This window comes from Haliotis asinina, chromosome 2, assembly GCF_037392515.1.
Source record: "Haliotis asinina isolate JCU_RB_2024 chromosome 2, JCU_Hal_asi_v2, whole genome shotgun sequence".
NCBI lineage: Eukaryota > Metazoa > Mollusca > Gastropoda > Lepetellida > Haliotidae > Haliotis > Haliotis asinina.
In genome coordinates this window covers 21,053,748-21,342,105 of record NC_090281.1, presented here as the reverse complement: position 1 = coordinate 21,342,105, position 288,358 = coordinate 21,053,748, and the positions used below count along the sequence as shown (strand labels likewise).

General features: G+C 40.0%; 7 protein-coding genes and 1 pseudogene across 10 annotated transcripts in view; 4 read left to right on the top strand and 4 right to left on the bottom strand.

Moving 5' to 3' along the window:
- The first annotated feature begins 63,290 nt into the window (after positions 1 to 63,290).
- On the top strand, positions 63,291 to 150,233 carry LOC137272342 (serine proteinase stubble-like). Its single transcript, XM_067804710.1, has 6 exons — positions 63,291 to 64,617; positions 104,596 to 104,770; positions 137,943 to 138,048; positions 146,405 to 146,579; positions 147,143 to 147,288; positions 150,051 to 150,233. The coding sequence occupies exons 1-6, from the start codon at positions 63,291 to 63,293 to the stop codon at positions 150,231 to 150,233; spliced, it is 2,112 nt and encodes a 703-aa protein (XP_067660811.1).
- A 17,605-nt stretch (positions 150,234 to 167,838) lies between these two features.
- LOC137273384 (zinc finger protein on ecdysone puffs-like) lies at positions 167,839 to 191,424 on the top strand. Of its 2 annotated transcripts, XM_067806013.1 has the most exons (13): positions 167,861 to 167,939; positions 170,686 to 171,169; positions 172,345 to 172,492; positions 174,053 to 174,123; positions 174,531 to 174,584; positions 176,265 to 176,330; positions 179,921 to 180,057; positions 180,245 to 180,320; positions 180,673 to 180,777; positions 181,173 to 181,304; positions 185,679 to 185,835; positions 188,194 to 188,315; positions 188,576 to 191,424. In XM_067806013.1, exons 2-13 carry the CDS (start codon positions 170,696 to 170,698, stop codon positions 189,323 to 189,325), a joined length of 2,292 nt encoding a protein of 763 aa, XP_067662114.1. In that variant the 5' UTR covers positions 167,861 to 167,939; positions 170,686 to 170,695; the 3' UTR covers positions 189,326 to 191,424. The 2 variants fall into 2 exon arrangements, with proteins under 2 accessions (XP_067662115.1, XP_067662114.1); XM_067806014.1 differs by lacking the exon at positions 176,265 to 176,330 and having other exon boundaries at positions 167,839 to 167,939.
- A 7,385-nt stretch (positions 191,425 to 198,809) lies between these two features.
- On the bottom strand, positions 198,810 to 215,566 carry LOC137273382 (uncharacterized). Of its 2 annotated transcripts, none has more exons than XM_067806010.1 (13): positions 215,468 to 215,566; positions 213,540 to 214,224; positions 211,767 to 211,955; positions 210,151 to 210,181; positions 208,124 to 208,158; positions 207,554 to 207,619; positions 206,852 to 206,991; positions 204,322 to 204,391; positions 203,704 to 203,808; positions 203,203 to 203,247; positions 201,014 to 201,050; positions 200,429 to 200,547; positions 198,810 to 200,209 (listed from the first exon to the last, which is right to left on the bottom strand). In XM_067806010.1, the coding sequence occupies exons 1-13, from the start codon at positions 215,560 to 215,562 to the stop codon at positions 200,027 to 200,029; spliced, it is 1,800 nt and encodes a 599-aa protein (XP_067662111.1). In that variant the 5' UTR covers positions 215,563 to 215,566; the 3' UTR covers positions 198,810 to 200,026. The 2 variants fall into 2 exon arrangements, with proteins under 2 accessions (XP_067662111.1, XP_067662112.1); XM_067806011.1 differs by having other exon boundaries at positions 215,345 to 215,476.
- Positions 215,567 to 217,116: 1,550 nt separating this feature from the next.
- On the bottom strand, positions 217,117 to 242,761 carry LOC137272340 (uncharacterized). 2 transcript variants are annotated; one of them, XR_010956086.1, is made up of 13 exons: positions 242,715 to 242,761; positions 234,555 to 235,037; positions 233,909 to 234,079; positions 231,672 to 231,687; positions 230,241 to 230,275; positions 229,695 to 229,760; positions 229,288 to 229,427; positions 227,381 to 227,450; positions 226,654 to 226,758; positions 225,982 to 226,038; positions 224,710 to 224,807; positions 223,936 to 224,054; positions 217,117 to 219,616 (listed from the first exon to the last, which is right to left on the bottom strand). XR_010956086.1 is itself a non-coding variant. In XM_067804709.1 (13 exons), exons 2-13 carry the CDS (start codon positions 235,035 to 235,037, stop codon positions 219,509 to 219,511), a joined length of 1,407 nt encoding a protein of 468 aa, XP_067660810.1. In that variant the 5' UTR covers positions 242,715 to 242,761; the 3' UTR covers positions 217,117 to 219,508. The 2 variants fall into 2 exon arrangements, 1 of the variants encoding a protein (XP_067660810.1); XM_067804709.1 differs by having other exon boundaries at positions 224,771 to 224,807.
- A 5,286-nt stretch (positions 242,762 to 248,047) lies between these two features.
- On the top strand, positions 248,048 to 249,420 carry LOC137271638 (zinc finger MYM-type protein 4-like; annotated as a pseudogene).
- A 13,523-nt stretch (positions 249,421 to 262,943) lies between these two features.
- Positions 262,944 to 265,757, top strand: LOC137271637 (perlucin-like protein). Its single transcript, XM_067804074.1, has 3 exons — positions 262,944 to 263,214; positions 264,238 to 264,385; positions 265,730 to 265,757. Exons 1-3 carry the CDS (start codon positions 262,944 to 262,946, stop codon positions 265,755 to 265,757), a joined length of 447 nt encoding a protein of 148 aa, XP_067660175.1.
- A 106-nt stretch (positions 265,758 to 265,863) lies between these two features.
- Positions 265,864 to 274,898, bottom strand: LOC137272339 (sodium-dependent glucose transporter 1A-like). Its single transcript, XM_067804708.1, has 3 exons — positions 274,688 to 274,898; positions 268,422 to 268,707; positions 265,864 to 267,401 (listed from the first exon to the last, which is right to left on the bottom strand). Exons 1-3 carry the CDS (start codon positions 274,811 to 274,813, stop codon positions 266,404 to 266,406), a joined length of 1,410 nt encoding a protein of 469 aa, XP_067660809.1. The 5' UTR covers positions 274,814 to 274,898; the 3' UTR covers positions 265,864 to 266,403.
- Positions 274,899 to 287,199: 12,301 nt separating this feature from the next.
- The window catches only part of LOC137271636 (uncharacterized), a 2,230-nt gene continuing 1,071 nt past the window's right edge, over positions 287,200 to 288,358 (bottom strand). Inside the window, exons 2-3 of the mRNA XM_067804073.1 lie at positions 288,165 to 288,291; positions 287,200 to 287,290 (exon numbers count right to left, since the gene is read on the bottom strand). Of these exons, the coding sequence (XP_067660174.1) occupies positions 287,200 to 287,290; positions 288,165 to 288,291 (218 nt within the window). The remainder of the gene's footprint in view (positions 287,291 to 288,164; positions 288,292 to 288,358) is intronic.

Here is a 288,358-nt window from a genome sequence, read left to right as displayed (position 1 = left end):
TAACCCTATTTATTTCATAAATACTGGTACATTTTTACAACGCAATCACACAATAAAGGTAGGCGACAGCTATACAGATGTTTTAAGTATTGGACACGAGCAACAGGTCTGCATTCGGTTGAAGCACGAGAAACTTATCAATGAATTTTTATCAGGAAAGTCTGTCATAACTCGACCTTAGGTCATCACATGGAGTCACAGGGACTTGTATCGCTTACAGACGGCATTCGAAAGACATATAGGTGTATAGACCCTACCCTAGTAGGGTACCCCACCCTATGTCTTTCGAATGCCGTCTGTAAGCGATACAAGTCCCTGTGCATGGAGTAGCCAATCACAAGATTAGAAATCGATCTCACCTATATGTGTGATACCAGTTATCTTACATGGGTTTCTCACCCACAGGTGTGTAAGAAATCATTTTAAATTATGTATCTCAGGTGTTAAGAATGATTTATTTAAGAAATACAGTTCGCTCTGCCACCATGTATAGTGAAATAAAACACAGTTTCGCACTGAACTGTTAGAGTTAAAACACGAGGACTCTTGATAATGTGTTATTTCACTATACAAGACACATGCATGGAACGTTTAGTCTTTTGCTTCTCATCTAGAGACAGCCTTACTGATATTTGGTATGCGCCAAGGTTGCCAGATGGCCCATTGCTCTCTTGTCATTATGCATAAATGACATTGCTGATATCATGCGAGAGGATGACTACATGTGTCTAGAGATAGATAGTCTGTAAATATTATTCATAAAAAAACAATCATTACTGGGTTTCTAGTAACCTTGATTATGGAAAAAGTCCATTGTACTATGTATTTTCGTTCAAAGAAATTGGTAATGGGAGTGTAGACGGAGACGGTGACAACACAGAGTGGAAAGGAGGGAGAGTAGACAAATGGCAAACCATCTGAATGGTGTTGATATATGAGGATTTTAGTGGTGTTTCTTTAAGTATTCATAATACACGTGGAGTAATGTCCCTTTAATTGAGTGACGATTGATCTCAAACTTAGTCCGTGGTGGGAAACACCTCTCGATCAAGTTTCGAAACACTGGGGTTGGTAACGAGAGGTGGCTCACGTTTTTATGTGTGCGCGCGTCCGGGCGCGTGCGTGCGTGCGTGTGCGTGTGCGTGTGCGTGTGCGTGTGCGTGTGCGTGTGCATGTGCATGTGCCTGTGGCTGCACGTACTGCTCTATGCTAATGTCGGTTGTATACACGAACCCACGCCAGATACACAGTTGAATTTGAATAACCAAAGCAACGACATGCACGTAGTACTTGTACTTCTTATGTCGTCAAGCAAGTGATGACATGTCTACAGTGCCCAACAAAGAGACACGGCGGGGTAGCCTAGTGGTTAAAGCGTTGGCTTGGCACGTTGAGGGCCCCAGTTCGATTCCGCACATGGGTACAATGGTTTCTGGTGTCCCCCGTCGTGATATTGTAGGAGTATTGCTAAAAGAGGCCTAAACCCATACTCACTCACTCACACATCAAAGAAATCTTAAAGTCAGGGTAAGAACAAGTAGTCGATTGTAGCGTCATGAGGTTTGATGTTGCCTGGATATCGAATCATCGACTGCAGATACTGTATTTACCGGCCAAGGAACCCTGCAAAACATAGAATGTGCCCCATTACCTAACTTTACTACTAGTGGACACTTTTGTGAGAGACACTCAAGGGGTAATCGTAGTATTTTTGTTATTCTAAATTTCGGCTAAATCTCCTTACCATCGCCGGCGGCTGAAGGGATGGTGTAAATCCCGCGGGATCCATGCAGGTAGCAAAAGTAATGTACGAGTAAGTCCCCCAGGGCCCTAGTGTTGTGATCTACTTTCCGTTGTTGGCGATCTATGGTCCGTGTGTTATAGTATATCAAAGAACACCATACGATTCGCGAAGGTCCAGGTTAGACTTTCATCATTAACCCATGCCTTTCTGTCGTAAGAGGCGACTAACAGGATCAGGTGGTCTGATTTCAGCATCGTAGATTGTGTGGTTAGCAGAGATTTGTATGGGTACATTAATGTAGATTTGTCTAAGGGCATAACAGTGCAGACAAAGACTAACCTTGCTAGCTTGGAGGATGCAGTTTCGATCCTTCTATTAGGGAACCAGTGCAGCATTGACATGGATAACCATTCTTATTTCACAATGCACCACAAACTAAACAAAACAAAGTCAAAATTATTAATTAACTCGACATTTAGCACAGTTTTCTTATGGGTGTGGAAAGGGTTTAGCTGCATTTATTATCCTGCCCCAAACACAAACATAATTGAAGAGGCTGTAAATATTTAGTGCAGGTCTCCCTCTAAACATACTTCCACTGCTCCTGTGGCAATGCCTTGCTTGTTCTACTTGGGTAATCGTTTCCAAAAAACGCTATTAAGAATAGACATTTAGGTAAACATTTATACAAGCACGTGCACTCCATCCTCAACACTGGCAAACTGAAATAGTTCAAATACAAAACATGTAGTTATGATCATGATCGGAAGACTCGTGTACCAATATTCGAGAGCATGAAGCTATCTTTAGTGAAACGTTTCCATTCGAACTGTGAAGTTCAAACTGTAACCTGTAGTGTAATGACACATAAACTGACATTAACTGGACACATCGTGCCTGAAGAAGTACTTATAAGATCCTGACCAGAAACAGTGGATAAAAGTTTTAAACTTAGCTCGTACAGCATATATACATGCGCTCACATTTAGACTGATACATATACACACGCCTCAAGATCTGTTGAATGGCAAAGGATCTTGTGAAGATAAACGAATTTTTATATAATTAATAGTGGCCTTGTGCCCTTGAAGACGAAACTAACACCTGCATGTTATCGGGATCTATATACTTACGTAGAAAACAAGCCGCAAGTGTGAGAAAAGTCGACGTCACGTCGAACATCAAACAAAACTGTTATTGTAAGAAAACAATTATTGACATTAAAATATAATACAATCATATTTTTGAATTCAGTACAATCTAGAATCTCGTCCTTAATCTCTACAGGAATGTTTTTGATATATGAAATCAAAAGTAATCCAGTTTATGAAAATTCTAAGTTGCTCCATCCGAAATCACTACTATGACATACCACCTTGATGAGGTGCGTAACACATTTAATTATCAACGCAAGTCTATCCCTATTATAACACCTTATGACATATACAAGCATACAGGAATCTGTCCCTTTGTCTCCATCTGCAGCTGCCTCCAAATCGTTACGGCCACTTCAACGTTTACATAAAAGCGCCCTGCTCCTTGAATAACTGTAAAAATAGTATAAACTTATAACTCACAATATACACGCCCAAATGTCAACTTTGTCTCCGCCCATTACAGACTATGATCTAAAATCCTAAATCCGTATCTAATACGTTTTAACACATACGTATATAACATCCTAATACCTTGAGCGAACCCAAACCCAATAACAAGCATCGAAAAATTGTCTCCTCCCACGTTCCCAAAGCCGCCTCCTACCGTTTTAACTCCAAGGGGTCCTCTCTGACGTCCGTGTGCTTGTTTACATATATATACTCACGCGCAAAAGTAAAACAAGTCAAGCATGAAGTATGTATATATGCAATGTATTTTCCGCATTAATATATGATAGTGTTATGAGAGTGTATTTTCTGTAAATTGTATTATTTATTAAGTACTGTAATAATTATTATTGGGTCACAACGTTTACTGTTTTGAATGATAATTATTATGGGTCGCATACCATATCATAATTGTTTAGTACATTTCGTATTTTGGCTGCAGGAAATGCTGTAGAGTTGCCTCCCTTGATTAAATGTTTACTTCCGGGAGACTACTAGTGTACTAGAGCATTTTAAGTTGACTGCGATAGTAGTATATGCTGGAACTTTCAGGAATTGTTGACTGTATATATAAAGTTAAGTTGCCGTGCTGTCGACACGGATACACACAGATTTACTGGAGTACATATCTGCCAATCTCCGTGAACGCTTGACCTACATCACCACTGCCTGACGCTCGCTTACATTCTGCACAACTGTTTCTCACTCTCACATCAAGACTTCGGTGAGTTGACATTATATTTGTGACCCGTTTACTTTAGAATTGACTCATTTGTATTGTACATGAAACATCTCCTATGAATCTGTGTATTTTTGTCTTTGTTTGCTCAATATAAAGAACCGTAACAATAGATATACAAACAGGGTCGGATAGACAGAAATAGTGAAGACATTTCACTGGCTACAAAGACTGATGACATCATTAAGTTTACGCAAGGTAAATGTGTTGACAAGAACACATCTCGCTGGTGTTGACGGGTAACGTGTGGATCATGTCGAGGGGTGGTGACTGTACGACGACCTAGAGGAAGGTCATCTGTGGTCTGTGTAGAATTGTATCGACACTGAAGATCGTAAATCGTGGTTATGTTTACGCCTAAATGTCGGGTAACATCTCGGCAGACACTCCAGCTGCCAAACTCCGTTAGCCTGGTTTCGAATTAAGCGTTGCATTGTTGAACAACGAGTGATCGACCCAATTTTCATGCAGTCTGATACACACTGATGGTGGTGGAAATTCGTGTCCATGATACCCACTTGTTCATTGGTATGGTGCGTTTTCGTGATTCCTTCTATTGATGTGTTTTTGCTTGGGCCTTCCAAAATGCAAAACTAATGATTCATGACACCATCAAACTTCACTAAATGCCAAAACCTCATGTCAGTTTAGAGCTAGTTTCCTATTTGGATTAAAGGTGGGTATATTTCTTGACCGTCCTGTCATACTTCTACAGATGCTTTCAGTATCCTCTCTCACTGCCTTGTTCCCAAAACACAACAGTTAAATCTCCCACTACCGCTTATAGCGAGCCCAACAATCTTACCTTCCTTCCCCAATTACGAACTTCCTGATCATTGCCTGTGCCCTCAGTTATCTGATATACTCGCTTGCGCCATTGCTCCCTCCATGACATGTTTATATCACAGTTCCACAACTGCAAACTGAGATCAGAGTGCCGACATCTACCTAGTATTGATACCATGGTCCACTGGATGTCCTGATTATAGAATGGCTATTTCAGTGGTCACTTTAATTATCTGATTTTAATACAGGCCCCCTAATAGTACCGAGGAGGTCTTATGCTGATACAGAGATACGCATCTGACAACGATGCTACGAATGATGTTACGGTCAATTCCATGCTGATAACATTTTGATACCCTGGTGTCCTATCATCTCAAGACATTAGTGTGGGTGAGTGAATTGGGTTTTGAACCGCGTTCAGCAATATCGCTGCCATATCACGACGGGGGACAGCAGAAATGGGTTTTTACACATTTTACCCATGTCGGAAATTCAACCCTGGTCTTTGGCGCGACGAGCGAACGCTTTAAGTACTAGGCTACTCTACAGGTCCTCAAGACATTAACGGTATGATGGGCACTGACAAGATAGATTCATTACGTAATCAACACATATCTAACACAGCATGTCTCTTTTAATCGTATTTATTATCGTATTAATCAATTTACGCAAACTGACTGACCAGGCTGGTTTAGACTGCGAAATACACTGAGAATGAAGCACGATTAAGTTCTGTCCCGAACAATAACGAGTTTCAGCATAATCCATTATGTCATGAACACGTGTTTGTGATAGACAGCGAGAGTGATGACACCAGATGATTGACATAAGTTTGCATTTCTAGCCTCATGCAAATGATTCACTTTAATCAAAAAGTCACAAATGAGTTTTATAACCATTACCTATGAATAAACATTTAAATCCATCTAAAATATGTGTCTTGACTCAGATAGAGCAGTGTGTGTCAATGTAATTTTTTGACGTAAATACACACAAAAACATCGAAGAGGGAATTAAAATCTTAACTGAATCGAAGAAAGCGCATTGTCTCTACTGCAGTTCAACAGTGCGCATTGTTTGGTGGTATGCGGGCAACTCACATCTACAAACACTCCGTATGACGCCGACTGTGTATTTGTGCAACAATTATGTTGAACTCTCATCTGAAGATTTACAAATAAACTAAGACCTTTTCTAAACACACTGCTGTTTCATATCTACAGATCGCATCTTGACATCCGCTAAAAGCAGCGGGATCAACGTCTTAAAGCTGAGCAACGGTGATGTCATGTAGAGAGCAGTTACAGGATAGAAGATCCATCTGAGACCTTTAAGGAAAACAAAGAGACAAAGGTGTTCTGTTTGTCTACAAATTACAAAGAGAAGCCAATCAGACATTTGGAGAAAGCTACAAAAATTCAATTCCAAGTCGAGCATTTCTATCGGGAACGTTTGTTTCCATGTATTGTAAATTTTACGTCTTTTTCCAATCCGTTTGTCATGAAATGATTCTGGTTAAATCCCCATCCCGTCACCACTTATATGTATGTATAGCTGTTTTATCGAAATATTTTGATACTTAAATCCCCCCTCTCTCATGAAAGTTGTGCCGTATAACATTTTCAATCAGTGACGAAAGCAAAGGCATGCTTTGAGAAAATGAACGACAACAATTGAAGTGAGGGGACTTGTTTTTTATCTTTATGCCCTTTGATTTTTTACCCATCAGTTGTATAGTTTTAATGACATATCCACCATTATGTAATACATTATAGATGAAGCTTATTTGTGTTATGATATTTACTCATTTTATATGCCCTGAATGTTTTTTTACAAGATGCTCCAAAGGCTTTGGAAATCTTCAGACATCGGCTCAAATGCAGTGACAATTTATCCCCGTTAAGTTCTTAATACAGCAACTCATTTTAACAATTTCATTAACGTCTGTGCCATCTTTGTGTTCGACATTGTGTCACGGATAGGTATCAGAGCTGGTCACAGTTACACATGTATATTGTTTAAATATATGTAACTCTTGAAAAACAATGAAACAAAAAAAAAACATGACTGGATTGGTCAACAATCTCAAAACAACGTGTATGAATACCGCTCCAATGTCCACAGATACATGACACAACACCATGGTATGGAAAACGATATCTATTGAAAAAAAGATGATATGACATGGCCATGATGATTGCAAACATTTATGGACGGCATTTGCGGTCGAGATCAATGTTAGTTATGGCCTTGAGATAATATAGGGGTTGTAATATATGTTTTGCCTAGTTAAAACGTCCAGTTTCAAACTTCATGCACTGAATTTAAAATATTGAGTGTGAGGGTTCATGAAAGAGATTCTATGTAATATTTTTTTTCTGATGGAAAACCATTGGCACGATAAAGTGTATTTTCCGTAGACCATACGTAGAAGTAATGGCGTACATCTTTAGCAGGATTAACCATTCTCCTCTCTCTCTCTCTGTCTCTCTATTGGGGTTCAAGACGACGTCAAATCCTCCATATATATATATATATATATATATATGTGTGTGTGTGTGTGTGTGTGTGTGTGTGTGTGTGTGTGTATACACACATAAAGAGGCAATGGAGGATTTGACGTCGTCTTGAACCCCAATTTAGGTCAAAATGAGTATTTTTAGCTCAAGGACTGAAGGCAGATTTAAGACAACTGAGGGAGACTGTGGTAAAACATTCACATGCATATTGTCTTGGTGTACTGTCGAGGAGCCCCCCAAGGAGGTCAGAATAAGACTACGGGGGAAAATTTCGAACATCATATCTGTATAGGTGTGTGAAAACATCCCCTTGAAAGAAGTTTCCATAATCTTTTAGGTTGCATGATCAACAATTACACATAGTTTATACTGAACGTTTAAATGTACACATTTTTTGCTATCTGAATGCAACACTTTTCTGAATCTTTATCGTTTTGATATTTCTTAGTGTTTTTTGATATAATTAGATGCAGAATACCTAATTTTTAAAATGTGGAAAGAATTGAATTTTGGAATCTCAAATTCCGCTTGTTGAAAAGGCGACGACAGCAAGGCGAATGCCGAAAGCTTTAACTAAATATATTCCCTAGTAATTCTAGTTACAACACCAAATACAAGATACTATGATATATTAGCTGTTTTTATTAAAAATGCAAAAGTGAAATCTGGCTAAAATGTATTCCTTTAACTGTTAAATCTTTATGCTCTGATGCCACTAACATAAAACCTGATAGCGTAGAACTAGAGCTGCTTTCAATAATTCTTGCATCATTAACATAAGAATCAATATGTTTATAAAGTAAATCTCTAGCTGGGATGACAAAGTCGATTGGCATATATAAACCCAATTCCAGTAAAACGACAGCAAAGATATATCCACGATAACAATAACTGACCAGTTATACACCTGTTCGATATCTTTATGAATAGATGAACAAATTAGTTTACTATTTCACCAATTCAAACGCACTATTTCACCGGAATTAGCTCACTATTTCACCAAATCAAACACACTATTTCACCGGATCTAACTCACCATTTCGTCATATCAAACACACTATTTCGCTGAATCAAATTCACTATTTCATCAAATCAAACGCACTATAAATCACTGAATCAAACACACTACTTCGCCGAAGTAAATGCACTATTTCACTGAATCAAACACACTATTTCGAAAAATCATACACACTGTTTCACCACATCAAAATATGTTTTTCACTGAATCACACGTTGACGTAACAATATCTGTTGTGTTGTGTTCCTCTTTGTCAATGTTTCACTGACAAGATCCTACATTATTTACGTGATTTGCCATTATGCTGCAATGTTGACTGCAACAGTTACACACAGATATCAAAGGTAAACGACTATACCCATGTTTCATTGCATTTTTCTTTGATGCAGTGCCATGATGTTATTGTGCTATGTGCCACCCAGATTGTATCACCTATTGCAGCACGGCTCCCTTGGGAGCTGCATTCGCCGCCTTACACGCGCATCCTGCACGTCATTGGATAGCGGGACCCTTGCGCGTCACGTAGAATTTTTCCGTTTCTTTTTTGGCAAATTTATAGCCCAGCAATTAAGGTTTCCGTGATTTTAGGCCTTCTGAATTTCTTCCACAGGAGTCTCGGTGGAAGACTTTTCTTCCACCCAGCCTCCGGTGGAAGTCGCTCGCGCCATTGTATTTTGGAAGCCTTTTACTTTGTGATATCTATGCATGTTATACATGGTTGGAAACCCGATCCAACGCTCTCTCCAAAAATGCAAACGTGATTCTAATGGTGCCCCTGGTAACCAGTCCAGATTGAATCTCCGACATGATGGTTTGTGTAATTTTGTTGAACTTCAATTCTTCTATATCACAGTAGTCATCATGCCACCATAGTCCGGTCATGATCTAATGGCAACCACTCTTACGATTCACCTTAGAAAATGCATTTCTATACTGCGTTTGAAAGCCAGTTAAAGCGTGTGTCAGACAGTGTATAAAACGCACACGTTGCGCATTTAGTGGTGGAGCTACATGGGTTTTCATGTGCGAAATGCAACAAATACCGCAGGTGATATAGATTGGCGGAATTTACATAAATCTGTTCACCGGCTATACCGGCGTCGTTAATATTTACAACTACAAAGCATTTGCAAGGGGATTCATGTGGGATTCTGGAAATGTGCAACATGCTGGTGTGCAACATTAGACATTCGCTCTACACAGGAATCAATATACGTGACAGAGTTAAAGTTGCAACGAACTGGAATAAAGCCATAGAAGCAACGCCTGTGGTCTTAATATATAAACTTTTACGGTGGTGGAAAGCCCTTGAAAGTGCGGTTCTGCCAAGGTGTAATGTGCATTCGAGTCGCGTCTGAGAGTCAAGCAATGCGCGCCATTATGTAAATGCATTTGCGCCAATGGCGGGTAAAGTAGTCGGGGATCCGGCGCTCGTCTCCCGTCAGTGTTACGGCAGCTATAATTTCACGATCCACCATCCAAAATTTAATGTTTAACATGCATCTGAAAGCCCTTGAAAGTGCGGCTCTGCCAAATTATAACGGGCGTTCGAGGAACATGAGATAATCAGGCAATGCGCGTCATTACGTAACTGTTCTTGTGCGACTGGTAGGTAAAAACGGAGATCTGGCGCGTACCTTCCGCCAGCTATTATTTCATTATCCTTCATCCAAAATGAAAGATTTAAAATGCATCGGAAAGCCCTTGAAAGTGCGGTTGTGCCAAGGTGTGACGTATATTCGTGTCACCTCAGACAGTCAAGCCATGCGCGTCATTATGCAACTGCTGATGGCGGTTAAAGTCGGGGGTCTGGCGCACGTCTCCCGTCAGTGTTAAGGCACCTATAATTTCACGATCAATCATCCAACATTTAATGTTTCAAACGCACCTGAAAGCCCTTGAAAGTGCGTCTATGCCAGGTTATAATATGCATTCAAGGAACGTCTTTTAATCAAGGAATGCGCGGCATTATGTAACTGTACTTGTGCGTGTGGCTGGTAGAATTGGGGATCTGGCGCGCATCTTTCCTCAGCTGTTACTTCAGCATCAGAAACCAATGGTGTAAAAGGGGTCGGTAATACCTTGACAATGTGGATGTGCCAAGGTATACTGTGCATTCGAATAAACGTTCCCTTATGTAACGACGCGCATCAAACAGACAAGATGGCGCCATGCTCTGACAACTGTAACTTATCACAAAGGCCGCCTCTGTCTGGCCACTTAGTTACTGAGTTGCGTTCGCAACTCCTTATCATCATTATTTTCATAACTTCTTTCAGATCTGTCCGCATGGACTGATTGTATATACTACGAGTACACGTTCTTCTCTACCTTCCTGTAAACTTAATTACTACGTGATTAGCTGCATATCACTCGTCTGTGTTCACATCTTCGTACCCTGGAGATGCTATTTATCAGCAATTGTAATTTCGTCACCTGCCTTGCTCTCTTATGGTTATAATCACTCAGCTTGGGTCACTTCCTTTTGACATGCCGCTACTTTGTGATTTTAAACCTCGTCGCCCCACTGACTTCAACTTTGCGTATAAAATTCCTTTGGCATGTGCAATTCACACCTTTTGGCATGCTCTTGCCCCTCCAAATGGACATCACGCATGGAATGGAGATGGACAATTTCCAGTTTCCTCCTCCCCCGTAGAAACATCCGGCTTGGCCACGTGAACTTCATCTAAACCATCCCATTGGTTGTCTGACCGCGACATGGTAATATAAGGGAATGCATGTCACTGCAATTTCATCATCACAGACCAAGTGTCTTAGTGGATCACTACCAGTCAGCGCTGGCAATCACCATTGGCAAGTGAACTTTACTTTTATTTCTTCTCGTTTGTTCTTAATTTCTGCATTTTTCAGTCATTTACGTTGCTCACTTTATCAAACTGATACTCAACATTACTAGGTTTATTCCCTAAATAGACATATCGTATAAGCAGTTTATTTCTTAATTTGTTCAAGACTGTGACATCCAGACCAATCATTCCCAGAAAGTAAGTGTCCCAGCACTATCATCAAGTATGCCTTCCACAAACATTTCGGTCGTTTGTCAAAAGTGTAAAACATATTACAAAGGCATCGCGCATTTAAAGCAATGTTATCCTGGTAGCTCTACTCCTGGTCTACACGCCATACACGCCCAAAATCGCCGCCGTAGCGAGTCCTATACTGCTACACAGCTGGTGTCAATGTCGGCTCTACTGGCATTTTGTGGCACATACAGTGTCAACAAAAATCAAATCCCTGATTACATCAGGGTACTTAAACACTTTGGCCACACAATTCAAGGAGAGGACGCATCTGCAGCCTCTCCTTCAACTAGTAATCCAATGCCGAGTACCAGTGCTGGTTTAACTGGGTCTACCAGAAGTGGTACTCGGTATAATTACAAACAAAACACAGTCAGGGCTAATCTTACAAACACTGGCTTATACGATAGGTTCCCTGAAAGTGAGCCGACACTTTCAGGGTTTTATCAATATTTAACCAATATTCTTAAAAAAGCAGGGCGTAATGCTGGTGACACGTGTCGCCGCGTTTCTAAGTTTTTCTATTATATCCAAAAACATGTTTTCCCAAATAGTAATATGGCTTGTATCAACTTTGATATATTTGAGCATGTAGATGAAATTCATTATTTTAACACGGTCCTTTCACAAAATGGGGTATCTGCAGGTGGCATTAAAAATTACATGTCAGCTGTCAAATCCTTTCTCAGCTACTGCCAAACGTACGTTCAAATGTCCCCAAGGGTTTTCGATAATTTGCGTAGGTTTACAAGTGCTACGCATTGTTCATATACAGGTGTCTCTAGCCAGTATAAACGCGAAGAGGTCCGTAAATCTGTTACAGAATTCAGAGATGAAACCAAACAACCGCCGCCCATTTCCGTTGTTCAAAAGGGGTACACCGATCCTGCAACCAGACAAGAGGTGAGGGACATCCTGGACCGGGCCAAGGCAGATCAACTTCCATCTGAGGACGATCAGCGCCTGGTGATGCGGTACTTGTCTTGTGGGATAATTCAACTTGGACATGCCCAAAGACCTTCAGTGCCGTCGTGTATGAAGTTGGCAGATTTCAATAAGGCACGGTGTGTTGCCGGGAGGTACCAACTTTCTTTCATGGACCACAAGACGTCCATGAGCTTCCTGGTCACCCTAAGCTTGTCCAAAGAGGATTACGACATGTTCAGGGATTACCGTCAATATGTACGTGGTGACATGCCTGAAGATGCTCTACCGGACAAATCGCCTTTCTTCAGGAGAGTGGACGGCACTGAAGTGGGGAATATGTGTCTCGAGTTGGCCCGCTATCAGAGGACAAGAGGTTTCCTTAAACCCAACTTCGAAAACGAACGGAGGACATTTACGGCCACGGATGTTCGGAAAGCTTTGGAGACTGAAGTGGCAAGGCAGCATCCCGATGATGCTGCAAAACGTAAGATGGCCAGTGACTATCTTGCACATGGCCAAAAGACTGTCAGTAGGTACTACGCTAAGAAGACTCCCTTACAGGCTGCTAGTGAGTGTGCTTTTGTGCAAGATGTTATCCAACAAGCAGCGGGTACATCAAACGCTGAGGAATCTGCATCGGCGTCAGTTCCAACAGATTCCTCCAGCCAGCTCCAGCCCCAGACCCAACCCCTTGAAGGTAGGGGGAAGGGAAAAGGGAAAAGCAAAGGAAAAGGCAAGCTCATAAAGCCCAAAAGGTGAGAAACAAGTAGATGAAAGTGAAAGTAGACCGGAAAGTTGATAAAGCCAAACCCGTAGGATAGAAGTAGTAGGTTATAGCCTGTAATTCCATAACCTTATGTCAGTTTCGACCCATTAGGTTTATACAGCAGTAGTAAAGGGGTTCGCTGTTCGAACTTGCTGTTGTGGGAATGGTGCAGGAAAAGCTACATGACACTAGACCAGAGAGTAGATCAAACCAAAACCGTAGGATAGAAGTAGTAGGTTATAGCCTGTAATTCCATAACCTAATGTCAGTTTCGACCCATTAGGTTTATACAGCAGTAGTAAAGGGGTTCGCTGTTCGAACTTGCTGTTGTGGGAATGGTGCAGGAGAAGAAAAATGGCACTCTTAAATGAGCAACCTCCACGTGGTGAGTGCTGGTTAACACAAATAGCTCATAATGTATTTGGTTCAGTTATACAATTCTTTATGTATCTAATGTGTTATGTCTTTTTCAGATATATTTTTCTATATCCATTCTGCGCTACATAAGTCAAATTTCAAATGCAATGCAATGTTTCGTTCATGTGGTTTCGCAAAAGTCTATCTCATGATATATTTGGTTCAAACATACAATTCTTTATATATCTAACATACTATATCTTTTTCAGCTATATTTTCTTTCTACCAAAGATGCTAGGCATGTCCGTAGGTGATGCCGCTTGTCCGTTCCGTCGCAACGGCGCCGGTAGCGGAAGTAGACTTTCGTTCTAATTTCGTTATCCCTCATTGGATTTCTAATATCTATGATTCATTTGAAAGGTCTCTTCATGGGGTTTCTGGCGATGCATAACATGCACGTCTGCAATGCTGTGCACAGCTGCAACCGTCTGCATATAGTGCCGCTTTTCTATCCGGCTTGACTTCCGCCGCCGACAGATGCTAGACTCATGTCGACCCCACCAATAACCCCTTATAATATCTCTCTCCTTTCGAAGATCGCTATCATCTACAGTGCATGTGAAAGCCCATGCAAATGGGCTTCAAGACGATGTAAGACAAGCCCATGTGCACTGGCATGGCAAGCTACATACGTCTGCGTGTCATGCCGCGTGTCCCGTGCGTCGCCAACACCATCAGTGCGTTATTTCTTGGTTAATCATGTGTACATGTCTGATGCGACTTTCAGTATCTTATATTCATTAGAAAGAGCATTTCAATTCGCTTCTGGTGGTGTATGGCATGTGCATGTGCGACGTTGAGCAAAGATGCTAGGCATGTCCGTAGGTAATGCCGCTTGTCCGTTCCGTCGCAACGGCGCCGGTAGCGGAAGTAGACTTTCGTTCTAATTTCGTTATCCCTCACTGGATTTCTAATATCTATGATTCATTTGAAAGGTCTCTTCATGGGGTTTCTGGCGATGCATAACATGCAAGTCTGCAATGCTGTGCACAGCTGCAACCGTCTGCATATAGTGCCGCTTTTCTATCCGGCTTGACTTCCGCCGCCGACTCATGTCGACCCCACCAATAACCCCTTATAATATCTCTCTCCTTTCGAAGATCGCTATCATCTACAGTGCATGTGATATGGGCTTCAAGACGATGTAAGACAAGCCCATGTGCACTGGCATGGCAAGCTACATACGTCTGCGTGTCATGCCGCGTGTCCCGTGCGTCGCCAACACCATCAGTGCGTTATTTCTTGGTTAATCATGTGTACATGTCTGATGCGACTTTCAGTATCTTATATTCATTAGAAAGAGCATTTCAATTCGCTTCTGGTGGTGTATGGCATGTGCATGTGCGACGTTGAGCACAGATGCTAGGCATGTCCGTAGGTAATGCCGCTTGTCCGTTCCGTCGCAACGGCGCCGGTAGCGGAAGTAGACTTTCGTTCTAATTTCGTTATCCCTCATTGGATTTCTAATATCTATGATTCATTTGAAAGGTCTCTTCATGGGGTTTCTGGCGATGCATAACATGCACGTCTGCAATGCTGTGCACAGCTGCAACCGTCTGCATATAGTGCCGCTTTTCTATCCGGCTTGACTTCCGCCGCCGACTCATGTCGACCCCACCAATAACCCCTTATAATATCTCTCTCCTTTCGAAGATCGCTATCATCTACAGTGCATGTGAAAGCCCATGCAAATGGGCTTCAAGACGATGTAAGACAAGCCCATGTGCACTGGCATGGCAAGCTACATACGTCTGCGTGTCATGCCGCGTGTCCCGTGCGTCGCCAACACCATCAGTGCGTTATTTCTTGGTTAATCATGTGTACATGTCTGATGCGACTTTCAGTATCTTATATTCATTAGAAAGAGCATTTCAATTCGCTTCTGGTGGTGTATGGCATGTGCATGTGCGACGTTGAGCAAAGATGCTAGGCATGTCCGTAGGTAATGCCGCTTGTCCGTTCCGTCGCAACGGCGCCGGTAGCGGAAGTAGACTTTCGTTCTAATTTCGTTATCCCTCATTGGATTTCTAATATCTATGATTCATTTGAAAGGTCTCTTCATGGGGTTTCTGGCGATGCATAACATGCACGTCTGCAATGCTGTGCACAGCTGCAACCGTCTGCATATAGTGCCGCTTTTCTATCCGGCTTGACTTCCGCCGCCGACTCATGTCGACCCCACCAATAACCCCTTATAATATCTCTCTCCTTTCGAAGATCGCTAACATCTACAGTGCATGTGAAAGCCCATGCAAATGGGCTTCAAGGCGATGTAAGACAAGCCCATGTGCACTGGCATGGCAAGCTACATACGTCTGCGTGTCATGCCGCGTGTCCCGTGCGTCGCCAACACCATCAGTGCGTTATTTCTTGGTTAATCATGTGTACATGTCTGATGCGACTTTCAGTATCTTATATTCATTAGAAAGAGCATTTCAATTCGCTTCTGGTGGTGTATGGCATGTGCATGTGCGACGTTGAGCAAAGATGCTAGGCATGTCCGTAGGTAATGCCGCTTGTCCGTTCCGTCGCAACGGCGCCGGTAGCGGAAGTAGACTTTCGTTCTAATTTCGTTATCCCTCATTGGATTTCTAATATCTATGATTCATTTGAAAGGTCTCTTCATGGGGTTTCTGGCGATGCATAACATGCACGTCTGCAATGCCGTGCACAGCTGCAACCGTCTGCATATAGTGCCGCTTTTCTATCCGGCTTGACTTCCGCCGCCGACTCATGTCGACCCCACCAATAACCCCTTATAATATCTCTCTCCTTTCGAAGATCGCTATCATCTATAGTGCACGTGAAAGCCCATGCAAATGGGCTTCAAGACGATGTACGACATGCCCATGTGCACTGGCACGTCAAGCTACATACGCCTGCGTGTCATGCCGCGTGTCCCGTGCGTCGCCAACACCATCAGTGCGTTATTTCTTGGTTAATCATGTGTACATGTCTGATGCGACTTTCAGTATCTTATATTCATTAGAAAGAGCATTTCAATTCGCTTCTGGTGGTGTATGGCATGTGCATGTGCGACGTTGAGCAAAGATGCTAGGCATGTCCGTAGGTAATGCCGCTTGTCCGTTCCGTCGAAACGGCGCCGGTAGCGGAAGTAGACTTTCGTTCTAATTTCGTTATCCCTCATTGGATTTCTAATATCTATGATTCATTTGAAAGGTCTCTTCATGGGGTTTCTGGCGATGTATGACATGCACGTCTGCAATGTTGTGTATAGCTGTCCAGATTTGATGCCGCATGTTAGTTCCGTCGCAAAGGCGCCGGTAGCGGAAGTAGACTTTCGTTCTAATTTCGTTATCCCTCATTGGATTTCTTATATCTATGATTCATTTGAAAGGTCTTTCCATGGGGTTTCTAGCGATGTATAACATGTACGTCTGCAATGTTGTGTATAGCTGTCCGTATGTAATGCCGCATGTTAGTTCCGTCCCAACGGCGCCGTTAGCGGAAGTAGGCTTTCGTTCTAATTTCGTTATCCCTCATTGGATTTCTTATATCTATGATTCATTTGAAAGGCCTTTCCATGGGGTTTCTAGCGATGTATATCATGCACGTCTGCAATGTTGTGTATAGCTGTCCAGATTTGATGCCGCATGTTAGTTCCGTCGCAACGGCGCCGTTAGCGGAAGTAGACTTTCGTTCTAATTTCGTTATCCCTCATTGGATTTCTTATGTCTATGATTCATTTGAAAGGTCTTTCCATGGGGTTTCTAGCGATGTATAACATGCACGTCTGCAATGTTGTGTATAGCTGTCCGCATGTACTGCCGCATGCTATTTCCGTGTCAACGGATCGGTAATCGGAAGTTAATTTCGTTGATAATTTTTATATCGTTTTCTCGTTCCTAAATGTCCATAATGCGTATGAATGCCCTTTCAAATCTGCTTCTAACGACGTATCACATGTACATATACAATGGTTTTTGGAGAGGCTACACACGTCCGTATATACCGCCGCTTTTCGCGTCTACGGCCTTTCAATGGCGCATTTGCTCTCGTGTTGCCTTATTGCGTCTTTTTTGCTTCTAACTGCAGCACTCTAGTCTGTAGCATACATTTTTTGGTATCATTAGAAAGCTCTTCTGGTGACGGCAACAATGGTGTAAGCAGATTTCATCTATTCTGAAAATTGTAAAGTATATTGCACAATTTGTTCGAAAAAATAGTCGTTTTTTACTGTACTTTTTAAAAAAATACTATGTAACTTCTTTTCAGAAAGCCCATTTAATGGCGGAGGTACATGCAAAATTTCGTTGCTCTATCTTTTCAAATAAAGTAAATCTAAACTTTTTAAAATGTGTACTATCGTCAGGTGAAAGTTTAACTATCCAACGTATTTACGTACTTTTCTACACAAGGGGAACCCGAGCCAGCTTGGCCACTGCTCGGAAAATGCCTACGTTCCCCGGGCACGAACGTAGACGGGACGGGAACGGAACGGCGATGCGGAAATTGCGACGCTGCCCTCTACGTCTGCCCACGGAGGTTGGAAAGTATCAAGGTTGTGCATAGGGGGATAATTCCGACCTCCACCATGATCAAGCACTTGGTTGACGTGGTGGTTAGCGTGAGCAACGGCGCGCGACGTTGTTCATACTATTCATCATTCGTTCTGCCGAAGACGCTCGATCCATAAGCGGCCATGGTGTAGCAAAACGGAAAACTATCGAGTCTTGACAGGGGGCTCAATGGCGAGTTTGCGAGAAGCAGAACGATATGCTGGTGTTGCATAGCAGGCGAGGGGACGATCCCGAGAGGAGAGTCGATGATGGTGAAACGGTAGCTGGCGCAGGCAAACCCGTTCGAGTCTTGATTTGCCCGTGAGCAAGTGTAGACTCTGCTGACTTTTGCCTAGAGATGGGTGATAGTGTCGGAAGCAGAGCGACAGGTTGGTGTTGCATAGCAGGCGAGGGGACGATCCCGAGAGGATAGGCGATGATGGTGACAGGGTAGCTGGCGCAGCGAACCGGTTCGAGTCTTGATTCGCCCGTGAGCAAGTGCATACGCCGGTGATTTTACCTAGAAGCAGGCGATGTCTCAGCCACGAAGCAGGCAAAACACTGGTGTTGCACAGAGGTTGAGGGGGCGACCTCGAGACGAGAGGCGATGATGGTGAAACGGTAGCTGGCGCAGGCAAACCCGTTCGAGTCTTGATTTGCCCGTGAGCAAGTGTAGACTCTGCTGACTTTTGCCTAGAGATGGGTGATAGTGTCGGAAGCAGATCGACATACTGGTGTTGCATAGGAGGCGAGGGAATGATCCCGAGAGGATAAGCGATGATGGTGAAACGGTAGCTGGCGCAGCGAACCGGTTCGAGTCTTGATTTGCCCGTGAGCAAGTGTAGACTCTGCTGACTTTTGCCTAGAGATGGGTGATAGTGTCGGAAGCAGATCGAAAGGCTGGTGTTGCATAGCAGGCGAGGGGACGATCCCGAGAGGAGAGTCGATGATGGTGAAACGGTAGCTGGCGCAGGCAAACCCGTTCGAGTCTTGATTTGCCCGTGAGCAAGTGTAGACTCTGCTGACTTTTGCCTAGAGATGGGTGATAGTGTCGGAAGCAGATCGAAAGGCTGGTGTTGCATAGCAGGCGAGGGGACGATCCCGAGAGGAGAGTCGATGATGGTGAAACGGTAGCTGGCGCAGGCAAACCCGTTCGAGTCTTGATTTGCCCGTGAGCAAGTGTAGACTCTGCTGACTTTTGCCTACAGATGGGTGATAGTGTCGGAAGCAGAGCGACAGGTTGGTGTTGCATAGCAGGCGAGGGGACGATCCCGAGAGGATAGGCGATGATGGTGACAGGGTAGCTGGCGCAGCGAACCGGTTCGAGTCTTGATTCGCCCGTGAGCAAGTGCATACGCCGGTGATTTTACCTAGAAGCAGGCGATGTCTCAGCCACGAAGCAGGCAAAACACTGGTGTTGCACAGAGGTTGAGGGGGCGACCTCGAGACGAGAGGCGATGATGGTGAAACGGTAGCTGGCGCAGGCAAACCCGTTCGAGTCTTGATTTGCCCGTGAGCAAGTGTAGACTCTGCTGACTTTTGCCTAGAGATGGGTGATAGTGTCGGAAGCAGATCGACATGCTGGTGTTGCATAGCAGGCGAGTGTCGATCCCGAGAGGAGTGCCGATGATGGTAAAACGGTAGCTGGCGCAGGCAGACCAGTTCGAGTCTTGACAGGAGACTCTAGGTCGATTTGGTGGTAATTGTTCATGATTTGCCGTGTCAAATCTTTGCGATTCCCTAAGGTGTGGCATATGGGAAATGAGCGGTTTATTGCTGTAGTGTCTACAGCTACGTGAGACATCTACTTGATGGGTAGATGCGACGGCATGACATGCCAGACGGACATTGACGTTTTGTTATGCATGTTGATGTAAAGCGTAGTGTGTGTTGTTCACGTGTAGCAGCTCAACTGCCAACAGTACTTGAAGAACCACGACCTCCTTCCTACGTCGACTCAAGTGTGCCTTCACAGCAATCAGACTTTGGAATGAAAGTTGTATCCTTCCAGGTTTCATGATTTGTATCATACATTTGTGTTAACATATTTGAGGTATCTGTCCATTATGTACGGCAATTGTATGGGTATTCAATAATTCGTGAGCTATGGTTATCATGGTGCATGCTAAATTAAAAGAACAACCTAACGCTGTTCCCTTCTAATCCAAACCATTAACCTCCAATCAAAGTAACATAAAATTAAAACGGAAAGTCCACGTCCTTCTCTCTACACCAAATCACTAACCCATTCCGAATTAACCTAAATGACATAACCTTAAAGCTAAAATCATCAATACCGACAATGTTAAAACTAATCCGCTAACCCAAACCTAAATGACATAAATTTAAAGCTAAAACCATGAATACCGCGGTGCGTATAACTGAATAATAAACACTGACAATGACAGAACGTAAAACTGGAGATAAACGCCAAACTAAAAGGACAAAAGTAACACCGCCTAAACCACTTAACCCCAAACCAAAAACATTAAATTAACGTGAAAAAATTACCAAGAGAGAGAGAAGGTGACTACGAAACTCAAACATTACCAACTCAAACCAAAAACACCTAACACCACTAATAAAAAACTAAAAGCGCGAAATAAACAAAGTAGGTGGAAAAGGGTAGATGATGTAACCCTTGACCCAAGTGAAATGGTATACTTGCATCAAGGTCTACAAAGTCAGTCGTTCGGCCGAGGCATTGATAATATGTTACCGGGTGAAGGTGCCATATTTTCAATGCCTACAAACTGGCCCGGAAAAATTGTCTTTAATTCCAGCTGGTGTGATGCTTAGTACCGGGTTTCCATGTTTGCCGATAGTTTGATGTTGCATGGAAATGTAGCCTTGGTATTGTCTTTAGTTCCAGCTGGTGTGATCCGTACTCCCGATAGTTTGATGCTGCATGGAAGTTGTTTGATGTTGTATGGAAATGTAGCCTTGGCATTGTCTTTAATTCCAGCTGGTGTGATGCTTAATGCCGGGTTTCCATGTTTGCCGATAGTTTGATGTTGCATGGAAATGTAGCCTTGGTATTGTCTTTAGTTCCAGCTGGTGTGATCCGTACTCCCGATAGTTTGATGCTGCATGGAAGTTGTTTGATGTTGTATGGAAATGTAGCCTTGGCATTGTCTTTAATTCCAGCTGGTGTGATGCTTAATGCCGGGTTTCCATGTTTGCCGATAGTTTGATGTTGCATGGAAATGTAGCCTTGGTATTGTCTTTAGTTCCAGCTGGTGTGATCCGTACTCCCGATAGTTTGATGCTGCATGGAAGTTGTTTGATGTTGTATGGAAATGTAGCCTTGGCATTGTCTTTAATTCCAGCTGGTGTGATGCTTAATGCCGGGTTTCCATGTTTGCCGATAGTTTGATGTTGCATGGAAATGTAGCCTTGGTATTGTCTTTAGTTCCAGCTGGTGTGATCCGTACTCCCGATAGTTTGATGCTGCATGGAAGTTGTTTGATGTTGTATGGAAATGTAGCCTTGGCAATTCCAGCTGGTGTGATGCTTAATGCCGGGTTTCCATGTTTGCCGATAGTTTGATGTTGCATGGAAATGTAGCCTTGGTATTGTCTTTAGTTCCAGCTGGTGTGATCCGTACTCCCGATAGTTTGATGCTGCATGGAAGTTGTTTGATGTTGCATGGAAATGTAGCCTTGGTATTGTCTTTAGTTCCAGCTGGTGTGATCCGTACTCCCGATAGTTTGATGTTGTATGGAAGTTGTTTGATGCTGTATGGAAATGTAGCCTTGGTATTGTCTTTAATTCCAGCTGGAGAGAAAGCGAAGACACTGCCTTTGTGATTCTTAGCGTTACTACAGGTCACCCTCACACAAGACAAACACAATCACATCACATCACTACATTGTCTGGAATTGTGCCGTGACTGGTGTCATGTTTGCAGAAGCACTTGTCGGGGTGGGACACACAAGCTTGGCTCTGATGCTTTGATGGTAATGCCTAATCCGTGAGTTTCTGAGTGAGAAGCCAATCAAAGTGGCGGCAATTACGACTGAAAACACCAATCATTGACTCGTTGTTTTATCCCATAACTGAACGAGATGAGTGAGTCGTGTCAGGCTTAAGCTAACAACAGGTCTTAATCCATGAACGATTGATCCCGTGAGTTCAATGCAGAGCTCAGTACAAACACGTATCAATGACCCAGGCTATATATACTTAGCAGTCAGATACGAGCATCACGGCACTTGTGCTGATATTATTTGACACAACTCATTGTCAGAAATCGTTTTTGAAGACTAACTTCATTCAAGTCATGGCCTGCGCACTTTTTGAAGCTCCTGTTTCAAAGCCACTGCACTTTGCCATCCTGGGGCATAGTTTCGTGCGGCGACTTGTTCAAGTCTGTCCCCCTCCACATGGCATCCTCACTACCGTGCGTGGGATCGGAGGGGCGACCGTCGCTCGGATGAAAGCTGAGGTGGATGCCCTTGATGCAGCTTTTCAGGGCATTGTGTTCTTTCAAGTGGGAGAGAACGACGTGTCGGCCTCTACTGATCCTCGGGACCTGGTCGAAGACCTGCTGGATCTTCTGGACTACCTTCGGTGGAAACGGCCAGGCTCCAGGGCGGTGATAGGGAGTCTGTTTCCGAGGGTAAAACCAAGGAACATGACGGTCTCTGCCTACAAGCGGAAGGTGGAGGAGGCGAACCGGCGCTTGAAGAAGATGTTGCGACGCCGTCTGGATGCCACCCTTTGGGAACACAGCCAGCACATGAGGATGGGACCTGCGCTGCTAGCCAAGGACGGCGTACACCTGACACCAAAAGCTAATGGGCAGTTCTGGCTTTCAATTCGTAAGTGTATGTGTAGGTATGTTTAATCACTCTCACTCACTCACTCACTCACTCACTCACTCACTCACTCACTCACTCACTCACTCACTCACTCACTCACTCACTCACTCACTCACTCACTCACTCACTCACTCACTCACTCACTCACTCACTCACTCACTCACTCGCGTGATATCAAATAAGCTGTTTTGCATCCCGCCGCACGCACAGGCTTTGGCTTTGGGTGGCTTTAAGGGTGGGAAAACATAACGGCAGCCACACGTTAGGCACATGACGCGAAAGTCAAGACACAGGGCTTCCGACCCATGTCGAAGACAAAACCCTGGGGTCGATGTACGAAACATGACACGTACCTACAGCGTGAAAAAATTGCCATAAATCGGGATAAATCGGGCTTAAAAGCGCCCCGGCGTCGAACCCGGTAAAGATTTGTCACTTCTGATGTTACCACCAGATAGCCCTGGGGACCAGCTTCACGTCGATGTGAAACCTGTCAATAGGATGTGAATATTCAACGTTCGAGTGACGTTTAAAAGATGCTCTCCGAGTAAGGCTTTTGTCTTGGTAAAATTACAGGTCTATAACAGATGGGAAAATGGGCGTGGACGCCCAACCAGGCACCCCATGTCGACCCCGTGATAACCCCAGGTGCTTCATGCACGTGGCCGAATTTTCATGTATGATATGTGTGCAGTATGTCTCTTTCTCCCGGGATGGGACAATTAGTGAACGCAGGATGCATAGATCAAACCCTGGTGATATCAAATCTGAGCTGTTTTGGCCTCCGTTACGCGCACGGGGCTTAGCTTTGGGTGGCTTTAAGGGTGGGAAAACATGACTGCACCCGCATGTGTCGCACATGACGTGAAAGCCAAGACACAGGGCTTCCGATCCAGAGTCAAATCAAAACCCTGGGGTCGATGTGCGAAACATGACAAGTACCCGCAGCGTGAAAAGCTGCCAAAAATCGAGTTACATCGGACTTTAAAGCGTCCCGACGTCGAACCTGTCGACGGCAGGTCATTTCTGATGACACCGCCAGATAGCCCTGGAAACCAGCTTTACGTCGATGTGCAACATAGGAATGGGCCGTGCATGGTCAGCGCCCAGGCGGCCGTTAAGTGACGGCACCCTACGTCTCTTGCTCCCTGATATAGGCCTGAAGGTGTGGTATCTTGTATCCCTCTGGAAGATGATTACAGCCTCTGTGAATGGAGAAGAGTCAACAATGGACTATTAGTATAGATCGAGTTGTTTACTTTCTGGGTTAAAGTATGTTGGCTGTGGTTGTCGTAATTTACATATACATTAGTGTAATGATAAAGTTATTTCTTATAAATCCTATTCTGTTTGCTTTGCTGTGTATTTGATTATCTGACTTAGGTGGTCTTACGCCAGGACAGCGGAAGCATGGTGTTGTGGAAGACAAAGCCAGGGATGAAAGATTATCTCTCCCACTAAGTTAACGTGTTGGATCCGAAACAGGCAGATTCTTTACTTGTATTCCTGAATGAGAGATTGTCCGGAATTGTTGGCACTAGGTAGAACAAATCGTTATTATTGCGAGTGAGTGAGTGAGTGAGTGAGTGAGTGAGTGAATATATTCCCAGAACATCACGCGGGGAACACCAGAAATGGGCTTCACACATCGCACACACGTGTGGAATCGAACCAGGGTCTTCGGACTGACGAGCAGACGCTTAAACCAACCCCCCCCCCCCCCCCTCGCTATTACAGCTGTTAATACCAAGTGGACATATTGTATTTGATATAGCACTTTGTCGCTGAACTATACTACACTGGCCCAAAAAAGAAACGCATAGGTGAAAATCCAATGTTATGAGAGATGCTTTATTAACTTAAATTGCACAAAAAGTAATGGAAATTGAGCAATGATAATTCACACGGGTATTAACAAATGTGTGTCAAGACATATACAATCATTCACAGTGGTATTAAGCGTCTCTATTTTCCATGGCATAGTGAGAAAGTCAGTATCTGGTGTGACCACCACGGGCATCAATCACTGCTCTGCATCGCCTGGGCATTGACTGTATAAGACGTCGTATCCGCCTTTGTGGGATTCTTCTCCACTCATCTCGCAACGCATTCACCAACTGTAGACGTGTCTGTGGCTGCGGCTGTCGACGTCGTAACCGTTTACCCAATTGGTCCCATAAATGTTCAATTGGGTTCAAATCCGGCGATTTTGAGGGCCATGGAAGAACTGTAATGTTGTTGTTGGCAAGGAAATCCGTGGTAATGCGTGCTGTGTGCGGTCTTGCATTGTCGTGCTGGAAAATTTCCCTTCTAGCGTCAATTGTAGGAACAACATGACGGTTCAGAATTTCATCCCGGTAGCGTACAGCATTGAGATTCCTTTGCACATGCACCAACTGTGTCCTGCCGTTCATAGATATGCTTCCCCACATCATTACACCTCCACCACCGTGTCTGTTGACCTCACGAACGCACTGTCGAGCATATCTCTCATTTCGACGTCTGTAAACACGCATCCTTCCATCATGTCTGTACAGCAGAAAACGTGACTCATCGCTGAACCAGATCCTCCTCCAATTCAAGAGGTTCCATGCCCGAACGTTCCTGCACCACTGAAGACGTGCACGACGGTGATGGGGATGCAGAACAGGTCCTGCATGAGGTCGCATAGGTCGAATTCCATGCTCTCTTAGGCGATTCCTGATGGTTTGTGGAGAGACTCTACGCAGCCCAGGAACGTGATCAGCGGTATAGGTAGCAGTGACGGCCCGATTACGCAGATGAAGCACCCGGATGTAGCGGTCTTGTGCTGGAGTTGTCACCCTTGGTCTCCCACTCCTTGGACGGTCTCTGGTCGAGTTGTGTTGCGTGTATCGTTGACAGAGACGGGAAATCGTGCTCTGCCTCACATTCAGACGTCTGGCAACTGATGACTGACTTTCCCCAGCTTCCAGACGTCCAATGGCTCTATTTCTGTTTTCTTCATTTAACCTTGGCATTTTTCGCGTCGCATAGAAAGAAATTCGAAGAATGAATCGCAACAGGACCTGTCCCCTTTTATAGCCATCATAATCAAGATTGAGATCCTGCATTTGCACGTGCATAATGCTTTCAGATTTTCCCACGTGCAGATTATACAAAGCGTTTTCAAGGTGCTGTGGTGTGGCGAATAATCACCAGAGGTTGCGTTTGTTTGTCTGTTTTGGTTGTATTGACTATAAAAACACTTTATATTTACATTAATTGTCATTCCATTCCATATTTTCCGAAAAAATCTACTTTAAAAATAAGATTTCAGCTATGCGTTTCTGTTTTGGGTCATAGTATATTGGGACCTGTCTCCCATCCGGGATTCGAACCTACTCTGACTACAGTTGTGAGACTTCCCTGTCTGTGAAAGCCGGGTAATTAGCTGCTGTGAGAACATGTGGCAGAAGAAGCCGTTTGTTGTGTAAAACGTGTCATTGTAATGGGACTACTGGTTTGTCCTGCGATTCCATGATATATTGGACCTTGTTGACTGATCCAAGATGTGGAGATACGTTTATCGCTATATTCCCACATACAATGTGGGATTGACTCTGTAGAAAGGCCAAGAGCAAAGTCGGAACCACTGTATTCCAACCAACAGCCGTGATGCTTTCAGGTCATATTCTAGGGGATACACAATATATGTTTCACTCAGTGTAGCAAACTGAGATATCCCAGTTAAAAGTAGATAACCAACACAAGACCCATATACTCACTAGTCCTTGTTTCAGTCCTTAATGGGAGTGATGGGGTCCCCTAGTGGTTAATGCGTTTGCTCGTAACACTGAATACCCGGTTCGATTCCCCACGTGGGTACAATGTGTCAAGCCCATTTCTGGTGTCCTTCACCGTCATATTGCTGGAATATTGCTGTAAGTGGCGTAAAGATAAACCTACTTACTCATTATTCCTTAGCGTTGGACGCCAGGTGGGTTACATCAAATACCATGGCCTATTTTTTACATTTTTTTGTTATGGCACGGCTGGGAATCGAAATCAAAGACCTTCCGCTTTCCGCTGGATCACGCCTGCGGTTGGATCCTCACGAAGCACCTGGCCATTATTTTGGGAATCGGAAGCTTTCCTTGAGATGACCTTGAAGCACATCAGCCATGTGGTGATAAGGACTTCCTCATGTTAAGAGTGAGCGTTGTGACGATAAACCAAATCAAACAAACCAACAATTGAACAAGACAAGATATGGATGCGTGCCCTAGGAGACATTTGGCAAATAAAAATGCTTGCAAGTCCGTAATGAATCCAGAGTGGTGACCTGCAGCTGAATGCAATTTAGAAATCAATAAATATCGATTGTGAAAAAAATCCAACTGGAAATGGCATCACAATGTCGATCCTAATCATGCCATATTTAAGTGCATCCGTGGTCCCTGCAGTGCTAATTCTAAATGACCCTTTACCATCGACGTGACAAAACGTAAGCAATCAGATCACCCACCGAATAAATCTTCAAGAAAAACGAATTACGGAAGTATTGGCAGGGCACGGAACATCGACACCACCATGTCCGATCTATTTGTTATGAAAAATAGCTACGAGAAGATTTGCAAGCCCTAACGTTTAACGCCCTCAGTATCAAACCCCCAAACATGAGATGTCTGTGGAGTAAGCCCGTCCGACCATGTTCGGCATGGAGGTGGGAGGTTTTGGATGTCTTGGACTTGGAGCAATGTGCTGCATCTTCAAGGCGTCACCTTGGGGATACAAGACGTCAACTGACGCTTATATTTGCAGAGATTTGTCATAAATGTGGAAGGACGGGGGACATTTCTTATTCATGGGTGTGACCAGTTTGGCTAGCTCATCCATAGAAGGAACAGAAAGAACCATTGTAGATGTAGCATGTAGGTACCTGGTTACGACTCGAACTTTTACAGTAGATGTAGGATCTACATATAGAAAGTACTAATGCTCAGAGGGGCTCAGGGCTCAGAGTCCTTACTACATGACGCTTGTAGAACTAAGGGTCGAGATATAGTGTAGACAACAAACATTATAATCATGGCCATCACAGTACCCGAACGATCATAGGATTCTGGTGCGCTCAAGAACAGCAACTCTTCAACAAAACTCTGGCCCTTTGTCACCTCATCCTCATCGATTAGTGTTAAAAATCAGTGCAACCATCACAGATGAATTACAGCGTCAGTACAAATACAAAAATACCTCTATTTTATATGTTTACATATTATAAAATAACACAACTGTACTTTAAAGACGCTTTACCTAATCATCGCTTTTAAATATGTGAAAACGTGGTTTAGTACACAAACAAATAACATGTACCATTATATTATTACCAATAATAGGTCCATTTCGCTTTGATGAGTATCCGTTCACAAAACACAAACATTCCATTCAACGTAGCATGAAATGAATGAATTAGGGGTGGGGTGGGGGGTTGTTTGTTTTTGTTTGTTTTGTTTTGTTTTTTGTTTTGTTTTATGTTGCTTTTAGCAATGCTCCAGCAATATCATGGCAGGGGACCCCAGAAATGGGCTTCACGCATTGTACCCATGTGAGTCCTCGGCATGACGAGCGAACCCCTTGACCACTAGGATAACCCACCCATCCTAACATGAAATCATAATCAGTAATCATACTCTCGCCAAACAAAACGTTAGAATGTCTAAAATCTATCACGTTATTAGTAATTGACATATTTCCACATTGCTATAAAATGAATATTCAGTGAGCTGATTTGGGCTCGGCATTATTTTGGCCATATAGTGGTGACAGCAAGTTTACCTTCATTACCATTTTAAGTTTTAGGTCCGAAAGAGTTGAAAAACATATTTTTCATCACATAACTTTTTTTAAAAAAAGAAAATGTCAAATAAAAAGAAAAGCAAGCAATTCGTTACAGGTCAACTTCCCTACTGTAGTTGATAATCAGATGCCCGCTAAGGTCGGAAAACGTATCTTTCAGATTTCTCGCATCATAACATGAATCCCTTGCAGTAAAAAATCCACAATCAAGCAGGATGTGCTTGATGGTGAAAAAGAGACACACATGGTAGGTCCATCCTCATCCGTTTTCATGAGTAAACCGACGTGGTCAGTCCGATAATATTCAATGAACAGTATCAATATACATAAACACTTCTGTCGCCCATATAAATAGACTCCCACCACCATCAACAAAAACAATGCCAATCAAATCATATGCCAATCAAAAAAGAGGACAATATCGTGGTTAGATGGGGTTTTTTTTGTGTGCAAAAGATGCGTGGAAGATGTGCCAAATACGTGTTTGGCATGGGATGCACGAAAAACGGGATGGTGCTGAAAGTATTTCCAGGTGTGTGTACAAAGATGAACGGTTATTTAGTTATGTTCGAACGAGCACCACGCATAATATTGAATATTCACATCATCATTTTGGCTCATCTTGGGGACAAATTGTGAATTTTCGAAAGAATGACCACGTTTCATAAAAAAATGAAGATGCAGCTTGTTTTTCCAAACCACAGAACAATAATTCAGTTGTGACATTTTTTACAAAAAAGCAACTGGGGCAATGTGGGCTATGCGTGTTTTGCTGTTATGTGCATGTGTTCTTGTCATTCAAATTGCATCTTTTGTCACGGTAACGAATCACAACGATGGCCAAAGGCACTCCAATCAAATATTTAACTCTCCTGGCAAATGTTTTTAGAAATGTTGCCTGTTTATCTTTTCATATTTCATTTTGAGCCACACGGGGGCACCTCGGTGCAAGCGCGGTGGTTAGTTCCAAATCTGAGCAACAGCGTCTCTAGGCATACGACTTTTGGGACCTATTCATCACGAAAAGTTGGTGCTGACCTCTTAGTGTTTTCATTTCCTCAGACTTAAAAATAATAATTTGACAACTACACAATTATCCTCAAAATGTATCACCAAAAGCTACAACATCTGCATGTTTCTTGAAAGTTAAAACACAACAACAACAAAACAACAGCAATCTTCAGTGGAAACGGAAAGAATAACACATTTTAGAATACATGGTTCAAGGGAACAATATATCAAACTGAAATTTTGATTTCTTAGTTACATATCCATGGGGGGTCATTTTGTATTTTAAGTTCATCTTCAACTAAATAAAACGCCAGAAAGCGTTTCATTAACTCTGAGAGAGTGACAGTGTTACCATAAGTGAGTGCAGTCATGTAGCGATTGCGTGCATCAGAGCTTTTGTGCAAAATAAATCACGCCATAATATAATATAATTTGCACTTTTACATTCACCTTGTCCATATTGCTTCAAGAGAACTTTATTTACACCTTCTAACCTGAGCTGGTTTACAGAACTAGGTCTATGAAGGAAGATGAAACAGGTGTAAAACGTACTCGCTAAAAAGGTCTCATGTCAATGTCAACCTTCACAACTTAACAGAAATAAGTGTCGCACTTTGAATAGACACACCACGCAAAATACTGAGTCCAAAATTCCCAGTCCTTTTCTTTTGTGCTTATGATGCACAAGGCACGACAACAACATGTACTATCGGAGTCATTTATTACTACCGATATGAAGCTTTAAACAGAGAGAGAAATATATATAACTAGATGGGTGGATGATGGGTGGATATGTTCGCATGCATATGTAAGCAGCTTTTCTGCAATGCCACGACAAATAGTGGGATTAATTGGCTGTAAACAATGTGCTCATGTGATATGATGCAGCGGTAATATATTTATCACGTCATTAAGGACAAAGTAATCGTCAACAGAACATAACCTACCGATCCTTGAGCCAGAGGACGTTGACTACATTTAGACATTGATGATCCTGATATTAAACAATCTTGATCCTTGTATATGGATATGGAGATGGGGGCACGACAAGGTGGCTGTTTGTGTGCCAGCTTTCCTATTGAAAGAAGCTATTTTTGCTTTGATATGACAAATCCGTCTAAGAATAGAAGTAGAAAGTACATATTTACGCTCAATTGATTAATATGTATCTGGAATACATAGCACCTGGCTGGACTGACATGGCATCAAGTTTAGATACATGAAGAATACGAAGATGCGGTATTTTTCACATCAAAGTTCCTTGGACGGTCTTTTTTGAGCCAAAAAGATATTTTGAAACCTAACATGGATGAAATAGATCTGTGATTCCAATCATGAGACTGTTTCACATGAGCCAAAGACGGATACAAATTTTGGCTGCACTGTGTCAGCAAATGTTGAAACTATATACGAAAGGATAAATGGGAAAATAATTTGCATTTGAGTTCATGTGTTGTAATACGTTTAACCTTGCTATATCTAATCACAAAAATAAATAAATAAATAAATATAATACGTTTCGAGCATGTTTTAGAAAAATGGCGTGGTTAAGCTTGAAAATTAACTGAAGGTATCCTTCTTTGTCAGTGTAACACCCAAACTTCAAATTCCATACACAAACTAAAATGATTAATTCGCGTGTTATTCCATTTTCCTCCAGTTTGCTCTAAATGTTTCCAATGTTGTTTGGAAGCAAACGGGCATATTCCCAAAATAAATTGAAGTTGTTTGTTTCAAAAAGGTACACATCAACTAAATTCATAACATCGCTGCCAAACTCTAAACGCTTTCACTTCAGAAAAAAGAACAATTTTTACGATATCATTTCTAACCGTCACCAGTTTTCGACAAAATCCCACATTTTCCGTTCGAGTACTCTTGAGAGGGTACGTAAGTCCCAAAACAAATATATAAAAAAAGAAGTACTACTTTTCTTAACTACAAGCATGTATGCTGTTTCATTTATGACTAGAATATTAAATATTGATACATCTGAAGCGTTATTGTAAGCCCAGCTAGGGTCCATGCAGAAGCAAATGTACTGTACCCAGCAGAAAATGGGCACCCGATGGAAATAGTCATGTGACTATAACCTTCTAGCGCCTAACAGGCAGCTTGAGTCATCCGGGGTAATAATATGCCTGTTTTGACCGTTAGCGCTATTGGCATTCACCTCGTTAGTGGAGTTTGGCGCAATATAAATGCACATATTTCATATTATGTTTTACAGATTAGAAATGAAATGCAGCAGAGAGGGTTTGGGTGATCCTGGCACAGTCAGGCTGGTTAAGCTCATCATCAGCTCAGGCCCTCACCCCCTCTACACGCAGCCCAGACAGCGAATGGGACTTCTCCCAGGAAACACTGCCTAGTCGAACCTACCAAGAACTTTCCGGAGAATATGGAGGCTCCCCAACACCGCAGCCTTCTGCATTACCCAGATTGTCAGAAGGGCTGTGCTCCCGGTGGAGAACCCGGTCACTCTCCTAATCTGCTCCAAGAGATCAGGAGTACCAAACCAAGGGCAAGGAGAACAATGGGGAGCCTGACGACAGTGTACTTGGGAATAAGTTCCCATGGTCCCTAGTATTTTGATGTACCTTCCGCTGTTGGCAGTCTGTGGCATGTGTGTATATTGCACTGTCGGTTATGGTTAAATATTTCAGATTTAATTGCTTGTTTTATTCAGTTTATACATGATAATCTACTTGGTTACTGTCCTTCGATGACAGATTTTTAAAACGTAATTTTTAAAATGTACTTACAATTACTACAAATCTATATATTGATGGCTGAAATATTGCCGATGTCCAACACACTCTTAACTAACTCACTATTACTTTCGAAACGACTGTTCCACATTTGTATTAGTCAAGTCATGTATGATTATCCCCAAAGACCCTTGAAATTTTGCGTAGTAATGTAGTAGCGTCCACCATGTGGAGAAAGTCATCTGTGCTTAGCGCAGCTACTCTTCCATTCTGTCCCGACCTTGACATTGCCTTTGTCGTCATGGTTATTACATATTTCCTTCAAAATGCATTTCTTCACGTTGTCCGACCCATGTCCGCATGTGGTGTTTTGATCAAAGTTTTTGCGTTGGCCGTCGTGAATGTCCTCATGACGGGTTCGTTTGTTAGCGGATACAAACTGTCGTATTTCAGTGTTTGCATCACTAACTAAGCCAGTAGTTCAGGATTCCAGTTATAATCACAGTAAAGACGATCTCATCACGTATCCAAATACAGGCCGCGCATACTGCAGTCAGTAGTCTGACGTGATCTTCAGTAATTTGGAACTCTAATGGAAATAGGTTAAAGAAGCCACTCTTTAAAGCTGTTATGTCATCTTTCAGAATCAATATTTTAGTTGTTACTGCTATGCGTCACTATCATCTCGGAGGCGGATGAGCTGACGCAAAAGGAACGTGGTAAGTAATCCGCGATGTGAGAGCAACAGAGGAATGGACAAGACCATGAAGGACATCATCCAGAATTGAATACGTCACGTTGGACGTCTGTGGTATTTGAGGTCGCCCTATAGCATGTACCCGGAGAGTGCAACACACACCGTGATTCAGTGATGATTTGGTGTTTGTACAACCCAGAAAGCTGGCCACTATCCGTGAGGCTGATCATGATATCTGTTTTACGAACGCTGTATCTTACCATCCGTGTACGTACTTCACAATTCGGCATTTGCTCCTGTTGTACTACTCTTGGCCACGTCACCTCTTCGGTCACCTTAAACTTGACTTGAACATACCCCTCACTCGTCTTGACACTTTTCGTGTGAGGTATTAAACTCACCTTTGCAAGTTCGATTCCACTCAATGGGCACAGTGTGAAGCGCTTTCCTTGCATCCTGATATTGTTGGAAAGCTGAAAAGCGGCGTAAAACTATACTTATACGGACTTACTTAAACATTCGCCTTGTGTTGTAATTAGACGCACATTATATAATTACAGTCGCCTTGCGCTGGTTTTACTCTCACATTGCACTCGCCTCACGCTCTGCGTGTACAAGTATTACTCTCACGTGCACTCGCCCTACATTGCACCTTGTACAGGTACTAATTCCTAAGTCAGTGTTACGAGGCGGTGGGGTAGTCTAGTGGTTAAAGCGCTCGTCTTCGCGCTGAAGACCCGTTTTCGATTCCCCACGTGGGTACAAGGTATGAAGCCCATTTCTGGTGTGCCCGCCGTGATATTGCTAGAATATTTCTAAAAGCGGCGTAAAACAAAACTCACTCGTTGTTACGATATGGATTTAAATCGTCTTGACTGTCCTAAGAAAGAAATTCCGTTTGGTTTGCAGGGAAAAATGTTCTGAAAACCATACGCACTGATGCTCGAAAATCAGTGATGAGTGTTCGCGGAAAGGGAATCACTTAATATGATGATTATGCCAGATATTGAAGAACAGGTATCCTTTATCGCCGTTGGCACCAGTCACAAACACATGCAAAGGCAAATCAGTTACTTAGAGAACTGGATCAGAGTTGCATTATGTGTCATCACTACGACAGTTGATTCACGTCCACTATGTTTAGTCTCAAAGATCATTAGATGAGATGGGTCAACGCCTTGGTATTAGTGTGTCAGTTTTATTACAGCTTGGTATGTGTAAAGATGGAAACACGTATCTGTGTGGCTCGATAACAGAGGTCATATACAAACTTTTTGCTTCCAGGGGCATTTGTTTGTGTACCCAAGCTTTACTCGGACAGCAGTCAAGCTATTTAAGTGGTGGTCACAACAGACAAATACACATGTCAATAGGGCTGACCGCGTTTGTCAGGTGGGCCGTTGACCAGCGGCCAGGTCTGTTTGCAAAGGCTCAACGAACATCAGGCGGAGGAATATGATAAGAGCATGACAAGGAACGCCGGAACACATCTGATTATCTGCACTGGGTTAAGTTAAAGTTCTTATCGGCCAGGCATAACCCTATTTGCATATGAGCAGACAATTCCAGATTAAGCAATGGATGGGTTTAACTCTCCAAGTTGTGAACTAGAGTAGACCAAAGCGTTCGCTCGGTAGGCTGAAGACCCGGGTCTTATTCCATATATTTCTGGTGTACGGCGCCGTGATGTTGCTGGAATATTGCAGAAAGTAGCGTAACAGTAAACTCAGTCAGTCACGCATTTTGTTTTGCAAATTATTCCAGTTACTGCACACTCACTTTAATTTTTTTTTTTACCGTTTACTGCATATTACATCACGTTATACTGGTTATGGGCGTTTAACACCATGAGCATTATTGCAGTGTTGACGAACTAAGAAAAATAATCAGGACGACGTGCGCTGATTAAACTGGAACACAACTATACACGCCCTTTATTGCACTGTTTATTTCCATTTTGACAACGAGTTTCCCCACACATAATGTTGAAGGTTTTGCCATATTTCTGCTTAGACTTTATACACATTCTAATCCCTTGCATCATTGAAGATCGAGGTTAGAATTGGTCCCCAGCGACTAACGGGATTGGGGATGTCAGACTCGCTGATTTTGTTATCATCGTATCCCAGCTAGGTAGGATGATGTTCATGTTGTTTATCACAATATTGTGTGACCCAAACTAATTGTCCACAGATCGCCGACATGTTGATGGAATATAGCTGCGTGCGGCGTTAAACAACCAGCCAACCAATCTAGTCCCTTACAATGAAATGTCGAATGTAGATCAGTAAGTCAGAGGATTACTTCGAAGTTGCACGTCTTCACAAGTTCTTGCCGTGGGCGGGTACGAGGTATTATCAAACACTGGCTTTCTTCTCATGAATGTAAAACGCCTTAGAATAATCAGTGTCTGACGAAACATTTTCCTATGGCAGAGGGTAAAATAACAATGTCAGTAAAAAGTTCGATCCCTCCAACAATAAGCTGAAGCATATTCCAAAACCAATATACTAAGATTACATATGAAAAAGAATATGTTTCGGATGACATACATGTATGAGATTGAGAATAATTATGTCATATTAGTTTTAAGTGTCAAGAATTGAGGCAGTTTGGTAATGTTCAATATTGTTGGTGATACTGTTGAACTATTGCTGTGAGCGGCGTAAAACCATACTCACTCACTTATTCTGCCCTCTGTCTCACACGCATGCTGTCAACTGAATACGACAACAGATTCGGGATTATCAATAATATACAACAAATGTTTATGGAAGATGACATCCCATTCCCATGAAATTCGATTTGTTTGTTGCAATTAATGAATATTATTTCAAAAATTCCAGAAGAATAAAGGAAACTATGCAGCAGCAAATGGGTGTTAATTCAAACAAAGAGTCTCCCAGGAAACATGCCGATTATGTCATAAGAGGCAATCCAGAGACCTTTGCTTTCGCAATTCACAAACCACTGTTGACAAAGGACTGCATCAGAGCCAGCGATGGTTACCTTATCCTCCATTGTACTGAATATGCACACAGAGACAATAAAAAACAAAACAAAGCGAAAAGATTACAAGCTCTTTCAAAGCTTCTCATGCACCTGTAAGTCATCCGCCCTGTTAGGCCACACCAACATCTTGGCTCCGTTGCTACGCGGAGGGAGCAGTCATTTTGTCACAAGGCCAAAACTCGCTGACCGAGGCCCTGAAAAAATAGCTCTTTGACTTTGGCTACTTTCCATGTTCCGCCTATGTAATGCCACTCCGCATTTCGTAAACCCTTATGGTCGGGTCAAAGAGGAAAAAAACACGACGTTGTGACACAGTTTAAGATCAACATGTAGGTATATGCATTAAAAGACACTTTAAGCCTTGTACATCTCTGCCAACCGTTGCTGTTTCCGTGACGTGGGAGTAGTTTATCGTTCCTGGTATTTTTGTGAGAATGGAAAAGGGAAGTTCAAACGTAAACTGTTTTCCTCTTTCTGAACAAGAAGCATTGGGGCGGTAACGATTAGAAATAACACGGAAACACTTCATATAGCTCTCATAAAAAGGTCCTTACGATCCCAAGTGTTTTAGAGAAAAGGTTTGTCCATGTTGACTGTTTCCATCAACAAGTTGGAGCTATTTCAAAGAAAAATCTTTTGTTTATATGAGGACATTCAGCTTAAAACATCAATATGTTGTAAACATTTTTCAGAAAAATTGTAATTTCAAGACGTTCCTGTTCGCCATTACGATCTTTTCTTGTAGGATTCCCTGAACTGCGTTCTCGCTATCTTGGCAAATACCGTCATTGACCTTCGTGTATGATACGGAGGCCGAGAACGTCGGATTATTTTGGGCTGTATGAGATTGTTCGCAATCAAAGTCACCCACACAATGATGGGAGACGTTTAGACTATGGAACTGTTTAAAACATGAATCATATTAAAAATATTTTCTTCAATAAACCAGAGAGGGGTGATATTAAGGTAGAAGTTGACATCTGAACGCCAGCATGCAGTGATACGACGCGCCCTTGCCAGCGTAATCGCAAGGTAAGTTAAAACTTTAAACTGTGAAGTAATGAGATGGGACAAAACAAAATGGCATGAGTCAGAAGCGGAGAGTTAATTTCAAATGTGAGCAGTCTGACTGACATATATTCTTCACTGTACAAGTAAATGGCAAATAGCCCTAGGGTAGGGTAGAGGTTCGCAGAAAACACGTGTTCGATTCCCCACATAGGTGAAATGTGTGAAGCGTCTTTCTAGTGTCCCCTCACCCTCTTCCCCCGCCGTAATGCTGCTAGAATACTGCTAAAAGCGGTGTAAAACTAAGCTCAAGCACTCACCCATTTCCATAACATGACATACTCCCAAGGGCAGAGACGTTCTAACATTTGTCTTCGTGGAGATTTTACGGTGATAATAAGTATTTTCTAAGGGGTTGTGAAGCTCAAACATGTCAAGGTGAGTAGCTTCTCCGAATCACTTCACAACTTCTTTCTTGAAAACAGTACTGATAAACAGTTTTAAAATGGAATAAGCGTGTAAAGTGTATTGAGATATGACTATTACACAACGGACAGTATGCCCTGTATAAATTACTGTGCGTGTTTAATGAAGCCATTTAGGTTGAGACAAAAACTATTAAATGAAGGTGAAATTTGTGCGTTCCAGGCAACATCAAGTCTGAAATACACTCCAAGACTTTCCCTCCCGTAACACTAAATACTCTCTTTCCCTTCATACAAAAGCCACGCGTCCAAAACTCCCTTCCGTAACACACAACACCCAGCAAAGTAAAAATAAACACTAAAGACGAACGAAGCTCCGAAACTCATGTACATCTCCTGTGGTACTGTGTGCCAAAATCCTGAAATAGGAGTGTGTAAGAGCTTGTGTTATTTTAAGAATCAGTGTCAAAACCATTGAAGACCACATCTCTCTCTCTTGTCGTAGACAAGCTGGAATGGACTGGACACGACCTGGTACCTGGTGATACTTGGACATGAGCTTACTTTTGACAGGCATAGGCTGTTCACTGGCAGATACACATGGCACTCGGCATACATTGTATCCAGCATACAACGAATTATGTTACACCTGTATTTTCCGTTCCGTCATCTACGGCAGATGCCTCGCCAACATGCCGCCACATTAGCGAGATAGATGGAGAATACTCTCAGTCGTACTTTAGAAGCAGGTGTGTGAAACATGCTGATGACGACGTCAGGTATGGCCTGAAGCTGTTACATCATCAACTTCTTTATTGTGTTTAGTTCTTTACTGGACTGGATTCAAACACAGCGAGACAGTGAATCCACAGCGAGGCACGTTGTATTGTGTCTTTGTATACATATGGAAATTAATTAAGCAACACCAAATTCAAAGACACATAAAAACTTAACAAAGTTTAACGAAGTAATTTTGATGATTGATTATTCAATTTTGATGTATTGACATACAGCATGAGCTTTTCATGGGTTGATATGACGCGCGTGAAGCTTGCACAGCGCACGTGCATTGCTTTAACCTCAACTTTCGAAAAATGCACTTTTTCCCTGGGGTGTTTACAAGCGCAGGTTGTCGATTGCATTCGGTTTTTCATTCATTTCAATGTCATGGCACGTAGGAAATTATCAGAGGCCACTCGTTGGCAAATAATCGGCATGAGGAATGCTGGTATGTCTCTAAGACAAATCGGGACTCAAATCGGACGACATCATTCCATAATTTCAAAACTTTTGAAAAAATACCGGGCCACTAATGAAGTTAAAGACCTGCCTAGACCAGGAAGACCCAGGAAGACCACAGTCCGGGAGGACAGAGCTTTACTGAGACTTGTACGGCGCAGGTCCTTCGACTCGAGCTCTCGGTTGAGACAGGAGTGGCTTCCAGGGAGACCCATCTCGAACAGGACTGTTCGGAATCTTCTGAAAGCTGCAGGATACCGGGCAAGGAGGCCAATCAAGCGACCCAGACTGTCTCCAGCCCATAAGGCAGCCCGACTGGCCTGGTGTAATGACCGTTTGCACTGGAACATTGCCTCTTGGAGGAAGGTCCATTTCTCAGATGAGAGCCGGTTCTTGCTGCACATGGTGGACGGTCGTACTCGGGTCTGGAGGCAGAGGAACACAGCAATGGCTCCACAGAACATCCAGGAGACTGTGGCCTTTGGGGGAGGTTCCGTTATGGTATGGGGGTGCATTTCCATGAACTGCAAGTTGGATATCATTACCATCCGTGGCAACCTTAACGGTGTTCGTTACCAACAGGAGGTTCTTGACAGGGCTGTGGTACCTCATTTTGAGAACCATCCTCTGGCAACGAGACCCATATTTATGGACGACAATGCTAGACCTCACAGGGCGCATGCTGTAAATGATTTTTTGCGGCAAAATGCAACTGACAGAATTCCATGGCCTGCCATGAGCCCTGACCTCAACCCCATTGAACATTTGTGGGACTTTATTGGCGGTCGTGTGAGGCAGAGAGACCCACCAGTCCATAATCTCAACGAATTGACGGCTGCCCTGCATGAGGAGTGGAACAGGATCCCCCAGAATCAGATCCGGAGACTCATCCAAGGAATGAGGAGGCGTCTGGAATCGGTGGTGCGTGCGCAGGGAGGACACACTAGATATTGATGAAAGTCGGTGTGCAGACTCTCAGATGACTGTTCTTTCTTTCCATGTGACATTTGTGTTAATACACATGACAACAACGTCTGTGGATGAATAGTAAATTGTGTCCATTTTTTCATGAATTTAAGACAGTTTTAAGAATTTGGATTTCGTTGCAATAAAGCAAAGTCTTGATACTTTTTCCCTTTAAGTTGTTTGTCAGAGATCGTCTGTTGAATAAAAAAGTGTCAAACTATATCAACCCGGCATATTTTGATTGTCAGAACACTTCAAAGTTGCTCCAATAGAAAAAATTGGGGTGTTGCTTGATTAATTTCCAGGTGTATATTTACCCGAGCGCTACTCTTTGAACATTAAGCAGTTTGCGCATCATGTTAAATAAATGTACGTGTGTGCATATTATGCGGTTGTCGTTCAATAGATATACATATCAAGTAATACTGATGTAACCGCTGTGATATTGCTAGAATACTGCTAAAAGCGGCCTAATTTACTCACTCACTCAATATAGGATTATATATTTACATTGATTATATAAGGACCTCTGGTTTTCGTTTATAAGTTTAAGAATTCGGCACAGTGAGTATCATTATGCGTCAATATATATCTTACCCATTTCGTATAAAACCGTACCTTGTGTACATTTCTTTCTGGCCATAGAAAATGCTTACACATTGATGTCTTTATAGGATTTGGAGATAGATACTCATAATCCAGTGAAATGCATTCTTCTGTGTCGTGGCTCCGTGACTAAAGATAAATTTGACTGTCCGTCATAGAGCCATATTCTGTATACATTCTTTCAGCCACATCAAGGGAATATCCTTACCTCATGAGGTAAATACATGTCCCTGTGTTATTTTTGTTTGTTTTAAACATATTTTATTCTTTACGAAAAGAATTGGGCACAAATTATCCAATTTTAGAAAGGTCTTCTCCCGATTATAACTACACAATTCATCTTACATCAAAGTACACAAGTAACAGATATAGGCTAGGATATGTACGTCAGATGTTGACTGATAAAAGCATTTTGTTTGAGAGATATAGATATGTACACATTTAAAAACATGTTCCTATTCAGAAGTTCAAGAAACATTTCTTAGTAGCACGTCACAAATCCACCTGGTGAATACACAAGTTACACGTTTAAGTTATAAAACATCGTTTTGTATGAATGAAAGACCAACATTTTTCATTTTACAGCAATAAAAGATTGTTTGTGAGTGAAATTACTCGGATTAAACATTCTTTTGTATACGTAATCAAGGTAGAGACACAGAATGGGTAGACAAAGAACTGAGTAATATTTCAAAAGCCTGCAACAAGAGAAGGCACGGTGGGGGTTGGTTAGTCAGTTATGCTAACAATGACAGGAACCACATGTTGGTAAGCGCAAATGGGATGAGCCTGCTGCGCACCTGTAAGATTGCATGAACTGCCTATAGTGTGGCTTGTAAGCCTTGTATACACCTAAAGGTGATAGATGTCAAATATACGACCCCAGTGGCAAGCGAGCTCTACCCCTGCAAGAGGATACTGGGTTCGACTGTAATGGCCAAACACTTGATAGACAAAGGAACACTTCAGTTGAGAATACGTGTGTGCTTGCTCCAGAAAGCATGGCAGATCAGTATGCCTCTCCTTACGAAGGAGTGTGTGTGTGTGTGTGTGTGTGTGTGTGTGTATGTGTGTTGTGTGAGAGAGTGAGAGAGAGTGAGAGGGAGAGTGTGTATGTGTTTGTGTGTGTGTCTTTGTGTTTGTGTGTATGTGTGTTTGTGTGTGTATGGGTGGGGCTGGGGGAAGTTTACATATTTTATACGTTGAACGTACAACATTGCACCTTGCAAGATACAAACACAAAAACAGTCACACTATATCAATATCCTGATATATCAATATCCATAAAAATCAATTGTACGACACCAGGTGTTCCTCATTGAATTTCATTTGAATTTGTTTGTCATTTTGAATTTCATGTTAATTTTTGTATTCACGTAATTAATTATGAATCAGGTGTTGGGGTTTGGGGGATATAAGAAAGGATAGTAATTAAAGACAGCAAACATGAACATTCTGCATGTAAAAGCGAAAAGCCATGTGAGGTTAAGCCTATTTATCTATATTTCCACATATATGATCTTTTTCAAATTTTATAGAATTGTGACATTGAAATTCCCCGACACTATGCTGAAAGTTCAATACAGATACTAAGTCTAGCTGCAGTTTCAACCTAGTACCTAAAAACTGAGAGAAAATCATTCTCCACGGAAGATATTTGAAAAGTTCACAGTGTTTTGTTCGTTTATTTGTATGGTTTTTTTATTTTTTTGTTTTGTGGTACATTGCATTAACTTGACATTTCAACATGATCGGTTAAAATTCACGCACGTACACGCACACGCACACGCACACGCACACAAACAAGCAAGTAAACAAACAAACAAAATTGGTTCTTTGGGGAATTAAAATAGATCTTTTTTTGTATGAACTATGTAACTCGGATGAATGTGTAACCTGTAACTGTGCGACGTTCTTACGTAATAATTCACCGTATCTAACCTCCGTTTAATGTCACGGTGCCCAGCGCTGCAATGTTTCATGGTGACTCTAGATACGTCACGTTGTCAAGTCCGAGATTAACCATAAACAACTGTAGTTATTTTCACAATATAGAAATTCCACACAAATACGGTGACGTCTCGGAAAGTGTTCGCACTTTCTGACCTGACCAGAGTTGTCTCCCCTTTCTACACTTTACTGTTAAATGGCTGCAACTGTCACATACATGTACTGTAAATGCAAACACTCAAACCTTGCTTAAACGGGACCCTTGCGTTTCTCTCCAATATTGTTTGGATGAAAAGAATATCCGCATTTCTGCACATTTTCTTAACATCCGTTAATCACATTCTACGGAGGCAAAACAAACTTTCTAAAGAATACATGCAACTAATAATAAGAACAAACAAATTTTATTTCGTTTTCATAATGCACATTGTTATTCGATTATCATGCTCATTCAAAGACATAATTATGGGTACCTCCGGCGAATTTAGATTAACTAGCTTTCATTCAGTTCGTTTTAGTCAAATGTATTCGTTCATTTTTTTCAGATTTGTGTAGTTTTTACTTTTTTCTCGTAGTTGTTTCGGATATGTTGCATGTTAAAGGAAATTGACTTTATGCACATGTTAAACCATGTGTACTACCAGTCATTCAAAGAGCTAGCGCACTGACTGCCCACAAGTTTTGGGGTGACGGTAATCCATTACTTTCTCGTCAAGGTAGAGAATTCACATGAAATCAGGTAAAACAAATACACCACATGTTGTATCAGTGAGGGTAATTTAGCCTAATCTGTCGCGGAATTGTTACAGATAAATCAGAAACAGGAAAAGGAATGGATAAACATTGAAGAAGACAACGCGAGACTTGTTAGCTCCTCAGCATTGAGGTTTACTCTTGTTGGGGTGAAATGGAATTTGATCACATTACCAACGAGGCCCTTCTGACATTTGAACCTTGTTTAATTAACATCTGTACATCTGTCTATAAAATGTCTTCATTATGGACGCCTACATGAAAATAAACTTATCCATATGTTAAATACGTTATCTTTGAGAACGCCCAAATGGAAATAAACTTATCCATATATTAAATATGTCTTTGTTAAGAACGCACAAATGGAAATAAACTTATCCATATATTAAATACGTCTTGTTTAAGAACTCTCACGTGGAAATAAACGTATCCATATGTTAAAGTATGTCTTCTTTATAGAGTCCCACATGGAAATAACCTTTCCATATGTTGAAATATGTCTTTTTTCAAGACACCAATATGGGAATACACCTATTCAGATATTGAAATACGACCTCTTTGCAGAGACCCGCATGGAAACGCGAACCCATCCATACGCTAAAATACGTTTCCTTTGAGGCCGTCCACATACTGCACTAATTTAACGTTGAACATTGACAAATGCATTACTATTTTTGATATACTGTGGTGATTGACTGATTTAAAAATTCATGAACAAAAGTACTAATGGAACTTAAAGCTACATGTCCCTCACTCCCTGGAACTGACAAATTGTATACCGTTTGCCTGGAGCTTATAAAGTGAAAATTAAGTAATTATATATATATGGATATAAGACATTTTGGTCTGACATACTGTAATTTTAGAGAATCACTATATTTGTTTGTACTATTTCAGTACTATTTGTTCGCACGTTTTTAGCAGATTCCAATTGAGTGTCACTACTAAAAATGTTACATGTATTATGAATATTTATTAATTGACTAATTAATTTATATCATCTGTTTGAATCTATGTGTGTTGAAAATGGCTATAACAGAAATATCGTGAAAAAAATGAAAACTACGCATTTTATGAACTCATGTTAAGATATCTTAACATTAAACTTTGCAAAGACATATGTAAATGCATTTATCATTATACTATAACGAAAACAAAAAGAAAAGGCTCGTGGGTTTTTACATGTTTTGATTTTATTCTATTGAGGAAAGAAAGGAAGTGCATACCAAGCGAAAACAGTCTCTTGCTAATCACAGCAAGACCAGCTAAATACAACTAACAAAACCCTTTACACCTCCTCTAGAAATATTTCTTAAAAGGAGAAACACGAGTTAAAAATTTAAAAGAACATGAATAAAATCTTTAAGATGCATATTCAGAAGAACGAAGGCGCATAAAAGTTATTCTGCAGTCTGGCACTGCAGTGAACGCATCGCTGTTAATGCATGTGCCGTTATATTGCAGTTCGTCAAGTGCGCAGGTGCTCTGAAATAATCATCAAATGCCCAAATTAGTGCACGGGGATTAAAACAGTTGTTGAGAATGGAATTATGCAGTTTACCAACATTCCAGACACGTTTGCCAACACCTTTTGCACAAGAGCAAATGAGCCTAACGTTACTTCCAGCAAGAGAATGTTCAGCGGATCTTTGAGAATGTTTGGCTTGAGGAAATACATAGTGTTAATTACAGAGTACACATTAAGGGGAGAATTAGACATCGAGATCGTTATGTAGCGTCTGACGACCGCACAGAGAAGAAAATGTTATTTTCGAGACATAATACACATTCGTACCGTTCAGTTGTGGAGCACTGTCTGTCACAAGGACTGTGCATTAAGAATTGTTGTCCATTCCATTGTCTGGTTCACCAATGTAAGGATCGGAAGTGCATAGCCAACCTAGCTATGCTTGTCTTTGTCAGCACTCTTATACCCTAATAAAAAACAGTAATGTACCCCTATAAAAATTCATGCTGACAACACAGTCCATTGTACCATCCTGACTGTATCGTGTGCCTTCTTTTAATAATAACTATAGAATAGTGAAGGGGCAAGATGTTGGTTGAAAGGTCAGCATATCATCTGCCACAAGCACATGCACAGGCAAGTCTAATGTTCAGTTGAAAAAAATATGGGAACAGTATTACAAACCTATTCAAAGCTTCACCGGATAATGTTGATTTTAACACCTTTGTGCAAGAGTCAACTGACCTTCTTTGATATCTTTGCAGCATGTTGTTAAATGTAGACACGAAAGGAAGGACCAGTTGAGAAACAGCTTGACTGCTCGACAGCTGGCAAGCTGAAGACATCCCTTTTATCATGCAGTTTCTGAAGAATGTTTTTGTCGCCCTGAATATTTATACGTAAGTCTAAATCTGAATCTTGAAGCTTGAAAGCTTCAAGTAAGGGGTAAGGGTCAGTTTAGCTGGGGAAATCAATGGATGGGAAATGGTTGCTGAAAGATATGTGACTATTGATATTTTTTACGCTAATGTCAAACTTCATGGTCAAATTGCCTTTGTCCGGAGAGACATTTCCATTCATGTGAATATAGAAGCAAACAGTCACATTCTCATATCATTGGCATATAATATTGAAACACACTTTTCATCAAACAGGACAAGCAGAATATCTGCTAAAGACAACGCATTAAAGAGCAAAAGTGAGACAAAATGCATGGCAGAACATCGACGATGGACAAAATAATCTGGCAACCATCACACTCTAATATGCAGCACAGTAGAGCTGAATTCTTGTGAAATGGTCAACACCACGTTTCAATATTTTATCGACAATGAATCACTTTACTTTGAAAAACGCTGTTGACACACTGCATGCAGAAGTGTTTGTCATTTCAAATAATGCCTCGCTCCCAGAGGTTTGAGGTAAAACGGCAATGTCGTTATTGCAAAGTTGGAGCAAGAAAAGAAGCCAGACAAACTTATTTCTGTCTCTGGTTTCAATGTTGTTTAACACACAGATTAACAAGGGATTTAATTACATTGCGTAACTGCAGCACGCGACGGTTCCCTTGGCAACCAATAAAACAAATTCCTGGAACGACGACTGAAAAGATTAGCTTTCAGGAAATGGCGGTCGGTGTTTTTGGATCACATAAATATGACAATTAAATAGAGAATATAACACGTTCTTTCTTTATCATTTTATAATTAAATCCCATTTCATGTCACGGCGAAACGCACCAGATAATGGCTAATGTGACACTAAACCATCAATATTTGTTACAGCAATATACTGTCTCTTTCACTATTTGCCTGACGAGTCTTACTGTGTCAGCGAACACATATCAAATGTTTATTTCCTTAACCCTAGCCGGTGGGACTTAACTCTTTTAATCTCATGATCGATTCCATTTGATGTTTTCTACAGTCGCAGGGAGATTCACAGACCTGCACAAAAGAATATGACGCATTATGTAAAAACGTGCTAGAAATGTCTGGATAATTGAGGGCAAAATCGAGTAGCTATCCTGTCTATTTGTGCAAAACAAATTTGCAAAACAATATCCCAAATTAAAAGAAACTAAAATCAAGAATCATTGTAAATTAACACTGATTGGATGTGACTGAGTCTTAAATCATTGGCTTCAGCAGACAGTTTATTATTGTTTTCAACAGTGTTTTGTCATTTACGCCGAGTGGAATCCATCACTGATTATTCCCTTGCGTTGACATTGAATATTTTCATATGTGCACGTTTAAATAAGGTATAATAGCATGGTATAGTTTTATCACGCGTTCACAGTATGGTCATCAACTTGCTAGTTTTAATTCTACAACTTTGATAATCTAGTTATTTTACTGTCCTTTGTGGACAGTATTTTTTCATAATTTAAATGTGAATTTTATTACTTACAATATGGGTGCAATATTTCCGATGTGACTGTAAAATTTCAGCTCACAGACTCACCCAAGCAAAATACTGCACCAAGAATGAACACAATGTACCCTAGATGGGATTCGAATCCGTATTTTCCACTTGACGAGTCAACCCCTTAAGCCCTTAGAATTCCGCCATTACAAATATTACAATTAAACGAAGCAGTCCAAAACCGACAATGGCTCAGAGGTAGTGGGTACTGAAATGTTCTGTGCTTAAAGATGTTGGGATAAATCAGGAGTTAGTTGAAATGTTCGCTCACCACCCCGATTTCCTCGGTACGAATCCTGAAATGTAGGGTATCCGATATTCACTAACTCACTCACTGAGACATTCACAGTATCAGCCTGTTTTATTGTATCATCGCTGATTGGGTGATCCACCCATATAGTTCACACCATTAGTTAAACAGCGTCTGTCAATTTTATTTCTGTCATATTACCGTTTCACCGAAGTCTTCGGCTATAATTATATAATTGCAATTTGTTCTATCACTGTTTTAGAACAAAACGCAAATACAACAAAAGCAGCATGAACTGTATAGAAAGTAAGGAATATTTCACATTTTAACATTTCAAACTTCTTTCTTGTTTTAAAACTTTCAATTCTGATGCATGATGCAGCAGGTTTAGATATTTAGGTGTACCATTGTTAGCGTGAGGCCTGGTCGGACACAAAATCAGCCTCAATCACGTACAATATCAATGGTGACCATTCCTGAACTGCGTTCGTTTCTTCATCTTATTATCGAGTTAAATATTTTCATACGATGCCCTAGGGCAACATATCACTTTGTCATGTTGATGTGACGTCATGAACGATGCGATGACGTCACGTTTCTCTGGTGACGTTGCGTTCTGCATACATCCTTTATTTATGAATCCAACACTAATGAAGATCAGGGGAAGAACTGGTCAGAGCAAGCGATGCTTGTCGAAACAAGCGACTGAAAGTGGTTAGCCATGTCACATTTCTCCACTGCGTAGATCGATGTTCATGATGTTGATCACTGTATAATCTAATTTAACTTGAACAAACAAATAAACAAACAAACAAACAAACAAATCCAACATCAACAGTCATACATTTTAAGTCGATCGAGCATGAGGTACGTTATATGTGTTTTAGTACCGGTCATGTAAACAACAGGGTCCATGCAGGTAACAACAGTAACTGCAAGCCCTATGGGCCCTAGTATGTTCATCTCCCTTCAGCTGTTTGCGACCTATAGCCAATTTAAATTTCTTCGTAAATAAAATTGTTCCAGATTCACATGGGATTTACATGCTTGACACCATCTGTAATGCTCTAGTTATTTTACAGACCTTCGATCACTGATTCTTTAACATTCATAACTTTTTGTGTCTGCCAAACATTTCTCGTCACTATATGACTGAAATATTGCCGAGGCGACGTTAAATTTTAACTCACTATGAATATAAGCTACAAAACCATTACTTATTAATCAAATGAGTCAATTTTACGATTATATTACCATAGGTTTATGAGTCGCTGTCAAATAATTCTGGCATCATGTGTACCTGGGCACTGACACCCACCCGCACCTAAAGAGCCAGCGTATCCTTCCTAACGGTACCAGTAACAAACATTCGTGAAGTCACTTGTCCATTAAAGAAGCATGTGGATACGTTACGTACTATACATAAGTCAAAACAGAGAATTATTGTATCTTTTGATTTCACTCTGATGCATCAAATATGGAGACGTTTCCCTGGATCCCTCTGTTTCAACCCTGGAGCAAGCGTCATTCAATGTTCTCTGCACTGTGAACCCCAAACCTCCGGACTTCTATCTGTTAGGCTATTCACGGAGCGAGTGCATTACTTGGTATCCAGATTGACACGCTGCAAACATTGTTAATTAGTACTCAATCAGCATTATGTAATTACATTGAATTTAAATCAACGAGTTTACCAATAAGATGTGGTCAGACTAAACACTATCAATGTTTACTGCAAACTGTCATGGGACGGTTTTAACCTAAGGGTGCGGTATTTCTGTTTTTGTTACCGGATTAGACCTTAAACGAACTGACTGGCTATTTGATGAATACATAAATTATACATCTCGGAGACGCACGGTCACGCGTGAACAATCACTTGTGAGATTGTCCCAGGGAAAAAGTGGTTTCTGATTTGTGATTAGTTACTGGTTCCACTAGTGGAGCAGGATCTCCTGCTATTGCACGAACACCTGGTGTCATGAGTAATGGATGCTGATTAATAACATGTTCGTAACATATACCACTAAAACGTTGTTGATATTGGATTCACCAGATTGATACGATGCAAATGGTGAAGCGAAGGAGGAAACAGATGATGAAGAGACATTGAGGGAAAATGTGACAATATATTCCATTCCTTCGGAAATGTTTCATCTGTATGGATATATGTTACTTTTTCTCACGCGCATTAGCATTGGCTAGGGTATGGTAGCAAAATACAATATCCCCCCTTTTAATGGTAATTATGGAATCGTACGATGAATGGTGTTTTTATTTGGTTAAGAAGTAGTTTGAAAACCATATACAAGACACACATGCTTTGCTTTTGATCGCCTAGGTTTACGTGATGTGCGACCCAACGTTGATACAAAATATGGTTTATCATAAGATGACTTATGGCCTTTCGATATTCAGATACAATATTTTCCCACATTTTGAGTTTGTGAGATTACAATTGCTGTGATGTAAAGAGGATGCACTTTAATATTTTAGCATCAAAGCACCAACGATTGCTGAAAGAAAGAAACTCAGAATCCTCAAGACAACTTTGTTTCTGCCATTTCCACTAAACACGAACCAAGATCGTGAGCCAACATGAAATGCATTCATTGCAGTCTGTGTACAATTTCCGTTTTCCTATTTCCCTTCATTGATGACTTGAGAAGTCAGACTGAAGTATGTCTGAAGGGGTTTTGACGAACCGCATGTTTGTAGGGAATGGTTCTTATTGTGCACCTGCGATATTGATATACCTCAGTGTCATGTGAAATATGTATCTCGGCGCTAACACGTCAATATAGAATGTCCTTTCCTGCCAAACCTTGAAACCAGCATACCGGATACTTCAAAACTAGAAACATTTATATGTTATTGCTTAATGTCTGGAAGACTGATTTTTTATGGAATATTAAAAATGGTCTTCACCTGACTTGGTCAGTGGTTGAAGTCACGCAGTTCAGTTTCATATGTTGACATGTCTAATTAGAGAGGACAATCTGTTAAGGCCTTTTTTGTATTTGCATCAATATTTAGGCGCGTTGAATACTATTTTCTCACAAATCATTATGTTAAAACAAGGCTTGCACTACACTGCGAATTCTTCTTAAGTCATCATTATAATATTTGTTTGCTAGGGACCCTGGTTGTCCCAGCGAACTGGTTGTTGTTCTTGTTCCGATTGTCATCTCCAAGGGCATTGATCCCTCATCTTGTTAAATTCTCAAAGAATTACAAAATGCCTCAAATGTTCAAAATATGTGTCAACATTACAAAAGGTGTTATTGTTGGGGTACAAAATTGATATTTCGGTCAGAGTGACGTCAGTGATCAAATGAGACAGACTCCTAGATATGAAATTTAAAATTCTGTCTGCATTCATGCTATTATGTCAAACACCTTCACGTTTGTTTTGACGCTTTCATTTAACCTCGTTTCCTCTTCTCCGGGGGAAGTATTTACGAAAACATTTTCTTCATGTTCACTTAACTGTTCATATCACACAGAATACGTAAAGTATCGCCTTAAGTGAAAAAACGTCTGAAAATTTGAAATTTATTAAGCATAAGAGATGCCACCACACAGTAGGAAAACAACAAGAAGCACAGTTGTGGATGTTGAGGTATTTGTTACACAATGTATATGTTCAGTTGCGGCAAAGGTATAATTTTGAAAATGTAAGACGGGGAAAGTGTCATCAGGTTACGTCACTCTAAGTGTATGGAGTTGGTTATGAAAGCGTACTTGACCCAGTTGCCCTGACTATGGACAGGTAAATATCGTATTCACAATTTTGAAATTAAGACTGCATCATACGAGCAAGCCGATTGAGGGCATGTATTCTGACTACGTGGATTCACAGCAATGCTGACCGATCTTTGCGGCCAATCCTTCTGAAACACGTCTGCGATATGAGGACAAAATGAAATGTAATCGCGAGACATCTGAGGTTCGGGAGAATTTGTCGAAAATGAAAACACATGCCATATTAAGTTTTCTTGGAAAAGATCCAAATAGTTTTGGTCTTATGAAAACCCTAGAAAGTATATGGAATGAAATTAACAACCATGAACAACTTATACAAAGAATATACGTTTATCTTAGTGGTTAAAGTGTTCGCTTGTCACACCAAAGACCCAGACTCGATTCCTTACATGGGTATAACGTGTGAAGCCCATTTCTGGTGTCCCTTGCCGCGATATTGCTGGAATGTTGCTTAAACGCGGCGTAAAATCAAAATAACTAACTCACTCAATCCTAAATGCCGCTTTGTGTCATCAATAACGTATATAAGATACAGTAAGATTGTGAAGTCAGTCACTTCGGGAAGTGACTAAACATTTCTGTCATTTCGTTAAATGATTGAGAAAGTCATGGATTTCGCGTCACTTTGTGGAACAACAATCTACAAACTTCATTCTTTTCACTCAATAACTTGATCTACAAAAGTGGATTACAATTTTAACGTCACTTGTTATCACTCACAGTTAAAACTATTGTGGCAGCGACTGTTGCACTTCAGCCTGGCTTTGATGCATTTACACCTGTTTGTCTGACATATACTGTGTCCAGGGCAGTCACACCTCGCAAACCCATGTCCACCACCACATACAGATGAAATGAAATTTCATGAAATGACTGAAGTATAGTGATTGTTGTTACATTTTATGACGCAAACTGGCTGACCCTCTTAATAATTTCACGAAATGTCTGAAATTTGTAGTCTATTTTATTTTCGCAATGTGATTGTAACATATAAAGCACTCACAGAACGTTAAAGAACACACACACACACACACACACACACACACACACACACACACACACACACACACACATACCCCATTCTTTCGTCTGGGTACAGTTAATCTCATGTGGAATAAGAATTGCACTCGACGGGTTTCTGGACAATCGCAAGTCATGAAAACAAACGCTGAAACGCAAACTTAAAGATTCCAATGTTCCCAACCTACGTGCTATAACATATCTAAAAATCTGTTCTGTGGTTTTAAAACGCGTTCGGCTATTTCCCAAACAAGGATTAACTCGGGTTTCAATCCGGCAACACCCTCTTTCTAGAGAACAAAAACTCAATTTTCACTTCGGGGCGAGTTATATCGGGATGACGCTAACACCTTTCTCTCCTAGTGAGAAAGATCACCATTGTAGTAGAGGTGAAGGGGGTGATGTGGCCTGAGTGTAGAAGTCACTGTATAGTGTGTTTGTGTTAGTCTAGGAGGGCACTGACACCCACCCGTAACCTGCCAACTGTTGGACAATGCCTCAGCCTTGGAATGTGGGGAAGTCATCGCGAAAGACGTACCTGCATTCCTATTAATGACCTTTAAGCAAACTATGTCAGTGAGTGAGTTTAGTGATACGCCGCACTCAGCAATATTCCAGCTATATAGCTGTGGTCTGTAAATAATTGACCAGTCAGTCCTGTGATCAACAGCGTGAACATAGGTATGCACAATTGGGAACCGATGACATATGTCAACCAAGTCAGCGAGCCTGACCACCCGATCCCGTTAGTCGCCTCTTGCGACAAGCAAGCGTTACTGAAGATCAATTCTAACCCAGATCGTCACGAGTTCTCTAGATAGATAGATAGATAGATAGATAGGATATTTATTTAGCGCACATATCCACGCACTAGTGCATGCTCAAGGGCGCTGGTATTTTTCCCTCGATCACTGGATGTCAATCTCAACAGCACATCGTATTTCAATCTCAACTCCCTGAGGAGTATACAATTCTTGCTGCCACTAGGCGCACCGAGTTTATTGTGGCTCTCTCATCCTAACGAGGTACCCAATTGACAGCTAGATGGACTGGGACACATAGTCACAGCACTTTGTCCAAGTTTACTACACGTTGCTGTACCCGCAACTAGGTGTATGCACGTGTTCATGTGGACACCATCTGGTCATATACCAACATGACCAGATACCAACGGATTCGTGGGTTCTTTTAAGTGCACAGGGTTATGTACTGTACACTAGGGGTTGTGAAAACACTGAAAGAGTCTGCACACAAAGCTGACTCCGAGGTTTTTACACCCGGTCACAGGTGGGCTCGATCCCGACACCTCAACCTCGCTGGATCACTAGCCTGACGCCTTAGCCAGCTCGCCCACCATGGCCCCAACAACTTCGGTGTCTGACGAATGCAGTATGACCTCCTGATATTGACTGGAACGATACAGAGTATCCGACATCAATGGAAAATGTTGCAGTTATGATGTTTCATAAAAAATGGTGAAACATAGCAAATACTTTTGAAAACTTTATATATGTTAATTCTGTTTCTCTTGTACAACGGAGAAAAAACATGAAAACTCCGCACATCACACAATGTATTCAAGATCTCCACACCCTTGGATATTTTAACACATTAATGTCACAAATTGTAACACACAGATACTTACAATAGCAAGTGTCGCGTATTTTAGAAATAGTCTTTCATTTCTTAACATAAAACATCTTGACTGATTTCAAATTTTATTTGATTTAAAATGTACACGATAATTCCAATAGGCTATATCTAATGTCCAAATGTGGATCGATACCCGTTCTGTTTTGTCTGTCATGCAGCACATCTGAAACCACCCTTTCAGAATCTCCACCCTTTTGGATTTTGTGACAGATTTAAAGAAGCGGTCAAGTAGTGATACTGTTCTCCTCCAACTACTTCTCTACCAGCGAGATTGATTAGTGTTCTGTTGGCGCTCAATCTGTCTGAGCGAGGCACCAATGTGGCTCCAGCACACACATTTATCGAGAACATATCTTAGATGCTTCTCACTCGTAAGACCTTCTTCGTGTTTGCTTGAGTATTAATGCTCAACTTTAGAAGCCATTGTTGTCAGTTCATCTATCCTAATCTACTGTCAAATCTATCTTGAGGGATTTAAAGTAAGGACGCATTTGATGGACAAACGTGATTTTTGTACAAAACTACTCATCGTTCAATCTCCACAGTGAAAAATGTGGACTATACGTGGCTGTGGTGAACAATGAAAAATTGTATCTTACATTAGCTATCGCATATCATACAAAGACTTCACAGTTTGTCATCTTACACAGAAAACATTTACGCATCTGATGAAGTCACAGCCTAACGTATTTTAGGCTATATTTTAGATTAGAATTATGGGTGATGATGAGATTTTATCTCCCCTCCAGTTACGAATTATTTCACGTATCAAATGAAATGCAGGCATTACATTTTTCAGCTGGTAATACATTTTATAAATGTTATGCATATCTGAATAGATTTAGTGAAGCTTCTATCGAAGAGGTTTATGAATACCTCAATGGCCTTCAATTAATGATACATTTTACATATTTTCGTGAACAGATTTAGCTGCTGTACCAACAATAATTAAAAACAAAAGCAAACAGAACTCTTTTATTACAAGACAAAAATCCTCTCCAAAGGGTCCGTTATCAAGGTCAGAAGTTGTTCTTTTGAGAATATGATTTTGATGTCCGTAAGAGCACTCTCCAGGAATCGCTTTCGGTGTTCGGACTTGTAAGATCGCTTTTCAGTTTGAGCAGAGCTGGTAAACTACATGAGGAAAAGGATACTCTCTGATTTGATGTACTTCTTCTGAATGAGCAAGTTTTGCAGAATCCAATAATATTTGGGAAAACGCTGCAATTCATCCTCAAAAGAACGCCGCTAGAAGACACATTGATCCCTTCAATACACCATCGGCTGCCCTTCTCCCAAACACATTGCTTCCATGGTTCACTCTCTAAAGGTAAACTTTTCGCTTGAAGATATTGATTTCCATATCCGTAAAATAATTCATGAGATTTCGATTTTATCACATTAGGGGAAAACGTCTAAGTTAAATACCCTTTGTGGTACTCATGAGGAGAGAAGCGTCAAGATCACACCCTCCTCGTTGGCAGCAACTTCGTTGACCGGGTCATAAGGCTGGTACCTGACTCTGAGGGTTCGAATCTCGGATGGAACCCAACCCGACAAGAGTTCTAGAATCTGTATTTACTGGGAAAATAAATCTATGTCATCCAAATATAACATAAAATGTTACATGTTCATGCCAGTCGATCGCTATGTTTTGTTTACTCGTCGTTCCTTATTAATCTGATTATTCTCATATACATATTGATCTGGCCTTACACTTCATGCTTATCTGTTGTGTGAACATCCATCGTTTATCATTTAACCTTCTATAACCGTCATTGTTGTTACACAAACGTACTGTTTCACATCTTTGATCATCATTTGCTTGACCAATATATTTTATGGATAAATCTTTTTTTTGTGTGTGAGTCTTTGAAACACAACGTTTCGGGGTCATATCAGACCCCTACATCATGTGAACTGACAACTGATGCTCCCGTCACCTGAAGAAGGTGTGTGAAATGAACACTGTCAGTTCACCATGCCATGAACTGAAATGACCCCGATACGTTGTGTTTCAACGAATTAAAAAGAGGATGTATCCACAAAAGATCTTGATCATATATGCAACTTCTAAATGCCGCTAAAATACATCATTTGTTTGTTTACAGTGTCAGTACGAGCATCTACACCAAAACATCGCATTCATTGTAATAAAAATCTCCAAAGCAGATCTCCCTGTGCTAACTGATTATACAAAATAAATTCAATAACTGAATTATTTTGTTGGGGTTATGTAAACTATGAAGACGAGACTGTGCAGACATGTTTTACAGAAAAAAACACAAAGAAGAAAGTCATCAATGTCTTTCTATGCTCAGGCTTGTTTCCATCTATAAATGAACTACATAATGAACACATGAAAAGGCATATAACAATTATTGTAAAATAAATCACCGTTCATTAATGACTGAATGATTACCAAATCATTTATATTATCACATGTGATCACATATAATTATTACCAAAGTATTAATAATTTATGGCCCTATATTTTATTATCACCAAGTCATTTATATGATCACATATAACATGTAGGTATCCTTATTTGTAGTTTAATTGAGTATAAATTCAATCCTTTAATATCATTAATATAACATTATTACATTAGTACCACCCAGATGTAACATATTGGATGCCTTCTTTAAGCGGCATATTAGAAGCTATGAAGTACAATGCAGACAAAATGTATGGTTAACAACTTATTTCTGCTTCATGAATGAACATTCCTGCTTGGCAATGGTACAAGGATCTCTGTACAAACGTCACACACACGTAATAATGAAGTCATCCACAAGATGTCTCTTCGTTGGAACATGTTACGAGGGTTGGCTGAAAAGTTCTAACTGTGAAAAAAAGTTACAAAGTCCACGTTTGTAATTTATTTTTCTACATAGTCCCCTTCCAAGTTCACACACTTTTGCCAGCGATGCTGCAAGGCCCGAATCCCGGTCAGGAAGAAATCTTCTTCAGCTACCCTAAAAAAATCAGTCACAGCGGAAATGACGTCATCATTACTTGCAAAATGGCGACCGGCGAGTTCCTTTTTCATTTTGGGGAACAGGTGGAAGTCAGAAGGAGCCAAATCAGGTGAATAAGGAGGATGGTCAATGAGTTCAAAGCCACAATCGCGGATTGTTGACATGGCCACCACCGATTTGTGAACAGGCGTATTGTCTTGGTGGAAGAGGACACCTTTAGCGATCATCCCTCGTCGTTTGGCTTTGATTGCTTCTCGCAACTGGTTCAGTAGATCAGCATAGTATCTGCCGTTGATAGTTTGACCTTTTTCAAGATAATCAATGAGCAGAATACCCCTGGAATCCCAAAAGACTGATGCCATCACCTTTCCAGCTGAAGGAACAGACTTGGCTTTCTTCGGAGCGGGTGAATCAGGATGCTTCCACTGTTTTGACTGTAGTTTTGTTTCTGGTTGAAAGTGATGTATCCAGGTCTCATCCATGGTTTCAAATCATGCCACAAAATCATCGGGATCTGCTTCAAAACTACGCAAATTGTCAAGGGGCGTCTGGAACCTGACACGTTTCTGTTCTGCTGTCAAGAGCTTTGGCACCCATCTTGCAGAATCTTTAGTCATTCCTAATTCGTTGGTGATAATATGCTCAACCCTCTCATGAGAGATGCCCACTACACTAGCAATATGTCGAGCAGTCAATCGTCGATCATACATCAACATATCGAGCGTGATGTTTTCTGGAGTGGTTGCTGTTGAAGGCCTTCCTGAGCGTGGGACATCATCAAGGCTTTGTCTGCCACGCTTAAATTCTGCAGCCCACTTCTTTACTGTGGAAAATGAAGGAGCATCATCCCCTAGAGTGGAGACCATGTCAGCATGTATCTGTGTTGGGGACATCCCTTTCTTTTGCAAGTACTTGATGACTGCCCTTGTTTTGTCCATTTCTGATGATTTCAGAGGGTAGGTTTACCAAAAGAGCTGTAGTTGAGATATAACTATTAGTACGTTTGTAGTTCTTGTGTCTATGATTCACTAAATGATGGTCCTCATTGGTGGCAAACACCTGTCTCTACCTGGTGGGGAAAAACCACTCAGGCTGAGAACTTTTCAGCCAACCCTCGTAGATTGTGGATTAATAGATTAACAGAAAACAGATTTCAGGCTTAACGACTTACATATTAGGAGTACCGAGAAGCTTTGTTTCTATATCTTTGTTGTTAATCGCTGCACTCGACAATATTACTGCCAAATAATCGAGTTTGGACCAGACAATCCAGCGATCAACAGCATGAACATCGATCTACGCAACTAGGATATGATGACATGTTTCAACCGCGTCAGCGAGTTTGACCACCCTATCTCGTCAATCGCCTCTTATGACTAGCATGGGTTACTGAGGATCAATTAAAACAAAGATCTTAACGGATAATTTCTATATGTACTCATAAAAGTACTCAGTGGTATCGCAAGCATACTGCTATCATACTTTGATCTTAAGTTTTTTGATATTACAGTTTTTTCAAGAGTATCAATCGCTCGCATTTACCAAGTGCAGTTGTGAAAAAAAATCAACAACATATTTTTTAACCTTTATTGAGAGAACTATTACGCTATAGCACAGATAGTGACATCCGGAACAAGCAGCAGAGGTTTGAGTGTTAAGCCTCGTGCCAACACAGAGCACTGTGACGGTTTAATCACGTTACCTCAGTGTTCAATGATTGGACTGAATCCACACAAAAGGCTATTATTCTAATGGCTCAGCCGTTTCTGAAGAGGCGAAGAGACAGCAGATGACAAGCGCAGTACGAGTTGAACTGGCCCAGATTAGAGCGTCGCGACAATACTGTTGTCTAAATTAACGCTGGAGAATGCTCATTGAGGAAGGTGATAGTGAAACGTAGCGATTGTCTCTGACAAGTGAATGCATTGCTGGAAATACAATACAGTGTCATTGTGTATGGTAGCGATCTGGCCACTGTCACACACAAAACCACGCATATGTCAGACATGACGCAAAAAGTGCTAACAAAGTGTGACTTGTGCATTGTTGTAAACGTCCACTTGTTCTTGAACAACAAATGTAAGTTGCACTGTTAGCTTGTTGTATTACGGACATTTCTTTCAAAGAGGATAACATTTGAATTGCTCATAGTATGACGTTATAATGTTTTGAAATATACTAGATGTACTGCTACCGCAGCATAGTGTTGTGTTATTGGTGTTTTGAGGAACTGGGTGTCAGCCTTGTGGTTCCAAGTTCAATTCAGAACATGGGTATATAATGTGAATCATCATATTGTTACCGTCTCATTTTAACTGGTCCAGGCTATACTGTTTTCGGGTGGTGGGGTTGCCTAGTGGTTAAAGCGTTCGCTCGTCAAGCCGAAGACCCGGGTTCGATTCCACACACTGGTACAATGTGTGAAGCCCATTTTCTGGCGTCCCTCGCCGTGAATTGCTGGAATATTGCTAAAAAGCGGCGTAAAACTAAAGTTACTCACTCACAATGCTGTTTTCAGAACGTCACATGCCCAAACTGATCAACAAACACGCAACGTGTCCTTTGCCTTAACATTGATGGAATAGTGCTGAACGGCATAATACCATACTCACTCACACTACATGTAAGGGAAATGCCTCTTATCCTTCGATTTTGTCCGTGCACAGGTGAATATTTCAATTAGGACATAATCTTTAGCGTTGAAATCTGAGGTAATCTGTAAATTCGCTATCTCACACCGTATTTTTCAGATCTATGGGCAAACACCTGTTAATTTTGAGGTCTCTGATGCTTCCTTTGATTGGTATTCGAAGAGGTGTGGAGAAAAAGAATGAGGACAATTTTATGAAAATGCAATTATTCTGTATAGGCGACCATTCGACACCGGCATTAGAATCCATATCGAAACGTCGCCTATAGAGGATAAAGAAGTTCTATATCCATACAAATTGTCCTCATTTTTTATCTGATACCTTATCACAAACTTAACAGGCAACATGGCAGGATTCGGCACATCCGTAGTTGTTGAAACTTCCTTTGCTAACTTGAAATGGCAAATTCTATTAATTGCTTAAACGTATTTATTTATTCAGGAAGCAAAATCGTGTATCTTGGGTAAATCACCAGTAGCTGAACGTGCCCGTGGTCCATAGTATGGTGACCCACCTTCAGTTGTTGGTAATCTGCAGCCTGTTTGTGTTGCCCATGAAAGTTTGTTTACCTTTACGGTTACGTGCTTGTTTTAATTCTCTATCTGAGATAAATTAGTTACTTAGCTGTTCTTCGATGACAGTTGTTTCGTAATTCAGTGACTTTTAAGTCACAATATGGCTAAAATTGTGCCAACGTGACTATAAATCAACTCACTCACTCACTCACTCAAACTATCTCCATGTCCGTGGAAGAAATATACTTCCCTTGCTTTGCTCTGGTGTGTTCAAATTCCATTGCATTCATAGGATACAAGCCACACAATCCTTCTCCAGTGGGTAATGAATGATATCTCAGAGCCGGATGGAACATAATCTGTTGTACACTTGGTTATTATAGAGAACTGTCGGATGGGGGCGAAAACTGTGGCTACATGGAACGAATTGGGATGTTGCAAATATTTTCCTTTCTTGTGAAAGTATGGATCTCTTTCCTGTAACAAACACTTCAGATCAAAACATACACCCAAGGCCGCTCTCACAGCAATCCAATATCTTTGCCAAATTATAATCCCGTTGATAGCGATTTTAAAAATAATAATGTTTGCATTTTTATTTTGAGGTCAAAAAGATAACAAAATATATTTACTTCCGCTTAAAACAAATTTATGAGTTCGTAAATAATTTTTGGAACTTGCAATGAAACGGGCTGTGATCTGTCTGTGTATGCATGCAGCCCATCCTGATCGTCCTTCAGTTCATGCACTGACAAGACTCCGACTTAAACGCTGATTAGGAAGAGCCCTAGTCGCACTTAGCACATATGTGTTATAGCCAAACCAGCAGACCACCACTCTACCACAAAAATAATATTGTCCAATATGTGTTTTCACTCATAAAACGTACAAATTTGTATTCTTAATTCTACCGATTTTTACGGTTGACTGTTGTTTGTCGACCTCATAAGAGGTATTTTTGTAACCATATTTCTCGAAGAACACTACAAGTCTCACTTGTAAGGCGAAGGTGTTACTTTTCTCACCTGCTTACCCAAAAAGGAATCCTGTAGGGTCCAGTCACAGAGAGCGGGCCCGAAGCGCCGCTATCTTCATCAGCAGAACTACCTAGCTAGTTTGATGCACCTTGCTCCGCTCAACTCGTGTCACCGTTTGGGGATGAATACCCCAAAGGTCTAAGGCTGCTTGCATAAAACAATGCCATATATTTCTTTGCCAAATTAGTCTTTGTATCACTTTTTGAACTTGACGGTAATTCACTTTGTTTCTCCAATATATTTTTGGATTAAGCCTTCAAAAGGCAGACAAGGATCAAAACGAGCTATGTGTTCTTGCACATTTCACACGTCAAGCCTAAGCCTCGCGTCGTCCATTGCGTCTTAACGATTTGAAAACCCTCCATCTTTTTCAGTGAAAGTTGGATTTGACTTGAACTATTAATAGTGAGTAAATTGGATCTTAGTAAAACAAGATGTTTGTGCATAACGCTGGAAATTGGGTGCACAGTTGGAGCGGGACTCACAGAGCAAACACAATTCATAAACAGCAGCGTTGTACAATCGGAACAACCTTAACACGTATCTAAACAAATTTAGAATTGAATTATTTGAAAATCGTTCCTTGACTTAATACGATAACTAGCTCCCTTATCCAGTGTCACCTTTAGAATGCAATGCATCTAAAAACATCAGCATACAAAAGAAGAAAAAAAAATCGCCCAATAGAACATTGTTATCAGATTGTGAGGATCTATTTATCCGTTTGCTTTGGAGCTAAAGCAGGTATTTGGTGTGTTTTCATCCGTTTACAAATTTTGGATTTATCAAACATTAAATAGCTACAAGTTGTTTGATAATATGGACCGACACATTTTTATCCGTTTGGTAGTTTGTTCATCTAGGTCTGTATCGCACCTATTTTGGGCAGCATGGACACAGAGCTGCCACATACGGTTACGACACGTATGTGTATTCAATAATGTAGATCCTAGGGTGATTAGCATTGGAGTTGCATGAACAAAAAGAGTTTCTTGGATATATATATATATATATATATATATATATATATATATATATATATATATATATATATATATATATATATATACTTACTTCTAACTGTCTTTAAGAAATAGGTAATTTATTATGGACAAACACTTTTAGGTAGAATATTCGTTTAACACTCTATAATATATCTATGTACTGCTAAAGAAAGGGTCTATATTAAATTGCTTTAATCAGCTTAAGCAACTTTTGCAGAAAGAAATGTCAATCTACCCTACAGAGATATGTCATTGCAACATGTCATCATTTTTGCCCGTTTAATATTTTGTCCAACGGAGACAATGTTAATTGTAACAGTTTAGCAGACTTTCTTTGACCTAGTAAAGCACGACGTCGCCTGAAGGGTATTACACCTGGCACTGATTCCATAGAATGAATTGCACTATTGTCCTTGATTTTTATAGTTGTACGGCGTCCCTGCGCCTAATTGGCAAGCTATACCTGTAATTAACAGGTGATCGCTCCCGAAAGGGAGTAAGCTTTGCTAAATGCATCTGTCTTCTGAGTAAATACAATTATGCAAGGTTTTGCTTGTCAAACATTTACCGCCGACGATTATGACAAGTCAACATTGTATGTAAGGAGGAATAAGCGAAGTAAACGCTATTTATTCTATTTTATGCAGCAATGCCATTACTATGACGTCAGTAACCTTGAAATTAGACACACTTAACAAATCATTACAGTTTTCAAGAGCATTAGTGTGTATTTGAAACTTAAAGACATGCTCGCCGCCAATCCCCAAGTGTCTAGTCCCATCTGTGGCATCTTGCATAGTTTTTCACCTAAATGGCTGGAGCTAGTTGGAACTAAGACCCAGGCCTATTACCTGCACAGGATTTGTTTGCTCTAAGATCGGCACACAATTGGCCAGGCAAGTTTCAATCAAGGGGAAATGACTTGAACTGCCAGTGATACAGCAGGAACTGTTTGTGTCCTCTACATGTTACAACCTTGACGTCGTCACATCAAGCTCCGGCCCAACGCCGGCAAACAGCGCGCGGAACTCGCGTATCACGTGACCAGCGCGGCGACGGAATGCCAGCAAGCAGACGACACAAGACGATTCCTAATCTCTTTGAGGGCGAATTCAAATACGAGGATTCTGTGTGGATTACGCCGCCATTGACCAGCCCTCTGCTTGCAGGGGAACCGCGCAGTCTGTTTAAATTTCTTCCTACTTCTAGCTGAGTTTAGTTGTCGCTGGCAGCGCATGGAAGACGGTTGTTGCTGCTCGTATTAGCTCATAGTGTGACATTGCGGATAAGGCAGGCGTTTCTAGTCAGGAGTAGGAGGACACGCAACTGAGTTGAGCATTGTGCTTCCTATTTGGGTATAGCTTTTGGATCTTACCTTATTCGTCTCTTGGATATATTTTCGCCATAATATACTACAATGGTGCAATCAATATCATCAAATGTTAGACATTTTGTCTTCAGATTCACAAACGTGTGGACTTTATCGTTGTGGATTACGATAGCTTTTGCCAAGGATTCTAAAATATCATTATATAAACCACCCGTGAGCAGTCCTTGCAAGTTCCCAGTGGCACAGCAGACTTATGTGAGGGACTCAAATGACTGTAGCGTGTTTTACACCTGTTTTGGGAACCGATCCTGGAAGTTGTCGTGCAGTACGCCGTATACTGTCTGGTCCCTCAAGTACAAGGTATGTGTCTGGAAACATTCCCCGTATGATGACTGTGATATACCCGACGTTGAATTTACCACGCCGCCACAACTCCGGCGATCCCAACGACCCCAACCCCCAACTCGAAGGCCCAAAACCAAGGGTCCCTTCACCCCACCCCCTACCTATAGGCGTTCTACTACTACCATCAAACCCCGAACATGGCGTCCATCGCCAACTGATAAACCCACCAGGGTACCAGTTACCTGGAAACCTACCTCGAGACGCCCGACAACCCGTTGGGTGACGAGGCGACCTCCGATAAGGAAACCAACACGGAAACCCGTAACCAAGAAGCCGCTTGTGAGACCTACTACTCCACGCTCCCTCACACTCAGGCCCAGCACCCGCAGGACACCTTTTACACCACCCACCAGTCGAAGACCCTTTACCAGGCGCCCTACTTATATAACTGCTACCCCTCGACCAACGACACATCGACCAATTACCCGTCGACCGTCCACCCATCGGCCAATTACCCATCGACCAATTACCCGTCGACCAACAACGCGTCGTCCATTTACTCGAAGGCCAACTACTCGACGCCCCAAACCCAAGAGACCCACCTCTAGGCGTCCAGTGTGGAGGCCAACTACAAAACGTCCTACATGGCGCCCTGTGACTAGACACCGAACAACTACTAGTGCCCCTAGAAGACCAACGTGGGCACCATGGACACCATGGACGTCATGGACGACGAGACCCCCTCTTACGTGGTGGCCGACAAGGAGGCCCTCTAACCCCTGGCTGAATGAAATCACCACGCAGTGGCCAACAAGGCCGATTTATACCACACCTCGGACTACACCAACCAAAGCTACTCGTAGAACAACTACAACTACATCAACCACTACAACTACCACTCCATCTACAACAACAACTACTACCACAACCACTTCACCTACTACAACGACTACCCCTACAACGACTACTATGACGACCACAACTACGACTCCCAAGCCAACAACTACAAAAACAACAACAGTAAAAACAACGATGACCACAACGACACGGCGACGATCGACGTACAACGGTAAGTACATTTCCCATTGACATCACTTCAGCCCTGTATTGCTGTGCCATTTTATTGTCGTGGTTAAATATTAAATGTATTAAAGTGAGTGAGTACAGTATTACGCCGTTTTTAGCAATATGCCAGCAATATCACGGCGGGGAACACCATATATGGGCTTCACACATTGTGCCCATATGGGGAATCGAATCCGGGTCTTCGGCTTGACGAGCGAACACCTAAACTACTAGGCTGCTCCACGATAAATTTCATATTCATTTTTCACCTTAAGGACAATGCCAAGTTTGATTAATCTCAGACACATGATCAAAGGATTGAACATGATAAAATAATGTTGACATATCTGATTTGAATTGAACCATTTGGTATTTGTTACGTCGATGAGACACATCTGTTAATATAACATCAGTGCTAGAGAATAACCAATATAAGATTTTTTTTTAAGAAACCCGAATCCGTGCACACTTTGAGGTGAGGGTTCTATGAATGGGTCGCTGGAAATCGGTGATGACAACAGGTTCTTAATCCCTTTGAATGACTCCAATTTTGTATGAGACTTGGTTGAACTTGAACAAGTATTCTAAACGTAATCATTTCAACAATAAAAACAATTTCTTTACGTTTAAGTGAGGCAAAAGTAAGACAAGTCAATATTCAGTCTCCATTCCATTTTCTTCTTGTCCGCCTTAAACCTATTTTCGTGGACATTGCTGAGATATCTGTAACACGTCAACATTTGACTAGAGAATTAATCCTTAGTCAAACAAATGCCATTGATTGTTTTCTATGCCTGTTCAACACCAATTCTTCAGTATCCCTCAAATGTTACTGCCCTGCATTTCCCCATTTTCCACGACTCTTGTCAGAAGTTGTCCGTCAGAATGTATGTATTACCTCGCACAGTCTTCGTACAGGTTCTTCGTCATACACGTGGTCCATTACACACTCTCACGTGGTCGGAAATATGTATTAAATGAGGATCTGGCCTTTTGGTGACTGTTCCTTTAAAACCTCTCGCCGGACCACTGACTGTGACTACATATAACTGCTCTCTTATATACCATTCGGAAACAGTCGGAGTTATTCCATTTTCCAAGCCTACCATTAGCCAGTGCCAATGCATATGAGAAAAAGTAACATATATCTATACAGATGAAACATTTCTAAATGGATGCCGTAAACTGTCACATTTCCCTTTAATTTCTCTTCATCATCTTTTCGCGTGTCTTAATCAGTTGCATTTTATCAATAATGTAAATACAATATCTCCTACTTTATTGAATGATATAATTACGGATGCAGTTTCAATAAATTATGATGTACCTTAACGATGCGTAACGCCATTTGTATAATACTTCTGTTCAAACAAATGCTATCCATATCTTCCAAGAAAGGGTTTTACCATCTTAATCGCTCCCAGTCAACGTATCTTTGATTTACGAACACAGGCGTATCAGTGAAAAACAAAAAGTACACAGCCAGAGATGTACTGTCATAGAGAGATGTAAGTTGAAAGAAAAAACGCCTACTCAGCAAATATTTAAGACGACGCCCATCACTGGAAAGCAAAGATGTTTTGTTGTTTCAATATACTTGTGGATTTATTCATAAATATATCACGCGTTTGGTGTTCGTATATCACCAAATGCTAGAATTTCTTGTCATCGTCCCCTGCTGCAAAACCGTTCTTGGCCGGCCTAGGTATGCTATATATTCACCGTGCCTGTGTGTGTGCTGCTTGTGTAATAACGAAGTCTGCTATCATTGCCAAATACACTAGCCCTTGTTTCTACACTACCTCAATCGACTTGACAAACTTGCGACATAAATACCTGGAAAAAACTTTTACGGAGGGTTCACACAAATTTACTTAAATGACTAAGATCCCTGTTTTTGTATATATTGGGAACACTTTGTTCCAGATTTATTTAGGGCCTTAAAAATCCAAGTCGTTTGCTGAAATGTGGGGAAGCGACACATATTGAATGACTCGTTTCTTATAAAGGTAAGGTAATATTTGTAAGCATCGCATGCATGAATTGTGAAATCCTGGAAACGATAATGCGTTTACATAATTTCACCCTATTCCCCCACTTGGTTGTATCACAAAGAACGCTTTCGTAATCCTCTGTGCAGTGAAGATGTTTATATTTCACACTGCACGGATGCATTCTTTGAAACACGTTGTCCAAGGACAACAAAGAAAATAAATATATATTTTTTTATAATATGTGTGTACAACATCATGCAGGCACTCATAACCCAGTTGAACATATTATTACAACCCATGTCCTTCACATACGCTTGGAAACATACATTTTGGTCACGGCTTTAATACTTTCTTTTTTATATAATAATGTCCACATTTGAGGACAAGAACTTACAATGCGCAAGAGCATTTCAAATACCGAATACCTGCACTGAGCCATTCGTTTTGTGCTGCTCAGTATGGAACAAGCATGCTTCTATCCTCCATCGACAACGCTACTTAATCCTTGGTAAAGCACTGGTGCGCTAGCCCCAACAAAGGAGCAAATTCGCCTTGAGGAGCCCGACCCTAGTGTGCATATCGCTTCAGCATCTTTACGAAACTCATGGTGAACATTCTGGCTACCCATTTCACCAAAAGAAAGTCGCACATATTTGCATTAATATGACCCGGTCTTTGAAATACACATAATTCGCAAGAATATGAAGTCAAAGTATGCTTTACTTGGTAAATGAAATGGTTCATGTTATGGAAGGGTGTGAGTAGAGATTTCAAGAGGGTCTCACATGGGCGAGGGATGTGAATAAAATGTCATCATCAGCTGAGTGAGCATGTTTCGTAAGACGCTTCTATTAACGTTATGCGAACCTGACCTTACACTTTCATCAAATGTGAAAGTCTAATTTGAGACACTAGTGTAAAAGATTTTACCTTTCTCATTTACAAAACTGTCTAAATAACATCGGGATCTTCCATTCGATGAAAAACACAAGCAAATGACTCGAGACAAGGATGAATTGTTGTAGCTCAACGATGCAAAGTGGGGATAGAGGTGGTGTCAGTGGATAAAGAACTGGTTTCAGGGAATACAGAACTATTTTCAGGGGATAAAGAACTCATTTCGAGGATAACATAACGCGGAAAACATGCAGGTGTTTCGAGTACGAGGAATCAGCATGGTTAGGATAATTGCTGAACTGTTTCTATGAAGAGTGTAAAGATTATCTTTATCCACCAACCAGGTCGTTAAGTGTGTCTCCCCATAGAATACAGCTTGTACGTACTTGAACATGATCCACCCCTATAATCACAGTCATCCACCTCCACACAATATATCTTGTCAAGTTTGTGTGTCTAAAAATTCCAGACAATTTGTATGTAAGCACGATTTATGAAGATGTTTGAAAGTTATTCAATCTACAAACTTAACTTTTTTCGAAACTCTTTTCGAAATGTAGAAACTTAAAAATCATGTTGAAATGTCCCTGCAAATACATGGGAGTCCGAAAATAGATCTTCCTGTGAGCGAGGTTCCGGTTGCATATCAGGGTATTAGTTTGTAAATATGATTCCTGACATGCGGAGTCCATGTGCGCCGTGGCTTTAGCCGAGGGTATTTTTAGATCTTTCTAATCGCCATTACGGAAGAGTAATAAAAGCTCCCATTGGTCTAAAACCGAGTGGTCAACAGTTTACAGAACTGACCTCGCATGGGGATTAACAGTGCACATTTACTTTCTCGCCTCTTTGAGTACGCGTCCACTGTCTAAATGAACGTGTCTTCTAAGTTCGCCTCTTGACCTCCGTTCACGTACTCATTACTCCCCCGATGCATCCAATCAAACACGAGTTCATGTCGTGACGTCATCGACTTCCTTTACATTCGTGATTGTACGTTGAATTTGTCACTTCTATTTCCTTCCGTTTCGATCAAACGGATATATCTCTATCACTGAAGATATTTTATTTAAGTGCGCATTCATCTTTACTTAGTTCCAACCATTCCGCAGTTCAAGTAACACATACCTTACAGTGAAGTTCAAGTCCTCTACCTCATAGTCACAGTTCAAGTTAAAAACTGTCCTTAGAATCACAGTTCAAAAACTTTACCTTATAGCCACAGTTCAACTGCCTTTCCTCATAGTCACAGTTCAAGTAAAACCTGCCTTTTGTCATTTACGCAAAACGTCCTTCATAATAACACTGTACGTAAAACAGTTCGAGTACAGCGTCCCTGATATTTACAGTTCAAAGGAAATTACATAATAGTCGCATTTTTAGTAAATTTTACCATAGTCACAGTTCAAGCAAAACGTCCTTCATAATCACAGTCTAAATAAAACTTCCCCCAAGTCACCGTTCGATTACAGGGTATCTGATATTTACATAGAAAGTACATAATTGTCACATTTTCAGTAAAACCTACCTTATAGTCACAATTCCAATAAACCTTATCCCAAGGTTGTCTAAACGACTCTAGTTGGAAGTGACCTGAAATGACTGTTGAGTTTGATTTGGGAATATTTCATTTTGATCTTTCGACGTCATATATAAGGTGTAAGTTCTCACAACATTCCATTGAGATGGGAACAGTGGGACCACAACATATCGGGTGAAATGTCAACTGACATCGATTATGATCCTTAGTTTTAAGCAAATATGACCTGTGTCACTTTGGGTTTTTCTCATATTAATCAATTATTCATGCAACATGACAACTGACATACAGCATACCACTTTTGCAGTATTGTTATTATTAACACAAATCATAAGAACCATATTAATGTTTGACCTAAAAAGTAAAAAAAAAAAATTCGTTTACGTATTTATTGTAATAAACACATGGTTGTTGAACCTGTTTTGTTGGTTCCCTTAAAGGGACTATTCTGTATGAAGCCATGAAGCATGATACATATTCTCTTTAAATGCCAGCGACAAAGCTGTTTCTGTTATATCAATGTGTATCAGCTAAAATCAGTAAGCTACTCTGTTATTGTCAATAAATATGATTAAGAACAGAAAGAAGCAAGAGCTTATGAAATCACCGTATATACATTATGCATAATTTGTCATTTTCTAGCCTCAAACTTCAGCACAATTGCTTTTTTCGTGCACTGGTTACTGCCTGCAAAATTTCACGTGCTCATATCTTTATGTTTCGAAATTCTCTTCCGACTAAATGAGAGAATATCAGTTCCAAGATAATGTTGTGGGTGAACTGGTTCAGTCTGTGGTTCAAGATTGTGCCGTCGAGATGACGTGTGGTGGAGCAATGTCTTCGTGTAGTGGAAGTATTTGCTGTCCGTGGGGAAACAAAGACTATTTCACTGTAACTCGTGGACTGTGTAAGTCACAGTCTGTTCATACGGCACACGTCATAGATAACAACAAACCGCTCGAAAGTTCCACTGGGCGGTTGATGAGAAACAATACATAGCTATTGTTTCATGCCAGTAGATTAGGGGTTAGTTAAGGACACAGTAGCTCAAGGATGGTTAAGGTCATATTTCTCAGGGTTCGTTGCGTTGTTGGGACGAGGATTCGCGAGATTACACGATAAAACAAGAACCTCCATTGTTTCGTCGTCTAAGTCCGCCATGTTGTTAGTTTTCGGCTTGATCTCTTGTACGGAAGTTTCATACATGCATCTTTTTCAGAAGCTGGAATAAGGCTGGACATTGTTCCCTGTTTTCAGTGTGCATCTGTGTTCTAAATAACGCATTATGTATTTGTAAAGGGGAGGTAACCGCAGTGTGACTGAGCACGAAGCGACTGGACATTGACTGACAAAAACAAAATGGCCGTATAACAACTCGGAGTAGTTGAGCAATTCAAGTTTAAAATTCTGAACAGCAGGTGCAATTTTTGAATGACCTATTGAAAGCGGGCCCATTGAATTCACTTCCTCAATAGGCCAGACTTTACCATTGCATGACAACGCCAATGCCAACATATCGGCAATACAAGGAACATGCAGGGGAGCATTTATGGTTCATATTTTCTGGATGGAAGTCTATTGTTGAGTCCGTTGAATTTCAAACACCCGACATGTGTGTTTGTTATACTGAATACAAGACTGCTTGTTGATATTCAGATGAATCAACAATACCTGGTGTGTTCAATTGACAAATGGAAGAATATGCAGGAATAACGCAACGCTTTGACATAGGAGTATGACGAAATAGACACGTCGGAAATACATAACTGTTATAGGAAAGGGATGACAGAAGGCCTTAAGTGTCCTCAGGGTTGAATTTGATTCGACGACGGACGACATGTGAAATGTCCGTATCATGTCCCTTGTAATTTGAATATTTAATTTTTCTCAAATATTTTCTCATTTTAATTTGATTTTAAAAAATGAAACTACATAGAATCTGTCTGTGAAGTGATCCGGGTTCTCATATAATGACTTGATCTAAATGGGCGGATGTGTCAACAGTTAAAAGCTCAAGAAGGAGCGAAAGTATTTGATAAAAAACGTTTTGAAATTCCTTTCCCCAAAGTATACATGCCTTGTTCTGTAAAGGAAGTCTGAAAAGCGTGAAGAAATTTGGCACAAATGAGACACCTGATAAAAATAGTACCGTGCACTTGTTTAACAAAAACATCATCTTCTTTGATTATTTCAACTGCTAATGCTAAATACCTGTCATGTGGTACTATAAGGATGCTCTAGTGAGGAGTTTGAGTTTCCGGCTGCGGTATCAGTGATTTCTTCATGCTTATCATACTCCACATTTACGTCACCACCCACAGCCTCCCTCCTCCGCCTTATTTTCAGTACCGTCAGTTCCGCATGATCTTATGAATACTTCATCGTGTGTCGGCGACACCTGCTTGTCATAGACACCATACCTGTCAATCACGACCGACATGAACAACATTTTAAACGACATTCCGGGAGTGGAAATGGTGTTAAATACAACATTAACCGTCAGTCCTTTGGACAAAACAGGAACCTTCTTTATTTGACCTCAGATATTTGAAACTTAAGATCACGTGTTGATATTTGACCAATCAGTGGCAAATATTCGTCTACCTTTCAGATGGAAACGTCTAGTTCCGGTGTTTTGTTCTAGTAATTTCCGCTTCATGTATTCTGTTCAAGGGTTTAGTGTCTATTGGGCAGTTCCGTTCGTTCCGCACAAGGAGGTCAGGCCAGTGCTTGCTAACGTTGTGAATCGGGTTTAAACTGAAGGAACGTGTTATTTGTAATTTCGTTTGAATTCAGAGGCTCATGTTTTGGTGGAGATGTTTTGCTATGATATGTCATAACTTATGTTGACGTACCAATCAGGTGGTCTCGTTTCATTAAGCGCTGTGTCAATATTCCGGAAGTGCTTGGATCGTTGCTCATAACATCATCCACTTCTCTGACTCGATTACTGACATGTATGACGTGTATTGTTGTTATGTTAAACATATATTATAGAAACAATAATCATCATTCTTTTACATACTGCTGTCATATGTCGCATCTTTTTATTTACATAATTTGGTATTCTCGATCCATGTTGCGTTACATTGCATTCCCTTCTAAACAGCTATTGGTGTTTGGATTTGTACTTGGGCATTTTTTTATTTCCGTTGTACAGTTGGTATAAGTACAGTTAACTCTCCGCGTTGTCAATGAAGTCTACGTTAGGCAATCACAGGGAGGATGAAGTGTCCTGAAGACGTTCTGTCGCCAAGCCTAGAGCGCACGTGTTAAGACTTGCTGTTTAGGCGTTCAAATCAACTTCCCTTTCAATGAGGCAAATGAGATTGTTAACACCGTTTGGGGAAGCTTATCTGTAATAGCCTGACACTAAGATACTACTTTCCTCAGACCATGTAACATAGAGCAGTCTCTGGACGTCCCCTGCGAGCAAACCGATGAGAGCGGAGATTTGTTTTAAGCAAATGAGGAGATGATTTCTCAGATCACATGACTGCTCAGAGGCACTGGGTCCACGTTCCCTGTTCAACGTGTCAGGGTTGATTGTCAGGTCACTCAAACACACACACGCACACACACACACACACACACACACACACACACACACACACACACACACACACACACACACACACACTCACACACACAAATCCAACAAAACAACCAAGCAACCAACCAAACAAAAAACAAACAAAATAAAAACATACATCGGCAAATTAAGATACTGAAGTTTGCTGATGATAACATGCAAAGAAAACAACAAGTCCGTATAGTGATCTTTATTCATACCAGGAGTGTTTTATTATAATGCTGCTAAGAGGTCGTTACATCTGGTAACGACAAAGAAGTCATGAGTACATTTCAGTACAGAGTTATCCCACCATTACCAGCCACTTCGATGTTATCAGAACACACAGCTGAGTGAGTGAACATGGTTTTACGCCGCTTTTAGCAATATTCCAGCAACATTATGGCGGAGAACACTAGAAATGGGCATCACACATTGTACCTATGTGGGGAATCGAACACGGTCTTCGGTGTGACCAGCGAACGTTTTAACCACTAGACCATGGAATCAGTATACGCGTGTATAACAACTTTCGAAAATGAAGGTCTCTTGAAATTCGTAATTTTTATGGTCTAACTCAATATGAGGAATGTTTGATCAAACGGCTATTTTAACCAAAGGTACCTCAAAATTCTCACAATAAGATACCTGTTGAATATATTTATAATGGCCATAAAGGACCAAACGTATTGAATATTTTGAATACACATAATTTGACATCATGAGCACTGAAGACAAACATATCACTGCTAACATATATGTCACAAGAGTAACTGAAATCATTGCACCTGGTTGTCCGCTGATCAATATTTAATTGATGCGTATTCATTTGAGATTGTAGACTTTTTTTATAAAATTCAGTATGTAACAATTTTCGAATATGAAGGTCTTCTGAAACTCAAAATTTTCTAGAACTGTTCTAGTACTGTTTTGTCAACCTGCTACTTCAACCAATGGCATTGCTGAATTCCCAAAATTAGGTACCTGTTGAATATATTAGTAATGACCACAAAGAACCATGATGACTGAATAAGTTACATAAAATTGTTTACATCGTGCGCATGAAAATCGAAAATTACACAAATATGTCACATCAACAAGTGACCTCATTGCACCTGGTTGCCCGCTGATGAAAAAATAGAAAGTATGAATAGAAAGTACGAATCAATTTTCCATAGAAAATTTGTTCTTGTCTTTCCGTCTCTTCTATTTAGAGTTAAAAGCCAAAATACTTTCACGACTTCATGTCATGGAAAGAAGAAATGTGTCCAGAACTGAACAATGTGACAAACGCAGAGACAACGCAACCACCTTGTGTGGCAATGCCTTTGATATAAGTGATGGGAAATATCTCCAACAGTTTTTGACCCTGATTGACTGTCGATCCACGTGAGGCTTGGGCTGGTTTTGGAAATCCTGCGCCTTATTAAAAACACCAACACCGTGACCAAGATTCATTAAGAACTTTCAACAGAACTTCATGAAAGGAAATGTCTGAGATCATCCAAAGTCAAACCTTCATCATCAAAGAGGAAAGAGATGTTAGCGTTCACAAGCTACATCAGTTTCTATAAAGAAAGCAGTTTTTATCTCATTTACCTCATTCTTGGAAACCAAACCAAGTTGCGGAAGTAGCTGTTACTTGAAGGTATCTCTTCTAATAAACATTTGAAAATGTCAACCCAGGTGCACCGTGGATATTCAGAATTTTTCAAATGAAGACTTTTTTTTCTCTCTAGGATTCGTATGTTTATCGGCGTTTCAATTATCCAGACTCATGTTTAACAATGGCGTCGAGGATTCAAAATAAAAATTATGACCGAATTACTTTAAAAAGTGTTCACCCCGTCATACAAATATAACATTTATTAATGATAGCGAGCTGGTCCAAAATCAGCTTCTCTGTTTGGGTGCACGTATTGCAAAATGCTGTGAATTCCAACATAAGGGACTTAATCAGTTGCCAGTCTTTGGTATTTTCCAGGACCTATATCAAAGACAGTAACCTGGACGACACAACAGAAACCTGCCTGACAAAGCTTCACTTTGAATTGTAAAGTTTCTCACACAATTAATGCCATTCTGATAGCATAGTCTGAAGGTTAGTAATAGGCTTAACAGGAACATAAATACCTTTTGAAACTTTGGTTTGGGCTCTGGGGACAGGCTTCGTATCTAGGTATTACTTGAAGATAAACAAGTGTGAAACCCATGGTAACTGAATTTAATTTGACGACAAATAGAGTTTAGTTGAGTTGTCCACCATTAAGGTGTGGAAACGTGGAAAGTTGGCAAGTGATGACTGAAGCCCAGCCCATATTGTCATTCATTCTTCAGATGAAGATGGAACCGCGCCAGTTGGCAGCGGTAGTTCTCCCGCCAAAACAGAACTGGAGCCAACTTACCGTGACCTCTGGGTCATTACCGGCTACGCCCTCCATGCGATATTGTCATGTCGAAATATCTTCATTTTGACGTCCGTTATATATTGCTCAAGCTCTGTAACATATACTCCTGAAAACGAATAAGGAAACACTTGAAAGTGCAATTGTTCCTTTATTCTTTTCCAGAACTTCACCAACGGTGCAACGCAAAGCTTGTGGGAGAAACTAGGGCTTAGATTTTCGAAGCTCTCTTTGGGCTAAGATAGTCGTAAATTAATGTATGGCACTTACGAGTATCTTAGCGCTAAGAGAGCTTCGAAAATCTAGGCACTGGAGAAGAATACAGGAACACTTGTACTTTCATGTGCCCCCTTATTCGTTTCCCATGACTGCAACACTGAGTAATCGCTCGCTTGCGGTCTTGTAAAGAAGAGAAGTACATTATCAGGACTTCTGATCTCAGTCATCAAGGTATTTCTTGAGGGTAACTTGAAAGAAATATTGATCACACGCAGGCACACCTCCATTACCATCCCCATACGGTTTAATATTGACATCACTTTGTCATTTTTCTACTTCCCGGGAATACGTATCTGGTAGGGTGAGTGGTTGGGTGAGTTTAGTTTTACGCCGCAGTCAGCAATATTCCAGCTATCTGGCGGCAGTCTGTAAATAATCGAGTCTGGACCAGACAATCCAGTGATCAATAACATGAGCATCGACATGCACAATTGGGAACCGATGACATATGTCAAGCAAGTCAGCGAGCCTCACCACCCTATCCCGTTAGTCGCCTCTTACGACAAGCATAGTCGCTTGTTATGGCAAGCATGGGTTGCTGAAGACCTATTCTACCCCGGACCTTCACGGGTGTCAGGTAAGGACCATGGTGGAGAAGTGGTTAAAGGTTTTGGAGTAGGCCAGTGATCAGCAACACGACTTAATATGGAATACAGAGCATACGCGTACTTAAAGATGCTTATGACATTTGTAACAGGCAATGTACGATGATGTATTACTCACGACAAGGCATTTTCGTGTTTTGGTGTAATGTGTGTCTCAAATTGTCATTAGTTACTGTATTATTTATTCTGCTAACAGTGTTTAGGCGGTCTTCTAATTGCGAGTTTTATCATGTCCCTGTAGGTTGAGGTTTCAATGCAGAAACTATGTGTAACCCGAATTCGAAAGATAAACACGAATATATGAAACGGTTTAGGATCAGATATATTCAGGGATGAAGAATATGAGGATTTTCTGGATTTGAAATTTCATTTGATATGATGGACCAATGGTCAAAGACAACAGGCAAAATGTAAATATGCCTAGCGTAGTGGTTAAAGCGTTCGAAGATACGGGCCGATTGGGTACGATGTGTGAAAAGGGAGCGCTTAAACCGCACTCACTCACTCCAGACAAGAACAAGGTTCAACACAGGCTGTATGTAATCTAAAGGATCCAATACATCAAGGAATAAGCGACCTTGTTTCTGTAGCGGCCACAAAATTTCCAAGTTCCGTGCTGGGATTCGAACGACGGACCTTCTGATCCGAAGTCGGACGCCTTGTCCACCAGAGATTAGCCCCAGTCAGCAGGATGACAAGGTAAGGATGTCATCTCTGGGATGACTCCACGCCCTGTTTCATTTCCATGTTATAACACTTGTATACGTTGATCTGACGTTTCACTATTATGGACAATTTGAGCTGTGACCGGGATGAAACAGCCAGAAACACATTGCCCATGATTACTGAACAAATTACATTTCTTTCGATGATTACATGCTTTTCCATTGTCTAAGATCGTGTAAGCATAAACGTTTGTCAGATTCTGGAACAGTAATTGCAAGGCAATATTTTAAGAGTATCCTGCTAAATGAAAGATATTGTCCGTTAAACGCATTTGTCAAGCACTATAAGGGAAAATATATCCTTATACGACTTGAAACCCGAACTTACTTTTTTACATCATGTAGGAAATGGACTCGAACAGTCGGGGGCGGACGGATATTAAAGATATCTGAGTAAACTCTGAGGAACACTCCCAGCTTAATGCCATACATATAAACAAATATATTACAATGACTGGACAAAAAGGATATCGTGTGTTTGCTTTCTGGTTGTTTACCTTGGCTGGCTGTTGATGTTCAGGTATATGGAGGACTTATACTGTTAAGATAAGGCTATACCTTGTGCAACCACAATGACTTCAGGATATTGATGGGGATCTGGAAGGTCTCCTGAAAGGCGGATGTTTGGATATTATTTATTCCATGCAGGTGTTTTTAAAGTATATTGATACATATTATTGATGTCATTTATTTGTTTGAATTGAGTATGATACGGTATGAATGTCCATCGTTTGATTGTGTTTGACATACTTGTTTATGTCACAATCCGTTCACCCACCTACCCACATGTGACAATCATACATAGGCTATCTGTCACAAAAGTATTATGGGGCCATCCTGTTTAGGTTTCCCAGTACAGCGCTGCAATATTTACGGTATCGATGCTCTTGTGGTGTATCCTAAAGGGATGGCATTCTCTGTAGCTTTAGCCAGTGGTCATTAATAAGCCAGAAATAAATATTGACGTATCTAAAATTTCATTGATGGTTCTTGTTTAGTTAACACGAATCCAGGGTTTGAGTCATTCCAAATCAGTAAAAAATCACTCATAACGTCAAAGCTAGAGATTAATACACTTCAAATGTTGCGTGCTTGCAACAAGGTCATGCATTGGCGTGATTCGAGAACTGATGCTACTGAAGACATTGGTATGCATTAAGTGAGATTTAAGTAGCACATTGCTGCATCGTTAAGCCAGAAAAGAAAATCCAGCGCTGATAGCGTATAAAAACAATAAACAATTAATATTAAATACAAACAAGATCCAAAAACACCCCGTTTATTATTATTTTTTCAATGAGCAATTATGCTATGATCAAGGAAATCTTACTTCAGGGAGTATATTTACCTGGTGTCCCCCCTGTCGTTCTGTTGTTCCAACTCAAAAGTGTACAAGTTATTTTTTTATCATTGTATTGTGCATGTTAGATTTTCCAAAATTATCCATAGCAGGAAGTTTCAACATAATGAAATGCATGTTTCCTTGTTCTCCTAGATGAACAGTCATGTGAACTACAGCACACTGAACACAAAACATGTGAGCATGATATTTATATCTAATCCATCATCATACATATGGATGTAAGCGACTCAGTTTCTTGGAGCAAAAGTGGCTACATTGTGTGTCCTTCCCAAGAGAAAAATATGAAATGAGGATTTTCCAGGGAAGGACGTCTAGAGAGAGCCTATTCAATGTCAGAGAATCTCCTGTGTGTCCTGACAAACACGTCCACAGATATTGGCATCAGTTCCATAAATCATCCCATTTGCTTTTTTTAAAAATACAAGTTAGCAAGTTATTGCTAAGTTATATCAACATCACCGACGCCGTGACATCCCGGCAATGCGGTAGTGTTGGTGTCCGGCCAAAGGCGTTACCTTTGGTCACCAGCCAGATGACCCTGCCTGTTTGATTGTAGGCCAGTCTTACTCCAGTTTTAGATGACGGGTTAGTGGCCCGCGGAGCAAATTGAATTGGAGGGAGGATGAATCCCTGGCGCATACCTAGCGGTGTTCATCTTGGCCTTACTCTAGCAGGAGGCGAAAACAGTGAATTAAGACAGGCGATGTTGACAAGATATTCGTTGAGGTGCCTCCCTCGAGAAGTATGGCGTGTGTTTGAGGAGGAGCTGAAAGCTGAAATGTATGGATGTTCATCTATGTTCCTGTTAGAGGAGTGGACCCTGTAAATAGGAGTCGTAATTTGGCATTTAGTTTCAGTATATATCAGTTATTTGTATAGTCATTGCCTCGTTCTGAGTGCTCAGACAAACAGCATGAATATACTATTATTTTATCTTAGAGTATGTAACAAAATACGTATATAGAGAAACAATACCAATGTAACAATGCTCCACATATGACATATAACATGGCAAATATGATTAATAATAGCGATCTACGTTTTGCTCTTCAGCAGAGATTACTTGTGACTCATTTTCATTCATTCATTCATTGTCACAGAGAACCTGTCTGACGTATCTGTGTTACTGAGAATCACTCTAATAGATGATACTGCTGTGGCGAAGTGCTTCTGTGAATCCGTACAAAACAAAAAATTCCGTGATGACGTAATACGTATCAGTCTCGATGTTATCAAGTGATCGAATATATTTTATAACATATATAATGAGCGACATTGCGAATAGAGGTTAACGTAGACGGTATGTGATTATACGGAACCATTAAGTGACTGCTCACTGGTAGATATGATATGATATATGCGAGAAAGTGGGTATGGTTTTACGTCTGTTTTAAGAATATTCCAGTAATATCACGGAAGACGTCGGAAATGGTTTCCCCACATCGTACCAGATGTTCGGTTAAAGAGATCTATGACTTGTTAGGCCAGTGCATAGCGATCAACCCCTATACCAGTGCAGAAAACGTGTGTGATATATCTATGAACATAACACAACAAAACTAGAACTGTCATATAGTCAGTCATTTGTAGCTACTCGAGTGTTTCCGCAAACCAGATGGCGACTCGTATCAGTATGGTGGCCATGTTCACGACTGGACAAACAGGTATGGAGATGAAAACAGAAATAGATATGATATGATATGATATGATATGACATGACATGATATGATGGCGTAAGAATATATCATTCTTCACAAAGAACGCGTCACACAGAAGACATATCTAAGAAGACAATTAAGTATATGTTCCGGACCGCCTTCCCAGCTAACACGCGTCTATCTCACAACGTTACTACGTTTATGTTAACGTCATGGTTTGATTACGACAGGAAGTGCCGTTGCTATGGCGTTATCAGAACGTCATGGCACAACGTCATATCACTTCCTTGTTACAACGTTAGACATTACGTTATCATGACGTCGTTGCAATGTATTTTGCATGCCGTTAGAACGATATAATACGTGGTATTGAATTATCTCTGGAAATATTAGGTTCACAATACATCGTTACCTTAAACTCTGACAACCAAGTCCCTAATACGGTGATCTATTTTCAGATGTTGGCGACTGATAGCCTGTTTTCATATTGTACTGCCTTCTCAAATAAAATAGTTTCAGATTTGGATGCTAGTTTTAGACACTATATGTGATACTCAAGTTATTTCAGTCCTTCGATGATGGGTTATTTAACAATTATAATTTTTATGTATTTAAAACATCCCTCGTTAAAATATGGCTGAAATATTGCCGAGGTGACGTTACATGTTAACCCACTCACTTACTATGAAACAAAGCTACAAAACCATTCGTTAATCATATGAGTTTTCTGCCGAAAGTCAGTTGTACGATTATATGATCATGTGTTTATAAATCACTGTCAGATGATGATAGTCTTTCGCAGTCCTTCGATGACTGGTTATTTAACAACTTATATCTATTGTGTATGGAAACCTTTCTCTACACTATGTGACTGAAATATTGCCGAGGTGACATGAAATCTTAAATCACTCACCATGACATACTATAGAAATATGAAATGGTTACATATGATCATTCGCTGTAATACTGAAACATCCCTCTTATACTCAAATAGAAAAGATAATACCCTTTCCATATTCCAATGAAATCTCCGCTAATTGCAGATCCTATCGTACAATTCGGACGGTACCTTGTGAAAAGTGGTGTGTGATGGTGTCTGATCCTGTGCGTACAGCTCCGTCGAGCTCGGAGAGTCCTTGAATAGTTGACTGTGTTTGGCAACTTTTACTTCAGTCTAGGACTTCAGTCTAGGACTTCAGTCCTGTCCCACAACGAATTACATGCGATACATGTGATCTCAAAATTATTCAAAATTACCTCTGTACATCAGCAGAAAATGGGTACCCGGTTGGATAAAGTCATGCGATTATAACATTCTAGCGCCTAACAGGCAGCTTTGGGCATCCAGGGTGATAATAAGCGTATTGTCATTACAGCGTACAGTGAGCAGATAGGCGCTATATAAATGAAATATTATCATTCATTATTAATCAGTATCAAATACCCCCATCGCCAACTAGTGACACGATCAAGTGAGTTCAAGTCAAACTGGCCCATGTGCCTCAACAATGTTTGTATGCACTAATATTTAAAGTGTCACTCCATGAAAAAGTCCTTTATGATGTAAATCAGGTTTGTCTCTGCACGTGAGCTCATGGCATTGTATAATGTTTAGGGTACGTGCAGGAGAGTAGCACCTTTAAGTGCTTACAGCACACAATGCCATGACATTAGAACCATTGGTGTGTCAGGTTTGTAGTTGAAATATTTTACAAATCCAATTTTACCTGAGAAAACAGGCTGTATGTGCTGTCCATCCTTGCTACTGTGTCTGATTAATTATTTTTGTCTTCATGTTTGTTGTTGGTGCTCGATGAACATTCAAACCATGTTATGAGTGTTCAACAGCGTCCAATACAAATATGATGATAACGATGAGTATTTAATTTTCAAGCCTTAAACTGACGTTGAGGTCGGTCTTCAAGCACGCCTTGTCTCTAGCAAATTAGCGATCGGTTGGCGTATTAGCAAGGTAAACATGCAGTAGCGGCACAACGTCAATCTCGACGTTAGTCTTGACCTTGAATTACCGACAGATAAGAATCGCGATTTTGTGTGTACATAAACATTGTCGTAACAACGGTCGACAGCACCGGTTGAAATTATGTATTTTTCCTAGAAATACGGCGGTTTTAAAAATTATCCCTTAATTCCTCGGACAACAGGGATGGCTTGTAGCTTGTTAGCAATATGATGCTCGGATCATCAGGGTATATTAGTGTTATGATGAAGAAATAGTTTAAGATGTGTTCAGTATGACTCAACTACAGACGTACCAAAGACTTTGAAACACAGACTTAGCCAGTACCATAGATGGTCATTATGAACAAATCAAAGTATAACGATTCATGGTTTAGAACAAAGACGCATTCAGTAGATATAGACGTTACAAACATATGTATCAGACAGAACGCCAGCTTCTCAGACGTAGCGGTCGTAGCCTAGTGGTTGACGTTGTGGGTCACAACATGGGTACTTTGACGGCTATGTCGGGTGTCCCCCGCCGTCATATTGTTGGAGTATTGCTAAAGGCATCACAGTCTACATCACAGTCCCAAGTCGAAACATTGATTACAGAACAGTTTTGTTTCCTGTTTACTGGGTTTCCGTCCTGTGGTGCAACTTAGTGCGATAACCATTCCAGGTGTTTTAGACTAGTCATTTAACTGGATACATAAATATTAATCAGTGTGTCTTGATGCGTCTAAGCACTTGTATAATGCAACACTACGCTCCTTCGAATCCATGCAAATACGTCGTACAGCGTGCTCTGTCGTACAGCGAGCTCCGACAAAAATGGAAACCGGGGAAATCTCAAAACAAGGATGTGGTACGAAACTAATGTTATATAAATCCCACTGTGCGTTACGTAACTACAAATACAATGTTATTAAAAGTTGAAAATTAAAGTTCTAAATACCATTTTTTATGAAACGAGGAATTGGAATTAGGTGTAACCAGAGTTGTTTTTGGTCCTATTTCTCACTTTCACACGAGAAAATTCGGATCGGCTGAAAGTAGGTCATTGTCTGAATAGGTTAATGAGACTTATGTTTCGGTTTGACCTTATTTTCCCTCCTGCCTAGCCCTCTCTGCAATGCTAATGCCCTAAATGAAGCAAGTCTTGACTTCTTCGGGTTTTGGAACAAATACATATTCAGAGGATAAGCGTTAGTATATGAATGTATTCCACTGTACTGATCTGACAAACGTGATAAACTACATCACTGGCTCAAGGGGTGTTCCTACACGGCAGTATAGTTTCTATCCTTGCATGATTAAGGTGAATAGGCATCACCTGAGGACAACAGTGACATGTATGCTTCTGCGTCAACGAAAGCCTTCACGTGTTCTACCCATGGGGGATGGAACCCGTGACTTAATTTGGCGTGACGATCGAACGATTTAACCACTAGGCTACCCCACCGTCTGAATCCATATCAAAGTACTGATGATACTAGGTGTTCGCAAAAAGGTCATGAAAAAATACAAAGGCTAGTCAATCATCTTGCTATCCGCCAGATGACAAAATACTCTATATATTTACGTATTGATGTGTCATTTCTTTAGTGTTTAGAACATTCTTTGTGCACCACTTTAGACACTTTTGATAATGAGTAAGTTTTTGTTGAAATCCACAATTTCTGGTGAGGCCAAGGTCAAAATCTGGTGAAGGTGATTCAGAGATTCGAACCAAGGAACGGAATGGATGTAACTCCGCAGCGACCAGAGGGTCTGCTACGCTCCTTCCTTTCGGTGAGGCAGGATGCGCTAATTTTTTCGCTAACACGTGGTAGCATGGCCAATATTAACACATACCCATAATACAATAGAGATTTCTTACTGGGCTCCGTAGCTTTTCCACTTCACTTACCAAGTTGACATTAATAAATTGTGCAAATCTGCGATCATCCTCGGTGAGCCGTGCTCACAAAGCATAGGTGATCAAGCAAATGAGGTTTTGGCTCATATGTGGTACCCAGGAACACCCTAAGTAAATATACCGAAAATGTCCTTGAGAAGTAAAAAAAAACTTTTAAGGGTTTTAAGATAGGAAAATAGCCGCTTCTTGTTACCTTTTCATTGAACTTACCATCAAAATGCTGGTCCTACAGTGTCAGAATGAATTTGTTTCTGTAGAAATCAACACGTAGAGCTGTTATATTTTTTCTTTCAAAACTTAAAAAACTACCTCATCAATATTTCTAAGGTTTGCTTGTTGCCCGGAGCGCACAGAAGCTAGCCTTTTTAGCGCAGCCCAGTGGAATGCATGTTAAGATTCTCTTTCCTCATGCAGACCTCCTGTTTCTTTGCTTCCCTTGTTTTCACGGTGTTCACGAGATTAACGCCAGATTAGCAAGATAAGCATGCCTTCAGCTGACTCGATCTCGCGAGACTCTGGAACGTGCCCCCCTCGAAAAGAGGGGATAATGGGAGATTACTAATCCGCAAGATTTATCATAGTTGGGCCGTGCAAAGTCTCGTTGAGCAACCATACGAAAGGGAAATATTGTTAGGAAATGTTTGATGAGTGTGGAGGTGAGATAATGAGAGATCCCGTGCAATTGTTCGCAGACTGCCAAGGTTGTAGTATACGTGAAGACGTCTAGCAGGAAATTAAGGTCAAAACAGGATTACAATTTTGTCAATATGGTAACTGGTTGGGGAAAGTGTTCAAAATACTTGCACACAGAAGTTTGTACTTTGAATGTTGTTGTCGAAATATCACGGGGTTCGAACGGCTGAAGATTTGGTTCAAGTATGTGTTTATAAGATTATCTCACATGTTTTATGGCATATATTTTATGCCAATGATAAAATTAATGATTTTAGGGGCGGTGAGTTATTCTTTATTCGGAGTTTGACAATATGAACATACTTTACCATCATCATCATCATCATCATCATCATCATCACATTTGACAGCGAAAAGAGATAAATACTGTTTTTCACTCAAGAATAATTTATTGGATGATTATAAATCGCTACTGTTCTAGCAAGTGCTGACATAATTCATGTACAGGAAAGGCATGCATTCCCTGAACAAACAGGTGGTCACGTGGTAGAAGTCAAAATGGGCAGTTGTGTCGGAAATCATGTGTATCGCGTGACAGTTAAATGTCCTCCATATATCAGTGCAATGGATTTTGCATACTACAGTTACGATTATACAATCCCCCTTTAAAGCATGGATACGCAAGTTGGGAACTGTATATTCCTTCCTTCTTTGATTCATCTGTAACATACGAACATCAATTCAAATCACTCATTTTCAATGAAATGAAGCCTTTTCGTGTTTAATTGGTATTTCGTAAAGTCCAATTTTCCCGATGCAAATATTATCTTTCTCTGCCCACCGACGTTTTACATTAAACAGTCATTCCCTGGTGATGTCAAAGGGGAGCTACAAGTGTTTACAAAGCATCTCGTCATATTTGCCGTCATGGTTATCTCACGGTCCTGGTATGGTGCTGGTGGAGACAACATGGAATATCAATATTGCCTTCTCGGAAACATTCATATAGGACCCGTGTGCTAAATAGTAGCTCAGAATTAACATGAATTAAGTATATTGTACGACTTTGAGATCAGCCAAAACTGTAGCTACAATTGTGAAGAAATATCTGGGAAGCACACTCCCTTGTAGCACTCCGATATATCATCAGCCGATATGCGTAATTATATGACACCAACTGGGACACATTGTGAAACAAGTGTGACACCTGCAAGCAGTGATGACACCAGGTGTTTGTGATAAGAACGTTGGTCTCTGGGTACGGAGGGTCGCTGGGGTAGCTTAAAGGTAAAAGCGGTCGCTTGTCACGCCGAAGGCCCGGGTTCGATTCCCCACATGGGTAAAATGAGTGAAGCACATAGCTAATGTTCCCTGCCGTGATGTTATGGAATATTGCTAAAAGCGGTGTAAAATCATATTGATCCACTCACTGTGGGTACGCAAGTACCAGTAGCGACGTTGTGAGAGGATTAAAGGGCGGCTTTGGTGCAGGTCCATGCTATGAGACGATTACGTTAGGGAAGATTGAGACTCGTTAGGCAATAGCCTGTGTTATGTATTCCGTGTGTGTGAAAATCCATGTCAGGCTTAGCCATGTTCCAAGTTTGTCAAACGCTAATTGGATGTTTCTTGAGGTCAAGAGTTTGTCAACATCGTACATCATTGTATTTCATACGGTTCCGTCAAGCAGATTATCAGGAGCGTATTTCAGTTAGCTTTTGTCAGTCTCAGTTTAAGCGAGTCAGTTAGTCAGGTTGTGCAAAGTAGCAATAGAAATGAAACAGAAGCGATGTTTTCGCTGTTTCTTTTCCGTTTGAAATGATTACACGTCACATGTACACACCAATCAGAGTTGAGATTGGAATGTAGACATATCCTCTTGGAGTTTTTGTGGGTGGATTTGCTGCTTGTTAAAACTGAATGGTATGCGAGAATTTCATAGAACCGGAAACGGAGAAGCTCATCTTAGAAAGCTGGTTTAAACACTATGCATGTTATCATGGTATTAAGATAAGGACTGCTGGACTTCATTTTTATTTCCTCTTGCCGATATTCTACGGGTTTTCGGCTTACTGCTTACTGCTTACATGTGAAGGGTCACGGGTATTAATGAATATCATGAAATGTATCTTCGTATTAAATGTTCATCATTTTTTGTAAATATGCTATGTATGTTTCTGTAAATGTGTTTGTTATACATATGCACAAACAGAGAAGTTATAGAACGTATCTGAATTACTCATAATTTTATTCATTATTGATATTGTTGTAACTGAAGAACAGTGTCGATCAGTTATGAAGCCGTTATGTCGTATGTGAAATGCCCTCTATAACAAACAATTGACACTTGGAGCATTTATATATATATAGAAACAAACAAGCATCAAAACACACTGTACACATACACAGCAATCAAATAAAACCAACATTTTCGTAATATTGTTTGCATATGTCACGTCTTGAAGTGCAAATCTATTGCATTCCACTAGAATGGACAGATTTAGTATATATTTTTATCTAACATTGCATCGTTAGCAAGAACAAGAACCAAGAACTTAATTTATATGAGACAGACAGACAGACAGACAGACAGACAGACAGACAGACAGACAGACAGTGGCCTTGGGCTCTCGGTTCCCATACTTTATATAAACACATACGTATACTAAGCGTGATAGAGACATTTACAGTGTACCAGTAACAACAGCAAGACTAAGTGCGTATGGATTAATAGCGTTGACTCTCAATTTCCATTCTTTATAAAAAATATAAAAGCATAATATGCATGGTAGAGGCATTAATGTGTACCGGTAATAACTGCAAAGCTCAGTACTTGTGGGTTAATAGTGTTTAATTCATATCATACAATGCACTATGTCTCTCCTATGAATTGGTTGAATTATTGATTCGCCCCTATTTGTCAAGCATTTTTTTCAAATTACTATTGATTGCGTCCAGATAAAAATACGCACGAGGTTCACAGACAATTAATTTGTCAAGCATTTTCACAGGGTTCACAAACAAGTACTTTATCAAGCATTTTGAAATTACAGTTGGTTGGGTCCAGATAAAACACTCCACCAGATTCACAAACAGCTAATGCACTAGAACCAAGCAACAAAGAATGTTTACATTCATCCTTTTTCACCAAACATCAACAGTGGCGGCTTAATGCGATTATACTCCTGTAACAATATATTACATAGTTAGTCGATTAAGATAATTCTCAGTATCGTCAGGATTGTGCCCGTGATGGACTATCACAAAGCAGCCATTGATAGCTCAATGACTGTAAGGAGTTTGTCAACATGATGTGTTGTATTAGACTCGTCCATCGCATAGTCGCAGGTCCAGCCGATGGGCGCGGTAACAGCCATGGATTCTGGCAGTAATACGGAGGCGACCTTAGCTGTTCATCTCTAGGAATGTTGCTGGATTTGCTTTTCAGATTTGTATGCTCCCTGATGATGTGTCATGTCCGTCTCTATCTCTTTGCAAACGTGCCAGATACTGAAATGTGTTGTTAATTGTTCTTTGATGGTCAACAGTGTTAATCTGATCATGATTGTTTGGTGTTTATTGCGCTTGATTGTACACAGGAGTCACATTGTTCAGTCGTAATGTTTTGTTTACAGCACAGAACATTGTTTCCTCCCTTCGGCCAACTTAGAAATTGCTTGGGGTTTAAGATTAAAGGATAATGTCTTTTGTCCTTCCAGAAAATAAATTGGACTTAGAGCTCAGCCGTCTTGTGAATAACACTTCTTTTAAAAGATTGAATAAAGAAAAGATGTAGTGTCAATGATGTTACTGCGAGTATAATGATTAGAAAATCCAACTTAGAACAGAGTGAAAACATGACGTGAAGTGTCAAAACAGTTCTATAGAAAAGCACTTGTTATGAAAAGGTATTGTTTTCTGTTAAAACGTAGTTCAGGTGGGTCAATGAGGCAAAGGGATTTAACTATCAGCCCGTCACTAAACCTTGTGGGATCATTGAAATGCCACAGGGTAAAGTGAAACGTCTTTGCCTTGTTTTGATGTTGAAATTCCTAGCGGAAGTTCCGTTTCTTATGCATAAAGACGCAACCAGCTGGATAGGAATACTTTAGTGTCCATGGGGATGCCTACCTCTTGCCCAATGTCTCACTACCAAATTTGAGACATGTTCAAAATACGAATATCAAGCATATCCCATATTCATTTCGCACTCAGCTTCAGATGATATGGGCTTTTACATTCTGACAAAATGTTGTGTACCTGTAAAGACAGATATGTAACTGTATCTATCGTGGCCACGTTTTTCTCGTGTCCTACGTTTTTTTCAAATGTGACCAGTGGTCAAGAATTGGATTATTCCATGAAGTGTGTCTATTATGATAGTTGTGACAAGACTGGAAAAACCAGTGTTGCGAAAGATTTTGAACTTTGTTCTTGTCCGTCATTGTAAAATATTCATCCAACAATTTCATCGTTTAAGAATCTACAAAAATCAATTTCTTTTGAACTGAGAATTTCTGAGACTTTAAAGAAAGTCCTGCAGGATTTGTATTTAGAAGTCTGGGCCTCGTTCCGCAATGCGATCTTAGTGCCACGACTGTCATGAGCCTATATTTAACTATAAGCTAGATTCGTTTGTGGAACAAGGCCCTGATTCATTGAGAGAGGGACATCTAGTGTGGTTACATCAACAGAACACCACCAACATCTGATGTGGACACATACACTAAACACCACCAACATCAAATGCAGTCACATCTACAAAACACCACAGCATTTACTGTGATCGCATATACTAAACACCACCTACATCTACTGTAGTCACATATGCTAAAAACCAACCACATCTACTGTGGGCACATCTACAAAACACCACCCACATCTACTGTGGTCTCATATACTAAACACCACCAACATCTACCGTGGTCACATCTACAAAACACCACCCTCATCTACTGTGGTCACATATACTAAACGACCCAACATATGCTGCAGTCACATATCTTAAACACCACCCACATCTACTGTTGTCACATATACAAAACACCACCCACATCTACTGTACTCACATATACAAAACACCACCCTCATCTACTTTACTCACATATACAAAAGAACATTAACATCTAATGTGGTCAAATCTACATAACACCACCGATATCTGTTGTAGTCACAGATTCCAAAGCGAAAAAGAATTTATATCCCCTGAGAGATATTTGACTGATGGGTGATAGTTTGAGCCTTGCATGTACTGTGAACTTATGGTTTTAGAATTATAACTCCATAACTATAATCTTACTCTCAGGTCTGGACCAGGCGTGTAAAAGTAGTTCATACGAGTCATATATGACCAGGCAAGTTAACTGAGTTTTACCCCGCTTTTACCAATATCGTGGGTTACGGAATGACCTAAACACACTGTGGTCATGAGGGAATCGAACCCGCGCCTTGGAAATGGAGAGCGACTAAGCTAACCTATGGGTATATGACCACAAAAACTGAAAATGAGATATCTCCATCACTTTTTGCACGTAATGTACTTAAAGTCCATGTACCCGACTGTTTCAACGTTTAGGCGTTGGTGGGGTAGCATAGTGGTTAAGCTGTCAGGCTGAAGGTCGGAGCTCGATTCCCCACTTGGTTACTATGTGTTAAGCCCATTTGTGGTGTCCCACGCTTGAATATTGCTAAAAGCTGTTTAGCACCACGCTCATTCACTCACTGCAACTAGCCCGTGGGATTGCTGACTATAAAATCTGTAATTGACAAAATGAACCTGATGTTGCATGGTAGGTTATGCAAGAAGAATTACAGCTTTGGCTTAGAACAGTATTTAATGTATGGTTAGGGGGGGGGGGCGGTAGTGGTCAAAATGTTTGTTATGCTGAAAACGTTCGTTTGATTCACAACATGACTTCATGTAAATTCCATATGTGGCCGATAGTACAGGAGTATTGCTGAAGGCGGCGTAAAACCATTCTCACTCACTCACCCCGCAAGGCATTCACAAAAATAACTATTAGGTATGAGGTATGAACTTCACTACAGCACTTTTGTCCTTAAAGAGGAGCCGTGGAACAAAACTACACAGGCTAAGACAACAGAACGTGAAACTGCTCGATGTCACATGTCTGCAAGCTTGTCCGGAACAGATGTGATACAGTTTACAGTACATATGTACCACTTAGATTGTGTAATGTACATATCTAATACAATTTAAAACTCTATGTATGACCTATAGGGGCAGTTACGCTTTAAAGTGCTTCATGAAGAGTGGGATAAAGTAATGAAAAACAAACTGGTTTAGCTGATGCGAGTACCAATATTTTAAGCATCCATTTTCGCTGTCCTCAATTCGAACGGTACATGTGATGTGATTGGTTGTCTGGCTGGTTGTTGTTAACGCCCCACTCATCAATATTCCAGCTGTATGTAAATAATCGGATCTGGACCAGACAATCCAGGGATCAACGGCCTGGTCATTGATCTACGCAACTGGGATAGGATAACGTGTCAGCCACGTCAGCGAGCCTGACCACCCGATCCCGTTAGGCGCCTGTTACGACAAGTTTGGGTTACTGTAGATCAGTTCTAACCCAGATCTTTACGTGTCAGACGTGTACATTAAAAAGTTAAACTGGTGACCTCACTGATGTCACATATTATTAGTATCATGAGGCACAAACTTTTTGAACCTGCGAGGAATCATGTATCTTTAGAGAAATATGTCTCATAACAGGATCGTGTAAATACTTGGTATTGTGATCCGTTCATTTGATCTGTAAAATGAATAAGAACGGAATTTGCAGAGAATTTTCATATTGCGATATTTTACGATGCAAAAACATATAGTGCCATATGTATTGCAAATATGTATTGCAATATATTATAAGAAGTGTTTTTAATGCAAACAAATACGTGTAATTGAGTTTGGCAGAAATGAAAAAAAGAAAAGAACAATTTAACACCACCACAGTGGTTACTAGTTTTAAGTCTCAAAAAAAAAAGAAAAAAAAGCCCTATGATATTAGACAGCAACTTGATCTGGTCATGTCATATCAAGAGATCACTTGTCATTGACCAAACATTTAAAACATTCCGAAACACTTGAACAAAAACTAAGCTTCGAAACGAACTTAACTTGACTTCCGATGTGAAAAACGGAAATATCCGAAGATGTCCGAGTGTTCCGAAGTTTTCCGAATGCATGTCAAAATACCGGTTTTCGATCAGCGAGTCGTTTTATGTCTAAACCGGTAAATACCGGCAAACCGTCTATATTGAACACCCGTAAAATGAATGTGCAAATGACTGAAAAATATACAAAGAAAAACAGAAGAGATAATAGAAAAGCAAAGATGAAATACTCGCATAAACTCCTCATCATCATGCATACACGGCCATGCAGATAGGCCAATCGAGTGCCTCTACCAGGAAATCATGCATTTTAAATAAAAAATACGTGTAAAGTTCCAAATTGCAAAGACGTAATGTCGAAGGTGCGGGGTGATGTGGGCTTCACAAAATTTAAAGTGCACTTTCAAGATAATTTTAGAAAGAGAGTCTGATCATTCAAAACCATTTGTGTAATGTGACTAACGCGTTGCCCCCTTTGCGCGTCAATAAGGTACGATACTCCGGATTGGCATGCTGTTAAGGAGTTTGTTGAGCTTGTAAGGCCACATCGTTCCAAATTCTCACCAATGATGTCTCCAAATAGTCTAAATTTCATGAAGAAGGATCCATTTTCTTTATTTGACGGTCCATGCGGTCCCATTTGTGTTAGATAGGATTCATGTCTGGTGTTTTGGTAGGGCTAGGGTAGTCTGTTCACACCTTCCGTCGCCAGGAAATCATCAACTGCTCGAGCGCGATGAGGACGAGCATTGCCGGCTTGTAGAAAAACGTTATTGCCCTAAACACTGCGAGCATGCGATAGGCAAGTGTGTTCAAGAACATGTCGGTTGGTCCGCTGATTGACGTTCTGTAGAAACTGGAACTCAGTTTCACCATTATTGTGAATGTCACCAAACCAAGGAACAGATCCATCTCCCTGGATGAAAGATCGTGCAGCACGATCTAGTTTATCAGCAATGTCATTGACACATACTATAAACAGAATGGGTCCCAGGACTGATCACAGGAGTACCCCAGCTACAAGAAAGTTGGTATCTGACATTGAACCATTAAAGCACCTTTTGCGTTCTACCACTGATGTAACAAGGTATCCATTTAAGTAATTCTTAACCCATATCGTAGCTAATTAGTTTATGCGGTAAACCTTTATGTCACTTTCTGTCAAAGGCCTTTGTAACACCATACACCAAAACAACATACAATTGTCTATCTACAGCTGAGCAAATATTGTTTTTATATGGTTCTATTAACTGATGAGTCGTAGAGTGGCCCACTTGAACTCCGGAGTGATATTTGTTTAATAATCTGTTGTCCAGAAAATAGTTAGACTCGTGCTTCCTGACACCTTCATCAACGATTTTTCCTAAACATCTATTAGGGAAATGGGTCGATCATTACTCTCCCTCTCTCCACCCCTCCCCCACCCCTCTCTTTCTCACCCTCTCCAAACGCGTTCCGTCACATATTTGTGGTCCTGTTTGATGAGGCAGTTTGACACAGATACGATAAGTATGGGGATATTGCGTTGATTACAGGCAGCGTCCACTCGCCTTGGTCCCCACAGTCAAGTATTGTCTTTAGACCAACTCTGACCGCTCGATCAATCATAGGTAATCTCCCCAGGTGTGGGAGACAACACAAAGGTTAATTCAAGGTGAGAACGCCGTCGTTAAGTCGACAGACTGACGTTTGTAAGACGCTAAAAACAGGTCCTAAGGAAAACACTATGATAGAATGAGTAAACGACATGACTATCGGTTTAACCATCAGCACACAGATAGGATCATACTTTCCTCGCAACTAATCGAAAGGCATCTCAACCGTTTCATTATTTCTGTCATTGTTAGCCGTTTCAAATATCTCCCAGTTTTTTTGCGGAAGGTTACCCACAATAAATATTTAAAGAATGCAGGATTATTCGATAAAGGTTGTGTGTTGGTTGGTGTTATGTGTTTTAGTTCACACATAAGTAACCATGAAAATCGTTACTTGTGACATCTTCGGTATGCCAGGGTTCAATTCAAAGATGAAGTTAAGTATTTGTAGAAGAGGGAAAACATACCGGAACCACTAATAGCAAAGCCGTTCCTGTTTGTGTAAAAAACAATGAATTGTCCTTATGTTGCCAACATCTGTTAGCTTTCAGTGTTAAATGGGTCATGGTATGATATACTTGAGCCAAACACGATTAGCGTTCAATAACAACTGTCACCTTTATCTGAATTCGAGGACAAAGTAAGTTGTTCACTAGTGACGAGGGGACATGGGCTAATGTACCCAATATGTTTGTTGATGTTCCCATAGAGGGTCCATCAATCATCCCACGGCCCCGATCGACCAGTGAATAACGTATTAGTCTTACAGAACACATCGATGTTAATTGTTTGAACTGTTTGAAGCACGGGTAATAGGGAATAATAAGGAGTAACGCAGTTAGGCAACTGCCCAACCACTACTAACACGAAGTACTAAACGGATTCCCACAGTTCGGCATTTCGAGCGGGTAACTCGGAAAATGTTACTCGCTTGGGAAGCGGGGTACATTGAATGGCTCAGCCAATCAGAAAACGATTTATACGTGTGAGGCAAGATAAAGAATACATGTATGCATTGATGCGTTGATATTGAAATTTTCTCTTGAAAACGTTTGTAAAATAGTCGTTATTCTCACTTTTCTATCTGTTACATTTCGGGGGTTCTTGCGACTTATTTGATCTAATGTTATTATGTGTTAGTCTGTCACCAAGACATAAACAAAATGGTGGCACATGATAAAAAGTGTCAATTAAGCATTTCATCACTTAAGCGTATGTACCAACATACGATAAAGAAATAGTTTCCAGTCAGATTAAAGCTGTTTTTGTATTCTTGTATTTAGGTTAGCTAAAACTGGTCATTACTGGGCTGTTGAAATGAAATTATTCATCCTTGGATCATCCGCAGCCCAAATATCATACCACGTATAAGCATACTTGTAACAGAGCTAGGTTCCATCTGGACACCAACCAAAAGGCCCTCGAACCACCATGGCACCAAAATTCTCAACCGTAGCTTCAGTGTAATTAACTATTCAGTTTCATTTGTTTTTCTGAAAACCTGAAGGCTCAAACATGACAAGGAATATAACGTATGTATTATACAAAAACGGTCATGGCTTGTTGTTGGCGTAAAGTGTTCATGCTCAGTGTATAGACGCCATGAGAAACACTACAAGGGTGTCATTTCTAAGGCAATTAATTTCATTGCTGGAGATACGCAAGATGTAAAACAGCGATCTGGACTACCACCCGTTGCGTGTTATACTGTAAATTAAAGAACAAAACACTTTCTATATCCGTACGAAACCTCTGCTAAAAGATTGATTGTAGAATCCCCACTGCATCACGAGTATAAATTTATGAATCTTTTTCAAACAAAGATCATACTGCGTGCTCGCGAAAAGGTGAACCTTACTCTTCTCATTCATCATAAATACATGTAAATTGTTCGCGTGGAAACAAGTAAAAATGAGGAACAGCTTACAACAGCAACAGCAACATACTCGTCACTTCGGAATATCCCCAACATGTCTAGCGCAAAACTCCTTGAAAGCTTTACTGAGGGGTGGATGTAGTACTTAACTTGGATAGTGGTATTGCGCTCTTTGAAATCATTGTTATAGAAACATGCTCCATTTCACCTCAAAAGCTCTTTCATCAGGCATGATCTGTAAAATACTAGAAAAAGCAAGATTTATGGATGTCAACTTCTTTATTGTGACCAACACGAAGTTTCTGAGTGTATGCTTGCTCTCCCACTCCGAAACTTAGTGTTATTGTTACTTGTAAACCGACACTGACATCACTCTTTTGTTCCCCGAAACCACCTTTTTTATCGCAATATCCCTCATACCTGATACAATTTCGCTTCCTCTGGCAATTATCCACACAATGCCTTTCTGACCTGGGTATTATCGTAATAATGTCCTTCTAACCCGGGCATTATCTTAATAATGTTCCTCTGACCCAGGCATAATCTTAATAATGTCCCTCTGCTCCTGAACTTTGAATCATTACTGTTTTGAAGACTGATACGACTTTGTCTTCCCATCACTGAATATGATCGTAAAATATGACATTATATTTATTTTCAACATGTCGTGTCGACACCAGGTTTCGAACCCCTGAACCTTAATTGGCTTGGCAAGGCTTGGCTTGTTAAGAATGAGATTGTTTCTCGGTGTGAACAGCGTGTTCCTCGAAAGACAGGTAGTGCGGGAAGCGCATGTGTAGGGCACAGTTAGCGCGTGCGAAGCGAGCCTCATCCCAATAAGCAGTGCATACCAAATATTGAAATTATAGATAAAGTATATATCCTTGGTCGATTTATAAGGTGGATATAACATGACCACTTGTAAATGCCTTTCAAAGATTTGGAAATTATGCATGACATACTAGAAAGAGCTCCACAAACACAGGCGCCTGAGAAAACATACATGTATTACACAGAAACAACTGGTTAAATGTTACTACGAAAAAGATGAGTCCTGGTTTGTGTTACAGATGGTTTCTGCTAAATGATAGTATATCTGGCAAAGTAGGAAGAAGGGAGTTTCAGGAAGGGTGTCCACTAGTAACTTTCACTTCGGGAGCAACATTGACGTCAGCGCTGTGGGATTTGGCGTTTACCGATGTGCTCTCCTTAAATGAAATTCTCTTAAAGTATTCATTTCAAGTAGTGTTTGGACCATAGCCGATCCATAATGTGCTGTGCAGAGTTGCGTATCTTTGGCTCTCCAAAAACCTTTGATAGTGGGTTGGAGTCCTGGTTCGTAGTGCTTATGCTTTTCAACATGTCTGCTGGTGTCGTCTAAGTGGTGGAAGTAAGAGACTGTATCACCTTGAGCTGTCCCTGAACATTAAGCTGACACACCGTGACGTATCTGGAATCCTGTTCACAACGGAGTTAAACCAAACTCACTCACTATATGCACTCTACGAACCAATGCTTGTCCTTATTCAGCAAAGATCAATGGCTGATACTGGGCTTGACGTAAACGTCCTTCATCCTAAGCTTGCTCGACAAACAAACAGACAATAAAACAAACACAAAATAAACACCCAATACTGCCACAAACAATATGTGTTACTGGAATTAGTCCATTCTGCATTAATGACGTTATGTCATTTTTAATGCACAATTATGGAAACGTGATTTACGGTGTTCTCTGTAATCACACCCTTGATGAGAACAGTCAGCTGATGGTGTCAACAGTCAGTTCGGATACTCAGTATCGTGTGTGTCCACATTTAGTGTTGATGCAGGCTTGACAAATAGACGACACCAAACGATTGCAAAAAGCAACCTGATTCAAAGCTTGTTCCAATTTAGCGAACGTCAATGGCTCATTCTGGGCTTGACGTAAACGTCTGTCTATTTCATCCTAAACGTGCTCAGTAGGGGACGGGTCCGAAGAAACAGTTGCCCAATCGGAGCACCAGAATGTTGTAATGTTTCATGAAACCGATCACAACACCAGCGACACGTGGACAGACATTACTTTGCTGAAGCGTGAGGTTACGGCTTCACACGAGGTCCAATGATTTCATTCCTGTATCGCAGACCTGTCAGATTGCCATTAGGTGTGATTGCGCTCCATACCATAACACTTCTACCACCAAACTGTGGATGTTGAACAACGGACACGTCATCATCACGTTCACCTTGTCGTCTGTACACCCTTGTCCTGCAATCTGAACTGTTCAGATAAAATCTTGAACAAAATACAATCCCAACTTTGTCTCCAGTAGCGGAGATGCTGTCTGCACCAGACAAAACGTAAGTGTCGGCAACGTTGGAGTAACACTGGATGTACTACAGGCAGTGGGGGTCGAATGTTCTGCTCATTCAGTCAGTTTCGTATAGCCCCTGAAGTGAGCCAGGAATGGTCCGAGCAGTCAAACTGACAATCTGGAATCGATCCCTTAGGTCAGTAGAATGTGGTTGTCTTGCCGAACTGACGTTAAGCGTAAACGGCCAGTCCGAGGCAAATCTCACGCATTCCCGTTACGTTTGACAACGTTTCCTTAGAAATCAGACCGTGTTTCGATGGACACCAAAATGTCTGTTGTTTCCGCATTGGACCACTCCAGTCTCCAGCATACACACGGTGCAGAGGCGCTGATTTGCTATGAGGAACGACATGGCTTTCGCCCAGTTAGCTGACATTAACGCGTTTTCCTCAACATTCAGAGGCTAGAGAATAATCAACTGTTCAGCAGTTTTCAGCATGATCTGTGTGAAAGAGCATGCGAAAAGTGAGAAAGTTCGTTGTGTACAAGGTGCAAGTGCCATGCGCGATACATGACATTTTCATGTAAAGTGCTTTGCTACCCTTTCATTGAGGATTATTTTTATCATTTTTCGAATAATGTTTTACAATTTTGTGGCATACACAGTTCCTCTTTTTCCGTTAGTATACATCGGGCGATTGTTTAATGACAGTATGTATTTACTATTCGGATAGATACTCAAACTGTAACTAGCCACACATGGACTAATCGAAATAGGATTTAAAGACATAATGGCCATATTCTAATTTAGTGCGGATTAGTGTTTACTCAGATTAGGCCTACATCAGAAACATGAAAGGTTGTTATTGAAAAAGTTGTGCTTCGAATGAAAAGTATTTTAGTAATAAAAACAAAGAACAATCGAGCCCTAATGTCTCGAACTCGGCTGAGATGAATTAGCGGTTGTGTCAAACTCATCTCGAGGTCCCTGTCGATTTGGTCAAGTAGTATAATTAATGGTGGTTCTGGGAAAGGGTCTAGATCTTTGTTAATGATATTAATTAGTAGTTTAATTAACGGTGGTCCAGAACCACCATTAATTATACTACTGGTCATGTTGGTTCTTGGCCATTTCTATGTTGATGGATGTGTCGAACACTCGGATAAGTCGAACTGTCCCTTGGTCCTTGTTTTCTTCATACAAATATCACAACTACTACTTACACTTACACGACTGGGTCCAGATTTTCGATGTTCTCTCAGCGCTGTGAGAGCCGTAAGGTAATGTTAATGCATGGCACTTAAAACTATCTTAACGCTATGAGAGCTGCGGAAATTTTGGTCCTGGGTAATTGTGCATTTATCTCAACATATGTTTAAGCCTGTGTAGCTGACAGACGGGAAGATTCGTTGAAACCCCTTCAGCCATGAAATAAGAGGAAAGACAAAAGAGGAAAGAGCAGAACAAGAGTATATTCTCCAAAATCTTACAAGATCATATGGAGAACATATATGTGTTTTCATACAATGCACTTTTTCAATTGTTTATGATACACTACGGCTCAGTATCAGGTGATACACAATTTCATATACAATTATACAATTACAACAGGGACAATATGATTAACGTATTTGTATCGGACTGGACAGTTTCTGTATCAAAGGCATATAGCCAGTTTTATCCAGCATATAGCCAGTTTTATCGTCACACTGAAGTTATTTACAAATTGCACTAAATATATTTTCTCATTCTATATTTTGACCATCTGCAAGTTTCAGCCTGGAATCAATTAGTGCATTTCTCTGTTTTGTTAATCAAATAGGTTTTGTCAACAGGATGCTGATCAAATATCATTTTGAACTGAAAGCATGCTTAGAGTATTATTTCCGTTTTGGTGAATTTTAAAGAAGTGTACCATCACTTGAACTTATCCATCTCGCAACTGAACAGTCTACGGAAAACTTTTTTTTCTGACATTTTCCAGTATACCTTTCATTCAAACATCAATAAGAATACCCAAACACCTCGACAATTAGCCATTACATTGTTCACTATATGAGGTCAATTATGTGTGGATCTAATGACCTTACATCAGTAACTTATGATTCATGTTTGATCAGTGCTTTGATGGGATCTACTCTGTGCCCCATTAACCATAAAACATGTTTTAGATAGTCTCACTTTCAGTATGTACTGACAAAATATCGGACGCCTTTCTAAAAAGAGTTTCATTTTTCATACTCTCAAAATCCCAACCCATTTACACAATACATCAATAAAATACATTGGGATTTCAATTTCGCTGGAAGTTTTGAAAATATGAAACATCTTTCTTTTCGCTTGTATAACGCAACTACTAACACCCGTCTTCGTTTGTTAAAGGACTCCGGACCAGAAATGATACGAGGTACTTGGGACTTATCTCTTCTGGGTTGAAATAGACTGGTACCTCAAACTTGTCTCCCGAGGGACTCGTGTTGGGAATAGATCCTTAGCACCAACAGTTCGTCTCGTATGGGATTCTAGGTTAGAATACATCACTAGTACCCAGAACTCATTTTCTTCCCAAAAGGTTTACGTGTCATAGCTTCCTGAGAATCTCTGTTCTAATACGGCCCTTTCATGGTGCGAGAGTTCAGCATTCGTGATTGGTTGCAATCATATTTAGTTGTGCAATCAGCGAATACCGAAAGGTAGATTACATGTACAGTGGAAACCTGATAAGTAAACTTTCAAGGGACTCGTCAAAATTGTTTACTTATCAGGTTTTTTACTTATCCAAATTTATCAATATCTGTAAATGGCAGAGTAACGGACAAGATTTGTAAGTAATATAACATGTTTTATTGCACCGGTCTACTCACTGATACTCCCAAGCTACATATAACAATGAACAACTCATCAGGGCTGGCCTCCAGTTGTCAGTGTATTGTAAACTGCTTACGCCAGCGCAAGCTGTAAGTGGGATGTTTATTTACCTGGTGACTGACATGTCCCCCACGTCGGATTATGTGGTGATCGCTAATTTAGTTATCAGGTCTCGTTTGGTCAGTAATTTACTTCCAGGGACCATGTAAAACGTTTACTTAAGCGGTATTGTTTACTTATCCAATTTAAGTTAACAGGACTCAAATAGTGATGATTAATGAAGAAGTTTGCCGGGACCAAAGAATAGTGTTTACTTATCTCATATGTAATATTGATTTAATACGTTATGAGGGGCTTATGGTGTAAATTGTTGAAAATGATGTCCCATCAGAATTTGTAGCATAACGGTCACACCACAGTGTCAATTTGACATTATGATACAATGTTACCAAACACTCCAATTTTGTTACTCCAGTGCTATTTGTAAGCCCAGTTATGGTGAAGGTCCATCATGTTCCTACTACATAAGGCATTCATTTGGAATATTGCCGTCACCCATTAATATACGAACACAATTGTGTTTCTTGAAAACATTGATTGGGAATTTTAATATACACTACTTTTGTCCAAAACTTCAACAATAATGATATGAAACAAACACAGTAGAATCTGCTTCAGCTCTACATCAGCACCACAATGGAGGCATGAGTCAGCTCACTTCTCTCTTGTGCCACGTTCAGGCAGATGGTAGACCGACGGGCTGTTCATTTGAATCTCACCAATGATACAGTAACTACAGCCCGAATCAGACAGAGTGCACTGTATATAGTATGAGAAAATAGATAAAGTACAAAAAACGTACATAGGGTCACTCCGTCAGGACCAGATACTTTACACGTTAAACTGTACAGCGGTTAGAAAATAGGACACATATCATGGGTGTAAAACTATTCTCCGCTTTTTAAGGATTAAATGGCAGGTTTTGGCAGCTAAAGAACATATTGCATTGTTGGATACAATAAACAAGTTGTTTTGGCATCACATACAGTGAAACATTCGGGCATATAACATAGCACACATGTAAAAGGTTAAACGTTCAGCATTGTATACAGGACAGGCGATTAATACCTGCATTTCGTCCTCACTAGAATTTGGACTATTAAAACCTTTTCTTTCATTAAGTGGTTCATTCTTACATCTACCAATTCAACATTGATAGGGGCGGTGGGGTAGCCTAGTGGTTAAAGCGTTCGCTCGTCACGCCGAAGACCAGCGTTCGATTCCCCAAGTGGGTACAATGTGTGAAGCCCATTTCCTGGTGTCCCCCGTCGTGATATTGCTGGAATATTGCTAAAAGCGGCGTAAAACTAAACTCACTCAACACTGATAGGAACACTGCTACATCCATATTTCGCAAGGGCACCATTGAAGGCGTGACACATGGCGGGTTGGCGTGGTAAACATTTTTAAAAGTGCATTAAAATCTAAGTTTGATGCCAGTAAGCCATCCATTTTTTAGGATTGGTGAGAGCGTGTTGGAAGTTTGCTATACTGAGCATGCGTCAAGTCTACAACCATTCCCCGTCTAGTCAAATATGACTACTCGTCAAGCCTCTCGCCGCGTGCCTGTATTCATCGGAACATAAAAGACGTATTGTTCGCGACATTGCTAGTATAGATGGTCAGCATATCTGGTCATTTATTAACTCACACAAGGAGGTCAGTCAAATATGATCCTTAACCACGTGTCAGGAGATATGAATAGTACATGTGGCATAACATCACCTGCAGCCGGGTTCACATTGAGTAACACAGTCATAGATCCATCCCACACTATTAAGCGATGTTTGAATGCCCCATACAAAGAGAAATGCTATCACTGCTCCAAGAATAGCCTATAGTGGTTCGCGAAAGTATTGTTGTTCTCTGGTTAAATATTTATCAACTTCTATTAGTTGTTAGCACGCTCCGACATCCAGAGGCAAGTATAAATGGATGGTGGTATATAGGAATATCCATTAAACCCTTTTCAACATCCTATATCCTCCCTGCTGAAGGCGAATCCCTTTGTACGATTCCGACTAAAATATGAGCGTTTGTGGTATGAATCATTTTCAAATACAGACAGATTTAATTCAGTAATATTGGTCAACTGGCCGATGCTACAATTGTTGTTACAACATTTTTTGTTGTCACGTGGTACGAAAATAGAAAACCTATATTTAAACATCGTTTCAAACATTTTTGGAGAAAGAACAGTTCAGAAAGTTGACTATTGCTTTAACGGTACATCTGTTTTGTGAATTCAACAATATTTATTTTTGAGATTTACAAGCATTTACAAATCTTTAATATTTCATTCTCAAATCATTATTTTCCGGACATTGTAGCAAAATATGAAATTCATCCTTAGGTACACATTGTGTGCTGTCTTTCAGTATTCATGTTTCGTTTTGTTGCATTCACGTTCAAATTGTGTAAAGAAATTCGGAATTTACAAAACACTTTCAGCATCGTCATATCATATATATAATATACACTTCAGGGTAAAATCCTAATTTTGATCGTAATAGTGATGGTGCTAGGTGTTCGGCGAAAGGTGAGGTATCCTAACGGAAATGTAGTTTTGTCTGCAAAGATTTACATTGAATTGTGGGCAAAATTGAATAATATCCGGTTTTATTTGCATTTCTCCATTTTTCAAACTTTCTGTCTGTCCCACCCTGTAATTCAGCCCGTCCTTTCCAGAGAAGAGAGAAACTGTCTCATCAATATCGCATTTGTGTAAACATAAAATGACGCTAAAGAAAAACAAAACAAAATGACTTGAATAAAAAATGCACTGTAAAGTGCATGCATCTTTGGAGTGTTTGAACCTTGGTTTCAAAGTTGTATCTGACATGCAGACGCGTAACAAGCCGTCTGTTTCGCGTAAGCTTTCCATGTAGATAGTGTTTAGGACTTGCCCAACATTTGTAGCGATAAGCATGTGTAAGCTATGCTCCTTACTTACGAGGCTGTCAAGTGGACCTCAATTTTAGGGTAGTTGCAGATAATGTGATGGTCCTGTACAGTATTGAGAGTTGAAGTGTACTGTACTGAAATTACTTCACAGGGAGAAATGTATTAGCGATCCAATAGGCAGAGGCCTTGACGTCTTTTAGTGGCAATTTAAAAGTTGGTATGATGAGGTTGAAGATTTTTATGGATAGACAACTTCTTTCTTTCAGTAGATGCGACGTTTCGATGTAGATTTTATCAAGCAAAAGATCATCATTTTTTCCATTAAACAAACCACGCCACGAGCCTGGCAGTTCAAACACTGAACGCCATTCTGGGAATTCTGAGAAGTCAAGGTCAAATGGGAAAAGAAACCATTTGATATTGTTTATCTCAACAACTGTTCTAGCCATGTTGTTTGGTGTATCGACGTTGTTCAATGTTGTTGTTATGCGCAGTGATAATCCAATATTTAGTTTACTGATAACTATCTGCAGCATGTTGTCAAAGTATGAAGAGTGTTGAACGTCTAAGTAATTTTTAAATCATTGGCTGTTAACATCAAATGAAAGCCGGACGTGACACCTGTAGAGTTGGGTGGAAGACATTCATTTCATATATTTGTAAAAGTGTTTTATTTCATGTTGTTAGGAATGCTAAATCTTAATACTAACGCATTTCCTTCTCTTACTCTTTTCATTCTGGGATGTGGCCTTTTGAACGTTCCGAAATATATCGTACGTTTTTGTTCCTTCGTTCGTGTTATAAACAGTAACGTGTGAGTTCTTTGAGAGGCAAGTTGTCAAAATGAAAGAAAACTATGATAGTCAGCTTTTTTATTGCAGTCAAGAAGAAGACGATCCAAAGAGCTTCGCTTGCCATGATGTTTGAGTGAAATTTTAAAATTGGAACTTTAAATCCTCATTTCATCTGTTTAATTGAAATTCACGCTGGTTTAATAGCAATTCATTGTTTAAAAGGTTCCTTTGCGAATATAAACTTTGCCTCATTCATTCGTTGTAGATCGGTTATATGTTCGTGTTTGTGTATACTCAGAGAGACAGACATAAGCAAAGTGGAGAGTATACATTCGTTGATAACTCACTAACTCATTATGGTTGCCATATGATAAATGTCGAGTTGTCGAGACAAGAAGAGTTGTGATATTCGACTATAATGCTTATAAATGAGAATGGTTTTACGTCGCTTTTAGCAATATTCCAGTAACATCAAGGCGGGGACGCCAGAAATGGGCTTCACGCACAGTGACCATGTGTGGAATCGAACCGGTTTCTTCCGGTGACGAGCGAACGCTTTCACCGCTAGGCTACCCCACAACCCTAGTGCAGATAAACACTGATCGGACAATGATGTCATACCGTCTTAATGGATATACAGGGTGAATGAAAATCAATTTTGGAGGGTGTGCATCATATTGGGATTTACATAGTTCTATGAAATAGAGTTTAATCCCACCTACTTCAATATCACATGCATGCAGTTATTGCAAGATTATTCGATAATGTATCATTCATTGCATTAAACAGAATTAACTGTTACATAATAGACGAATGCTTTACATGTTACGAAGTTTGTTTATTAAAGAAACACGATATTCTATTTACACCGTGTTGTTTTGTTGTGTATTCCAGAGCAGTGCGGAGTTATGTCAGAGGCAATGATCATCGGCGGAAGTCTATCCCATCCCCGGAAGTGGCCTTGGCAGGTGTCGCTTCAGATCATCGCTGCCGTAGAGCCTTGGCATAGATGTGGCGGGGTCCTTATACACCCCCAGTGGGTGCTCACTGCAGCTCATTGCGTGGAAGGGTAGGTGGTGCTTTTATGTCTTTATAGAAAGTTTGAGTGGATGAGTTTGAGATATCGCTTTTCAGAACAGCATTTCAGCTTCATGAAGGTGGACCGGATGCTTATTGAAAGTCTCAGGCTTTACCACTTCAGTGAAGGGACTCTGTAGAGCTCCCGATTGCGTAGATCGGTGCTCATGCTGTTGATCACTGAATTGCCTGGTCAAAACCATAAGCTTTGGCTATATATCTGGAATGTTGCTGAGTGTGAATATTGCGTTGGTCCCTGCGAGAGCTGGAACCAAGTGTCCAATACTGTCATACAGGGTCACAGAACTTCACCATTTGATAGTTCATTTTGTTGGTACCATCAAAGGTGCACCACATACATTTATTAGTTGAGGATCTGACAAAATTTGATCTTTCGAAACACAGGGTAACAATGAACTCTGTGTGCAAACCAATGAGAAAAATAGTTTATATCATCCATGGTTGTTAGGAGGATAAGATGATATTCACTGCACAATTCATAAGGAGGTTCAGATTCGGATCTGAAACTAACCAATGTAAGCGGCAGAAGTACGTAAAGCTGTTGACAGGTGTTCATAAAATCTTCGAGAGACATTTAAAAGTGGAATGCATACGAAAGGCAAGATTTATGGATATCAACTTCTTTATTCTGAATGACACCTTTCCCAGTGCATGTTTGCTCTTTCAAAAGATGATCATAAGAGTCTCTCTTGTCGCGGCTGAATAGCTTGTCCAGTTTAGAACACGAAGTCCTGTTTTACTCCAAGGAAACGACACACCATATGAGCACAAAAGCTGTAATTTACATGCGACAAAACCGCTCAATACTTCACAAGAAAGGTTCGCCTTATATCATAACAAGTGTTCGTGAAAAAGTCGATTTATCTACACAGTCTGCGTTTTACCTTGTCCCAAAAAGTGAAAGTGTGTGAGAAATAATCTTAAAAAGCGAGTCAACTACATTTGTATTGAATATCACTTTATCTGCACTACATTCAGACTTCTCATTTGGAAGTATTACTAAAACTCACCATAAATATACTCATGGAAAAAATTAAGGGAACGCGTGTTGCTTAGGGCAAGTCAAAATTCCTGTTTACTAAATTCAGCGCCGTGTATTATCATTTTCTTGAAGAGCAGTTCACCTAAACCATAATGCCTTCCATGCACGTACACTACATGCTCGTCAAGTTACTTGCACTTAGATTTACACATTACATGTATGTGAACTGTCAAACACAACGGTTAAAACATTGTTAACATGGCGAGACAGTACTTAACTTTGGCACAGAAATGGGAGGCAATTGGCATGGTTAATGGTGAAAGCTCAGTACGACAGGTTGCAACAACTTTTCACAAGTCTGTTAGCGTGATATCCAGACTTTGGAATCTCTATAGAGCGACTGGTGACGTGAAAATGAGGCGTGGTCGGGGACAGAAAAAGAAAACCACCCCACGGGATGACCGGACCCTACGCCTTATGGCTCTGCGAGACAGGTTCAAATCCTCCTCCAAAATCAATACGGAATTCAGGCGAAGAACAAACATCAGAATTTGATCACGTCTAAAAAGCCGCCGTCCATTGGTTGGAATCAACATGACTGAGCAACACAAGCGCTTGGGACTGCAGTGGGCACGGAACTATGGAGGAAGAACCGTACGTCAATGGAGAAACACCATGTTTAGTGATGAGAGCAGGTACACACTAGACCATAATGACGGTCGAATTCGAGTTTGGAGACGCGTTGGGGAACGTCAGAGTGCCTCCACCATCAAAGAGCATGATCGTTATGGAGGGGGCTCTGTTATGGTGTGGCGCGGGTTTACCTTTATCCACAAAACAAATCTTGTGCGTGTTGATGGCAAGATACCAGGTGTACGATATCGTGACGAGATCTTGAACCCGATTGTGATCCCCTTTGCGCATACAGCAGGGCGAATGTTCGAGTTCCAGCATGACAATACCCGCCCTCACATCGCTCATGTTTTTCGGGACAGACAGAGGGTTGCAGGTGTCCGGGTGTTGCAATGGCCGGCTAAAAGTCCTGACCTTAACCCCATCGAACATCTTTGGGATGTTCTTGGCCGCAATGTTCGGGACAGACCTGTTCAATCCAACAATTTGGATGAACTTTCATGGCTCTCCAGGAACAATAGCGTAGAATTCCGATTGGTACCATCCGTACACTCATTAGCAGCATGCGACGATGCCAAGCAGTTCTCCAGAGACATGAGGAACACACCCGATATTGATTTTCATCATTTGGCATAAGCCTTTTCATTTGTATGCACTTTTCTCTTACTGATTCAAAGATTAAAAGTCACAGCTATTTCATGCGTTCCCTTAATTTTTTCCATGAGTATACGTTTGTAACACGTATCACCCTGAGAAGTGTTATTACCTACGAGGGCGAACATATCGGGGTTCATATTTTTCATACGATGCCCTAGGGCAAAATATCCGTTTGTCATGGTAACGTGACGTCATGAACAATGCCATGACGTTACAAGTCTTCTGTGACGCTGCGTTCTACAACGTTGCGTTCTAGCCAGCCTATGTTTGAAAGTGGATGTAGGTTTATTTTCCTCACGTTAATGACTTCGGTATTAACAAACAGAATATTATATTCGTGTCCGTAACATACCTCATTACCCTTAAGATAATTTTGTGGAATTCTGATTGGTTAATAGCCAAAGCATACGAAACCATTTAGGTGGATTTACCAGGATGTACGAACAGTACATCCCCAAATTTGTCACGTGACACACTACATAGATGGAATGTGGCTGCCAAACGGCTGATCGCTTCGAAATTTTAGATTTGACGTATACAGTTATGAGTATGAACAGAGTAACAAAACTGTTGCCACAATTTCTTATTTGTTTGTGTTAATAAAAGTATAAAAAATATTAATAATAAAATGTTTCTTTGTTTCACTTGCCTTTTAACAAAACCTCAATTTTGATCATTTTTATCATAAACTAAGCTATTCCGAGTTACCCTCCTTTGTGACCCTCCGGAAATATCACGGCGAAATGTTTTGCGGTTCATTCTGCGAATGTTGAGATGTTGTTGTTTAAAGATAAGCTACATTATGAGATCTTAAGGGTAATAGATTCGCCACACGTTGTTTTGAAAGGATGCCTTAGGAACAGACGGAACTTACGAGTGTCTTACAGTCCCGTACACCCTTTCAAAACACCGTGTAACCAATAATGTTTACGACGCTCGTGCCTAAATATCGGTATATCCCTCACTCTATCTAATAATGTTTACGACACTCGTACCTATATATCGGTATATCCCTAGCTCTAACTAATAATGTTTACGACACTCTTGCCTATATATCGGTATATCCATCACTCTAACTAATAATGTTTACGACACTCGTACCTATATATCGGTATATCCCTCACTCTAACTAATAATGTTTACGACACTCTTGCCTATATATCGGTATATCCCTCACTCTATCTAATAATGTTTACGACACTTGTGCATATATATCGGCATATCCCTCACTCTAACTAATAATGTTTACGACGCTCTTGCCTAAATATCGGCATATCCCTCACTGTAACTAATAATGTTTACGACACTCGTGTCTAAATATCGGCATATCCCTCACTCTAAATAATAATGCTTACGACACTCGTGGCTAAATATCGGCATATCCCTCACTCTAACTAATAATGTTTCTCACTCTAACTAATAATGTTTGCGACACTCGTGGCTAAATATCGGCATATCCCTCACTCTAACTAATAATGTTTACGACACTCGTGGCTAAATATCGGCATATCCCTCACTCTAACTAATAATGTTTGCGACACTCGTGTCTAAATATCGGCATATCCCTCACTCTAACTAATAATGTTTACGACACTCGTGGCTAAATATCGGCATATCCCTCACTCTAACTAATAATGTTTACGACACTCGAGTCTAAATATCGGCATATCCCTCACTCTAACTAATAATGTTTACGACACTCGTGTCTAAATATCGGCATATCCCTCACTCTAACTAATAATGTTTGCGACACTCGTGTCTAAATATCGGCATATCCCTCACTCTAACTAATAATGTTTACGACACTCGTGTCTAAATATCGGCATATCCCTCACTCTAACTAATAATGTTTACGACACTCGTGTCTAAATATCGGCATATCCCTCACTCTAAATAATAATGCTTACGACACTCGTGGCTAAATATCGGCATATCCCTCACTCTAACTAATAATGTTTCTCACTCTAACTAATAATGTTTGCGACACTCGTGGCTAAATATCGGCATATCCCTCACTCTAACTAATAATGTTTACGACACTCGTGTCTAAATATCGGCATATCCCTCACTCTAACTAATAATGTTTACGACACTCGTGTCTAAATATCGGCATATCCCTCGCTCTCGCTCGGGAAACACCAACATTTAGACACTCGTGTCGCAAACAGTATGACATGGGCACTCGGTTAATATCCTCTATTTATTTCCCATATGGTGAAACTAGTGTCATATATATGATATGTGCACAAATCACTTCTGACTAGTAACCATTGTTTCTCTGTGTCGTCGTCTGTGACGTCATTAATGGACTGAAAGTGACATCGACTGTGGCGTCATTAAAAAATTGATCTTAACGTCAATGAACATTTCTTTACGATGTTTTTTTCTACAGAAATGTACATGAATAGATTGCATGATAGGACCAATACGAAACTCGTGCAAACTTGTGTATTTCACACTCGTTCCGCGTAGGTCGCATGACACACGTGTTCGTGTAAAAATCTCAATTTATGTAATTTTATAGTGTGGCACTATCAATACCCTACCCACGCACCACATATTATGGATAGTTGCTCCTGAAGGACAGCAATAAAAATATCAAGACTCACAATTACACTTCGACACAAAGTTAACTTTAATCTTTCCAGAAATGCAATGTAAGTCTATAGGTCACATTTATCAATTAAGCAGAGTCATGTCCCTTTGTCTCATTTGGATCCTGATTCGTGCTGATTGAGTGTCACGTTTTGTCAGCATTTTACTTAGGTGTGCGTATTTCTCACCTAGTGGTATACTTCCGACACCTGAATCTGTTTTGATAGTGTCTCGGTTGTTTTAATTTTTTATTTTAATATGAAGTCTGTTCAACAAAGCAATATAAACTACATGTAATAACCAAATGCTACTGCACTATTCTATTGATTTATCAGTATAAATAACGATATCTCTTTAGTGTTCATTCTAAACAATGCTCACAAGAATCTATCAGCCAATCATATTTCAGTTCCATATTCAACAATATATGCCAAGTAAAATTGAATACAGATTGAATATATCATATCAGTGAAATACAACGTCTTGAACATTAACAATGGCGCAATGTGTATAGTTCCCTCCGCCAATGAGAACAGTTCGGTGGAGCAACCAATCGTGTGTGAAAAGTGTGAATTATCATAACTTAGATATAGTACATACACTTTGTTGATACGCACAAGCAACGTTAGCATAACTGTTACGTTATGTAAACGATAATTTAATTAAAAGCTTTCATTACAGCAAAAAAATTCAGTCCAAAGCCTCTGCATGTCAAAGAAATGTCATAAAGTAATAATTGTATTTATTTATCAAATCATCTACTAATTACTGCATAGTATGTCCAGTGGCAATACACAACAAAGGGACAGTATCTTATCCAGTGGCAGTACAATTGCTGGTGGGGTGGGGTGGGGTGGGGTGGGGTGGGGTGGGGTGGGGTGAGGTGAGGTGAGGTGAGGTGAGGTGGGGTGGGGTGAGGTGAGGTGAGGTGAGGTGAGGTGAGGTGAGGTGAGGTGAGGTGAGGTGAGGTGAGGTGAGGTGAGGTGAGGTGAGGTGAGGTTTAACGTCTTACTTCAGAATATTCCGCTCATATGATGACGTGCATGCGTGTGTATGTGTGGCTGCTTGAATTAGCCCAGACTTGGGCTGGTTTCAAAGTGCCAGCTCGTCTGAGATACCATGCGGTAGTTAAGCATGGATACCCTACTCAGACGCAGTATACTGTCTCCCAGCCGACCAGTCCTTGATGTACCCATTAATGCCGAGCGCAAGGCATTGAACGACAAGTACCATATTTTAACCTCTTTTGGAAAGATGCGGTCGGGGATCGAACCCGCGATACTCGGTTCTCCAAGCGGACGCTGTAACCACTGATAACGAAGTCGGTACTTACAATAGAAGTACATGTATAAACACAGTAACAGTAGTGATGGCAGTTAGGACTGTAACGACGTATCGAACGATCGATGGACTGCAGTTGTTGAGACTCCAATAGCAATTAATCGATGTTTCAGATGAAAAGCGATCGATGCATCCATAGTATGTGTGACTATCGGTAGTTCAGGACTTGATTTCCGTTGATAAATGCGCATTATAAAATACACGATGTTTGGGTGCAGACTTGCAGCTTCATTGAGTGTATGTTTTACCTGTTTACTTACTTGATCTGGGTTTCAAGTTTTTTGTCAGTTATTGAAACTGAAACTATTTCAACTTTTTTTGTTCTTTGTTTCACACAAATCAAGCATTCACCAGGGAAATGACTTCAAATGAGATAATGCAAGGAGGGAACATATATTGCAATAGTATTGCAACGGAGGCATGCGTTTGGCCCCTTTCTTTCTGTAAGCTTCCACACATTAACGTCTTAGCTATGTTAAAACGTCCAGGTTACACTTGCCTCCAAAAACGTAACTTCCACACCACTGTTTGTACTAAATAGTAATACATTCCTGACAATATATTTTTGTCAAAACACAATGTTGCGATATTCTACTGAAACATGCAGGAGCAAATTTCAACAGTGTTTAGCAACTTACGATACCATATTACAGAAAAAGGAAGGTTGGTCATAGAGAAAACATTCGTAGGTAATTTAAGGAGAGAAACTGCTTACAACGGTCATTAATGGTATCGTCTGATCATGGGGTTTCAGACGTCACATAGACATTGTGAGGTGAAGTGGGGTTTATCGTCGTATATAAGAATGTGACGACGTACATGTGTGTGTATGCGTGAATGCTTGTACGAACCCGGGCTTAAGCTGGTTTTATAGTGCTAGCTATGTCATAGAGATATCGTGCCGCAGTGAAGCATGAATACCCCACTCAGACACATTATGCTGACTCCGAGCCGACCAGTCCCTATTGTACCCAGTAATGCCTAGTGCCAGGCATGGACCAAACAAGTACCATGTTTTAATATCTTTTGGAACCCGTGGATCGAACCTGCGACATTCCGCTGTCCGGGTGGACGTTCTAGCCACTACACCACGGAGGCGGTCATATCGTCTATGAAAAGTTAATGCCACAATTTACAATTCATAGATACAGTAACATATGTTCCCAAGCGTAGGACCTCAAATATCATGATAATCAATATTCATGGTAAGCATGATACCATATTTTACAAAAATGGAAATAATGTTTGCAGATTGATCTCATCCAATCAACTTGTGTTAGTGCATCAGCGATAAAGTTTTGCTTTAAATATGTTCATGTCTAAATCAAGGCCCTGCAAGGACAAGCTCGAGCTGGTATGAGTGTTGTTTTTCGATTAGTCGATTGTGAAGGCTGTAACAAAACACTCCTAATTGTTGGAAAACCAACACCAGAGCAAAAGACTCTTGTTCAGTGCTTATATTATGTATCTGCTGTTTGCCAAAAGTTCTTGGAAAAAGGATAATACAGCATGCTAGCGTTTTAAAAAGGCATTTTCAGCATGTTAATGGAACCACCAAGTGCACAAGAGTTTTACAAAACTGACTATAAAACATTTAGACACAAAAGTCGTTTCAGCACCTTTTTGTTGAGGGAAAAGATTGGAGAGATGTCAGCTTTGTATGAATGGGTTCAATCATACATTTCTCTATGATATGGACTAGGCCAAATTTTCATTTCACTGAGTTTACTCTCGGCTGGTCACTATGTGGTTGAAACATGCGATGATGAATGTTAGCTCAGTACTGGTAATGTAGCTTCAGTTAACCTCTCGAAGAAATCAAGAATCGTATCCTCCTCTATGAAATAGGTGATGACATATGCGATGTCTGATTTGGCGCCCTCTGGTTTGGTTGCATTGTCATTGATTACACGGTTAAAGATATATGAAGGGTACCTCAGCCTAAATGACACATTTTTGTATACATAAGGCTCATGAAAGGCTGAGACCCACTGGCATGCATAATCAGTTGACTTAAAATGATGTGCATTGGTCTAAACTGATGTATAGCATGTTCGAAACCTGAAGTGACACAATGCTTCAACCTAACCTATGTTGGTCCATACCGAAGCAACAAGAATATCTGCTAGTCTATCTCGTCATCAAATTTCTATTCATGAAAGCAAAGTAGAATTCTGAAAGTTTCAATACGAATTTACAGCTCAAAGTCTTCTACATGTAAGTTCCCGACTCTTTTCATCTAAAATGTCTAAATTATGAGCACAACCCCTTCAAAACGCAACACAGATCGAGAGAATCACAAATATATTTTCAATCTAAATCATAACTGGAGTCTTTGTTAGAAGAAACTGACTTAAGCATAGCACGTGCAGTAACACTTGCTTCTGAAGTTGACAAATCCCACGATGTTAAACAAACATGTTCTCTCTGCCACATTATTCCACTTCGACATTTGCAAATCATTAACAGAGGGAGTTTCAAAATCACAAAAAGGAAAGGCTTTTCCTCTCACACAACCTCGGTGTTTGCTGATACCCCTTTAGAAAGTATACAAATGCTATGAAAAGCAGAGCATGAACAGCAGCACCAGTTATCCCTAAAACGGTAAAGAGCGGAAACTTGTTCACTTTCATGGGATAAAAAGACTTGTACTAAAGAAGGGTAAGTACTGTAAGTGCAAGAGCGGATTAAATTATGTCCGCAAAAGACCTCATATCCTGCACCAGAAACTGCTCTTGCGTTCACTGGAGTCTTTTTTTAAAGAACATCTTTTTTCACAGAGCAAGCCCTAAAACTCACTCAGTTGATATGTTCAGACATCAGTTAATATCTACATGTAAGCTCCGACTAAAATGAAGATGGTCCATGAAGATTCTTGGAATCACTTGAGCAGATCTTGACCTTTAGCCAAATTCTTGAAAACCGTGACTAACTCTATGAGTTAACGGATAGACATCATCAAAGTAGCTGCGTGTTGTAGCTGATCAATTCCGATCATGGAGATGTGACATAATGTCCCTGACAACTCATTTTAAAATCCTCCTGCTGAACCAAGTGTCACAAACTATCAAAATTACCACTCTCCTCGTCAGACGTAATCCACAAATCAAACAGAACGCAATGAAAGCAGAACCACCACTTTTCATAGCATGTAAACTTTCCTCTAAGCTTCAGGAACTAACATATGAACCTTTAACACTGTAAGCTTTACCCTATGATAAACCTGTCAGTAGCTGAGGCAAAGTCAACTTCCTGAGCTTTACCGTAACTTACACTTTACAGCAAAATGGTCCTGGGGCCTTTTCAAAATGTAAGTGAAACATCGAGTTTAGTGAAAGGTTGATGTGCTGGAACGATATCACCACTGAGAAAGATTTGTCTACTTGATTGATTAATCATCTTCGGTTTTCTAAGCCATTTTTCCAAAACAATTTTGACTCTTTTAGATTCAAACCTCTTTAAAGCTAAAACCTGAATTGTGTTTCAGTCGACAAAGTCTCGTCGTCCATGTAGGTTATCACAGATGTATTAGCCTAAAGCACACCCTATTTCCGTTTGTAATGTATGACTGATTCGTCTAGCTGATATTTGTCGAAGGTAGAGTGAGTGAGTGGGTTTAGGTTTACGCCGCACAATTCCAGCTATATGGCGGCGGTTTGTAAATAATCGAGTCTGGACCAGATAATCCAGTGATCAGCAGCATGAGCAGCATCGATTTCTGCAATTGGGAACCGATGACAAGTGTCAACCAAGTCAGCGAGCCTCACCATCCGATCCCGTTAGTCGCCTCGTATGATCAGCATTGTCGCTTGTTTTGGCAAGCATGGGTTGCTGAAGGTCTATTCAGAGGCCGTCGAAGATAGAGACTCACTACGTGAGTGACTGGCTGATATGCTTAGATGCATTAGACCCCATAGTGATTGATGGCGCCACACAATATTGAATCATACAATATTGATAAATCTTTTTTGCAAAACAAGCAATTTCTATCCCCTAAATACTGCACTGGAAGCACTGGATCCAGTGCCAGTACGTATTTTACTTGCAGTACAATTATAATTTAATTATTTGAGGCAACAGCAATGGTAACAAAAATAAGTCAATGAGGATAATATTCATTCTGAAACACCAGCTGCTGATATAGGCTTTTGTTGGAAGTCCAGGGTAGAAAGATAACCTTCACACAAGTTAAAGGTGTAGTCTGATGACTGTGGTGGAATCTATTTCGAACCGTCACTCTCATTCTCTTCTCACAGAGGTTACTTGTCATATCTTCATGCGAACCTCTGTTCTAATACGGCCATATTTGCCAGTCGCAACACGAATTATCTCTCTTCTTTCTGTGACATCAGAACACGCGTTACATCAATCTGGATCCAACTTGACTAATACAAGCAAATATGGCACCTCAAATAACACTCTTCAGCCGGGGACTTGTGTTGATGTGACACAAAATACAATTAATGGCCAGCTGGTCAACGAAGGCGATGGCGACACCATTGATCCGCCCTTACATGACTGAGTTTTGTCTAGAAGAAACGTTTGCGTATCGCAACCTAGACAAGGTCCTAATTTTTCAGATGCATGCGGAAATTACCGAGGGCTGGCGAATGATCACGATTGAAATAACGTCTCTGATTGCCCAACTAAATCTGATTGCAACCAATTACTAATCCTGACCACTCGCGCCATGAAAGGACCACAGAGGTTCGTAGGAAGATATGATAAGAATCCTCTGTGGGAAGAGAGTGCGTCACTCTTAGCAACGTTTATCTTTGTTACTTTTGATTCAGGCACCAATCACTAAACATAAGTACTGTACATGTACTGGGAAATCGTAATCCAAAACATTATATACACTACCCAAAAAAGTAAACGCATCGAAAATGTTGTATTTTCAAACATGTATAACAAATAAACTTTATTGCATGAAATTATACACCAGTTTAGAACACGGCAATGGCTATACAACCAAGTGGATCCTTTAGACAACGGAAACTGTGAGTGCGATGGTGGCGACATAGCACGACCCCGACGTCGGGTTTCCTTTCTCTCAGACCAATGTCTTTCAACCTGTTCCGTACAGTTTGACCGAATATCTTCTGAAGTCCAGGCACCGAAGCTGCTGTGCTCTCACCCATGGCTGTACCATCACGCAGCTGTAGTACCCGGATGACCGATCTTGGGCTGCAGTATTAACTCGAAGTAAACCTTTACGGGGACGGTCATTTCTTATACCTGTTTGGTTGCAACGTGCTGTAAGCCATGATATCTTGTTCAGACTAAAATGAAGACGCCTGGCAACAAAAGATTGGTAATTTCCAGTATGCATTCTTTCAATGGCGATGTTTAGTGTCGCAGAGTCAAGAAGTGACGTAGTGAATATACTCCTTCAAAATGAATGCCAGTTTATGTAGGTAATTTGGATTGTATAGCCAGACAGGGAATGGTCTTTGCTGCACAGTTTCAACTGGAAGGTGATTTCTGTAGCATTGTGGCGATGCTTTTCTAATCCTTGTAAGAAATCTCATCAAAATCAACATTTTCAGATAAAATCGATTCTTTACGTGAGCAATTGTGTAAAAGCATATTGTTGCATATTTTGATGATTGTTTGAACACAATAGGTAATTCACAGATTTCAAAAACACAAATCACCTGTGCATGTCTTTTTGAGGACAGTATATTTTACATTTGACCACTTTCTTAATGACAGTATCCAACCAGTATGCAACGAATTGACCAATGTACCGATTCACAAAATGATGCAATTATATCTCGACTAATAGTATCGTTTAGTTAACCTATATCCCAACCATATTCTAACCAGCAATGTCATCACGGTGTCTAGAAGTTAGAATATGTTACTTATCTCAGTGCATGGTATAACAAACGATAAATATGTGTGTGTAGAAAATGGAAAACATGATCAGTCTTGTGTTCAACCGGTTGGGCAAAACATATCAGTAATGACTCTATTTTTCAAAACGGATGTTTGCATACACAAGCCATCAGAATTATGAGCGCAAATTCTCTACGCTGGGGGAGACTCACATTTGTTGACTGATATTATAATTTTATTCAGTTTCATGTTATGTTTTACCTTGTTCTTTATACATTGTTCTCGGAGTACTGAAATGGTTTTAATGTCCTGGAAATAATATCATTTATGCTTCACATTTGCCTTCACATACTGGCGAATTCTCATAATATTTCCCTACCGCAAATTATCACAAGCAGGTTACAGTTAATGGCGATAAAATTAGATGTGAAATACCGCTCCTCTACTCTGGTTCAAAATAGCATTTGTCCTTACATTGCGTCAGCGAAAAAGTGTAAGTTTGCACACGCCGCGAACACCAGAATGTTTATACTTTCAATCACGAAATGATTCATTTTAAACAATGTATTTTTCTTTCAAAGGTGTTTTCAGCTTGTCTAGCTGTGTGAACGACTTTGAATGCTTTCCATACTGGTGATTCTTTTATTGATACAATACATGATCATACATAAACCATGGGGGTCGTTGAATATACAGTGACCGTGTTTGGCAGCTTGACACCTGAGAGTTTCAAGGACGTCAGTCCTACCATCCAGCAAAAGCACACATTATACATGTGGTCTTACCTTAGGCAAGCGAGTTCGAAATCGCCTCTGTTCACCCAGCAGAAAATGGTTACCTGATGGAGTAAGTGATGAGACTGTTAACTTTCTAGCGACAAACGTCCGGAGTAATAATGATCAGATTGTGCGCCTGAAGCAGGATATATAACCTGGAAAGGCGCGTTATAATATCCTTATTATTATTGCTTCATCGAGCCACAATGAAGTGTAATTATTTTCTTGGTTCACGTTATCACTTCTGAGATTTATATAGTGGGAATTTCCATATGTTTTCCATATATCATATAACTGGTCATTTTAGGATGGCATACTTTGATTGGTATGATACTTGCTGTAATACGTCTGTGGTGGTATTCATAAAAGAACTTAAGTCTTGAAAACAACTTAAGTTTGGACTTAGTTTCTTTAGGAATACCACCCCTGATTGTGGCGTCAAAAACGGGTCATGATATAGTCACAATTGTACAATCGACTCCTCTTTTAGCTGATATTTCTTTTGGACTTGGAAGGGTTTTTCGTATGTCTCTAGAAAGGGATGAGAAGTTCTGTTTCGGGGCACCCACATCGAAGTCGGTAGTGTTTGTCTCCCTTTTCAAGGTATCAAACGTTGGCCAAACTACAAACATACCTTGTCTGCACAATCGGTGTCGAGTGTCATTCGACATTCAGTTAATCTGTGTTTAGTTGCCTCAGTAACACCACCAGTTGGGTAGCCGTGGTGTTCAAAATATTCGCTTGTCATTCTAAACGTCCGACTTCGATTCTCACGACGATGGAACGTGTGAGCTATTACTGAAAGTCACCCTCGCTTACTGAAAATCACCAGTATGTCATGGGTCTCATGTAACATCAGTTAGGCCAACAGTTCTCCCAACACATTTTGGAGATTACAATGAAGCAATTACCTTAAGTCCATTTAGATGGGTTGGTTGGTTTGTTGTTTTCCGCCGCACTGAGGAATATCCCAGCTCTATGGCAGCTGTCTGACAATAATCGAGTCTAGACCAGACAATCCATGGATACGATGACGTTTGTCAACCAAATTTGCGAGCCTGACCACCCGATCCCGTTAGTCACCTCTTAGGATAAGCATGGGTTCCTGAAGATCAGTACTAACCCGGATCTTCACGAGTTTTTACAAAAAACTGTTGCATATCAATTAGGCTAAGTAAAAATGTGAACATCGGTACGTTACTTTTATTTGTAGGCGTAACAATTTCTTATTGCCAGCTACAAAAAATAATTCTGTCCACTATAAGAATGAGTGTCTGTAAGAACAAGTGTGACTGAATCTAGAACTCATTAACACGTGCTAAACTTCCCAAGCTGTATTTCTGAGGGGAACAGTTCTTGCTTGAAAACGGTGTTAGAATCTACACCGAAACGTTGCATCCACTGCAAGAAAGAAGTTGTCTATCCCTGGAAGTCTTCATCCTCAAAGTCCTCGTCACTTTTGAAAAAAAATGTGCCGAGAAACAATGAAGTTTTTTTTATGCAGCCTCAGCTGTGATACAACAAGACTATGAATATGGTATGATTAGCGGTTTACAGTTTACTGTTATCAAGTGCACTCAAGGACTGAGCGTTCACTCTAAACATTCGAGTATCGCGCTCGGGAAGAGGTTCTAGTTTTCACGATGAATCCGGAAATTACCGAGATCTTTCGACCGATCACTTTTGAAGCAAGGTCGATGATTGCACTACTAAATCTGATTGCTTCCAACAACGAGTCTTGAATTCTCGCACCATGAAAGGGTCGTATTAGAACAGAGGTTTCGTAGGAAGACGTGAGAAGTAACCACTGTAGGAAGAGAACGTACGTCATGATGCGAGGAATAAAAATATTACGGTGTATATTCAGCTGTGTTGTAGGTATTATTATATTTGTTGTTATGTAAGTGTTCCGAAAGTGTATTTTCTGTAATTTGTATTATTATTGATTAAGTGATAGTTTTTATTGGGTCACAATGTTTAGAGTCTTGAGTGATAGTAATTATAGGTCACATTTCGTGTCACAGTAATAGTGTTTTACCGTTTACCTTTGATCTTTCTTCTGAACATATACTGACATCCTAAAGAAACACAACACGGAAACACACGTTTAGTCTCCCTGGTAGATGAAGAAAAGAACTTGTCACTGCTGACACTGGAAGTGTTTATTAAAGATGGAAACACATGAAAAATCACTCATTATTTAGTGCAACCTTAAAACAGTATTTCACACTTGCTCAAAACTTCCATACTCAGTAATAGATGTAAGTGAGTGGGTAATATTTCAGCTGTATGGAAGCGGTGTGTAAATAGTCGAGTCTGGGCCTGAGAATCCAGTGATCAACAGCATGAGCATTGATCTGCGCGATCGGGAGCCGATGGCATGTCTCAACCAAGTCAGGCAGCGTGATCACTCGATCCCTTCAGTCGCCTCTTACGACAAACATAGTCGCCTTTTGTGGCAAGCATGGGTTGCTGAAAACATAATTTGGAAACGCTGACAGTAATGGATGTCACACAGCTACAAATCTTCGTCTCGTCACTGAGCTAGGCATCTTTATGAACGCTTTCGGTGTCTGATACACATACCCGTTATTCGGTTGAGCCCCAGCGAAAAGTTTTCACTCAGTCTCGCCCAACACATACCTTTTCGGCGCAGGTTCCGCAGACGACAATGGCAAGATAAGGAATGGTTTCTTTTGCTGAAGAAAGTCTTGCTGTTTAGCAGTATGAGGTAGTGAATTATCCTGTTGCAAAAAGTGAAGGGTGTCTTTGATGCTGGCTTCAGCCTCTTCCTTGAATGAGTGGGGATAATGAGACGGTCTTGGGTCGCGGTCATGACACATGACTGCACAAGGCATGGTCGGTCGTTGTGCTAGTTTGTCATGGGCAGTTTTAATGACCTGACGATTATTGAATTGTGACAATTAAACGTTCTGGCCACTTGGCGTTTAGACACATCAGCCTCGTGAAACCCAACAACTCTTTCTCTTTCAACAATTCATAAACGTGTAGCTGTGAAATCAGCAGTTTAGAGCTGTTCCAATTTACAAGGTGCACATTAAAACAACCATTTATGAAATTAAGTGATATCGAGGCTGTAGGTGTATTTCAAAAACTGAGAAACCAAATATTCTTGTCATCTTATGGCACCGTACTTTCAGTCTTACTTTCATTGTATCTGTAGCCCTTAATTTGCGTGTACCACTACATTCTGACCAACCTGTTTAGCCTTTCATATGTGAATCCTTGTTGCGAACCTTCATATATTAACTTGGCTGTAAAGTCTATCCATTCGGAAATCACTCATAAAGGGTTCAATGCATAAACTACCAATACTAGGGTTTCTTAGTCATGCATTCGGCCCAATCTTGGCTCTCATTAAGCGTTATGGGGCCCTTTTCTCGAAACATTCGTAGCCCTAAGAATTCTTAACTTTGATCGTAGCCAATGTGTTAAGAAAGGGCTGAAGAGGTTCGTAGAGCTACGAACGTTTCGAGAATCGCTTGCTTGGTAACTGAAAAACCAAACATGTCCACTGCTGTAATATAAACCTTACAGACAGTCATATGGTCATGTAAGTATGTTTATATGCTTAAGGAAACGAATAAGGGGACACATGAAAGTACAAGCGTTCCTTTATTTATTTCCGGAATTAGTTCCAGTGCAATACATACCTTGTAGAGAAACCCGAAAGAGAATAAAGGAACAGTGGTATTTTAACATGTTCCCTATTTCACTTCCATGACTATAACACGTGATGTGCAATTATTAGTTTTGTACCAGTTATGTGAAATGTTTACATCCTTATAAACATTGGCAGTAGAAGATACACAGCAATGCACATGTAACTTAGTGTAGGCCGAAAATCCATGAAAATATTGACAAACAGTTGATTCTGGCAAAGGGAATTAACACACCTATTGACAAAGGCATTGTCGTATATACTCTGCTACTACGTTTATTGTTTTTGTTTTATGTTTCCTTCAAATCCTGTTTTGGTAGGCGTCCTCTGATCCATTGCCGAGTGAATACATACATAGAGTATAACACAACCAGTCCCAGCAGTTACTTGGCATCGTCATGGTTTGTCTGCTACGGGGGAGGGTTCCTACAGAATGGAAAATATCCACTGTATACACACAAAGCATGTAGAGAACGCGTGTAAATCCCGTAAAATCGTATTTTGTTTAAATTGTGATGTTTTTCTTAAATGTCTTCCGAAATCGTGTGTGCTGAACCAGTTAAATTTTTGTGTTCCAATTTTTGTGTTTCTGTTTAACGTTAGCGAGAGATAAAAGAGAATAGTGATTCTGACTCATAAAAGGGCTTAAGGCTTGGCTATTAGGGTAATCAGACGACCCTGAAGCTGTACCAATCAATGCATGATGTGCGCCACACTCAGATTATTTGCAGGTTGCTGACATATCGCTGGAATATGGCTTCTGTCGTGTTGTGAAACAAACAAGCAGACATTTAAACAACTATGATATGAATGCAGGATAATCACACATGGATGTTTAGTGTCTTGTTTTGTTTTGCGAAGCTCTGTTTACAGAGCTCATGAAATCGTGTTAATTGTCAACTGTCGAATGCTCTTGAAATGTTGCAGTTTTGAATCATATTTATAAAACAGATGAACACAAACAATTTGTTTTCAGTTTGTTTCAATTTGGGTTTTTTTATTTGTTTTAAATAGAAATGAAACTGGACCAGCAGAATAATTGCATGTGCTGCTGTTGGTTAAAAAGCAAGCATGAGCTACCACCAGTGTACTGTTAGAGAGCCCCCTAACAACCTGTATTTGAATTAACAGAGGTATTGAGGCGTGCAGCAATTCTTTGGTTTGGGGTTCGTGTCCCAAAATGGCAGTGGCTATGTTCTGTTCGTGTGTTTATAAATTAATCTGCCATAGTATGGCTTTATCTTCAGTGATGTCTCTGGTAGCGATTTTTGGCTGTTGTCAGTCTCGAAGCTACCGTCACAGTGTCCTCCGATGTCAGTAGAGGGTGATACATTAAGTAGAATAGGACTGCTAGACTTGTGATACCTGATTGCCATAATTGCACTTTTCTAATATTTGAAGTAGACAGTAATAAACATTATTTTAATGATCTAAACCTGTCAAATCATTGAATACGGTATGCACCGGTACATACTGACTTTTATACATATGGTGTAAATCTGATCCGTTGTGATGTCAGTCTTATGTTATGTTGGTGTGGTCTTACAGCTTTTTATAACTGGTCTTAAGCACATTTAAAGTCTGATGACTGCTTCTGTGTTATTTATCCAGTACCTACAACTCTCACATCCTCCTCCAGTCACGATCGACCCTTTAAGAAGAGTACGGGGGCATTTGTTTCCATTAGCGCTGAAGTCATTCGTTTTTCATTGTCCCTAAACACGTATACAAGTTTGAATAAATAAACTGGACTGCATTAATCCGACATTTGAACCCTAATACACAAATACGACAAGTTACAGTGTAAAACGCACATTTGTGCTAAACATCAGGCTAAAAACCGTTCGAATCAATGTCATTTTTAACATTCTTTACACAAATGTCCATGACGGTCGCATTCAACTTGGCCAGGAATGACACGACGCAATATTGATTGAAAACCGGCATAAATTAGCAAACAAGAAGTTTAATTTCTGCTTTTTAGTGTCTGCTATTTCTGTAATCTATGTTACCTTAGAAAACGGAGTTATTTAACAGACAACAACAGATCATTTCAACATGCTTTATGTCCTTTAATATTATGGAGTTGACAGTTAGACGTACTTTCTGGTATACAACAGGAACGTTCTGTGAAAGAAGTAGAGTGGAGTTTTATGTTTCGTTTTGTGTGCGCCTACTTTGCACGTGATTGATACCATGGAATTGCATATTTCCGTATCATAGACTATAAAATAAAACATCTTGTGCTTGTCATATGTCCACACAATATTCATAGAAAATAAAAAAACAACAATATTTTATTCAGTCAATTTATTTTAGATTGTATGCGTGAGTACGTTGCACTTTACGCTGAATTCGTCAATATTCACGTAATAACGCGAAAAGGACAATAACAGCTTCAAACCGTATTGTTTGACAAATTTGTGAAAAGGTTTGTGCAGTGCTGTTAGTATTTTCAAGTATAAGTAATTTCCATATTTGTCGATGGTACGAATTTATGCACAACGGGTATATGAGTATTCAGCGTCCAGTCGTTATACATAATAAAAAGTCGTTTTAGATAGTAAATTTTGATTTCGTGATTATGGAAAGTGTTTTAATGACAGACCAGTAATAGTTGTCTGAACATTAGATTTCAATTTATTGATTTTGCCACACTGGAGGACAAATACTCTCATCGCTTCGCGAACAAGTGGGATCATAGTGGTTTGATAGTGGTTCATATACCCATGCTCATGGTATAAGCGTTTTTAGCAGAAGTTTTTAATCATTATGGAATTTTGGGGGTTTGTTTACCGCTAAGGATTGTAGAAATGCGAAATATACAGTCCCTAAGGACGTGCGAATACTAGTATTGGAAAGAGAAAACTTTCATATCACGAAAGAAAAATGTTTTAAGAAAGGTTAAGTACAGGGCATTTGCTGCTGCGATATTTCATCATGAAGATGTTTAGTTTTGTTTCCTTATGACTGTAAAAATATAATGAATTATATCACAATTACACGGAACAAAGAAAATATTTCAAATAGAAATATAAAAATCTTTTATGTGAATGACTGTGAAGAAGAAACGAAATGCGAGAGACATTTGAAAACATTGATTAAGTCAACAACCCTGTGCAGTGAGACACTGGAATGCAATGTTACTAGAATGCTGGTATTTCAGTGTCTCTTTTTACATGTATTCCATGCTATTCAGACTCTCGTCTGCTGTCAATTATGTAAAGTATATATCTCCGAAAACAGAATGACACCAATAGTTTGTGCTCTTTTAGTGGCATACAGAAACTGGTATGATGAAGAGGAGGATTTTTGTGGAAAGACTATAACGATAGATGCTGACCGTTATCAAGTGAGTCAACATTGTCCCTACAAGTTAAGCACCCCGTCCTCTATATGTACATTGTGTATGTTTACGCTTCCCGCAATGAGAATAGAGATACCTCCGTTATGTGACAGATAGAAATTCTGGTTGTTTCGCTAGGCAGTTGCAAAGTTTTGGGGATACAATCTGATGCAAGGAAACAGTAATTGAAATCACTCTCCAACCCAGAGCGCAAAGTTTTGGGGATACAATCTGATGCAAGGAAACAGTAATTGAAATCACTCTCCTACCCAGAGCTAGATGCGGCCAGCCATCGTAGTACCTCTGCCACAGGCCAGAAAGACGCGACGCTTCGTCACCTCTTACACTGTTCATTCAATATAATGTACATATTTCTTAACTCGTTTATTTTTGATGAGCGTACACATCTAATTAAACGTCATCGTTAAAATGGTTTAGTTTGATTTAGAAACTATTCTAAAACGTGTAACACTATTTCCATTTGTGTAGCGATCCTTTGTTTATATCTTTCATAAACCTGTCACAATACTGTTACCATATAACTCTAATTCTGCAAAACTTTGAGTGAGTTTGGCTTTACGCCGCTTTTAGCTATACTCCAGCAATATCACCAGAATCGAACCCGGATCTTCGGCGTGACGAGCGAACGCCTTAACCACTAGACTACCACACCAAAACTCATGAAACCTTACGATATCGATGATAGGTTGTCAGTCATTTAACAATAGATAACAACTTTACTGAGTATATACAACTAGACATCTAGTCCCTAAGTATATACGTAATTTTCCTTGGAACAAATATGAAAATGAAGTGAGATGAAGTGTCAGTCAAGTTCTGTTCCCCTATGAGTCACTTGTCCTTACTCCCCGAGCTATACTCGCACAGGTGATCGTTGCATCTGTTCTGGAAATGGTTCATTAAGTACTGGGGTTGGATAACAGTCTAGACTAACGCTTAGTCTCTGAATATATGTAATTTGGATAGAAACCAATAATTCTATTTATAAATTTATAAGCAGTTAACTCATAGATCCTGGACCCGAGGAACTCTAGCATTGCTTCACTTGCAGCCATTGCTGTGCAGGAAAGGTTTGGCAGAGTCATGAAAAATAATGTTGAGTGTGAGACAGGCTATCCAAACTACAGCGACCAAAACCAGAGAACGTCTATTATTAGATAATATTCACATAACATGCCACAAAGTGAAATAGTGAAAAACGGCCTGTTAATGTATCACGTGTAATGTTAATAATATAAGTATTAAACATGTGTTAAAACGTAAAACATGAAAAACGCTCCCAAAGAAGAAAGGGATGGGCGATTTGTTTTCTTAATAATGTATTAATTGTCTATTGTGTTCAAACAATCGTCAAAACAATAGTGTTACTAACATGATTTTACACGACTGCTCAAGAAAAAAAATCGATTTTACCTGAATATGTTGATTTTGATGGGATTTCTTACATGGATCAGAAAAGTATCGTCACAACGCAACAGAAATCACCTTCCAGTTGAAACTGTGCAGCAAAGAGTATTCACTGTCTGGCAATAAAATTCCAGATTATTTTCAGAAACTGGCATTCCTTTTTAAGGAGTTTTAAAGCCAAATCACTACGTCACATCTTGACTCTGAGTCAAAACATCGCCATTGAAAGAATGTTTGCTGGAGGTTACCAATCTTCTGTTGCCAGACGTCTGAATGTTAGTCTGAGCAAGATATCATGACTCGCAGCTCGCTGCAACCAAACAGGTATAAGAAATGACCGTCTCCGTACAGGCATGCCTCGAATTACCACTAAAGCCCAAGATCGGTACATCCGGGTACTACAGTTTCGTGATCCCACTGCCACTGATGAGAGCACAGCAGCCAGGGTACCTGGAGTTCAGTGTACATCCGGTCAAACTGTACGGAACAGGTTGAAAGAGACTGATCTGAGGGTCAGGAAACCTGTCGTCGGGGTCGTGCTTCGTCGTTACCATCGCGGGCAACGTCTTCGTTATCTAAAAGTATCCACTTGGTTGTATAGACATTACGTTCTCCTAAACTGGTGTAAAATTTCATGCACTAAAGTCTATTTGTGGACGAGTTATACATGTTTGAAAATAGTTATTTATTTGTAATGTTCTTGTGGTTTCTAATAACAGCCTAATTGCTGTAAAACAATATGTTCTAAAATATATGCATTTACAAAATCTGGACATAAAAAGGTTTCCTCGGGGACAAAACGTCCACTACGTCAGCAATGAACGTCAGCGTTAGTGGTCCTAGGCATGCCGTTGCTTAACGTCCTATTTTAGACACAATGGGACGGCTGTTCGAGAGAAACGATGCTCCAATGCCATGTTGTTGGCATCTCCCTTGCACTTTACCTTGTCTTAACAGGTAATGTAAGAATGTATTCCTTGCCTGTGTTTCTACTCTAACAATGCAGATATTCACAGGGGAGTGTGGCTTGTTGCTAAAAGTACAACGTGAATGTGTAGGTCGTGTTATGTATTACAAAGTAGTTCTAAAAGTTGGGTGTATATAGGGATGAGCACTTGGAGACACAAGAAGTTAAATTCCATTTACGGTGTGTCAGGTGAGCAACAATGTTAACTGGTTATGTCACTCTTGTTTTCTTTTAGATTTAGACATTGTTCGTGACGGGTGGCATCGGTAGAGCAAACACCTGACCATACATATATTTCCTGATTAGTAAAATGCAGTGTTAGCGGTAGGTTTCGTACGAGTGCGTACAAAAATGAAATTATAAATATGTAGTCCAAATCATTTGCGCGTGAAATGTTCATTACAATCCTGAATCATTTCAAATTTTATTGTTTGCGGGTTTTTTGAGTGAAACGCCAGCACTGGAAATGGTTATTTTCCTTTTTATTACAATGTTATTTTCAACAAATGAACAAGCCATCCTTTTATTTTTTTCCTTTGAATGATGTAATTAACGTAATGCACAACATTGTTGACGTAATGCACAACATTGTTGACGTAATGCACAACATTTCTTCACACTTTTGCCCAATAACCTTTTCCAGGCAAACTCATTTGAATCCTTAGAATATCTAAATGTTGTCAGTGTGTCAAGTGTTTTGATGCATTTATGTTTATGTACATCTCGTAGTTTAGAATTTTGATATTTGTATGTTTGGACGTTTATCCTGCAATAGCTAGTTTGGTTCAAAATATGTGTAGTAAAGGAGAGAAAAGAAATATGTCCAGCACCTTCGGAAATTTAAAAAAGGACGCCATCATTCCTCGTTGTTGAAATTGCAGGGAGGTTAAGTATGACCTCGCTATTGTAACATCGTCTGATCGATATATCGATATGTCACTGCGCCATGCATCAAGGTGATATCTAAATGTTTCGGGAACGTGCAAAATACAGCAGGCATATGAGTGAGCCTTGGTGTCAACTGGCATGTCGTCTTTACATTTTAACTGCTTCAAGTTAACTGTTACATAAATCTGCAAATTGCCCCGAATGCATGCCTGTAGTGGAGATGCATACCTGTGGTTGAGATGCATGACTGGTAGGGTTGCTAGTATAAATATAGGGTAAGTCCACTGTCATTATACATGGTTATTGTAATAGTATAATTCAGTGAATTCAAATATTAATATTTCCAGGGGTTAAGAATGCTTTTATTTGAGGATTGATAACTAGTTGATAGTTTGAATCTATATGCAAATACTCTGAAGACAAAAGAAAACGAAAATACAACACAGACAGTTTCACTCTCACTAACAATCAAGACAATGCCATATTTGAGAAATCTTTATTTTTGTTAAGATCATTTGGTGCTTTTCACATTATTTCAAACATCCCACGACAAGTTAATGCCTGTTTATTAGAAGACTGTACTTGTTGACAGAAACACTCTGTTTGGTTATACTTAGCTTTACAGTTTGCGATAAGTTACACAATTTGTCCTTGTGCACTGGGCACACTATGCAGTAATCCAAGTAATATATACACACATATTATGTTGTCCCCTTACTGCACATGTTTCAAACACGACCGGCAGTTTCTACATTACGCAAACACCAAGCAGGCTAAAACATGCTGACACAGCTAAATCTTGTATGTAAGATTCGTGGTCTGTCCTCAATTGGAGCTGGTAGTCGATACCACAAACATAACTTACATGATCTGAAGGTCAGGGATCTCTTATTACAGACTGCGTGTGTGTAACCTTGGTAACATGCGTGATCCTGAACATTTATCTGTCCTCGATGCCAAAGGGTTCCTCACCATTTTGTAGACTCCGGGTTAGAATCGGTGCCTAAGAACCTGAGTCGTTCGTAAGAGACGACCAAATGGAGCAAATGACCAGACGCGGTGACTAGGTTGAAGTCATCAAATCCCGACGGCGCTGCTTACGATGTCAATCAGCGGGTTGTCTCGGACGCCAGTTACAGGTCCACGTCATATAGTTAGTGTGTTGTTCCGTGCGTTGTTTAAAAACAAACGAACAACACAAACCACGATGTGACATCAACGTAATCTCATATAGATGTTTAATGGCTTTTTGACAATTACTTACTTACACTATGGAGAATAGGTTGCAATGAATACAAGTATCAATGAAGAGGTCTGAAAACTACTCCATCTTGTCCGAAGCTGAAATTGTGGCATAATGTAAATACGATATCAAACAGACGTAATGGCGGACAGGTATGTACTGCAATGTTGGCTTGACAAATGGAACTGTGTCAGTTGTTCGAATCCGCTTGTCAGGCCGCAATCATATTTAGAATACAACTAAACACAAACCTTTTGTCTCATAAAACCAACTGAAACTGAGCAAATAGAATAATTACATGTTTTGTTCTGGGCTAAGAGGCAAGTACAAACCACCGTCTGAAGTGTTGATGTGAGTAGTAGTTGAGACCTGTCAGGTGCGTCGTTCTGGGTTAGGACGCAAGTACGAACCACTGTACTTAATGTTAATGTGACTTGTGGATGTTCAAACCTGTAAGATGCTGTCGTTCTGAGGTAGGAGGCAAGCACAAACTACTGCCTGTAGTGTTGATGTGGCTTTGGACTTTTTGTCAGACCTGTGAGGTGTTGATGTCGTTCTGAGTTATGATGAAAGTAAAAAGCACTGTCTGAAGTGTTGATGTGTCTCTGGGTTTTGTCACATCTGTTATGTTCCGATGTGGCTTTGGGTTAGACAGGTACGAACCACGGTCCCAAATGAGTTATTGTGACTTTGAGTTGTTACGACCTGTCAGATGCAGTCGATCTGAGTAAAGAGGCAAGTGTGAACCAGTGTACGTAGTGTTGATGTATCTTTGGACTTTTTGTCAGAGCTATGAGATGTTAATGTGGTTCTGGCTTAGGGCACAAGTACGAACCACTGTCCCTAGTGTGTTATTGTGACTCTGGGGCGTTAAGACCTGTGAGGTATTGCTGTCGTTCTTGGTTAAGAGGCACGGAACCGTTTTCTGAAGTGTCAAAATACCTTAGGGCTGTTCAGACCTGTGAGTTTCTGCAGTAGTTCTGGGTTAGGATGTAAAAAGACTACTGTCTGAAGTGTTAAAGCAGCTTTTTAATTTTGTCAGACGGGTCATGTGCCGACGTTGTTCTGGGTTAGGACACAAATACAAACCTCTGTCCGTAGTGTTAATGTTACTTGGGGTTGTTCAGATCTGTAAAATGCTGTTGTCGTTATAGATTAAGAGGCAGGTAGAAACCACTGCCTGAAATACTGACGTGGATTAGGGTTATTCATACCTGTGAACTTCTACTGTCGTTCTAAATTAGAAGACAAGTATAAATTCAGTGTATGAACCTCCTAAAATACCCAACAAGCCAAAAATGTTGCTGGCCGTTTTAACATGTAATCAGCCCTATATAAAAAAAATAAGATAAGGTGTTAAAATAATATAATTAATGAATCGATGTGTGATTACTACATACTATCCGAAAAAACGACACTGTTCATTGACTGAAAGCAGTCTCTAGATCAATCTCATTTAGTGATAGATAAATGGGTAGGCTTATCTGTAGTCGTTATGGTTTGATTGATCATGAACTAAACAGACATCGTGTAGCTACCACAATTCTAAATTATTTTCGAAAATTTCCCGTAGTCAACGACGTGGTAAAATATATACCCTTGGAAAATGTATTGGCCCACAGGACTGGCTATAAAATAGAGTTGTCAGCCCGCCATGTAACTAGCAAGCAGCGAGGGTAGACGCTATTTCATACACTGACTTAGAATAAACCACTGTCTGAAGTGTTATGTGGTTTGGGGTTGTTCTTACCTGTGACGTGCTGCCGCTGTCGGTTTTGATTGAACAACAAGTATAAACCACTGTCTATATAGTACTGTAGGTATTGGATGCGTATGTGTATTAGTCGGAAGATAATGATGGAATGAATCAGAATACACATTATTAATAAAACTATGTGCGGCTAATCTAAGTTATAAGCTAATCTAAGATATACAGCTAATCTAAGTTATACAGCTAATCTAAGTTATAATGAAGACATGGTCTGATTTAATTCAGATTGGCATGCTGTTCTCTTTTCTAAAAGCGATTGTCCTTTATCCTATGAATATGCGACTATGAATCACTATCAAACAGTAATAAAAACAAATGTTCCCCTTCAGTTACGGTTTTGGATTTGTTTGTGTGGTTTTGATTTTGGATTTGAATTCATCTGAAAACCACGAATAAATAAAAGCAAATTTACGATATTTCATGCATACTGTTTGCTCATTGAGATGGAAACCTTGTTCGTAGCGGCAATCCTTCTGCCAGAATGTTCATAGCTACCAAATCTATTTGTGAATCCATAATAAAATCCTCGTCAGAAGCGATTTTCTAAATGGTCTGGATTTGTATTTTTCTGGAAACGATTGCGAAATTTGTTTTTATTGAACTTTGTTTATCGCGTGTAAATTTAACATTTCCCATTGCAGGAATGACAATACGCCACCGCATTTTCTTTGTAGGCTTCAGATCGATAAGAGCATCCTTTAAACAACTGCTTTTTATCATTCCAGTAATCAGCTGGTATAAACCGAAGCAAATATTATATTTCTTAAAGGCCATCCTAGTGTTTTAAGTTTTCACAGTGTGCGGGTACATCAAACAGTGCTTACATCTGACATATGTTCATCTGGTCATGCCATGATGCTGAACTGCTTTTGCAAAGCTAAGAACTTTTAGTCAATGAACGTATGTCACCTGAATTAGGATTAGCACTGTTGTGGACAACGAGTGGACATGGGAAGGACCATCGATCCTGTGAGCAATCAATAAAGGTCCAGTGTATACTAACCAAAAAGGTTAACATCATATGACCATCTTATCGCACCTGGTATCCATTTACTGCTGGGTGAATAGAGACAAATTTGAACAAAGTTACTTTCCATAAAGTGAGACCACATGTGATTCGATGTTAGGCAGTTGGGCAGTACTGAACTTAAACTGTCCAACATGATTACCCACTCGGTGACTCTCCAGGACCAGCTTCATCTGATGCGTGACTTAGACTTAGGTCCACATTGGAACATCACTAGTGTGGAGGAGTCTGTCAACTGCACAATGGGGATAATGACTGGCATACACTGAATCTAAATAGTAATGACAATTACAGTTGGGATATCGAGACGTGGTGTTTTCAGTGTACAAATGTGCTACTTGAAGGATTGGTTACCGCCTGACTGAACTCACATATTGTCACAGAGCAGACTTGCCATCTGGTGAAGGCGACCTGTTTCCGTAAAGAAACATAGCTGGGCACCCATGAAAAAATAAACCGTACATGCTCATTATGACGTTACAGTTTCATAATATAACATTGCACGTGTCATTATTTCAAACTGCCCTCCAAAATGTTTTAGAGAGATTCATTTAATCATAAAATATTCCGAGAAAATTAGTGATAGTTGTTTCAGGGATGATTTGAAAGGGGCGTAACAGATATAAATACATATAAAGAGTTATGTTTGAATCAATGTATATGAATAAAAGTAAAAGGGTCTGTGAAAAACATCACTAGTAGATTTGCCATCCTTGAATTGGATGACACTGAGATATGCTGTTGGTTTTCATTTCCATGCTGCTCAACATATTTTATAAACACATGGTATGATGTAAAGGAAAGGGAACACTTCACGCTATCATCAACAGAACGTTAGGCATAGGAAGATTTCGTTCAGATTATTTTTCAGAAAAAAAGTAAATTTTCTCACCTATTCCTCTCTCGAGGCCAGGTCGTTTGTTTTTGGCTGGTTTTGCCATTGGCAAGTCACGGAATGTATCATCTCCCGTCTAAACGGCATGTCCTTAATCCATGTAATTTTAGGGATTTTATGTGATGGAAAGCTTTCGATTTTTAAATGTGTAAACATATCTGCAATTTTATGTCAAAGGTGAAAATATCTTGGAGAAGTGACAGGCAACGCGGGGATCTCCATGAGGGAAAATTGCATGGATAGTGTCCAATGTCCAGTGTCATATCTTGAAATGCCTGTTGGTAACACGCTAATGCTGTTGATAAAACATGTTTCACGAAGTAAATTAGCCCATGACTACTGGTATATACTAGTATCCGACAGGTGGCACCGGCTATTAATACTATTTTAAAATGTCTGCAGAATGACTTGGTGTTGTCAGTTGAAGGAAGTTATGTCTATGCATAGACGTCCTGAGGAGTAGAGATCAGCGTTGTCATGAAGCCAGTTGTTGGTGTTGATTCAAAAAACAGGGGATTTCTATTACGTCAAGTTGGTAGAATGCAGGAATTTGTCAGAGATTTGTTTGTAAGCCATTTGAGTAATGATGTTAATTATTAGCTGCAGAATGGCGTCAGTTCTTTCAGACTTCTACACCTAGGGGATCTGATTGAACGGGTTTAACAGCTCCCCTTTCCTGGCAAACAGCGTCGTGTAGTCAGAAGTGATTTAGAATAACCAAAACAAAAAAAGGATGATTGAATCCAACTCGGGTTTTTATATATGTTAGAAATTGTTTACGTCCTGAAACTCGAGGTTTATAAACTAACTCCATAAACTGAAACAAACAACCAAAACACAATAGTTCGTCATACAAACAGTACCTCGGTGATACTACTTTCCAGATATAGACCAATCATGAATCAACGCTGCAGTTGGAATTAAAAAGCTGTTACCGACCTTGGTTGTGTTAATGGCACGCCCAGTGGTTTCCTGCAAGATATCTCAGAATGAAATAAATACGGCATCATCCTTTATGAATGGCAGTACGTTGTATGTTCAAAACATACATTTATTCTGTGAAATGTAGGATTTCTCTAAAAATACATTTTCAGAATAAATACCTTTAGAATAACCGCTCTGAGGCAAAATTCATATCAACCAATTTCAATGTTGCAACACACGTGCTAGATAGCTTGACCAGATTATTCAAATTTCACACCCCAAACACTGAATTTTAGCATGAACTTTTAAAGCATAAGTTTGGAATGAGTTTTTATTTCAGAATTCAGGATCTGTTTTCTCCCCTTGGGGCAAGTATAGGGCAGTTTCAGATAGTCTTGCAAAGCTTTGCCTCTTACTGAAAGTGATCGATTTTGTAAAAAAAGAAAGCAGCTTAAGGTGTCTCATCATGAAAGGATGTCGATCTTTTGTATATATTTGCAAACATATTTACACCATTCTTCCACAAAGGAACAATGCAGGCTCCAAGAAAATAGCTTTCACATAAATATGTCCCCTTATTGAAGACTGGCGCGGGATAGAGTTTGTTTAGAGAGGATTCAACAACAACGCGTCTCACTATTCCAAGATTACTAAGTGTTGTGCTACAGTGATAGGTCAAGCTTACCCCATGTACTTTGTCGTGACTGTATCTTCGAAAAATTCCCAATCTGCTAGCTTCTTTAATTACTCAAAATGAGAAATGTCTCGGATGATATCTTTGCATGGAGCAAGTCTCAGCATCTTGTGCTACTTGACTTGGAAATGTCGCAGTGTAGATCTTTGAACAAGACATTGCTGCATCTTATATGTTATGAACAGAACATAACCTTCTTCAAAACGTAACGTTACGTAACGTGGATGATAGCAGAGGCCATATTTTGGAAGAGAAAATATGCATTACCTGACTTAATTACCTATTACTACTACTACTACTACAACTACTACCACCACCACCACCTGCTGTTGTTGCTGCTGCTGCTGCTGCTGATGATGATGATGATGCAAAGTGTAGTTAACTTATACAAGCTGTCACACCCTCGCTTCGAGAGCCCATGAAGTAACTGTCGCTGATCCACGAATCAGCGTATATGCTTATTGTATTCTTAGCTTCCCGAGGAGTATGATAAGGATACTACCATAATCTATTTGCTTTTGCACATTTAGATATTACTCTATATGTTCACGTTTGTATGCCTTCATGATACAGTTCAAGCTTTACCTGAAATTGTATACTGTATAATCACTATACAGCCAAAGTTAAAATCTGTGAAATGCATGCTTTGATAAAAGGAGTCAAATTCATGTGGAGTCAAATTCAAATTCGCAAGTGTATATATTTGCGTACATTGAGTCGAAGTATCAATGTCACCTTCCGTGAGAAAACATAAACATCGCTTATATCTGTAGATATCAGATTGCAAATCGCATTGCCACGTGTCATAAAAATGTGTGAGATCGCGAAAAATACCAATGCTTAAAAATGTCCTATCCAAAGAAACACATTGTATTACCATATTCTCTTCCGTGATAAGAAATGGATGTTTCGAATGCTCGAAAACCCGACGTGTGTCAAATAGCCTAGTGTTTACCTGTTCCTATCCTTGGTTCCCGTTGCTTTGACCTGTATCACCGATATAACATCTGTTACAGTAATCCCACATAAACACAACATGACATGGCCGGTATTGACGTAACGGCATGCATAAAAACATGTGTTACCATAACATGCCCCATGGTATGGGTTATGCCACTGCAACATTTAGATCAACGTGCGATAATCTAGACAGAACGAATTCCACGGTAGATGAAGCATGTTTCATTGTTTTGGCTAGGTTAAGATTCATATATCATAAATCACAGGTCTGATGCTGGATTAAGGGACTGTGTTATGGTGGACATAAAACCATTGTTGCAATTTAACACCATGGCGTTTATGCCACGTTACCTCGTGATGCACTCAAAGACGTGTGTGTTGGGGATATTGTGCAGTTGACTTGTCTTTATTGATAGTCTCACTACAAAGAATCGTCTTCCGCGTGATAAACGTACGTTTCCTTTGACCTGGACTTCTATAAATGGGATACTCGACGTCATGGCGCTCAACGTTAGGACGTGGTGATGAAGCCGGACATATCTTTATTTGAGAACATGGTATAATTGAGATAGCAAAGTATTGTATGTCAGTATGTACGCTAGTATGATCATCTGTCTTCAGTTGTTGGCGACAGTTGTTTCTATATCATGTACTGTCCAAATTGTGCTATTAGTTTTAACGTCAGTCTGTTCGACAAGAGAGTGTCCCCATGAATTCCTGAATATACCGGTTTAGAAAGGTAGTTAATAAATATTACGAGGCCAGATGTTCATGAATAACCTATACCCAAACACCTTTTTCATTAGAAAATGAAACTATTAGAAATTGTCATGCATGGCAGAAAACGTTGTTCAACGACCTATTATTATCATCATTATAGATATGATTTTAGACAGTTGGCGCGGAGGGGCGCACAGCAACAACGGGAATAGACAAGTGCGGAGGGGAGCGTCTCAAAATCAAGTCTGAATGATCTGTGACTTTGCATTCAGTGGCATCAGAGTCAGAGCCGATGGAAATAAACCTTGGAAGCGCATCTCATACACCTATCGATGACACAAAACGGCCTCCCACTTTCCATCTCAGCGAGCAGGAAAACATACACTGTATTTATCAACATTTTGCCTCTGTAGTGAACTTCATTTCGTCATCAGCACGACACACTTATCACGAAATGCCAATGTATCAGATGTACCTGAGTATTCCCGTTGCTACCGTGCGGCTGTCATAGTCACCTGTCATTAATGATGAGTGCACGGTTTCCGACCAGTTTAAAGTTTATCAATGGAGCTATGGGCTAATGATAACAGAATGTTCATGTACCCTCAGCCTAATTTGTATCAATGTATACAACTGTCAACCCGCAATCTTCATATACATTATTTTCTGGTAATGATGTGATTACAAACGCTGTTTGTACAAAACTGTATCCTAACGTACAACTGTGTGAGACATGTTATCAGAGATAGTAAACGTGTTACGTACGTACAATCCCTTTATAAAGACATGTTTTAAACACAGTAATTCAACAAGAATGGGTTTTGCTGTACACAGAAACCTGAATGGGTCGGATTTTGGTAATATTCTTGTGATATCCATGTGGGTGAGTGAGGTTAATTCTATACCGCTTTTAGTAATATTCCAGCAATATTACTGCGCTGGACACCAGGTGCTTTACACATTGTACCCATGTAGGGAATTAAACCGGGTCTTCGGCGTGACGAACGAATGCTTTAACCACTAGGCTACCTCACCGCCCCTGCAATATCAGAAGTGGGCTTCCTACATTGCAGACATTCGGGAAGTCGATGAACGAGGCTACACGGTCCCAGTTACAAAGGACCTATTCACTGCTAGTGAATGATTTGTGTCCTCTTACACTTGTTTTCTTGTTTTGTTTCATCTGGTACAGGTGTAAATATATATATGTGATCATGTGGTATGAGAAATCGGGGAATTTAAGGTTGGTTTGTAATAATTAATGTCAGTTTTGTTTTGATTTGAACATGTTACTCAATGTTTCTCTCTATTGCCACAACGCGTTAATATTTCCGGAAATTCGTCATCACGCAAATGCTTTGTAACATTAATGGCTGACGTGGGTTTCTAAACATTCTCAAATATGCGTTGATATGACATCACGTTTCCATGCTCACAACGAAACTCTCTGTGTCTATCAGAAAACATTTGAGAAACTTAAGGAGGACCTGAACGATGTAACCCATGTCAAACAATTTTATTTTTTAGCAAAAGTCAAATGATGTTCTTCGTAGAAAGAGCGTCTCGTTTGTACTTCAAAAGGTGTGAGATGTGCACGTCAAAGGTTAGAGGTGCTACAATATTCCAAAAACACATCCGAGCAAACCTAGTACTGGCACCCACGATGACAGTGGCCCTGTTACACAAAATGGAGGCAATCATACTGGTCACGCGTGTTACTGTCAAATTTGATACTGAAGAATATACTAAGCGTTGTCTGTATTGTGTTTGCAGTCATTTCTATGGAGACATCAGGAACTGGCGGGTTGTTCTGTCTGAGGACAACTTGGAAGTGGAATCGGGCCGGGAGTTGTACAGGAGGATAGCAAGGATTGTCAGTGTGAGTAACGTTCCATAAAGTCTGTCTCAGGTGAGTATCTTAGCTAGGTGTGACTTTAAGGGGGAAACAATTATACAGCGACAGTCCGTTGCAATACACTACGTTATTGCGATAGAGATATGCGACCAACCACTTTCTTGCTTGACAACAATACATGAATCTGTATCGAAACGTCGCTTCACTTGAGTAAAGAAGTTGTTCATCCTGAAAGTTTGTCCTTATCTGATTCCAAACATGCCACTAAAGAAACTTTTTGTCTCCTTGAAGTTCGAGTCTCTTCGCAAATGAATGTATAGTTCATATGAAATAAAAGCAAGCTGAAGTACTTTCAGTCTCATTTAATTACTTGCAAGAAACTTGAAACCCAGACCAAGTTTGTGTAGGACCTAACAGGTTCGGATGACTCCAAAGTGATCGAATCTGGTACTTCCTGTATATTGCGCTGCGCATTTATCAACGGAAGTCAATTTCTAAACTACAGGTAATTATGGAGATTATCAGTGAGTAATGTGTGGTTAACATCTGTGATAGCTAATTATATGTTAGTTAGTAACACAGAGCTACATCTGTGATAGGTAATTATATTTTAGTGAGGCACACAGTTACATTTGTGATAGGTAATTATATGTTAGTAACACAGAGTTATATCAGTGATGGGTAATTATATGTCACATTTGGTATTACATAACAAAATCATGCCCTCAGTCACACCCACTGACCCACTGTGTTTGGAACCATGTACATTAATGACGTCATGTTATTGGGTGAATTTGACAACATCGCTTATTCCTCACTCGTGGCCTGTGTTCCGGTAACGTCTGTAAAGCATAGAATGTATATGTGTGGATGTCTGGACACAAGGCTGCTGACCATGTGATGACTTGGTCAGATACTGTTGTGAGGCAGTTTTCGCTCAGTCCCGAAACATTCGATGAAAGTCTACCTGGTTTTTATCGCAGTATCCTTGTTATTTCATTTTGGCTAGCATTAATTAGACTCGGCAGCAGCTGAAGAGATGGTGTAAATCCAACCAGGGACCATGCATTGATGCAGGTAGCAAAGGTACTGTAAGTCCCCATGGTCCCTAGTCTGGTGATCTACCTTCAGGTTATATATTGTACTGTCCAAATAGTGCTATTACTTTTAACTTTTCATGTTAGTTTTAATTCCAGTTGTGATATTCTGGGAGTTTTAATGTCCTTCGTAGACAGGTGTTTCCTAACATACAATATATATTTCCTTTTCATGTCAAGTCACGATATAGCTGAAATATTGCCAATGTGACGTTAAGTATTATCTCACTCACTCACAGTTTTCCCTTTCATGTAAACCTATAAAGATGGGGGGTTAAAATCGGTCCATGCTTGACGAAACAAGAAACTAATGGGTGAACAGACTCGATGACTTGGTTGACACATGTCATCGTATCCCCAAAACTGATGCTCATATTGTAAATCATTGGATTGTAGAGACTGCATTATTACAAGCGGCCGTAGAATCAATGCCTGAAATATTGCTAAATATGGCGTCAAACAACAAGCAGTCAGACAAGCAAAAACTCTATTTCTGTAAGAATGTAGTTGTAAAGTCAATTCTTAATGTCTCCAGTAAAATATCCTTAATCACTTTATCCTACATAATCATTTCAAAACCATGATGATGGTCAAAAATACATCGGCTCCAAGGAAATTGCCCTCCTCCATTTCGACCATGTCATTTATTTATGAATTACTATCAGTGGTATGTGTAGCTTTTCAGCAAAACATTGAGTTGACCCGTGAAGATCCGGGTTAGAACTGATCTTCAGTTACCCATGCTTGTCGGAAGAGGGGACTGACGGGATCGGGTGGTCAGGCTCGTTTACTTGCATGACACATGTCATTGGTTCTCAACTGCACGGAATACTGTTGAGTGCGGCATAAAACTAAACTCATCCACTCTCTGAGTTTGCATCTCTACCAGGTCTCTGCTTAAAGGGGAGCGTATTCTACCCCACCGGAGGCACCCGTCACGAAAACATGCAAAGCAAGTCCAACATGACTTACAGTTACAGACACAACGGTTATCATGTAAACACACGATTAACCGATCATTATCACCTTGGCGACGTGTTTGTTTACTGTTGCACGGGGGCTGAGACATTGTCACGTTCAAGTGTGGACAAACAGAACGGCAGCCTCATCAAAGGGATCTCATGACGTCGGGAAACTGATTTGAAAACGAGGCTGTTCAATGTTAATTGTCGTCAGAATCAATTGCCTTGAAAAGCTATCTCACCCTTCATTGTTCCCGTAATCTCGGTCTTTGACTCTTAAAACCCTCCTCTGTCTTCTAATACATGTCTTTGACTTTTGACAGTTGGACATGTTTGTTGATATTATGTTGTTAATTCTCCGAAAAGCTGGAAACACGGGCTCATATATTCAGGAGAGAGCCTGAAAAACTGTCTGAATAGGAGCCAAAATCATCGTTTCTTTCATCTTCGGAGTATTCAAATTCTTTGTACGGCTCTAGTAACACGAATCACGGTGCATCTTTGTTATTGACTCACGTGTGTGAATGGAATTCAAATATTTGACATGAATAGATGGAGAAGATATTTTATTCTTTTAATCAATAATTCAGAGTTTGACCCAAATTTGAACAATAACTCTGTCTTAACTTAACTCCAGTGTTAATACATTTGGATAGCGACAGTTAGTCTTCTCGCGAACAACAACAAACAGCATTATGAATTATTTCTTTTTTAATGTCCAGCAGTTGGGAGAATCATTTCTTGGCTGAGTCATTATCCTGGGAGAAAGAGATGGTAACTTGAATCCAAATTAAACATTGTTCGATCTTGTTACAGCATGCCTAACTTAGACAATATACTCTGATCAGCTGTTTTGTTTGACACCACGGTGGAATGGGTATTGTTTTACGTCATCTTCCATTCCATGGACTTTGAGATGCCAAGAGAAACAATGTAAGCTCGTGCGTGGGTCAAGATACTGACATTGAGACAAGAGTTTCAAATCCCCACCACCTAACACATATTGGCAGTATATTTAAGTTGCTCGAGCCGGACCCGCCCTTGTCACGTGACTCGATCCAACGTTTTGATTCGTTAGAAACCATATAACATGACCTTGTGCTTGCTTCTTGATCGAAAAAGTACTGAAATTGCTCACTGGTGGTTTCCCGTCAACTAGTTACAATAATGGTATTGTTTATCTGTTTCTCGCGTTTAGTTTGTTCTGGCTCATTGGTTAGGACAACGTTGAACAATTTCAACTATAGCATGAGTATTTGTTCGAACCCAATGTGGCTCGTCGGATGACGTGGACTTGTGTGCCAAAAACAGGCCATTGGACGAATCGGGTCATATCTAATGATGATTATATCAGGTGTAAGCGAAGAGACGAGACAAGAAATCGCACAGCGAGGAATGAAATCTGATTTTAGTGTAAACTTGGAACTATCCTCAAATGATGGTACCTCCAAATTAAAGCGACTGTTGTCGTCTATCAAAATGTGCGACTCAGCATTAATAAATGGCAAAGTATGTACATATATTTTGGAGTACATTGTGTATTTCCCTTAAGGATTAGCTCAATTGACTAATGTCTGAATACACCTTGAACTTGACCTTGAACTATTTAACGCCAAATGCAACCCATGTTCCTATTTGGTCTTAGTTTAGGGTATTTGGGCGATGGGTTAGCCTAGAGGTTAAAGTGCTTGCTTGTCACGCCGTTCGGGGGGTTCGATTCCGCATAGTGTGTGAAGCCCATTTCTGGTTCACACACCGTGATTTTGCTGGAATATGTGATTCAAACGATGTAAAGCCAAACTTACTCACTCAAATGCAAAGATCAGGTCAATATAAAACCCCACTTGGTAGCATGTGTGTGTGTGTGTGTGTAGGTGTGTGTGTAGGTGTCTAGGTGGGTGGGTAGGTAGGGGGTGTTACTTCCGATGAAGAAGGAAGATATCTAGTATTCATAAATGCTGTGCCCGGTGCTTTAAGGTATAGGTTGAGTGAGCAATGTTTTGTGGCGCATACAGCAACATTCCAACTATATGGCGGCGGTCTGTAAATCGAGTCTACACCGGACAATCCAGTGATCAACACCGTTGTCATCGTTCTACGCAATTGGGAACCAATGATATGTGTCAACGAGGACAACGAGCCTGACCACCCGATCCTGTTAGTCGCCTCTTACGACATGCATGGGTTACTGAAGATAAGTTCTAACCCCGATCTTCACTGGTAAAGTATAGGTTGAAACTAAAGATGCGGGAATGCATGATAGGTAAACAATATCTGACAGGGCAAACTTGGATATTATGTTATGCAAGTATAGATCTATCTCTCAAAGTGTATGAAATAAACTCTCCTTTAGCATGCATAATTTAAACACGGACCATGTGCAAAACATATGCGGAACATGAAATCATGAATTATAATTTTCTATATATATTTAAAATTATCTTTTTTAATTTTAATTTTATTCATACTCTGGTGAGCTGCAATAAAAAAGAGTGTGTGTATAATTGTGTTGTGGGACGTAAGGGACATTAAGGATGTCATACAACAATAAACTTCTTGTCATACAACGTTTCGGAACATATACTTACTCAGTCAACATATGAATGAACACCAGGAAGCAGAAAGGTACATATTGCAGACATTGACATCCATGAAGAGTCCCGCTCTGACGAGTGTTAGTTCTGAAGTTCATTTCTCTCTAACATGGGAAAACGTTGACACAAACCGTAAACTCCAGGGTAAGAGCAGTATTAATATCATTGATACAGTTCTTAGTAGTTAATGTAACATTCGTGTAATTTTGTAATTTTGTCTGTGGTCTGTATACTACATACCGCCAGTCTGGTTGCAATCGTATCCGTCTGAAGAATGGAACCCTGGTTTTGGGCGATACGAGCAGTTGCTTATACCACCTTGCTTCACCCTGAGCCTTCTTAAAGAAAGTAATAATCCGTACAGTGAAATCTGGTCTATCCTTCCTGCGAAAACGTACAAATATCAGTCATTTCTTATTTAAAACAATCAGATCTCAGGACAAGGAAACACATTTTTCACGCGAAAAGGTTTAATAAAGAACACTTAATAAAGAAAGTATTATAAGGATACAAGCTGCAGAGGTTTGGTCAAAGTCAAACGCGTCATGCAATGGAGAAGTAATCATCAAATCGTGTGGTCAACGATACGTTCACTGGCACTGTTTGTGCCAATGTACAATATTTTGTGAATGTGTTAAAACGTTTCCTTAATAAGCATGTTAGATGTTCATGAACATTGAGGATACTATTTTATGAATATACAACTGCTATATTCTGTGAAAGGCGACGTCTCGGACATTGATTCTAATGTCGTTGTCAAGCAAGTGTCCCAGAGTGGTCGATGACACAAAAGATAATTTTAATATCGCTGTCATGCATGTTATCATCACTTGCACATGACAACGACATTCGAATCTATGTCGAGACGTCACATTTCACAGAATAAAGAAGTTGTATATCCATAAAAAAAGTATCATCATTCTGTGTTAAAACAGTCGATTTACGTACAGTTCAAAAGTTCAAGTTCAAAAGATGTGATATGAGATTGCCTTTAAACATTAACATTATCAATTCAAAAGGTAAAACGCGAGTAAGACAGTTCAGAGTAAGACATCCAAACGTCAAACATCGTTCTTCAGTCCGTTGACGAGATGGAAAACAAACTAGGCTCGACTGATGTAGACTCGATTGCAGTATATTGCACATGTACAAGCGGTGTTACTTCTGTATGCGGACTCTCTTCCGCCGTATTACAGCCAAATGGAGTCCAATGGGTGGAGTACTACACGAGCTCATGCTAGTCTATACACAGCCGTGCACAAACACAACACGCGTATTTATACCTTTTGTGTTGAATGAAGGTGGTAATTTCCTACAACCACTTACATACACTGGTGGATTTATCGCGGGCTTGAAGCGATACAGATGATCTGGACGTGTCGTGTTTAAACAATGAAAGTTTTATTCAACATCTTGTAAGGCGGTAAGTGTTTGTAGAAAAATATGGTCTTGTAGGGGATAGAGGCATTCTCCATCATAATACAAGGATTGGGTGTGGAAACAAATAAAAAATGTTTTAAATTTTCTAAAACTTATCCGGAAAGTTTTGTTTTTTTTTATAAATGGCGAGTATTGATATAGACAATTTACTATCGGATATATATCAAATGAATGGCTGGTTGCATTCGCCCATTCTTTTTGCTGTGATAGCATTGGGATTGCCAAGCGATTAAAGCGTTCTGTCGTCACACTAAAGACCCGGGTTCGATTCCCCACATGGGTACAATGTGATGTTGCTGAGCTGGCATAAGTAGTTGATGAAAAATGAAAGGACCTTCCTGACAACTGACGAAGAATATAATAAATGACATTATAATTAATATATAAACATCCTTGTAAACAGCTGTAGGTGTTGTACCAAGTGCGGATGTTCCCTGTCTTCACATACAGGTCGGGACATTATAACGTAGTGTTTGATTTCGATCTTAACACATTATAAATAAGAGTGTCAGAGTACTCGAGGTAGCATATTACCTATGATATATTATATTAGCATATTACATATGAGAATTACACAATGCCGTTTAGAAAGTGGTCAAATGTAACATATGTTATATTTGGGATTACAGTAAGTCTTGCGGAAGTCGCGGTGGCTGAGCGGGCTAGGTGGCTTGCATTGTGTGCTTGCGATCCGGTGCCTGAATTTGAGGTGGTCGAGGGGTGTGGGTTCGAATACCGGATGGGACTCAACACAACAAAAGTATAAGAATCTCTAATCCCAGATATAACATATGTTACATTATATGTGAAGAAAGAATAAAAACTGCATGATTGGTTCATCATGCCGGTTCTATGAACTTACAGTTGCATGACCAGTCACGTGACGAAATGGGTCTGCGTAATTTAATCTGGAATTAGACGTTTTGTACCAGACCCGCCTCAGCCCAAGTCTATACCTAGCGCTCAACCAACAACGATGTTTCCACCTGTAGTTAAACCAACAAATCTCTTTACACCTTAAAACCACCAAACCTCCGCACATCTATCGTTAAACAAAACAAAACAAAATAAAACAAAAACAAAAAAAACAAAAAAAAAAAACCAAAAAAAAAACCAAAACAAAACAAAACAAAAACAAACAAAACCGAAAAAAACGTCTGTTTCCAAGTTTCCGCTAGAAAAACACTTGTTGAAAACACTCACAACAGTAGGTCAGTTTGGGCTGTTTGAGTAGGCATTCGTTCGATACCCCAGCCACTGTTGTATCAACTCAATTACACATGGCATGTGGAACTGGTTGATATTTTCTTTGTTAACACCTGGCGTACATCCTCGGCGTTACCCAGATTTCTCAGGTGCTTCTCCAACACAGGATGCGACCGACAGATACAGAGAGAGTACAGATCCGTCTAGACTAACCCTTGTCCTTCAATATTTTTCATGTTGATGGTGAAAAATAAACACATTTTAATTGAAAGGAAGCTCCAGAGAGTTGTGATATTCAGGACCCGGGGAAACCTAGACTTCATTTAGGGCTTTAGCATACCTGGGAGGGCTTGGCATTAGGGAAAATGGTTCAGGGAGTGTGAAGCACAGTAAGAGCCTACATACTTTGTGGAATGAGGTCATGCCATGTCATGTGACGAGGTGTTATTTATGGCTACCTGATATGAAACGTTGCCGTTAGAGATCGAATAACCAGTATCCATTATCCACCAAAATGTTATGTGCTATACGTACGTATCACCCCCAAACCAGTGATGACATCAAACATCAGTCATATATTGTTAGCATGATAACGGTGTAAGAATCTACATCGAAACGTCGCTCTCTGCAATATGATAAGATGCCATCCATAAAGTTACATGCTTCATCTTGTGACTCGCCGATTTCTAGAATACCGATCAAACAATTATACATCGCTAGCTCCAAGTCTTGGGAACGAATATAAACATGTCGCCTTGTCTTATTCAAGATATGGCATTGATGGAGTCGGGCAATTTAAACACTGCAAATATGTGTCAAGCAAAAGATACGTTTTCATATATTTATACATATAGAACTAAAATGATTGTGCAGGGAATTTGTTGCATAAGACTGAACACGTAACATTTAATATCCCGTTGTACGTGTAGAACATGCTTCGGTAAACAGGAAGGTCAAATACGTATTGATGGTGGGATCTGTGTGTTGTCCAGGGCGATGCAGGTATTACTTGTCCACTGTTATCATGGCGCCCTGCATGTCGAGCTATCTGTTTACTGACGTGTCGTGTTCCTCTGCACAGCACCCCGGCTACATCAGAACCAGCAACTTCCCAAATGATGTCGCCATGTTACAACTGGATGAGCCTGTTGACATCACTTCCGGCGATGCTCGTGTGGCCTGCCTCCCAACGGACGAGGAACTGTCTCTTCTGGACAACTCCAAGTGCTGGATCAGCGGCTGGGGCGAAACTAGAGGTGAGTGTGTCTGGCAAACTTAGTACATACTTTAATAAATACGAAATAATAATGACTGTTTTACTACACATTCAGGACTGTTCCAGCTGAGCCACTGTACCGAATTTGAGCCCATCAGACCAGTTGTCAAAAGCATCTCCAACACCATCTGATTATCTCCGTTTACCTTTTAAACCAGCACTGGTAACTGGGGTGGTGTGTGTGTGCGTGCGTGTGTTGCGGGGTGGAATTTGGGCCCATCAGACTAGTTGTCAAAAGCATCTCCAACACCACATGATTATCTCCGTTTACCGTTTAAACCAGCACTGGTAACTGGGGTGGTGTATGTGTGCATGCGTGTGTTGCGGGGTGGAATTTGGGGAGGCTTAGGAGAGCAAGATCCGCACGGGAAAGAACGAGAACATGCCTGACGTCTCTTTCCAGTATGCATTTGGTAAGGCAAACGTATGATAACTTAATGTTCTTATTATTAGTGCCAAGAAGCAGCCGTATGATCTTTGCCGTTGAACTATCATACTATGACGCAACAGTAATACCACCGTATATTGAATAATGTCATCCAGGTTCTGGAGGTCAGGAGAACGCCAAGAACGAACTGAATGTGGAAATCCTGCCCAACTGGTTGTGTTCGTCCATGTGGAGGCGTGTGGACATACACGTGTTGGACGACCAAGTCTGTGTTGGAAACGGAGAAACTGGAGCCTGTTTCGTAAGTCACGTCGCGCTGCCGTTACTGTCAGCAACGCTAGTCTAACTGATAACCTGCTAATGTTACAATTGCTCTATACAAAGTTATGCTTTCTCTGCAAAGTAATGGTTGAAGTACTTCGTTATATATATATTTATTTTTGGGACAGATGGGGTAGGATTGTCAGTCCCGTCCGGGATTCGAACCCAACTCAGAACGACGTACCTAATCAGTGTTGTGTTAAATACCGCATTCAGTCGTATTATAAAGGAACATTATGGAAAATGTGAAGAAAAAAAATATTTCACTGCAGAATTGAACCATAAATTATGGACCATGTGATCTGCATAATATTTTGAATATTGTTCAATATTTCTCAATTATACCATTTACCTTAGGCTGGCACTTTATCATCTTCATCACTTCTTTTATACAAATATTACATTTGCTGCCATGGTCGATGCCATAATCGAGTTTCCTTTCAGAATGAACAATGGCTGTCAACTGAGCTGGAGAGTGCTAATGTCGCCATTGTTGTAGTGATATACCTAGACCATTGTTTCGTCAAAGGTTGGGATAATTCACCAGTGTAAAAGTGGCCAATGTCGCCCTATGTGACGAAGGAAGCGATTACTTCAAAACTACGATAGTATACATGAAGTGACATGCTACAGCTCTTCGGTTGTATTATTGTGAAGAAGCCAACGCTAGTGATTCAGATGACCACAGCAGTGTATCAAAACACATGAGCATTAGTCAAGCGCCACCCACAATGTTTTACATGATCAGTACGAAAAGTTACATGCTGTATACGCTTTGAAAACCAAATACCAGGTATCACAAATATAACTGTAATTTGGATGTATACACCAAACAGCAAAATGAAATCTCATAACAGGAGGTTTTCATAGTTATGTTTTGTGTTTAAAAACTTGACTCTATTGCTCTTCAGTATATTTACTTGCAATCAGAGAGGAAGGCACAAACACATGTGAATATCAACAATGCTATGCTACCAACTTAACGGTTTGAACCACCGTTGGCAGTCACGTCAGTATCTGGTGTAGCCACCCCTTAACCTGTCGCCAGTCTCCTCATATTGGCCATGAAGCATCGGATTCTAGGTATCGGAATCACCTGTCATTCCTCATGGGCTGTCTGTCAATTCCTGCAGATGTTGGACAGGACAATCTCTAGCTGGTCTCCAAAATGGTCAATGGGATTAGTGTCAGGACCTGATGTCGGTCATGACAAAGTTGGCGTTGTTCAGAAAATGGGCGATGACGACTCGGGAACGGTCAGTTCTAAAGTTACCATCCATCCATATCGGACGTCAGCAAGGGGATAGTTATAGAGGCACAACAACGGCACCCTGTACTCACTGTTGATACAGTAAGGAGACCATACTTGCAGCCATACGAAACGCAGCACCAAACCACCACTGGGACACCACCGAAAGGTTCAGCTGCATGGAGCATCTTCTGATGATATGCCTCATTCCGACCTTTTCTCCATACTAGACAATGGTAGAGTGTTAAACTACGTCGTCCTATTGAACCATCCGCCGTGTCTTCAAGTAGAGTCGCTTCTCCACAACGGCTGTGCTCATCTGTGAGGAAGGGACGGCAGATCGGAAGATGTACCCTCCGACCAGCAGCTAGAAGCTCTCCTTGTGGTGCTAGCTGAGAACTGGACTCTACCCTCCACTGCCATGCGCAGTATCTGGGCAAGCTAGGTGCATGGGATTGCTTCTTGCAAAAGGAATTAGGACTCGGTCTTCACGATCATTGGTCTTCCTCGATCTTCCTAGTCATGAACTTTGCCAACGGCCATTTGCTTCCTCCTCACACTCAAATCGAATAACAACCGTATGGTCAATATGACGCTTAGCACCGATGTTGTGACAGGCCAGCCCTGCGTCATGTATGTCAATACTTGCCATCGTGCATTTTCGCAGAGATTGCGTCTTGCCATGTCAAAAACTTATTTTTAAATATTGCCACCGTTTATTTGAAAAAACTGAAGTGCAGACTGCAGTAATGATATGTACACTCCGATGTGCTTGACGCCTCATTGCATTTGAACATGCAACCCGTAGCTTTTGAGGTACTGTTTGACGCATGTGCTTTACAGTATGCTAGTGTATGATTGCCTGCTCGGACCAACGTAATAAAACTCGCCCTTAGATTCAGGTGGTGGTTAATTAATGCTCATGAGCCTATATGCGACACAGTGTCCGGAAACACCTCAGTGGCAGCTACTAGTAACATCTAAGTATAACAACCAAAACATATGCTCGTGTGTTGATATCTATGGCAAACTATGTGATAAATGAAGGAAAGGTTCCTCGTGTTCCTTCCATAAACATGTACTACTTCTCCACGTCATACTATCATATACTGAACAGCAAAAAGAAACGCAAGTTTCGTAAAAATGAAATCTCATAAAGGTAAGCGTTCGTGTTTATGTCTTCTATTTAAAAACTTGACGAAAAACAGATTTGCGTTTCTTTTGCTGGTCAGTATAGTAACTTTTATGACAATATATAACCGTTGCATTTTCATATGGAATCAAATCTAACCAGATATATTGGTTAATTCATTAAATTCGTGAAATTTATAGAAGCAGCAAAGATGGTAAGTATGTAAGAAAGGTAAATACATGTTCAATACTGACGTGTGTGACGTTTCTGCCTTAGGTCAGCCTTCGGGTACTCAGCATTTTGTAATCTTGAGTTTTGTTTTAAATAATGGCAGCTAACTCTGTGTCTGGTTCCTCTTCAGGGGGATTCTGGTGGCCCACTGATGTGCGAGATCGGCGGCAGATACCACGTGACTGGGGTCATGTCATGGCTCATCAACAACTGTTCCGCGCGGGGTTTCCCTAATGTATTCACACGGGTGACCAGCTACCTTGACTGGATTTACGAGAAGCTTGAGTACTACGATTGGTGGAGATACAACTAGTGTTTTCATAATAGACGTGAAGTTTCATATTAGACACGATTGTGATGAGAATGGACATATACGCTGTGAAACATTTTAATGTCGAGTTTATCATGTTCCGAACCAATCCCAGTGATTACGCTCTCACGGGCTAAACCGGAAACACTTCCGGTACAATTTCTGTTGGGACTGTCTTTCTTGGACACCTCGGATTTTATACGACTTCGCCGATCTATTCTGAATGAAGTCGTCAGTGTATGTGATCCTACAGACTGCCGTTGTCAAGTTCATGCAATTAAGTAATGGTGGTCTCAGCATACAGATTTCTAGAGCAATAATTTATTTCCTTAAATGCGTTATAAGTTGTCACGGGCACGTATTTGCTCAATGGACCAATTTCTATACCGACAGTTGACACAATAAAGTGGATTTAGCCGTCTTTGGAGGTGTAGTACAGGCAAGTTAGGTTGACAATAAATTTGCCTAAGCAGGAACTCATTACATCATCGGTATGATACATTTCTGCTGTACAGGGACCATATTAACACGCCAGTTTGTCTAATATTAATAAAAATGGAACGATTACCCATTGGACCCGTAAGAAAGGTAAAATAACAAATACCATGAAGTTCTGATTTAAGGTTAATAGATATATGCATTTATCCAGATCCCGTGACAGTAATGTGAAACATGCTCATCTCAGTTCCATGGAAAATCGTTGTTCACCTGACATTCATAACCTGAAAAGGAGACCAAAAATATTCTGTGCGGCGTTTGGTCTCCTATATCATGTAAAACCTGTTACGAATTTAAGTTATATTCTGGCCTTGCTTCGATAGTGAACAAGTAGAATCCCAGCCAATAATAATTGGCCATCTCTGTCTTTACCACAATCGTGAATTAACGCCGCAATATTCCAACCATACGTAAACAAGTGATTGCCATTTTTAACATTTCTTTATATCACCCGGAGAACAAGCCTCCTGGGTAACGATTCTCAAAGCGTTCGTAGCACTACGATATTCGTAAGCCTATGATAAAAAATAGAGTTACGATAGATCGTAACGTTACGAACGCTTTGTTGATCGGAACCATGTGGTTTAGCTGATATGATCTGCCATTGTGACATCCGTAAACCTATGATAAACAACAGAGTTACGACAGGTCGTAACGTTACGAACACTTGTTGATCGGGACCCTGTTGCTTTGCCGGTATGATCTGCTCCATGTGACATTCGTAAGCCTATGATAAACAGTAGAGTTACAACAGATCGTAACGTTGCGAACGCTTTGTGGATCGGAGCGCTGTTGTCTAGCTGGTATGATCTGCCATTGTGACATTTGTAAACATCTGATTAACAGTAAAGTTACGAACAGTTTGTTTAATCGGGGCCTAGTTCCATTTATTAAAACTAACACGTTCACGGGGACCTATTTTAAACCACAGCTCCCTCTTGTTGAAAATTCTTTTTATATCTTTGTGAAATAATTAAACCATGATTCCGAGGTCAGCTGATCAGTTTACAACGATCCTAGTGCATAGTGTACTGAGGAGCACTGTCTCTGTTTGCCTCCACCTATCAGTTACCAATGATCTCGCTGTACATCCGTAGCTGCTCAGTGTCTATAGTGTAAATACGGCCATGTAAATAGCATCAGAGTGTATATACCACATCTATACATGTATTTATATAAAGTATTGCCAATATAGAATAGAGCTACGGAGGTGCAAGAACACCATAGAGTGGTACTACCATTGCGTTATGGAAGTTCCACATGAAAAACATATGAACAATAATTCTAACAGTGTTAGGGTTTCTTGGGGCATATTCAGTCGTAACCATTCCAGTTATAATACTTAAGCATGTGTTTTGGACATGGGGTATTTTAGTGTACGTAACTCTAGCAATATATAAATTGCGCCGACTATCAACTTACAGGATTTTTGTACAATTGTATATAAGATGAACTATATTATTATCAAATTGTGATTTTGTAAATCTTTTTATATTTCTATATGATGTTATGATATACTGATTTGTAAAGATTTCTAAAGGTGTGTAATAAAATATATACGTGAAATAGACTCATGGTTGGTTCTTATTTATGTCATTGGGGCGGTGGAGTAGCCCAGTAGTTAAAGTGTTCGCTCGTCACACTGAATATCCGGGTTCGATTCCCCAAATGGGTACAAAGTCTGAAGCCCTTTTTCTGGTGCCCCCCGCCATGATACTGCAGGAAACCTGCTAGAGGCGGCGTGAAATCACTCACACTTTATGTCGTTAATGTGGTTGCCCTTGATAGTATTTGTCAGGATCAGGTGTTGCTTGAATACCAGTGTACAACTTCATGGGAGACAACCTTGAGGTACACAGGTGATTTACTGCTTGGATGAAATGGTAATAGTGCTGACCCACCATCATAATGGAGACGAAGCCGAGATTCGAACCCCTGAACCAGCGTATCCTGGCACTGATAAGAGTACAGTTTTGAACCTCGACTTCCAGTTGGACACGTATGCTCACATGATATGGACCTCAATGATAAAATTGATAAAGGATAATAACTCCAGCACTCCAGTCACCTTGGAACAGAGGAACATCATCAAACAATAGTATTTGGCACATGTAAACAAGTGAAAACAATATAAACCAGTTTCTGTGTTTAACTTAAAGTGAACTGCGGGACAAAAGAAAGTAAAGAGACTGGAAAATTGTTTGTGACCCCAGACCAAAGTTAGGAAGGCTAGCAAAAACTACAGACACAGAAAAATTGGGTTCTTTCAGCCGCCATCAGTCAAGGTTGTGTACGCTTTGTAGAAGAGTGCGGAGTAAAACTAACCTTGCTCACCCACTCATGGGAGAATTACCAAAGGACAAAATATGACACCATTAAGATTACATCCATTAAAGTATTCTTTTAAGGGGTCATTCCGGCAAGTCACGATACGAATGCAACTGTTGGTGTGCGGTTCATGTTACGTGATTTTAGACAGGCGCCCAGTCCGGTTTTGTCCGATGTGGACCAAGTACAATGTAGCCTCAGAAGTCATGACATATTTATGTCACTACATTTTACAAAACATCTACTAAGTGTTCGTTCGTTTAAAGCCTGAGAGATCTTGTTTCACGTGGTGTAAACAATGTTGGAACCACTCATGTTAAATAATCAGCATTAGGAGGTGCACATGGTAATGATACAGTCAGCTGAAGTATCAGGACAAAACAGTCATTCCATTCCTCTGGACGACCATTTCCAATGCACGATTCTAAAAAGTCCTGGTAGTATGATTCATAAACACAGCAGTGTGATAGAGACTGATTTGTACATTACAATGTAATGATTATGGGAAGAGTTGTGTGCCTTTAAGGGAGCGGTGGGGTAACCAAGTGGTCAAAGCATTCGCTCGTTACCCCATGAACCCAGGTTCGATTCCCCATATTGGCACAAGGCGTGAAGCTCATTTCTGGTGTTGCCCGACGTGATATTGCTGGAATATTACTAAAAGTGGCGTAAAACCCAACTCACTCACTATACATGACGACAACATGAATAACAACAGCGACATGTTGTGTATTGCGAGTGTACACTGACTGGTCATTAACTATGAGCAATCAGAACCTTAGTGTAAACCTTCAATTTGCATCACAAACGGCCACAGTGCATTATTCTCAAAGGTACAGCTTAAGAAGACGCAAAGGAATATACAGCCTTGTTAAAACAGACATTAGAAGGACAAGAGTTGAATACATACGAGGGGATGTCAACAAGTTTTGAGCCTTGCATAGAAAAACACAAAATATTGGTATGAACCACATTTATTTTTCAACATAGTCCCCTTGTGAGTCAAGACACTTGTTCCATCTTTTTGGCCCTCAAACCAAGCCTCAGTAGCAGCAATAAGCTCATTATCATCCTGAAATCTACGACCACGCAAGTGTTTCTTGAGATTTGGGAACAGATGGTAATCACTTGGTGCCAGGTCTGGAGAGCAGGGGGGATGCGGCAAGATTTCGTACCCGCATTCCTGGACAGCAGCGGCTGCAACGCGAGAGGTGTGTACTGGAGCATTGTCTTGATGCAGAAGAATACCACGTCTGATCTTGCCCCGGCGCTTCTCCTTGATTGACTGTCGCACTTGCCTCAACAAGTTAGCGTAATTGTTCTTCCTTTTGGTAAGTAATCTATGTGGATGACGCCTTTGCTATCCCAAAGACTGTCGCCATTACCTTCTGCACTGATCTGGAGGCTTTGAACTTTTTGGTCCTGGGAGAAGTGACATGTTTCCATTCCATGGATTCTTGTTTGCTCTCAGGATCATAGTGGTGGATCCAGGTTTCATCACAGGTTACTAGCCTAAAGTGAAATTCTTCTGGATTCTTGTTGTATCAGGTTAGCATGGAGTTGCTTATGGTGACCCTTGTTTGCTTCATTTCATCCGTAAGCATTCTTGGCACCCATCTTGCGCACACCTTAGACATGACGAGATGTTCATGAAGAATTTTCTCGATGCATCCGTGTGAAATGCCTGTGGTCTCCTCTAACTCGTGGAGTGTGATTCGACGATTTTCCAGCACAAGTCTATGCACTCTGTCAATGTTTTCCTGACTAGTGCTTGTTGCTGGGCGACCTGGACGGGGGTCATCTTCAAGACTCTCTCTACCATGCTTAAATTCATTGACCCATCGTTTGATGGTAGCAGATGAAGGGGAAGACTTCCCATAAACTGCTGAAAGCCTTTCTTCAATGTTCTTCGCCGAGTTTCCTTCAAGAACTAAAAAGTTAATTACTGCTCTATACTCAATTTTATTCATTTTCACTACCCTGAAGGGGGTCTCTTTCTGTCAATGTGAGCTGATCAATAACTTCTGAGAGTAGGATACCAAAACTTATATATCACATCAGCTACACCCCAAGGTTCAATGTCGTACCATAGACTGTGACAGCTGGGTATGAAAAATGCTCAAGGCTCAAAACTTATTGACATCCCTCGTAGACTGACGTACAGACCAATAGACTACAGCAGATGGGTTTAAGCTTAAGCGATTTTCAACGCCGTAATAAGTTCACATATTATATTTATAAGCATTGGTATTTCAATACGTATGGATTATTGCTCCCGAACATCTGAAACATCTATTGTTTATATTCAAGATACGAAACTGGAAAAAAATATTTGTAAACATAATTGGCGACTCTATACATGTACATATCTGAGGTATAGTTTTAGAATGAGAATCTTTTAGTACAAGGGTAGGCAAAACTGACTTTGAAACTGAATACACAACTAATTTTCAAAAATGATTTGAAAGTAGATGTGAGATTAAAGTAATTAAAAAGAACTTTTTGCGTAAATAATGATGTCATATACACCATCAAAAGACAACATCCCTTTCTGAAGAAAGGCTGACTACAAATCTCCGCGAAAACATTCTGGTCCAAATTGAAAAACTTAATGCTGCGTTCTTGAAAACTAGTTTTAACAACGGATATATTGTGAAGGAAGTTGGGGGACTTAGTCCACTCTGAGCGCTACACGGTAAGCAAAACAGATATGTTTTATTGACTTGGTCATACTTCTTTCATTCGTAAATATCCTTGTTAAAGTATATTCTTTTCTTAGTAATTTCTTCCGTGATAATTGTGGGGCGGTGGGATAAAATAACAGTTTAAGTGTTCACACCGAAGGCCCGGGTTCGATTCCCCACATGGGTATATTGTGTGAAGCCCATTTCCGGTGAATCGCCGTGATGGTGTTGGAATCTTGCTAAAATCGACGTAAAACTAAAACTCACTCTTGTGAATAGCAAGGACCCAGGCTTAGCCGAGATGTGCTTATAACAATGTTGACGACCTAACGCGGGGAAAGGTGTAGGTCCGGGTTAGAATAGGCCTTCAGTAGCCTGTGCTCGTCGTAGGAGACGACTAACGGGATCGGATGGCTGACACAGGTCGTCTGTTCCCAAATGCTTAGATCGATGTCCATTCTGTTCACCGGTTTGTCTGGTCCACACTCGATTATTTACAGACCGACGCCATAAGGCTGAGTGCGGCGTACAACTAAATTCACTCACCTTAACGTGGGAGGACGCCCATTCATGATGTATGTATATTATTACCCCTTCCGACTATTCCAATATATTATTTGTCTATCGCTTCTTTTTGAACGTATTTTGTTGTAACATACCTGTTCCAGGAGAGCCTGTTTAGACATACAAATTGTCGGTATATTGTTTCCCTTCGATACTTTCAAGAGAGTCTTGCAAAGGGTATGGATGGGTGCAGCGTTAGGCTAGAAATATACACCTTTTTACAGTTTTTAATGAACATTGTGTGAATGTTTGGATGTACCGGTGAGCAGTACCTGCTTCCCTTTTCGTTAGCGACGTAGGTCATTACTCATTTGCAGTGATTCAGGCATCTGAAGCTGACGTGTTTGAGTAAATTAGTTTGGAGGGGAAGCACCATACCACAGTTCTGTGTACGATTGGAGCATCGTTCTCGTTTTCTCCTATTCCGTAAGTTGTTTTTCAAGTAAGTTGTTTTTCTGTTTGTTATCTAACGTTGCACCCAGCAATATTTCTGCTATACGAGGGAGGTCTGTCAATAGTCAGACAACTGAACCAGACAATCCAGCAATCAGCGTCTTGAGCATCGATACGACGACATTTGTCGACCACGTCAGCATGCCTAACCACCCGATCCCGTTAGTCGCCTTTTACGGCAAGCACGGGTTACTGAATAACATTTCACAAATGTCTGACATCATGAAAATAAATTGGTGAACTGGTGACGATGAATTGACCACAGGCCTCCTGGAGTGACCAGAAGGTGGCCCCAATGTAGCCTCTGTTGACAAGAATGTACCTGTGTTGATTTCGGATTAGAACTGATCTAACCTGACCCTGATGTCGTTAAAAGTCGTAAAAGGTCATGGGTGGTCAGACTTGTCGAACGCCCCTGAAGTGGCCGCTCTTCATATTATCAGTCGCCTTCAGAGCTAAATGATTTGGACGCTGACTCTCTGTGGCCGGAGTTGTTGCTCAGCTCGGCGTGAGATGATAAACACACAGAGTGTGCGAACTGGTTTCCAAATTAAGCCTGAACGTTACCAGCACACAAGATAATTTTCTAGCCAGAAATTTGAATGTAGAAACAATAGTCCGTTTGAGTCGAAACGGACCGATGAATTGCAGTCTAACTCGAAAACTAATAAACATAACAAACTCAATGAAACGCTGATCATAATCAAAACATGATACCAACTCTGTAGGAGTTTTGCAGAATTTTTTGTTCTAAAAATAAAACCGTTGTTTACAAACTATCATTAAAAGATTGATACAATTCACTGCCTGCTATGCAGGAGGAGTGCAGAGAAAGGGACAGCCCGGTGTTCGAGAAGCATGTGCACAAGTGCCGAGAAAGCTATGTATACATTAACTTCCCTTGTTTATGATCAACGGTTCAGTGAATATTTTATGTTTAATAGTTTTCGAGTTTGATTGCAATTCATCGGTCCGCTTTTGAGCAAACGGACTACAAGCAAAAAGATTACAAAAAGGTAAAAGGCCAGAGTCTTGCATGATTCGAAAGTGTATTATAACTAAACAAGTTTGAGAGAGCGATATATTTACAAAATGACCGCATGAAAATTCACTAGCCAATCGTGTGGAGATTTACAGACCCGGTTGGATTTTTACTAGACACGGTCTAACTAGCAAGTGGCTATTTCGCACACTAAACACAATAATCGAACCTGAGTGTTCGGCGTGATGAGCCAACACTCTAACCACTGGGCCATTTTGACGTTCATATCATACTGATTTGAAACTGGTAACTGACGAAAATTAATTTAGTCGTATAGCGTGTGAGTGCTAGACGGAGTGTTTTTTTCGCAGAAAACGTGGTTGTGAGCCCCCGGTCGTTTCTGCAAACATCGAAGCAATCCGGTTGAGACATTTATACCGCCTCGACATTACTAAACGCTCCGGTCGACCTGCCTTGAGATTTGAAAAGGGAAGGAGACCTACCACGTAACGGTCAGTTGTGAAATATCCGTCCGCTGTTGACTTCCAGATTACTGCGCCAGTTAGTTCCCAGATGTAGTGCTTAAGGAATACTTTCAGTGTGTCCGTGTCCTGAGTCTTTGCTTGCTTCCAGATTTAAAATACTTTGAACAAAACCCTAGTGTAATATTTTAAATCTTCAAATTTCACAGAAAGGTGCGAAAACAGAAGTTTGGTATTTCGTATTTTCTCTGCTTGTACTTTGTCTGGGCTTAGAAACAAACGGCAGTGGCATATTCGGAAAAAGGCAAATATAAGTAAGAAAACTGGTACACCAACCAGGACCTGTGTTGTTCATTTGGAGAAATCCAGACGTTTGGACTGAGCTCATGATGGTTGTGGTCAGGTAAGCTTTATTGTGTTCAAACAACATATTTTTGGTTGTTCAATCAACGGATGGATCGTTTGTAGGGCTGTATTTAAAGCCAGGTGAGTCGCAACCCATATATCTCAGAGATTAGTTAGATCGAAGCAGTGACACGTGCGTGCCATGTTGATTGGATAAATGGTTGGTTGTTTCGCCGATTGGCAGCAATATTCACTTATATGGCGGCGGTCAGTAAATAATCGTTTCTGGGCCAGGTAATCCAGTGATTAATACCTTGAGCATTCATGCGTGTGTGTGCTTTCACGTTTACAACAAGTCCCAGATGTTTTAGTTACAGCTAGGCTTGTGTAAGGGTTCTGTATTTACCACTGGTCGCTTGTGTCACAGATGTTGTATTTACAAATACATGTAGTCTCTTGTATAACTGGCGCTGTCTTTACACCTAGTCTCTGGTGTAACGGGTTCTTTTCGTCTCCGTTTCGTTCAAAGGGTCAATACCGTACTAACCACTAGAACTGCACAGATTATCGGTGTATCGCAATACGCACTTAACACAATACGTATTTCAATATTTCTTCTGAGAACCGGTATATTGGGTAAAGAACATGAAGATTTCGTGATTATCTTTATAGTTTAAATTGGAACCTACACATGCTTTCATACACAACAAATATTTTCTGGGGAGTACTAGGACAGAACTCCCCAGATCGGTCAATACTGGAACAGTATTTACCAGAGCAGCCAGTATGAGAACATTACATTCTCCGTACTCAGTGGAAGAGTGAGTACTAGTACAAAACTCCCCGGAACAGTGAGTACTAAGACAAAACTACCCAGAACAGTCAGTACTGGGATAGAACTCCCAGAACAGTGAGAGTACTAGGACAGAACTCCCCAGAACAATCATAACTGGAACAAGTTCACCGGAACCAGCCCATAATAGAAGAGTACTCAAAATACCAGTGAGTACAGCATTAACAAGAATTTTTTACCCATGATGGGAATCGAACTCGAGTATTCGGCATGACGAGCGATCGCCTTCACCACTAGGCTACCTCACCGTTCCCAGTTTGTCTAAGTACGCGATGAGGCACCAGCAAGTAGATGCTTTTCCTGTCTGGTTTTGATTGTTATAATCTTCAGGTTATATTTATTTTAGCACATTTCAATCATTTTAAAAAAAACCCTCTAAAATACGGTAGAAATCAGCAGTAAGTATACATTGTAAAACTAGGTGTCACCTTTGATATGAAGAGTTTTATCAAGTGAGCTATGTTAGTTTCACGCCTCTTTAAGCAATATCACGGCCTGGGACACGGGAAATGGGCTTCACTCTGCAATGCTATAACAAATTTGTTTATTAACGCAACCTGCAGTGAAAGCATGATACATCACTGCAATGAGACTTTTACGAATCGCCGGCGTATGTCTGCTGTCTGTGAGCGAGTCTTGCAACACAACATTGAGCATGCAAGGACGTTCGAGTTACCCCCCTTCAATTTCCAATACCCCGCGTATATGTATGCGTAACATTAAAATTGTTCGTGATGCGGTCGTATTAATTGAAGCGTCTTACAATTCCCACCATCTCGGAAAGTTATGTCGCTTCTGATAAAGTGAGTGAGTGAGTGAGTTTAGTTTTACGTCGCACTTAGCAATATTCCAGCTATATGGCGACGGTCTGTAAATAATCGAGTCTGGACCAGACAATCCAGTGATCAACAACATGAGCATCGATCTGCGCAATGGGGAACAGATGACATGTGTCAATCAAGTCAGCTAGTCTGACCACCCGATCCCGTTAGTCGCCTCTTACGACAAGCATAGTCACCTTTTATGGCAAGCATGGGTTGCTAAAGGCCTATTCTACCCCGGGACCTTCACGGGTCCGCTTCTGATAAACATGCTATTAGTAGGGCAACTTAAACCAACAAAACAATAAGTACACTTAGGCCCAGTAGTATCCGTTACAATAATGTAGTAAAAACTTGGGTTTAGTGTTATTCTTTACTCTATTATTGTACTCAGACTCAGAATTATCCGTTACACTGCTATGATACACACTTGGGCTCAGTATTATTTGTTACACTGCTGCAGTATAAACTCATATGGCCGCGTTCATATGTCAGGGTATACTTACTTACTTAAGGAGAAAATTGCCCGTGTGAACGCAATTAATATTATGTAGCAACTTTGCTACCGTAGTAAATTTACTACACCTTCCGAGGTATAGCAAAAGCAAATTTACTTATAAGCAAATTTGCTCATATGAGTATTTGTGTCATGTGAACAAGGAATTCATTTGCATATGTGAGCAAATACATTTCATCATACCTAAAATCAGAGAAGAATTACATGATTTCTAAAAATAACCCTGATGCTGGAATTTTAGTGATGACAGGTCATAAACTTGAAGGCAACAGAAGTGTATATGAGCTAAATTGCTTGCCAGAAAGTGAGAAGAAGAGGAAACTATAGGAGTGATGAGGAGACAGAGACACTACTGTCTATATGGAAAGAAAAAGACATTGAAGAACAGTTAGGAGATCCTAAAAGATAGAACAGCTATTTATCAACACGTCTCATCTGCACTTAAATGCCATAGCGTTGAAAAGACAAGTGCACAATGCAAAAACACAATGCACATACTTAAGCGCTCATTTCGTGAATGTACTAAGAATCCGAAGAAAAGTGGAAGAAAGAAAGACTGTAAATGTTACAGCAGCCTTGGGAACCTCTTGGGAAATCGACCCACCACACCCCGACTGAAAATTGTGGAAAGCATGCCAACTAAACGAAGATTGGAAGAAGACGAGAGCGACACTGATCATTCAGACGTTAACCTTGAACTTGAGGATGGTGACGATTTAGAAAGGGCCAGATGAAGAGCAAGAGGGAGACGAAGAAAATGTTAAAGAAAATGAACAAATGGGGGAGGCGAGGAGTGAAAACAGAGATGTTGAAAGTGATGAAAACAGAAGAAACTAAAGATACAGAGAGAAAGAAACCTAAAACGCAAGTGAGAAAATCTCGTTTGTAGATAGCTCTTGGATCAGTTATAAATGACTTTACTGTCGGTAATACAAAATTCGAGAATATGTTCTGAGTTTGGAGACAAAGAAAGCAGAGGCCGAAATGAAAAGAACAGAGCTCGAAAAAATGTTGGAATCAGTTGAACGACAAAAGCGTGAGGAGAGAGACCATCAATTTCTGATGATGCAGATGATCCTGGGCGGGATGGCTCCACAGTCTCAATAGCCGCCTACGGCAGGTCCTTCACACTGGGTACTGAGAACTCTTATGGGGAATCATATTATAACATGTAAAGTTTCAGTTACTAAAACCAGTGTAATTTACTTACGTACCTCACTTAACCAAAGACTTTGGCCATCATCTTGTTTTCATTTTCAGTTATTCCCTTAATACTTTAATAATGTGATTAATGACTTTTGCTGTTTGAGGATATCTGTGTTTCATGATTGGTTATGCACACCACTTCCGTAATAGAAGAGACGGTTTCCTTTTTGGAATTATTGTAAAATATGTTTGTTCAATTTAACATGTATGAGTGTTATTCCATGGTGATAAATAATCTGATCAACTGGTTTTGTTTTCAATGCCTTTTGGTCATTAAAAGTGTGTGTAACTGTTTGAGGCATTATACAATAACAATAAAGAGTGTTGAGATGTATTGAATCTCTCTATTGTTTACAAAACGATATGAACACATGAATGGAAAGTTCATTGCAACGTAAGGTATGGAAGGTTCACTACAGCACAAAATATTCTGCCAAGTCCTTGCGCAGAGTTGTGGTGCTGAAGATTACATCGTCCTCTGGGTCCACCTCATCCACGTCCTCCTGGTCCTCTAGGTCACCGACGTTGCAGGACAACACACGCAATGACCACTGTACTGGTGAAATCAAAAGAGGTGTCTAAGCTCTTCTGAAGACAACGCCGACTATCTACCTTTCAGGCGCCCATATGCACTCTATAGTCATACGTGCACTACTCAGGCGGTAGTTGAATGTGGTCTGGGAGAGGCTGAGGTTAGCACTGTTAGTAAAGGGTTTCAAAAGCCAAGATTTGACGGGATAGGCTGCACCAGCTAAGATTATTATCATCACGTGAAACTCCTTTTGGGGAGTCGCTATTTCTTTGACCACAGAGGAAACAAATCATCCGTCTCTCCTTTCTGAAAAAAGCTCAGAGTTTCCCAGAACATGCGCGTCATGTACCCGTACCCGGCCAGCCTATCTGTGATCACAAACGGCTTGCAGAATCACTGCAGGTACCCCTTTCGTTCTAAGTAGTCATCATGGGCATACGCTGGAGCCATGATAGGAATATGCGTGTCATCAAGGGCACCTGCGCAGTTTGGAAAATCCCTGGTCGATTCAAATCCCTCAATAACAGCTTTGAGCAGTTCACCTTTTGGAAATGAAACATGTTGGCAGTATTGTCTCCTCAATTGCAATACACACATCCCTCACACATTTCCATACTGTGGACTTGCCAACACCAAACAAATTTGCGATGGTCCTATATTCAGCCGAGGATGCAAGCCAGTATACTACTATTGCAACTTTGCGATCAATCTCCAGTCTGTCTCTGACAGGTCGAGCTGCACAGTTTGATGTCAAACCAGGTTTAAGCTCTCGACACAGAATATGAAATGTTGTCTTTGTCATTCTTATGTTCGCCATCCATTGTATACTTGTGAATCTTTCTTTGACAACATCTGACCACCAATGCTGAGCTCTGGGCTTCACCCGTATCGTCATCTGTCATGTAAGCCCTAAAAGCAGACCTGTGCTCAAAGAGTAAGGGAAATCGCTACATCTTTTCCTTGTTAAAAACAGTGCCTGCATATTATCAGATCAACGGTAGGCTCTCAAATTACGATAAAAATACAAATACTCATATAAGTAAACATAGTTTTCACCTGGCACTATTTTCTCGTTTGAACGCGTGGTATTTTTGCTTTTACTCATGTAAGCAAATTTGCTTATGTGAGCAAATATACTCATATGAGTATTTGATGGCATATGAAGGCGGCCTAATTAGACTCATTGTTAGTATGTCAGTGTAACGGATACTACTGAATCAAGTAACTGGTTATTCCCCAAATCTGCATTCAGCTTACTGAATATGATACAACGATACATCATTCATAACATGGTTCATTTACACATAAGACCCATTTCAATTCAAGGATAAATTGTGTTTGTGTTTGCTGATGTGTTTGTCGGTTTAACGCTTTTCGGCTATATATATGCTAGTTAGTTCATGTATACAGGCGTCTCCTATTCTCGCGGTACTTACGTATATTGGCTGAAAAAATAATACAAACAATTCTTTTCATATGTATGCTTGTTGTTTCTAAATGAAGAGATTCCCCCTCTAACGTCTGCATCTGTCAACGGCTTGATCCATCAGGTATATTATCGCACTTGAGCTCGATGAAAAACATGGTCGTCCGAAGATGACTTTTCGAGGTGTCTCCCATTCTGGCCGCATAACGAGAAAGTAACGTTATAAGGTGTAAGGAAGGGCAATCTTGTCGGAAAGGGCGGGGGAAAGTTACGATTTTTCCAAGTTGGTTAAAACTCACGAATATTCGTTGCATTGCAACAGTTTGATAATTCTTAGACTTGTTCCACTTCCTAGTTACCGGCAAATGATGTAAGCAACCGCTAAGTATCACGCATCGGCGATCTCGGCAGAAAATGTGTTTACCGCGAGAATAGGATACGGCTGTGCGGCCCCTAAACCCCGACAGGTCTTAAGTCCCGATTTAACATGAATAATCATTAGCTCAACATAGGCCCTATAATAAACGCAAACATATCCCCTGGTTAGCCACACTATGAACATCAGAATGTAGAAAGCGTTGTATCTGTCCAAGGTATAGCAATTAAGTTATGATTTGGGGTTGGTTAGCAATATTCCAGCTAAATGGCGGCAGTGTGTAAATAATCGAGTTTGGACCAGACAATCCAGTGATGAACAGTATGAAGCATCGATCTGTGCAATTTGGACACGATGACATGTGTCAACGAAGACAGCAAGCCTTACCACCGTCAGTCACCCCTTACGACAAACAGGTTACTGAAGGCCTGGGCCTAGATTTTCGAAGCTCTCCTAGCGCTAAGATAGTCGTAAGTGCCATACATTAACATTAAGTTACGACTGTCTTGGGGCTAAGAGAGCATCGAAAACCTAGGCCCAGCTCTAACTCGGAACTCCATGGGTGTTGTGATTACGAAATCTCGAAACACCGACCTCCTCCTCACCATTGGAATTTACTTGTAAATTTGTTGACTAGGTAGTGAGCGGCACTGCCAATCTGTTTGATGAAGATCTTTTGGAATGATTGTAGAGCTGTGGTGAGAGTTTAAGCGAGCCAATCAACGTGAACGTGAATCTTGATACTAATGACTTTGTACTATCCGGTTTTTTTTATTCAAATAGAACAGGAAAGTTAGTCAACAACAGAGGGCAAAATGCAAAACGGGCAGCGCAGAGGCCGAAGGCAGTTAAAACCTAGGCACACTGATAATCACTGCGCTCTTTGTTGTAAACAGAGAACTGCATATACGACTTGTAGAAATTATCAATCTGATCTCGCTAAAGTACGATTAGATAGTCTTTACAAATCTGCAAAATCTCCTTCAAACTTTGGGAAACAAATACGATCGCTACAGAATGGGGGAAAAGGGGCCCCATTCTATCAGTATTCCACTGGATAAAAACGGTGACCACAGTAACCGAGATCTCCCTATTAAATTTATTAGAGAAGGTATTTACAACAATATGGAACAATATGATATCCCACTGGGCAAATATGCGCGATAAAATTCCAGAAACACAAGCAGAGTTAAGAAACGTACTCCAAGACTGGTGATATCTTCACTTCATATGTTATTATTAGAAAGTTTCTATCAAGAAGAAAACATAAATAATATGCTGCATTTGTAGACTTCAAAAATGCATTCGATACAGATGATAGATTCAAACTCTGGAACTGCTTAAGAAATGCTGGTATCCTGCAGGCCAAAATATATTCTAAGCTGAAGGAAATGTATTCAACGATAAGGTACAGTGTCTGTTGTGAGACGGGTACAACAGACTATTTTGATTGGCCTATAGGTTTCCGACAAGACTGCATCCTCTGTCCTATCCTATTTTTATTTTTTTCAACAGAGAATCATACGATGATATTCTATTCCATGGGAAAGTCGGCATTCAACTTTTTCCAGATTACTTGGAAAGTTTAATGCTTCTCTTCGCAGATGATGTGATTTTACTATCAGATACAGTGGCGGCATTACAATGACATGTTGACATTCTATATAGATAACTACACTAAAGAATGGAAACTCTTAGTACATCTTGAAAACAACGATGCAGATGTAGCTGGTTTTGGGGGAAGGGGTGGTCACATTTCTAAAAAAAAATTATATGGTTTCTTTGTAATCAACTTGTAAAAACAGTTGACGATTAAACGATGTTCGTTTTCATCATACCTTCAACATGAAAAAAAAGTGTTCATGATATCTCGATCCCTACGTGCTAACAAATGCTCTTTTCTAGTTAATATCGATTATTTACAATACTGGAATGTTAACACTAAGCCTGTTTTTACAACGTCTTGGACAAATAGAACCAATTCTATCATATGGTTTAGAAATATGCAGTCGGTTCTAAGGCCAAAATCTCAAAGAAATGTATGCTTTGTAATAAGCGTTGCTATGACCACGATGCCCACGTCAATCTACTCTGTGAATCTGTGACAAGCCAAAAAAATAAAAATAATTTTTATATGACACTTTTTGTCTACTGGATGTAGATGTATATGTATTAACTGAATTGCTTGATGAAGATGCCCCTATAATTTTTGTGGTGCAAAAATTCAGATCCCTGGCCTTGTCAAACTATCATATTACATTTTCCGAACGATATTTATTCTTTCATGGGTTATTTGATATGTATACTTTCTAAACTACCATTATTGTGTAAATATCTTATTTAGATAAATGTAACTGACTGATGTTATACTTATTTTATTTTCGAATATATTTTGGAGAAAATAAAGTCATTCATTCATTCATTCATTCATAAATTCACAGATTAGATGTTTAAAATACTGGCTTAAAATTCTTAACATGCATAACAATCGCGTTCCAAAACTGTCTTATAATATGTTAGTTCAAATAGATGGTATAGCACAGTATCTTTGGTATAAGCATAAGTGAGCGAGTGAATTTAGTTTTACGCCGCATTCAGCAATATGGCGGTTCTCTGTAAAGAATCGGGTCTGGACCAGACAATACAGTGATCAACAACATGAGCACTGATCTGCGCGATCTGGAAACTGATGACGTGTCAGCCAAGACGCCCCTGACCACCAGATCCCGTTAGTCGCCTCTTACGACAAGCATAGTCGCCTTTTGTGGCAAGCATGGGTTGCTGAAGGCCTATTCTACACCGGACCTCCACGGGTCCATAAGCATAAGAGATGTATTATTTTCTCACGGTGATGGGTATGTGTGGTTAAACCAAACTGTTGGTCATATATTTATTAACCATTTTCACCAGGAATGAGAAGCAAGTTTAAAATAATAGCACACGCTATGATTGTTATAGGGCACTTAAAACTGTACTACAACCACAAAAATATTTATCTCTACTTTCATACAACGACTTAAGGTATAAATATAGGACACTATGTGAGTGCCCACGTCATACTATGTTTACAACACGAGTGCCTGAATGTTGGTATTTGTCAGGCGAGAGCAAAGAATATACCGATACCCAGGCACAACTGTCGTATACTTAGTATGGTATGGGCACGAATACAATATTTTGTTTATTACCGACGTCGTCAAACTGAGGAAAACAAACCCAAATCTACTTTCAAACACGGACTGGCTACCCGCCGTCGCCGCATGGTAGACAGATTGTTTCATCTGCAGTCCCGATGTTTTGTGAAAATGCGGTCACACATTTCATATCCGTAATGAACGCAACAAAGAGAGTAAGAAATGTTGTTGCGAAAATTGCACATTTACTCTCGAGTCAAAAGTCATTCATGCTCGATCACAAAGATACTGATTGTATCGAACCCAGGGTTTTTGCATACACTAGTAATGAGACGCCAAATTAATATAATCTAGGTAAATGAACCTGTTCGTTTTAGAAGTAGAACACCTTTAGAAACCATTCTGCTATTGAGATTATTTTCATCCGCCATTAGTCAAGACACGACACGCTCGCGTAGCCTATTGGTTTCAACAACGGAGAAACTTACAGCTTGCCATAGTTGAAAAGGTTTGCAAACAAAACACACATTTTCCAATTGCATATTTTTAAAATATAAGTTTCAGTTAGTTCATGTAGCAAGGCCTGTTGCTGATAAACGAAAGCCTGAATTCTTATTATGCAAAGTAAATTTTGATGACGACTGACGCCCTTCTACCTCGCTCGCGTTGTTTGGATCGGATAGATCGTAGAGTAGTATTTCTTGTAAGTGAGAAATCTTCTATAGGCGAGCCATAATATTCATGATACATGAAAAACACTCCTGCTTTGCAAAAGTCAAGACCTCTGCTGTGTTTTTTTTCGGCGTCTGCTCAGAAACTACGCGCGCCAAAATCTGACACACGTGGTATGCTCGACTATTTGAAGGAGGAATTACTCTGCCCTTTGTAACTGGAAAAATATTTACCTTACCTGAAAACGTTAAATGCCATCATTTCTTGGTATATCTGCATGACAGAAATTTGAACCTTTTCAGTATCTATACACATAATCAACTGTCAACATGATATGGCACAAATTTACCCTGTGCTTCTTCGGAAGCAATACTGTCAGTTTCTTGCTGATGTTGCATATGTACCATACTGTTTTGAAACGTGTCTGGTGTGTATCTCCTAAGTTTTTTGATATAGTGAATTTTTCGTTACTTTAATCATAACTGTCGCCCCAAATCTGAACTTCATGATGTCACTCAACTGTTCCAGACTGCTGACAGATAGAATCAGGGAGACTGTGAAAAAAGTGACATATTGCTGATCTGATCTGATCTGATCCGCCATTGACATAATACTATCCGTTGTTTGAGTGTTTCTAGTTATTTTTCAAAAGCATCTTTCACATACACCTTTAATTCTCATGAGGGGAATATACTATTAGGTGAAATGTGTTTGCAAGTAATAATGATAGTTTCATAACCTGTAACAAAATGTTAGGGCGTGTTGGTGTGTGAAAAATATGACATATCGCTGATCTTATCTGATCCTTCATTGATGCTTGAGGGTTATGGTTCCATAACTTCTTTCTTTCTTGTTGATGTTGTTATTTGACAAAACTGGAAATGTGTTTAGAACACTTTGTGACAGTTTTACACTTTCTGTTTTTGAGGGATGTGTGACAGTGTCAGTTAAAATTTTGTTACTGTCTGTTCCACGCCCAATAATGGCCAATATGGAATAAGATATCCAAATTAATTATCAATGTAAACAAAAGTGTCTCAAAGTAGATTTTTTAAAAAGAGCAGCTGGAGTTAATACAGGTGTTCTTGTGATGCGTTTGCATTCTTTAACATATTTTGGGAGGGAAGGCTGCGGTGTATCATTTATTCTTTCATTCATTCACCAACTTCTTTCTTTTATTGTGTTTCTTTGTGGCTGTGTCCTCAGAGAGGGTTGAAGTACTACAAAACTATTGTCCTCTTGAGAGGGTACGTAAGTCCACAAACATTCAGAGTAAATTCAAACTTTCCACGGTTTTAATCGTAGAATAAGTGTCTTTTTATTGTATGGCTAGATTTCCCAAATTGCTGATGGCTGAGGGAATGATGTAAATCCAGCTAGGGTTCATGCAGGAAGCAAATGGACTGTAAGTCCCCATGGTCCTTAGTATGGTGATCTACCTTCAGTTGTTAGCAATCTATAGCCCATTGTCCTCTATACATAAACTGTTTTAGGTGTAATTACTAGTTTTACTTTCTTTTCTGTGATGTTCTAGTTAGTTTTACTGTCTTTCGTTGACAGGATATTAGAGTCTGCCATATATTCATGTTTTTTATAATTAGTCATTCTTGTCACAATATGGCTGCAATATTGCTGATGTGACGTTAAATATTAACTCACTCACTATAGTGTTTCTTTCATTCGTTCACATAATTCATTCACGTTAATTAGTACAAATGGTCAAAAAAGCAAGCGAGTGACCTATACCTATTGTAGATCATCCCTGATAGAATGTATCCTACAGAGCTTCAGATAAGCTTCATATTTGCCTAAAATATGCTATGGAAAAGTTAAAATACGCAAGAAACAAAAATGCCAGCATATGAAAAAAAACCACAAAATATTTGTTTATGCTAAGTAAAAATAATAGTTCGTATTTAGCCAGTAGAATCTACATCAAAATCATGTTGCACATTGATCAATTCAAGCTAATTGAACTATAGTTCTGTTCTTGTTTTACTAAATCACTTGAGCATGGGAAGATATGTTTTCACAGCTAATTGCTTTGTTCAGTTAAGTGTACAAGACAAATGCACAGAAGTCATAATCAATCTATGTAATACAATGCCATCAAAAACATGCAAGTAAGAAACTAAATCACGTGTAGTAAGTTTTTAATGCATATTTGGCATATTCACTGTTCAAATCTTTTTCACGTTTGTTCACATGAAGTAATAGTGTTTATTTCCTATTGAAAACATGTTCGACAAAAGGGGTCAGCTTACCTGAGGACACTTTCAGCAGAACAGTTTGTGTTTGGTCCACAAAATTTGTTTATTTCGATTCGTGTAGTCTAAACATGGAAAAAGCTATAAGTTGTAAACTCTGTTACCAGTAAGTAAAGAATAATTGTGGTTTTATGTGAAGTACTTTGTTAACACACTACTGTGTTTTGTTGTAGATACAGCTGTGTGTCTTATTTAGGATCATGTAGTCTAAACATGGTAGAGGCTGTTAAGTTAAAAATACTATTTTCAGTAAGTAAGGGACAAGTGATTTTTAGGTGAAGTAACTTGCTAACTCTCTACTGTGTTCTGTTGTAGATCCAGCAAAATGGTCTGGGGCCAAAACCAGGGTCAACAGAACTATGTGGGTCAAATGGGAATGGGGAACATGAACATGCAAGGCATGGGCTCACTTGGCATGGGAGCAGGAGGGAGGGGCATTCTGGGGGAACCCCCGGTGTCAGGCAGCAACATGGGTATTGGGGGGCTCAACAACATGCAAGGAATGATGGCCAGCAGCGGCAGCAGTGATAACATCGACACCATGATTCAACAGCGACGTCTTCAACAGCAACTTAGTTTGAGAGAGTCCCAGTTGGCTTTGGCTAGCAACTTGCTGCAGAAACAAAACCAGCTGATAATGGACGTGGGGATGCCTGGTAGCATTGGCCCAATGTTACCCAGTCCACCAGGCATGTCACGGTCAATGATTCCCTCCTTGCTTGATATGCCATCACGACACAACAAACGTTCAGTGCCAATGAACCGAGACCTGGATGTCAAGCGTCGACGAAGGGATTCGGTAGGTATTCTTGTTGTGAATTCTGGCTTTTGTCGCCGGAAGTGAAAAGGCATTATGTTATCTACTTCTTTTTTATTTTTGCAGCATTGATTCTTGTTACAGAAAGAATGTTTCATGATCTTGATGTGGACCAAGATTTGTTCATATCCTTCAACTTCTACAATTCATAATGGTTACCCAAAGGGATCCAGTCACAGTGTCTTTCATGATGTCCGAAGAACAAACATTCAGAACCAACTTTCAGATGTATTTTCAAGAACTCTGTGCATTTTCAAGAACTCATGGAAGTGTTCAGGAGAGTTCATTCCCTAGCAACATTCTCAATGCTTCAACACCTTATTTTTCACTCCGGCAAGTGCAGGGTCTGTTGGACCTGTAAGTCCATGGGTTTCCATAAACATTCAAGCCAGATTTATTCAAGCTGAAGACTGGAAGTGACAACAGGTTGCCATGCTTAGTTGTACTGACTTCATTCCAGCAGCTTTGTTTCCTGCACATCAAGTGACATAAGAGCTGAGCCAACATTGATCATGCTCCATTTGCATATATTGCATGCAGGAATTTTCTCCTTTCACAGTTTTGAATTGAATGATTCTATTTTATTTTGAATATTTCAATTTTTACTTCCAAGTTTTATGAAATTTATCTTTGGACTAGTTACTATCTATACAACAAATAGTTTAACTTTATCATTTTTTGTTATTTTTCCCTTCAACTTATGTTCTATGATGCTTCTCAGTTATGTGGCTGTTCACATTGCCACTGATCTGACAGTGAACCATCTTCAAATACTCAATACCATCCATCAATACATACCATTGCCAGTTTTGTAGATATACATAGGGTTCTTGATGGTGTCTTATTTTTGTATTGAGTTCCACATTGATATGGTTCAGTGTGAACCTTTCTACCAATCAATATGGTATTCAAAATGTTCCTGTTTTGCTCAGAGCTACCAGTATTCCTGAAAAATCTTCACAAATATTTTCATGTTGATGTAATCTGATTGAACATGTTGGTTTTTGCTGCTGTGCAAGTTCATAACTTCACCATAACGGGGTGTGGAGACGTGTGAAAACACAATCATCACGTGGCTGCTGGAGATTCATGCCTTAGGAATCATCTCCCTTCCCAATACTCTGCTCAACATGTGCCCCAAACTGTCATGGTTTCAGTCTTCCCCAAGTGACAACCAGAGGGGGCGAAACCGCAGCTCAGATTTCGATAGAAGGCGAGATTTGGACCGTTATTCTCCCAGTCGAAGACGAGAAGAACACACAAGTCGCAGAGATAGACCTAGTCGCTTCAGTCGACGAGATTCAGGTAAACGTTGTACTTTGCTTAAAGGGATGTGCATTCACGCTAACTAGTCAAAGTTTAATGTGTTTATAGGACAGGTATAATCAGCTTTCCTCGAATCGTCATTACATCCAGTGGCCCAGTTGTCATTGTCAACAGGACTCGCATAGGGCTTAGGTTGCTCCTCCAGGTTGCACAGGAGTGGAGCACGTGGTGGGAATGACTTCTTCATGAGCCATTGCAGAATCATCCTGCATGTCTTTGGATGTTGCAGTGTCATGTAAATGCTCAATCAGTTAGACAGCAGAAGCTGCTAATTAGTGGTTGATACCACTAGCCTAACATCACCACATGGAACAACAGTACACAGTTGGTCATGTCCACCTAGCCCACAACTCATTTCGGACTAGTGGTTTACGTAAAATAGTTAAGTTTGTTAGAAAACAACTTGCTCCTCTGGATTTGACCTGGTCTTGAACTAGTGGACTATGCTGTTTCTATCCATATGGCTTATGATCCACATGTGATTTCTCCACCATCCCTAGAGTTGAGATGTTTTGGTTTATATGATAAATATCTTCAAGTGGACTATTTCTTTGACTTAGATACCACTGCTTGCTGATTCAACAAACACTGTAAATTCATGAAATTTTTGTGTATTAGTGTTTGTAAACTATGACAAGCTGTTTGAATGACCTGACAAGGCACAAGACCTGTTTTCAGTCCGCACATGGATGTTGTCATTTTGCCTAGGGTTTTCGTTCAGGATTTACAACAGCATGCAGTCCAGTTCTGTCCATGGGATCCGAAGTTCAGAGGGATTCGGTTGTTCTTTGAGAGGTTTCCCTTCAGCAGCAATTACAAAGCTGCCTCTGTCTTGCTGTAGTTAATTCCTGAAGGATCGGCAGCATTTTCTTAAATTTGGGATTAATATGCTAGTTTGGAAACCTTTGTTGTTGACCCTGTCATTTGATAACATGCTGATTGTCTTGCTTAACTTGGCCAGGATAAGTGTGACAATTGCATGTTTTTGAACAGCTGATGAAATAAGACTTCAGAATGTGCATGGGTAATACCAAATTATGATTAATTTACAAATGTGCACAAGAAATGGTTGCTCATGAGGTGTTAGGTTACAAAACATTTTGTCATGCTTACTCTCCAGAAAGACTGCTGCAGCCTATAAAAAAAACAGCTTTGAAAATTCTGTTACATTTTCATGAATCCATATGCATGTATGTTGTCTATGTTTACACTACTGGTCAAAATAATAAACAAATTAAAATAGCAAATAAAACCTTGCTGCACAGTCTAATATGTAGCTTCCTGTAAATGTTCAACCATGAACATATTGTGTGGATAACATTTATTTGGAAACAGTCTGAAGGTAACTAGTTACTTGTAATTGGGATAACAAGGAGTGGCAGGGATATATTCTGATTCGTGGTCAGTGACTTTCAACATAATTGCTTTATATATATATAACGTTTGTAATAAAACAAGGATCTTTTTATTACTTTTACCAGAATGACCTTGTGATTATGTATCACCCAGTGTAAACTAATTCTTGACAATATCTGATAGATGAATTACCGCGCCGAAGGAGTAGGAATGACCATGAAGAATATGATCCTGCCAAGCCAACAGATGATGAGGTTTGTATGATTCTGAAATGTTCTTGACGTTTCTGCAAGTGTTAACTTCCTCCTGGTAGACATAAAGTGTCTTGAACATGTTTTACAGTATGGACAAAAACATTCACCAACTTTGCAAGCCTATATTAGGATTATTTGGTACAGTGAAGCATTGGTGTTTAATACATATTTGAGATACCTAAATCAAATGCATGTTAAGTATGTTATCAGATAATAAAGAGTACCTGACTACTCCCACGAAGATCTGCTTGGGTAACAACAGTATAGTATAATAGTGTTGTCAAATGTCTCCCTGCGTATTTCTTTGCAAACAGATTAACATTTTGGGGTTAAAGTGGTTTACACAGATCCAAAGCACATTTCATGCCTTGTTGTAAAGACATCTTATCTGACTTTTTGTTATCCAGATGCCGGGGCTTGAGCTAGCAGACAGTTATCGGCGTGATGATCGTGGACAGAGGGTATGGTTAATCCAGAGCTCTTTCTATTGCATGTTCTTTGTCTCGACTTGATAGGACGTGTAGAATATGATACGGTTTACTTAGACTGATGAAGTTTTAACACGTGTCACCTAAAAGTAGGTCTTATATGTTCATTAACTGGAAAGTTTCATAGTCATAAACACATGTTAGGGAAAGCTTCATGGGTGTATGTGGTTGTCTTCATCTAAGTTCTGTCGCTTTGGGTATGAAACGTGTATGTCATCACTTTAGAAAATGTTTATCTTCATGTAGTAGTTGTGTTCACAAAACAACTGGATTTGCCGAGGGACATTGAAATAAATTGGTTTGGATATCGAAAGTTTCAAGAAGGGCTAAGAATAGTTCTACCCTATTTATTTCACAATCATTAGGAACTTATGTAAGGATGTTGCAGCAACATTCATACATTCCACAAGATGGTCCTTAATGGTATTAACTGTTTGTATTTGTAGTGTCAAATATTTATTCTGTTGGGATAAATGGTCCTTATGTTCTTGTGATTTTTGTGTCTGGTTTTCTACTCTTTAATGATGATGGTTTAAGATGTTCTTGAAACTATTCTTGATGTACATTATATGGAACTGAACTGAGCCTGCATCTATAAGCTTGATCATGTTTGTTAGATTGATTTCAGTGGATTTTGTTGCAGCTTAAAGACACATGTTCCTGTGTTAGAAACAATACATGCATGCTGTTTTTATCTGAATTTGCCAGAGAAATAGAAACAACACACTGATTTTTTTATTCTGATTAATGTTCTGTCTTGAAGAGTGTAGTTTTCTGCTTTTGAATCATGCATGAAACTCTCCCTGTTCTATTTTCCCTCAGACACTTTTGCCACCATTAATACTAGAAGTGGTGTGTGTTGAGCTAGTTGGTTTAAACGGTAGTATTGTTACAGGAGGTGGCATATTTATTTATAGAGTTCTTGAAAAAAATATAGTCCTACTTGTGAAAATGTGGGTTAAAATTGATCTTCAACATCCCATGCTTGTTATGAAAGGATTAGGTGGTGACATCAGGCTTGCTGACTCGAAGGACATGATAGCAATGCTTGAAGTGTTAATTACTGGATTGTTTGGTCCAGACTTGAAAATTACAGACCTGTGTCACTTAGCAGGAATATTGTTTAATTGCTGATAGTGGTGTTAACTACGAAAATACTGTCCTAATCCGAATTGTCATTCTTAGTTTAATCCCTTGACACCTTACACTTTCTCATTAGTTAGATCATGTTATCTGACACAGTGTCACTGTAAACAGTGATTTCATTAAATATAGATATTTACATTGATAGTGTCACCCTATCCAAGTTGAAGTAAAATATCTTACAGATTTATCATTGTTTAGTTGATCAAACTCATTCTTTAGTAATCAGAACAATTATGCATTAATAGTGATTAATTCAACTCGGCCTGTACTCTTACTGTCCTGAATGTAGACTTCATAGTTATATCAGTATTGGGCATCTGCCCAGTTAAGATCATTCCTGCAAGTATTTTCACATAGATGGTGTGCCTCTTATTTCTTGGGAAATCATTTCCCTGTTACCTGAGCCATGGTTTAATCTTACAAGCCAGCTCCATCCAGCTGGCTGGACCTCAGCTGCTCTACCTACTGCAGCCACTGTCATCTCATTTCTCGTATCTTCTTCTCCAGCCACCAGTCGGTGAGAAATCTCCTTTCTACTGCCATGTGTGTAACATGGAGTGCTGCAATGAACAGGTAGTTCTGTCACTCACACCGTCTCTTGTGTGTTGCCAGTGCTCTGCCCCAGTGCTGTGTGGGCGGGGCACTAATTTTGCCACTTTCCCGCCCCACTCTTGGGCTCATTTATCTAGATACTCTTAAACATTTGCCTCTTGTGTTTCATTGGAAACTGCCTTGTTCAAATACTTAACTAAACATGCTTTTTTCATGTTTTATTTGATCTGAAATTGTTAATTTTCCTTTATTTGGTGATTTTACTGTAACATGTTGTATTTATACGTACTTTTATTTAGTTTTGAAATTCTGTACTTCAACCAAACCCCTCTACTTATCCCATGGGAGATTCCAGCTTGAAAGTTCCCTCAGTCCCATTCTTGAAGTGAAAGACCACTGCTAGGGTTTGATGAGTGATGAGTATGTTGTCAAGCCCAAAAGTTGGGGGTTGATAATATCATGTCCTAAACTGGATAGGAGATTGTTTTATCACGCCTCATAGTGTACATTTGAAGTGTGGAACACTGCTAGTCTTCCACCACTGCTTCTCTTCAGGCAGACTCGCCACATTATAGCTGGAATATTGCTGACTGCTGCAGAAACATCAAACTTTGAAACAGTCTTATCTATCTGTCTGTAATACCCTCGTATAACGTATCACCTTTTGTTACCATAGTATTCATGGTCTCACCTTCTCACAGGACTGATAATTCTGTCACGATAATTCTTGAAACACTTTATTAACAAACTCATAAGATTGCCTTTTGATATACTGTTTTTCCTAAGTTCCGGTTTTATATTTGGCTTAACAGTAGTTATTGTGCATGGCGGTAACCATGGTTACATGTTTCCTACCTGGAATGTTTCTGCCATCTTGCCTGCTGTCATGTCCAAATGTCCTGTATCCATCCTTGTATCCCTTCACACCTATGTACTTGACACAAGAGGTATAATGTCTAAGATGTTTGATGTGGCCATGCAGGTTTCTAGTTCTGTACAATATCCTGATTCCTGCTTCTGCTTTGTCATGACATGTAGATCATTCCTTGCAACATAAACATCTCCTTGCTTTGGGGATTTTAGCCTAGACACGGGCCACTTTGCTGGTAAGTCCACTATACTCGGAATGGGTTAAAGCTCCTTGCAAAAACCCTATCTTGGTTGGACATGGGTAATCTCCCTTGCATTGAATGTCAGAGTTCAAAGTTTTCTGTCCAGGTAATTTTGAAGAAAGGCTAATTTAGAACCAACTATGTGACCTTTTTTTTTTCTTGTTTCTGAAAAGGTTAACTTCAGTGGTAATCATTCCTTCATGATTTTTTGACCAGGCAAGAATCCAACAATGTTTGTTCATGGTTTTTCATCGTTACAGGAAGTTTTGTTTTCTCCCCATTTATCATCTCTCTGGGTGCTGTTGTCAGATAAAATAGGCTTTTTCTTAAAATTGTCATTACAAAATTGAAAAAAATGGCAAAGACTGTATGATAATTCAAGATTTTTGTTTCCTTTATGAAGGCTTAGCTGAAATTTTCAATTACCTGTCTAAGCTCTTGACATACATGCAAGTGTGGTGGCTGCTAGATTCTTGTAGTGATGTACAAACGATTTTTATGGATGCATGGGGACTTAAGGTTAGAACACAAATATTTATGTAGGTTTACTATGTGAAAATCCAAGGTAAGTTTTCTGTGAAAACATTATGAATGTAATTTCTGTCAGATAAAGTTTCTTCTATTTTCCAAGTTTTCTTGTTTTCTGATCTGACCTCTTAATCTGTCTCTCTCAGATTGTCATGCAACACAGCTGTCATGTCAAATGTGAGGTACTTGTAAGAGAAAAGCATTTTGGAAATGCTTCTGAGTGTATGGACTCATTGGTACCCCCTGAAGACACATGCTGTTGGGTCAATATAGTTTAAAAGCCAAAACGTCTTAGTGGCTTGTGGGCTTCAAATCTGACCTACATGGTCCATGAATCCAGCAGAACTCTGCCTCATCCTTCTATATGTTAAGGCTGTTGTCACTCCCAAACTTGAAGTTTGATGTATTGAGGCCCTGGTATGCTGTCCTACTCACAATCGCACAGTTTGTCTTCTAGTCTGTCAGCACTGTTGATCCAACACTTCTGCTCTCATCTACATCATGGATAATGTTTCACTCCCTATCAATTTCCTGTCACTGTCTTGGGAGTGAATCAGTACTACACTTTCTAGCCACTTCTGTACTGTCCTGTTCATCTTGATAGCCTCTTGCAGGTCTGTGCGTAAACATTCCATCTGGCTTCATTTCTGTCACTATTCCTTGATTCTGTTACTATTTTAAATATTGAAACATGTTACTTGTCATGTCTACATGAATGACCGACAGGTATCTGTTGAGTTGTAATAACATGCTCACCTGTGTGTTCATTTGCACTTTGCTTTCATTATTTCTTCTAACACTGTATTTCATAGTTTTGATTTTCAGTTTTCAAAATAGTTTGTTTGCAAGGTTATGAATAAACAGATAGATTATGAGGAATTGTTTAGAGCATCTACTTGTAGATAGTTTTTCTCAATATCTGAAAGCTATTTTCTTCCATTTCAGCTAAAAGCATGCAATCTGTTCATGCTAATACATTGATAGTGTAGTAGTAGTTTTTGACCGGTAGTGTCATGCACTGGAGGTTTTGCATAAGTTCTTCAATATTTTATGAAACGTCAAAATACTGATGATCCATCTGCTAGCATATGTAACTACTACATTTTGGCATGTAGTTTTCGCTAGAACTGCATGTATAAAACCTGTAATGTATTCTTTGAATGATAATGCATCATACGTTGTCAACCCTTCTTTGGCATGCATACTCATTCTCTGCCTTGTGGGCTTTATTTGCGGTGAGGTAGTCTTGTGGTTAAAGTGTCTGCTTGTCACCCCGAAGGCCAAAGTTCGATTCCAATCATGGGTACAATATGTGAAGCCCATTACCAGGGTTCCCCTCTGTGAAGTTGTGGGAATATTGCAAAAAGGAATGTAAAACCATTTGCTTGCTCACTCGCAGGCTTCCTGTATTGTACACTGGTTCAAAGTCTGCACCTTATATCAGTAGTCATAAATTGGCATTTAGAAAATTCCCCGAGTGAGTGAGGGAGCGTGCGTGCGTGTGCATGCATAGGTGCATAGTTTTACATTATTGCAGCGAATGCAATATTATAATGTGTAGTAGTTTAAGAGAACAAAAATCTCAGTTTTGAAAATGGTACGAATACAGTTTGACAGGAGTATAAGTGTTTCAGTCCTGTGTTAATTTTTGAGGGGGCAGGGAGTAGAGAGAGTGACGTGAAGTTAAGCAGCTTGTTACTGTTGATGGTGGACCAAGCTATCTGAATATTCAGTTAAGACACAATCGGCATGGTTCACTACCCAATTTTGCTCAAAGATAAAATGCCTGTATTAGCGCCAGCTGGCATGGTAGTATCTGAGTATTGCTAGTAGCTTATTACCTTACACTTCAGTATATAACTGTGGAACATTGTATGCATGCCTGTAAGGCATCGACAACGGTAGGCTGCAAGATGATTTCCATAACTTGCAAGCACCATGTAAGTAACAAGCTATTTGTTGGTGTTGCAGAACTTCCGTGATCACATGTCCAGTTCGAGGCACAAGGACAGAATGTCTGACGTCTTGAACGCAACAAGCAAAAAATCCAGTCATGTTGAGGCACGCCTCAAAGCACAGGAGCATCTGAAGCGCATAGAAAGTACCAGGTTTGTAACAATGACAACCCATCATGCAGTTTATGCTATGTTGATCTGCATTCAAATCTCTTGATTGATTTTGGCTGTGTGGACAACAGTGTTCATGTTTCATCAACTGTTGAACCTATTTCTCGGTCCAGAACTCTGTGTCAAATATTGTGTAACATTAAAAGTCAGTGAAGTATGTTTACTTTAGAGTTGGCTTCTGCAAGGTGTGTGACCAGGAGCTCAGCATTCCCTTCCTGCGACATAAGCTGACCACTCTACACAAGGTATGTTGGATATAGCATGTCAAGAAACTTGTAACAGGGTTCGATTTGAGGGCATAAAACAGATGGCGTGCATACACAAGTTTTAACAAAAAAAATAAGAGAATTTGCCAGAGTAACCATTCGACCTTAAGATAAACTAATAATACCCCATCACTAGTCTCTGTTGTGCATGATTTGGCATGCCTTCATAGGCCTTGACATCATCATACAGTGTTAATTTAATGATTATGTGCATATATTTCAATTGTATTTAGCAGGATTGTTATAAATTTGTGAATTTGACAGAAGTTTCTAAATAGATTTATGTGAAGGTGGTGTATGTGCAATGTGTCATTGCAACTTTGTGTTTCAGAAGCGGGAGATGCAGGTGAGGAAGGGGTGTGGTTGGTGTGGGGTGAAGAACTTCCTGAACTTCTCTGAGGTCCTTAAACACAGAGAGAGACAGATTCACAAAGAGGTGAGTACTAAATAAGTCAAGGAATGAAAAGTAAGAGACTTCTACTCCCTGTTCAGCCCTTTGATCTTCAGACTCGACCTGGAAAGATTATGAGACGAGGTCACCTTCTGCGAGATAGTGCCATCATGAAGTATTTTTTGTCCTGCGTTCTAGGGTGAAAGCTTTACCAGTGTGAATGTTAGCAATCATAAAATGTTATTGAAGATCTTGTTTATTTTCTTTTCTTTTCTTTTGCATGTCTATGGCCAAATGCTACACCACTTACCACAGGTGATAATTCTTCTCTTTTCACGTTACACAAACCTTATTCGCATATTAAGTGTGTATTTGAATTGAATGACATCTGATTATTACGTTGAAATGTTTACTACTTTAAGTGTCTTTGTTTTAAATAGAATGCTGCCAAGTACGGAAAGAAGCCAGAAGCAAATGTTGATTCAAGGCGGACTGACACGAGATCAGAACGATCATCCAACTTAGTTACAGTGGACAGTGTTGGTTACAGTCCAAATGGAGAGAACAGAAGGGTAAAGTTACTTACTGAAGTTTCCTTGAAAAGTACAACACTGTCCGGAATCTCCCATCATTGGATAAACTTGACCTGTTCTCTGCTCTAAGTGTCCATTGTACCACCTTTGAACAGGGATGTATGATTCACTATGGAGCTCTATTAATTGAACTCAAAGAGAATCCTTTCACAGATACAACATCCTAATTAATCATGAGCCAGATTACACATAATAGTTTTTCAAATGGCAGTTTTTAATGACACGCTTAATTTTTGCTTATCTTCAAGGGATGAGTTTATCACGACGGTCTTCTGACACTTCTGAAGTTATGACGTGATACTGATGAAGTTTGATAAAGTAGATAGTCTTATATTTGAATAGTATAGGTTCCCAGTATGTAACACTTATCAGTGTGGCAGTTTAAGGCCAGACACGGCACCTTAAATTGACATTTTTGCTTCAATCTTATCAAAATCGAGATTTTGATTTTTTTCATTTATTTAACACATGTACTTCGCGATACAACATGCTGTTTTCGATATAATGTCTTTAAATTTGATATAAACCCCTAAAAACATCATCATATCTGTGGAAATAGTTAAATATGTGTGTAATCAAACTCTGTAAACACTGATCTTTCACCCGTAACCACGCCCCTCTAGCGTAAACGAACCCATTCATGTTATACATCGCTAGAAAGCTGATCGTTTCCGCCATGTTGCTGGTCAAAAACATTCAAAATAGATATTCCACGTGCGGATATCTTCACTTTCCCGCGATAGGTATTCTGTACGAAAACATCCTTATGAGGCGAAGTATCCCACAGTGCAGCATTCGGCAAGGCGAAATGTCCCACAATGCACCATTCGGCAATCTTCGTTACTTCCTTATATGGCAAAACGTATCCCACAATGCACCATTCGGCAAATCAACAAAACATCGCCCTTTCCCGGTAGCATTCAAAATGGTGTCTGCTTAGCGAAAATATTGACCGAGAAACATCGTATTTGAGATATTCTTGACTAACGGTTGTTGTATTCTGTAAAAATGAGATTAACAAAGTCAAAGCACGGCTACGTGAAGAATACGAGGCGCAGTTGCGGCAGACATGCTTCAAATACAGTGTCAGTGGTGCGACAAGTGTTGACAGCACGATCAAGCTTGTGTTAGATTCTGACAGCTTTGACATTTTCGATGCGTCGGAAACCATGGTAGGGACCACATTCCCACTGGAGCCTTTGAAGGTAAGAGTAGATATTCACGCATAAAACTTTCAAAATTTAAATCTTTTGAAAACCTTCAATCTCATTTCTGTGACAATGTATGCCAAACTGATCGATCATACCAATGGGTGCGAAGGGACTGAGTTTGTCTTGAGGCAATTAAGTACTTGTTGTAATGTGAACTGGATTTTAATTTTTTTTTATTTTATTTTTTTTGTATATGAATTGTTTCATGTATTTGGAATACATCCCTTCAGTAAAGTGAGATTCTGAATGTGTTTGTCTGGTGTCAAAGCAGAAGAAAAACATGACCAAACTTATTTCCTCATTTTCTCCATATACGTCATTAGCGATCTTAGTGCACATAGTTCTCGGTTGTTAATCACCCAATTTGAATGAAATTTTGTGTACATATAGGCAGTTGATTACTTTATGCAATAACAGAGAGACTTTTTAAATTTTTTCCCCCGATTTCTTTTTAAAAAATAAAATATGAGTGAAAAATCAACTCCAAAAAGTGATGTTTTTAGAACAAAATTTTAAATAACTTAACAGTCTTTTTTAAATATTTTCTCTCTGTCATTGCACCCTACACACCCCAAGCTATGATGTAAAGTTGAAATTATTTAGATATCTTTATTAGTTTTAGAGAAAAACTTTCACTAAATTTCATCATTTTTCAGCCTTTCGGCGGCCATCTTGGATGTTTCCATGGCAACCAGTGGCATCATCACCTGGAAAAGACTCTTTTTCAATTGTTAACATGTATACCTCTAAGTTGAAACTAATTAAACCTAAGAAATACTTCAAAAGCATTTTGTCATATGTGAGGTGCAGTGTCTGGCCTTAAGTAAACTTAGTATTATTTGTTACTTCCCACTACTGAGTCTAACAAATTCTAGTAGGAGGTCATGTCAGGTGACCTTTGAGATTGACCAATCAGAACACAGCTTACTAAATTGCGAAAGTAGACATACGCTCATGCCTTTGGAACTTTTACTTCAAAAAGGTTTGTACCCGAATTCTGAATGGTATTTTTCCATACGATCCCTTCTGGGTGATGAACATGGAGCACGCTACAACACTGTCAACAGTGAGTAAACAGTTGCTGAAAATAGTGTATGTGTCAATATTCCAGGATGTCAGCTTGCAGAAACATTGGAAGACTGTAAGCATGTCATTAGAAAGTTATAAGGTATATACGACAGGTCAAGTATATGAGTTATATGCAGAACTGTTTAAGTGACTGGGGAATTTTGTACTGGCAAAACCCTGAACAGTAGCTGTTGTCTGATTAGTTTGGCCGTCCTGCGTTTGATTGGACGGTCAGAGGTCACTCAAAGGTTACCTCAGTAGAGGGTTGTAATGAACAATACTGAGGCTAAGTTTAGTTACACTGATCAAAGTGGACAGCTTAAATGGGGAAGGGAGGACAGTAAGGCTGTTATGATACTCGCTTATTGGGTGAATCGAACTGTAAGCCCTTCATGAATTCAATTCGTTATTTGTGGTCACCAGAACCAAACATGAATGAATATTTACAATATTTTAATGGAGCATGGTAAAAAGAGCCTATATGTCCTTTTTCAAAGTGAGAATGGAATATTTCCTTGCCTTGCAGTAGAGCAAGTCCTGTTAACAAAGACTGCACACGGTTATGTGGACTATAGCCATGATTAGTCCATTACATACCAAATTGTGTGTCATGTCAGATCACTGGTTACTACTATGACAAATGAACAGTCAACATGGTTCCATATTGTGCATCAGTCACTTAACAACAATGTTGTATTCTTGAGTACCATGTATACCCGCGTATAATGCATGCCCCCCTCTACACCCCTTCAAAATCGAGGATAAATTATATACCCTGTGTATAATGCGACCACGGATGAAGCACATCACCGGCGCCAATAAAAATGTGTTCTGTCATGCGTTATTGTTTTTATATGAAACTTTGTGGAGCGTATTACTCCAAAACGATCTAGAATGAAGCACACATCCAATAAATAAGTGTTTGTCTTGCATTGTTGTTTTTTCTACGAAGCCTTGTCTCGTGGGTATAACTCCAAAACAAGGAGGTCATGTGTGCTGTAGGGACCAAACAAAATGTATTTTCGTTACTGGTTATATGCTTGTCTATTTTGCCGTGTATTTCAGTATAGGCATGTAACCATATACTTTTCTGAAGGAACAACGTGATTGCAGTGATTATTTAAGTTAAATACATAAAAATATGGAAGTAATATACTAAATACATAAAAGAAATATGAGGCGATCCTGCTCGTGAAACACAGGAAGTGTTTGCTAACTGTGTGTGGAGTTCATATTTCTAACTTGGAGACCCAACCAGCGAAACTTAAGTGATGTGTCAAGTTTCGGAACCCCAGTTTCTAGTATACGGCACAATCAGTAACCTATTCTAATGGTAATGTATAAGGAGTGAATTGCCGTACCTTTGTGTCCGTGGTAAACAGGATTTCGCGGGAAAATGGCTACCATTATCAAGCGAGGTGAAACTGAGAATCGTCTAAAAGACCTTGTCTCGTCTGCATAGAACAAATTTAGTTCGGAATGTCTGGAAAGAGCCCCCGCCCCTTGACCCTGGCTTAATTTTGCAGTGTTTTTTCACAATTTGTCATTCTCATGTCTGTTTACCGTGTCAGCTGGCATGTAATTTGTATATCTGGATCGGTGGTCAGAGTATCGGTATTTGCAGAGAATTTAAGTGAAAAAACAAGGCAACAAGATAAAAATGGTCTTTATTTCGGATATTAACAGTTACCTCGGGCTAAATGCGAAGTTTTCTTGTGAAGTGCCTGGATGGCTATCAAATGCCGGTTGACATCATCAGTGGAAACTGAAAGTGAAACAGCTGGAAAAAACGTAACATCTTATACCCCGTGTATAATGTGACCCCCCCCCCCCCTTCCTGACCCCATCATTCCAGGTACGAAAAACTTGCATTATACGCGGGTATATATGGTAATTATTGGTATTCATTACCCAATAGTTGTGATACAATTTGTATTCACCACATTTGTATTCGTTGCCATCCTAGAGGACAGGCATCTAAATTTCTTAATTTCTGTGTGTATGTCTTCTTAATTTTATCAGTGCAGTGCACTAGAATACAATTTGGAGATCATTTCTTAATCATTACTTTCAGTCCAGACCAAGGACAGCAGTTCGACCTGGATATTCCCCTAGATCATTAGGCAGGTCTGAGACATCCCGATCTGGAACTTCAAAATCAGCAGCCAAATCTGACACAAAGGAGGTGGACCTATGTCCTGAGTTGCAGTTTGAACCAGATACTGCTGTTGGTGAGTTCACTTACTTCAGCAGGGTTATATAGTTCCTTGTGAAAGTTCTAGAAAACCTGTAGGAAGGGTCTTAAACGTACCTAGACGTCTGTTCTGGTATATGGTTCCCAAGTGGATCTGTTGTCAGGCTGTGTCACCTTATCCTTCATATCAAGGATTGTAGCTCAAAGTATCAGTTTTTGACAGGTTGTCATCTTATATAGCTGGAAATCTAGATCTGTAGCTTTTGAACATGTAAACAGTAAATCATAGTTAAAATTCTAATGGTATGAGAATAAGCAAATATAGAATTTTCAGCTGAAATAGTAATTCTTAAATGCCAGTATTGTCAAGCATTTCAACTATACAAATTGATTGGACAAGGAATTTGAGTGCCCTAATGCATAATATGAAAGGTTATTTCCTAGCTGGTCAAAGAATGGGACAAACATTGTAAATGAACCAAAAGTATTCGTGTTTTAGTTTTAAAGTATCAATTTCGAAGTTCACAACTACTTACTTTTCTAGATGCTTCACAAAGCATACTTTTTTCCCAATAGCAGCATTACTAGTCCTTGAAATATTTTATTAGAAGCAACCATAATTTTGCCATTACTAATCACTGTTCATCGTGATGAATGTGACGTACCATTATCCAAACTTGTTTCAGTTTTCTCCCTTAGTGTAGAGTAGGTTTCCACAATCTTTTAATGAACATTTAAATATATGATATGATTTAAACTTGTCCTTCTTTACAAATTGCCATTGCTTCTGTTAACGTTGCTTCTTTGAAAACTAAAACTCTTCAAGTGATGAGTTTATCACGACGGTCTTCTGACAGTACTGAAGCTAAAACGTGATACTGATGAAGCTTTACAAGAAAGTAAACATGTATGTCTCGCCCAAAGGGTTGGGAGACATTTGTTTTAGGTTTAGTTACAATTTTATTATTCTTCAATTTTGTTTTTGTTTTTGTTTGTTTGTTTTTTTGGTTTTTTTATTTGTTGTTTTTTGTATTTGTTTTGTTTCTTCATGGCAACAATTTGATTTGGACTTTGTCTTTTTGAGGGGGGATTGATTTGAGTTTGAATTTGTTGATATTTTTATTGACTGTACACACCTCTGTAACTGAAAACACAGATTCATCAATGCATTTCACAGTAGAATCAATTAGAATTCAGAATCTTCTGTACAATATAACAGGAGTTGTTGATTTCTTGAGCATTTAAGTTCAAATGAATATAAAAACTTTGAAATGAAGACTTTATAAACATGCTAACATGCTATCAATGATATGTATTTTCATACTTATAGATTTTAAAATTGAATGATACAAATGAATTGTTTGAGGTCTCAATATTGAATTGGGGAAGGGGGAGTTGTCTGTTTTCACAATTAAAAACACTTTCTAGTTCTCGTATTGCGACATATGGCAATGATTAAACAGATATTGCAATGCATATTGTGATATATTGACTGGAATGTTTGTGCCCCAATGCATGCATCATAGAATCATAATAGTTATCACCTGAGTTGCTGTTTCACAACACTTACAGGCTCCTCGTCCCAATTATGTATGACTGTAGGTGTACGCCAGTGGGTTACTGATATATATATTCACATAGAGCCTTAATGTGGAATGTTTAATTGACCTTTTGTAACAAAGGTTTGTGAATATAATGATAAAGGTAATAGTATAACATGATTTTCATTGTCAGTGTTGTTTGCTTCAACAGAATGCACTTCAGTGCAATATGTAGTGTAGTGTTAGTGTATGTTAGTGATTGGGCACATTTTGTTGCAATGGAAAGCATGGTCAGGTAATGCGAGGGAAGATAACTCTGGATGACCCAATGTATCACAGAATCTGAACCATGATTTCAGTAGTAAAGCACAGTGCTAATTATAACAGAATGCAAATCGAAACACTAGTAATAAAGGATGCGTCCCATTACATACCTGCAATACTTATTCATTTATAATGGGTAAAGAGGTATCTTGTATTACTCAGTATCCTTTACTCCATCAACACTGAATGTGTCATGTTTTATATACGGTTTGTATTGTCATTGGCTGGGACAGGTTCTATCTTTTGATAGTGTAAGTGAACTATCCAGTGGTGCCTATAGAATACTTGAGGTGTAGTGAAATAGATTTTAGGTGAGAATGTGATATGGAATGTCATGAACAATTATTGCCTGATGAGGAAAACATCTAAGTCTTCAGCTTGTTCAAGTGATGAGTTTATCACGACGGTCTTCTGAAAATATATTGAAGTCAAAACGTGATACTGATGAAACAGCTGTTTTTGCTTATTATGGCTGTATGGTGGTATTTGTTAAGACTTCATATTGAGACCTTGCCACACTTTTCCTTCAGGTCAGAACTATGTTATTCCTGTGTCTGGATTCTTCTGCAAGCTGTGTCACAAGTTCTACAACACCGAAACAGCAGCCAAGGTTACCCACTGTCAGTCACAGGCACACTTCAACATGTTCAAGGTAAAGTAGGCAGCCATCTGCAGTATCTTTACTGACTGATGGAGATCAGGAATAAGTCATTATGGAAACTCAGAATAAGCCATACTGCTGGGGTAATACATTTGATATTATTGAAAGTCAAAGAATGAAAGACACAGCTCTCAGTCACACATAATTTTCTATTGGGGATGGCTAATTAAAGTGAAAATATGTTCTCGGAAAGACTGATACGTGCCCCAAGCTTTGGTGCAGAGTTGTCATCTGTGTTTGTGTATTTTCAGAAGGCCAAAAATGCTGCTAAGGCACGAGCTTTGGCTCAGAAGAAGACATCAACTGTCAGTACTGAGGATGAAACGAAACAGGGAAAAGAGGAAACCAACAGTGCCCAGGCTGAGCAGGTGGGGGAGGACAAGGAGGTTACTGAGAAACAGGCGACAGAAGCTGAGGGACTGGAAGAGACAGAGAACCAGAATGGTGAAGATACCAAGGGTCCAGTTGAAAGTGAGGATGGCCAAGGTGATACAGAGGAAGGTCGAGGTGAGACAGAGGAAGGTCGAGGTGAGACAGAGGAGGGTCAAGGTGAGACAGAGGAAGGTCAAGGTGAGACAGAGGAAGCTCAAGGTCAAGTTTCTGAAGCTGCTGAGGAATTTGACCAGGATGAGGAAGCTATGGAAGATATGAAGGCTGACCGTGATGATTATCCTGAGGCGGATGAGAAGCATTTGACAGAGGAAGAGCAAGAGGAGAAGCTTTTGGAGAAGGATGATAATGAGTCAGAGGCTGGAGATGTGCTGGGAGATATATTTGATGAAGATGACACTGCTATTATAGATTTAGCAGATGGGAGCTCAGAGACAGCAGGCGAGGAGAAGGACACAGAGCTACCTGTCCAAGAATCTGAGGAGGCAGCAGAGCAGGTTGATGAAATTGTTGAAGAAGCTCCAGCCACTGATACCTCTCCTGTTGTTAGAGGAAGAGGCCGGGGAAGAGGCCGAGGAGTGGGGCGGAGAGGAAGAAGGGGGAAAAAGTGAATGAACTGGATGAATCTGTGAGAGGATGCCAGAGTGGGGTGTGTGAATTACCTTTGTATTGTGAGACACATGTAATTAAGCTTCTTTGGTAAATATTGTTGTCACTTGCTTATCTTTTGAGGCTTAATAAAATGTAGAACGTACATCATGTCATGTGAATTGTACAAGACACATGTCATCCAGGGTTTGAGTTGTCAGAATGCAGTCTACAATTCTGTTTCTTCAAAGGTCGCTTCACCTTCTTGTTCCTGTTTCATACAACAAATTTTGGACTGGGCTATTTTCATGCTGTTCACATTGTTTTAGAATACTTGTTAAATTGTTCGTTAGCAGCTCTGTGTTGCTTTCATCCTTCACTTGTACATAATACGTTTACATATTTGGCATTTGTACCTATTTGGAATGGGTAACAGACAAGTCTCCAGTGTGAATTCCACAGAAATCAGCTCATTTGTTCTACGCTATATCATCAAGTTGTCAGTGCAATCATTGAATCATCACAGCTTTATCGCTCAGTTGTCTAGTGTACATGTTACTAAGTGACTGTTCCCATTAAATAGCTTTGCATGTTGTCACCCTAAATGTACTTAATACTTTTCACTCCAAAGAAGATGGCACAAGGTCTTGCTGCAACTTGCCAAAGTCAGTGTCTGTTTTTAGGAAAATATGTCGTCACAAATTTTGAAACATTTCATTATGATGTTATCAAGTCATAGAATGCGCATTGAGTAGACTCCCGAAACTTGAAACTGTATGCCTGTCTGGAGCATGAGGTCACGAGCAGTAGTCTAATCTTGGTTGTGTACACAAACAAGTAATTAATCTACTTGTTACAGAAAAACTCAATGTCTGGTTTATTGACACCTATGTGTCTGCCTGCCTGTCTGCTAATGACTGTGCAATGCACAACTTCAGTCATTGACCATTTGCAATTTGAAATTAACACCTATCGGGCTTCATAAACGAGCATATCGGCAAAGGAACAGTTGCCAGTGACAGGCAGGCAGTGTTACACATGACTGCACACCCACCAGTTCTGACTGGGTTTGGTATCGCAGCTGCTTCATTTCAAGGGAAGTAAACACAAGTACAAAATATTGCTCCTTTCATTTGTGATTATACTTATATGTTTTTATTTGTTGTTTTTTTTCACAATCACCAATGCATTTTATTATCATGAACATGTGATAACTGTGTTTATTTCATGTTTGATTTTTTGGTTGCATGTGACCTTTAATATTTGTTATTGCTAATTTAACTATGCTGAAAGTTGTCAATTAGATTTCAGTAGTTGCCATGAAATATTTTCAGGTGCAAAAATTTATTTCTTTGTGTTGACCAGAACAATAGAAATGCATTTTTTTCCAAGGTAGTATGTGTGCCCATAGTTTTTGATGATCCAGACTTGTAACATCAATAGTTGCGCCATTTCACTGTATTGTTAATAAATCGGTACACTTGTAGACTTGTGAGCTGGATGTCTAAACACTATTATGAGTGTAGAGAATAGTGACTGGTAAGATTCACATGTCCTGGACAGACAAATCTTCCAGAAATTGTTACATCATCGGAAATAAGATTTCTCTTCACAGGCACAGTGATTGAAAATGGTCATGCCCATGTGAAGCTGTGAGATTGAGAGGGTGCCATTGAGAAATAGTTTTATGGGGTGCAAAAACATGTTTCTTGTCATTTTAGTTGCCAAATATATTGCTTTTTGTGATATGGGAATTGTGGCGAGTGTAATCTGTATAATTGTAGGTGTACATCCAAGGCACGGAAAATACATCGCCTGTCCTCTTTCAACATTTACTGCAAATCAAGCACCATTTCAGTTGCTGATGTTGGTAATTTGAAGATTTTCCTTTCACTGCATCATTTCACTGAACATTTGGAAGGTATATTCCCATACAAGTTATGTATTTTTCTATTTTGATATCAATATTGAATCAAAACTCTAATATTAGTGCAATGTTCTTTTGGCTGAACAAAAAGTCTTGAGTTGACTACTATAGCATCCTGAAGATAGTTAAGCACATGACATTTGCTTTCAACAACATGTATGAAACATAAGAAATAAAATTGTTATTGTACCAGAATTCTTTTTCATTTTGTTGGTGCATTAAGAATTAGTGTGTGGTGGATGACTGAATTAGTATCCACTGAATCGATAGACTTCTAGATTTGCCATTATCATGGTGTTAAGTATTCTTGCCATCACTTGAAACATTACTTCCGAGACCACTTGATAACTGAAATACTGTTGAGTTCTGTTACATTCAACCCAGAAATGAGTTCTGGATGTAGTGTAGTTCAGCTAGCTAAACCTCCTGTTCCTGCTGAACTAGATGTAGTGGTGAGAGGTGTGTTCAACTTTATTCTCAAGATTGGATGACCAGGGTAAAACAATTTCTCTTTGAAGTGTGCTTGTCTCAGAAGGATACTCAAAGCAGGGAAACCGTGTATTATCTGACCCATGGAAACATGGCTTGACACTAATGCTGTGGGTGATTACGAAATAGTGGTGTTTCACACCAAATGGCCCTTGATAGTGAGCGAGTTTAGCTTTATGCTACTGTGGAGACAGGCTGTAAATAATCTGGACCAGAAAATCCTGTGATCCCACAGCATCGGCATGAATGTAGACAGTCGAGATATGATGACTGATGTTGACCAAGTTAGCGAACGAGACCACTTGTTAGTGACGTCCTAGAACAAGAATTGGTTACTGAAGACACAATACTGTCCTGTTTGTTGACAGGTCTAACTACAGTCAGCATAAATCTCGCTAAGCACTGTTTCCAAATAAGAGCACAATGCATACGTTTCTGGGTTTCATCAAAATTGTAAATGTACACATCCTTCTCTTGACTCTCTCCTACCACATTACCCTGACGTGATATAACTGGAACACTAATAAAAAAAGACTTTACACTAAATATGAAGGAAACTTCAAACTGTATGCAGGTAATTAACATGGGTTAGTTTTTGTGGCATGTAAGTTCAACATACGGATCTGTGCAGATATGCCTAGGTCACTGTTTAGCTTTTACATCCTATCAGCATGTTAAAATCAAACTTTGTAACAGAGTTGGTGAATTTGTGTGTTTGTTTTGAAAATTCTAATATGTTTGGAAAATATCAGTTCCCATGCACAAGAAGATATGTAATTAGACTTTCAGAAAGTAGCTGTTGGAGGAATACTGTATTTGCAGTATAGATCCAGTTCGCATTGAAAAGGCAAAGTGTAACAGTTTTCACAGGTATTTTTCCATGAATTTCCATGAAATCAATTGCTGACAATTTGAAGTGACTGATTCATCATTGACCAGTACTAATGCAATGCCCACATTTGGTGTTCCCTGATTTGATCTTCCTTTAGTATTAAATTATGGGTATGCAACACTGCTTACATACTTCATGCCATGATGTAGTGTTTAGAGCGTCGTAGCAAAAGACTTTAAGATTGGTACTTGTTGGTCCCTGCCTGGTGCTCGTCATTAATGGGTAAAATATGGAATGATTGGCTCATGGTAAGTATGTGTCTGAGTGGGGTATTCATGCTTAACTGCAGCATGGTATCTCAGTGTATGTGAGATATAATCCACTATAAAACCAGCTGGTATGTGGCTGCTTGCCCAAGACCAAACCCAGTGGTCATATAAGAGAAATATTCTTAAAAGCAATGTTAAATAAAAAAACATTTCACCTCAGCATATTTGGCTAGCTTTGCAATGAAATATGCCACAGCATATCATGAAGAATACACAAATATTTCTTGTGACTGTGCATGTCGTAAGAGGCGACTAATGGGATCGGGTGGTCAGGCTCACTGACTTAGTTGAACGTCATAGGTTCCCAATTGCGCAGATCGATGCTCCTGTTGTTGATCACTGGATTGTCTGATCCAGACTCGATTATTTATGGACCGCTGCCATATAGCTGGAATATTGCTGAGTGTGGCGTAAAACTAAACTCACTCACAAATATTTCTGGAGGAACAGCTTTGTCCACGAGCTTGACCATTCCAATTGTCATAATTTATGAAGCATGAGTTTATTAATGAAACATTATCGATAAAAAATCTTTCAAGCATCCATGTTATTGAACAAAATATCTCCAAGTGCTCAAACGTCATTAATGTACACAGAAACAATTAGAGAATATAAAAAATAGTATTGTGATAAAAAGTAATGTCAAACCCGCCGATTCGAACTCTAAACGACGAGTTCACCTCAACATCAGCGCCACGGTTGTCTTGAATATGTGAGGCACGTGTCGAACGATATATCCTTAAAGTTTAACCTTCTGTCAAAATGTAGTGTGAGCCGGATAGCGTCTGTGGATCTTGGACCCTGCCGCTTGCGCAACACAGTCGTGATTCAAGGTGTGTGAACTGTTTAGTACAACGAAGTATCCACATGACTACGCCTGCCCGAGGTAATATTAGGGAAATATTCGATCAGGTGCGTGCACTGACGACGGGAGCAGTTAAAATGGCCACACGAAACAAACAGTGAAACCGCCAAAAAGACATGGGCCAAAAGACCATAATAAATGTCAATACCTATACGGACATAACACATACAAAATCTGAAAGACCTTGCAAAAACAGAACAAGGGGAGGACTCTTCGGAAATTACCTTCTACTCCTCTCTGTGCTTTTAGGACTCGCTTTTCTCATGTTGTGAGTAGGAATGACGTCGTCGGGATGTATCACTGAGTCTTGTATTTCCGGTTGACGACAGGCGCTGCTTGCTGCTCATGTACCTATAGATCGAAAACGTAACAAACACGAAAACTGGATGGAAGATATATTGAAGAAACTCCCGAAGACACCCACTGATTGGGGTGCATTTGCTTTCCTACTTTTCGGGATACATGCTATTGGGCTGTATGAATTATTGGTAGTACTTCCATTCTACAAGTTGCTGCACCCGGAACTTCTGTTCTACACCCACGTCTTAACGGGTACTTTCATCTATGTCAACACAATCACCAACCTTTGGAAAGTCATGACAACAGACACAAGCACAAAGGGTATCATGATGCCAGTGATCTTAAAACCTGGATGGAGGTTCTGTTCAAACTGTGAATGCAACTCACCGCCGAGATCCTTCCACTGTTTTGTATGTAAGAAGTGCATCTTAAAACGGGATCACCATTGCAATTTCACCGGAAACTGCATCGGTCACAAAAACCACCGGTTCTACATAATGCTAGTGTTTTACATGTGTGCTGCTGCCACTTACTCAATTATTTTGAACATTGATTACATTTATCACATATTTGGAGAGTTTTCCCCAAAGACTGTTTTCATCATTATCCTGCCCATGATGGCATGGTTGTCAGGATTCATGCAGTTGGTGTCGGCGGGCGGTGCTCTCATGACTACGCTATGTGTCATAGCATTTCTCTTAACGAGTGGCTTGTCAGGCTATCACCTGATTAACATTTCAAGGGGTCAGATAGTACATGAAAGTGCGCATAATATCAAGGACTACAATCTGGGGCTGATGAACAACATCAGGAGTGTGATGGGTACCAGGTGGTATGTGGCATGGCTGTGTCCATTCATCTCATCCCCGCTGCCAGGGGATGGAGTGGAATTCACCAAGAGGGGCGTATTTGAAAACGATAAGGACATGTAGACTGGTTACAGTACCCATGGTTTTAAAACTGGTTGACTCGGATCACAGGGTTTTGATTTTGTTTGACAGCATCCTGAGTATACCTGGATTTAATTTATGTTCCATGAGCATTAGCAGCCCTACCAATTCATTATTTCATAGACAATCTTGTACTTCTGAAATGAAAAGAAATCTTTCCCCATTTACCTATAAACGATATAGGTACACTAGTCCAATATTTCATGCCTTACCAATTATTTTCACAGATAATGATTACACAACAAAGTTTTTCATTATGGAGGATGGGGTATGTCATTTTATCAGTTTAGCGGTTTGAATATCAGCTGAACAACTGCAAGGATAGTAGGACCTCCTTTTTCTTTTATCACTGCACAGAAATTCATTTGTCTCCTTATTACCAGAGTTGTTGTTTGGGGTAGCAGCATTGCTTACTGTAATGTAACAAGATCAACGATTGTGATAACCTAGGTCCGTATAGGTCACTACTGTCCCTTGGACACGTTATGATCGTATCCCAATTTCATAGGTTGAGAATCATGCTGTTGATCAGTAGACTGTCTGGTCCAGACTTGATTATTTACAGACAGCGGCCATATAGCATGAATATTGCTGAGTGTAGCATAAAACTAAACTCACTCAGGCAGTGGTCACTATTGTATCACTAAAGAGTAGTTAAAAAATGACCACATAGTTTAAATGTTTATAATCATGTTTTGATGCAAAAAGACAATCTATTTCTTTTTGTTAAGATACACTTATGGAATATAACAATGTCATATTAACATTCAGGGCCTTGTTTCACTATTGTAAGGTTGTCTAATGAGACGATATGGCAATCAGTCATTTTATTGCTCTACAAGATAGAACTCATTGTGCTTGTTGTATATATACTGGTACCTGTCTTGAGTGACTACACAGTTTTACCAGTCCATTTGTTCAGGGAGATCTTAGTGAAGCTGTGGCGGCTGGTTCTGATCTACGTCCACAACAAACCTGTCAACACGTGGTTAAAGCGTTCATTTGTCATGCTGAAGACCAGGGTTGATTGCCCATATAGGCACAATGTGTGAAAGTCCATTTCACCTGTTGATTTTTATGTAGTTAATTGAACTTAGAAGTGTTTCAGATTTTTGTTAAAATCATTGCATAATGCCCAGAAGCCCCCAAATCTTCATGTCAAATACAGCTCAGGCCAGTTGCTTCTATTCTACCAGAATACCATTGTTCACCAACATGCTTATTGTTTTGTAGGATGATGAAATGATGCTAAATGTAATATATTTTAGATTCTGTGTGCAAAGTACATGCTTTGCTATACGATAAAATCCGAGACAGAATGTTGTTATTTTTACCATGGAAACAATTTTTATGATCAGTTCTAGTTTGAGTCAAGTTCTCAGAATCAGTGTGGCATTATAATCATGATAATAATGAAATTTCCACAAGGCTGCACATTTCACCTATAGCTTGGATATTATCCAACATTCTGGCATGATGTGCCATTAGAGTATTGAGTAGTAATAGTGTTTGATTAGTTTGAAGTTTGTTCTGTAGATCAAGGTTGTCTGCAAATTCCCATTGTAGAGTTTGATTCAGAAGAATTTATGGAGTGGAAAAGTCCAAAAACAAAGTCCAAAATCAGTCACCCAATTTAGTATGATTTAGAACATTTTAGACCATATAGTTAGTGGTTGTACACATCTTCCCTTTTTGTGATTTGCTATGATACTGGTAAATATTTGATGCTGGAAATATATCAAAGATACACTAAAGATAATCAATGTCACTTGTTTTGACGTTCGAGGAAGTCTAATTTAGCACACTTTGTGTTTCAGTCTTGTTCAACATTCTTCTTCCTCAAATGTTTGTTTTCCAAATCTTTTCAACAAATTATTGATCTTCATTGTTCATTTATCATGAGTATTTCCATTAGAATTGTTGAGACGCAAATTTTTTTTTATGTGTGCATGTGTTGAATATTGCTCAAAGTAACCAAGAAAGTCCGATCAAACAGCACTATAGTAATTGTTTTGTACAATTTTTATGTATATGTCGATGGTCAGATCAATTGAAATGATGATTTTCCATTTTCATGTTGTTTGTATGTTTGTTCTTGATGTTAATAAAACATATATCTTGATTTTTGCTGTTTCCCTTCCATGCTTGCACAACAAGTACTCCCTTATGAGGGCAGTTATGTTTCTGACAAAATCTGTCAGGTAGGTGACGTAGGACAATTTCTTCTGCTCATGACGTCACATGTGGACGACCCGACCTTGGGTGATCAGAAGTTGTGCCAGTTTGTTGTAGACGACCTCGCAAGTCATATACAGTACTACGGCTGCATCCCATTGCTCTTGCGACGTCAATAACTGATCTTCCTGCTTGCAACATCCCAACGACAATCATTTGCACATTTGACAATCGTGGCATTTCAAGTACCGTTAGAACTGTGTTTTTTTCAATTCTTGAGGCCAGTGCAAACACATGCAAATGAAGAAATATGCGAAGATCACATGATCGACTCCATGTGCAAAACCTGATTTGGCACTAACATCATTTGCAAGATGAATGGATGGGCTTGAGTGGGTTTTGCTAACATTTTTCAAGAGTCGGAAGATATGGGTCGCATTTTCGGATACAAAGATCTATCATCAGAGAAAAATCTTTCATTATTTTTAAAAATTACATTTTGTGAAGTTTCTTTTTTGACTCAGTATAGTAATAATAGTCATCAAACATTGAAACTATGGAGTCAGATTCGATTTGCACCGAGTCAAATTGTTGCAGACTTAGCACTTGGCGTATCTTTTGTGTGTACTGCCCCTGATTTCACATGAAGCATTAAATGAATGTTCAATTCCCGAGAGTGTCTGGTTTAGTATTAGTCTTAGCAACAAATGCTTCTTAAAAAAATTGACAAGCAGGATAAAGTGGTCTTCGTTGATGGAAGTAATTTATTCCAGTTGTGTGAGTATATGCTTCACTTGAAGAGAGAGAATGTACGAGTTTGCCTTGAAACTACTTCCATATGATGTGGAAATGTGAGTTTTACCACCCAACGACAACACCCACAAACTTGAGAATCAGTCCAAATGATTTGGGATATGTGCCACCTTCAGAAGTACGTGATATGCATTGTTGCAGCAGTCTAGTGAAGTTGAATTAACTTGCACAAGTCTTTAAGGTAAAAATTAATAATTTAAATGATAATTTATAAAAAAATACTAAATAAGAGACCAGGTACTGTCTGCTTATCTAGACTTGCGTCTTTGAAGGGTAGAATTTCTATACATACATGGGCTTAGACTTCAGCACAGCCTTGCTGCAAGGCTCAAGTCAAATGTGTTGTGTATCATGTCTCCCATTAGTCAATTTCCTTATGGGTACATTTTTTAGGCAGTGTGTGGTTGTTGTGTGTTTGGGTGTCTACAAAGTACATGCTCAAAAAACTCAGAACCATAGGGTTGTTTATGTTAAAGATCAACATCCATTCACTGCACTTGCATTGTTGGTCCTGTGAGAATTGTACAGCCTGACCTGATGGATTAAGCATCATAGTCTATATCAAGTGCTTCTTTTCTCCAAGTGAAAACATCCAATACCCAAGGCAAGCTGGTCCAAGTTTCAGTTCACTGTATGATTCCAACACAATTGCTGACGAGCTTAGGAAGTTCAAGCTGTTACTGCCACCCTGATCCTTCCTGGGAAGCCAGCCATGACAGAGCTGTGCCCTGCAGACATCTGTATCTGAGGTGAAGTAATAACCAACATTTAACTTGACCACCAAGGAGGATGAGGACTGGACAAGATGAAAGAAACCAACCAGAGGAGACAAACAACATACTTTATTATAGAAATTTATGTTGAATTCAAGAAATTCTGTTATCACAATGAGGACTGAGTGAATCCGAAGAAAGCATTTGGAGGCTGCTATATTACACAACATCATAGCATGATCAATGACAACATGCTCTTCCACACTAAACATGCAGACTCATCAATAATGAATGACAATGTACCTATAAGTACAGTGTGCACTGCCACTCCACACTGCCTCCCAAGCACTACACAGCTACTGACCTGCTTAGGCAAAAACAAAATGTGTTTCCATTTTTACAGTCCAAAACCAGGATAGGATTTGATTTTTGTCTATCACCATCCTCCATGTTTTTCTTTGTAACATAACAACTTGAGTCAGTTTGTGAGAATGGTTTTACACTGCTTTTAGCCATGTTTGAGCAATATCATGGGAGTGATCACCAGAAATGGGCTTGCCACACTGTACTCATGTGGGGAAGTAAACCTAGGTCTTTGTTGTGACAAGCAAACGATTTAATAACTAGGCTACCCCATCACCCCAAGTAATGTGAAGCATGCCTACTTGCAAAGTGAGTGAGTTTAGTTTTACGCCGCACTCAGCAATATTCCAGCTATATGGCGGCGGTCTGTAAATAATCGAGTCTGGATCAGACAACCCAGTGATCAACAACATGAGCATCAATCTGTGCAATTGGGAACTGATGACGTGTCAACCAAGTCAGCGAGCCAGACCACACGATCCCGTTGGTCACCTTTTACGGCAAGCATGGCTTGCTGAAGGCCTATTCTACCCCGGGACCTTCATGGGTCCCTACTTGCAAAGGATGATGAAGAATTCTTTGGAAAAGATAAGGATGGTACTTTAAAAAAATGGCAGAGGGTTGGGCTTCCACATTATGGTCAGCTGAATGTCGTTTTGGACAGCTCTAAAATATTTTCAAACCTGTCTGTCAGTTTTGATAATGTTCCTTTGAAAAAGTGACAAACTAGACACTTCAAAAGAGAATCAACAAACTAAATGACTCACTATGACTCTTTGTATTTATTCTCATCCCAAGTAGACATCAATATTCATAGTTGCTTCAGGTGGATATGCAAATACCTTTGAGAAAACTTAACAAAGAATCAAGAATGAAACCTCAACATCCTTGGCTGACAAGCCAGTGATCAATGTAAGTCAGTGTGCTCTGGTTGGGCCATATTTCAGGTGAGAGAATAACTTCCCTATCTACCATTCTTGTTCCATTGTCTCCATGTCTTCTTCCTCTTTAGCTTCTTTACCATCATCCTCTGTCATGGCCGCCTCGTTTGTAGATCCATTGGTCTTGTCAGCCTCTTCTTCTTCCTCCACCACTGGCGCGTAGTCCCCCCAGTCTATCTTGTCAGACTTTCTCTTGTTGTAATGCTCATCCTGGAACAAAAAGATGGACCACATGTTCAAGGAAACAGAAAAGTATAGATGAAACACACAATCATCCTGGAATTCTCGCACGCATGCGCGCACGCACTATCAACAAAGTCTGCAAGCCTGACCACCCCATTCCCTTAGTCCGCTCGCACGACAAACATGGGTGGGTGAAGACAATTCAACCCGGATCTTTAAGGGTGGAATACTTTAGGTGTAGCTGACCTTCACATGGTTGAAGTGTCTCTCCAGTTGTACATGGATCTCCATTTCTGCTTCGTCCCTCAGGAACTTGCGACACAGGATGCAGTAAAAGCCTGATATTGGTTCAATATGTCCATTGACTGCAAATAGGAGTGAGTTGAGTGAGTAAAAGAGTGAGTGAGTGGGTTGAGTTTCATTCCATATTCATATGCTAGCAATATGGTGGCGGCCTGTAAGTATTCAAGTGTGGACAATTGGGAACCATTGACGAGCGTCAACCAGGTCAGCGAGCCTGACCACCTGATCTTGTTAGTCGCCTCTTATGACAAGCATGGTCGCCTTTTCTGGCAAGCATAGGTTGGTGAAGACCTATTCTACCCCGGATCTTCTTGGGTGGTAAATCGAGGTAATAATATATGATACTTATTAATTCTCAGTAACTTAATAATACCTTAAGCATTTAACATACATTTTTAACAGGAAAAAGATATTAAAAAAACTTAATATTATATTGGAAAGTGTCTTTTTCAGATATCCTAAATATATTCAACACGATCTTCAAGTTCCCTCATTTTTATACACATGCTTGCCAATATTACAACTTACCGTATACAACTCCATCTTGAAACGGCGGTAAGTCTTTCTGTAATGTCAAGAAAAGCACATTTATGAGTACTGGTTTAGATGATTATACACAGGCTGACATGATGTAGCTTGAGTTCTGAAACATGTCACAGAAAGCAGAAGAAACATTCAAACTAGCAGAAAGAAAGAGCAACACACAATCAGCCATGTTACACAGATAGACTATGTGACTCACTCAAAGTGAGCTGATGAAACACCATGATCAGTATTAATATACCCATACAGAAATATGTGTAAGTGTACGTGCATTCATGGACTAATGCTGGTTATTTTGACCTATGCAAATGGTATATAATGCCCCAGGTTTAAAGGTCACATGCAACCAAAAAATCAAACATAATTAAAACACATTTATCACTTGTTCATGACATATAATATACATTGCTGCTTTAAAAAAAACAAATAAACACAATTATAAGTGTACAATCACGGTTCAAAAGTGCAATATTTTCTAATTGGGCTTACTTCCCCTGAAACGAAGCCCTCGGGAGACCGAACCCAGTCATAGCGGGTGGATATGCATTCAAGTGTAACGACGGCTTCCGATTGGCTGTTTCATTTGCTGATATGCTGAGGGTTCATTGTGTGTACAGAAAGATGATCTGTTTGATGGGCATTTTAGAAGTATAGCCAGTCACAAGAAAGTAAGATTCTTTATGGATAACAACTTCTTTTTGTGTACTTGATGCGTCGTTTCAGTATGGATTCATATACTGTTGTCAAACAAAATCATATACACGAAAAGAAGTCGTTGTCCATGAAGAATGTATATAGAGATGTTGGGTTTTGAAAATACATGTTCTGTGAATCTGCGCTCGATCCAATAAAAATTCATGTCAGTAGAGATGGTAAACTACTGCGTGGCAGGAATCTGTCAGTCGTCCAAATACAAAGCAGGACTTGAAACTGACAAGAGTTTGCACCAGTTTCCATCAGATCCAGTCATCCAAAAAAAATGAATGTAGTTTGTTTGCAACCCACAGACATAAAAACGTCATATGTATCACGCATGCCTAATTACATAATGTGGCAGACACGGGACTCGGGTGCACGAGTCATAAATCAACTTATTTTCTTTATGTCGTATAGTATGATAGGTGTTAAGTTCAAATTGCACGTGGTCAATGATTGAAGCTGTGTATTGCATGTTGTCTTTAGCAGACAGGCAGGCAGACATATAGGTGTCAATAAAGCAGACATTGAGCTTTCTCTTTGACAGAGACTGCTTACCACAATCAACAAGTTGTTTTACGTAACGAGTAGATTAATTACTTGTTTGTGTACACAACCAAGATTAGACTACTGCTCACGACCTCAGACGCTGGGCATGCATACTGTTTCATGCTCCGCGAACCTATTCACTGCGCATGCGTTATGGACGCAGCGCAGCACAGCAGTTGAAACCAGTTTTCCCCCCAGCGCTGGGGGGAATTTAGTGAAACGTTTAAACTCCGATTTCGCGGGCTTTTTTTTCGTGTTTTTTTCAACTTTATAGGTTGAATTGGCATTTTTTATGATTTGTTTCGGTAAGTGCATACCGAAAGGTACCAGAATCTGCAAAGTTGTGTTTTACGTTGCATGTGACCTTTAACTTGACTATCCAAGACTGACATGGCATAACCACAAGGACTCCATACTGACCCATCCTTGCTCCAGGCACTACCCACTATTCACTTCTTCACAGAGGTAGTTCCCCTTCTTTGGATAACTGGTCTGGTTTTTATTGGTTTCTGTGAGACTTCAACTATTATTATCACACCACCTTTCACTAGTTGAGACCATCTCTTGCTAATAAGGTCCATTTCAAACAGGTGAAATGAGGTAGCCTGGTAGTTTAGTCTTACGACGTTTTCAGCAATATTCCTGAAATATCATGTCGGGGAACACAAGAAATGGGTTTCACACCTTGTGCCCAAATGTGGAATCTAACCCAGGTCCTCGGCATGACGAATGAACGCGTTTACCACTAGGCCACCACACTGCCCCTACTCACAATAAGTCTTTCCAAATACTTTGGATCTTCTTCAGATCCAGACTCTGCACAGGGTTGAAGGCAATTACCAATTTTACATTACCACTCCACAATTACTGATTGGTTCAAAACAAATGACTCATTACATATAAACATAAGTTAATGGACTCCCACTCACCACATCAGTCGCCTCCTCCATCTTCTTGTCCAACTTCTCTGCTTTCTGCACACATCAAATATTGTATCATTAAATATTCTTTTTCCAAAATATGGTTGTCTTCACTGGTGGGAAGTCCGTTAAATTCCAGCATCTTGACAGCTGACTGTGACATACACTGCCTCTACTTTCTTCAAGGTGAATTATCATAGTCAAACCTCTAGCATGTTACAATCCATCATCAGGGCTATTCGTTGTTTCAAACCACAAGAAGCAAATTCTGGCAAGGCTAAGGGAGACAACACTACACATCAAAAGTAAAGATAAGGGAGACCACTCTGTACATCAATAAGGCTAAGGGAGACAACTCTATGCATCGCTTGTAATGCCTTGTCTGAATCACATGGGCCTCCTGAAGATTTAATTACCCTACAAAATGTCATGCAAAAAGCCAAAGATTATATTAATAAAAGACACATTTTATGTAAAATTATTTGAGTTAGCCAGACAGACTATGCCTACCTGAATGTGGGTCTCAGTGTAACAGTGCTCCTTGAACTGCTTGTAGGTTTTCATGGGAGCAGTCTTACAGATCTGACATCCTGCACGGACTGCTTTCGCTTTTGTCTGTGGAGAGCACAATCACATACCATCTAGTGCAACAAATTTCACAGTCAGCATCACATAATTTTTGCCAGCATGTTATGTTAACTTTAGTAGGCAACACTTAAGAATGAACAAAATGAACAGAGATGGCATTTCATGTTGATTAGTGTTTATACGCATTTGTCAAGTGACCAGTGTATTTGTTGAACCCATTGTACTTGTTATACTTGTTGAACCCATTGTACTTGTTGTATCCAGTGTACTCACTGAACCCAGTGTACTTGTTGTCGAACTAAGTGTACTCGTTGATCCCAGTGTACTTTTTTAACCCAGTGAACTTGTTGACCGGAATGTACTTTCAGAACATTGGACTGAAAAGGCATTATGAAGCCCACTTCGTGGGTGGCTAAAGACCAGCTCTGGTCTTCAGAAGGAAACGTTACTTAATGATTTAAGTTGAGAGTCACCCTTCACAGACTTAACCCAGCTGTAGTGGATGAGATGATTCTATATGCTATTTGGAACACAACTTACTGTATGTGTAATCATATTCTTGTGGTCAGAGTAGGGAACAGACAGTTTCTCCTCACAGACAGAACAGTACCTGCACAAAAAACATGGATGTATTGTACAAGATGAACATCAACAACTTTCAGAAGATATCAAAGATATTTGGTTTGTTTATTCAGTCTAAGTAAACTTAGTCTCAGTGTATTTCGTTATTATTATTAGTCTCAGTGTATTACACTTCACCACTGAGTCTAACAAAACCTAGCTGAAGGTTGCGTCCCATAAAACGCAAGATGGTTAAATAGATTTATCCAATCTGACAACAGCTAATATTCAGGTCACTGACACAGATCTCTCCACAAACAAAAATCTGCATATAATACAGTTATCTGACCTGCAGTATATACTCTTTGGGGTTTCTGGTTACCATTAGGTAATATTTCCGCCAGATAACATCCTTGAATATTGCCAAAACACTATTTTCAGCGACTGTTTACTCGCTGTTGTCATGGTTGTATGTAGGCCGTGTGCATCACCCGGAAGTGAGCCTACGCTAAATAGCATTCGAGAATCGTTCGGGTACAAACCTTGACAAGATAAAAAGTTCAAAAGGTATGTGCGAATGTGCACTTTTGTGATTTGGTAAGCTGTAAATCGATACCTGATGCGACCTCCCATAAGGTTTTGCTCTACTCAGTAGTGGAGTGTAATGAAAAGTACTGAGGATAAGTTTACGTAGACTGTTCGTTTATTAAAACTGAACTCCATGTACCTGACATCCTCGATATCTCCAGGGTATACGTTCCGAAAAATCTCCACTATACCCTGGATGCATCTACTGCTCAGCCCGATAAATTTATTTCCTCCCTTGGCTGGTTTTTTACCCAATCAGGTGTCTACGCTGGGAAGTTGAGCGAACCAATCACAACTCACTTTCGCTTTCTAAATTATCTAACCAATTAAACTTTGCAAACAAACCATGCAGAGGTTCTCTGAAAGAGGTATATGGAGTTCTTGCATATGTTTTCAAAAAGTTTCAGACCTATAAATTTGTTTGTATGACTTCTCCAAATTGTGAGTCGCACGGCAAGCAAACCTTTGCAGTTGCAACGGCTACCTTTGTTGACACTGGCAAGCTCAGTTATAATGACGGCCTAGCTGAATGGCTACTGTGAGAATGCGGAGCCAGCAAAAGAAGGTAATAAAATTATCGGGCCAAGTCGTAGATGCGTCCAGGGTATAGTGGAGAGTTATCGGAACGTATACCCTGGAGATATCGAGGATGGGTATGTGATAGCAGTCTGTAAATAATCTAATCAGACAATCAAATGCTTCATACAGTTAACAATAATCTACGTAGGGAGTTTACAACACTTTACAAGCCACACATTCCATTTGGTAAAATCTGTTACAAACAAACCTATGCTACCTACCAGTCCTAAGCCAACATCTCAACCTTTACTATTCACACAGCAACTTTCTTGCAGTGAAATACACATGAGTAAACTAAAATGGAACATGTTCTATTTGGGACCACTCATTCTCTTGAAGCAAGCAAGTACTAGAGTCTGAGTGAGTGAGTGAGTGAGTTGGGTTTTACACCGCTCTTACCAACATTTCAACAGACACCAAAAATGAGTTTCACACACTGAACCCATGCTGGGTATCGAACCCGAGTCTTCAACGTGACATCAGAACACCTCAACTACTGGACTAACCCATCAACCCTGTACTATACTCATGAAAGGCAATACCAAATATAACACATGCTACACCTGACTACATTCTAAAGCACTGTGTAATCAAAGTGAGCTCCTAATCTCAAATACAATAATTTACTTGTTAAACACTCATCTCTCAAGAAAATCAAGCGTGTCTTTCTGAAACCCCACTACACTTACTAACCCATGTGGTATATAAGTCAAGACTTATATATATTCATACACCTTCATTTATTCTAGAGTTTAAGAATTGAAACTGGAATATATTATTCCAGTGTCTAGCAAGCTGAAGATGGTATGAATATTTCACAGTTTTTCTAAATCTTAAACTGGTATGACCTTATCAATATATACTGGTATGAGTTATCTAAAGTTTGTGGCGTGGTGGTGAGTGGTCACGTGCATAAAGCTCAGTTCACAATCAGTTGAAGTTATGCAATGATGGCCACAGAGAGTTCTTGGATGGGTGACCATGTCTGACACCTTGACACCTGAGAATTCCTAGGACTTCAATTCCTGCCTAACAACAAAGCACATGTGAAACATGATACATGTGGTCCAACCCTAGGCAAGTGAGTTTGTTAAAAACTGCCTCCGTTCACCCAGCAGAAAATGGACACCCAGTGGGATAAGTCATGTGACCACTAACCTTCTAGCACCTAACAGGCAGTTTGGGTTGTTATGGGGTATTAATAATCAGACTGTTTAGACAGTTTGAGCGAGAAAAGCGCATGATAAATGGACTACTATAATTTCTGAAAAACCTGAAACCAATAAGATTCAAGTGAAAGCTGGTAGAAAGCAGAAACTTGTATGATTTGCGAGATACTGACATGAGGTGCTTGTGCTTCTCCCTGATAGCATACAGTTCATTCACAACTTTGTCTATCTGCCTCCGGATCTTTTCCGGCATCTCTGCAATCCTTGCCTCCTGACGTAAATGCATCTCATTCCTCCGGTGATTGAAAAAGCCCTGAATAAGATGGGACAAAGTTTAATAATTTACTGCACAGAGAGTGAGAATAATTCTCTCCAGAGAAACTGATTACAATGACCAGGTATTAAATTGTTACAAACTGTGGAAATCTTGTCTTTGAAAGGCATTTAGAGGTAGAATGCATAAGAAAATCAAGATTTAAGGATGTGAACTTCGTTACTGAAATAACACAACATTTTGGAATGTGTCTGCTGACTCCTTCATTACCTGAGGAGGAAGCAAGCATACACTCAGAAACATCGTGCTACTTACAATAAAGAAGAAGTCGACATCTATGGGAAGAATGAATCTGAAATTACCTGCAGATTTAAATTCTACTAATAAGAAGGACTGCCGCTAGGTCCAAATCCACCAAGTGTTTTGTTGCATTACAAACCATTGCAACTCTGTACAATATGAATGAATGCAGTGCTACTAATACTTCATGGATCCTGACCCAGGATATCTTGGCTATATGATTCACTCTTGTCATTGAGCAAGGGGAGGTTACTCCAAATCTTTATTATTACTGGTGACCTGTAAAATACACAGCACTCACTTGATTATTCTTTGACTGATGGCTGCAAATGACACAGAAGCCGGACAACTTGTCCTCATTTGATGGCTGCAACACAACCATTACCATCAATCACATTGTGAACAGATTAAAGACACAACACACTTATAACTGATTGCTGAAAACTAATGTTGTAAGGTAACAAAGCTTCTAAAGCTGGAGCCCGTGAAGATCTTGGTTAAAATTGATCTTCAGTAACCCATGCTTGTCGTAAAGAGGTGACAGACAGGATTGGGTTGTCAGTGAGTTGCACCCATAAATATTCCAGCAGTCTAGACCAGACATTCCAGTGACCAACATCATGAGTATCGATCTATGCGAGTGGGATACAATTACATGTCTCGATAAAGTTAGCGAGCCTTACCATCAATCTTTTTATGACAAGCATAGGTTCCTGAAGATCAATTCCAATCTGGATCTTCATAGGTATATCTATTAGGACATGCACTTGGCTACTGTTGAAGAATACTTCCATTTACAAAGCTTTCACAAGACACAAATTACAAATCACACTGAATTTTTTGTTTTTCATTTCTCAAAAGGTGTTCTTACCACATTTTTCTTCATGGTGTCAAGATAAATTTGACCTGGAAAAAAAAATCATTATTATTAAAATTCACTCAAAAATGTCAGCGGGCAGTCATCATCTCATCCTTGTGGAGTGAGCGAGTGAGTGAGTTTAGTGTTACACCGCACTCAGCAATATTGCAGCAATATGGCGGCGGTCTGTTGATAATCAAGTTTGGACCAGACACTCCAGTTACCAACAGCATGAGCATCAATCTGCGCAACTGGGAATGACATGTCAACCAAGTCAGCGAGCCTAACCACCCAATTCCGTTAGTCGCCTCTAACGACAAGCACAGGTTGCTGAAGGTTTATTCTAACCCGGACCTTCACAGGTCTCATCCTCATGGAAGCAGTGCAGGTATCTTGAATATAAACGTGAATCCATGACACTGGTGCCATGCCACAAACTGACCTTAGTGCTAAGTTAATTATCGGTCAGTGTAAAATTATAGGACTTACAATCGCATTAGTGCTATTTCGGCTTTGTGGAGTAAACTCCTGGCATGAGAAGGAACCAGGTGCTACTTCCCATTTTGAAATTTGAACATCTTTATTGACAAAACATAGAGGTAAACATTATGGGAACTTCACACTGAGTCAGATACAGAACACACTTGGCCCTACTATTATACACCTCAGTGGTTATACACCTCAGTGGTAATTAGTGTTATTGTCCAATGAAGAATAGCTCTGAACAGGAAAGGGGCCTATCTAGGAGTGCCACATTGTTGCCACCTGATGGTCTGATGGTATTTGAAGCCTCATACTTGGCAGAATAGGCAATGGAAGCTGAGAATACTGTTTGAATTCATAGTTATCTGTTGACAAGAATTACAGCTGAGCACCATGATGAGCTTGATGGTGAGATAAAGTCTAGTACATGCATACATTTCATGTTACTATTCAGTGTTGTGAGCTGCCTAGTGCCCTCTTCATAGGTACATATTTAACTGACATATCTGTTACCAGGCAACATATCCACTGAGGACAATGTTTCTTCTTATGGCCAACATATATACCATTGTATAATATGTTTGTCAAGAGACACCAGTAGCCCACATACAAAGGACAATACATCCTCATATATCACAAGCAAGATATGCCATTTGAAACAAGCACCTTGGGGACAATGCAACTTCATATCATGACCAACATATGCCATGTGTAACACACACAGAGGACAAAGCATCCTCTCACCATGGCCAACATATGCCATGTGTAACACACATACTGAGAACAATCTGTCCTCATGCATGCACACACAGAGAGGACATAACCTAGTCATGTCCAACATATACATTTTCTAGACAACAGAGCATTAGGATGCATTCTCTTACTATGGCCTGTATGTATTCCATATACTACTTACACCACATGTATGTGAATTAAGCACATTGAAAACGGTGCATCCTCAACCATGGCCAACATATACCACTGTGTAACACATACACAAAGGAAAAAAGCTTCCTCACACCATGACCATCATATACCATGAGGCAGACACACAATGTTCAACATATCATGTCCTCTGAGAGCTGGGAGCAGTGAGTGAGTGAGTGAGTGAGTGAGTTTAGTTTTACACCGCACTCAGCAATGTTCCAGCAATATGGCGGCGATCTGTAAATAACTGAGTCTGGACCAGACAATCCAGTGATCAACAACATGAGCATTGATCTGCGCAATTGGGAACCAGTGACATGTTTCAAACAAGTCAGCAAGCCTGACCACCCGATTAGTCGCCTCTTATGACAAGCTGAGTCGCTTTTTATGGCAAGCATGGGTTGCTGAAGGCCTACTCTACCCTGGGACCTGGGACATTCACAGTTCTCTACTGGTTTAGCAGTGAGGATGTGTCATCTTCTGATTTCTACAATGGTCACTGTGGGCCAGTTGCTACAAGTCATTCCCTGAGAGATGCACTAGAGCTGCAGCCTTCATCACCCAGTGGCAGGATGATCTACACTAGACTAGTTGACAGGAGTTGGCAAAGGGAAACTCTGGACTCTTACATGTTTTCAAGAATTTTGGATCATTCATTTCCTGCAATAAATAGAACAGAGCAGATAATTACATTTACAACATAATACTGTTGGTGTATTGGCTGTAACTTACATTAATTACTGAATGATGTCACATTTGATTGCTATAATCGTGTTAATTAGAAATTTGAACAATTTCTTTCAATTATGAATGAAAGGGCTCTAGAAACTAACGTTCATGAAAGCCATAATGTTATTTATGTCCTTGGGTGACTATAAAAAAAGATGTTTTTAAGTTAACTGGTGAGCCACCAACATGGCTGAGGCCTATTTCAGTTGGAATTAACTGGAATGCTTGTTGAATTTTAATTTTTCAATCAGCAATAGCCGAGCTATACTATAGAGACATGTAAATGTGTCAGGACACAATCCAGTTTTTGATATTATGATAGTCCATGCTGTCAAGGTAAAAGGACATGCAATAACCCAGGTCTCCATGCTCGACTTGCTCATGATTGCGAACTACCTAGGGCCACCTTGCTCACAATGGCAAGCACCAGTGGGTAGCACTCACACATGTTAATACGAGTCAATTATCAGGTCGGTGCCCAACTTATCCTTCTTTGCCAGTAAGTGACTGCTTAGTACCAGCAAATGTTCGCTGTGGAGGTAAGTGGAACTGCCTTGATTCCTTGACAACCACGAAGCCATGCTTCAAATAATATTATCTTGTGCATGATTGCCCATTCATTAATCTCAAACTTTTTCAATGATGACAGTTGGAGTACTGGTTGATAAAGTCAAGGTATAACACAATCTGCCAAGTGTCACGTTGTAGTCAGGGCCTAAATTTTCAAAGTTCTCTTAATGCTGTGACTGTCATAAGTATCATACATTAACATTAACTTTCAACTATCTTACATCCTCGATATCTCCAGGGTATACGTTCCGAAAAGTCTCCACTATACCCTGGACGCATCTACGGGTCGGCCCGATAATTTTATTACCTCCCTTTGCTGGCTCCGCTTTCTCACAGTAGCCAATCAGAGTGGTCGCCATTATAACCAAACTTGCCAGTGTCAACAAAGGTAGCAGTTGCAACTGCGAATGCTTGCTCACCGTGCGACTCACAACTTGGGGAAATCATACAGGCAACTTTATAGGTCTGAAACCTTTTTTAAAACATATGCAAGAAATCCATCTACCTCTTCCAGAGAATCTACGCATGGTGTGTTTGCCAAGTTTAATCGGTTAGAGAATTTAAAAAGCGAAAGTGAGTTATGATTGGTTCGCCCAACTTCCCAGCGTAGACAACTGATTGGATAAAAAGCCAGCCAAGGGAGGTAATAAATTTATCGGGATGAGCCGTAGATGTATCCAGGGTATAGTGGAGACTTTTCTGAATGTATACCCTGAAGATATCAAGGATGACTATCTTAGTGCTAAGAGAGTTTTGAAAATCCAGGCCCTGGGGTCATAATCTCATATTGTAGCCACAACATCTGCTCAGGTTGGCTCTTACCACAAGATGAAGTATACTCAGATATACAGAATTCTTGGGACAACTATTTATAACAGTGAGTCAATTCTTTATCAGAAAAGAATGCTATAGAAAACTTATGTATTCAGAATGAAAAGGTGCTTACATAGCCTCTTTGGAACGGTCCTCTTGGACCACCCTGCAAAGGACCTGGTCCCCTTGGACCGCCATGAAATGACCCTCTGGGACCACCCTGCAATGGTCCTCGTCCACTTGGACCACCCTGGAACTGTCCTCTAAGTCCACCTCTCATCCCCCTGAAAGCTCCAAACATTGGTCTTCTAGGTCCATCTCCCTGAAGCAGAGTGAATAAATGTGAAAGAGAGAGAGATTTATGATGGGAGTGAGGACATAGGACAATATTAGACAAGTCACTGACCAATCTTCAAAATGTTACAATCAGCACTGAGGTATAGTATTCCCAGAAATTATTGAGAATCATGTTGCGTCATGTAACTCAATACGTTTATTAACTTCTGGCGTTTTACTTACATAAACATGTTAAAACATCATCCTTTTACAGTCTCAGTCTTGTTTTAGTACTTTGTTAGACCTCCTCGCTCAGCAATGCATGCCTGAATACGCCTAGGCACACTACCCATCAAAGTTTGTAGGTAATCGTGTGACAGGGTATCCCAATATTGGACCACCTCGGCCTTCATATCTTCAATATTTCTCAGTCCCTTTTGGTTTATTCTGTCCTTCATGATTCCCCACACATTCTCAATTGGGTTTAGGTCTGGGCTGTAACTGGGCCAGTCTAAAACTTGAACATTTTCGCCCAACAACCACTGTTTTGTGTAGAGCGCAGTGTGTTTTGGGTCATTATCATGCTGGAAAATCCAATCATCTTCATACAATTTTTGCGCTGTCGGAAGAAGGTGACCATTTAGAATGTCAACGTATCTTTCTTTTGTCAAGTTTCCCGTGAAAACACACAATGGCGTCACTCCGCGAGCCGATATGCCACCCCACATGTGAAACTTCGGGCTATGTTTTGGTCGCTGGTAGATAGGTTTGACAGTATCTTTGGTCCAAATTTTCACACAATTAGGGAAAAGCCAAACAGAACTTTCATCCGAAAAGAAAACATTATCCCAATCTTGATTTTCATGAGCCCGACACCAGTTTAAACGTTTTTTCTTTTGTGCATCTTTCATCAACGGCGAGGGAATTCCACGTTTTTTCACTCAATTAAATCTCTGTAATTCTTGCCTAACTGTTTCATTGCATACCTGAGGACTTCCTCTGCTAATCATTTCATTTGTGATGTTCTCAACACTTTTCAATTTGCCCCTACTCACAATCTGCCCAAGTCTTCGGCGATCCACAACACTGAATTTCCTAGGCCGACCTGCCCCTGATTTGTGCTCTATCCCGGTTCCTGTTTGAATATTCTTCAAAGTTCTGTATACTGTAGACAGAGGAATACCATGTCTACACGCTAACACTTTAGCATCAGCCTCACTCCTTTCAAAATCATCTAGAGTGAGCTTTCTTTTCTCTCTTGCTGTAAATTCTGCCATGTCAACACAGGAAGCCGTCTGCTCAGACAAGGGAGATAACTCTTGACGTATTGAGCTGCCTTCTAAGCCTTCAAGAGTTGTCTCCCTTATTTAGTATGCTTAGTGCATAGTGAAAGCCCTTTTTCCAATCTTAGCATCATTAGAAAAAAAACAAAGATTTTCTCAATAATTTCTGGGAACACTGTACCAATGACTGTCCTAAAGCACAACTAGCTACTTGTAAAAAAGACTTTCAGAATTATCTTTAGTACGTGACTAAACAGTGACATGATCAAAATGGCTACATGGACTGCACATTCACACAAGGTTCAAATCACACCTATTCTGCACATTTCCTTATAAAAATAGCTCACCCTCATTGACATTGGATCTCCTCGCTGGCTCATCATACTGGGGCCTCCTCTTCCTCGTTGGCCCATGTGCCTTGGTCCAGCTCCCATATTAATCTCATTTGAAATGCCAACACGACTGGCAAGCTTTTCAATAACTTCACTTTGTTTTTGGATGAGCTCAACAAATGCTGTTTGTCTGCTGTCTGCCATTTGGTTGCTGCCACCACTACCAAAACTTTGTTCAGTCATCATATTCATTCCAGTTTGGCCTCCCATCATACCACCTTGTCCACCCATCACGTTACCTTGACCTCTCATCATACCACCTTGACCTACCATCATGTCACCCTGACCTCCCATCATACCACCTTGTCCACCCATCATGTCACCATGACCTCCCATCATACCACCTTGATCTCCAATCATACCATCCTGATCACCCATCATGTTACCTTGACCTTCCATCATATTACCTTGACCTCTCATCATATCACCTTGACCCTCCATCATACCACCTTGACCACCCATCATACCTCCATAACCTCCCATCATACCACCCTGACCTGGCACTGAACCACCCTGACCTCTGCTCTTCATACCAGCTTGACCTCCCATCATGCCTCCACGGCCACCTTTATTTATGCCCATTACACCTCCTTGACCCCTCTTCTTCCTTCCTTGCCCTCTGTTGAAGTTCCTCATTGTGCTGAAAATACACAAAGTTGAGATGGTCAAATATCTCAACACATAGTCTTATCCAAAAAGCATGATCTGTTGCAAAAGCATCCCCAAAATTTTTGAGTCTGATATTTTCTTAATCGAAGTCATGATTTGGCTGAACTTTGGAGGCTAAAATATTCACAAACTGTGGTATGGATGAAATCTCAAATGCAAAAATACTTCCTTATGCTCTACATAATGTTTCAACATAATGACACAGAGATTTCTTAGAATTCATTCACTATCATTTCCATTTGCAACATAGCAGTCACAAGTATTTTTCTACATAATATCTGTCAACCTCAACCAAATTGGTTTTGCTTCAAGATCCCTATTTTATTTGACGTTTTATCTTGGAACCTCCAAAAGAACACAAATCTGCAACTAAATGTAACATAAACTGAAGAAAACAAAATATGCAAGAAACATTTTGCGTGTTATAGCTAGCTAGAAGTCCACTTGAATCAAACTTACATATTAAAGTGCATGAAAGGTTATTTGAAACTACAATTGCTTTTTAGACTGACTTCCCCCACCTCACGATTACTGCAATAACTTGTTTTGGAGACACTACTCGGCCCCTTCCAAATGACATTGTCATAAGGACATAAGTGATTCCAATGTTGTCACTATTCATACATGATGCCAAGGGTTCAAACTAAATACTGTGAACGGTCACACAAGAGTCAGCTCCCAATATATTGTAAAGAGTGCCATCTTGAATATCCAGACACAATGTTTTTGAAAGACCAAAATTTATATGTCTTTAAAATACAGTCTCAGTCTAAATGTAAATCAAGAAATCCAAATCTTTGGCTGTTGATTATCTGAGAACATACCCTTATCTAAGTGGTACCAAATGACGTATAGTTTTCATTTTCTGCATTTTTCACCTATACTATATCCAAATATTTTGTGATAACTCATGTCTCGCGAACAACATTACCCACATGTAAAACTTTGGATATGACTTTGCTAAGAGTTATGATCCTTTCAGAATAAAATGGGAACTTCACAAACATTGGACATCAAGAATATAGTTAGGCCCACTACTTTTTGATATCCCCTCGTATAGAATGACTATGGAGATATTAATGGCTACAAACTGTCCTCCCTTTGTCGTACTACAGTAAGATAGTGATGCTATTGGAGAAATCTTTCCGCTGTTGGATCTTTAGGTACGTTTGTCACTTTGCCGTAAAACCCCGATGTTATTCCGAATCACCTACCAAGCACCATGAAAATGCCGCTTCTTGGTAGTTACCTCCCTTGGCAATCGAGCTCCGGTCAAAATGGACCCATCAATTGCGTCAAAACGCCCCATGTTTTCTTGTCTGCGTGAAAAAATGTTTGCCAATTATTTTAAGCCACCTACGGCAAGTCTCCGAATAAGAAATAAAGACATGACGTATAAAGAAGTACACAGTCTCGATTTCCCTTCAAGCATTTATTCGTAAGATCTAATCTGTCATACAAACTTATACTGGTATCAGCCATTAAATCACTCGTACATATTAGTAAAAACTCCACTCATTAAGTATGCAGTGATGACATTGTGTTTACATCTGGTGATTTTGTGTATCTGGTGAAGAATGTATTGGTCACGTTGCATCATCATTTAGTGATAGTGAGGGAAGTGAGGGGATGAACAGTTACGATAAATCACAATCATACTCAATATATAACTGTACACAATATTTAGCATTATCCTAAAACTGATCATACATCATCAATGTCCACGATGATGGTTCATACACAACTGACTCCAAAGTCCAACTTGATGAAAACATAATCTCCATACTCTATCATAGTCTTCCTCCCAGCATGGAGTCCATGGTCTGTTTCTCTCTGTAGTCTATCGTTTAGTTTTGTTTTCTGGGTTAAAGATGGCCACCAGGCTATGTGTGATTAGTTAAACAAACCAACCCAGTCGACAATGCCTTATAATCCTGCACTGAGAAGTATTCCAGTAATGTGATATTGGTGTGTCTGTTCAATGAGGGAGGAATGCTGGAAGTGATGCAGGTCTTAAGACATTGAACACTTTGGTTAAACCCACGAGTACCAGTACTTGCAGTGCTTCCAAATCTTTGAACATCAGAGAAAAGTGAGACTTGAACTTCAGTCACAGGTTTAAGGCATGGGCAAGGGACACCAGTCTGCAAAGCTAATCATAGGCGAATCCAGGGAGGTTATGCATTTGTGCGCCCCCACATTGAACATATTGTAATATTGTACTCACATTGTATTTCGGATTCAGTTCGGGGTGGTGGCTAGCCCAGTGGTTAAAGTGTTCGCTATAGTCATGCCGAAGGTCTGGGTTCGATTCCTCACATGGGTACAATATGTTAAGCTCATTTCTGGTGTCCCCTGTCGCAATATAGCTGTAATGTTGTTCAAAGATGCATAAACCTGTACTCACTCAGATTGAGTTACCTAGTCATGAAACAGCAAAGGGAGACAACTCTGCACACACTGTATAACTTTTGAACTCCCTTGTCACTGTATTGTGTAGAACTTAAACAATTAGATATGAGCATTAAATACTCAACACTAGTCTCAATTCATGTAAATAATTCTTACGTCTGTTTAGACAGTATGCTACATTTGGCCAAAAAGCCATTAGGGTCGTGAATAATAAATAGTCTTGTTATTGCCAGTAGTTGGCAAAGTGCTTCATCTTGTTTTGTCCATCATGCTGTTTAATTTGGAGAATGTCATAACCAGTTGCTGTGACACACTTTGGATTTCTAGTCTTGAGACTGAAACCATGTCTTTTGTGCGATTGGTGAATGCTACAAAACACCCTCTCCATAGCAAGGGGCATACCCTTGAGAGTCATCTGACACAAAACTCAAACACTACAAAGTCACACTGGTAAGTCTGTATAGATATTTTAATCCTTTAAATATGAAAACCACAAAATAATCACTTTCAATCTGCATTACAAAACACGCCATAATGAAGGTTCAGCAATAAATATGTAGACTCAGCCAAAAAAAAGGGCATGCTTTATCAAATATACCACTCAAAATTGATTGATTGATTGTTGTTGTTCAACACTCCACTCAGCAATATTCCAGCTGTATGGTGTCAGTCTGTAAATAATGGAGTCTGGACCAGACAATCCAATGATCAACAGCATGAGCATCATATGTGCAGTTGGGACATGATAATGTGTCAACCAGTTAGCCAGCCTGTAATACTGAAAAGAAGTCAATGAACATCTATTACAGACTAAGCACAGTGATATGAAACTTCTCCTGAGTAGTATATATACACTACTCACACCTTGCTGAGGATCACAAAATGTCTCAACTTCACTTAAACGTAGATTTATATCTGGAAATTGTATCCATTTAAATAATAATACAGTAACCCCTCTATAAGCAAACAGCCTCTTAAATCTAACCTCATGTGTTTGATACATGAATAACCATCAAAACGGTTTTAATGGCACCATTCAATCATTTTGCAGATCATGGAAACATCCATGACAAACATCACATGTCCATAGCAGGCATGGGATCCACACGATGCAATGACATGCTGAAACCCAGGATCCATGGTCACTATAAACTCAAGTGAGTATTTAAACCAAATGTGACCCCACAAAATAGTTTTCTATTGCAGCTGTGATTATATCCTTAACAAAGTGTGAGTTGTATACATGATGACGATGAAGGAACAATAATACATGAAGAGTGAGAGAGTGAGTTTTCGCCACACCTGACCAGTGAAAATCTAGGTAAGAATTGATCTTCAGGAACCAATGTTTGTCATGTGAGGAAACTAACTGGTTCAGTGGATCAGTGATCAGGTGCTCAAGTTTGATGACATGACATCACATGCCAATAGTCCAGATTGATGAGTAGATCAATCAGTCTGTTGGTAACTGGATTTTCTTGATTTTTAACTGTGTTCTGTATCTTGAGGTAAGGTTTTACCCATCATACTGATGATGATTCAATGAAACACACATTAAGCAATGTGTAGGTAAAGATCGTACCTTTGGTGCACCTCATAACTCTGTATCGTAGTGAGTACTCTTGGTTTTACTCCGCTTTTAGCAATATTCCAGCAACTTCATAGCAGGAGACACCAGAAATGGGCTTCACACATTGTGCCCAGGGGAACTAAACCTGTGTTTTATCAGTGAGCTAGCACTATGAAACCAAATTAAGTCTAGGCTAGTACACACATACACATGTATCTTTAATCGTCATATGAGGAAAATATTCACAAGTACGACATTAAGCCCCATTTCACCTCACCTGACATACACGATATCTGTATATTTATGTATGAATGACAAGTAAAATGGTAAGAAGATGAATGGTAACACACATATTTTCTGTTTGCCTGAAACAGAATGGCTGAAATGTACCTTAATTTGGCAACAATTGATTTGAAGGCAGGTAATTTCTATGACATATCAACTGTCAAGTATTTGTGTACCACGTCACAACTGTGTGGTGCAAAAACGGGAATGATATGTGTTGGAATGAAGGTAAAAGTTAGCAAAATAAACAAAAGCTTGAAGCCGAAAAAATGAAATAAATCAACAAACACAAATCAAACACTACATGTATATTGAAAACCGTCAACACTTCCAATATATACACATACTTGATGAATGAATGCATTCTGAGATTGTATTTCTTTTGCTTTGATGATGTTGTTGTAAACTCAGGACTGCTCAAGAATGGCACATGAGGAGATGGTTTTGACTAGTAGCAGCAAGAACCAGCTTGGTGGTAGTCAAGTCTCTAAGACAATCTACTCTTTCCACTACTTGTCCCAAAGAACCTCCCTAAAACTTCCACTACTCCTCTCCATGAACCCAAGTGTCCTCTACATGTCATCAAGAAGTGAACCCAAGACAACCTCAAGGGTCCACAAATCCTTCCTTAGAACCTGAATGTCCTCTGCATGTCTTCCAGAGGTGAACCCAAGACAACCTCAATTGTGTACAGATCCTCCCCAAGAATCTGAATGTCCTCTACATGTTGTGCAGACGTTAACCCAAGACAACCTCAAGCATCCACAAATCTTCCCCTAGAACCCGAGGATCTTCTATATGTCTTCCAGAGGTGAACCCAAGACAACCTCAAGTGTCCACAAATCTTTGGTTAGAATCTGAATATCCCCTACATGTCTTCCCAGGCTGAACCCAAGACAATCTCAAGTGTCCACAAATCCTCCAAGGACCTGAACACTTTCTCTAAGTCCTCCAGTAGATGACATAGAACCCTAGAATAAGATATCCTCTATAGTTCCTCCACCTTGACACTGCTGGCTGTCTGGCTGCTGGTCTTTGGTTCTGGGTACTCACCCATGTCAACTTCCTCAGAGTTGTTCTTGTTGAAGAACAAGTCCTGAAAATATAGAAGTCAGTTGCAATGGTTAAGATTGGTTTAATGCTGCTTTTAGTAGTATTCCAGTCATCTCCCAGCAAGTATGCTCAATGTAGGAGGAAAGCCTAAAACAAATGCAGATCTCATACGTAAACACTTTGTAAAACACAGCAGTATGGGTATGGTGTTCTCACACTAAGACACATCATCTGAGCAAAGAAGGACTTACACCCACGATCAGAGGTTCCTGATGTTTTGGTTGACAAAAACAATTATCAATAGTCACAGAGATTGGGTCTTGGATACTACATTCAGTATCCTATGACCTATGAGTATGAAGTTTGTTTCTTTGTTGCTTAACAACACACTCAGAAATATTCCAGCTATATGAAAATAATAAAGTCTGGACCAGACAATCCAGTGATCAGTAGCATGAGCATTGATCTATGCCACTGTCAAGAGCCTGACCACCCAATCCCATTAGACTCCTCTTACAAGGTTGCATAAAACCAACTCTAATCCAGAGCTTCATAGGTGCTGAGTGTGAAGATACAAAGGTATCTTTCTTAACCAGCCAATCCATCCCAATAAACAACAAAGATTACTATTATCAGTAGTATTATCTTAACATTTGTATAGTGCCAATATTCAGCTCAGCTGCTCAAAGGCACTTTGATTTCATGCTTCGCACATTCCTGTACCCGCAGCTGGGTGTTTATCTTCATGTGGTCACCATCTGGTCATTTGCCAACAGATTCGTGGGTTCTGATTGTGTACTGTACACTATGGGTTGTGACAACACTGAAACAGTCTGCACACAAAGTTAACTACAAGGTTTTTATACCCAGTCACAGATGGGCTTGATCCTGGAACCTCAGAAAATCTCCAGAGGCAACAGTAAATTGAACACAATTTCCATTAGTAATCCCCATCATATTATTTCCATTAGTAATCCCCATCATATTATTTCCATTAGTAATCCCCATCATATTATTTCCATTAGTAATCCCCATCATATTATTTCCATTAGTAATCCCCATCATATTATTTCCATTAGTAATCCCCATCATATTATTTCCATTAGTAATCCCCATCATATTATTTCCATTAGTAATCCCCATCATATTATTTCCATTAGTAATCCCCATCATATTATTTCCATTAGTAATCCCCATCATATTATTTCCATTAGTAATCCCCATCATATTATTTCCATTAGTAATCCCCATCATATTATTTCCATTAGTAATCCCCATCATATTATTTCCATTAGTAATCCCCATCATATTATTTCCATTAGTAATCCCCATCATATTATTTCCATTAGTAATCCCCATCATATTATTTCCATTAGTAATCCCCATCATATTATTTCCATTAGTAATCCCCATCACATTATTTCCATTAGTAATCCCCATCACATTATTTCCATTAGTAATCCCCATCACATTATTTCCATTAGTAATCCCCATCATATTATTTCCATTAGTAATCCCCATCATATTATTTCCATTAGTAATCCCCATCATATTATTTCCAAACAGCACAACAATGATTTTAAAGGTCACATGCAACCAAAAAATCAAACATAATTAAAACACAGTTATCACTTATATATATAAAATGCATTGCTGATTAAGAAAAAACACATAAACATAATTATAAATGTATAATTGCAAATCAAAAGTGCAATATTTTGTACTTAAGTTTCCCTCCCTCGAAACGAAGCAGCTGCGATACAGCACCCAGTCTGAGCCAGTTGGTGTCCACTTAAAGGGGCACTAATGCGGAGCAATTTCCGTGGACTGGTGTAAACTTTTGTTATTGTTTTTCTCCCGTGAGTACCCGGATGATATCCCAGAATTCGTGACTGGTTAGTGACCTCTGTTGCGCAGTCCGTAGGCGCAACTGATAGTTTAATTATAGACAGATCAACTGAGGTGAAGTCATTTTTTACTTCATTACAAATGTATTATGAAAACAAATGAAACACTTTGAAGGTTAATCATCTGCCAGTGGTAGAAATGGTAAAAAACTATTAGGACGGAAAAATAACGAAGCCTCTATATTTTGCCTCATAACCCTAATTAGTTTATTGTCATATTTGTATGATTCTGAAAATTAATAAAAGAACACACGATCTGCTTATACTCATAGTAAATTTCTAACATAACAGCAACATTTATACATTGTATAGATTGCCAATGTGGATCCTATTTCACACACATACGCGATCTAGTGTCTGTTTTCTGTCATACAGATTCTGCTGAATGCTACAACAAATAAATTAAAACAAAATGCAAATAATGAATGTAAAACAGACTAATTTTATAGCAACAATGTCAGGCTACTACCTTGTTCAGGAGTGTATCCATCAATATCCACGTAAAAGAAATCGTATTCCATTCATCTGCAGCTGGTAAATAATCCTGCTCTGTGTCGCGTGTCTTACAACTGTCTCATTTGCGAAAAAGTAACACATCGTTTCACGTCTTTCGTTGGTGAAAACCAGATAAAACTCTCATTGGTCTCCCAAGATAGCACACCTGGCAACTAATTGTATGATGTCCACTATTCTAAGTAATTTAGTTATCCAATAATGAGCAATCAATCAATCAACGCAAGGGTGGTTAATTCTTTGAAGAGAGGATGTTGTTTTTGCACTCACACTTTACGACAGGGTGTTGTCATCTACACACTCTGCCTTTTGACAAATCCACTAGAAGATAAAAGTAATTAATCAATCAGTGTGTTATCGGTTAATCCTTTGATCGACTCAGCTGATAAAAGCTCTTGCATCACCTACATGCACATATTACATAACATACAATACATTTGCCATTACAGACCTTAATTTATAATGTTGAGTATTTACTCCAGACAGGAGAAATGCCAAATGGGAACCTTTGTTGAGTAACCAAAGTGGTGTTACTACTAATTATACCTGTTAAAAAATCATTAATTGACCATCCAGGGAATGATGACAAATAACACGTGTATTTACACCATCAAGCGCGAGTTACAGCAAGGAAAATGTAATCTCTGTATCGCATGCAAGCGCAAGTTACAGCAAGGAGGATGTAATCTCTGTGTCGCATGCACTTATGGGCCGAAACTGTTTTGAGGATAACAACGGAATTTCGTTACATAAGGAATACACACTGGAATTTGCTGTGTACTTTGGTAAATAGGTGAAAGAAGGGCTTTTTTACGTAAGAAAATTTTCAGATTTCTCTACCAAAGGCAAAGTCATCGTTTTTTGTTTACGAATTCAAATAAATCAATTGTGTGTTTTTATTATCATAAATAAGAAACCATTGTAGCTACCATAGCTACCAAAATTTACGTATGATATTTGCTATCACAGCTCAACCAACACTCAAAACTACCTGTAGACATCATATTTTCATGTAACATGATTAAATATCGAGGTTAAAAACGCAGAAATAGGATCAAATTGGATCAGTAACTATACCATCCAAGCATCCGAAAAGTACTACACTGCTGGAATATTTGGTTACGATCGGACAAGGGATACCATGGATATTTTTAAACAAATGGCATATGATGGGCATCCGGCCTCCTGACTGTTTAGGTGAAAAAATTCTGCTGATATGGACAGGAGCCCAGTTCCTTTGTCCGTCACGGTCGAAGGAGCGGGCGCTGACCAAATTGCGGTTTGGTTTCGTAATTAGACCGTTGGTGAGAAACATTATTCGCTCCGCATCAGTGCCCCTTTAAGTACAACAAAGCCTTTTCATTGTCCACTGGTTCATTTGCCGATACGCTTAGCCGGCTCTTTGTTTAGGTCTTTAAAGCCTGATAGGTGTTAACTTCAAATTGCATTTGGTCAATGATTGAAGTTGTGCATTGCATATTGTCATTAGACAGGCAGGAAGACACATAGGTGTCTACAAACTTGCCATTGGGTTTTCTCTGGGACAGAGTCTGCTTATCGCAATCAACTTGTTTTGTTTTATGTAACTAGTAGATTATTTACTTGTTTGTGTACACAACCCAGATTAGAGTATGGCTAACAACCTCATCACTCCAGGCAGGCATACTGTTTCAAGCTCCATGAACCTATTCACTGTGTATGCGTTATGAGTGCAGTGGAGCATAGGTGTTGAAACCACATTTTCCTCCAGCACTGGGGGAAAATTAGTGAATTGTTTGAACTCTGATTTTGCTGGCTTTTATTCATTGCTTTTTTTTCAACTTTATAGGCTGAATTATCAATATTTGATGATTTGTTTCAGTAAGTGTATACCGAAAGGTATCAGAATCTGCAATGTTGTCTTTTTTGTTGCATGTGACCTTCAAATAAACAAAATGCTCACTCTGACATGGTTGTAGTGTGACTTGTGGGTGGTGTGGACATCAGCTTCCTCCTGGGTCTCGAAGAACCTCTTACACAGGGTACAGTACATGCCTTGAACTTTAACTACGCTGCTCTGGGCTGCAACACATGGTGTCTATTGATAACATGACATAAAACATCTGGTTCCAGGTCTTACCGATATAATTACATCCATGTCCTAGTTTAAACTTTTAAGCAGCGGAACAGGAAGCAAAGATGTAGCATTCTCATACAAAACATGGCAAGAAGTCTTTTTGTTTGTGTTGCCATTAAAATACAAATTTATATCTAAAATTTATGTTTTGCCTCCCACTTAAATGCTTTCTTACAGAAAGCTGGAGTTATATATTCCCCAGCAATGAATACATGTATCTGTGCACACTGATCCATTGACTAGGGCCACCTTTCACAAAGCAATAATGTGATCATAAGTCACTAAGGTAATCTTAGTGTGATGTTAAAGAATGGGAGTTAAGGAAGCTTCGTGAAAGGAGACCCAGGGTAATAATCACTTGAGGACCTCAAGTTTTGGCATGGACGTGGAACACTGATTGATGCCTTTCACATGTTAAATAGAGTCCAGCTATATTTCCACATAGTGATATGATTCAATCCTTGATGTGAGATACTGTCAAGGGAAAATGTGCCAGATGACATTTTACATGATTATCTACAAATATTGGGTACCAAAAAACACTTGTGATCATAAATAATACTGAGATATGAAAACCCTATAATGCTGATGATCCCTTACTTTTATTGTTCAGCAGACCAACATGGTAGGGCATCTGGACCATACCATATACATCACTCACCATATGCAACACCGTCTCTGTGAGGAGGAAAGTCTTTCTGGAATGAAAATCATTGACAATGTAGACGTCCTCACTGAAATGTGGAATCATTCATCAATTCTAAAAAGAGCAGTGGGATAGCCCAGTGGTTAAAGGATCTGCTCGTCACGTAGAAGGCCCAGGTTTGATTCCCAGCATGGATACAATTTGTGAAGCCCATTTCTGGTGCCCCTACTATGAAGTGGCTGGAATATTAAGAGCAGTATGAAACCTTACTCACTAACTGACAGACTCATCAGTTCTACTCCTACACATCTAACTGTATTGTCTCTGTCTTGAAGGAGAAAGCATTACGGTACTACAACGTCAAGACACTGAAGATTTCTCTGGACTCATTACTACAGGTAACTGTAAGTGTACTAGCCCTGTTTATTAGCACTCTGAATGATGTAAGTCTGTGGTAAAGTGTGGGACAGTCTTAGCATAAAGACTGCATTATGTAACAGTGACCTGGAGGTAATTGAGAAGACATCGACAAACCCAGTGGTTGAAAGGATGAGCAAAGCGCCACATTGCTGAAGTAAGAAGATCAGAATCATCCACACTCCACTTGACAAAAAAATGGGTCTCAGTTCTAAAATTCATCACTCCCATACTGTAACACAGGGAAGGCATCATAACTGCCATATTTTAACATAGTAAAGTTATTGTCTCCAATACTCTAGCATAGGAAAGCAATAAACCCCCATTCTCCTCTACTGGTAGTTGCTGTTTTCACTCCATTTCACTTTTTCTCCTTCGTCATCCGACTGCACATTCTACTCCATATTATTTCTCTGCATTACATTTTGAATTTTTTGTAGGATGCTAGGTCTCAAAATGTTAGGGTCACCCTAGTGGTTATCTCAAATGGCATGCAAACTTTTGGCACTATCTTTTTTAAGAATACAACAACAAAAAAAGCAGGTCCTAGATTGCGACCATATGATTGCCATTATAAATAACTGTTATAAGCGGAAATATGCAATTGTTCTAATTGGTATCGTTTCGCAGCGATCACAACGTTAAGATGGTCATAACTTGTATTCCTTAAAACACGCTTTTGACAGTTGTAGCACTTTTCTGTGTAAAGGGCCAAAAATTGCAGCTACACAACACAGCATGTTCCACACTTATACAAGAATTAGCATCCTTGTTGGTATATACACCCAAACTTCAAGACATAAACCCACCAGCTGTGTGCATCTCTTTATCAGATCATCAGTCTTCTTTCTCTCCACCTCAGCTTTCTGGAACATCAAATACAAGCTCACATAATGAAGTGAAAATTTGCACTGGTCCTGTGGTGCCTGGCTAGTAAAAATTCATCAGGACCACTAAACACTAAGAGGAGGCATTTTGAAGGTTTCATTCACTGATCTCAAATTGATAGCAAGGCTGACTATTAGACTTCACAAAGTAGGCCCATATTTGTTTAATGTTTTGGCACAAGCAAATGTGTAAGTTTGAGGGGATAAAATATGTTGAACTTTTAATCAAAGATAAAAAATGATGACAATAAGCAAAAGCATATGAACGTGATTAGTAAATTTTGAAAAATGGTTCTTCAAGTCTATCTTGAACCCATTTCCTAAAACTAACAACACATCACACAATTTCACAACAAAAGAAAAACCAGTACACAAACACATAAAAATGTACTGAAGTATACAACTGAACCTATTCCTTTTGCAGTAGACTCTCATCCCAAAGGAAGATAACCCAGTATTCATATTAAGAACAGACCTCTTGAAAATGAACTTTACACTTCCAAATGAAGGGTCTAAAATATTGGTACCACAAAAGATGTGGACACAGTATTTAACGAAGTGATTAATGAGCATGTGGAGATGTGTAGCACCTACCTGTATATGGGTGTCAATGTTACAGTGAGCCCTGTACTCAGGGAAACTGTTAAATGGTTTGGTCTTGCATATTAAACATCCAAGCTTGACTGTGTTACAGCGAATCTGAAACAAAACATATCAATGTTTTCTTATAGCGTCAGGAACTTCTAGGATATATGCCAGTCTCACAATTTTGACAAACACTGAACCACTAATATGTTCTTATGTTTAAATACATAAATATTTTGACATTCTTAAGCAAGCGGCATGCTATTACCTCAAAGGTTCTGGTAATTCATTTCAAATACAGGAAGATACAGGAATTCCTACATCATATAGAGATAAAAACTGACATTGGATGGAACAGAATTTATTAGTGCATCAATGTGGACACAGTAAGAAAATCAAAAAAAAAAATTTGTAGAAATTCTGACCAAAAAACAATAAGCTATCACTGAGTCTCCAAGCAGCTGGGTTATGGTATGATTTACAGTGTAATTACTGCAACAAAGTGATGATCATGATACAGAATAATAACAGAAACAGAATTACAAAACTATCACAATATTGGTTAAATAATAGCATTTCCGTGTCTGGGACCCCATTTTGTAGTCAAGGAACCCTGAAATGTGTCCCTTGGACCCTCAAATATTGGACTTAAGGTAAATTCCTTCAAACATTTGGAAGAAAGGTGAAGAATGAACCAGACAGAAGTGCCAACAATGGGATATGATAAACATTTCACCTTATGAAGTTCCAAATTTTTATGGTCTGAGTAAGGAATGTGTAGATCAAGGTCACAGACTGAACAGAACCTGAAACACAAGATGAACATACTAAGTTTTCCAACTATCTTTAACATATGCCATTCAAAACACTGAGTCCATGCAAACTTTTAGGCATCAAGCAGCTGGTCAATGACAAAACAATAGAAGTCCCCTGAAGTCATTAATCATATACTGAACCCCAAAAGCAACACACACTGACTGAGGATTCTTAAACCAGACGTTTTTATTTGCACTAATTAACAATCAAAACAGAGGATTGTGTTCAAACTAGAAAATAATGGTTAACACATCTCCGGGAATCACATTTAAAGTTCACACAAACAAATGAACCTAAAATGGTACCACTAAGATACCTCATAGTCAGTATTGTGTTGGCCACCACGGGCATTGGTGACAGCATTGCATCATCTGTACATGGAATGAATACATCAGTTCATAAAGGCCACAGGCGCTTGGGTCCATACTCAGCAAAATGCCTGATTGAGTCCAGCTGTGGTTTGAAGTCATTCAGCCTTCTTTGAATCTTTTCCCGAAGGTGTTCTATTGGATGTAATTCCAGATTGAATGCAGGCCATTGTATGGTTTGGATGCCATGTGGTCTTCGGAAGTCCAATGTTACACTTGGAATTCTGTAGTGCTCTCTTGCTGGAAGATGTGATTTCCGTAACATCCAAACTCTGGTACAAAGTGGGGTCTTATGACTTGGTCAGTATAGCGAGCAGCTGTTCTACGTCCTGGACCGTGATTCTGGAACATCATGGGGCCAATTCAGACCGACTGCAACTATACACACATGGAAAAACCATTCCCCATACCTTCGCCATACTTTCACTCTGCCATTGGCTGTTGAAACACAATATCAGCTTACGTAAGAAAAATGCACTGCTCTCCATTGTGGGTAACGTCAGTTTTGATGGTGAGTTGCCAGTGGAAGTCAGTTTGGGCAGAAACAATCAGAGAGGACAGGACAATGAAGTGATCCTGCTGGTTGTGCACATCTGTTGGTCTTAACATTGATCCTACTGCATGGACGGTCTTGGGTGCTGTTAGTGGCCTGATACCAATTCCTGGGGGATTGTCCTAACATGAACATTAAAATGACTGGCTGCTCTCTTTGCAGTCTGGCCAATTTGCAATAGTCCCAAGGTTCAATTCCTCTCATCTCCTGTAAGTCGTGGTACACAAGAATGACTTAAGGCAAATTTTGAGACTTGTGTTCATTGGTAGGCTTGTAACAATCTGCCAATGTAGTTTCATTTTCACGAATGCCATACAAAACCTGTTACCACATCTGCCTTTTTATGTGCGTTTGTTCGATAAGCTTTTATCAGAAAACAGACTCATGTTGGTAGTAACTGTCAGTCTGGATTGAAAAACATGTTAACAAAAGGATACAATCATAATAAAAACACCACAATGTCAAAAAATAATGTTTCCATTTAGTTTTGAAAAGTTGTGCTTCTTTAGCAGTTCAGTATAGATGGGCACATGGTTGCAAAAGCATTAGGAAGCCAGGTCACACGGGAATGGGGATGGAATTCCCACAGGGACAGAAACATGTTACTCAAGTAACCTTAGTAAGTATGTGACCCGTGAACAACCTGGTGAGAACTGGCACATCGTAAGAGGCAACGAACAGGGTCAGGTGGTCAGACTTGCTGACTTGATTCACAGATGTCATCACATCCCAATTGCATAGATCGATGCTCATGATGTTGATCACTGGATTGTCTGATCTGGACTTGATTAAAGACAGCCACAATACAGCTGGTATATTGCTGGTATGGCGTTAAATAACCAACAACCAACCAAAAAGGATGTGGGACTAAGTGATGGTATTCTGTCCACTCACAACGAAACCTACATTAGAGTCTTTTGGTCCTTGCGCTGTTGGAAGATCTTGGCAATAGCATCCTTGACCTGCTTGGCGATGTATGGTGGCATCTCCTCAACACGGGCCATCTGGCTGGAGTGTGTGTGGGATTTGTGGTGGTTCAGGAAGTCCTGGAGAGATCATGAAGAAAGATATGAAGTCAGTGGTGGTGAATGTTAATTTGAGCAATCCCTCAGTAGTAACAGCATAAATCATTTGTCCTGTAAAACTTGTAGTAAGAGAGAACACAAATCAACATTTTCAGTCATGGCTCAGCATGTTGTGCTATTTCTCACCTTATTGAGTTATATAGCATCTTTTTGAGTTATATCACATCGCATTGTGTTACATCTCACCACATTGTGCTGCTTATCTCACCACATAGTGGTACATCTCACCATGTTGTTCCTGGCCAGGTAGCTGCAGCCAGGACAGAAGAGAGACAGGGTGTCCGGGTTGGTGGGCTGTTCACAAACAAACGTCACTGTTTTCATCCACTTATGTGATTTAAGTTCATGTTTATATCTTTAATAACTTACTTGCTTTCATGCAACATTTCAATTCTGAACTCTGAATTGTTTTCACAGCCCTCCTGGCCACTTTGCCAAATTCCATCTGCACAGAAGAAGTTTGTGTGTGGAACAGACAATCTACTGATCAGTATGTTGAGCAGCAGTCAGCGTGATCCACTAGTTCACCTCTTACCACTAAGATAAGTTGTAGGAGACAAGTTCTAAACCATAAACCCCTGGAGGACTGTATTACAAGCAAGTCTTGAAGCCTTAGTCTTGAAGAAAAGTAACACACATCCAGTTCATTGTAAGTCCATTCTTACAAGAATCATAAGAAAAATTCCCATCTGCAATACCTATGCTAATAAGCATTCCACTGATGTAAAACTATGTTCAAACTACTCTCCATGATTATGAAAACAGCATCCTTACCATATTCTTCCTCATGGCCTCCAGATAGAGATTACCTGAAACACAATTTGTTGAAAGATAAAACAAAATAATGACACATGATTACTGAAGAAAAGGAAGTGATATATATTATAGCATCACATATTTCAACTTGAAGCCTTACAAGGACTGACACAATTGAGTGAGTATAGTTTTATGCCACTTTTAGCAACATACCAGCAACGTTACGGCAGGGGATACTATAAATGGACTTCATACAAAATATCTAAGCAGAGAATCAAACCTGCATCTTTAGCATGACGACTGAACACTTTAACTAGGCTACACATCTACAAATAATGCTGCTCTTACAAAGCAATCATGGTAAAAAACATACCACAACTTGAATATCTACAAAAAATATATTTGGTATTATTTTGGGGTCTAGAATCATGCTCAAAGTTTATTAAATTTAAAGCAGCAAACTTTGCATTTGTTTTCTGAAATTCCAACTAAATAGCATAATTTCAACTACATTTTTGCTTTCATTGCTCAAGGTACTAACATTTTAATATTATTAGTGATCATTAAGTCATTGTAACAAGGCAGAAATGATAAGGATTGTGACAGCTGGATTAAATATGCTGGCAGAGCAGAATACTTAGATTTTCCTCAATGACATGTCACTCTGAAATATATCTTTAAAGCTTAATGCAGTACAAGCACAGAGGCAGTGTTGGGAATAATTACGGTATAAGACTGTAATGAAGCTCAACAAGTATGGCAGTAGCAAGATTAGGAATCCGACAAATATTGTTTCCTATTTAAAATGTTTAGGAAATCATTGTTGGGTCAGCTGGTAATGAATCATTTTCCATTACCATGGCAACCTCAGTTAAATTTTTTAGTGTGAAAAAGAATTTGATGCAGTGTTCGCGTTAACGCAGAAATCTGCATTTTTCACGCAAAACAATTATTTTGCATGTATCTTTTGAACGCATAGAATCTGATGCGATTAATTTTTAAAGTGCCTAAAAACACCAACGTATAAAAAAACCCTAAGAACCTTTGAAATGATTCTTGACTGTACAATTTCACGCATAAAAAATTTGGACTACATGTTTATAATTTCATTTCTGCAAGCACTCTTACAAAGCCTACTGCAAACTGTGATGAAAAATATTCACATCAACATGTTGTGTTCAAATGTACACATTTACTGCTGAACTGTGTTCCCACACGTTACCATGGTCACAGTTTGGTACATATTCTCTAAACTGACACGGTACACTTGGCCACAGTCCCGTGACCATATTTGGTAGTTCATTGCTTCACCATGGCCTGATCCAGGCCAACCGATGGCTAGAACCGTCCATCTGCCTCATTACCACATCTGGGACATGACAATGACTATATCTTAATGTCTCTATGTTGGAGGGCGGCTTTGTTTGTAGGTACATTCTATCATCTTACACTGTTTGAGGTCGGCCTGCAACAAACAGAACACACACTTTACTAGGTTGCCATGGAGATACTGTCTGGGATGACTGAGGCAATGGTCGTGGGCATAAACTTACCAAGGCCTGGCATCTTCATCTATCATTAAATCTTTAAAATTATATGTCAGTGGACCTCACAGTCAAATCATCAAAAGCTCCGTATTTTAAATTAGTAAATAATCAATTTAATCATGATTGAACTGAAATTATCCCAACTTGTTGCATCCTTCTATCACATTGTGTAAAATGGTAAAACTAAAAACTAAATTGCGGACTTAAAAGTGACAGTCAAATCTTGGAGAGAAATGATTACTTGATCATGTTAATGGAGAAACATTTGAAAGTCAAACCTGAAAATACCTGAAAAATGATCAAACAGTGAAGTAATTCTGTCAGTCAAATCTCAAAAGGTTTGAAACACGGAAATATCAGACTTTAACTTCTATCCGAGCATGTATACCATAAGGACTTTCACATTTCAACATTCCTACCAAAGACAGCTCATGTTTTAGCAACGCATATACATTTCATAATGTAGATATCTTCACGCTGATCATGTTGACAAACAAACGCACATGCCCTTCTGCATAGTTAGTATGATACAGAACCAAATTAACCTAAATACCTACACTGCTGCATGTCCTTGGTAAAGTTATAATAGGCTGAATGCATGTTCACGAATAGTGTCTGACCCTCCGACAAATCTGGCAGATTTGCCAATGGTCAGACTGAAGTCCCCAACCTGCTGGCCCCAGTGTCTGACTGAATATATCACAATGTCTGAAGTTGTTATTTGTGGCATGTGACACTTGTTCACTCTTTATAAATTTATGTTTATAAAGTTTGTCATTATGTATTGTTAATAATTTCAATGCCAATTATGACAAATGTTACATCTGAAATGTGAATTTAATTTTATTCTGTTGGTCCTGTGAATTTTCAGTGGGTAAGACAGACATCTGAAACTTAAAGGACCCAATGTCCTGTTACTTTGAAACACCGTTCGTGAACACTGACTTGGTGCTTTGTAAAGGTTTAATCATAGTTTTACTACAGTTTAGTTACATAGGTGGTGTTCAACACAACAGAGGGTAAGTGACCTTTAGAAGTGATTAATGCTTGAAGGAATTGAGAGTGAGTGAGTGAAATGGGTGTTATGTCGCTTTTAGCAATATTCCAACAATAACACATCAGGGGACACCAGAAATGGACTTCACACATTGTACCCATATAGGGAATTGAACCTGGGCCTTTGGCGTGACAAGAAAACACTTCAACAACTCGACTAGCCCAATGCCTCCCAGAGGATGTGAGAAGGAAAGTAACAATGTCACCTGGGATGTAACATCATTTTCTGACTCATGTCAGATTGACCAACCCACAAAATCAGTGATTGCTGCCTCCGAAAACCTTAAACATTAGTTGGCTTTACGTCATCTGTGATAACAAATTTGTCTGTTATCATAACAATTACTTAACAAAGTTCTACAAATGTGTAAACATTGTAAATGTGACCAATCCTGTCAGACATTCTGACAGGCCGATCAGAGGACAGAATATAGCCCTTTATGGGAGGTGACATGAAATGGGGTTTAACATTGCCCTTAAGAATGTTTTGCAGATATGATGATGTGCAGATTTAAGCTTGTTTTATATAGGTTTTTGAAGGTCCCTGAGATACCATGTCACAGTTATTATGACCTTCAAATAATCAGTATGGTGCCAGACAAGGACCCGCAAAGAACCAAGTAACACCATCTGATTCATCTGGTTACCTCTCACAACCTCTTTATTTTAAGAAAGGTGCATAACGTTTAAAATTGTGTACATATAAGTCATAGTTTGGGTTTTTATGTGCTTTTAAGACAGTCTCTCATAACCCTAAAGGGATGGCAAATAAATCTATTTTTACTGCACTGCATATATATTCTTATGTACATGGTGAGATTAGGTTGTCTGTTGGTCTGTCTACAACCAGGATGGGTAATGGGTATCTATCCTAACAGTTAACCTACACATAGTGGCAAGTCACATTGCTGGAAAACCTTTCTTAATGGTTCAATCATCTTGTGATAAATAATTTCTCAATTGTGACCTATTATCAGAAAGAATAAAATTCATAACATATTTTCCTTGAGAATTTTCACTTTGTTTACACAAGTAAACAAAGTATGTGACTACTACCTGTGTAATCACAGAAGCTACTCTTACCCTTGCTCCACGTCCATCTTTTCTGAAGGGGTAGTCGTCTCCCCTTGGTCCCATAGCTCGTCCTCCCATTCCGTTGCCATAGGGACCCATTCCCCTGCTCCCTCTATGTGCCCCAAGTGGTCCTCCTCTTGGTCCTCCTCTGTAATTCATCATTGCTCGAGATCCTCTGGCCTGTAAAGTCAGTATCGTTTTTTAAATAAGCACATGCTTTAAGCCTATACCTTGTTTTCTTTTGTTTAAAGTCCAGAATCGATTATTTACAGACCCCCACCATATAGCTGGAATATTGCCGACTGTGGCATAAAACTAAACTCACTAACTAACGTTACAGGGATCTAAAGGGAGGATGCGATTTTCAGTGAGAAAGTTTAGTTTTATGCTGCTTTTAGCAATATTCCAGCAATATCATGGTGGGGGACACCAAAATGGGCTTCACACATTGTACATAAGCAGGGAATCGAATCTGATGAGCAAGTACACTAACCACTGGACTAGCACAGGTAGAATTTTAGACATTTTGTGAGTATTGCTACCTGTTATCACTACTTGGACAAAAAAGCATTTTTTTCAATATCTATTGCACTCAAAAGTATGCAGACTGGATGGACAGTTGTACGACAGATTATATAAGCAGCTAAAGACTCACCAAGCCATGTGGCCCTATGGCCCTTGGACCGCAGACTCTCACTGGTCCTCCTCCCATCCCTTCACTGCAGTAAGTATCGACATAGACAGAGCTGTCACAGGTTCCGTACTCATAGTTAAAGGGCTCTTCGTACGCCTCCACACACTCGTAGTCATAGCCACCAGACTGTCCCATTCCTACGTTGCTTACACGGTCAGTGAGTTTATCAATGACATCGTTCTGTTTCTTGAAGAGCTCCACAAATGTAGCCTGTCGATTTGATGAAAGGCCATCTTCATACTGATTATCATACTGGGTGTCCCTGTACTGATCAGTTTCATACTGGCCTTCATATTGCCGATCACACTGTGTGTCCCTGTACTGATCAGTTTCATACTGTCCTTCATATTGCCGATCACACTGTGTGTCCCTGTATTGAGGGCCTCGAAAGTCTCTGTACTGACGATTTTCAAACTGTTCATTTCGATAGAAGTTGCGCCTCATCTGGACAATGAGATTAGAATATACTTGATAATTAAATAATAATGGAAGATCGAAGAACGTGGTCTTTTATGGGTCATCACACTGGAGATATTCATAGTTAAATTCATAGTAAAATCATATACTTCCCACCAAAAGTTTAGACTCAAGTAAAACACTCACAATATATTATGTACGAAATATACAGTATATCTGGTTACACTGAAAATCCATTTCTCCACTAACTTGGATTAATCAATTGTAAACCTTATGCAGAGGAATTGCACAAGGATCATGCATAAAATGCATAAAATTGCTGAAAAGAATGTGCAAATATGTGAACAGCTGTGTTTTGTGCAAAGTTTTGTTAAGAATTCACCACTGATCTTTTTGAACTCATGTCAGATATCTTTTCAACCTTACAAATTTGTTTTACAATGCATCAATTCATGTGTAAACAGTACCTTGAAAAAGTATGGAATATTTTGCAAAAGTTTGTTTAGAACAGTAGTCTGAAGAAAGCGGCTACAATAGTGAGTCTAAACTTTTGATGGGAAGTATATATGTTTCAAGGATGGTCTGGTTCTCTGGTCAATGCATGCCATACCCCAGTTGCATAGATCAGTGCTCATGTCATCAATCACTGGATCGTCTGGTCCAGGCATGACTAATTACGGATTGCTATCATAAAGCTGTAAAGTTGCTCAGGGCGGCGTTACGACAAACAAACACTCATGCTTCATGAATGGACCTTTTGAGTAACTGCCCATTCATTATGAGCATTGCTTGCACCTGCACATGTCGCCATATCTTCGATCAAGTTCCATGTCAACTGATATCGTGAATGTCAGACAGAGAAGTCCAGACATTCGTGAGGTTGACTGTATAGGCCAGGAGATTTAGATTCCCAGAAGAGGGAACCCCAAACAAATTGCAACAGAAACAAATTGGTTTGTTTCTTATTTAGACATACCTACTGCATCACATACTAAAAGTCTTAATCAATCCAAGGTGGGGAACATTATCAAAATTATGGATAACTATTAACTTTCCTAGTTCTTTTTCAACAGAATTGAAAGATTATTTTATTTTTTTTAAAAAATACCTTGAAACTGTATATCTTGTGTATAATATTCAGTGAAAGGTAATAAATTCATCTTTAACATGGAATACAAGTGGGTTTCTTTTATTTTGTCTGAAAAAAAATTACTTAAGGAATAAAATTAATTTTTTACTATCGTAATTCCAAGAGATGTAGAACTTGTCTCAAAAATGATTATTTTCAAAAACTTTCTGGAAATATATTAGCAAACAAACGTATTTCTTTGTTCTTAATAAAACACACATGTTTAAAATCATATATTTCTCACATAACAGAAGTTTTTCTTTCATATCATCTTATGTTTTGAAAAGTAGGTTATGCATAATAAACAGTCTTCAGGAAAAATGATGCTGAGAGTTATCTCCCTTCCACATCATTGACATTTGCTTGGAGCATTTCAACTGGATTTCACTGTGTTTTTTGTGCTTTGCAACGGTCTTCAAGGCATTTTTCACAGAAGAGAGGTAAGTTCATGTGTTTATAGATGTTTTTGACCCAGCTTTTAATTGACGAAGTTAACTCGTAAATGCATACTTAATGTATCTAAGCTCCAGCAAGCACTGTCTTTCAAGATCTGCATGATCACCATACATAGCCACAGCATTTTTAATGAAGGACTTATAAGCTTTTTAAGTTTGATCTATAGGCATTGCTTCTCCCTTGATGAATTATGTGGACTATCTCTGTTGTCATATCCTGTTTATTTATCTGTAATACTTTTTTTTTGTCATTATGTCCCCAGGGTCACTATGACCTAGCAAAGGGAGCAGTTAGTGTATACTACTTTCCTAAAGGCTTGTCTTTTTTGTATGACCCACAAGGTCACATGCATAACATATGGCCAACTTTGGTCAGTGTACTAGGTTTAATGTTCATGAATGAGACAGTATTATATGAACTAATGATGAAAGCAGAAAAGAATATGACATGTTTTTTCATGTTGTTGATATGATAATATTATTAGATATCTAGTCATGTGTTTATTGAGATTTCAAAACATACAATTTGTACATTTGTCTTTAAGAATCATTCCAAATTTACCAGTTTTCATCATTTTGTAAAAACAGATCATGGATCATCAAATCAATTTGTTGTACTTGATATACAGTAATTTACATAAATTCAGGTTATCTGTCATAACTGAGCCTGAACATATTACTGAATATATCCATATGCTATATGTTACTTGATAATTTCATTTTTTCAAAATTTTAGGTTTTATTCATTCAATTTTTGTAATTGCTTTAGTAATCTAAATATTATTCTTTTTTAAAGTAGTTTCAAGTTAATAATTTTTCTTTTAGGGTCAAAACATGGCACTATGGATGTTTGTGAAATATGCAAGCTGCATTTTAAGGGGAAGACAGGAGGATCAGTTGTTCTGAGGGAGAAAGGCAGCAGAGGTGTAAGAGCGTAGCATGTGGTGACTCAATCCAAACCAGACCGGGACAGCTTGTTCATGTTGAATGTCGTCGACAGTACTGTAATCCGCAGCAAATAAACAAACTCAATAAAAGAAGGGATGAAGTCACGAAGAACAACCAGTCTAGGACTTTACGTTCTCCAGAAACAAATTTTGATTTTAAACATCAGTGTATATTTTGTGCTGGAGTTATTAATCAACATGACAAAAAGAGAGGATATGATGTCTATCCTGTTAAAACAAAGGACTTTGAAGATTCAATTAAAGCTGCATGTCAAGAACGAGGGGACAAATGGTCACATGATGTGCAAACTCGCCTGCTCTACACCTGTGATCTACATGCAGCAGATGCAGTCTACCATCAGACATGTAGCGTCAATTTCAGAACTGGAAAACAAATTCCATCTCAGTTTGACAAAAGTGTTGACATCTCCAAGAAATCTAAGCAGGGAAGACCAGAAGATATTGAAAGGACAGCAGCTTTCTATTCTGTAGTGGAGTTCCTTGAGGAAAATGATGATGAACAGATTTCAATCACTGATTTGGTTAATCACATGGAGGATATTTTGAAGGGAACAGATGTTGAAGCATACAGCCATCCTTACATGAAGAAGCAACTGCAAGAGCACTTTGGAGACCGAATCATCATAACTGATGTCATTGGAAAACATAATGTTGTAACATTTACGAGTACGGCCTCATCCATTCTCCATGATTTCTACCAGCAACCCAGAAAGAAAGACATTGCCTCAGAAAAGCGTCAGATTATTCAAACAGCAGCCAAGCTCATAAAGCAGGACATTAAGTCAGTAGAGATCAACAATGATAGATACCCTTCATGTGATGAAATGGCATCATTAGAAGCAAATCTGGAATTTGTCCCAGAATTGTTGCGATGTTTCCTGAAAGAACTGATTCCAAGAAAATATGTTGATATCAAGATAGCTTCATTGGGACAATCAATAATGCAATGTTGCAGGCCAAGAGTTCTCACAGCCCCACTTCAGATTGGACTTGCTGTGCAAATGCATGATAAGTTTGGTTCCAGATTTCTTGTGGATTCTCTCAATACCCATGGTTTCTGCAGTTCTTATGATGAGGTTAAAAGGTTTGAGAGAAGTGCTGCTGTCAGTAAGGGAACTGACATCCCAGGAATATGTCCAGGAAGCTTGGGAAATGTTATTCAGTATGTTGCAGACAATGTAGACCACAACACCTGTACTCTAGATGGATCAAACACATTTCATGGTATGGGCATCATTGCAGCGGTCACACCAGGAACAAAGACAAGTATGCCTATTTTGAAGACTAATGTAAAAGCAGAAGATCTTTCGCAGCTTGGACGAATCAAACTCTTTCAAAATAAACCCACAGGTACTAGTCTTGGAATTCTTCACTATGAGCCAACAGAAGAATTATCAGAAGTGGATCCTACAGCAAATATTGATCTTCTTTGGAAATCATCATGGCTGCTGAGACATCAAGTTAGACCATCATATTCAGGAATGATGCAAACAGTTCATCATGGTCAGTTTCCTGGTAAGTCATCAGTGGTATTCCTTCCTATGATTGACATGGATCCAACAAGCATGTCCTGCATATTTTCCACCTTGAAGTTTGTCTGCAAACAAGCAAGAAAATACACTGTGATACCAGTGTTGACATTTGACCAACCTCTTTGGTGGAAGGCACATCTCATAGTTATCAGTGAACCAAGGGACAGTGACCTTCATTCTCTTGTCTTACGACTAGGAGGTTTTCATATGGAAATGAGCTTTCTTGGTAGTATTGGGCATCTAATGGCTGGATCAGGACTCCAAGAACTGTTTGAAACAGTATATGCAACAAATTCAGTTGGGCATATGCTTAGTGGAAAAGCAGCTGCTAGAGCTGTTAGAGCTCATATGTTGGTTGACACAGCCTTGAATGCCCTCTTGGTTGCCAGGGCGTTTGAGGTGCCCCTCCCTTACTCGAACAGCCGTGAAGAATTATCTGCAGATGCGACTGTTAGTCATGAAGATGAAGACATTACTGAAGCTGTTTCACTGTATGATGGACTCATGGGTGGAAAATTGACTCCAGCAGATGTTTCTTCCAAACAGTGCTTTGGAAGAATACGTAAACGAATGGAAGCTGTAAAAAGTGAAATAAAGGTTTCACGAACAGGGGCTCTGTGGCTCATGTACATGGATCTAATTGACATCCTTCAGAAGTTTATCAAAGCTGAGAGGACAGGAAACTGGAAACTCCATCTTTCTGCAGTTTATCAGATCCTTCCATATTTTGCAGCTTCAGGACATAACATGTATGCCAAGAGTGCACGCATCTATTTACAAAATATGTGTAGGCTACCTGATGATCACCCTGATGTTTACATCAACTTCATGAATGGCTACCATGTACTTCGTAGAAGTGAGAGATATTGGGCAGGACTTTCAACTGATCTTATAATTGAACAAGTCTTGATGAGGAGCTTGAAGTCAAGAGGTGGCTTGACAAGAGGAAGAGGAATGACTGAAATGCAGCGTTCTCTCTGGCTCCTCTCAATGCCAGTATGTGCAGAAGTGAGTAATTCCATGCAAGAACTCACAAGTATATCCTTTGGAACTGACTACAACCACAAGGATGCAAGAACTACCAGACTAGCAAGAGATTCAGAAGACATTCTTCAAATATTGCAGTACCTAGAAGACAGAAACCCTTTCTCTCAAGATTCCACTCTGAGGAGTATTGCTACTGGCATGACATCAGAGACTTCTGTGAATGTTGACAAGGCAAAAGAAGTTGGGAATTGCATTTTGAAAAAGATGACAGGAAACAGTGTAGGAGATTTCAGCTTCAGAAAGAAAGACCAAGCCATTACACTTGCCTCACAGTCATCACTGAAGATTGATGGTGAAACAGTTCAAGTGTATCCACAGTTGTTGTTTCAGCGCCTAATTGCTGCAGCAAACTGTTCACAGGAGGTATTAGCAGATGTATTCAGATATGAAATGTGTAGCCACCCACCTGCCCTCTTTGATTCTCATGCTCTAATGAGGCAATCTAAGAAATCAGTTCTTGCAGACTCCATGTGGTCACTGTTGCCTTCATCTCAAATATCCCTTCCTGAAAATGTCCACTATGTGCTGGATGGTGGTTCTCTTCTACATCGAATTCCATGGTCCTGTGGTATGACATATGAAGAGATTCTGGCTTTGTATGTTGACTATGTGAAGGTGAAGTACAACATGGCAGTAATTGTCTTTGATGGCTATGGAGAAGAGATGACAACAAAAGACACTGCCCATCAAAGACGTACCAAGGGCGTAACATCACCAGTAGTCAAATTCCGTAAGGACATGAAACTGACAATGAAAAGAGACCATTTCTTTGCTAACCGTCAAAACAAGCAGACATTCATCTGTCTCTTACGTGAGTCACTAGCGGAAAATGGATTCATAACTCACCAAGCAAATTCGGATGCAGATCTCCTCATTGTTCAGAAGGCTATAGAAGGATCAAAACAGGGACCAACAGTTCTCATCGGGGAAGACACAGATCTTCTTGTTCTCCTATGCTATCATGCTGATACAAAGTCACAGCTATTCTTCAAGTCAGATGTAAATCAAGGGAAGCAAAAGGAACAGAGGATCTGGGATATACCGAAAACAAAAGCTATCCTTGGCTCTCATATATGTGAGAACATACTGTTTGTTCATGCCCTACTTGGGTGTGACACGACATCCCGGCTATATGGACTCGGCAAAGGACTTGCCTTGAAGACCATTGATAAATGTTCTCATTTTCTGTCTCAGGCGCTCATTTTTCATGATCCAGAATCTTCACATGGTGATGTAGCAAAGGCTGGAGAAGAAGCTCTGGTATGCCTGTATGGAGGAAACCCTGGGGTAAACCTTGACCAACTCAGGAACAGGAAATTCTGTGAAAAGGTGTCAACGAGTTTTTCATGTGTCCAGCCCCAGTCATTACCCCCAACTCAAAATGCAGCTCAGTTCCACAGCTACAGAGTGTTCTATCAGATTCAAGAATGGGCAGGCAGATCAACTGACATGAACCTGGCAGATTGGGGTTGGAAAATCTGCCAAGGCAGGTTAACGCCTATTCAGACAAATATGCCAGCAGCTCCCCAGTCACTCCTGAAAGTGATTAGATGCAACTGCAAAACCGAGTGTACGTCCATGAGATGTTCTTGCAGGAAACATGGTCTTGACTGTTCCACTGCATGTGGCGAATGCAGGGGTGTCAGTTGTGCCAATTCAAGTGTAACTGATCAGGAAGATGGAGACTAACATATTTTTAAGTTGGCTGAAAGCTCCAAATCCAAGATTGTGTGATGAGTCTTCAATGAAATGGTGACAGATTCAGTTTAAACAGTGGAATTATTTACTACTGTTTTCAAATAGCCTAGCATCTTTTGAACTGACTGATTCATGTAAACAACAGCAACAGCAACAACGTGAAATTATTGAACTTGTCCAACTATGGCATGTCTCTGATTATCAGATCTGATTAATCACATGGAAACACGTTTATTTCGTAGGTTTTAGCAGGTAATCTCATTAAATAAGCTTAATAGATAACAATTGTTACACAAATCACATACTGATTTCTAACACCTTTCAAAGGAATATTTGCAATGGTCTTTTTCATAAGTTTTGTCTGTGAATAATGCTAATTAATTAAAAATCAATTAAAACTTAATTAATGATGGTGTAGTTAAGTTTATGATGTTTGTTAAGTAATAACTGTCAGTGCCTTGCCATAAGCTTTAAAATGAGGTGTTATAACCTATATTGCATTCAAAATAACAATTTTCATATTTTTAAAAAATGTTGGTTAATTACTTAATTAATTAAGTCAAATTACAATATTTTCCCCCCAATGGATTTACTAAGACTTTTAGTATGATGTTTACTGATGTTGTCTGAGTACAAAACATTTGGATATATTTCTGTTGCAATTTGTTTAGGGTCAAACACTCATTCTCCTGGCCTAGTAACTGGAGCAAAGACAGGGCCTGTGCGATGCAGCCGTGTCTGCGATGTAAAAGTAGATGACGTGCACTTTCCAAAATATTATATAACAGAAATCAGAGACCAGATAATAGAGTGTCTGCAGAAATAAACTGTTACAAAGTATATCTGTCAGACTGTATACATCGTCAGGCTCTCACCGCCCTCACGCTATCTCCAGTGTTGCTGTTTGTACATTACCGACGGCTGTTCGCTAAATCCGCATGGCGTCAAAACGCCAGTTTTACTAAAACAGCCCAGCCATGACATAGATGAACGGGAGGGACTGAAAGAGTTCCTCCCGTTTCCCCAATATCAAATAATATTTATTAATTGATATTTACAAGAATTATTAACAAAACCTAACTCAAATAACTAAAAGGCAAAAAATTAAGTACAATATTTAGGGTTGAGCCACTAAATTTTACCTCTGTTCATCTGAGGAAGAATGAACATTGGGGAACGGAAGGAACAGTTTCGAATGCGATCAAAAATGATTAAGTGACAGTGTTCGAAATAATTCACGCTTTTTTCTAGCCAGTCAGGCTAGCTATGCCTGAAAGTTACTAACCCCCACACTATATTATTCACTAGCCCGAAATTTAAAATTTAGTTTAGAAACTATAAGCAAAAGATTACTAAAATAGATGAGAATAAGATACTGTCGGCATGACCCGGGGTTTCAGCATTCAGCTGCCAATATGAAGAACATTTTCATCAGACCATAATCTCGCATGATTTAAAAGTGTATTATAACTTAACAAGTCGGAAAAGAGCGATATACAGAATGATTAGAAAATGACTCCATTCACTTGCCAGCGCCCCCCCCCCCCCCCCCCCCCCCCCCCCCTTGACTGTAGCAATACACTGACCCGATTGGATTGTTAGTAGCTAGCGGGCCAGTGGCCATTTCGCACACTGGTGGGTGAGTTAAATTTTATGCCCGTCAATATTCCAGATAGCGGCGATCTGTACATAATCGAGTATGGATCAGACAATCCCGTGAAAAACAGAGTATCGATCTACGCAACTGTGATAAGATGACATGTGTCAACCAAGTCAAACCACCAGATCCCGTTAGTCGCCTCTTACGACAAGTATGGGCTGCTGAAGACCGGTTCTAATCCGGATCCTCACTGTAGGGTACCGCGACATGATAGTTTTTGTTATAATTTGACTGCAGATATTCACGAAGCTTACAATGAAGGCAGCATGGGCGGTTGTAATGCTGAAGCAGAAATTAACCTTATAACCGTTTGCACGAGTATGTGCTTGCCATCTCCTAACCCCAGGCCTCATCTACTTTCGCCTACAACTGTTTGTGGCGATGGATCAATGCCTCCAGTAAGGGCATTTCTACCCCAAGATGGCTAAACGGGTCTGCCCAATACAGCTTAATTACTTGTTAATAAGCTGAAAATATTTGTATAGGAATTTGTCCAGTAGCCCAGTGATCAAACTGCTCCCTCGATTCGCCTAATGACTAGGATTGACTTTGTCCCCAGCCGTGATCTAGCTGGGATGTCGCTAAGAGATCGGTAAACAACATTCACTCACATACTGTAGGTTTCTAACTTGTGACCAATTTGCAACAATTCTTAATTACTTGTCAGCAAATGGGACAGCAGGGTAGCATAGTGGTGAAAGCGTTCGCTGCCCGTCACGCCGAATACCCGGGTTCTATTCCCCACATGGGCACAATGTGTAAAGCCCATTTCTGGTGTCCCACGCCGTGATAGTGCTTGAAGATTAAAATAATAAATGTTATGAATAATAATATTGGAATAATACAAGCGGGGTGTAACCATACTCACTCACTGTCTGCAAATGACATACTGTGCACTTTGGTTGTAATGTCCGTGGTTATAATACCACCCTGAATAAAACGCCATATTTTTACTACAACGGATTTCCTGCCTGTGTAATACCCCGGTTTTAATACCAACTGGACCCGTGAAGGTCCCGGGGTAGAATAGGCCTTCAGCAACCCATGCTTGCCATAAAAGGCGACTCAGCTTGTCGTAAGAGGCGACTAACGGGATCGGGTGGTCAGGCTCGCTGACTTGGTTGACGCGTGTCATCGGTTCCCAATTGCGCAGATCGATGCTCATGTTGTTGATCACTGGATTGTCTGGTCCAGACTCGATTATTTACAGACCGCCGCCATATAGCTGTAATATTGCTGAGTGCGGCGTAAAACTAAACTCACTCACTCACTAATACCAACTGGACATAATGCCATTTGCCAAAGACTTTCGAAACAAACGTCATTCTCAATGTGTGCATGTAGTATGCATACCTTAATTAGTTAACTGACATGACTCACATTAATTGACTAAACTCATTAATGCTTACAGTGATCGGATAACACATGTGACAATGCACTTCCTGCCACGTACAACAACCAGTCACCTCCAGCCCCCAGCTGCTGGAATTCAAGGTTCATTCTGTACAGCTAAATCGCCTTGTTGATTGAATAGGAGCTCTAACTATCCTACCTGGATATAATGCCACCCTGGATATAATGCCATGTTTCCCCCTGGACAAACGGTGGCACTGTAACCAGGGCATGCTTATTTATTCTAAGATCAGATAGTACACGACTAAGGCGTAAGAAAACTTGTTAGTTTCTTATGAGTAAAGTTAGCTAGTACGTGTCTTTAATTCCTCCTACTTTTTTATTTCTAGGTATTACAACATGTACAACATACAAATTTTTTCAACATAACGTGAGTTAGTGAGCTTGGTTTTACGCCGCTCTTTGCAATATTCCAGCGATATCACGGCGGGGACACCAGAAAATGGGCCTCACACACTGTACCCATGTGGGGAATCGAACCCGGGTCTTCGGCGTGACGAGCGAACGCTTTAGCCACTAGGCTACCCCACCGCCCCTTCGACATGACGTACCTTGTAGATCCAGACATGTTCACTTTGATGGCATACATTTATACATCTTTGTTTAGAAAGATGTGCTTTGACAGTTGTGAGTATTGAGTTGTTAGTTGTATTTTGGACTATTATGCTGAAATTATATGTCAAGATAACATCTAACCACATTCTTAACAAATGTGATTAGTCACCGTCAGCTGCTTCTATACCCTACCAGGACCTCTTTATGCATGAAGACCAACATAAAAGAAATAGCATTCCGTGGACTAATTACCCTATTTCTAAACTTGAAATGGGCGAAAAAGGTTTTCCTTAAATCATTCTCATTCAGATAATAAGAAATTAGCGTCCGCATTTAGGACATATTGATTGTGCCAAACATATCTAATATTATTCTGTTGTTATTCCTTTTTGCGATAATTACGTCGTTGCATTAATTATTATTATAATATGTCATTACATTACTATGGCGTTCCTCGGACCCAACCGAAAACTGGATAATTGGAACAAGCTGGTAAACATGATACAAATATAGAACCTAGAAATAATAAGGAAACAATAACTGAACTTTAATAAGGGAATGTTGTCATTTACAACACCTACATATGTTGTGCCCTCAAACTTACATAACAGTTGTATATAGTACGCTTAAGCCAAGAGTAGGTTATAAGACTTGGTATGGTATTACCTATTTTTAGACAAACATGAAAGATGTGTAATGACAAATTTGATTACATCTGTGGTCAGATTGGAGATTGCTAACAACTACACTGCAGGATGTAATTCTCTAGGTGTATGGTACTGGCGTAAGGTATCAAGGTTACAGTGTAGGAGTACGTGTTATAAGCATATTGCGTCTTGCGTTACTTGAGAGTACGGTTCGAATCCCGGATGGGACTCAACCAATAAAGTACCAGAATTGGTACTTTACTAAGAAAGTGAAATCCCCAATATGACATATGTTGCGTTACTTGGTTTGGGATTTTACTCGCGCCTGTTAAATGTTGACGCCCAAAATCATTTAATTCACACCAAGGCAATGATTTTGCGACATACTTAGACAATAACTAAAGAGTGACGGGGAGTGACTGATTATCTTTCCCTAGTCATATTAATTCCGTAATTAACGTAACGAGGAAAATATAATGGGGTCATTAGTAAAGGGTCAAATGATATATAGCACATTTACAGAAATGTTTATCAGAAATAACAGAACGAAGAGTGTCATCACTTTTAATGTACTGACAAACGTGACACATCGTTACATACAGACAGACAATCAAACACCACCAGCAAACATCATTTGTGTAGATCAGTCCCCCAAAATGAACATGACGTGAGGTGAAGCACTCGGTTATTCAATATCGTGTGTGCCCTCCTCGTGCGATCAAGACACAGGCATACCTTGTTCTCATGCGCGTTATAAAGGTCATAAACTTAAAGAAAGCTTGTGGAATTGCGTTCCATTTCATTGAGCTCTGCGGAGTCCTGGGAGAAACACTGGTACTGGGTGACTCGTCGACCGAGTTCTTTCAAGGTATGCTCAATTAGGTTGAGGTCTGACGAGCATGCTGTCCACTGCATCCGGTCTACACTCTGCTGCCTAAGAATCCAGTGACAATCCTGTTCCTATGAGGAAGCGTTGTAGTCATACATTGAGGAGGATCGACCTTAAAAGGCATGCTTTGCTTGCAGGTATGCTACTGCTATAGAAATCAGAATCTCGTCGCTTTAACGTTGACATTACCGTCGATTACGTTCCGTGGAGTATGCCCAGTAGGAGCTATGTAAAGGATATACCACTCTCGCTCGGTTTTGGTTGGACATGTAAGCATGAGGGGTCGGTCCGCGGGTTCTCCTGACCCCTCATGCTTACATGTCCAACCAAAACCGAGCGAGAGTGTTATATCTGTCATATAAACCAAAGGAAAAGGCGATAAATATATCAAAATCGAGGTTTATTATGACGAACAGAGATGGACGATAAGCGAGTAACCGTTTACACTAAAAACTATCGGCCAAACACAGCAACTCACCCGCCAGCTGTAAACAGCACGATCTGCACGTGGTAACTGTCGCGACTACACGTGTCTGCGCGCTGGCTCGTCGTCAGTCGCTACTGTTACTTGGAAGAATATGGAGCGAGTCGAGGGTGATGACATTTTTATAACGCAATCGCAATCGCGTGAGATGGACAGCGAAAGCAGTGACAGTGATCGTGAGTTTGAGTTTAGATTCGGCGAACCCCTTGACAATAACGCCATTGATAAAGAACTTGAAATTTGTGTTCCTAAGTCTACAAAATACAAGAATGATTGGGCTGTTGCTGTGTTTACTAAATGGCAGGAGGAAAGACGTCAGTGAGCCATGAAATACAATTTGATTTGCCGAAGGTGTGTTTGTCAGAAAGCTTATTCGAAATGGGTGCTGAGAACCTTAATCTCGCCCTGAAATTTTTCTTGTTCGAAGCCCGGAAACAAGATGGAGGGTTGTATCCATCTCATACATTGTATGGTATATACACCTCGTTACAAAGCGCCACCAGAGCAAAGGGATGCACAGTGAACATGTTTGAAGATAACGAGTTTGAAGACAGTCGTCGATGTCTGGACGCAGTTATGCGCAAACGTTCTGGTGAGGGTCTAGGAGCCGGAAGCCAACAGAAACGATATCCCTCACTGAGGAAGAGCAGCTTTGGCAGTGTGGAGTGCTGGGAGACGACACCCCCAGACAACTTCTAGGTACAGTGATGTATCTTACAGGTTAGTCTTACTAAATACTCTATTCATGTACATATTGATTATAGTTATCGTAAGCCTTTCTATTCTTTGGCTGAAGAAAAAATGCTCAGATATAAATGATAATGTAGTTATTTTGGTCTTTTTGTAGGATTGCACTTCGCTCTTCGAGGGGGTAAGGAACACAGGACCTTATGATGTTTGCCAAACCACAAATAACGGGACCTCATACGGATGGCAATAGCCGAAAGTTCCTTCTGTACACCGAAGATGTGTCAAAAACAAACCTTGGCGGGTTGAAGCAGAGGAAACAAGCTCCAAAGAAAGTGCGGGCATATGAAAACATTGACAACAAGGACTGATGTTACGTCAGTATTTACCAGAAGTACAGATCATTGTGGTGAGTATATTTTCTATCAATGAATCAAAATTTAAAAACAAAGAAAATAAAAAAATAACAAATTTAACATCTATAAGATGAAAATATTAAGATTTTCTTTCAGTTAAGTGGATAAAGTATTTCAGAAATCATTCTTTGGTTTTTTTAATACAGTGTAGATTGCAAAACGACCGATTACTTCTACTTCACTCCTCGCGCCAGACCCAAGGATGGAAGTTGGTTTCTGAAAACCCCGGTTGGCCACAATACCCTCCAAACTACAGTCAAACGGCTTTGTCAAGAAGGTGGTTTACAGGGTAACAAAACAAATCATTCGGTGAGAGCTTCAGTTGCCACAAGGCTTTATCAGGCCAAGGTCGACGAGCAAAATGATTTGTGAAATGACCGGTAAGAATACATTCGACATTGCTAGACAATATTTTAATGTTTACATTGTAACAATTATCTCATTCACGCAACATACATTGTAGCCAATGGAAATAGCACTCAAGATTAATTACATTTGAAATAATCTAATTTCTAAGATCAGTCGCCATTATTTCACAACCTTTTATTAAGACAAAGCTTTGAGATATGTGATCTTACGAACACTTTATTTATGCTTTTGCCTCTTTCTTTCTAGGTCACAAGAGTGAAGCTGTTCGTTCATACAAACGGAACTCTGATGATCAAAAATCTACCTTGTCCGACGTCCTTACGTCAGCGCCAAAACGCCAGAAGGGTATCAAAGCTACATGTACGGTATCTCCAGACAAAGAACTGAATGTCAATGCCGGAAGTGACGTTGTTTCCAAGGAATCTAAACCGACAGACGTGTTCAATTTCAACATCTCGTGAAATGTAGTTTCAAGAAATAAAATCACTGTCTTTACTTGACTTTTTTCTCTTTAAGAATCTGAACGAAAAAATTGTCTCGTGAAAATCTTCTTTCAGGGCTAAATAGTATTCTAAAAATCCCAGGAACATTCTATGGATATATATATATATATATATATAGAATGTCCCTGGGATATTGTAAATGGCCCCGAAAGGAGGTTTACCCGACAAAAGAATAACCTGTGAACCGACTATAATAAGACACCCGAGGTTTATATTCCTGCCGAAACCATGACCGACATTCGCCAAATCGTTATACGTGGCCACAGTTACATTTGTGATTCTCTCTCCACTGCGACGATAAATCTTCTGCCGACCACCATGGAAGGACGACTTAAAACGGCGGCCATGATGTCTGCCGTACTCATGATCTCGAACGCCAGTACTGCCTGTGACGAGAGGTTTGGTTGGACGAACTGCAGGTCGGCTACAGCGCAGTCCGTCTGCCCTTCAACATCGACGAACGATGCAGCTGCATATCATTTCATTGTTAACATTGAAGTATTGTATCTGGAGATCTACTGCGTAAAGGAATCTGTTACGTAATGCAGTGTTTAATCACATGCCTATTGTCTCGGACTCTTGTGACTCGGGGTCGAACTGGCCAACGTGCATATTCCAATCCCTACCACAGTCTACAAAGTCTGACCGGTATTAAAGAGGTCAGCAAGGTTGCTGCTGTGTTTGACCAGATTCCAAAAAGCCTATAGCCTAATCCCTTTCAAAAAGTGTCTAAAACCGTATCATTTTGAACTGCGGATTCAAACAGGTATCATATCACAGAACGACAGTTAAAAGCATCAATGCATGTGTATCGTCTTGCACCTACATGCGACATATAGGCAAAACTCATTGTCATTAAGTGACAGGTGGATTTCCATATTGACTATATGAAACAAAAGTGCCATTTGTAACAGAATGTGTCGGACGTTAATCAACGTAATACTGGCATTTCAACTGTCTGACGTGTTTTCTCTACTCTTTAGAAAGTTTTTAAAACATTCAGTTGTATATATTTCAAACAAAACGAGAAGATTTTGAAGTTTTAAGCAATAGTGCTACCGAGAGCATGAGTCGGTTATTGTTTTTATTACCTATGGCAGTTTTCAATCTAAAAAGTGTTTAAATTAATACGCGTGTGATATGGCTTCATTTCATTAGCTGGAATCGGCCATTCAGCATTCACCCAAAGGTGTAACCTAAGTGTAAAAATACTACTCTGTGTGACTGTGTCCTCCTTCATATGTGGGTAATAACTATGTAATGGACATAAAGTTAAAAGGGAGACAAATCTGCCGTTTAAAGAATATATTATATTGTCCGAGGATAAGGTAGCGAGTAACAGACAAAAGGAAGAGCTCATATGCAAATGAGTGATGTCACTGAGGTATACCCGATAACTTCCCGTTCATGGATGAGAAGTATGTATGATAGTATGTATTCTGGTGGTGACGCGTGGCAGTAAGGTCCCATTATTGTACACGACAGTAAAATGTCAGTATGCAAAAATCTCATTAGCGACATAAGAACATTTCTAAGGAATTTCTGAGCACTTTCATAAAACACGGCTCCTGATCGTTTGCAACAGATCCTTTTCGAGAGACCGATAGCTAAGATACATATTACTAACATGTTATTGAACGCTATGTATCTCAGCTAGCGGACCGAGTGGATTCGATTTTGTTGATATGAAAGAGCCCAAGAATACACACTTTTGCCCATCCGTACGTGGTTCCCCGTGCAGATATTCCATTTAGTATTATTGATGGACCGCTGAATGATACGAACCACCCAAAAGTGTAGGGTAAACAAGTCCTGTCTCAGTGGAAGCACGACCACCATGTCATCGTATTGCGATTAACGTAGATCGATGTTCACGATGTCAGTCACTGGATTGTCTGGTCCGGACTTGAATATTTACAGACAACAGTCATAAAGCTGGAATATTGCCGTGTGCGGTGTTGAACAACAAAGAAGCAAACACACAAAGGGATTTAGATGCGGACTAACACAATTTGTAGCGAGTGAGACGACTTCGGGCATCCATCTAGGCCAGACACCTTCATTCATATTACAATGTCTGTAGGACCCGGGAAAGGCAATTTTTACCTGAATAGCGATAGACTTGAGTTCCTGCAACTTGGTGTGAGAGGGACAGGGGGTCTGGGAGATGTAGAAGTGTCGTCTTATGCCTGCTGCGAGGCCAGAGCACCTAGTAGTCAGGATACTGCATCATCGTAAGTGTTACAGGTCAAGGTTTCTGGTGGTGACATGAGATAGTATCTCTATGGAGGCATTATTGTGCTCCAGCAGTCAGTATACACCAATTTCATTCGGTATCTTACAGTATTCAAATTCCAATCAGTCAGTGTCATTCTAATCTTTTGAGTAGCCATTATTTCAGTCCAGACCACATTACCACCACTACCAGTTTAGCGATTCGCCTTCACGAACGGAAGCCATGACGTGACGCGCACAAACAACCTGTCAGTGAATAAATGTAGAAGAGAGGGGCGTCACCTCCGTTGACATGTAGTTCACAATAGCCATAATGACAACTAAAACTATGAAAAAGACCGGGCATAAGAGGGTTGGACAAACTCTCAATGCTATCTACATGAACCTGAACCTGTCTGGCTTGCTACGCGCCTGAATAGCATGTTAATGATTTGCCGTCAGGATTGTCCGAATACAGAATCATTTTTATAAATATTTTGTGCAAATGACGGTATTTTATAGCAATCAATCTTCACATAAATGTTGAATATCGAAGGGATGGAAAATCTAGGTAGGTGACTCTCTCTCGTTTCAGTTTAACTGTACCCTACGTATTCAGCTGAGCTACAAAGACGTGGTACTATGTTCATAAAATATGTATTGTTGACATGTCATGGATATCGATCTGTGGATCAACGCGATATTGGTCCTTACACCCAAAACATCTGCCCGAATTATCAACGAGCTCGAAACAGGTGTCAAGGTAAACTTGCCAAGATATTTATGCAGGCGTTCCAGTGAAATACTAGTAATCTTTATTGATATTTTCGCACTGAAATGCACTTCCCAAAGGATATGATATACAAAACAATGCTGTTTAAGGTGAGAGTTCTTAGACAATAAATGTCAGTCGATAACAAACATGTACTCGTATTTGAACGACGTATTTATATGTAAAAGAATATCAGGTGCTGAGTTGAACGTCGAGGCCAGGGCAAGGAATGGAAAGTACCTGGAACCGCGGATTACATGGTGGAGACACAACTAAACCGCGGCCAGGATTTGGTTTCAAGACATGTACACTTGGATAAAAGTGTTGTAACCGATTATACTATTCATGGTACGAATATGTTACCTTTAACCACAACAAATGAGATTGATATCCCAAATCAACTCAACTTAGTACCTGGAAGAACCCTTAAGGAATAACTAAATGGCAAATCAAATGTAGTTATGTATTTAATTCATAGACAAAAAAAAACAACATTGCAAAACAATTACCTTTTTTGTAGTGTTGATCGCCTGGTCGGATGATGTTAACAAGTCGATCAGTTTAAATATTTTGGCATACAATCCTCGCGAAATGATCGTGTGAATTCTAATGATCTAGCGCAATGCCAATATCTACAGACACATCCTGACCTATCTCCTCATTATGTGTGACCGACGTTGTGTCATACGTCGTGGTATTGCCTTGCATTCGTGAAGCAAGACTTATTCTAATATATCATAAATCTGTTCTGGAATTTCTCTGTCTCATGTATTCTTCGGCACATGATGTCTCAAACATACTTTACTATGGTGGCTGATTCGGGCCATCGCTTTATCGCCCTGTAAAATCAAGGCGACATTGCGACAAAGCGATAGCACGACACGACATTGCGATACGCCGACACGATATAGCGATATTGCGATACGGCCAGAAAACGAAATAGCGAAATCCCGACACGATATAGCGATAACACGACACGAAATGGCGATATCACGACACGAAATGGCGATAACAAGACACAAAATGGCGATAACTAGACACGAAATGGCGATACCACGACACGAAATGGCGATACCACGACACGAAATGGCGATAAAACTGGGCGACATTGCGATATGGCGATAACGCGAAAAGGCGACATTGCGATATAGAGACACGATATGGCGATACAGCGACATTGCGATAACGCGAAAAGGCGACATTGCGACATAGAGACACGATATGGCGATACAGCGATATTGCGATAAAGCGACATTGCGATATAGCGATACAGCGACATTGCGATATGACGATATTGCTCCCTTTCCATTTGTGAAATGTGGAAAAATGGATAAGTTTATTCACTTTTAGAATCTAATATGTGGAGTATGGGATTAAACATCTAGTTAATAAAAAATAATTTACATGATTAATGTTCATGGGTTTCAGTCTATCTCTACAGATATTTATAGATTAAGAAAGTCTGGGTCTTGTAGTTGTTATGGCATGATGCCTCTGGAAGACGATTTGGAAACAAACAGTTAAAATCACGTGTGGCCATGGTAATGTGCACAAAAGGATTAATGAAGCTGATTTCCCGTTTTCCGAAAGTCTACGTCTTGCCGTGTCAAGTTAATGTTTAGTACTAATGTCATGATTTTTATCAGTTCATAATGCACAAAGTGCAATTTTGAAATATACTAGTATACCTCAATGTGCTAGGCTCGTTCACAGAACATCATCCTGCCGTCGACTGGTATATACTGGATGAAGAACGTGCTTTACGTGCGCATTCTAGTAATATCTCATATTTATTTATTTATTTATTTATTTATTTATTTATTTATTTATTTATTTATTTATTTAAAATCAGAACCTTATCTTTTACTTGTTAAAGTTAACACTTTCTCGATTTGGTTGTAGCTTAGAAGTTCGTTTTAAAGTACGACAATGATAAATTTGTGGACGTGGCCGATAATACCGCTTAACCGTTATATTGCCATACGAGCTTCACAGTACTATATACTTCGGTACACTTTTCGCGAACCGGTTCACCCGATACGATCTGCCATTTTTGTGATGTAGCCAAACTACTAATAATATTCGTATTTCCTTTATACCATTATATATTAATACACTCCGTATTGGGTCCTCTTATGTTCCTTGTTTAGATAAATGAATCTCTTATTGGTATCAAGCAACATAATTTTATTTGCTGATGATGCCTACCTTTACATAATCATACGTAACCCCACCGATGCACCAAGAGTATTGAACAGTGATCTTGCTAATCTGTCTGAATGAAGAAATGAATTGCAGGTGTCGTTTAGTACCCCCAAACCAGTGACTACGTTAATCACTGAAAGGCAATACCTAGAGCGAAAACAGATTTAATGATGGCTGACTATCATAAACATTTAGGGCTACGATTTCAAAGCAATGGTATATACAATATGCAAATCGAATATCAAGTAAAGAAACTAGTCCTATAATATATTGCTTTTGGAGTCTTAAATATGAACTAATAAACTAAACAGAAAGACTGCATATATCATTCCTCCTTCCTGTCTTTGAATACTGTGACTTCATTTGGGACAACTGATCCCAAGAACAAAGATCAGTACTAGAAAGATTACACCTTGATGCTCATCGTACCTTAAGTGAGGCCATCATGGATATCAGTCATTAAACAAATGACGAATAAACATGTATGCCATCTCTCTTTCAAAGGAGAAAGAATAATAAATTGTTTATTTTTATAAGATGGTACATGTTTAACGCCAGAGTACTTAACAAGATCAGCTCCACAAGAAGTGGGCAAAAATACTCACTATTTCCTTCATAATGCCAAAGATACTCAAGACAGCCAGAACAAAAACAACTGGACGAGTTTAACACTATAACACCCTCTTCTTCCATTAGTCATACAAGGCTACAATAATCTGGACGAATATGTAAATCGGCAAAGTTATTGTCTAAATTTAAATTATATCTTACTTAGTACACTCTCATTTTCAGAGCTATAAATACTTTAATTATTGCCACGCGCTTTTTCCAAATTATCATGTCCAAACTGAGACTGGGTGTAGTGTTTTAAACATTTCGAAAGACATATAAAAGAAAACAGTTCATACCAATGTGGCTTTTTAACAGAAGATACCCCGTACTTCATTTTTTTTGCCCTGTATTTCGTCATATCAGACATAATATAACCAGTTCTTCTACCGCAAAAGATTCTCTTTTGAAGAAATAGTCTGTGGCAAAGATAACGTATCCAATATTCATGCAGAATTGCTTCTTACATCCATTTATCATTTCATAATTCAACTCCAAACGTATGGTTTAATAACACATAAACTCGTTTTCTTGGTTTTGAAAATTGCCTCATTGAATTATACATCCTTTTACAATCTCGTAATCGTGTTTAATTCGTTTAAGCTGTTTTCTCTTGGGAGAGGCATCAATACAGGCCTTGTTCGATCTGTTTGCCATTCCTTTTTGTGGGTTCTCTGTTGTCTTTCTGATGTCTTTTCTCTTTTTCATAAATGCTGTTTAAACCGCATATTTTTAGTTTCGAAAATATTTATTGGTCATGTGATTGTACTAGCATGAATTTTAAACCATGTGAATTAAAGAAAATAGATTGGTGGGGCACTTGTTGTGGGGATAAACAAACCGAAATGGTGGACCCTGTTGCAGACGCTTTTTCTCGAGTTCCAAACATTAGAGCAAAGCATTCAGAAACATATTCATTTGATCTCTCCTACAATCACACCTGATTCCTAACTGGCTAGTGGCATTGTTTCAAAAGAAATGAAACAGTAATTTCATGACCTTAAACCATGTGTTCCACTTTCACAATGTATTGCAATACATATTGCAGTACGCCAACGCATATCACAAAACATCGCTATACGAACATTTTGGTAACACCCAACCCTGCTAATGTCTATTTAGAGAAAATCGGTAAATATCTCCAACATTTCTACATTTAGTGTAATATTTTTTGTCCTTATGTATCGAAAAATGTGTCGACGTTGTTCTATTATTCTTTAGTTCGTGGTAATATGACGCCGCAGTTACACAGATGGTAAGAGATAAGAGATAAGAGGTACGTTTGAAATAGTAATAACCACCCCACCATTCAAATACAACATTGACATGGTCAGAAAGCAAACAAACAAACATATGTTTTTATCTGTTCGTTTCCAAATCGTTTACCAGAGGGATCATGCTATAACAACTACAAGACCTACACTTTCTTAATCTATAAATATCTGTTGAGATAGATTGAAACCCATGTGCATTAATCATATACATTGTATTTTATTAACTAGATGTTTCACCCCCAAAACATTTACATCCCCGTACATGTACCTTTCCAGTAAAATTCTATTGCTCTAGCCTCAACAAACCTAAAATACAATCAATTCCACCCAATTTTGTATCAAATTGTTTAATCTAATCATGTGTAATATTGTATCTCGGACTGTTTAATTGGGCTGTCTCCTCAAACGCTGAAGGTCATCAGTGGTTCCACAATACTGTATTCGGCGTTAAATATATTTTGCTTTAAATTCTATAAATTCTGAGAGTGACTATATACTTACTGAAATTAATTCAGTGTACAATGTAATATTTTCTTATTTATAGATACAAGAATAAAAAGTCATCTGCAACTTTTCTTTATGATCATATTTTCATTTCGTAAAGAAGAAGAAAAAAGCACGGTATGATGGCAAATCCGTTCTGGTGAAATCCTATAGCCTACAAAGTTAGCATGACCATGGCCTGCACAACTATCACAGTTTGAAATATGTCATCACTCATCGTGCCTTTGGATGAGCTATAGCTATTTCTGTTAACTGGATGCTTTTACAAATGCGTTTATCTCACATACTCCACCTATCAGATTCTAAAACTGAATCAGCTTACCCGCTTTTCCATATTTCATAAATAGAATGGAAGCAATATCGCAATATCGCAATGTCGCTGTATCGCTATGTCGCAATGTCGCTGTATCGCCATATCGTGTCTCTATATCGCAATGTCGCCTTTTCGCGTTATCGCCATATCGCAATGTCGCCCAGTTTTATCGCCATTTCGTGTCGTGGTATCACCATTTCGTGTCGTGATATCGCCATTTCGTGTTTAGTTATCGCCATTTTGTGTCTTGTTATCGCCATTTCGTGTCGTGATATCGCCATTTCGTGTCGTGTTATCGCTATATCGTGTCGGGATTTCGCTATTTCGTTTTCTGGCCGTATCGCAATATCGCTATATCGTGTCGGCGTATCGCAATGTCGTGTCGTGCTATCGCTTTGTCGCAATGTCGCCTTGATTTTACAGGGCGATAAAGCGATGACCCGAATCAGCCACCATACTTTACGGACTTGAGATATTGGCGAGCCATGGTAGCGTTCCTGCCTTCTCCTGATATAAAAAAAATACCAACGACATGTGCACGGGGTGGCCTGCCATTCTTATCCATGAGTACTGGCTTTTTGCTGAGAGGATGGTCATCGAAATGTGGTACAATAACCCCGTCTAGGGTGCCATGTGGTGCTTCCTTCCAATCCCAGTGAGGTCGAGCTTAACACAAATCTCGTCGTGCTGATTTTGTTCTGAGAATAACAGTTGACGTCTGATCTGATCCTGAACGCCATTAACTTGTTGTTTTCTCTGGCCATTCGGTTGATAGTTGATGGATGACACCAACACCTCTTGCAATAACCGTTAACCAGCATTCCGAATGCCAACAACGTGCCATCTTTGAGAAGTTGTCAGTTGAGGAGGTCAAATATTTGTAAAGTAACACGGAAATCAATGAATTTTTAAGGATGTCGAGCTGTACGAACAGTTTACTGAAATTTCATATTTGCTTAATGAATGGTTGCATGTATTGAACGTTCTGCTTACCTATGATCGCAGCACGTGTGTATTAAAATCAATGGATGATGCACCCGAAGTGTCAACACAGTTTTTAAAAAAATAAGTGGATATATGGGGGATATAAATCATAGATGGTGAGATACTTTCTCCCACGCTTGATTTGTTTAATGTTGTTAGAGACAACAAAGGTGCCCGTTCCTTGCTTGCACAGTTTGGTCTCACACAGGAATTTTGTTCACAGGATTCATTAATGATTAATAAACACATGATCATGATATGGTCTGGCTGTGGCAGACTGCTTTTAGAGATTGGAATCAATGTGGAATCTTCAGTAATGCTGAATAAGGTCCTTTAACCAACGACCAAAACGTTTCAGTATTTTGTTTTTAACGAAAATGTTTCAGTTGTGCACAAGCTGACTTGACATACTCCCCAGTGATTCGGATCTAGGTGTCTCTGTAACCCGACCTTCGACCGAGCCGAACATACCCTTTTGTTACTCCTTACAATCCATGACTGCCATTGTTCACATTGATAGTGCTCTGTTAAACATTCATGAAACCGGAGGACAACCCTATCTGTAATGTCACTGTGAACAATTATCGTAATGATATGGTGGAAATTAGCATGCTGGAATAACCTTGCATGGGCAAGACCATAGATTTTATCTGCAGACGAGTTGGCATTACACGACCCGCTGGACTCATACGTATTGTGTCTTAGGATTTACGGTAGGTTTTGTTTCTTCTTACATGTGACCACTGTCTAAAATGGCATTGTGTATTCGTAACTTCCGGACCCGAGTTAGAATATACATCTACCTTCCGTAACCCATGCGACTAACGGCAGAGGTAGTCAGGCTCGCTGATCTGGTTGACACATGTCATCGCATTCCAGTTACTTAGATCGATGCTCATGCTGTTGATCACTGGAATGTCTGGTCCAGACTCGATTATCTGCAGGCCGCTGCCATATTGGAATATTGCTGAGTCAGGCGTAAAACTAAACTCACTCATAACTATCGGCCGTTTGAGCAGTGACAATTTACACTTATCGGGGAAGTATACAATGGTCTAGACTCCCATTCTTGTGGAAGTCGCTGTGGCTGGGTTGGTTAACTAGTGATTTTAGGTGCCTCACTCTGTGAGCGTAGGTTCGAATCCCGGATATGACTCAAGCCAACAGAAGTACTACAATCTATGTATTACTGAGAAAGTGTACTCCCAAATATAACATGCGTTACTTTTTAGCACTTTTTGAAATGTGGCATTGCGTGTTCATATTTAAATCGGTATTTACGTATCCGGGATTTTGAGAATGAAAACAGTTTTTTGAGGTATCGAATGGAATTAGACACGTCATTGTAATTCTATTGTGACGAAATGGATGATATGGGAAAGTCGTTGTTCACAGTCATAGAGGAGCGGTAGGGCAGCTTAGTGGTTCAAACGTTTACTCGTCACGCCGAAGAACCGGGTTCGATTCCGGGTATGGGTACAATGTGCTGAGCCCATTTCTGGTGTCCTTGCCCCACGATATTGCTGAAATATTGCTTAAATTGCGTAAAATCATACTCACTCACTCATTGTTACAGTAGAATGAGAGGAAGAATACGAAAGATCCAGTTGCATTTAGAGAAAACGTTTATTCTGCTAGATGGATTTTGGTACACGCACTGTTCTAATTTTGATGATATTTTGAAGCAGTCATTAAGCCCGAATTAAATTTATGACCTATAATCAAGTAAAGTTGATTCTCCTTATTCTTTCAGTATGGACTGGAATTCACTGTAATTAAAAACACATTCAATAAAAAACAAAACAAACAACAAAAAACATGTACGCCATATATAGTATGACACAAAAACTATTTCAACAATGTCCTCCTAATCTTCAACTTCTTTTCGTTTGTGAATCGATGGGAAAATCGATATTTCTTTCAGTACCAGCTTGGAACCGTTCACGACGTATTTTTGTACAGACCTAAAGAGTATCTAAAGTGTTTTCGTCTCGTGCAGCTGGAGTAAGTCTAAGTAAGTAACAAGAGGCGGTTGGCATCCGTGAATGACGGAACATATACGAGGAAATCCGACCAGTCTGTACTGAGCATGTTGTTTTAAGTATCAGTAGTGGACCTATGTGTATTGGTTTCGCAACGAGAAGCTTACATTAAAGGAATCTGTTTCATATACATTCAGATAGATATTTTCATTCTAAGAGAAAACAAATGGAGACTATGGAATCTATAGTGCCTTCCCTTTTCACACAATCAGCTTGGGTGGCTTAAGGCATGGTGTATGCACACCCTGTAGACTTTTAGGTTGAGTGTGCAGGTTAGAGGTATAAAGTCTACAAACAGAATTTGTTTACCGGGGATTGGTAAACAGAACTTCAGCATTCGTAAACACGCTTTACAAGTCGCGAGGCGATGATTTATGGGTGTCAGCTTTGAGGAATATGGCGTTTCGGGTTATATTCTTACTCCTTCATCACACTTAACTGATAGAGAATCGTAGTCCTTCGTCACGTTTAAGTGATAGAATATCTTACTCCTTCATCGCGCTTAAGTGATAGAATATCTTACTCCTTCATCACACTTAAGTGATATAATATCTTACGCCTTCATTACACTCAAGTGATATAATATCTTACGCCTTCATTACACTCAAGTGATAGCATATTCTTACTCTTTCATCACACTTACGTCACAAAATATTCTTTCAAAATATTCAAGTAACATATCTATTAAACTTAAATTGCCTGCTAGCTTAAAATATAAAATGTTATTCTGGTAACAGAGTTTCCGCGAGTAAAACGTTAACTTAAGTCAGAACTCATGGAATCGAGACCACGTGTCACCTGAAAGACTTGAAGTTGAAGAGTAGCCCCGATATGTTTGAATAAGCAGAGAATTTGTTATTAACACAAATACTCCTTGCCATGTTTACAGTGAACTTATACATTCTCTCCAAGACTCAGGATAGCCATACTATCTGTGTGACAAAAAAAACCCCGTCCCTTTAATCTTCACTATGATAACAGTGTAAAACGTTACTTGCACAATGAGTGGCTTACTTTGAAGAGTAGCAGTCTTTGAATTTAATAACCAATGGCACATCAGATCAAAGTATTGGAATCAATATCTTGCTGAACCTGGTCACCAAGGGCGACAAAACAACAGTTTCCTTGATAGATGACAGAGCGGAATGCGTCTCGGTCATACCGTGAATACCTCCCCAGACTCCACCATACGTCGCTGGTGACGCTTGCGTGACACACAACGTCAATCCAAGCTCGGTCGTACTATAGCCAGCGTTACCGAGGCACGGAGAGACGTTTTGACGAATATTCCGGTGTTCACGAACTAATCGAATTTAGTGAATGTGCCACCATCAGACATATGCCAGATATGTCATGAATCTCCACAAATAATCGGGGCTCGGCCTAAAGAGCCAATGGTCAACAGCAAGGGCAACACTTCATAAACTTGTTTCATTTCCGAGTGCTGATGAGAATAGACACTTCTTGAATACGTACAGTCTGTGGTATTTGATCATTACAATGGCTGGTGTTTTCCAGATTGTAAGCGCTTTATCCAGTATGGTCGTGAATGACGTCACACCAATTACGATGACATCACAAACAGAATGTGCATACAAGTGCTACTATAGCAACAGCTGTCTGTCCTTTTTCCACACTGTCGATGACAGGTGTTATCTGTTGGATGAGATACTGGAATCTACGGACCCTCGACTCACAGCGTTACCAAGTACACAGTATTTCAAGGCAAATATAGGTATACCGTTTTCGTACTTTTTGTATTTTTTACCTGTAGTGTGTTTGGTGATGATGAATGATTCGGTAAAATTAAAGGTATCATTGTCCGCTACAATTACTTTCTGATAAAACTGTCAAATTAGAAAAAATGATGGAAAACGTTTGGAAGTTCAGGAATATGGGAACAAGCGAGAGCATGAATTGGAATTTGGATTGCGTGGGGTGTATTGTGTCTCCTCGTAGACGCCCTTGTCTGCCAGGCTAAAGAACACACACTCAAACAACTCCCTGTGACGTTATGTGCATGTAGTCATTTTGAGGGCAGTTTTGCAAATATCGTGAAGGACACCGGTATCAAACAAATCACAATAGAATAACCATTTTTCGTGTGCTTCATGTTTTTTTTATTTATGAACAAACATAGGGGTACACCTTCCTAGAGTCACAATGCAATGCTTTGTGGAATGTCGTTGTATATTTACATGTGTCTTTCACATAAACACATTTATTCAGAAAGTTACAATTTGCGTGCATAAATAGTAGCTCACTTGTCCAAGGGTAGTATTTCAACTGGTATATTATGTCAAGGCAGATGGTCAAGAACATGTACAATTACAAACCCTCTGCCTCTTTCTGCTACATATCAGTGTAGTCCTTTTGTCCATTATATTAACCTGTGAAGGTCTGGGTTAGAAGTGATCTTCAGTAACCCACGCTTATCGTAAGAGGCGACTAACGGGACTGGTTGGTCAGACTCGCAGGCTTGGTTGACACATGTCATAGGTTCCCATTTGCGCTGACAGAAGCTCATGATGTTGAACAATGGATTTTCTGGTCCAGACTAAAATATGTACTGTCCTGCGGACGCCGGCTACACATACATCCTCTCTATATTCCCCAGGTACATATCAGTGTACGTCGGTTTATCTATTACAGTCAATTGTCCCGGAGACGCCGGCTACAAATACATCCCCTCGATACCCCTCTGCTACAAGTTGTATAACGAGGGCTTGAGTTGGTCAAGCGCCAAATCTAGATGCGAATCAGATGGAGGTCGTCTATTTCAAGGGGACACACCACACAAGATCACGTGGGCATTCCACAACATCAAGGTCACAGGTGACAATGTGATTAAATTACCCTTGGGTTGTAGATTAAATGTATCTTACTTACTGTACGAGACGACGAAAACTAGGGCAAAACAGCGTCATAAGAAAGGAGGGCACAGCGAGGTTTGGCCTGAGGTGCTAGAATCTAGGGTTCGATCCAAATACCCTGTTGAGCGTCATATTGTATTTGCAGAGAAGGTCAGTTGGCTGTGACGTGTACACAGTAGTGACGTCACGATTCCACTATACTGATGTTCTGATGTTGAATGAGTCTGAGTTCTGGGGTTCTGAACTAATCAATAGAAGGTTATAACTAAACATTATTATGATATAGAAATTGCCTGAAGAGTGTTAAGTGTAGCTTAGTGAACTTTTACCGAAGTTCAATGATAACGGTAAGGAAAAAAAAATCAAACTTGTGTACTCTCTTTCTAAATAATATATAATATGTATAAGTTTGAGGTACGTTATGTAGGCAAATTAGGACGAAACTGGTGGTAAAAGGAGGTATTGTTTTAAATTGAAAATTGAAAGACCTTTTGTTAGATTTGGTTAGTTAACCATCACCACAGTAGAAAGTACCACGTGCCTTGGAATCATTTTGCTTTTTGTTTAACCAAATTGATTCATCGAGAGGTGAGTTAAGAAATACATTTGCAACCACATCACCCAAAACATATATTTTTTGTAAAATGGTGCCTAACATAATATGGCACTCTTCAAAGAATGTGAAAGAAATCCTTCCTGCAATTGTATCTATTTTTAACATGTAATTTGATTTCATTCTGTAATTTTTTTCAAAGCTTTGGATATAAAAATATATTAAATTCCTCTATCTTGAAACATTCTTTGAGTATCTCATGAGCCTCGATTCGGTCCAATTTTCGAGCTTTATATGAACAACTTAATATATTTGTAATAACATATCAGCATGCTTCTTGGTATTTGTTGATTTATAACCTTCTTTCTTTTCTTTGTGTTGTTCTCTGTTGACGATAGTTCCAAATATCATTAAGGCTGTTTGCATTTTCAGGCGGTGTTTGGATAGGGGGAGACGACAAGGATGTGGAGGGCGAGTGGAAATGGGAGGATGATACCCCGGTGGTCGACCCTCTGTGGCGTGATGGGGAGCCTTCCAATACCTTCAACCAAGACTGTCTGTTGATTGGCGATGACAGATTGTGGGATGATAGCTGGTGCGGAAGTAGCTATTTGTTTCTGTGTGAAATCCAAGCCACGTCATGCTTGTAAAGACTATGTGAACACTACAGAAGGAAACGAGCTTTGAATTTTGAGTGGTCGAGTTTAGTTTTACGCCACTTTTAGAAATATTCCAGATATATCACGGCGGGAGACGAGCGAACGGCTTAACCCCACCTACCGCACCACCCCTTGAATTTCGATATGTAAGTGTTTTACGAATGCGTATTGGGTAATAGTTAGACAAACAGGAAGAATCGCCGTCCCTCAAAAACGGAATTACGGGTAGACGAGTGGTTAAATCGTTCGTTCGTCTCCCTCAAGACCCGGGTTCGACTCCTGAAGTATGTCCGTTTCTGTGGCTCCCCGCCTGGTCATTTTGGACCATTGCTAAACGCGGCATCAGACCATCCTCGATCACTGTAGCGCAATGGCTTGTACCGGTAGTCAAACAGAACTCATCTCGATTTGTGACTTCCTAATATTCTTTCTGAGATTCCTGAACAAGACTGCTTATTGTTTACGAAGTGTCGTTTGGCTGTGAAGTGTGCTGCTCTGTTTGGGCGTGCCTGAATCTTTTGATTGTGGGTTTTATTCTTAGATCAACTCTGACTCTGACAACGACTTGGCTAGTCGTCAAACACATCACTGCTCATGAATGTTTCCCTGCAATGGTAAATCCGTAATACAAATGCGTCTTAAAAGAAAGCTGTTCTCTTATTTCTGGAATATTTGACAAATGGAGACCAAGTCCATCAAATCAAACTGCAACACGCGCGTGTACAATACATCACAAGATGAGGTCTGCTAGACGATGCAGTAACATTACCATTAGTGCAGGTCAGGGTATATGATTAACTTCAAGTTATGGCTCATTGTAAAGAAATAGTACATGTGCGCTAGCGCACGCACGCACGCACACACATATATATGCACACACAGAGATAGAGAGAGGGAGAGAGAGAGAGAGGGGGAGAGACTCCGGAGACAGACAGGCAGACCAACACACACAGAGACACAGACAGGCACGCACACACGCACGCACGCACACACACACTGTATTTTGTACTAAAACCCCAAAGGACAACATATACCATTTCTGGAGGCTCACTAAACCTTTTACATGAGAAATGCTTGGGTCTTGGTAACGTGGTCGATTGTACCGCAAGGTGTAATGAGCAACAGCTGAACTGCTGGACTAAAGCTGAAAAAATGTTGCTTGAAGTTGGATCTCTCGTCATACATCTTTGTGCAGGCTTTCCTCAAACTCTGAATCTTTAAGCACAAATCCAAATATGGAACAGGTTCCTCTGTGTTTGTTTCAGATGGGATTTGACCTTTGCTGAGCGATAGCAGATCATCAGGATTGGGTGTTCCTAAAGAGCTTCGCATAACTTGGGAATTTTCTGGACATTGCAAACAGTGCCGCATGTTTGTAACTATAAAGAAAATGCCAACGCAAGGGAATAGCTTATTTATGAACCGCACGACATACAAAAGCATTCTTCTAGACACTGTAAACAATGCTGAATTAATCGAAGATTTTACAAAGATAGTTTCTCTGCATAATAGTTCTGTATAGCATCGTTGTTTTCTGCGATTCTGCATGTGCTAACGTTGCAAATATCAGTACAAGGCAATATTTATTTTGTCAACAGCTTACCACCGTGTTAGTGTTCTACAACTGAAGTCACCATGAACTTCGTGTTCGATTTGTCTCTGAACATAAATAGCCTATTGTTGTAATCACTGGATCTATTTCTTTTCATACATAGTCCTCGTAAGGTTCCGATAATCCAATGATTTATGTAGATGAGCTGCACAACTTGTTTTCTAGAGACACCCAGAGAATCCAGGTAGCACGCATGTGTGTGTGCGTGCGTGTGTCAAAATATCTATTTCAGTAACTATTTACCTCTCTGAAAAGTCAGTCACCCCCATTTCAACCCACCATATACTTCCAAAATGGTTGGTTGTCAGGACATCTGTGGAAGTGCCTTTACTTCTGATCAGGAAGCTCAACTTGCGAGGAATGGTAAATACTAAGGACCTTCTTGACCAGCCACACCAGCACAAGGAAACTAAAGAATAACAAAACACTCTCTATGGTCAGAACATAGTTGTACCACAGAGGGGTAGACTCTTCCATCAGGTAGCCAATGATCTGAGGGTTCACCATCCCACCCAGGCCCACGGATACGAAGATAACAGACATGATTTTTCCTGAAAGTTGAACAAAGTCCTTCTCAATCCATGTCAGCATGGCGGGGAAACTTATGGAAATGGAGAACCCAACACCACAGGTAGTGATCCATATGCCCACATCGGACAGGTACATTCCTGAAAAGATCATCCCAACCTGAGCCAGAATTAAGGATACGAAGAACAAGCCACATATTCTCATGTGAGAGACATAGCTGATGAAAAAGATGGCGGCAAGACGACCAAATGCATACGATGCCCAGAACGTCGATGTAATTCTTGCTCCCATGACCTTTGTCCACTTGAATTGCTTGACCACGTATGATGCCAGGAAGGACACTGACGAATCCTCAACTTCGTCCAAGAAGAAATAGAATATACCCAGAAGTCCAAGCGTGAGGACAAGCAGCTTTCGGGATAACTTCTTCCCTTGTCTTTTGCCATCCAGTGCCTTTGTAACCTCCTCATGGCCATCCTTTCTGTTAAAGATGAAGACAACCAGGAAGGGAAGTGATGACAAGATGGTCATCAAGCCTGTCATCACAAAAGGCCATATGATACTTGTTTCCAATGGCTCCTCTGGTGGAATGGCTGAAGCATTGAGAAAGCCACCTTGAGCTGAGTTATTGGCTGTCATTAACCCTGTTGAGTTTTGAACCACATCGCTTCTGACGGCCAGGAAGGGTTCAAGGACAAAAGGAGAGACAATTCCTCCTAGTGACCACAAGAAGTGGAACGCCTGCATGTACGGCTTACTCTCAACTCCCCATACTCTGAGTAGTTCCACGTTGCTGCCTGGAAAACAATTCATTATGATAATAATATTTCAGTATCTCCAGTGGCGAACAATACTGATGGTACATGGTAAGTAGATTACTACATGAGTGAATTCTTCTCATTTCATCACGACAATACAACTCGACTAAGGAGCATATATGTTTCTTATGTGGTTGACTTTCAATAAAGATATGTTAAGCGAGTGTGACGCATGACGTTTAGTCAAAGAAAAGAACTACAAACAGAACATTGCAAAATATGTTTGTTAGGACCTTTCGATAAATAGTGAAAAATACATTATTGGCATGAAGATTAACTTTTGATAATACCCTTAGCATTCTCATCTTTGAAAGTCAACATTTACTTTCGCGGCATGAATATAACAATTCAAACATGATTCGGTTCATGTAATTGAAGTTTCTACATGTACCCAAACGTTTCTTTACGTACAAAGGCCCAATCTCAGACCACTTCAAAAAGGTGTGAGGATAGAAAACGCGTAATCGAATTCTACTAATTTCTTTGTGTCGTTTGCTTACATTACGATCTTTGACGTAATAACTCAACATCTTGCTTTAAAACCTCCTAGGTATGTGCCCTTTAGTTTGCGCAACACGTCTCAGCCCTACCGTTGACATTAGCTACACGTCTACGCGTGAATGCACCATAACTGTTATATTATGTAATCCAGTTACACAGTCAAAGAAATGAAAAAATGTTTGAGCTGAAAAACATTTTACTTTACTTTTACAACAGTTTATCATAATATATAATTCTTCATTTGTTCATTATGAATTTCCAGTTTGGGGGGGGGGGGGGGGGGGGGGGGGGGGCGTTCGGGTAGTCCACTCGTAAAAGCGTCCGCTCGTGAGGTTCGATTCTCTTCATGGATACAATGTGTGAAGCCCATTTCGGGTGTCCACCCTTTCTCACCCTGGATTTCTAACCCAAAATCAGCGGATAGGCATCGGGCTAGTATATATATGATCCCGTGCAAAGTAAACTGTGGATACTCTTCAGTGACAGACGAAAACCAACCTGTTTTAAATATTCCCAGGAAGAACTCGTGCGCCACAAAGACTGTGATCATGAGCCAATACTCGGAGCACAGAGGTATAACCGCCACCGTCAGCCCATGGCCAGCCATGGAAATGAACAGAGACATGTATTTGTTGAAGCGGTCGTAGATGGCACCTCCAGCAACAGCTCCTACCAGAGACCCGACAGCAGCAGCGGTAAAGAAGGCTGACCCCTGGGACATGTCTGTCCCCGTGATGAGCTGGAGATCCAGAAGGGACGGTCCTCTCTGTCCGTTGATCCACCCCTGGATAAAGTACAAGAGATTCAACGTCACTATTGTGGTGTTAAGAGATGTATGCGATGTGTGTGAATATTGTTTCATTCTTAGCAATATTCCAGCCTTGTCAGGGAACATGCAGGGAACATCAGAAATGGGCTTCATAGATTTTACTAGTGTTGTGATACAAACCCGGGTTTCGGTCTTAACCCATGTGAGTGAGTGAGTCAGTCAATCAGTCATTGGGTGGGTGAGTGAGTGATTGAGTGAGTGATATCGTTCCAACAGTGATTCGTTACATGCGTATCGCGACGGAAACACATTAAACTTACTTCATAGATTGTGCTCATGTATGTATGGACTTGAACCCTGGTCTTCGGCTTTAGCTATCGTGATACCCCATTGCACCTATACAAGCTGAACAACAGTTATTTAGGCACACATTTTAAACTGGTTCATTAAGACACTACCGAATCATTTAATCGCCCGATTTACTTAACATCCGTACAAAGGCACCGTGTGCATTGAGCGATGCCCCTTTCTTTGTAAGGATGAACCTTCCGGGATGTAAACTAACGAGAGCACTGAATACCACAGCAAGTTGCATATTAACAACATGTCAAAATAATGAATGCTTACAAAATATCTGATCTTGACAAAATGTGATCAAAACGTGTGCGGGCCTGGTGGGCGAGCTGTCACAGGCGCCAGTCTAGTGATCCACCTAGCGGTACGGGATATTGCCCACCTATATCCAGGTGTAAGTCCTTGGAGTCAGTTGTTTTTGTGAAGACTCTGTCAGTGTAAAGTACAGAGTAAAGTACACAAGAACCCGCTAATTCGTGTGTATAGGACCAGATGGTGGCCACTTGAATACAAGAAACCACCTAGATGTGGGCCCAGCATTGAGCAGTAAATGTGGACAACGTACTGTGACTACATGTCCCTGTCCACCCAACTGTGAGGGAATACCTCTCAAGATCGGGAAAGCTGCAAAAGTTGTATGATCCCCCGGGAGATGAGATTGGTAATGACATCCAATGATCGACGGACAAAATACAAGCACCTTGAGCATTTACTAGTTGCGTGGATATGTGCGCTATATAATTTCTTACTTGTTACATTTTACAATAAGAAAGTCAAAAAGAACAATAAAAAAAGTAGATAATAATGGTTCATCCACATACAGACATGATTGTTTGGGGTCCTTTGTCCGGTTGTTTACTGGAAGTTAAAACATTCACAGTGAACAGTCTCATATAATATGCTGTCCTGATTTTGCTGCACTTCCTTCCCTGAAGAGGCTGGGGTTGATCTTTCAAGGAACATATGTCAAACCTTTCCAAGCCACTCGCTCATAGTTTTTTGTTTTTTTTGTTGTTTTTTTTAGATTTAGATTTTATTAGACCCGTGAAGGTCCCGGGGTAGAATAGGCCTTCAGCAACCCATGCTTGCCATAAAAGGCGACTCAGCTTGTCGTAAGAGGCGACTAACGGGATCGGGTGGTCAGGCTCTCTGACTTGGTTGACACATGTCATCGGTTCCTAAATGCGCAGATCGATGCTCATGTTGTTGATCACTGGATTGTCTGGTCCAGACTCGATTATTTACAGACCGCCGCCATATAGCTGTAATATTGCTGAGTGCGGCGTAAAACTAAACTCACTCACTCAATTAGATTTTATTATCAAAACGTCTCACGAAACAGCCTTTAGAATAGCGGAGAATTCTAAAATAAAATGAATAAAAATATTTTGCTAGTGGTTTGAGTCTTGCCGTACACCCATGAACACCTGGTTTCATAGTAGTTACTTTATGAAGATGTTTTGATGACGTAAGTGGTAATTGCTTCCAGTAGGTCAGGATTTGCTCTCGTTACAAGAACACCTGGTGTCATCACTGATTTTCAGTGATCCTTTCATATAATTATATTTTTGCCTCTTGCTCACTGGACAGTGTTTCCACGGAAATTTCTTACTTAATCTCGGACGCTGATTTAAACCAATAGCAAAATGTATCATGAAAACAAAATACAAAGCCCATAAACCCTTGCGCGGTCGATCTCTTGTGGCAGCCAGCACCATATATGGTGTCACGTTTCTGGTGTCAAATATCAGCTATCTACAAGATAATTAAATGTCAGCCGTAACTGTCGATCTGAGACATGGTGACAGATTGCTTCTCTCGCCTGCGGTGTCTAAGTGAAGTAATTCGAGAAGGAAACTTACTTCTTGGGCCAGCATGACACAACCATGACGCCCCATGTTAACTTATCAGGGAAGGACGTGTATTCTACTTCACGCTCGGTTTTCTGTTTACCATATAGAGAGAAAGATCTATGGCGTATACATTAAGGGTATATGCCGTATACATTAAGGGTATATGCCGTATACATTAAGGGTATATGCCGTATACATTGAGGGTATATGCCGTATACATTAAGGGTCATAAAAAGGTTTCCAAAGCAAATAAACCATGATATTATTAGAGGTGTGGCGATACAGAAGTCAGGATACGATTGAGATATCTTGGAACGATATGACACGATTCGATCTACATCACGATATACTATCTTTAGTTATTTATTTAAATAAATGTAATCATAGAAAGTAACAGTGTAAATTTTGTAGTGAAAATTAACAATTTTAAGGTCTACGATACGTATCACGATGCAAAAAGAAGTATCGATGCATTTTTTTGTCTGATAAAATATCACGATTATCGATACTACGATATATCGTCACAGCTATACTGATACATGTCAATCTGAATGTGATATGGACTTTGCGAATATCTGTGTTGTGTTGACGACAACAGCAACGACTACGACTTGCATAATGATGATGAAGATGATGATAATGATGATGACGATGATGTGAAAATATGAATACTAACGGAAAATAGCAACTGTTCATAACATAGCATTGCATAAAATAAAAATTATTTAAGAAGTTATTATCACAGCCCTAAATGTACAACCTTAAATGTAGTTAAGTACTTTGTGCGCAATGCGCTTATACTTTTTCACATGCTTCTTGGCACCTGATGTTGAAAACTGATGAACGGTTGATTATTCCCTAACCTCAACATAACCTGCGTGTATGCCATGCTGAAGCTTACATAAAATCAGACTCTCCCAGAGTCATCAAACACAGTCGTCTCATCTCTGTGGCAACGTTTTCAACATTATGAGAACACGAGAGATTTGCTCTCGGGTCATTACTCTCCAGGACAGTTTTGCTCCAACGTCACCGACGTCCACGTCTTGCTTGTTGCCAATAACGTCAACAAGATCGGCTGATGAAGACAAGATTGAGATGCTGTTTTGTTTAGCGAGCAGACAGTAATCTGGACAGCTCGGATGGCGATGCAAGGATGCATTCGTAACTACTCGCCTCTTTCCGTAACCTGCCATCCGGCTTGCCGGAATGAACCGGGTAGTTACGAATGTGCAAGGATGTACAGACGGCGATGTGACTGGTAAGCTGACGCGCGCTCTGTTCAACACCGGCGGTTTGGTGACGATGGCGTAGTGGTATGGGAGTGTCTTTACATCTCACGGTCGGACACAACATGTCGTTGTCAATGGCTGCCTGACGCCACAGGTGCGATTATGGGTCCTCGTGTGCTGCTGTTCATTCAAGGACAGAGCAGAACATTCATAAATTTATCTAGGGTAAATACCGACCACCGTTGACGCAGGCGTTGCACGAGAACTTGCGCTTGTTTAGTCACGTGGTAGAAGGTTACACGGTGGGATGAAGAAATTGTTTCGTCACTCGAGGTCTACGCGTTGCTCAGGCAACTAGCTTTGCCTTGCTTTTCATATTTTTACTTGGGGGAAAAGGCCACTGGACTGCGTTGCAAATGTAGGCCACTGGGCCGTGTTAAGCCACGGGCTATATTGGTAATGTAGGCCACTTGGCCGTGTTAAGCCACGGGCTGTATTGGTAATGTAGGCCACTGGGCCGTGTTAGGCCATGGGCTGCATTGGTAATGTAGGCCACTTGGCCGTGTTATACATTTAGGACTATGGACAGTGTGTTACGGAGGTATGACATATGGTGCCGTTTCATTGAGGATGAGCAGGTGTCAAAAGGAGGAAATGCCGTATGTACACAGGTACTGCTGTGAGGCACCAAAACAAGGACCCAACTGTGATGAATCTTAAGGAGCGGAACCATCACTGTTATAAGTTAAGTATACTTCATGATCGGGCAGGCAGTTCTTGTGTAGGCCCAAACGTGTCGTAATGTGTGTTGCTACTTTCAAACGTTTAAGGTTATGATTATTTATGTTACCGAAAACGTAGTAAATCAAAGGTTTATTTTTCACTTGGGTGCGGTGGGATGAAGAAATTGTTTCGTCACTCGAGGTCTACGCGTTGCTCAGGCAACTAGTTTTGCCTTGCTTTTCATATTTTTACTTGGGGGAAAAGGCCACTGGACTGCGTTGCAAATGTAGGCCACTGGGCCGTGTTAAGCCACGGGCTATATTGGTAATGTAGGCCACTGGGCCGTGTTAAGCCACGGGCTGTATTGGTAATGTAGGCCACAGAGCCGTGTTAAGCCACGGTCTATATTGGTAATGTAGGCCACTGGGCCGTGTTAAGCCATGGGCTGTATTGGTAATGTAGGCCACAGGGCCGTGTTTAGCCACGGGCAATTTGGTAATGTAGGCCACTGGGCCGTGTTAAGCCACTGGGCTGTATTGGTAATGTAGGCCACTGGGCCGTGTTAAGCCACTGGGCTGCATTGGTAATGTAGGCCACTTGGCCGTGTTATACATTTAGGACTATGGACAGTGTGTTACGGAGGTATGACATATGGTGCCGTTTCATTGAGGATGAGCAGGTGTCAAAAGGAGGAAATGCCGTATGTACACAGGTACTGCTGTGAGGCACCAAAACAAGGACCCAACTGTGATGAATCTTAAGGAGCGGAACCATCACTGTTATAAGTTAAGTATACTTCATGATCGGGCAGGCAGTTCTTGTGTAGGCCCAAACGTGTCGTAATGTGTGTTGCTACTTTCAAAAGTTTAAGGTTATGATTATTTATGTTACCGCAAACGTAGTAAATCAAAGGTTTATTTTTCACTTGGGTGCGTCTGTCATCTTTAAAGCTAATATCGTTATTGATGAAGTTTCAGTTATAATAAATTATTGGTTTCTGTCCATCCACCTTATTGATTTAATGGAGCTATCGTGGCTGTGATCGGTGGAAGTACAGATAGATTCACGCCAAGTTTGAATATATAGATCTTTAAGTCTTTGTTTAAATATTGACAAAAACATATCATCACAAACAGCCTGGAACATCCAAACATGAGAAAAACCACATAGAAAAAGAAGGTGTCGAACATCTGAAGCCCAACACTGTTTTCCAGTATCATCGAGCCTCTTTAACATCGGTAACAATGATAGGGATAACGACAAATGTCCATTTTATGTAACTGTAACCAGTATTTGACAACTCTTACTTGGCTGGAAACAAACAATGCGTAGCGGCCTGTTTCCCCTATGACAGCTTTATTTGAAGCAAATTTCCCTATTCCCAGAAACGTACATAATACAGTGGGCTTAATATTAAGAGACAGTTATACATTTCATATACGTTTATTTTCTAGTGCGTTTCTCTTAAGGTATGCCGGTAAAGTGTAACCTTAAATTGTCATCTAGTAATGTGACTAGACACTTTCTGCATCCTTAGAATATCTCTGTCGATTGTAAAATTCCACAAATGTCAGGATAGTGAGTTTATAAATCTCTGTCAAACATTGATGATACCGCCTGATACAAGTACGGAACTTCATCGGATAGAACGTTTGAAATAAATGGTGAGCCATGTTGACATGTACACATGTCACACGCAGGATGTGGTCAATGCAAGGCTGCAACACACATAATTATAGTAGTCATAACAAAGTCATATGACTACAGTTATGACACATACAAACACGGTCGTATCACATCTGTACCAATGAGTACAAGCTGATAAAATCTTACCGACATAAAGTTCCCAAACAACAGACATGCTGTATAGAGGGCCTTCTTCCTATAGATGGAAGACTTGAGCTTCTCTGCCCACCGCAGAGGACTTGGTCCCTCTCCTGAAGCTACGGGTGCCTCCATGTTCCCATGCAGAGCTTCGCGTTGACACTAGTGTGTCACAGTGTGGAGAGTGACATATATGAGTGCCCCTAACGAGGCTCTCGCTGAGGGGGTGTTCCAATGAAAGAATTTGTGAGGCTGTAATACACAAATGAACATATGATAGGTTCTTTAAATGGATGTAGCAGTCGACATAGGCCCTATACGTGCTCTAGAATGACGTTGGAGTCAGTTTATATGAGCCATTTTGACAGACAGACATTTTGGACATGTATATTGCTTGAGAAGCGGTGGGGTAGCCTAGTGGTAAGGCGTTCGCTCGTCACGCCGGAGACCCAGGTTCTATTCCCCCCACGGGTACAATGCGTGAAGCCCATTTTTGGTGTCTCCCGCTGTGATATTGCTGAAATATTGCCAAAAGCAGCGTAAACAATACTCACTCACTATATAAACTCGCTAAAAACAGTTTAGACTCCATGATGGCATTGAAGTCAGTTTATATTCCCTGTTTGTTGTAGGAGCCAGTATATACTCCCTGTTTGTGGTAGAAGCCACTTTATGCTCTCTATTTGTTGTAGGAGCCATTTTATACTTCATGCTTGACGAAGGGTCCATTTCTTACTCCATGTTTCTTGTATATGCAAGGTTATTCTCTAGTATTCTAGGAGTCAATTTACACTCCATGCCTGCGGTAAGAGTCAGCTTATACTCCATGCAAGTAGGAGCCAGTTTATACTGTATACCTGCTGTAGGAGCTAGTTTATACTGTATGCCTGTTGTAGGAGCTAGTTTATACTGTATGCCTGCTGCAGGAGCTAGTTTATACTGTATGCCTGCTGTAGGAGCTAGTTTATACTGTATGCCTGCTGTAGGAGCCAGTTTATACTGTATGCCTGCTGTAGGAGCTAGTTTATACTGTATGGCTGCTGTAGGAGCTTGTTTATACTGTATGCCTGCTGTAGGAGCTAGTTTATACTGTATGCCTGCTGTAGGAGCTAGTTTATACTGTACGCCTGCTGTAGGAGCCAGTTTATACTGTATGCCTGCTGTAGGAGCTAGTTTATACTGTATGCCTGCTGTAGGAGCTAGTTTATACTGTATGCCTGCTGTAGGAGCTAGTTTATACTGTATGCCTGCTGTAGGAGCTAGTTTATACTGTATGCCTGCTGTAGGAGCTAGTTTATACTGTATGCCTGCTGTAGGAGCTAGTTTATACTGTATGGCTGCTGTAGGAGCTAGTTTATACTGTATGCCTGCTGTAGGAGCTAGTTTATTCACCACACGTCTTTGAGTAGCACGTTTAGAATTTAGTGAATCAGATAAGAAACAAACGTTCAGGATGAACGACCTCTGTATTCAGGTGAAGCAACGTTTCGATACAGATTCTTGTATCGTTGTCAAGCAAGTGAGACAGATGGAACATATACTCTATACTCCATGCCTGCTGCAGGTGCCAGTTTTACTCTTTGCTTCTTGAAAGAACCAGCTTAATGCGTTAAAAGTGGATGTTTGGATCCCATTCGTGTTGTGTTGGTCCGTTGAGATCCAATGTAAGCTATAGGAGCATATATAGACCCCAGCCTGTTGCAAGGGCCAGTTACATTTGAAGAATAATTATCATAGAAAACTGAATGTTGATATTTGTGCTATATTAACTGAATTAAATCGAAGCACTGATAATGGTATCAAATAATTATGAAAAAAAACCCACTAGCAGTAATAACATAAATACAACCACCCTCAATAATGAGTATGAGTTTTGATGATAATGGATTACAGTCTCATGAATATCAAATATGAATGCAGTAATTAGGTTGATTAAATGCTAGTGGTCTCAGACGTCCGCCCAAAGCGGATGACTCTGTAAAACCAGGTCATTTGCCAAAGACTTGTATTGTTTGACTAGGGACAGTCATATTATCTTCAGTAACAGTTAAGAACTGCTTGCAGCTTTCTTCATCTTTCACACGCGTAACATTGCCACGTCCCAGCACTGTTACTGATATGGTTTACGTACGGGTTTTTTTCTTTTTTTTGTTCCGTCATATTTTCATCTCGTCAAAGCAGAAACCTGGATGGGCGAACAAGCCTAGTAGGTTATATAAATGCCGCTCCAGTACACTGTTTAACATAACTGGATACCAAATTTGACATGATCTGACAAGATAAGAATGACACGGAAGAACACTCAGATACATGACTGAATAACAAACACGTTGGTTATGGTGTTGATTATACCTCGCAAATAAAGGATCTGCCGCAAAACAAAAAATTATATAAAACCTGGGTTGAATATGAAAATACATCGTTCTTAAACTGTTCTTAAATTTTGATAGTTCCGACATGTAAAAAGGTAGTGAATGGTGTTTTCATTATAATGACACTTAGCTTTCATATTTGATAAGCCGATTATATCTGTCAGCGTTCAGATCACTACAGTCGAACTTGAGGCAGCAATGGATGATCTGACAAAATCTCAGTCCCCAAATTTAGGGATGAAGCATGTAAACTGTCGGACAGAACAAAACATACAAAATATCGGTGGTGGTTAAAAAATGACAAACAAGAAATTATTTTTAATGAAGGTATTTATTTCATGCTGTTTGAATAGGTGTGTTTGGAAAATGTTTGTATTGTTATTTTGCCAACGAAGGTTGTGATAACGTTTGTATGTTTTGGTAAAATCCAATGAATTTTCACCGTAGCTGGGATAATATTATTCATAGCGTTGTACATATTCTGGAATACTGGTCACTGGTCATACAAATATATATTTAGCACGTGTGTAAATTTACAGTGTGTGTATTTCATGCCAAAACAACGCTAATTTACATACACAGCATCGGCGACACGTGGTGCTGTGGTGATCATGTTCCCACAAACCTTGAATACCTGATGTGCAAGGGTAGGTCGAGGTATTCTGAATTTAGGTCGTTTATTGACATGACGAAGAACATGTCAACTATCATCATCAGGTTATTGATCGGTGGGTGACATTGGCGTCTAGAGTAACGTCCCCTAGGTGTGCAAGGATCAGGACATGGTTGGTTTGAAGCACACGTTCGCCCTTGGTTTGTCAGCACTAAACGTACATAGCATGCATGTTGGTCAGGCTGAATCATTACATTCTGTTTATGTACGTATGGAGCGATTGTCCGATTATACAACGGAGAAAGGTAAATACAGTAGAGTGAGTGAATGAGTTGGATTTTGCGCCGCTTTTAGCGCTATTCCAGAAATATCACGGCGGGGTACACTAGAAATGGGCTTCACATATTATGCCCATGTGGGGAAACGAACCCGGGTCTTCAGCGTCACAAGCGAACGCGTTAACCACTAGGCTACCCCACCGTGCCTACATACAGTAGAAAACAACAGGGCCTGTGGAAATCAAGTAGTTCTTAACGTGGAGTGAACAAACACGTAAGAAAAGGAAGGATTACGATGCGTTATTTCGGTTCTACGATTTGCTCCATGTTCTGCGTGAAGTACATATGAACAATTACGATTAAAACGAACTGAATAGCGAAGTACGTAAACTGATTCGTAAATGCAATCGCCACCATAAAGTCGCAAAAAGGCGTAATTCATCATCTGACTTGGCACCTTTTAGATCGAGCCGAAATAAAGTTATATCGGCGGTAAGAAGAGCAAAGAAGATGTACATGAAAAGAAATTATAATTATTGATGAACAAATAAACAACGACCACGGTACAAAACATGGTGGCGTTTAGTTAAGAATCATAAAAAAGTAAAAAGGACACCACTATTAGCAGTTTTCCGTCTATAATCTATAACGATAAACTGTATGATGATTGCTCTGACACAGTAGAAATGATTTCTTGGCAGATCAGACAAGATCAGCTGCTCCTAACAGAGATATTCCTGAAATTAGTTCAGAGCTAGATAATCTATTATGTGAAGGTCCATGATATTCTCTCCTCCATAGACATCCAAAACATTCTATGAAATGGTTAATGATTTACCTCCAGAATATTTGAGCAACCTCGTCCCTCCTGATGTATCTGACACTACTAATTGAAAACTACTAACTACACATGACCTCCATTTCATATCCATCAAACCGTTTCAAAGTGTTCAACTCATTACACGATATCAGAGATATTATTACATAAAGTTTAAACCACTTCATTTCGACTTTTCTTTGCTGTCTGTCTTAAAGAAACATACATTTTTTCATTGATATCTGCCTTAGTACAGTAAGCACATGGCGTATTCACATAACCCTTTCAGAGAGTTCCCCGCCAAGTCATTTATGACACATTTGTTTATGACAGCGTTTAAATGCTTACATTCAATACAGTAACAAGGATGTGTTATCTCGTCAGATATCTTGTCATTTTCCATTAACACTTATTTGAGTACTGCTTTAAAACTCCATCTGCTTTTTTGCATCATAAACATGTTACTCTACATTTGCGACCTACTCTGGAAACAGATACTGGTCTTGTTTCAATGAGCCATGCGGTAACACACGTTTGTCAAAGGATAATAAATGTCAGAGGTATGCTTTTACAAAACATACATACATATGAGCTCGAGATCAACTGAAATAACAATGATTGTGCTTTGCATATCCCCAAGGAGGTCAAAGACATAGGAGATGAAAATGGTATCTTGCTGATCTGGCCGCACGGAACAAGTTGACATTTGTTTAAACACTTCTCCTTCATACTGGCGTCGAGGGTTATGCATATTTAGTCAGCTGATGTGTGTGGCCTGTGGGTGAATTATTACAGGTTTATTACAAGGTTATCACAGGCTTAAAGTTAACAGTTAACAGTTACAGTTTTGCTGACGGGTCTGAGTTTGCAGTTTCTCGAATCTGAAGGATTTATTCCAGTCCTCTTTCGATCTGTATATCTGCTCCTTGAAGTCTTCGACTTTAAGGCTGTACAGAATATTTGCGTATAAGGATAGTGGACCGAGACCGCTCATCTGCAATGGTGAATCAGTACAGGAATTGTTTTCAAGTGCACTGAACATGCATGGTGAACATGCAATGTAAATAAACACGATAAATATTACTCTGTAAATATACAGTAAAAAGATGCAATGTAAACCTACCCTGTCAGCGTAAAGCAATAGGGTATAAACACACAGTGTAAACATACTCGGTTAGAATACAGTGTACAGAATATAGTGTAGAAATAATAGTATTAAGATACCCTGTAAACACACACTAGGATGCAGCGCAAACCTACCCTGTACACATACAGTGTACATTTACAGTACAAAAACGTACAGCGTAAACATACACGGTTAAGTACAGTGTAAACATGTTCTGGGAGCACACAGTGTAAAGATGCAGTGTAAGCACACAGTGTGAAGATGCAGTGTAAACACACAGTGTGAAGATGCAGTGTGAAGCACACAGAGTAAAGGTGCAGTGTAAGCACACAGTGTGAAGATGCAGTGTAAACACACAGTGTGAAGATGCAGTGTGAAGCACACAGAGTAAAGGTGCAGTGTAAACACACAATACAAAGGTTCAAAGTAAACATTATACAGTCACATCAACAGATTTCCGTCTTAACACCCGGTGTATCTTCAATCACCTGATTTATGTTTCATCATGCGTTATATTTCTAATCACCCTTATGTTTGTCTAAACATCCAGTGTATGTCTAATTGCCCAAAGTATGTCTAACCTCCTGATTTATGTCTAATAACACAGTGTATCTCTAATCGCCCTCATGCATGTCAAATCACCCGATATATGTATAACCATCCAGTGTATGCCTAATCAATCGATGTATATCTAATCACACAACGTATGTCTGATCTCCCAATGTATGTTTAATCACCCACACCGTGTCTAATCACGCAGTGTACGTCTAAGCTTCTAATGCATGTCTAATCACCCTGGTGTATGTCTAATCATCCAATGCATATCTAATCACTCATTGTGTCTAATCACTCAGAGTATGTCTAATCTCCCGATGTATCTCTATTCACCCAATATATTTCTAATCGCCCTGATTTGCACGTGCGTTGCGTCTTCCTCTGTAGCACCCCAGGGTATGGACGGGTATGTTGTGGGTTATGAAAGTACTTCAAAATAAACATCTTTGTTCATGACAATTAGCAATCAGCTGGATGATTGTCTCTCCTCCAAACAAGGTCAATAACGAACCCAATAAGGAGAATCCCTAAAGGTGATCGTACAATATTTCCAGAAATACTATTCCTGTAATCATTCTCAAATGGGACAAATATGTCCCTAGCGCTAACCTAATTGGCACGGGAATATGAATACAATATGTTTAATTGATTTCTTAGATGCCCTTCTTTGTTGTAAAGACCATGTAATCAGAATGAGATCAAAATGAATGCGGCAACGTGACAAAATGCTGTCTTTGTAGCTCCGTGCCCTAGTATATTTCGTCTGTTTACTAAGTCCCCGTAACGAATATTGGTAATTAATGTTGTACCGTGACTGACGGCTGGGTATTTGTGGTTCTGTGTCCTGGTTTGCCGTTTCTGTTTATGTATTTGTCATAGCAACTACAGGTAATTAATGTTCTGATCCATTTCAGGGCTGATTTAACGATTGCTATTCTTAGGGAAACCGGATACCGGACACAACCTGTATTGTTTTTCAATTGCCATTCATTTAATTTTGGACACCAGCGTTTCTTCAGTCTATGTCAATATATTCCTTTGCAACAGAAAAAATCTCAAGTAAAAACATTGATTACAGAAGTCTCGTTTCCCGTTTACTGGGTTCCGTCCTGTTGCGGAACCTAGGGCGATAACCAGTCAAGAATTTTAAAACCAATTCGTTTGACTGGGAATATAAATATTAATCAGTATGATTTGATAAGTCTAAGCACTTTTATATTGCAACATTACGCTCTTTCTAATCCTAGCAAACTCGCTGTACAGCCTTCTCTGTCGAACAACGAGGTTCCAGGAAACTTGGAAATCTTGGAAATCTTTGAAATCTCAACACGAAGCTCTATCGCTAGAAACCTTTGGCGGTCTGGTATGGGATTAATATCATATCAATCTCATTGAATGCAAAAAAGAAACCACACAACAGGTGTAACCAGTGAGCAAGAATGCCATGTGAATCATTTTACGACCTCATCAAACCGAGTCAGTCTATGATTTCTTAGTTAAAGTATGTTGCCTAAACCTCGACATAAAATACAAAAATACGGTATTATTAAAGTGTAAAATTACAATTTATTTGTAAAAACCATTTTCTTACGAAACAAGGAATTGGAATGTAGTGTAACCATAGTTGTTTACCGGAGAAAATTCGGATAGGCTGAAAAGTAGGCCATTGTCTGAATAGGCTTAAGAGACTCATGTTTGGGTATGCAGATTTTTTATTAAATATTTTCTGTTTGAAAAATTGAGAAAATCACACTTAAACCGCGGAAAATGGAGTTAAACGAGGAAAGGAAGAGGGAACAGGGGAAGAGGAGAAGAAAAGGGAATATTTGTCAATATAAATGGAGAACAGTAGAGTGAAAGGGGGAGCGTCTGGACGGGGAAGATGGAAAGTTCGAGGAGGAAGAACAGCGTTAGTTCGCCTAGAAATGAGGATAGAACAAGCGAGAGTTCACCGAGGAAGAAGGGAAAAGGAAAGGGCCTACATTTTGACATGCAGAAGACAATGCAGAATGGACGGGTTGCATATTGACTCTTTGAGCTTACGTCAGTTAGTGTGATAGCACGATATTTCAAGAATGACATTTACCTTAGTATCTGTGTGACACAATGAAAGTGGTTTCCTGATTGACTGAGTGCTCTTCTATTATTTTCAATGTACCCCACTTACAAGTGAGTAACATTTTCCATATACTCTGCAGGGAATGCCGAACTCATTTGGTACTTCTTGGTAGTAATTCATTATCTCGAATAACATTGAATCACGTGTGATGTACGAAAATCACCGATGTTTTGTGAAAGCCAAATCGATGGACGGGAGATAACTCTAAATCTTTCTTTGCTGTCTGCAAAATCTAACGATGACTAAATGCAAAATCTAGCGATGGCGTTATACACGTGTTTCAAACAACTCAAAATGAACACTGGTCGGTAAGACAGATACATAGTTCACTGGTAACTCGGGGCCCATGGGTTGATGTACCCTCGATGTTTGTTTATAACATGTATATGTATATATAGTACGTACATCACGTCATGTCCCCCTCGTGGCCATTGAACAACCAATAATGTTTCTGGAAGGCAGGATGAGCATACCTAAGTTCATGCAGGTGTTCCTTAGTTCAATCCGTGTTTCAGGTGGTTGTTGTATGACTCAGAGTAAACAATAAGACGCACTAAATAACTGAAAATGTGTGGTACACGAGGCATGAAGTACTGGTGAATGAGCTGGCGAGTGTGTGTAAATTTATCCGCACTCGACAGTATTCCAGCTATATGGCGTGGTCGTTAACTGCTCTGGTCTTGATCAAATGATCCAGTGACCGACAGCATGGGCACCGATCTACGCAACTTGGATACAGTGACATATGTCAATTATGTAAGCGAGCTTGTAGTAATAAACTTGAAGGTATTAAGGGTATGAGAAATAACTTTCATTTTGTGTGCGTCATCACAGTATGGATCTTCATAGCCTGAGAAACAGACATTGTATGATCTTTATCATACTGTTTGATCCTGACTCTGTGAAGGTCATCCTGCAATGATCACACACCAGGTGAAGGTCAGTTCTGAAATATACACACATCCGGCCATTGCCAGGCCACCTCAATACATGTATAGTTCGAATAGAGCTTTGAGTAACACAACACTTTGTGTGTTGGTCAACTGGATTTAAATCCAAGATAAACACTGACGACAGTGTCCTCATTGTTCCCACTGCTCGAAGCCGAGAGCAGTCTGTAAACTGCCGGATACGTGTATATATATTAAATATTCACCTTGTGTGCGTTCATTTGAGGATGAACTTTCTTAAAAAGACAAATGACGATAGTTTCAGATTTCAGGCTAGGGAATTTAGTTTTTTTATTAAAATTCAGCGTCCTAAAGCATGATTTAAGGAATCCATGAACCAAACAACAAACCGATCAACCAACCAACCGTCTGACAAACCAACCAGCGAACTAACTAACCAGCCAGCCAACCGCTAGTACCCTCAGACCAACCATCCGACCAGCCAACACGAAATAAAGCATATTTACATTCTTACCGGCTATTTATATCAGACGCCTAATTAACCTACTTTAAATACTGCCTCACTGAATGAACATTTCTCACGAAACAAAACATGGATCAATAAATCATTTATAATGTGTCTGAGTGACTTAAGTAAACACTTCGGTTCCGGACAATAACAGTAATCGTAAGTCTTTGTCTGAATCAAGGACATTAACAGATAAAGGATGCGTAAACAGTTATCGCAGACTGGTGACACTGAAGGTCATTCAACGGCCTGCACAAAACGTCGTGGTTACTTCTACAAAACGAAAGCGAAGCGAAAGTTCTCTTTGCTTCGAATAAGCTGTCGTTCCCGCGACTATTTTCTCGCTGCTTCGATTATTTTTCCGTTGCTTTAACTATTTTTTTACGAAAGCCTAATGCTGCCACTTTTGTAGCATAAATAATTTTTTCAAGGACAATTCTCGTTCTCCGAGTATTTTCTCGTTATTTCAATAATTTTATCGTAACTTCGAGTACTTTCCCGTTATTTCAAATATGTTTTCGTCGCTTCGATTAATTTCTCGTTGCTCCGAGTATTTTCCCGTCGCTTCAGGTTTCTGTCAAAAACTTGAAACTTCGAGTAGTTAGTCGTTACTTCAAGTATTTTTCGTTACTTCGATTATATTTTCGTTACGTCCATTATATTCTCGTTGCTTCGAATATTCTCTCGTTTCAATATTTTTGTAAAAAAAAATTAGAAATTTCACGTATTTACTCATTGCCTCTAGTATTCTCCCGTTCCTCACTCAGGAAACTCAGTGTTACGAGTAAATACTCGAAATTTTAAGTTTTTTAACAGAAACTTGAAGCAACGGGAAAATACTCGAGGTAATGAGTAAATAATCGAATAACGAGAAAAGGCAGAAAAATATATTTATCCTAAAAAAGTGGCAGCCTCAGGCATTGGTATTACAGTACATCCGCGACCAGTACACTCACGTGGTATACACTGATAGACGTTGTGTTTTGTTTTGAAATATCCAGTTTCTTGTATCACGCTGTTTGGACCTTGAAGAGGCTGGGTTGTTGGGATGTTTCACGCCTGTCTACTGTGACTGAAGTAACGGGGTGTGCTTAGAATCTTGATCAGCGTGTTACAATTGTGTACTTTAAGTCTAACTCCAGACTGTTTCTTAGGCGTGTAGATTCGGGTTATAGTACTGTCGGAAATAGGAAATAACGGGTTTTTTTCTTCACGTTTATCTCTACAATTTATGTACTTAAAATGCGAAATATCTGTTAAATAGGTTCGGCCTAACTACTGTTCCAGTGGTAGGGAGATAGGAAACGGGAAAAAGGACTTTCCTGAGGAGAGATTAGTGCAGAAATGAGCAATGCAGATAAGCCCAAAGCGACTTACTTGGAGCAAACCATGGCTTAATGCAAATTAGAGTGCGATGGTATTGTATTACAAAGGGCACTTTTTGATAGCCCATTTTCAAATTCGGCTTATCTTTAATACAATAAAAAAATAAATTTAATGCTGAAACTATTAAGGATGTAGCAACGTGGAGTCTCATTGTCAGTATAAACAGGTAGCAGGGGTCGTCCCAAAAGCAAAACCAGGACGAGTGAAGCTGCAGACGATTGTTGGGGTCGGGTTGGGGGTAGAGATATCAGCTATGATATGATTATCCCATGGGGGAATTAAAGTAGGTAAGCGCACCGCATGTCCTAACATATATAACAATATCCAGTCCTGTCGATCTTCGGGTGGTCATGCGACCTGTATATTTTTGAGACATTTAATGTGATATTTTTCGTATCACACTCTTTCACATATCTTAACATAAACTTTAAGAAAGAAAGACACAATATATTTGAGATGACCCCAGATGGCAGCGCATGCATTTCAAACCATACTTGGTTGAGCGACCCAATTGCCATCTTTTGTCTGATCTATTGTACTCAGCAGCTATTCCTATAAGTCCTGCCATGTCAGGCCCGGACCAAAAATAAAAACAACCAAATTAAGGGAATACCACTTAAATAAAAGTTGACACAAGCACAAACATTACATACAAGACATATCCCCATGAAGTGTGAATCGTTGAGATTAGAACTAGATACATTTCCTGCGGGCACAGCAAAGTCCCATTGGGCGCGCACTGTTTGTTGCAGGCTGCGTTATTCATTGCCGTCGGTTCCGTTTTGAAAACATTTACTATACAACCATCACGTTGTTGTGTCTTATATGTGCGTCTATTTCCATGCACCGAGTTAATATTCCATTACAATGATGTACAGTGAAGATCGGCGGTGACCTAAACACTCCTACGAGAAGGTACTTATATTTTACGTGAGCTTCAAAAGCATGGTACTGCTGACATTATAAATCGCCAAATATGTATGTCGCTTTCAAACCCAACGCAGAGTAAATATGCTTTGTGTACAAAATGCACCACTTCAATACGTGGCGTATACTAAATATACTTTGCATACAATATACGTTGTGCACAAAATACGTGCAATATATATGACTTTCACACCTGTCGTACAGTAAATATACTCTCTGTACAATATACGTTACTTCCACACCTGGCGTACTTTAAGCATACTCTCTATACAACATACATCGCTTCCACACCTCGTGTAAAGTAATATACTCTCTGTATAGTATACATGTATATAACTGCCACATCTGGCGCATACTGAATATACTTTGTATAAAAAATACGTCACTTCCACACCTGACGTACAATAAATATATTGTCTGTACAATATACGTCGCTTCCACATCTGGCGTAAAGAAATACACTTTCTGTACAAAATACGTAACTTCCACACCAGGGCCTAAATTTTCGAAGCTCTCTTAACGCTAAGTTAGTCGTAAGTGCCATTCATTAATATTAACTTACGACTATTCCTAACGCTAAGACTGCTTCGAAAATCTAGACTCTGGCGTACAGTAAATATACTTTCTGTACAATGTACGTAACTTCGACATCTGATGTTCAGTAAATATATGTTTTGTACACTAAACGTTAATTTCAGCACACTGACAGTAAACATACTGTCACTACTATACACGTTTCATCTACTTCAGGCTTCACAAAGTAAACCAGACAAAGCCAAAGTGTTTAGAAAATGCAAGGAATACCTTCCCAATATACTGAAGCTCATATCATAAACAGAGACATGTATTTGTGATATGCATGTTTATTATAACGTTTATACAGACAGGGTTATACAAGAGTTGACTACGTTAATTCATGCAATCGATCGTAAACTCGCCAAACACGAACTTGACCTGAGCATATCCGCACTTTGAGAAAAAATCCTTGGAAGTACCAAACCTGCGAACATGAACAAAAAGGAAAGCAGCGATCAATCGTTTTCAATATCATTTCTTGTAGTTGCAGAAGAAAACGATCACTTCTGTATGGACAGTGAATGAGCGGATATGGTTTACGCCGCTTGTACCATGGCAGAGATGCTAGAAATGGGCTTCACAATTTATGACCAAGTGGGGAATCGAACCTGGAACTCTGTTCTAGAAGCGAACGCTTGAACCACTGGGTCAACCCTGCCCTGTGTGAAAGTGAATTTGTCTTAAAGCTCTTGAGAAGTATTCAGTGATACTACGACTGGTAATACCGCAGTGACATGGACTGGTACTGCGTCACTGCGACAAGCCGTCCAAACATTAACCCGTATGCTTAGGTTGTTACAGATACGTAACATATGCGAAAACTATATGCACCAAAGCTCCTCAGTAACGATGTTGTTATTTTGATAATGCTTCTGATTTCCTCACTGTCAGGACGAACCAGGATTCGAACCCTCGAACCCTCGAACCCTCGAACCCTCGAACCCTCTCTGCACAACGAAGGTCCGTGAATCTTAGACAACTGTTTCCCTTCGGTTGAGTGAGTTAGCTTTACGCCGCTTTTATCAATATTCTACCTATATCACAGCAGGGAACACCAGAAATGAGCTTCACACATTGTATCTATGTGGGACTCGAACCCGGATCTTCGGCGAGAACGGTTTAACCACTACTCTACCCACCGCCCCTCATACTGATAAAAGCTAGAATACAAGGCCCATTCTTAGCGTTGCGACATTCGTAAGCCCACGTTTAGAATACACTGTTACGACAGGTCGTAATCTTACGAACGATTTGTGGATCGGGACCCAGAGTGACATAAACTGATCAAAGTAACATACCCTGAGAATCGGAGGACGTTGTTAACACACTGCACCGTAACACCACATGTGTCCTCGTTGCCGACGACTTTCAAGCCAGTCTCTGGGTCATTCTCGTACCTGATGCCGCGCTTGTGACACGGGCCCCCTGGGAGGTCTGAAAAGGGATACAATGAGAGTGAAGAATCATAAAATAATTTAGTGCCTAACAATTT

Bases quoted from the DNA above. Each gene is read 5' to 3' on its own strand.
- LOC137272342 (XM_067804710.1), top strand. From the start codon at position 63,291: ATGGTGCAATCAATATCATCAAATGTTAGACATTTTGTCTTCAGATTC. The intron at 104,771-137,942 runs GTAGGTGGTGCT...TTGTGTTTGCAG, and splicing joins GCAGCTCATTGCGTGGAAGG to TCATTTCTATGGAGACATCA. The intron at 147,289-150,050 runs GTAAGTCACGTC...GTTCCTCTTCAG, and splicing joins GAGAAACTGGAGCCTGTTTC to GGGGATTCTGGTGGCCCACT.
- LOC137272339 (XM_067804708.1), bottom strand. From the start codon at position 274,813: ATGGAGGCACCCGTAGCTTCAGGAGAGGGACCAAGTCCTCTGCGGTGG. The intron at 268,708-274,687 runs GTAAGATTTTAT...TACTTTATCCAG, and splicing joins TGTTTGGGAACTTTATGTCG to GGGTGGATCAACGGACAGAG. The intron at 267,402-268,421 runs GTTGGTTTTCGT...ATTGTTTTCCAG, and splicing joins CCTGGGAATATTTAAAACAG to GCAGCAACGTGGAACTACTC.
- LOC137273382 (XM_067806010.1), bottom strand. From the start codon at position 215,562: ATGGGGCGTTTTGACGCAATTGATGGGTCCATTTTGACCGGAGCTCGA. The intron at 204,392-206,851 runs GTCAGTATCTCG...TTTTTTGTGCAG, and splicing joins GAGAAGCACAAGCACCTCAT to GTACTGTTCTGTCTGTGAGG. The intron at 201,051-203,202 runs GTGAGTGGGAGT...TTGACATTACAG, and splicing joins TGGAGGAGGCGACTGATGTG to AAAGACTTACCGCCGTTTCA.
- LOC137271637 (XM_067804074.1), top strand. From the start codon at position 262,944: ATGTACTGTCCTGCGGACGCCGGCTACACATACATCCTCTCTATATTC. The intron at 263,215-264,237 runs GTGACAATGTGA...TTGCATTTTCAG, and splicing joins CCACAACATCAAGGTCACAG to GCGGTGTTTGGATAGGGGGA. The intron at 264,386-265,729 runs GTGGGATGATAG...TGTTTGTTTCAG, and splicing joins TTGATTGGCGATGACAGATT to ATGGGATTTGACCTTTGCTG.
- LOC137273384 (XM_067806013.1), top strand. From the start codon at position 170,696: ATGGTCTGGGGCCAAAACCAGGGTCAACAGAACTATGTGGGTCAAATG. The intron at 180,321-180,672 runs GTATGTTGGATA...TTTGTGTTTCAG, and splicing joins AGCTGACCACTCTACACAAG to AAGCGGGAGATGCAGGTGAG. The intron at 185,836-188,193 runs GTGAGTTCACTT...CTTTTCCTTCAG, and splicing joins TGAACCAGATACTGCTGTTG to GTCAGAACTATGTTATTCCT.
- LOC137272340 (XM_067804709.1), bottom strand. From the start codon at position 235,037: ATGAGGCGCAACTTCTATCGAAATGAACAGTTTGAAAATCGTCAGTAC. The intron at 229,428-229,694 runs GTGAGATGTACC...TGATCTCTCCAG, and splicing joins ACCTGGCCAGGAACAACATG to GACTTCCTGAACCACCACAA. The intron at 224,808-225,981 runs GTGGGTTTATGT...TTTTCATTCCAG, and splicing joins TAAAGAGATGCACACAGCTG to AAAGACTTTCCTCCTCACAG.